At 40.1% G+C, this 288,358-nt stretch overlaps 1 protein-coding gene and 1 non-coding gene across 5 annotated transcripts; both read left to right on the top strand.

Annotated features, from left to right (window-relative positions):
* The first annotated feature begins 23,736 nt into the window (after nucleotides 1–23,736).
* Nucleotides 23,737–23,810, top strand: Trnas-cga. The gene has a single exon. It is a non-coding gene; the product is annotated as a tRNA-Ser (tRNA).
* Nucleotides 23,811–70,230: 46,420 nt separating this feature from the next.
* LOC124555677 (membrane-associated protein Hem-like) lies at nucleotides 70,231–251,124 on the top strand. Of its 4 annotated transcripts, none has more exons than XM_047129678.1 (23): nucleotides 70,231–70,479; nucleotides 75,326–75,430; nucleotides 90,403–90,546; nucleotides 90,625–90,767; nucleotides 92,756–92,917; nucleotides 103,317–103,432; nucleotides 118,749–118,959; nucleotides 126,314–126,410; nucleotides 142,060–142,222; nucleotides 145,840–146,013; nucleotides 152,637–152,841; nucleotides 171,120–171,252; nucleotides 186,159–186,278; nucleotides 195,477–195,613; nucleotides 200,109–200,356; nucleotides 205,344–205,446; nucleotides 211,455–211,683; nucleotides 220,599–220,692; nucleotides 228,970–229,130; nucleotides 237,733–237,817; nucleotides 246,474–246,697; nucleotides 248,486–248,575; nucleotides 250,876–251,124. In XM_047129678.1, the coding sequence occupies exons 1-23, from the start codon at nucleotides 70,375–70,377 to the stop codon at nucleotides 250,987–250,989; spliced, it is 3,363 nt and encodes a 1,120-aa protein (XP_046985634.1). In that variant the 5' UTR covers nucleotides 70,231–70,374; the 3' UTR covers nucleotides 250,990–251,124. The 4 variants fall into 4 exon arrangements, with proteins under 4 accessions (XP_046985634.1, XP_046985632.1, XP_046985633.1 ...); XM_047129676.1 differs by having other exon boundaries at nucleotides 228,970–229,151; XM_047129677.1 differs by having other exon boundaries at nucleotides 75,326–75,448.
* The last annotated feature ends 37,234 nt before the right edge of the window (nucleotides 251,125–288,358 follow it).

Genomic DNA, 288,358 nt, shown 5'->3' with positions numbered 1-288,358 from the left:
AATGTAAAGCCGTAATAAACAACACAACAGTCTAAAAAACAAACTTTACACTTTCGTTGAGTTGGCTCACTTGACGTAACGTAAGTAGTTCCATCTAAAACATGAATAAAACATTGCATTCACGATTCTGTCCAATTCTTGAGTTTTCACTCGTCCCGCGATCGAGTGACCGCTGGTGACACTGTCTCGAAGACGGGTCTTGCCGTTGTATCTTTATTCTCACCACAGCAATTACAATTAGTTTACCATGGTGAGCTACGCTTGTTAGGCATTTAATTCTTAATTAATTTTCTTCCTTGTTTCAAATGAATGTTCTCATCTTGTTTTCAAAATGATTAAATTCTGATAACGTTTTCATCTGTTGTTCACTCGTAGCTGAATGTTATAGTAGCACGGATAGACGTCCCTCATGTGGGTTAGTTGGTACATCACTTCACCGTTTCATTTGCTGTCGTCATTCACGCAACTGGAGGTCATTTGGTCACAAACTTGCCCACCTGGCAAGGACCTGAGAAACAGGCAAGACAGGGAAGAGAGCGATGTAAGTCTATGGTATTGTAGAAGAAGACATTTACATTTGAAAACAAATAATTTCTACTGCTTAAGAAATATTTCTTTTTTTGTTCTGGTCTTCTTATTTGCGTTATTTAAGGGAGGATGTAATGGATTTTGGTCCAAAAAACGATTTTTCAAAAATATTATTTTCTTGATCTACACAGTTTAATCTATATGGTCTGTGAATTTTATGGTGATAGGAGCTTTAGAGATGCCTTTAAATCGTTAAACAGATTAACTCTGCACTGGCAACCACTCCCATCTTTTCCGGCATTTGGGAAACTGCTTGCTTCAGCGGAATTTTTGTCAGTGTGAAGGCTATTTTCTTTCGATATCTTTGTCTGACTTCTATGTCTCTGGTTGACATCTATATCGTTGCCTGAAAACTTTCTTGCATGTCGTTTGTTTACGTTTTCACAATACTAACACATATTAGTAGGTGGAAGGTTGATTAGGAAACGGAGGTTTCATGGTAGGCTTTTCGCGGATGATGCTGTAGTATACAGAGAAGTTGCTGCATTAGAAAATTGTAGCGAAATACAGGAAGATCTGCAGCGGATAGGCACTTGGTGCAGGGAGTGGCAACTGACCCTTAACATAGACAAATGTAATGTATTGCGAATACATAGAAAGAAGGATCCTTTATTGTATGATTATATGATAGCGGAACAAACACTGGTAGCAGTTACTTCTGTAAAATATCTGGGAGTATGCGTACGGAACGATTTGAAGTGGAATGATCATATAAAACTAATTGTTGGTAAGGCGGGTACCAGGTTGAGATTCATTGGGAGAGTGCTTAGAAAATGCAGTCCATCAACAAAGGAGGTGGCTTACAAAACACTCGTTCGACCTATACTTGAGTATTGCTCATCAGTGTGGGATCCGTACCAGGTCGGGTTGACGGAGGAGATAGAGAAGATCCAAAGAAGAGCGGCGCGTTTCGTCACTGGGTTATTTGGTAACCGTGATAGCGTTACGGAGATGTTTAATAAACTCAAGTGGCAGACTCTGCAAGAGAGGCGCTCTGCATCGCGGTGTAGCTTGCTCGCCAGGTTTCGAGAGGGTGCGTTTCTGGATGAGGTATCGAATATATTGCTTCCCCCTACTTATACTTCCCGAGGAGATCACGAATGTAAAATTAGAGAGATTAGAGCGCGCACGGAGGCTTTCAGACAGTCGTTCTTCCCGCGAACCATACGCGACTGGAACAGGAAAGGGAGGTAATGACAGTGGCACGTAAAGTGCCCTCCGCCACACACCGTTGGGTGGCTTGCGGAGTATCAATGTAGATGTAGAATGTAGATGTAGATGAAGAACATAAGCTCTCAGAATTGTACAGGTGCGTGAATGATGTTGATATGGATTCCAATGGATTGAGACTTATTGATTTAGAGCTTCTCTGACAAGCTATACAGTTTTCATGTTCATGTGTTAGCTGTAAAAATACGGAATGCATGATTGTTGTTGAAAAAAGAAGAGTGGGAATAGCTGACACTGGTACCTATGGAAGCAATTTTAGGTTAACATATGCTCTGAGATGCCTTGGACAGTGCAGGGAAGGAGGTAATTTATTGTGTGGTTTTCTAGACATGCCTCCACCTTGTGCAAGGTCTGAAAAAATAAATAAAGAAATGTCTGATGCTGTATGCGATACTACCAAAGTTTCTATGAAGAAAGCAGTAGAGGAATTGGTGGAAATAAACCAAAAAGAAATAGATCCTGGGTTAGACATTCATGACAGTGAATCTCCTGCAAATGTTACTGACCTGTGTGTGTCTGTAGATGGGACCTGAATGAAAAGAGGTCACACATCTCAATATGGATTTCCATCTATTATTGGTATTGACTCAGGTAAAGTTTTAGATGTAGAAGTTATGTCTAAATACTGCCACCAGTGCGTAACAAGGAAAATGTCCAACAATGAAGACAGTGAGAAACTGTGGCAAGAAAAGCATGCAGTAGCATGTTCTAAAAATTACGGTGGTTCAAGTGGGGGCATGGAGGCTGCTGCAGTTGTGAGGATGTTCTCCAGATCTGAGGGCCAGTATGGCTTTAGATATACTAAATACCTTGGTGATGGGGACTTCTCCTCGTTCAAAGCTGGAACAGAGAAAAAGCCGTACAATACAACAATAGAAAAGATGGAATGTGTTGGCCACATCCAAAAGAGGCGTGGTGGTAGGCTTTGTCGCTTGCTAAAAGAGAATAAAGGTGAATTACTTGAGGATGGAAAACCACTAGGAGGAAAAGACAGACTTACTCTGAAAGAAATTGATTCTCTTCAGTTATCTAATGCGAGAACTGTCAAGGAAAACACACATAATTCAGAGGCAATGAGGCGTGCTGTATGGGCAATTTTTTTCCACAAACTATCCACTGACCAAACACCAATGCACACACTGTGTCCAAAAGACCATTGGTGTGAGTTCAACAACAGAAATGAGAAGTATTCACATAAACACTCGTTACCAGTACCTGTTATGAACGCAATTAAGCCCACATTCCAGTTTCTTGCAAACCCTGATTTATTGAGGAAGTGTCTTCACGGAAAGACACAAAATGCAAATGAAAGCCTCAATAATTTAATTTAGATTAGATGCTCAAAAAAGACATTCTGTGGACTATAAGTACTCTAAATAGGTGTCTATGATGCAGTTTTACGTTAAAATAACGGAAATAATGGCAGAATTAAAGTGCTGAAGAGAGTTGGTATAGATCCTGGTGTGTTTACAACAAAAGCATTTTACACCATCGACCAGAGCAGGGAAAGAAAGCTTACTTGCAAATACAGGCCAGGCAGATTAGAAGAGGAGAGAAGATAAATCTGGAGGATGAGGAATATCAGTATCGATGATTTTAAATTTGAGGTAAGCTTATTACATGTAGAAATACGAGAAGAAAATTTTTTAACCTCATTGTCCCTGTTTTACATTTTTTACATTATTAGAAGCCTTTTCCCGAAAAGTATATGCGCTAATGCTACGAAATTTTCAGTAACTGTTCGCAACGTGTTGCTGTCTCCCTGAAACTAGAAAAATACGAGATCCTGCAATTACATTCTGATTTTTAGATGATTGTGTGTAGAAAAAGAAGTTAATTTGGATGTGCAAAATTAAAAACTCTGTTAATGATACAATTTGTACCATAAATTAATACCTGTAGTTAAGTGGTCTTATAACCTTCTCAGGACATTACAATAAAATTCAGAATAATTGCATGATTAGAATTTGAGTTATGGCTTTTTATAAAAAAGAAAATAAAAATATTAAAAATTCAAATTTCTGCCAGAATATTAATCCTGCATATTTTATTATATTTTTCCGTTAAAACACAGCTCTTTTACTTCAGACATCCAAAATTTTATATTTGTACGTTAATAAATATGGCTGTAATGAAATTTTATATAAATCTTTACATTTTCCGTTACATCCCCATTAAAACATGCATTTTATTGATTCATCATGTATATAATACGCATTTGTCAGTAAAATTATCTGGTTAAAAATAGAAAAAAGTGTTCAGCATATCTGACTATCATGCGGAAGACTCGGATTCAGTTCCCAACACTGCCAGGAATTTTTCGTTTGTAGGAGGACGAGAACGGGGTGCATTCAGCCTCGTGATGCCAACTGAGCTACTTATATAATAAACAGCGGCTCAAAGGTCTGGAAAGTAACAGCGGGCGGGAGAGCGGTGTGCTGACCCCATGCTCTTTTATATCGCATCAGCATGACGACACATAGCATAGGATGACACACCGACTAGTGAATATCGTGTAGTCTTAAAGGCCTGATCGCTGAGTTCAGTTGGTTTAATTGTAACATGGGAACAGGGATTGAAATCCTCATTTGCAGCCCAGTTGGTAAATCATTGGCCGGCCTGTGTGGCCGAGCGGTTCAGGGCGCTTCAGTCTGGAACCGCGCGACCGCTACGGTTACAGGTTCGCATCGCGCCTCGGGCATGGATGTGTGTGATGTCCTTAGGTTAGTTAGGTTTAAGTAGTTCTAAGTTCTAGGGGACTGATGACCTCCGATGTTAAGTCCCATAGTGCTCAGAGCCATTTGAATCATTTGGTAAATTATTACAGTCTCTTGTAAAGAAATAAAAAGTTGTACTGAGTTTATTCAAGTAATATTTTTGGCGGACAATATTTTCGCCTTTACCTGTTACTTTTAGTTAAAACTCAGCATAAATCCTTATGGGTTCATACATACCCGATACTGTATGAGAACTGTTATTGCAAATTTGTTCAATGCAACAGGAGTTTTTTGCAGTGGTCAGACTCAGTGCTACTGCCTCCTGCATCTCACGAAATTGTTAAATTTTATGCTAGTTGCTAGCTTCTCGCGGATCCCTCGCACTCGCGCCGCGCGAGTCTATCACGTGACTGTTCGAGCTTGCTCGATACTGTATCGAGCACTGCGGCATATCGGAAAATTGCAAGCCCGTTCGAACGTATCGTCAGGGCAGCACTAGTTGACAGTATTTGATATCAGAAAATAACCCCACAGACCCAGATGAAACATTTTGTAATAATATCATGCATCAGTCATGGCTTCTCAGCACGGAAGTTTCAACAGAAGTTCAGAATTCCCTCCAGATTGAAGTTATTAGGGATGGGAGAGTAACTAATGTTTGAAATGGGAGAACATGGAAGCCGACTGTAGTCTTTTTCACGATAAGATCCCTACATTTACATCTAGTGAGGTACTGTTACTGAGACAACTTTTTATACGTTTACTGAGTCCATAACAGATTCTTTAAACGATAAAATTTCATCAGTTGGGATCTTTTGTGACTTATGGAAGGCATTTTATTGTGTCAGTCATAATATTCTGTTGTAGAAGTTAAGTTTTTATGGAAAATGTAGATCAGTATATGCCTGGTATAGTTCCTATTTAAGAAAGAGGATGCGGAAAGTTACTCTAGACTGTCTGAGTAATACAATGAACGACGTCACATAATCTGAATGTGGAAAATTGACAATAGGAGTCCCTTAGTGTTCGATCATTGGCCCACTACTGTTCTTGATTTGTGTTAATTGTATACCATATAGCTTAAATCAGCAGGGAAAAATAATTTTGTCTGCAGATAATACAAGCAATGTTGTGAAACTGAGCAAAGAACCATCAACAGAAAAAGTTGTAAATGAAGTTTTTGTGACAGTTACAGATTGCTTTTGCGCAAATGGGCTACCTTTATGATCTGAAAAAAAAACACAGCTCATCCAGTTTTGAATTATCAAAAATATCTCACCTTCTATTAACTAGTGTACCAACAAGGGATAATATACAGAGTAGAAAGTTCTAAGTTCTTAGATGAACATATCGATGAAAACTTAAACTGGAAAAGCTATAGTGTAGAGTTGCTAAAACGTTTAATTTGGCTATTATTGCCGTAAAAACAATTGCTAACTTTGGGGACGTAGAGGTCTCTAAAGTAACGGATTTTGCATGTTTTCAGTCACTGATGTCTTGTGGGATAATAGTCTGGTGTAACTCTTCACTCACGCAAAAAGTATTCATTCTACAAAAAAAGTAATTAGAACTATGTGTGAGGTTCACAGATCTATATCTTGCTTGCATGTCTTTAAGCAGCTGGGTATGTTAATCACAACAACACAGTAGATTTACTAACTTATGAAATTTCTTATCAACAATCCATTTGAGTCTGAGAATAACAAATATATTCTGAAGGACAACTATAGGAGGAAAAATGATCTGCATTACTTTTTAATGAATCTAACTTTGGCACAGAGAGCGTTGGAATATGCAACTTTATAACTCTTTTACAATCTTTGGGTTCAGACAATATACCCAAAGAAATAAAATGTCATACAGCCACAGAAATGTTTTTAAATTCAGGTTACACATTTTTCGACTCAACAACTTGTTGTATGCCATAGAGGAAGGCTTGAATAGTAATAATGAGTCACTTATAGAGAAAGACCTCTAAATTGCTAGCATGTAGTCATATGAATATTTTTTTATCTCCTTTTAAATATGTGTCCCATGTGTGTTCACTTGACTGTTCCATATGATAACGTTTATATCATGCATAAGACCTATAGAACACGCAACTAAGTAACCGTCAACGAACATCTAGGATGAGGTCCATCTGGGTGCTATTTTATTCATACCATTTTATTCTCAGTTGTTGCGTTAAAGTGATATTTTGTAGCGTTTCATGAATAGAATTAGTAAAATTATTTATATAATTTCTATTTGTTACTATTATTTAGTTGATCTGGATCATCATTGAGCAATGTGAATTTTAGCTCTTCATGTCTTTTCTTAATCCATAGCCTTGTACCTACTTCTGCTAGTTTGTACCTTATCCTTCTTTGTAAATGAAGGGAGAACATTGTGTGTGACGTGAGCAATGAGATATATTCAGTTGTTTGGTTGATTTGGCGGAGGGGACCCAACAGAAAGGCTACCGGTACCATCGGATTAGGGAAGGAAATCAGTCGTGCCATTTCAAAGAAACCATCCCGGCATTTGCCTGAAGCGATTTTGGGAAATAACAGAAAACCTAAATCAGGATAGCCAGACGCGGGTTTGAGTCATCGTCCTCCCGAATGTGAGTCCAGTGTGGTAACCACTGCGTCAAGTAGTAGATAAGGAGCAGTTATTTACCTTGATTGAGAAGCAGATGTTCTGACCATTAACTGACTCTGTAAAAATAGCTTCAAAAGTCGTTTTTTGACAGTTCGTTAACACGCAGCGTGGTTTTTGATGATGGTAGAAAATTTCAGAAGCGATGGAGAAGGGAAATTGTATGAACGTGAGTTAGATAATTCTGGTCTGAGAACGACTAGGCAAAAGTTGTAAGCAAAAATGATAACATCTGTAATTTACCATTACTTTGTTGATGAGATGGCAAGACCCTTTTTCCTAGTAATTTTATTTATCTGCAGTACTTGGGCTAACTGCTACTTTCGCCACTTGTTCAAAGTGAGATCAACTAGATTATTTGCAAGCAAGACACTCTCGCAAAATTTTCTCTTGTACCTGTCGAAACAACATAAGTTGGACAGTGTCATAGTCAACGAGAATTAATAACAGGAGTTTTTCTTGAGTTTTGATGGTTGTCTAATACAGCAACGTTTGAGAACCGAAGTCAATTGCAGTTGGGTTCACATAGTAACACTTATGTCTATTATTGACACTGTATCATCTGTATTCATTAACTTCCTTGACTTGAGATGCATTTAAATTTTTTATTCGCGATTTTAAAATTTATGTAATCAGAAGTAATTTTCTAAACGTCTTTTCTAAGGCTATGTTATGTATGTACTAAATTGCAACATACTCGTACGTAACTGATTCGTGTTTACAGACTGTAGAACTGTATGAAATAGAAAAACTGGAGGGAAGTTCGTCCACAACAGAAAAATTTAGGCGGGAATTTAAAAGGTGGGTAGGCGTGAAGTTACGTGAGAAGTCTTTGTGGCAGATATAGTCTGTCGCTAGCCTTCATGACACAACATCTCGAGGACTCTGTGATGTAAGAATTTCTGAGAAAGTGGAATAAATATGCTTAGGATGTGAATTGTTATTTGCTATCGCATCACGGAATTTATTGGATTACTCTGGAAATATCATTTCCGACACCAAGAAGAGATATACAGAGTAAATTACGTAAAAAACCATGACTGCGTCAGACGACATTATTCTATTACCACACAAGATCCTCATTGCATCCACCTTCAGGCAAAGTAAAGTTTAGTTATGTATATCTATGTATGGACCAGTGTTTACTGAAGTCTTCATCTTATAACTAACATTAATTTTGTGTCACAAACATTGATTTCACTTTGTGTCACATATCTTGATAGGTTCCCATTCGTGTTACAAAAATACTCCGAGTCTTTCTAAGTCAAACGTAAAGTGATGAAGTGAGTAAAAAATGGCTCTGAGCACTATGGGACTTAACATCTATGGTCATCAGTCCCCTAGAACTTAGAACTACTTAAACCTAACTAACCTAAGGACATCACACAACACCCAGCCATCACGAGGGAGAGAAAATCCCTAACCCCGCCGGGAATCGAACCCGGGAACCCGGGCGTGGGAAGCGAGAACGCTACCGCACGACCACGAGATGCGGGCGATGAACTGAGTAATTTCAATAATTGAAAGACGTGTTAATTTTCGCGGAGCAATAGTTTTTGATTTAGCAAGTATTCTTTTGTATGAACTGCTCCAAGTGGTAGTTAAATATCATAAGTTCAACGCGTAGTAAAAGAATATTTAAAACAGTTCTCATTTATTCAGTTGCACATTTTTGCTTCATTTTCCCTACCCCCCTACCCCCCTACCCCTATCCTTATCGTATACCTCCACCAGATACCCATTTAAACTAATTTGAAGCCATATTTACTGTTGACCGTGACTGTTTCAAAAATATGAAAAGGCTTTTAAATACCGCTACCAGTTACAAAATTTGCTCACAACTAGATTATTTTTTAGCGACATGTTTCGAGGTGATGCTTCTTCATCAGATTACATTGGCATTACAAGAACATTTAACACACGTTTATACAGATATTAAAGCAGTCATACAGGGTGAGTCACCTAACGTTACCGCTGGATATATTTCGTAAACCACATCAAATACTGACGAACCGATTCCACAGACCGAACGTGAGGAGAGGGGCTAGTGTAATTGTTTAATACAAACCATACAAAAATACACGGAAGTATGTTTTTAGCACAAACCTAGGTTTTTTTTAAATGGAACCACGTTAGTGTTGTTAGCACATCTGAACATACAAACAAATACGTAATCAGTGCCGTTTGTTGCATTGTAAAATGTTAATTACATCCGGAGATATTGTAACCTAAAGTTGACGCTTGAAACCTCCGACGTTCAGTTGCGTGTTGTAACAAACACGGACAACGGTCGGCGAGCAGCATCTGCAGGGACATGTTTACGATGACGACCGTGTTTACGAGTGTGGCTGTAGTGCACTGTTGTGGTTTGGTCTAGCTGTCGCAGTGTCCGCATATAGCGCTCGCTGCTATTGTTATTCTGCATTCGTCTCCGCACGCAGTCCAACTGTAGTACACCGTGTTACCAGACGTCTGCGATAGTGTAGTGTTGTAGGAGCTGTGACCGTGGTGTATTCGAACTCTGAAAAGGCGGAGATGATACTCATCTATGGCGAGTGTCGACGAAATGCAGCTGAAGCCTGAAGGGTGTATGCAGAACGGTACCCGGACAGAGAGCATCCAACGTGCCGCACATTGCAAAACATCTACCTCCAACTGTATGCAACAGGTATGGTCGTAGCACGCAAACGGGTCCGTAATAGGCCCGTCACAGGAGAAGCGGGTGCAGTTGGTGTGTTAGCTGCTGTTGCCATGAACCCACACATGAGTACACGGGACATCGCGAGAGCCGGTGGACTGAGTCAAAGTAGTGTAATGCGCATACTGCATCGTCACCGCTTTCACCCGTTTCATGTGTCGCTACATCAGCAATTACATGGTGATGACTTTAATCATCGAGTGCAATTCTGTCAATGGGCATTAACAGAGAATGCGTTGCAGTGCTACCTGTTTACCGATGAAGCGGGTTTCACAAACCACGGGGCAGTGAATCTACGGAACATGCATTACTGGTCCGAGGACAATCCTCGCTGGCTCAGACAGGTAGAGCGACAGCGACCGTGGACTGTAAATGTATGGTGCGGAATCATTGGCGACCACCTCATTGGTCCTCACTTCATTGCAGGGGCCCAAACAGCTGCAACATACATCGCGTTTCTACAGAATGATCTGCCAACGTTGCTCGAAAATGTCCCACTGGAAACGCGTCGACGTATGTGGTATCTGCATGATGGTGCACCTGCACATTCCGCAATTAACACTAGACTGACTCTTGACAGGATGTTCGACGGGCGTTTCATATGACGTGGAGGACGCATAAATTGGCCAGCCCGTTCTCCTGATCTTACACCTCTGGACTTCTTTCTGTGGGGTACGATAAAGGAGAATGTGTACCGTGATGTGCCTACAACCCCAGAGGATATGAAACAACGTATTGTGGCAGCCTTCGGCGACATTACACCAGATCTACTGCGGCGTGTACGACATTCATTACGCCAGAGATTGCAATTGTGTGCAGCAAATGATGGCCACCACATTGAACATCTATTGGCCTGACATGCCGGGACACACTCTATTCCACTCCGTAATTGAAAACGGAAACCACGTGTGTACGTGTACCTCATCCCTCATGGTAATGTACATGTGCCTCAGTGAAAAAGACCAATAGAAAGGTGTTAGCATGTGGACGTAATGTGCTGGTCCAGTCTCTTCTGTACCTAAGGTCCATCACCGTTCCCTTTGGATCCCTACGTAATTCGGCGCTCTCCGATACACACGATCGAACAGCGGCGGAGTGGTACTCAAGCGTCAACTTTAGGTTACATTATCTCCGGATGTAATTAACATTTTACAATGCAGCAAACGGCACTGATTACGTATTTGTTTATATGTTCAGATGTGCTAACAAAACTAACGGGATTCCATTTAAAAAAACGTAGGTTTGTGTTAAAAAACATACTTCCGTGCATTTTTTTATGGTTTGTATTAACCAATTACAATAGCCCCTCTCCTCACGTTCGGTCTGTGGAATCGATTCGTCAGTATTTGATGTGGTTTATGAAATATATCCAGCGGTAATGTTAGGTGACTCACCCTGTATAAAGAAGCTTTAATATCTGTATAAACACGTGTTAAATGTTTTTGTAATGCCAATACAGCGTGATAATGAGGTACCTACTTCGTTGTCAACAAATTTTGTGTCCGCTAGCGGTATCGAAAAATCTTTTTATACCTGTTTAAAACATCGACCGCAGTTGTAAAATGTAGTCTCCTCTGAGGATCTGAACAGACAAGACAGATTGCCGGCACAACTACGTAGGTAAATTGTAAATTTATGTACAATTCTTTTCTACTTACTGTAAAACGTTAGGTGATACATATTTTGTTTTACTTTGTTTCAGATCTCTAGATAGTCCAGAGTGACTGAAACATGTCATGTAATTAAAAATGTGCAAATGAGAATTTTTTTAGATATCAATAAAGTTGCTGATTCTCCCAGGACTAATATGTCAGCTATAGTGAAAAGAACATGTAATTAAACTTTCTATAAAAAAGAGTTAAATTTCAAGAACCATTAAAATCATTTATCAGAATATGAAATTTCCTTCAGAACAGTGATTATAAAATCAGTAACAGGCCATAACAGTTTAAAGGCCTACAACACTTCTACTTGGGTAACAGGTTTGTGTTATTAGTTCATGTATTTATACTTACATTATTTTTTAATGCTGCAGGTATTGTTCAAAAGTAAAGTTACGAAAGAGGATAGTATAGGGGCCCTCGATGCCTTAGGTAGTGTGTCAGTAAAATAACAGTGAACGTTTGTCTGAAGGTAATTAACAACTATTTAAATATTTGAGCACTTGAAATTATGAATTGTAATAACCTATCTAAGTTACAACAGATTCAGGGCCCGACATACAGTCATGATCTGTGCAATGTTAAGGCTTACAACCAGTCAATGACCATAAGTAGCGTTTGTGTTAGTTAAAATAATAGTTTGTTGACTATCTTAAAATTACTGTTTATCAGTAGCGAAGTTTCAAGACCACTCCACGTCAGACAGATTAGTACTTTTCTCCTGTTAAGTGACATACAGCAATCAGCATTGTTTTATATGCTAAAACAAACGGTGTAGGTTTGTGCGACACAGTTTATTGCACTAAGATATATAGAAGGCAAAATAGTTGCTGGCTGATTACTTTGCTAGTACATGCTAGTGAGTGCTGTTGTTGTCGTGGCCGTTTACTGAGCAGAATTCTGTCGACAGTAAAGTTTAACTCAGCAGTTACTTTACATTTTTAGCTTCATGTTCACTTTAAAATACTCTTGCCCAATTTAGGCTGACGGGCATAGTTATTCTCCATGACGACATGTTTTAATTTTTAGCATCATATCATTGTTCGATTCGCACTTGAATAACTTGGCGTCCTTTAAATCCTGAACTATTTAGGAGACGAATTACAAACCGAGTACTTTCCATAGGCATACATGATCATGATAAACATAAAATCCTGGCAAAATGGGTTGCATTGTAATGTGGATTTGCTGCTGCAGTAACCCTCTGGAGTTTTAGAACGTCAATTGAATGAGCTGATCATGAAATCAGACATCTTGTTATCCACTTTGCTGGAAATGTTTAATGCAGGTATTCACGAGACGATGTGAAAAGAGGGCTCCACTACGTAGGAACCACATGTGTGCATTACAATTAAGGTAAATATCTTCCATCATTGTGGGGTGATTGTCTCTTAAAAACTCAGTGTGCGCTGGTGTAGAATGTAGATAAATGGAGAGGACACCAATAGAGGACTGTTGACCAGTAATTACAAGTTCACTGCAGATCTGTGATGATGACCATTCACAGCTGTAGTGTGGAGGTCCTCAACGTCACAGTTGCGATTATTGAGCATTCCATTTGTGCAGTGACGTGTTTTGTGCAAGGAAAGTACGTAGGCCACAGGTGTGGATCCAAGGCGTGTAGGAGGGAGGTGTCTTGGTGGTCATGATCCTGACAAACAATTTAGTAATAGTTTATATTTTTTACATACATCAATTTCCGAATATCTCAGCAAATGTTCAAAGACTAAAGTAGCTTGAAAACTATACCGCCCGAAAAAAAATGAAGACATGGTTCGATGTTGATTAGATTAGATTTACTTTCATTCCAATTGATCCGTAGTGAGGAGGTTCTCCAGGATGTAGAACAAGTCAGAAAAACAATAATACACGACAAATATTTACAACTAAAACAAATGAGCTTATGCACCTTCCACAAAATCAGTTGGTTCTACTGAGAAATTCATCAGTGGAGTAGAAGGAATTGGCCACCAATAAATCCTTTGGGCTTCTCTTAAATTGAATTTCATTGGTTGTTAAGCTTTTATGGCTGCTGGCAAGTTACTGCAAATGTGTGTTCCTGAATAATGCGCACCCTTTTGTACAAGAGTAAGTGACTTTAAATCCTTGTGAAGATTATTCTTATTTCTAGTACTGATTAAATAAACTGAGCTGTTGATTTGAAAAAGTGATATATTTTTAATGACAAATTTCATTAAGGAATAAATATATTGTGAAGCTGTAGTTAGTATTCCTAATTCCCTAAACAGGCCTCTGCAGGATGTTCTTGAGTTCACACCACATATAACTCTTATTGCATGTCTTTGTGCCCAGAAAACGTTAGCTTGGCTTGATGAATTACACAAAAAAATAATCCCATATGACGTTACGGAATGAAAGTAAGCATAGTATGTCAGCTTTTTAATTTTTATATCCCCTATGTCTGACAGAATTCGCCTTGCAAATAGAGATTTGTTTAGATGCTTCAGCAGTTCTATGGTGTGCTCCTCCCAGTTGAATTTACTATAAACCTGTAATCCCAAGAATTTAACACTATCCATTTCTTCTATCTGCTTGTCATTGTATCTTAGGCATATACTCGTGGGACATCACTTACAAGCTCTGAACTGCATGTAGTGTATTTTTTCAAAGTTTAGAGACAAAGAATTGGCTAGAAACCAGTGATTAATGTCCACAAATATTTTATTAGCCGATCTCTCTAAGACTACACTTGATTTGCTATTTATTGCAATCATCAGCAAACAAAACAAACTTGGCATCTGGTAATGTTACTGATGAAAGGTCATTGATACAAACAAGGAAAAGTAAAGGCCCTAAAATGGAACCTTGTGGGACCCCACATGTAATTACTTCCCAGTTGGTTGATGCCTAATAGCTTAACACACGTCTATTTCCTAATAATACCCTTTGTTTCCTGCCAGAGAGATAATATTTGAACTATTTTGCAGCATTTCCTGTTACACCATAATACTCTACTTAAAAGGATATTGTGATTTACACAGTCAAATGCCTTTGACAGATCACAAAATATAGCTGTTGCCTGCAGGTTTTTGTGTAATGAATTAAGTACATTTTCACTGTAAGAGTAGATAGGCTTCTAAATTTCAGAGCACTTTAGAAATCCGAACTGTGACCCTTACAGTATGTTATTTGTGATAAGATAGTTATAAAGCCGATTGTAAATTACCTTTTCTAAAATTTTTGAGAATGCTGGCAAAAGTGAAACTGGATGGAAATTTGATGCTATTTCTTTATCTCCCTTCTTAAACAGTGGCTTAACTTCAGCATATTTCAACCATTCAGAAAATATTCCACTGATATATGACTGGTTATACAGAGAGATTAATATGTTATTTAACTTACATTCTTTAATTAAATTCGTTGATATTTCATCATACCCACTAGATGTTTCTGATTTCAGAGATTTTATGACGGACATTTGAGGTACCCCTTGGCAGCATCTACAGAACCTGACAAACCCACCTTTTCAGTAACAGTTATAAAATGTGTGTTAAAAAGTTCTGCAACACTGTACACATCTGTCACCAATGTATCATTTACTCTTAATGCTGTTTGCCCCTCTTCATATCTGGTTCTACCGGTCTCCTCCTTCATTATATCCTATATTGTCTTTGTTTGTTATCAGATAAGACTATCTTTTCCTTATTGCTTTGATGTCCATATTACAGTCTTTAATATTGTGCAGTATTTCTTGTAATGTGCTATAGCATCAACATCAGAACTGTTTCGGATTGAAAGTTACAGTTTTCTTTTTGTTTTACAAGATACCTCTATTCCTTGAGTAATCCACGGCTTCTTTGTGGACTTTGCTCTAACCTTGATTAGTTTTGGGGGAAAACAGTGTTCAAATAAGGTAAGCACTTTATTAGCAAAAGTGTTATATTTTTCATTCATGCCATCAGCACTGTAAACATCACTCCAGTGAATGTCTCTGAAGAGTGTCCTAAAATAATCAGTTTTTGGCTCATTGATTACCCTCTTGAGCTCAAATTTAACAGACTGTATATCCTGTTCAGTATCAACATTTAACAGAAGGAACTGCATGTCATGGTCTGAGAGGTCATTGACTATTGGTTTTGTAATATAATTTTTTTCATTGGACTTTTCTATAAAGATATTATCAAAGGCTGTTTGTGAGCCCTAGTTGGGAGCTGTAGTTGGGAACTTTATACAGTGGGAATTAAGTTGAATGAGTCAAATAAGTTGAATGACTCAAATAAGTTCTTATTGGGAGAGTCTTTAAGGAAATCTACGTTGAAGTCATCAGCAACCACTATTTCTTTGTTTTTTTGTTGTTGTTGTTGTTAAATGGGCCAGTACAGCTTCAAGGTGTTTTATGAACAGATTAAAGTTACCTGCAGGTGCTCGATATACACTTAATGTTATGAAGGATTTCTTATGAAATTCTACTTCTGTTGCACATGCTTCCATATGCTGTTCTATGCAAAATTTATCAACATCTATGTTTTTAAATTTATGACAGTTCCTGTTGAATTTGGCAACTCCTCCTTTCTCCATTTCTGCTCAACAAAAGTGAGATGTTAACCTAAATCCTGTAAAACTTAAAAGTTCTATACCAGTGTTCACATGATGTTCAGAGAGGCAGATTAGGTCAGCTGGGTTTGAGGACTCTAACTCACCTATGCAGATAGTTAATTCATTAATTTTATTTCTCAGTCCTCGAATATTTTGATGCATTAAAGATAACTGACATTTCACATTGACTGAGTTAAAATTGGGTAGAGTTGAAATTTCTGCTGATTGTTGAAAATTCTTAACCAGCAGCTGTTTATGTTGATGTAATAAGCTAGAATTATGTTTTTTGGTTTCTTTCACAAACTGAAGGTTTGTCTCAATCTTAACCTCTCTTAAAACTTGGTTTCTTTCTGTCCTCCCTATCCTATAAAAGGGTCTTTTCTGAACCCTATAACCACTAGTATTTTATCACTCATCACATTGCCTATCCCGTTAACTTTCCTGCTATTTTCCCAGCCTGTTTACTCTTCCCTTTCCTGTTGCGGTGAAGGCCACACCATGATGCAACCTGATACAAGTACACACCATCCACAGGTATGTAAATACAACACATAAAACGGCCACCGGAGTACATTGATGTTGTTCATGTTGATTGTCATTGGCGGGTGTGGCAGGTTATATAATCAGCGCAAACGGTGTCAGATGTTGAGTGATCACTGTAAAGAACACAGAGATGCCGTGTACTCATCTGAGACAGCGTTGTCAATACATTACAAAAGTCCAAAGGGGCTTCATTGAGATCTCCAATTGATCAGATAGTCCACTTGTCCAGTATCCAGATTTGTGGGACATTCAGATGTGATAGTGGTCTGATGTTAGACTGTAGGGGAACCTGAGGGTATTCGTACTCTCATTTAGGTTCTGGTTGACATGCCTACCCACCTCAATGGAAGTAGGTAATATTGAGAACCAAGCACATGGTAAGCCCTTCATACCTGTGCCTGCCATCTGAAAATAAATAACGGACTCCCTCCCACATTCTGTGTTATCCCACACCATTGGTTGGGGTTTAGCAGAAGCTGGACTAGGGAATTACCATCCCAGGCGTAGGCTGCCATTAACACCACAACACAAACAGTTGTATTTTGACTGGTGTTGTGACTGGCAAGCATGGACTGGTAATGAATGGCATCACATAGTGTTCAACGATGAATCGTGGTTCTGCACTACACAATCATCGGCAAGTATTGCGGCGACCTGGGCAGAGATGCCATTCTTTCAATGTTTTGGAGAGACACGCCAGGAGTAACCTGGCGTCACAGTATGTGAAGCCATTTGTCGTGATTGAGGGAACTGTGGTGGCACACCACAGACATCATGCATCCGCATGTGTTACCAAGCATGCAATAATATCATGCTGCCATTTTCCAATTGGGCAATGCCCGCCCACACATGGTACAAGTCTCTAAGAATCGTCTGCGAGATGTTGAGGTATTCGCATGACGATAAAGGTCCTCAGACCTGTCCCCAATGGATCACGTATGGATCCAGCTCAGTCAACAGCTCCGTCTCAGTGCTAGTATCCAGGATATAAAGGACAAGTTACACTTGTGGGCCAGCCTGCCTCAGAAGAAGATGCAACGGTTTTACGATACCCACTGCAACCGACGCAATGCATGCATCCAAGCCAAACAAGATGCGATGACATACTGATAAGTGGTCTTATACTGCCAAGTTCTTTGTAAATTTGACTCGATTTTGTAATCCCTGAAATAAAATCACATACTTCCTCAACCTGTGAAGTTTCATTTCGTTTCCTTTTCTCTTTCAAAGTGTTTTACTTTTTGTCAGGCAGTGTAGGTGCTGGGAATGACAAGGAATTCTAGAAAGTTATAAGCTTAATATTGGATGCTTCTCAGTTTCTTGCCCACAGGGATGGGCTAGAGGCCTGACAACCGTTGGAGAACATTATAGGCAGAAAAAGTGCACACCCACAGGCTCGCCATACCTACCATTGACAAAAAAATCCGACACGGTTCGAGAGATTACGGAACGAATTCGAATGTTGCGAACATGCATTGACGTCAGCTGTTTGCGACACATGAAAATTTGTGTCAGACCGGAACTCGAACCCGGATTTTCCACTAGTCACGAGTGGTCGCCATAACCACTTCGGCCACCTTAATACACTTGCATGGCCGATCCAGTCTTCCATACGTCGCGTAGTCACAACCCTTCTGGTCGCACAGTTCGTGCTTCCCGCACAGGGAGACAAATATCACATCGTCACTTTAGCCTGTCGAGGCATGGAGTCGTCACTGGTGGTTGCAATGTCTGTGTTTATACAGCGTTTGTATTTTCAGAATACAATGTCCCGGATGGGGCCTGCGGGCCAACGATGCTATACGCTTATTTCTATTTTTTTATCTAGTGCCATTCGAACCAGGCACTTACACTGTGAGCTGTGTGACACGTTGCATTGTCCTATTCGTAGGTGCCATTATGGCAAGAACAAACAAACTGCATGTAGCGATGTACATGATCCCCAAGGATAGATGCATACATATATTGATCCATTGTGCCTTCCAGAATGACGAAATCACCCAGAGAATGCAACGAAAACATTCCCCAGACAATAACGCTTCCAACAATTGTTACAGGATGCTTGCTTTCAGACGTTTCACGTCGTACACGGCAACCCCATGTGTCCACCGCAGCATATAAAGTGATTCATCTCAAAAGACCACCTATTGCCACTCAGTGGACGTGCAGTTGCGATACTGGCGTGCAAATTCCAGCCTTTGTCTCCGATGAACAACAGCCAGCATGAGTGCGTGAACGAGGCACCTCGTGCGGAAGCCCATGTGCTGCAACGTTCACTGAACGATCGTTGAGGAGAATTTGCTGGTAGCCCCTTGGTTCATCTGGGCGGTCAGTTGCTCAACAGTTGCACGTCTACTCGCCCGTACACATCTCTGAAACCATTGTTAACCCCTGTGATCTATGGCCTGTGGTGCACCACAGTTTCCTCTGCGACGGTTTTGGATAGCGCTACTTTGTCATGTATGTTATACTTTACACATAGCAGCACGCTAACAATTAACAAACTTAGACGTTCGGAAATGCTTCGACACTCGGCCTGAAAACCAATGATAGTGCCCTTTTTGGTATCAGATAAATCGCCCCATTTCCACAGTACGACAATGACTGCATTCACCCCAAAACGCTTTATGCAGCATGATCCGAAACTCTTGGTTCAATTGGAAACACGAGGTAGGGAACTTCAAAGGAAATATATTTCGATAAGCAACATATGGCGTGTCAAGTCATCTTGTAATGTTAGGGAACATTTTGTTTGTTGTGCCGACACGTGTTTTTATGTCGATGTGGCTGACTCCGAATGTGCAGTGACATTCAAAACGGCTGTGTATGGATGGTTGTCTCTGAGGTCTGCTTTGAAACAAAGGATGTACTTTCAGCACTGTGTGACACCAGCCCATTTCAGCCGTGCTGTTAGGAATCATCTAAGGGCCACCTTCTGGAATAGATACATCGGCCGAGGTGGTCCTGTGGGCTGGCCAGTCCGGTCACCTCACCTGGCCTTCTTGGATTTCTTCCACTGGAGGCATATGAAGCAGTTGGTGTATGAAACCGTAGGGGAAACAGAAGTAGACCTCTCCACTAGAATTGTTGTCACCACTTGTAAGTCGTGCGGTAGCGTTCTCGCTTCCCACGCCCGGGTTCCCGGGTTCGATTCCCGGCGGGGTCAGGGATTTTCTCTGCCTCGTGATGGCTGGGTGTTGTGTGCTGTCCTTAGGTTAGTTAGGTTTAAGTAGTTCTAAGTTCTAGGGGACTGATGACCATAGATGTTAAGTCCCATAGTGCTCAGAGCCATTTGAACCATTTTTGAACCACTTGTAACACTGCAGACATGCCAGGAATCTTCGAAAGGACACAACAGCCAATGGTCTGGCGGCGTACTGCATGCATACAGACCAATTTTCGAGCGTTCTAGCAGTTACTGTGAATGCCAGTGCTATAATTAGCATGCTAAACTAACTTCTGTGTAAATTGCCCTAGCATAAGAAATTGCCGTCAGGGACCAAATACACCATTACTGAATGTATTTGTAATACCTCCCCTATTAATTTGAGCGAATAGTTTTGGAACAGCCTGTATACCCTCCACTGCTGGTCTTGCCATCTGGCGTTGATGAGTGGTTATTGCACGTTGCCGTCGAACACAGGCGGCGGTGACACTAATGTGACTGGACAGTATATATTTTATTGTTATTGTTTGTATAATCATAGACGTCTGTGACACTTGACAAGGGGGTACACAATACGTTAGATTTGGGAATAGGGGGAGGCTGTAACAAACTGTGACCCTTCTCCACACCTCCAAAAAAGAGACCTGGATCTACGCCTGATATGGAGGAAAGTGGGTATCGGCCAAATAGTTCGGCAGCATTCATTGGCTCTACACGATGCAAGATCCGACGTCAACAAAGCTTACACTTTCTGTGAGGGGTTGGTTGTAGCTGCTGTTCAAATATTACTTTCCTCACAGTACTGGACACCGATTGCACATGCACTTGATCAAACACTGGTAAGAGATTCCTCATTCACCAGAGGAAGCATTGCTTCTTAAAAGTCGGGAATCCGAACTGCTTATTACTCCCCTCGATTGTTGCATTCGATGCAATTTATGCAGGATATTATTGCACTTTTCCTCACTTGGCCGTTCGGAAACACGGGGTGACGTTACAGTAAACAAGTGCAGTGGTGACTAAGGAAAACGCATCGAAATGTCAATACTTTCAGGTCAATCATGCGTATACACTGAGGAGAGAAAAGTCATGGGATAATATATACAGATGGCGGTAGTATCGCGTACACACGGTATAAAAGGGCGGTGCATTAGTGAAGGTGTCAATTGCATTCTAATGATTCGTGTGAAAAGGTTGCTGACATGATTATGGCGGTAACAGACTCTGAATGCGGAATGGTAGTTGGAGCTAGACGCATGGGATCTTTCATTCGGAAATCGTTAGGGATATCAATATTCCGAGTTCCACAGAGTCAAGAGTGTGGCGAGAATACCAACTTACAGGCATTACTTCTCATCACGGACAGCGCAGTGGCCGATGGCCTTCACTTGACGACCAAGAGCAGCAGCGTTTGCGTAGAGTTTTCAGTGCTAACAGACGATCAATCATTGCGTGAAATAAACACAGAAATCAATGTGGGACGTATGGCGAACGTATCCGTTAGGACAGTGCAGCGAAATCTGGCGTTTGTGGGCCATGGCAGCAGATGACCGACGCGAGTGGCTTTGCTAACAGCTCGACAGCACCTGCAACGCCTCTCCTGGGCTCGTAACCTTATCGGTTGGACCCTTGGTAAGGGCTGATGACATGGTTCGAATGTGACATCAACCCGAAGAAGACGTGGACCCAAGATGTCAACGAGGCACTCTGAAAGCTGGTGGTGGCTCCATTATCGTGTGGACTGTGTTTACATGGAATGGACTGGGTCCTCTGGTCCAACTGTACCGATCATTGACTGGAAGTGGCTATGTTCGGCTACTTGGAGACCACCTGCAGCCATTCATGGCCATTATGTTCCCAAACAACGATTTCATGTCACTGGGCCACAATTGTTTGCAAAACATTCTGGACAAATGGAGCGAATGATTTGGCCACCCAGGTCGTACGACATGAATCCTGCAGAACATTTATGGGAAATAATGGAGAGATCAGTTCGTGTACAACATCCAACACCCGCAATGCTTTCGCGGTTATGGTTGGCTATAGAAGCAGCATGGCTCAGTACTTCTGCAGGGGACTCCGAACGACTTGTCGAGTCAATGACGTCGAGTTGCTGTAAGTAGAAGGACAGAGCTGCCACGAGCGGAATTTGCATTGTTGCCAACTTTATCCCCCTACACCATCTGGTATAGGGTTGCAGTGGTAGATGCGGCAACATCGCAATGTAATATTGCAAATTAATTAATTTAATTACAAAAATTATCCCCTTCCCACACCCTCCTCCTCCTCCTCCTCCTCCTCCCCCTCTCTCACTCCACCAGTTGCTCTATTGGCGAAAATTACGAATTTTAATGGGAATTTTGGATTTTGGCGGGAAATTCGAAAAATGGAGGGATTTTAAAAAATGGCAAGAATGTTATTGTCCCAAGGCTGCGCTGACGTCACAACCCCACCCCCCCAGCCATGAATTGGTGGGAAATTTAAAATGGTGGGCGTCCTTTCCGTGACTTGAATCCTGATCCTTCTGGATGGAAAGCCCAAGTGCATTCCCTACGCAGTGAAACGTTCAGTCTCTATCCAGCTGCAGAAGAGGAAGGTTAGATAATGTACTTTTTTATTTTGGGTGGGAAACTGAAGCAAAGATCGGTCATAATTATGTAATTAATCATAAAGATCGGTCCTAATTATATAATTAATCATTAAGATCAGTCCTAATTAGACATCTTATCCATACACCTGCATAACAAGAGTCTAAAATAGCAATACAGCTCAAATAAATTGACATCATCATACAACTGGTTCTATTCAGCTGAAAAAAAAAAATGCACAACACCACTCGAAACTAGTAGCACATGTACTCAAAATAAATAGTAACTCTATGTAGGATGATCCTTTTACCTACAAGTCGGAATTAATCTCCCTGCTCCACTTGTGATTTGGCAGGAGAAGGGCTGGAGTGGAAGGTTCTGTCTTTATTATGTGTTCAACTGACGAGATGTTCCTGTTGGACAGAGGAGGTTAATAAGTGTATTACCTACAATCATACAGCTGACGACTATGTCTATAACCTCATACACGAGGGATCGACGGAGGCGACAATAGACGAGCTGAGGGGAATACTATTCAGCAAATACTCATACAGACTACTGCCTGTGCTGGAGCTGTTCGTGTTTCTGAAATGGCTGATCAGTCCACAGTGCAGGGGACGACTTAAGTGTGCCCACCACCATCCCTTTTCACAGACTGTGTGTGTGTCTCACTGTTTGACGTTGGAGTTCGCTACAGACGCCTCCCGCTGCATTGCTGTATACCCCACTCGACAAACACCCTGCAGCACTAGTGCCCGAAATTCAAACAAACAGTACTTTCTTTAGTTCTCGACAACTTTGTCTTATTCCTCTGCCTCCGAGAGGTCATCTTGGTATAGCTGCTGAGTGACTTGTACACTGATACATAGTAAGAAGCGATAGGGAAGCTAACCATCGCTGGAGTATAGGAAGGCCAATACATACTACCACTCCTTTCTTTCAGGACTGCTAGTTCTGCGAGGTTCGCAGGAGAGCTTCTATAAAGTTTGGAAGGTAGGAGACGCGGTACTGGCAGAAGTAAAGCTGTGAGGACGGGGCGTGTGTCGTGCTTGGGTAGCTCAGTTAGTAGAGCACTTGCCCGCGAAAGGCAAAGGTCCCAAGTTCGAGTCTAGGTCCAGCACACAGTTTTAATCTGCCAGGAGGTTTCATATCAGCGCACACTCCGCTGCAGAGTGAAAATCTCATCCTGGAAACATCCCCCAAGCTGTGGCTAAGCTATGTCTCCGCAGTACCCTTTCTTTCAGGAGTGCTAGTTCTGCAAGGTTCGCAGGAGAGCTTTTGTAAAGTTTGGAAGGTAGGAGGCGAGGTACTGGCAGAAGTAAAGCTGTGAGGACGGGGCGTGAGTCGTGCTTGGGTAGCTCAGTTGGTAGAGCACTTGCCCGCGAAAGGCAAAGGTCCCGAGTTCGAGTCTCGGTCCGGGAAACAGTTTTAATCTACCAGGAAGTTTCGTATCAGCGCACACTCCTCTGCAGAGTGAAAATCTCATTCTGGTAACATACTACCACAACTAATGGAAAATTCTTCACTGCTCTAATTACGCATCGAAATTGTCGGGGGAAAAAAACTGCAGTGGTAAACAACGAGGTCATAATGCAACATAAGTACTGGGAATTGAGAAAAATCATTGCAATAACACAATAACACAAAAACCGACCCCAAAACATCGCAGCAGGAGAGAGGTGCACCAGCTGCACATGTCTTCACCTCGATCTGCGGTCATGGACTGACCAGCTCTGAATCAGCCTTTCCTCGCCTCCTACCACCCTCCATCCCTCCCTCTCCTCACCTTAGGTAGGGATACAGGCCTATTCTATCCTGTTGCTCATAGTACACAAAGAGTCCCATCTCGCGGCAGTGATATACCGTTTCTGGTCTGTGGAAATCAGTCACAGATGCACAAAAGACTCAAGAACAGGACGCTTCCTGTAAGCCACTAAACGTATTTATTGGAAAGACTGACCTCCCTGGAACACCAAAAAATTTCTGAAAACTCTTCAGAACGCTTTTTCTAACGTCCACTGATTGGGAGACGGCCGCTACCGACAGCAGCCCACTGCTGTAGTTGTGAGCAGTCTTCGGTCAGCTGCGGTCGAGGCTGAGTCGCAGGCCGTGCACACGTCTCTGGAGGCCCGCACTACCGACGCAGTCAAATGCTACACACACACACAATAGGCCAGGACTCAAGTGGATCACAGAAGAAAGCGAGATGACTGACGGCCATCCCGAACAAAGACGACCGCTTGAAGTTTGTCTAAAAGTACAGCTGCGGCCGCATGTGAAGGACACCCTACGCCACCAGCAGTGGCGCCCACAAGTGCACATCATTCTGAAAGAGAAAATATCTCAGTGTAACAATTTTATTTAGCGTCAACAAACCTCGCATAAAAGAGCACTTATTAAAAAAACACAATTACAGAGATAATAAAACTGACATGTTTCCACAAAAATAAGCACAATCTATTATCTTTCAGTTTTATGAGTAAAATCTGCGTACTTTGAAAGCATTCATTGTGCACGAGGGCATGACAATCATCTCAGACAACTAAATTATCAATACAGAATGGCATCTGTCAAGTCATTTTTATGTCTGACTGCAGGATACAATAACATCTCTCTCTCTCTCTCTCTCTCTCTCTCTCTCTCTCTCTCTCTCTCCCTCTCTTCCTCTGTACCTCTCTCTCCCCACCTTCCATTATTTTGTTTTATCCAACGCTGTGGAAAAAAAAGAACAACAGCACTACTGCCTATTACAGATGAGCAAACTACAGAGGTCGGAGCTCCATACGGTACATCTGACAGATGTATTAACTTCTCTCACATCTCCCATACATGTACACTCTGTAAAATCGAAAAAACTTCCACTATTTTGTTGCTAAAACTACCGATCACTGCAGAATGTCGTTGTTATTTCGAAACTTTCACCAAGTAAAGAAAAAGGAGAATTTAAACTCCGAAAGAAAAAAAAAAAAACCAGACTCACGAAATATCTATGTCAACCAATTTCTTTCAGTTTGAAGGAGAAAATTACTTGATTTGATAAGGTTCCTGGCGCTCAAATCAGCGTCTGTAAATAAACTGTCATGCACGTGAGTATTACGAACATTTTAGGCATTTGAAATAACATTACAAAATACAGCCTACCACGCTGTCTGTTTACATGTCGGAACAAAAGTAATCCGCGTGACCGCTACGGTCACAGGTTCGAATCCTGCCTGGGGCATGGATGTGTGTGATGTCCTTAGGTTAGTTAGGTTTAAGTATTTCTAAGTTCTAAGGGACTGATGACCTCCAATGTTAAGTCCCATAGTGCTCAGAGCCATCTGAACCGTTTTTGCATCGCAGCATATGGAAAGAGGACGAGTCTGAAGCATTGAGTAATGTCTCCAAACAGCTGTGTGAATGTTATGACATATATATTTAAGTACCAGTGGATGGTTGGAATGGAAAAGTCACTGTTGATATGGGACGATGTACTGTAATAAGCACAGCACTTAATAGCACGATCAGTTCAGCAATTTTACCAGTTTTTCCATAATTTCAATGCCAGCTAATGACACAGCAGAATGCTTCCCAATTTCTGTATTGTCGCTAAACCACTACTTTGTGAGTACCATATACTAGACTGTAAATGTAGATAGATGATGGTGCAGTACGTCCATTCAAATATACCGATACAATTAAGTTATCTACATAATTCTAGCACATAGATCATCGTGCGAAATTTACGATTACGACTGGCCATCTTTCCTTATTTGGATGGGAGTCGCAGAGTATTCTCCCATTCACAGGATAAAGTGGGTGATCTCCGTACATTATCCTTGACCAACCCTTCCCACAACACTGTCGCCGACTTAATTTGACCAGAAGTAGGAGGGAGGGTATTATTCCTCACAGGAGGGTATTATTCCTCGTGAAGGACCAGAACGGGCTGAGTCTTTAACTGCACTGCAGCAACGACTGTTCCGCACCAATCTTACTCAGGGCAGCCATCCAAGTGCACAAGATCTCTAGAGATGTGTGCATGTAGGGGAGTTTAGCACTCCTAATCTGTGTATAGTAGACATGTGAGTGTTGTGGTGATATAACAGACGGCTAAGAATATATGTGTGGTTTATACATGATGGAGCTCCAGACGGATGGAGTTTGAAACATTTTACGTAAATCAAGTGTGCTATCAATTCTGGGATATTATTCCAGTGTCTGTTAAGATGATAAAACTACTTCCTTCTACGCTATTCAGATGTCCTAGGAAGTTATCAATCTGTACCTCACTACGAAGCTATCGTCAGTGTATATCTGCCGCTGAAACAGCTTATAAACCAACTAGAACGAAGCTTATGCGTCTTCTTTAAGTTGGTAACTATATACCCTCAATCACATTTCCCGTGTCAGTTGTGCTTATTTGTAGTAGCACACTTCTGGCCATTAAAATTGCTACACCACGAAGATCAAGTGCTACAGACGCGAAATTTAACCGACAGGAAGAAGATGCTGTGATATGCAAATGATTAGCTTTTCAGAGCACTCACACAAGGTTGGCGCCGGTGGCGACACCTACAACGTGCTGACATGACGAAAGTTTCCAACCGATTTCTCATACACAAAACAGCTGTTGACCGGCGTTGCCTGGTGAAACGTTGATGTGATGCCTCGTGGAAGGAGGAGAAATGCGTACCATCACGTTTCCGACTTTGATAAAGGTCGGATTGTAACCTGTCGCGATTGCGGTTTATCGTATCGCGACATTCCTGCTCGCTTTGGTCGAGATCCAATGACTGTTAGCAGAATATGGAATGGCTGCGGTTACCCTTGACGCTGTATCACAGACAGGAGCGCCTGCGATTGTGTACTCAACGACGAACCTGGGTGCACGAATGGCAAAACGATATTTTTTCGGAGGAATCCAGGTTCTGTTTACAGCATCATGATGGTCGCATCGGTGTTTGGCGACATCGCGGTGAACGCACATTGAAAGCGTGTATTCGTCATCGCCATACTGGCGTATCACCCGGCGTGATGGTATGGGGTGCCATTGGTTACACGTCTCGGTCACCTCTTGTTCTCATTGAAGGCACTTTGAACAGTGGACGTTACATTTCAGATGTGTTACGACCCGTGGCTCTACACTTCATTCGATCCCTGCAAAACCCTACATTTCAGCAGGATAATGCACGACCGCATGTTGCAGGTCCTGTACGGGCCTTTCTGGATACAGAAAATGTTCGACTGCTGCTCTGGCCAGCACATTCTCCAGATCTCTCACCAATTGAAAACGTCTGGTCAATGGTGGCCGAGCAACTGGCTCGTCACAATACGCCAGTCACTACTCTTGATGAACTGTGATATCTTGTGGAAGGTGCATGGGCAGCTGTACCTGTGCACCCACCCAAGCTCTGTTTGACTCAATGCCCAGGCGTATCAAGGCCGTTATTATGGCGAGAGGTGATTGTTCTGGGTACTGATTTCTCAGGATCTATGCACCCAGATTGCGTGAAAATGTAATGACATGTCAGTTCTAGTATAATATATTTGTCGAATGAATACCCGTTTATCATCTGCATTTCTTCTTGGTGCAGCAATTTTAATGGCCAGTATTGTAGCATTTCTGATGGATGCGGCCATAGCTCACTAGGAAATAGAGCCAAGAGAAACGACGTGAATATTTTCGTTAGTTAGTACTTTGTGTTACCACCCACGCTCTTCTGCATGCAAATGCACATGAAGAAATAGTGACTTCTTATGAAGGAGTAAACACCATTATCAATATCCAAAGGAGATGTAACAGTCTTATTGTAGCCATCCTCTTGCACACTGAAGTCATGGTCTGATGTTAGGCAGCTGTGCTCATGTGTACGCTAATATAGCAATTACGTCCTAACACCACTTCGCTTGAGTACTCCCTCCTCAAACTATTAAGACAGATATATGTGGCATCAATCCACCATCCTACAGAAATGGCTTAACTCTGTTAAACACATTGATTCTACTCCTTAGTACCTATCGAATAATATTGCTTATGAGAACCAGCCCTAATTTGGTAGTATCTATATTCGACTACATATGTGAAAACACTGTCCTGGATTGGGATACATATGTTTCGCCTGCTGTAATATATTCGTTCTGTGCAATACTTATTTCGCCTTTGTTGAAGTATGTGTTATGAACATCCACGTAGTTTACAGTTGGGGGATTTCAACTGAATGCAGACATAGCATAATTTTTAAGCTTTTCTCAGTCTTGAATATCAGGGTACTCCCAACCCACCTCAGATCCCCGCGTTTCCTGGTACTTTTCCTCTAATTTTATGTATTCTCACTGAGTTTACGTAACTTTGCTAGGTTTTCGCGATTTTACATATTTCGTCGTATTTCCCTCAATTTTACGTATTTCCCATCGATTTGTTGTAACTATACCTGGTTTTACTCGAATTTTATCGACTTTATGCGATTATCTTATTTTTCGATAATTTTCCCTAGGTATATGGTCATACTGCTGTCACTCATGCGTTGTTTGATTTTATATGAGGATATTGAGTGTCTTATACATCAAACCTACCAAAAAATCTTAAGAATTCCCCTTTTCCTGATGAGCTACATGCATGCATTTTTTGGATAGGACGAGCAAAACTCGCACATACCTAGGTGAGGCTCGACATGTGGAACAGATGATTTATGCTTTGGAAACTCGAAGTCTGGGAACAATCCCGTGTACTGCTACGACACACCAGAGAGCTTGTCTGCAGACCTATGTAGTGATGCACTTGATGGAAACTTAAAGTCTGGAAACAGTTCTACATGTTGATTTGACTTCCACTCCATCGTGTAGAGATCTGCAACAGGGAGTGGACATGTGTCCAAAGTCGATTTCTGTTGCGACTCAGATATGTTTCCCACAAATATATGCTCTTAATGCGTACCAGATGAGCTTCGCTACTTCTGTTTATGCCTTTCATCTCTGATACGTACCCACAAACGCGTCAGTATATCTAAAAATTGTATATTTTGGGCATTTTTGTACCCTAGTAATAAGTCATTCGTTAGTTGGCACTGTGTCAGCTGCACTTAGCATCCTGGAATGTGAGAGTTTCCCTTCTCCCTACCTACAGTGTGCATCTCCTTGGCAGTGTCATTTGTAGACGAATAGATAGCGACTTATACGTTTGACCCACAACCTTCCCCCTCTGACAGCTCTACATACATACATACAGAGACCACGCATGTATATTTCCAATTGCGTAGTCTCGATTTCAACCACTTGTACGTTATTTTCGACAATACCACAGTCCTACAAATAGTGAAAAACTCTTCGCAAAATAATTCTTTAGGGAATGCGAGCACATTTAAATTCGTCCTGCTAAAGAGCATAACATCTTCGATGCAAGGTATGTTACCTATATTTATAACATGATTGTCTAGATTCTCCACTAATAACAACAAACCAAGGCATCCCGTTGCGCCTATCACATCTCCTCTTATACTCTTAAAAATCTATGATGACGGCACTTGAACATCCCAGTTTGGCAATTTTCTGCGCTAGATGTCTGTTGGATGGAGGAGACATCCCTTAATGAGTATTATTTTTATGTACAAGACAGAACAACACTTTAGTTGGACAGTATTTCACTGTACTAGATGGATCCATACTGCCATATATTGTACAGATGCAGTGCATTTGCTCTATTTTCTATTTGTCTTTGTCTGTGCATGTGTCACGGATGGCTTCCGTCGTGTTCAGTATTCGAATGTAGCTCCACCCTGCACTAAATCCAAAATGATGCCTAGAGGTGGATCCGCAATGCGTTACATATGAGACAGAGTTCGGAGATGGATCCACCATGCATTTTATCTAGAACAGTGTCTAGAGGTGGATTGAGAATGCTTTACATCTGGGACAGGGTACAAAGGTAGACACACCACTCATTATACCTGGAACAGTGTCTATAAGAGGATCCACAATGCGCTACGCCTCGGATAGGCTCAAAATGGCTCTGAGCACTATGGGACTTAACTGCTGAGGTCATCAGTCCCCTAGAACTTATAACTACTTAAACCTAACTAACCTAAGGACATCACACACATCCATGCTCGAGGCAGGATACGAACCTGCAACCGTAGCGATCGCGCGGTTCCTGGCTGAAGTGCCTAGAACCGCGCGGCCACACCGGCCGGCCCTCGGACAAGGTTCGAAGGTGCATCCATCAGTGAGAGGACTGGGTCAGGTTTATGGGAGTCATCCATAACAAAAGCATAAATACAGACTTACAGAAAATGGAACAAATGCACTGCATCTGTAGAATATGTGGTTGTAAGTGACTGGATGAATCGAGTACAGTGAGTACAATGGTATAAAAGGAGGTGTGATGGGTGCAGGAGGACGTCTTGGTTTGTTGTTATTAGTGGAGAATCTAGACAATCATGTTAACAAATATTGGTAACATATCATGTATCGAAGATGTTATGCTCTTTAGCAGGACGAATTTAAATGTGCTCACATCCCCTAAAGAATCATTTTGCGAAGAGTTTTTCACTATTTGTAGGACTGTGGCACTGTCGAAAATAAGGTACAAGTGGCTGAAACCGAGACTTCGCAATTGGTAATATACATGCATGGTCTCTATATGTATGTGTGTAGAGCTGCCAGAGGGGGAAGGTTGTGGCTCAAACGCATAACTTGCTAACTGGTTGCCTATAAATGACACTGCCAAAGAGACACACTCACTGGGTAGGGAGAAGGGAAACGCTCACATTCCAGGATGCTAAGTGCAGCTGACACAGTGTCAACTAACGAATGACTTATTACTAGGGTACAAAAATACCCAAAATATACAATTTTTAGATATCCTGACATAGTTGTGGGCACGTATCTGAGATGGAAGGTATAAACAGAAGTAGCGAAGCTCATCTGGTAAGCAATAAGAGCATACACTTACGGGAAAAATATCTGAGAAGCAACAGGAATCAACTCTGGACAGATGTCTACTCCCTGTAGCAGATCTCTACACGATGGAGTGGAAGTCAAATCAACATGTAAAACTATTTCCAGACTTCAAGTTTCCATCAAATGCATCACTGCAGACAAGCTCTCTGATGTGTCGTAGTGTGTACATGGGATTGTTCCCAGACTTACAGTTTCCAAAACATAAATCATCTGTTCCACTTGTCGAGCCTCATCTAGGTATGAAGCGAGTGTTACTATATATTTCATGATAGTCCTATCCAAAAAATGTATGCATGTAGCTCATCAGGAAAAGTGGAATTCTTAAGAGGTTTTGCAGGCTGGTGTATGAGACACTCAAATATCCTCACAGAAAATCAAACAACGCATGAGTGTCAGCAGTATGACCATATACCTATGGAAAATGGTGTGACCATATACCTATGGAAAATGGTGTCTGCATTGAGTTTAAATCCCCCCAACTGCCCCAACTGTAAACTACGTGGGTGTACATAACACGCATATGTATCCCAATCCAGGACAGTGTTCTCACACATGCAGTCGAGTATATGTATTACCACATTATGGTTGGATCTCACAAATAAAGTTATTCGGTAAGTATTAAGGAGTAGAATCAATGTGTTTAACAGACTTAAGCCATTCTCTAGCGTGTTCTGTAGGATAGTGTTCAAATGTTCAAACGTGTGTGAACTCGTACGGGACCAAACTGCTGAGATCATAGGTCCCTAGACTTACACACTACTTAAACTAACTTAAACTACCTTATGCTAAGAACAACACACACACACACACACACACTCATGCCCGAGGGAGGACTTAAACCTCCGGCGGGAGCGACCTCGCAATCCGTGACATAGCGCCTCAAACCGCGTGGCATAGGATAGTGGACTGATGCCACATACATCTTTCTTAACAGTGTGAGGAGGGGGTACTCTAGAGAAGTGCTGTTAGGACGAAATTGCTATATTAGCCTACACATGAGAAAAACTACTTAAAATCAGAACATGACTTCTGTGTGCAAGAGGATACTACTGTAGAACAGCAATAAGACTGTTACACCTCCTTTGGCTATTGATCATGGTGTTTACTCCCTCATTCGTGTGCAATTTCATGCAGAAGGGCGTGGGTGGTAACTCAATGTACTAACTAACGAAAATATTCATGTCGTTTTTCTTCGCTCTATTTCCTAGGGAACTATGGCCGCATCCGTCAAAACTGCTACTACTACCAATAAGCACGACTGACACTTGAAATGTGATTGAGGGTATATAGTTACCGACTTAAAGAAGGCACATAAGATCTGTCAATTTCCTAAGAAGAGACTTCGTTCTAGTTGGTTATAAACTGTTTGAGCAGCAGATATACACTGACGATAGCTTTGTAATGAGGTACAGCTTGGTCACTTTGTAATATTTCTGGCTTATTGAGCCATCATATTAGGATCCACGAAGCTATTCCCAAGGCAGTGGAGATGCAAGAAGCATAGAGATGACGCAATGTGGGATGAGGTACCGGTGACAGATGTTAGATTCGGTAGCATTCCCGTGAGAAAGACCGCCTGCATGATGCTGCTGCTCTGTGATTGGCTGCTGTGTTCGGCGGTAGGCCGCCGAAACGTTAAACTTTAGTTGCTATTATTAATTAAACCTGTCATCCAAATTACTTCATTTTTTTAAAGAAACATCTCTCGACAGCCATCTATCAATCAGTCATTTCAAAATTATTAAAGTCAAAGTATTACTAAAACAAAAGACTGACGATATTACTGCCGATGCACTTCGGTGGCGTTCGGGTCACGCCTTGCTGGCTTGGCGCGCGAAGTGTCTCGGGCAGTCCGGCTCTCCAGTTCTGACCGTTCCAGTAGACAGACATGTTGTCTGTTATAGGAGTATTTGTTTCATGCAATTTTATTTACTACAGTTCCGACCGTCGCTAGGTACAGACATGTTGTCTGTAATAGTAGTATTTGGTTCATGTAATTTCATTCTCCAGTTCTGACCGTTCCAGTAGACAGACATGTTGTCTGTGGCAGGATGTATTTCATGTTATTTTAGCCAGATATAATGACTGTGGAAAGATATGTTCAATACGTTGTGATCAAGAATAGTTTCTCGTGTCTATATCAATAAAAACGCGAGCGGCATCCCAAATGAGTTATACACTCCTGGAAATTGAAATAAGAACACCGTGAATTCATTGTCCCAGGAAGGGGAAACTTTATTGACACATTCCTGGGGTCAGATACATCACATGATCACACTGACAGAACCACAGGCACATAGACACAGGCAACAGAGCATGCACAATGTCGGCACTAGTACAGTGTATATCCACCTTTCGCAGCAATGCAGGCTGCTATTCTCCCATGGAGACGATCGTAGAGATGCTGGATGGAGTCCTGTGGAACGGCTTGCCACGCCATTTCCACCTGGCGCCTCAGTTGGACCAGCGTTCGTGCTGGACGTGCAGACCGCGTGAGACGACGCTTCATCCAGTCCCAAACATGCTCAATGGGGGACAGATCCGGAGATCTTGCTGGCCAGGGTAGTTGACTTACACCTTCTAGAGCACGTTGGGTGGCACGGGATACATGCGGACGTGCATTGTCCTGTTGGAACAGCAAGTTCCCTTGCCGGTCTAAGAATGGTAGAACGATGGGTTAGATGACGGTTTGGATGTACCGTGCACTATTCAGTGTCCCCTCGACGATCACTAGTGGTGTACGGCCAGTGTAGGAGATCGCTCCCCACACCATGATGCTGGGTGTTGGCCCTGTGTGCCTCGGTCGTATGCAGTCCTGATTGTGGCGCTCACCTGCACGGCGCCAAACACGCATACGACCATCATTGGCACCAAGGCAGAAGCGACTCTCATCGCTGAAGACGACACGTCTCCATTCGTCCCTCCATTCACGCCTGTCGCGACACCACTGGAGGCGGGCTGCACGATGTTGGGGCGTGAGCGGAAGACGGCCTAACGGTGTGCGGGACCGTAGCCCAGCTTCATGGAGACGGTTGCGAATGGTCCTCGCCGATACCCCAGGAGCAACAGTGTCCCTAATTTGCTGGGAAGTGGCGGTGCGGTCCCCTACGGCACTGCGTAGGATCCTACGGTCTTGGCGTGCATCCGTGCGTCGCTGCGGTCCGGTCCCAGGTCGACGGGCACGTGCACCTTCCGCCGACCACTGGCGACAACATCGATGTACTGTGGAGACCTCACGCCCCACGTGTTGAGCAATTCGGCGGTACGTCCACCCGGCCTCCCGCATGCCCACTATACGCCCTCGCTCAAAGTCCGTCAACTGTACATACGGTTCACGTCCACGCTGTCGCAGCATTCTACCAGTGTTAAAGACTGCGATGGAGCTCCGTATGCCACGGCAAACTGGCAGACACTGACGGCGGCGGTGCACAAATGGTGCGCAGCTAGCGCCATTCGACGGCCAACACCGCGGTTCCTGGTGTGTCCGCTGTGCCGTGCGTGTGATCATTGCTTGTACAGCCCTCTCGCAGTGTCCGGAGCCAGTATGGTGGGTCTGACGCACCGGTGTCAATGTGTTCTTTTTTCCATTTCCTGGAGTGTAGTTTATTCGCAGCAGCAGTTCCTTGCGAAGTTAATTTCAGCCTCAAGAAAAAGGATCCACAACCTGCGTGCTGTTTTCTGCGCTGGGGACATCATCATCATGAAGACAGCGGGTTAGTGAAGTGTACAAGAACTTATGTATTCCACACAGGGCAGTGGAAGCAACTAGGCACCTCACGTGTACTGCATGCACAGTACTAATGTGCTCAGTGACACGCCATCTGCAGTAATGCAGAGGAGGTAAAGAAGGATGAAAGTATTAACACTATCTCACTTTTATTCCTTTTTTCTTGCCGTAACTTCCTAGGGCACTTGAATAGCGTAGAAGGAAGTAGTTTTATCATATTGATGTTTGTCACTGTACTGATTGGGATAGAGAACTTGCACGGAGGTTGTATGTCTGATGTTGCACATATATATATCCTGCATTAGAATATTACGAGCGTTGCATTCTGCATGAGTAATAATTCGGAAACCATGTGGCTTAACATTATAGTTTTTTTAAATGCAGATCCATGTAGCCTTAGGAGTGGATGTGTTATGTTCTACGATCATTTCTCTCTTGTCAGTACCTTCTTGGTACTGACTTTAGATACTGGAATAATACTCCAGAATTGACAGCACAGCTGCTTTACCTAAAATGTTTCAAGCTCCACCCGTCTGGAGCTCCATCATGCATAAACCATACAAATCATATTTTTCCTTGAGAGGTTTTCGGGTGTCCAGCCGGATATGATCGTCGAATACCCAAGATATTTCAGCGAATAACCGTTCCGCCATCATCAGCTGGTGATGATGCAATGGTCTTCGCACTCTCTACCGCTAGTATTTACCCTCGTGGGTCCAGGTTCGATTCCATGCGCCGACGGCGCGGCGTATCTGATAGTGGGAGAAGCGGAGGCTGTGGTAGGTGGTGAGTTGGGGGGGGGGGGGGGGAGGAGGGGGGGGCGCAGTTTCTCTTCGGTGGCCGTGGCAGAATGATCTCGTGTCCGCTTGCACCGTTTCTCCTTGATACAGCTTAGTATTTGCTTCTAAGCCTCACTGAGTTGGTAACCAATGTCCCTGTTGGTGAGGTTATCTGTTACGCGAATTTCTAAGGCCTCTTTGAAGATGCAGTCCCAGTAGTTGTTTATGGAGGCAAGTGCTTTTGTCTCATCATAATTCGCTGTGTGTCCAGTGTTTACGCAATATTCTGCTTGGGTAGATTGGTTTGGTTGCACTACGCGGGTTTAGCCTTAGTGTTCGTTGCATCGATCTTCCACCGTACGAACTGTTTTGGTCGGTATAAGGTTGTCACACCCGCACGGAATTTTGTACACGCTTGCTTTCTTGATGCCGACATCATCTTTCACCACTACTATACGGCACGCACCTTAGCTGATGGTCAGAAGACTGTGTTGATCTTGTGTTGCCTCGATAGTCTCCCTATTTTGGATGACACGTTGCCTGCAAAAGGTAGAAATGCCAGGCCTTTATTCTCTTCTTCCATTTGTTCATCTTGGCCCCTAACTGCGCTTCTGTTGTCGGAAGGCCCTTTGGATTTGGCGATTGCCGTATCAGTTCTTGCGGAACACAGTATGGTGGAAGATCGAAGCAAACAACACCGACGCTACACCCACCTAGGCCAGCAATGCCAATTTACAGACACTGATTTGAATGTCATTAACCGTTTCAAATCAAGTAATTTTGTCCATCAAACTGAAAGAAATCGGTTAAGATAGATATTTCGTGAGACCGTATTTGTTTCTTCAGAGATTAAATTCTCTTTTTTTCTTTACTCTGGTGAAAGTTTGGAAATAACGACGACATTCTGCAGTGATCGGTAGTTTTCGCAGCAAAATAGTCGAGGTTTCTTCGGTTTTACACATCGTGGACATGTATAGGAGATGGGAGATAAGTTAATACATCTGTCAGATGTATCGCTATGGAGTTTCTCGTCTGTAATCGGTGGCAGTGCTGTAGTTTTTTCTCCACATCGTTAGATGTCACGTAATAATGAGAGGTGGGAAGAGAGAGAGAGAGAGAGAGAGAGAGAGAGAGAGAGAGAGAGAGAGAAGAGATAGATAGACAGATAGATAGGTCGAGAGAGAGAGAGAGAGAGAGAGAGAGAGAGAGAGAGAGAGGAAGAGATAGATAGACAGATAATAGGTAGAGAGAGAGAGAGAGAGAAATAAGAATTGTATCCAACACTAGAACATAAAAATAACTAGGTAGATGCCGTTCTATACTGATAATTCAATTGTCTGAAGTGAGTGTAATGCCCTCCTGCACGATGAATGCTCTCAAACTATACGGATTTTACTCATAAAACCAAAAGAAAATGGATTGTGCATATTTTTGTGGAAACAGGTCAGTTTTATTATCTTTTCGATGGTTTTTTTTAATAGATGCTCGCTTATACGAGGTATGTTGACGTTAAATTCAACTGTTACACTGAAATATTTTCTCTTTCAGAAAGGTGTGCACTTCTGGGGACCACTGGTGGCAGCGTGGGGTGTGTCTCACAGGCAGCCGTAGCTGCACTTTTAGACAAACAACACGAGGTCGCCTTTGTTCAGGATAGCTGCCAATTATATCGCTTATTCTGTAGTCACGGCTTATTATGTATGTGTAGCTTTTGCTTGCATCGATAGCGCGGTCCTCGTGAGGCGAGTGAGTGCTCAGCCAGGGACTCAGCCTCCGACCGCGGCTGGCCAAAGACTGCTCGCAGTTACGGCAGTGCACGGCGGCGTGCTCATGGCGGCAGCGGCCATTTGTCACCCAGAGAACATTACAAAAAGCGTTCTGAAGAGTTCTCCAGAAATTCGTTGTTGTTGCAGGGGGGAGGCGGGCAGCCTTTCCAAGAAATACGTTTAATGGCTTGCAGGAATCGTCTTCTTCTTGAGTTTTCTGTCCATTAACTGATTTCCACTGACCAGAAATAGTATATCACTGCCGCCAGATGGGACTCTATCAGCAACAGGATAGAATAGACCTGTATCCCTGCCTACGTTGAGGAGAGGGGGGGGGATGAGGGGTGGTAGGAGGGGAGGAAAGGTTGGTTCTGAGCTGGTCAGTCCATGACCGCACATCGAGGTGAAGATATCTGCAACTGTTGCACCTCTCTCCTGCTGCGATGTTTTGGGGTCGGTTTTTGTGGTATTGTGTTATTACAATTATTTTTCTCAATTCCCAGTACTTGTGTTGCAATATGACCTCGTTGTTTACCATTGCAGTGTTCGCCAGGATAGAGGTCAGGAGCGGAGGGCGTTGTAAAATGAAAATTAATTGAAGTGGAATGGACCCAGTTTATTCTTGTAATGATGGTACAGTGGTGCCTACGTAGGGCCGAGCAGCCCCAAGAGGGGTTGCCGTCTGCTCATCAGAGAGGCAGAGGCTAGAGGAGCGACTACTCGGGGCCGAGGTCAGAAGCTAAGAGAGCGCGGAGCTGTTTCCAAGCCGCCCTCGCCGCTCCCGGCCGCGTCCCCACGTGATCACACGATTAGTCTCTGATTGGAGGATTGATTCCGCCAACGCGCCTTGCTAGTAGCGTACCCCCGTCAGCGCAACCAACCCGTGGGACTTGAGTCTGACCGAGGAGCACGTGGCAGGAATGTGCCGACCATGATCTTCCGGCCAGCACCCTCCGGCCAGCCCAAGCCGGCTACGGCCGAACATTATGCATGGAAAATTCTATTTAATAAAATTTTGTCGGCAATGATCCCTCTTGGGGGGGTCTCCTCCCTGCACAGCAGTTTTTTTTCCACGGCAATTCCGATGTGTAATTAGAACAGTAAGGCATTTTCCATTAGTTGAGGTAGTATGTATTGGCCTTCCTATACTTCAGCGATGGTTAGCTTCCCTATCCCTTCTTACTATGTATCAGTGTACAAGTCACTCAGAGCTTTACCAAGGTGACCTCTCGGGGGCAGTGGAATAAGACAAAGTTGTCGAGAAATAAAGAGAGCACTGTTTATTTGAATTTAGAGCATCAGAGCTGTAGCGTGTTTGTCGAGTAGGGCATACAGCAATGAACCGGGAGGCGTCTGTAGTGAACCGCCACGTCAAACAGTGAGACACACACACACAGTCGATAAAAAGGGATGGCGGTGGATGCACGAAGTCATCTCTTGCATTGCGGTTTGACTAGCCATTTCAGAAATACGAACAGCCACAATACAGGCAATAGTCTCTATGCCTTGTGAAATGCATCTTCAGTCCATCCCTCTGCATGACCATTATCTGCTGAAAAGTATTCCCTAAGCTCGTCCATTATCACCTCCTTCGATTCCCCATGTAAGAGGCTATAGACATAGTACTCAACTTTGTATGTACATGTAATAAACTTATTAAACTTCTCTCTGTCCAACACCAACATCTCGTCAGTTGAACACATTTCCTACAAAAAATAAAGACGGTACCTCCCACTCCAGCCTTTTTCCGCCAATTCACAAATGGATCAGAGAGATTAATTCCGACTTGTACGTAAAGGGGTCATCCTATGTAGAGTTACTATTTATTTTGAGTACACCTGCTACTAGTTTCGAGTGCTATTGTGATTTTTTTCCATCAGGATAACACCAGTTGTATGATATCGTCAATTTTTGAGCTGTATTGCGATTTTAGATGCTCTTTCTGTAGCGGTATGCATGTAAATGTGTGATTAGACTCGATCTTTATGATTAATTATATAATTAGGACCAATCCTTACATCAGTTTCCCACCAAAAATAAAAAGGTACTCTAAATTAACCTTTCTCTCTTGCAGCTGAATATAGACAGACCGTTTCCGTGTGTAAGGAGGGGGGTACACTTGGGCTTTCCACCTAGAAGGACCGGGGTCTGAGGCACGGAAAGGGCACCCACCAGTTTGAACCTCTCGCTAATTCCCGGGTGGTGGGTGGGGTTGTGACGTCAGCACAGCCTTGGGCTGCCAGCTTTGAAATTCACACAACATTTTGAATTTTCTGCCAAAATTCGAAATTTCTGTCAATAGGGCTGGTGGTGGAGGGGTGGGGAGGGGAGGGGGAAGGGGTGGGGAAGGGCTAATTTGAATAAAGTATTTAATTAATTTGCGTAATTAAATTGCAACATTGCCACATCTACTATACAACCCTGTACCAGGGTGGGGAAGGTAGAGGAAATTTGGCAGCAGTGCAAACTACACTCGTGGCGGTTCTCCCCTCTTACTGTTCCACTGCACCAGGCAAAAGGGGGTGCGACACAATATTAGGAAGTGTCCCATGAATTTTGTCATCTCAGTATAAAATCAAGTGGATCGGGATGTCCTTATAAAATACTATAAGTAGTGCAGTGTTATCCATAATTATGAGTACCCTTGAGAGTGGAAAACAGAGGAAGATGTCCTGAAAGTGGACATATTCAGGTGAGAAAGAGCTTATATTCTAAGTTAAACAATTTTGCATGAAGAAAAATGCAGATAAGGGTACTGATACCTCTACTAATTTTGGAAATTTGTGGTAAGTTCCTATGGGACCAAACTGCTGAGGTCATCGGTCCCTATGCTTACACACTACTTACGCTAACTTTAACTAACTTACGCTAAGGACAACACACACACCCATGCCCGAGGGCGAACCGGTGCAAGGCGCCTCAAACCGCGCGGCTACCCAGCACAGTGATATCTCTAAAGAAAGCTACCTTACGGGTGACAAAAATGGTAGGGAAGTCATTAAGAACAGTAAAATTCAGTTTGAAATATATAAAAATTGGAACAAACTGGAGAAAAAGTTAAACTACTAGAAAACAAAAGCATTCAAAAAAAATGGTTCAAATGGCTCTGAGCACTATGGGACTTAACTACTGAGGTCATCAGTCCCCTAGAACTTAGAACTACTTAAACCTAACTAATCTAAGGACATCACACATATCCATGCCCGAGGCAGGATTCGAACCTGCGACCGTAGCGGTCACGCGGTTCCAAACTGACGCGCTTAGAACCGCACGGCCACACCGGCCGGCCAAAAGCATTCTAGAGAATTATTTTTTCTAGGTGACTTCGATATAACACTTATGCGGAGAACATTTTTACAGTATAATTAGCCAAAGAGTTCGAGAAGCCAGAACCCAAACTCGATTCGATTCCAAACCACCAACACACGAGGGGATCATGAAGATAATAAAACCATCGAAAGATAACAGAGCACCTGAAGGAGACGGACTGATGGCGGAAATTAGACCACAAACATATCACACCCAATATACACAAAATCATCAACAACATCTGGGAAGCAGAAAAGGTATGAGAAGAATGGAATTTAACGCTAATCACCCCATCCACAAGAAAAGAGACAAAAGAGATCTTAATAACTACAAAGGAATTTCGCTGCTGCCTGTGCGATACAAAATTCTATCAAAAGCCCTGTCAAATCGGCTAGAACCTCAAATAGATCCCCAGACAGGAGAATACTGAAGAGGGTGCAGAAAGGGGAGATCATGCAGTGGGCAGGTTTGGTGCCTGAGAACAATATTAACAACAAGAAAGTCCCGGTAGATTACAATAACATTTGTCGACTTCTAACAGGCCTACGACTCCATAGATAGAGAAACAGTCTTCAACACACTGGACGAAATGAAGGTGGACAACAAGACCACAAAGCTCATCCAGGAAACATTAACAAATGCAGTATCCAAAGTGAAGTTAATGGGAGAGATCTCAGAATCATTCGAAAGAGCCATGCGAGAGGCGTTCAATGAATTCGAAAGTAAAGTTCTATGTACTGACTTAGCAGAAAATCCTAAGAAATTTTGGTCTTATGTCAAAGCGGTAGATGGATCAAAACAAAATGTCCAGACACTCTGTGACCAAAATGGTACTGAAACAGAGGATGACAGACTAAAGGCCGAAATACCAAATGTCTTTTTCCAGAGCTGTTTCACAGAGGAAGACTGCACTGTAGTTCCTTCTCTAGATTGTCGCACACATGACAAAATGGTAGATATGGAAATAGACGACAGAGGGATAGAGAAACAATTAAAATCGCTCAAAAGAGGAAAGGCCACTGGACCGGATGGGTTCAAATGGCTCTGAGAACTATGGGACTTAACTTCTGAGGTCATCAGTCCTCTAGAACTTAGAACTACTTAAACCTAACTAACCTAAGGACATCACAAACATCCATGCCCGAGGCACGATTCGAACCTGCGACGTAGCGGTCGCGCGGTTCCAGACTGTAGCGCCTAGAACCGCTCGGCCACTCCGGCCGGCGGACCTGATGGGATACCAGTTCGATTTTACATAGAGTACGGGAAGGAACTTGTCCCCCTTCTTGCAGCGGTGTACCGTAGGTCTCTAGAAGAGCGTAGCGTTCCAAACGATTGGAAAAGGGCACAGGTCATCCCCGTTTTCAAGAAGGGACGTCAAACAGATGTGCAGAACTATAGACCTATATCTCTAACGTCGATCAGTTGTAGAATTTTGGAACACGTATTATGTTCGATTATAATGACTTTTATGGAAACTAGAAATCTACTCTGTAGGAATCAGCATGTGTTTCGAAAAAGACGATCGTGTGAAACCCAGCTCGCGCTATTCGTCCACGAGACTCAGAGGGCCACAGACACGGGTTCCCAGGAAGATGCCGTGTTTCTTGACTTCCACAAGGCGTTCGATATAGTTCCCCACAGTCGTTTAATGAACAAAGTAAGAGCATATGGACTATCAGACCAATTGTGTGATTGGATTGAAGAGTTCCTAGATAACAGAACGCAGCATGTCATTCTCAATGGAGAGAAGTCTTCCGAAGTAAGAGCGATTTCAGGTGAGCCGCAGGGGAGTGTCGTAGGACCGTTGCTATTCACAACATACATAAATGGCTTTGTGGATGACATCGGAAGTTCACTGAGGCTTTTTGCGGATGATGCTGTGGTATATCGAGAGGTTGTAACAATGGAAAATTGTACTGAAATGCAGGAGGATCTGCAGCGAATTGACGCATGGTGCAGGGAATGGCAATTGAATCTCAATGTAGACACGTGCAATGTGCTGCGAATACATAGAAAGAAAGATCCCATATCATTTAGCTACAATATAGCAGGTCAGCAACTGGAAGCAGTTAATTCCATAAATTATCTGGGAGTAGTGGACTCTGACCACAATCTTGGTTATGAACTGTAGATTAAAACTGAAGAAACTGCAAAAAGGTGGGAATTTAAGGAGATGGGACCTGGATAAACTGAAAGAACCAGAGGTTGTACAGAGTTTCAGGGAGAGCATAAGGGAACAATTGACAGGAATGGGGGAAAGAAGTACAGTAGAAGAAGAATGGGTAGCTTTGAGGGATGAAGTAGTGAAGGCAGCTGAGGATCAAGTAGGTAAAAAGACGAGGGCTATTAGTAATCCTTGGGTAACAGAAGAAATATTGAATTTAATTGATGAAAGGAGAAAATATAAAAATGCAGTAAATGAAGCAGGCAAAAAGGAATACAAACGTCTCAAAAATGAGATCGACAGGAAGTGCAAAATGCCTAAGCAGGGATGGCTAGAGGACAAATGTAAGGATGTAGAGGCTTATCTCACTAGGGATCAGATAGATACTGCCTACAGGAAAATTAAAGAGACCTTTGGAGAAAAGAGAACCACTGGTATGAATATCAAGAGCTCAGATAGAAATCCAGTTTTAAGCAAAGAAGGGAAAGCAGAAAGGTGGAAGGAATATATAGAGGGTCTATACAAGGGCGATGTACTTGAGGACAATATTACGGAAATGGAAGAGGATGTAGATGAAGATGAAATGGGAGATACAATACTGCGTGAAGAGTTTGACAGAGCACTGAAAGACCTGAGTCGAAACAAGGCCCCGGGAGTAGACAACACTCCATTAGAACTACTGACGGCCTTGGGAGAGCCAGTCCTGCCAAAACTCTACCATCTGGTGAGCAAGATGTATGAGACAGGCGAAATACCCTCAGACTTCAAGAAGAATATAATAATCTCAATCCCAAAGAAAGCAGGTGTTGACAGATGTGAAAATTACCGAACTATCAGTTTAATAAGTCACAGCTGCAAAATACTAACACGAATTCTTTACAGACGAATGCGAAAACTGGTAGAGGCCGGCCTCAGGGAAGATCAGTTTGGATTCCGTAGAAATATTGAAACTCGAGAGGCAATACTGACCTTACGAATTATCTTAGAAGAAGGATTAAGAAAAGGTAAACCTACGTTTCTAGCATTTGTAGACTTAGAGAAAGCTTTTGACAATGTTGACTGGAACACTCTCTTTCAAATTCTAAAGGTAGCAGGGGTAAAATACAGCTAGCGAAAGGCTATTTACAATTTGTACAGAAACTAGATGGCAGTTATAAGAGTCGAGGGGCATGAAAGGGAAGCAGTGGTTGGGAAGGGAGTGAGACAGGGTTGTAGCCTCTCCCCGATGTTATTCGATCTGTATATTGAGCAAGCAGTAAAGAAAACAAAAGAAAAATTCGGAGAAGGTATTAAAATCCATGGAGAAGAAATAAAAACTTTGAGGTTCGCCGATGACATTGTAATTCTGTCAGAGACAGCAAAGGACTTGGAAGAGCAGTTGAACGGAATGGACAGTGTCTTGAAAGGAGGATACAAGATGAACATCAACAAAAGCAAAACGAGGGTAATGGAATGTAGTCGAATTAAGTCTGGTGATGCTGAGGGAATTAGATTAGGAAATGAGTCACTTAAAGTAGTAAAGGAGTTTTGCTATTTGGGGAGCAAAATAACTGATAATGGTCGAAGTAGAGAAGATATAAAATGTAGACTGGCAATGGCAAGGAAAGCGTTTCTGAAGAAGAGGAATTTGTTAACATCGAGTATAGATTTAAATGTCAGGAAACTGTTTCTGAAAGTATTTGTATGGAGTGAAGCAATGTATGGAAGTGAAACACGGACGATAAATAGTTTGGACAAGAAGAGAATAGAAGCTTTCGAAATGTGGTGCTACAGAAGAATGCTGAAGATTTGATGGGTAGATCATGAAGCATTGAATAAAATTGGGGAGAGGAGGAGTTTGTGGCACAACTTGGCAAAAAGAAGGGACCGGTTGGTAGGACATGTTCTGAGGCATCAAGGGATCACAAATTTAGCATTGGAGGGCAGCGTGGAGGGTAAAAATCGTAGAGGGAGCCCATTAGATGAATACACTAAGCAGATTCAGAAGGATGTAGGTTGCAGTAAGTACTGGGAGATGAAGAAGCTTGCACAGGATAGGGTAGCATGGAGAGCTGCATCAAACCAGTCTCAGGACTGAAGACCACAACAACAACCTCTGGGAGTACGCATTAGGAGTGATTTAAAATGGAATGATCATATAAAGTTGATCGTCGGTAAAGCAGATGCCAGACTCAGATTCATTGGAAGAATCCTAAGGAAATGCAATCCGAAAACAAAAGCTGCTGCTTGAATACTGCTCACCGGCGTGGGATCTGTCCCACAAAGGGTTGATAGAAGGGATACAGAAGATCCATCGGTGAGCAGCGCGCTTTATTACAGGATCATTTAGTACGGAGATGACAGATAAACTCCAGTGGAAGACTCTGCAGGAGAGACGCTCAGTTGCTCGGTACGGGCTTTTGTTGAAGTTTCGAGAACATACCTTAACTGAGGAGTCAAGCAGTATATTGCTCCCTCCTACGTATATCTCGCGAAGAGACCATGAGGATAAAATCAGAGAGATTGGAGCCCGCACAGAGGCATACCGACAATCCTTCTTTCCACGAACAATACGAGACTGGAATAGAAGGGAGAACCGATTGAGGTACTCAAGGTGCCCTCCGTCACACACCGTCAGGTGGCTTGCGGGGTATGGATGTAGATGTAGATGAAATCAAGATAGGGGTGAGGCAGGGAGATAGCCTGCATACAGTCTGTTTAACTCGGTTTTGGAGAAAATAATCAGGACAGGGTACAAAGGAGTCAATGGGGTAAAGGTGGGGAGAGACCATCAACATAAAATGTATGGTCTTTACTGATGATTAGTCATAGTAAAAAACAACAGAAAACAAGCCAAGGGGGCTCTAGAAATAACTGCACGAAATCTCAACCAAAACAGAACTACAGTTCTCACACGAAAAAAACACAGCACATGCGCACAAAATACACAGACAGACACCTGGTAACAAAGTACGGAAAGGTAACACAAGCAGAAAGTTGCACATACCTAAGAGATATTATGCAGAAAACAGGACTGAACTCGACATCCAGCGACGAAAGGACCACAAAATTGCAAGAAGCATACAAAACGTTATAACAAAAGAAGTGCACTGATCAACCAGAGCATTATGACCGCCTACCTCATTTCCAGTACGTCCACCTCTGGCATGGATAACAGCAGGGACGTGTAGGGGCATGGAAGCAACGAGGCCTTGGCAGGTCGCTGGAAGCAGATGGCACCACATCTGCACACATAGATCACCTAACTCCTGTAAATTCCGCGGAGGGGGGCAATGAGCTCTGACGCCATGTTCAATCACCTCCCAGATGTGTTCGATCAGCTTCAGATCTGGCTAGTAGAGGGGCCATTACATCAGTGGGAACTTGCCACTGTGTTCCTCGAACGAGCTTGTTTTAACCGCCATCTTATTATCTCCATAGCTGATTTGTTTTGTGTAAAAGCTTTAAAGATACCGTTGTGAAGACTGTGAACAATGGTGAAGAAGTCCAAAAGAATCATGGAAATAGCGATGCCTCAACACATCATGTATTCTGGTTCATTCATCAGTAAAATACCAAATTAAGCCAAATTTCAATAATTTCAACGAAGAATGCACATTTGAGAGTTGCTGCATAGAACTTAAGGACTATAACATGCTGATATTCAGCATATATCGTACCCCTGGTTACTCAATCTCCTGCAGTTTTCTGTTCAAACTTGAAAATTTACTCCAACAACTCAAAACTGAATAAGTTATGTGAAAAATTGTTGTTTGTGCTGATTGTAATATAGATGTGAGAAAAAAATTACAAATTTTCCTTCAAGACGAAGGAGCTGATGTCCACACATGGCTTTGTTCTAAATTTTCTAGAAATGATAAGGGTAACTGCTTTGTGGGCATCCTGCATAGATAACATTGCTAGTAGCTTAAACTACAGAGTATCAGAAAAATGTGGAGTAAGCTTCGGGTTCTCAGGCCACAGTGCTCTATTAGTGCCATTACCCTGTGTTAGCCCAAAGCACACAAATAAGAAAATCAGAAATTTTAGACAAGAAAATATAGAAATGTTCGTCAATAAAATCAGCCTCATCTCATGTCGATTTACTGCTAAGTCCTCAGTAAATGAAAATTTAAATAACTTTCTGGAGGCCTTCTTGATGGTGTTCAATGAATGCTTTCCTTTCATAACTATAAAAACTGTCACCTAAGAAGGGTTCATGGATAACAAGGGGTATTCAGATTTCAAGAATGAGGAAAAGAGAACTTCATATGAAGGCGAAAGTCAATCGAGACCCAGAATTCTTAAGTTATGTAAGGCAGTATAAGAAAATCTTTGATAAAGTTGTCAGACAAGCCAAAAAAAAAATTGGCGAATAATAATTACGTTTCAAACGCTCAAAATAAGTCTAAAGCAACAGGGACCATTGTAAAGAATGAAATAGGCATCAAAAAAGGCAGACAACAATAACTTGAACTGGTGGTTAAAGGTGAGACTGTTTAGGACCCTACACAAATCTGTGAAGCGTTTAACAGCCGCTTCATAAATCCATGTAAAACTGATGAACTTTCATCGCCAAACGTGTACCCTGATTCCAGTTTATGTAACCCCACTAAATTTAAATTCACCCATATATCCTATTCTGAAGCAGATGATACCATAAAGTCCTTGAAGAATTTAAATTCTGTAGGCTGGGATGAATTTCCTACAAAAATAATAAAGGTAGTCATTCATAGTATTGCACATCCTCTGTCCCTTACAATGAATCACTCTTTTGAAGAAGGATATTTTCCCGATAGACTGAAGTATGCTGAAATACGACCCTTTTACAAAATGGCAGACACGATGAAATGAGTAATTACATACCAATCTTATTGTTATCAATAGCCTCCAAAATATTTGAAAGAGCGGCATGTAAAGAGATAGATAACTATCGTAATCTGCATAATAGTATCCATAACATCAGCATTGTTTCCAAAGAGGACACTGCACTGTGCAAGCCATTAATGAACTTATTACAAAAATTAGTTGTAGTCTACATAAAAATATGAATGTATCGGGCATCTTTCGTCACCTAAGTAAAGCCTTTGACATATTAGATCACAAACTACTATTTCACAAGCTACAAGCATATGGTTTTAGTGAAAATTCACTGAGATGGGTGTCATCTTACGTATTAAGCAGGAAACAGAGAATAGTAATAGAAGAAACTGGTAAGAGATTCTTCTCAATTAGGAGAAAGACAGGACAAGGTATGCCACAAGGCTCTATCCTTAGGCCAATATTGTTCTTGTATTATATAAATGACCTGCCAACTAACATAAATTCAGATGCTATTCTTTATGTGGGTGACTCTACAGAAATAGTCTGTTGCAAAAAAAGTGAAAACTTAATTAGTCATCTTCAGCATTCTCTGGCTCAAATTGAGGCCTGGGTGAGAAATAATGGTCTGAAATTAAATCTAACAAAGACACAAATCATTAACTTTACCACAAAATAAGCTGTACAGGATATACTAGAAATAACATATGAGGACAATCACCTTGCCACCACAAATTGTACCAAATTTCTAGGTGTAATGCTCAACAAAATTTTATCATGAACGTACCATGTAGATGCCATATGTCACCGTCTAAATAGTCTAATATTGGCAATGAATGTTATAAGCAGCAAAATAGAAACACCAGTCAAAAAAGTTGTATATCATGCATGTTTTGTATCTGTGATTAGATACAGTATAATTTTTTGGGGATCAGAGAAAACAAACTTACCGATAATATTTCAGCTACAGAAAGAAATCATTAGAGCCATGGCAGGTGCAGAAAAATGACAATCGTGCAGACCTCCTTTCAAGGTCCCTGATCTTATGACTGCTCCTGGCCTCTATATCTACGAGATAATTAAGTGTTTTAAACAAAACCCACATCTTTTTGAAGATAAGCTGTTTAATCATGATTATAAAACAAGAAACAAATGCCAGTAAAAGTTACCAACTCATGGGTATAAAACTGCTGGAGAAGACAACTTACTGTATGGGTATGAGGTTGGGAAATAAAGTCTGTGAAAAATTTAAAAATTATGAACCAGAAGAATTTGGACATCATTTAAAAAACCTAGCAAGTAAATATTATTACAGTGTAGAAGAATTTATGACTGACTGTCACAAATAACTGTGCCTGATGTTACATTTTATTCTGTCATGCTAAAAAAGTACTTTAAGTAAATACTTATTCTTAATTTTGCTTTATTTTCAACATGATTATTTTAAATCATTTTGTAGTACTTATAATTACAAAATATCTGGAATTATTCTGTATACTTACAATTAGAGAACAGCTTTAAACTGACAAGTCACCTATGTGCCAATCATCTGATTGTATATGACATGTTATGTGACAATAAAGTTTCTATTCGACTCTATTCTATTCATCACAAGAAAACCACCACGACACAAGAACGAAGATGATCATAGTAATCATGTAAAGAATCTTTAATATCTGTATAACCATGTGTTAAATGTTTTTGTAATGCCAATACAGCCTCATGATAAGGTATTATCTCGAAACATGTCGCTAAATAAATAATTTAGTTGTCAACAAATTTTGTGACTGGTAGCGGTATTTGAAACCTTTACATACTATTGAAACAGTCACAGTCAATTAATAGCCAATATGGTTTCAAATTATATTAGTTCCTAACCACCCTGTACCAGGAAAAAGAGGCTGCATAACGAGTTCCTTTCGCAGACACTAAGTAATACACAATCTCTAATTAGTCGTTGAGCGTTAAGAAGTGTGAATATGTAGCCAATTTTCATTGATGTGGATACATGGCTACTTTTCATTGGTGTGGAAGTGTAGAAAGAATTTATAAAGAGCACAGAAAGAATTTATAAATTCTTACCTTTTCTTGAAGTAAGTGAAGATAAAATAAAGAGATACATGGGTGAGAAATGTAGATCCAGAAACACAGAAATGCATATATGTTTGTAAAATATTTAAAGTCTAAGTTTTGTAAATCAGCAGATAATCTGGTAGAAAACTGAATTTTACTTCACAGATCTGCGAGACAGAGGAAGGGTGGGATGTTATAAAAGAATCTATATAAAAGTTTTTGTGAATGAGTGAGTTAGCGAGTACCAAATTATGTAACATAAACAGTCGTATCTTTTGACTGATAGAAGCTTAAATTTTTTACACCGCCAACGATCGTAGCCGTTAGTGTTTGGTATAAATTTCAACTTGACAACTTCTGTTCTCGAAAAGAAAAGGGTCTTAACAGATAGTCGTATCTTTTGATTGCAGTGACTTAGAAGCTTAAATTTTTTACACCGCCAAGACTGTAGATCTTAGGATTTGATGTGAATTTCAACGGGCGAACAGATAGGCAGTGTATTCATTACCAGCGATGGCGAGGCATGACAGAATCTCTGACCAGAGAGTTATTTATCGTTGCTTGTCTGCGCTTGACCGCGCGAGACGTCTGTTGCGTGTAGCGAGTCGGCAGGAACAGCAGTTGTAGTGATGGGCTAAACTGCGATTTTCCGATATCAGTGATTTCTGTGAATGCTACTTTTCAGTATCTGTTATTCTTAACTGTGATTTGTCGCAGTTAAGAGTCGCAGTTAAGGAACATAGGTCGTGTATCCCTCCGCCACTGCTATTTCTGCTACTTCCGCGATTTCTGCTACTTCTGCGATTTCTGTGACTTCTGCGATTTCTGCTACTTCTGCGATTTCTGTGACTTCTGCTACTTCTGCGATTTCTGTGATTCCTGCGATTTCTGCGACTTACCACCGTATGAAAAAGTTACAACTGTCAACACAGAAAATTGCATCTCAACAAACCTGTCATTGGCAAGTATGTTTTACGTTTTTTCTTCCGTTGGCTTTAATTTTGTATTAAAGAAACAACTGCAAAATATTAATAGTGTAATTAATATGTAAGTAGCCGTACAGTACCGTAATAGTTCGTATTTAGAAAATGAATTCTAACATATTGTTATGTTCACAGGTACCTGAACTACATTTCAGTCACTCAGTAAAGTGATAACTCTAAATATCATTGTCAACAGATCTGAAGAAATTGCCACTGCGTCTTTAGACCGTTTTCGTCAGACGAGAGGTTAGTTTCTAAGCGTTTCGATGGACTTAATTACTTCAGTGAGATCGTTCTTGCAAATGTGATGTTCATTATAGCAAATATTAGCAATCTACTCTGTCAATTATATTGCTAGTAATTAATGACAGCAAAAATTGTTTAATAATCCTTGTGTTTTTGCAGACACAGTTCTGACCCTGATTACTGGTTGCTGTACGTATCTATCCACATCAAGGCTATTTTTGAGAGAGACTCGTGAAGATTCAAGACAGCTCTTAGAGGATTTGCAGTTTAAAAGTGAAATAATTGTGAAATAATTGTGTGAATGATTAAACTGTGTTTTATTGAAGTTGTTGTGCGATTTTAAAGGAATAATAAATGTCAAATACAGTGAGTGAATAATTAAAATCTCATTTTCCACATGTTTAAGCCGTCCTATACCCATAATTTTCCGCCACTTACTTATTGGTAAACACTTGTTGGAGAGTGACATGCCGCCCCTCCCCCCCCCCTTTCTCCACAATCTTGGTGTGACACTGACCTGTAACTTATCCCGAAGTCTACAATATGCATTTTGAGGCTGTTGATATGAAGGTGGGAAGTACAGATCTTCCAGTTAAATCAGGAATAGCTTAAGTGCATTACTTGAAAGTAACACAGGAAAAGCTTACTTATGTAGGTGGTAGTAGTGTCGGCAAAAAGTTATTGTGTGTGAAGTTGCCATGTAGAACACCAGGTGTAAAACTTTTCTCCCGAGTCTTGAACTGTGTCGAAACAAAAGTGAGGCATTCATATGACTTTTCGTTTCTCTACACTTATACAGACGTCTGAGTTCTGCTGTGTTAACATTGCAAAGTCCTGTAGGCATGTGGAGTATTAACCAAAACTGTCACATTGGAAGCAGAATCAAACACATTTGTTACGTTACTTAATATTTTCAGGAGAAAAAGGCAATGTTGTTTCTTATTAATATAATACATTCAGAGTCACAGCAGTATTTGGCCAACCATAACTGATGCTGAATGTGCATGTCGTCATATAATATGAAGGGCTTGTTTCAATAGTGGTACAAGTCCATTACCTCCACTTTTCTGTCTATACTGCTTCTGAAATTAGTGATCCAAACAAACATAAATAAAGGTTCATCTCTAGCAAGAAGCCATATGCTTGAATATTTCTGGTATCTCAAATGCAGATTTGTCAGCGCTCATTTAACTTTACGACTCTGTATCTCAAAATGAACAAAAATGGACTTGTACCACTATTGAAATAAGCCCTTCATATGCACACGCAGCACATAGATCTCGTGAGGCACAAGGCTCTCATAACGAAGTACGTACGTCGGTCAACAGATGACACTAGGAAAAGTATGTTAACTGCGCTTTTTAGTTGCTACTTGTGACTCTTAGTTGCGATTTGTCACAGAAATCGCAGTTTGACTCGGTAGCGAATAGCGTAGTATGAACTTTGCTCAACAGATGGCAGTGCTAACTGCGCTTTTTAGTTGCTACTTGCGACTCTTAGTTGCGACTTGTCACGGAAATCGCAGTTAGACTCGATAGCGTACCGCAGAGATGGGCGTAGTACGAACTTTGACCCACAGATGGCACTGTTAACCGCGCTTTCTAGTTGCTACTTGCGACTCTTAGTTGCGACTTGTCACGGAAATCGCAGTTAGACTCCATAGCGTACCGCAGAGATGGACGTAGTACGAACTTTGGCCAACAGATGCCACTGTTAACCGCGCTTTTTAGTTGCTACTTGCGACTCTTAGTTGCGACTTGTCACGGAAATCGCAGTTAGACTCCATAGCGTACCGCAGAGATGGACGTAGTACGAACTTCGGCCAACAGATGCCACTGTTAACCGCGCTTTTTAGTTGCTACTTGCGACTCTTAGTTGCGACTTGTCACTGAAATCGCAGAAAGCAGTGCTAAATTCGACCAATAGATGGCTCACGTCTTTGAATGTGAAATACTACTTGCGACTGCTAACTGTGACTGAAATCGCAGTTAGATTCTGTAAAGTTGCTACTGTGATATCTGTGACTTCTCAGTCACTGCGATTTCTAACAGATACGCGATTTCCTGCCCACCACTAAGCAGTTGCATGTAGCGAGTCGGCAGGAACAGTACCACGTAGCGAGTCGGCAGGAGCAGTTGTACTCTGTCTGTAGTAGTAGTTAGTCGACAGTAGTGGCGAGTGGACGGTTGTACTGAGCAGAAGTCGGCATGCGTCGGCGGCGTGCTCTTCTCGCGACTCTGGTCACGATTCTGGACGATGAGTATTGTTGTAGAAGGTAATGAAGCAGCATTGCGCACATCTAGTAATGTATGTTAATTGTAATTAACTTGTTCAAAAAATGCCCCAATAATAATTTTTTTTATAAAGTAACTCTTTTAAAGAAAAACATTCATTTCAATTTAAAGAATATTTCCTATGCATTTCCTCCAAGAATCAAAACTAAATATACGCCAGCATTGCACGAAGCTGTGTCGATAGATAAGAGCAGATATAGATGCAGTTTTTTTTGAGGTAAGAATTTTTGCTTTTGTTATTCAGAATACAGGGCCGAAGGTCAGCGCTGCTGTCCTTATAAAATTTATCAGGTTTAATTATTTCACAGGGCCGAAGGTCAGCACTGCTGTCCTTATAAAATTTATCAGGTTTAATTATTTCACAGGGCCGAAGGTCAGCGCTGCTGTCCTTATAAAATTTATCAGGTTTAATTATTTCTGTTCAGAGGTTCCATTTGGGTCATAGTTCACTATTTAACTAATATTATTGTGGGTTTGCGATCAATCTTCATTCCTTAATTTTGTGGGGAGTTTACATTTGGGCCATTATTATTCTTTAATTTTTCTGGGGAGTTTAAGCTTGGCTACATTTCGCATTTTTATTAAAATATTGCGGGGAGGTTACAATGGGACAAGACTAAGGGCACAGCTGCAGCAGTTGCTACTTTAATGTTACCTCTGTAATTGTACCAGCGCTGCTCCGCCGACAGCAAGAGTCACTGTACAAGCAGGAGTTCGATGCCTTACCAAGATACACTGAAGCACAACTGTAGTAAAATTTATTCGTGGTAACAAACTCGCACACATTCAAGCCAGCAAATACTCGTAACACTATTCCCGAGACCCACCGCCAAAACAAAGGTTTGTCTGAGTCAGCAGCTACCTTCCTGGCGCAATAAGGGTGGTAGGTCACTTTTTGTGCCAACCAGGGGCGGAAGCGCACCGCGTAACCTTCAAAGTACTGCTGCTCTGCAGTGAGTGCCCAGCACCGTGGTTCAGTCATGCCAATAACTATTTCGCCGTCCCTAGTATACTGAAGTGACAGAAGTAACGTGATAGCGAGATGAACATATGCAGTGCATTAGCGGCACTGTCATTTGTATTCAGATGATTCGTGTCAAAAGGTTTCCGACGTGATTATGGCCCGCACGACGGGAATTAACACACTTTGAGTGCGGAATGGTATGTGGTGCTAAACACTTGGGAAATTCCATTTCGGAAATCGTTAAGGAATTCGATATTATGAGGTCCACAGTGCCAAGAGTGTGCCGAGAACACCATATTTCAGGTATTACTTGTCACCTTGGTCAACACAATGGCCGACGGCCTTCACGAACCGACTGAGAGCAGCAGCGTTTGTGTAAAGTTGTCAGTGCTAACAGACGAGCAACACTGCTTGAAATAACTTTATAAATCAACGTGGGGCGTACGATAAACATGTCCATAAACACAGTGGGACGAAATCTAGCGTTAATGGGCTATGGCAGTAGATGATCAATGTGAGTGCCTTTGCTAACAGCATGACATCGCCCGCAACAGCTCTCCTGGGAGTGGACCATATTGATTGGATCCTAAACGACTGGAAACCCATGGCGTGGTCAGATGAGTACCGATTTCAGTTGTTAAGAGCTAATTGCTGGGTTTGAGTGCGATGCGGCCCCATGAAGCTATGGACCCAAGTTATCAACAAGGCACAGTGCAAGCTGATGGTGACTCCATAATCGTGTGGGCTGTGTTCACATGGAATGCCAACTGAACCTATTATTGACTGGAAATAGTTGTGTTTGGCTACTTTGAGACCATTTGCAGCCGTTCGTGTACTTAACGTTCCCAGACAACAATGTCGTGTCACCGGTCCACAACTGTTCGCAATTTGCTTGAAAAACACTTTGGACAATTCCAGCAAATGGTTTGGCCACTACGATCGCCCAGCACGAGTCCCAATGAAAATTTATGGGACATAATCGAGAGATCGGTTCGTGTATGAAATCCTGCACCAGCACCACTTTCGCAATTATGGACCACTCAGTATTTCTGCAGGGGACTTCCAACAATTTATTGGGTTCATGCCACGTGGAGCTGCAGCACTACGCTGGGCGAGAGGAGGTCCGACATTATATTAGGAGATATCCCATAACTTTTGGCATCTTCGTGTATAATGCTGAATGCAACGATATATAGTCACAATGTGGCAGTTTTAGACCATCTCACTGCTTCTGAAGTGAGCAACGTGGTCACGTATTCCCCAGTGACATGCTGATACCAGAGGCCGAAAGAAAACATGATTCATTGGTTTTTGTCCTCATTCACGTAACGACTACAGCCCCAATTTTGCAAGGGAGAACTGGAAGACAGGAAACCATTGCAGTTCCTGTGCAATCTCCGCCTTCTGGCAATTTCGTATGTACTTAGCGGATTTTTGCACTTCATATGGATGCCACAATTGCCAGATATGCATCTACCTTAGCGTCAGTTACCCACAAACTAGATTTGAACAAGCTTGTAGAAATGGTGGACAGAACCATATAGGTTAAAGCTATGCAGTTGTTCAGCGTACCACTTCAAATTTGGCTACTGAAGGTGACTTGGCGTTGTAGATCGAGAACCTTACGCGTTAGATCGCTGCTAATGGATAGAGAAGTTCATCTACAGCCCACATGGACTGTTTATAGTCACGAGCCCGGGAGAGGTGCTGCAGGCGATGTCCTGCTGTCAGCAAAGCCACTCGCGTTTGTCGTCTGCTGCCATAGCCCAGCCCACTCTGAGACACAATGTGTTGATGTAGACAGCAGTCCTCCTCTCGAGGAAACTCTGTTGGCAGCCTCTCGTGAATTAGGGGCAAGTCTGCCAGCAACAACTTGGTCAGGAACTGCGACGTCTAGCTGTAACAGATAAAGCTATCAAGCTGCGTTCTTAGTGCACTCCAGCTCCAGCTATATTTTTTTACATGGGCATGCTCCTGGCAGCGGAGGTCATGCAAAAACTTCTCTCTCACGGCAGCGAACGGCTTCTGCGTAGTAATCTTTGGAGCTACGCTTTCTGGCAGCTTTCGAGTAATGCTTTATCGTAGCTAATGCCACATACCCCTTTACAATGAGGTGACAAAAGTCGTGGGATACCTCCTAATATCGTGTTGGACCTCCTTTTGTCTAGTATTGTGCATCAACTTCACGTGGCATGGACTCAATAAGTCGTTGAAAGTTCCCTGTAGCAATATTGAACCATGCTGCCTCTACAGCCATTCATAATTGTGAAACTGTTACTAGTGCAGGATGTTGAGCATGAACTGACCTCTCGATTATATCCCATAAATGTTCGATAGGATTCATGTTGGGCGATCTGGGTGGCCAAATAATTTGCTCGACTTGTCCAGAATCTTCCTCAAACTAATTGCAAGCAATTGTGACCCAGTAACATGACATCATTTTTTGGGAACATTAAGTCCATGAACCGTTGCAAACGGCCTCCAAGTGGCCGAAAACAACCATTTCTTGTCAATGATCGGTTCAGTTCTATGTAAATACAGCCCACACTATTAAGGAGCCACCACCGCTTCTTGTTGTAAACTTTGGTCCATAGCTTCGTGGGGTCTGCGCCATACTCGAAACCTACCATCAGCTCTTACCAACTGAAACAGGGACTCATCTGACTAGTTCACGGGTTTCCGGTCGTCTAGGGTTCAACCGATATGGTCACGAGCCCAGGAGAGGCACTGCAGGCGATGTCCTGCTGTTAGCAAAGCCACCTGCGTTGGTCGTCTGTTGCCATAGCCCATTAGTGCCAGATTCCGTTGCACTGTCCTCATGGATATGTTTATCGTACGTCCCACATTAATTTCTGCGGTTATTTCAAGCACTGTTGCTCATCTGTTATCACTGACAACTTTATGCAGACGCTGCTGCTCTCGGTCGTTAAGTGAAGGCCGTCAGTCACTGTGTTGCCTGAGGTGAGAGGCAATGCCTGAATTCTGGTATTCTCAGCACACTCTTCGCACTGTGAGTCTCGGAATACTGAATTCTCTAACGATTACCGAAATTGATTGTCCCATGCATCCAACTCCAACTACCATTCTTTGTTCAAAGTCTGTTAATTCCCGTCGTGAGGCCATAATCACATCGGGAACCTTTTCAAATGGATCGCCTGAGTACAAATGACAACTTCCTCAATGTACAGCTCTTTTATACCTTGTGTACACGACACTACCGCCAATTGTGCATGTGCATATCGCTCTCGCATAACTTTTGACACCGCAGTATATAGATCCATACATTTTCACGTTCTATGCCTCAACACTTGAGGTACAAAGTAGATTTATTCTGAACCAAACAGCTTCAGTAGCCGGCCGAAGTGGCCGTGCGGTTAAAGGCGCTGCAGTCTGGAACCGCAAGACCGCAACGGTTGCAGGTTCGAATCCTGCCTCGGGCATGGATGTTTGTGATGTCCCTAGGTTAGCTAGGTTTAACTACACTCCTGGAAATTGAAATAAGAACACCGTGAATTCATTGTCCCAGGAAGGGGAAACTTTATTGACACATTCCTGGGGTCAGATACATCACATGATCACACTGACAGAACCACAGGCACATAGACACAGGCAACAGAGCATGCACAATGTCGGCACTAGTACAGTGTATATCCACCTTTCGCAGCAATGCAGGCTGCTATTCTCCCATGGAGACGATCGTAGAGATGCTGGATGTAGTCCTGTGGAACGGTTTGCCATGCCATTTCCACCTGGCGCCTCAGTTGGACCAGCGTTCGTGCTGGACGTGCAGACCGCGTGAGACGACGCTTCATCCAGTCCCAAACATGCTCAATGGGGGACAGATCCAGAGATCTTGCTGGCCAGGGTAGTTGACTTACACCTTCTAGAGCACGTTGGGTGGCACGGGATACATGCGGACGTGCATTGTCCTGTTGGAACAGCAAGTTCCCTTACCGGTCTAGGAATGGTAGAACGATGGGTTCGATGACGGTTTGGATGTACCGTGCACTATTCAGTGTCCTCTCGACGATCACCAGTGGTGTACGGCCAGTGTAGGAGATCGCTCCCCACACCATGATGCCGGGTGTTGGCCCTGTGTGCCTCGGTCGTATGCAGTCCTGATTGTGGCGCTCACCTGCACGGCGCCAAACACGCATACGACCATCATTGGGACCAAGGCAGAAGCGACTCTCATCGCTGAAGACGACACGTCTCCATTCGTCCCTCCATTCACGCCTGTCGCGACACCACTGGAGGCGGGCCGCACGATGTTGGGGCGTGAGCGGAAGACGGCCTAACGGTGTGCGGGACCGTAGCCCAGCTTCATGGAGACGGTTGCGAATGGTCCTCGCCGATACCCCAGGAGCAACAGTGTCCCTAATTTGCTGGGAAGTGGCGGTGTGGTCCCCTACGGCACTGCGTAGGATCCTACGGTCTTGGCGTGCAGCCGTGCGTCGCTGCGGTCCGGTCCCAGGTCGACGGGCATGTCCACCTTCCGCCGACCACTGGCGACAACATCGATGTACTGTGGAGACCTCACGCCCCACGTGTTGAGCAATTCGGCGGTACGTCCACCCGGCCTCCCGCATGCCCACTATACGCCCTCGCTCAAAGTCCGTCAACTGCACATACGGTTCACGTCCATGCTGTTGCGGCATGCTACCAGTGTTAAAGACTGCGATGGAGCTCCGTATGCCACGGCAAACTGGCTGACACTGACGGCGGCGGTGCACAAATGCTGCGCAGCTAGCGCCATTCGACGGCCAACACCGCGGTTCCTGGTGTGTCCGCTGTGCCGTGCGTGTGATCATTGCTTGTACAGCCCTCTCGCAGTGTCCGGAGCAAGTATGGTGGGTCTGACACACCGGTGTCAATGTGTTCTTTTTTCCATTTCCGGGAGTGTAGTTCTAAGTTCTAGGGGACTAATGACCTCAGCAGTTGAGTCCCATAGTGCTCAGAGCCATTTGAACCATTTTTAGCCAGCTTCAGTAAGAATAAGCAGCCAGCTGATTCAATGCAGTGAACCAACAATTCATTTCCTCACAGGATCGCCATATTCAAGGACCTGTTAACGGTATTCCATTTGATTATTTGATTACACATCTGCACACAACAGATCCCCCCCCTCCCCCACTCGCACCATACAACAATACAACAGTGCAACATATACCGACTGCAGAGGTCCTCCGAATTTCACTCGACAGCAGGCAGCATCTTGCCCTCGGCAGACTTCGAACAGCCACATTAGAATTCGACACAATGGTTCAAACAGACCTGGAGCAATTACAGGATCGCATATGAACAGTGCCGGTGTAGCTCGTGGCAAGGAAGTCAGATGGTTGACGGCCTTAAGACGATTATTGACCATCGAACACTCAGAAAATTCTGGCCATCCAGTAAAACACCTCTACATCAACATACAAATCCCTAAAGCCACCATATGGTGCATGGCGGATGGTACCTCGTTCCCCTACTAGTCGTTTACTTTCCTGTTCCACTCGGAGCGAGGGAAAAACGACTGCCTGTATGCCTCCATATGAGCTCCAATTTCTCTTGCCTTTTCTTCGATATCCTTAAGCGGAATGTACTTGACGGCAGTAGAACTGTTTTGCAATTAGTGGCAAATGCCAGTTCTCTAAAATTTTCTCAGCAGTTTTTCGTGAAGAGAACGTCATCTTCCCACCAGGGATTCTTATTTGAGTTCATGAAGCATCTCCATAATACGTATTGATCGAATCTACTAGTAACAAATCTAGTAGCAAGCCTCCAAATTGCTTCAGTATCTTGCCTTAACAGACACTCGAGCAGTACTCAAGACTGGGTCGCACTAGTGTCCTATATGCAGTTAAAAAAAAAAAAAAAGGTTCAAATGGCTCTGAGCACTACGGGACTTAACATCTGAGGTCATCAGTCCCCTTTCTATACGCAGTCTCCTCTATAGATGTAATACACTACTTAAAATTCTTCCAATAAATCAAAATCAACTATTCGCCTTCCTGATTTCCGTCCTTACGTACCTGATCCATTTCATATCGCTTTGCAATGTTACACCCAGATATTTAATCGATGTGACTGTGTCAAGCAGGACACCACTAATACTGTATTAGAATATTACATGATTGTTTTTCCTAATCGTCTGGATTAACTTACTTTTTACTACTTTTAGAGCAAGCTGCCATTCATCACACCAAACAGAAATCTGTCTAAGTCATCGTTCTAAACTCACTTGACAACAATACTATCCCGAATGCAGGTTGCTGATCATCCAGTCTGTCAGACAATTTATGTGTATTGAGAACAAGAGCGGTCCTATCACACTTCCCTGGGACAGTCCTGAGATACCCTTGTCTCTGATGAACACTCGCCATCCAGGACAACATACTGTGTTTTATTAGTTAAGAACTGTTCGAGGAACTTATATATCTGGGAACCTATTACGTATGCTCGGACCGTCGTAAACAATCTGCAGCTGGACATTGTGCCAAACACTTTCCGGAAATCTAGGAATACGGAATCTGCTTGTTGCCCTTCGTCCATTCCCATGAGCGATGCTTTATACATCATTGCTGATTAATGGACAAAATCTTTTCTGTCTCAAGGAAATTTATTATATTCGGACTTAAAATATGTTTAAGAAATTTGAAACAAATCGACATTAAGTGTATTGGTCTGTAATTTAACGAGTCCATTCTTTTACCCTTCTTATGTGAGCCGAGGGACATGAAAGGGAAGCAGCGGTTGGGAAGGGAGTGAGACAGGGTTGTAGCCGCTCCCCGATGTTATTCAATCTGTATATTTAGCAAGCAGTAAAGGAAACAAAAGAAAAATTCGGAGTGGGTATTAAAATCCATGGAGAAGGAATAAAAACTTTAAGGTTCGCCGATGACATTGTAATTCTGTCAGAGACAGCAAAGGACTTGGAAGAGCAGTTGAATGGAATGGACAGTGTCTTGAAAGGAGGATATAAGATGAACATCAACAAAAGCAAAACGAGGATAATGGAATGTAGTCGAATTAAGCCGGGTGATGCTGAGGGAATTAGATTAGGAAATGAGTCACTTAAAGCAGTAAAGGAGTTTTGCTATTTGGGGAGCAAAATAACTGATGATGGTCGAAGTAGAGAGGATATAAAATTTAGACTGGCAAAGGCAAGAAAAGCGTTTCTGAAGAAGATAAATTTGTTAACATCGAGTACAGATTTAAGTGTCAGGAAGTCGTTTCTGAAAGTATTTGTATGGAGTGTAGCCATGTATGGAAGTGAAACATGGACGATAAATAGTTTGGACAAGAAGAGAATAGAAGCTTTCGAAATGTGGTGCTACAGAAGAATACTGAAGATATACACTCCTGGAAATGGAAAAAAGAACACATTGACACCGGTGTGTCAGACCCACCATACTTGCTCCGGACACTGCGAGAGAGCTGTACAAGCAATGATCACACGCACGGCACAGCGGACACACCAGGAACCGCGGTGTTGGCCGTCGAATGGCGCTAGCTGCGCAGCATTTGTGCACCGCCGCCGTCAGTGTCAGCCAGTTTGCCGTGGCATACGGAGCTCCATCGCAGTCTTTAACACTGGTAGCATGCCGCGACAGCGTGGACGTGAACCGTATGTGCAGTTGACGGACTTTGAGCGAGGGCGTATAGTGGGCATGCGGGAGGCCGGGTGGACGTACCGCCGAATTGCTCAACACGTGGGGCGTGAGGTCTCCACAGTACATCGATGTTGTCGCCAGTGGTCGGCGGAAGGTGCACGTGCCCGTCGACCTGGGACCGGACCGCAGCGACGCACGGATGCACGCCAAGACCGTAGGATCCTACGCAGTGCCGTAGGGGACCGCACCGCCACTTCCCAGCAAATTAGGGACACTGTTGCTCCTGGGGTATCGGCGAGGACCATTCGCAACCGTCTCCATGAAGCTGGGCTACGGTCCCGCACACCGTTAGGCCGTCTTCCGCTCACGCCCCAACATCGTGCAGCCCGCCTCCAGTGGTGTCGCGACAGGCGTGAATGGAGGGACGAATGGAGACGTGTCGTCTTCAGCGATGAGAGTCGCTTCTGCCTTGGTGCCAATGATGGTCGTATGCGTGTTTGGCGCCGTGCAGGTGAGCGCCACAATCAGGACTGCATACGACCGAGGCACACAGGGCCAACACCCGGCATCATGGTGTGGGGAGCGATCTCCTACACTGGCCGTACACCACTGCTGATCGTCGAGGGGACACTGAATAGTGCACGGTACATCCAAACCGTCATCGAACCCATCGTTCTACCATTCCTAGACCGGCAAGGGAACTTGCTGTTCCAACAGGACAATGCACGTCCGCATGTATCCCGTGCCACCCAACGTGCTCTAGAAGGTGTAAGTCAACTACCCTGGCCAGCAAGATCTCCGGATCTGTCCCCCATTGAGCATATTTGGGACTGGATGAAGCGTCGTCTCACGCGGTCTGCACGTCCAGCACGAACGCTGGTCCAACTGAGGCGCCAGGTGGAAATGGCATGGCAAACCGTTCCACAGGACTACATCCAGCATCTCTACGATCGTCTCCATGGGAGAATAGCAGCCTGCATTGCTGCGAAAGGTGGATATACACTGTACTAGTGCCGACATTGTGCATGCTTTGTTGCCTGTGTCTATGTGCCTGTGGTTCTGTCAGTGTGATCATGTGATGTATCTGACCCCAGGAATGTGTCAATAAAGTTTCCCCTTCCTGGGACAATGAATTCACGGTGTTCTTATTTCAATTTCCAGGAGTGTAGATGGGTAGATCACGTAACTAATGAATAGGTATTGAACAGAATTGGGGAGAAGAGGAGTTTGTGGCACAACTTGACAAGAAGAAGGGACTGGTTAGTAGGACATGTTCTGAGGCATCAAGGGATCACAAATTTGGCATTGGAGGGCAGTGTGGAGGGTAAAAATCATGGAGGGAGACCAAGAGATGAATACACTGAGCAGATTCAGAAGGACGTAGGTTACAGTAAGAACTGGGAGATGAAGAAGCTTGCACAGGATAGAGTAGCATGGAGAGCTGCATCAAACCAGTCTCAAGACTGAAGACCACAACAACAACAAGTACAGGAGCCACTGGTTCCCGGGTGCAATTCCTGGCGGGGTCAGGGATTTTCTCTGCCTCGAGATGTCTGGGTGTTGTGTGCTGTCCTTAGGTTAGTTAGGTTTAAGTAGTTCTAAGTTCTAGGGGACTGATGACCATAGATGTTAAGTCCCATAGTGCTCAGAGCCATTTGAACCATTTGATTTTACAGGAGCCACTTAAGGTTTGTCCCAGTCACTTGGGACTTTGTCCTGGGCGATTCGCAACAAATGCGAACTAAGTAAGGGCCAAGTGGCAGAACTGGGATCCCATCAAGACATGGTAGCTTATTTGTTTTCAACCCTTTCAGTTGCTTCTCTACACAAGGGATGCCTATCACTATGTCCCCCATACAGGAGTCTGTGAGACGGTGTGTCTGTACGATCCTCCTGCGTGAATGATTTTTGAAACGCGAAATTTAAAACTTCAGCTTTCCTTTAAAGTCATCTACTGCTATAACAGACTGGTCGACGAACGACAGGATAGGAGCCTTCGATCCACTTAATGATTTTATGCAGGAAAAGAATTTTCTTGGTTTTGTCAGCATGATCTTGCGCCGTGGTGTGGCGGTGGAAGTTGTAAGTTTCGCGCGTCGATCTGTTTGTAAATGCTCGATTTTTTCGTAACTTTTGCATGTCGACATTTCCGTGATTTTTTTACGTGAGAGTGCAACAGTGACTGCTTCCTCAGCATTTTCTGAATTTCGTTATTAAACCACAGTGAGTCTTTTTCGTCCGTAAGTCACTTACTCGGCACATACTTCTCCAGAGCGCGAAATACAGTCGGTTCAATCTTTGCGCTTAATTCCTCCACTTCCATCATATTGAAACCGTGATACCCATGCATTGTCTGAGTAGGATGCTAACAACTGCTTATCTGCTCTTTCCAGCATAAACATTCTCCTACCCTTCTCGAGGAGTTTATTAACTTCAGTAACCATCGACGGTATAATGACATCGCGACCAGTAATTCCTTCTCTATTTTGATACTGCCACTAAGGTCATACATGTTTGTAGCTACAAGAGATACATGGAAGATTTCACATCTCATCTTGCGGGTTGTACAGTTTTTCTACTGCGGTCTCAATCAAGGTTTACAATCAGATTCCAGTGGTCCCTGAGGATATACATAAACAGCAGTTACAGCACCTTTTGGACTCTTTGAATTCCTTGTAAGTCATATGGGCCGGAAAACCTGTACTGGCAAATGCCTGAAGAGGGCCACCATATATCCTCAAAAGCCGACATACGAAGTTTCAAGAACCGATATTAAGTGAGGAATCTACTATTATACTACGGCTCCTTACATATAGCTCCCGTTAAGAGGGGGAAAAAAATTGGACAGCGCGCTTAGAGGCATTTAAGAAGTCACTCCTTGCATTCTCTATGAGCGAATGGGATTGGAAGTGGCACATTTGGATTTACCCTCTGCCATGCACTTCACTGTGGTTTGCAGTATGTGGATATAGATGTAGAAACCTGAGCGTCTTCGTCACTGTATCACATAGATTGATGTTAAGGGTAGAATAAATTATCTCGAGAGCATGTTTTTTGTTCACTGTTCAGAGAAGAACATAACATTACTGCTGGTACTCCAGAGCAGTATGGAGTATCCTGAATGCTGTTCCACTGTCACAATTTTTTTCTGTTAACTGCACATGAATAGACTGCTATACCTCGGACAACTACTATAACTCTAATTTCAAAATCTTCAGGAGACAGGTACTGCTAGTTGTAAACAAGGGCGCCCATGCGATAGTTTTAAGGCGGGAGGGGGCGGGGGGGAGTAGGGGGCTGGCTACACCTGGAGGTGTGGAGTATTTTTAATATTTTGCACGAAGAATGGCGACTTGTAAGTAGCCATAAAAAGTTCCAGTCACAACCCAGTTAAAAATCTACGTAATACCGACTTTTAAATCATTTCTTAAAAGAAAAAAAAAGCACGTGGCTACACTATATTTGTTCCTTCGCCTTTGAGCTCGGAACGGGGCCGAGGCGCCCTCGGTTGTAAACATAAATTGAATGATATTACATATATATATCCAAGATGGCGGCAAATAGTAATGGTAAAGTTATTAGCTTACGTAAAAACTCGTGTTTTGACGCGGAAAAGTGTAAAAAATGCGGAGAAGTACTGAAAACCGGATTCACGTGCAAGGAATGTAATAACTCGTATCATTTTCGGTGTGCAAAAGTGGACTCATCTGTGAAAGAAAATAATGAATTTATAACGCGCTGGAACTGTAGTCAGTGCTGCGTTCAGAACTCAGATAATTATCATAAAGCAAAAATTTGTGACTGTAGGTGTGAATTATCTGTTCTAGTCGGCGATATGGTAAGTGAAATCCAGAGCCTAAAGGCTGAAGTTACTCTCTTAAATAAGAAGGTGAGTGAATTTGAACAACAGCGCCTGATGAACGACTGCAGGCCTAAACTAAAAACCAAGGAAAGCTTTCCTGCCGTCAATACTCAAAACAGGTTTCAAATTCTCGAAGAAATAGTGGAACAAGAACAAGTTCAGTCCGTGCAAAGTAGAAGTAATCCTTCAAGCAAAAAAAAAAAAAAAAAAAAAAAAAAAAAAAAAAAAAAAACACTGTCAGTGTTAAGTTCAGAAAACACGAAGTCCCAAACTCGTGTGCAAAACGTGAAACTGAACGTAAACAAACCGTCCAAGGAAGTGGAATCTGTGAAATTACATGCAAGAAATCGTCCCTAGAGAAAAACAGAAGAAACGACGACAATCAGAAACACAAGCAGGGCCGGATTCTATTATATGGAGACAGCCATGGACGTGAAATAGCGCAAAACATCGCAAACATGCAAGACAACTTTGCAGCTGTAGGCCACATCCAGCCTGGAGCCCCTCTTTCTGCTGTGGTGAAGCCGTGCATGCAGGAGTGTGACTCCTTCTCATTCAATGACTGTGTCGTTATTATGGGAGGTTCATTTGATGTAGCAAGAAATCAAGCAAATGATGCAATTAGACATATGAAAATGGTACTGGGTAAGTTAAATGACACTAAAACAGTTGTTGGCAACATTCCACAGAGGAATGATCTTATGAAACAGTCTATTGTGAACCGGGAAGTTCATAAAACAAATGACAGGATTAAAGATCTATGTAGTAAATTTCAGAATGTGTCTCTTGTAGATGTCAGCTATCTAGAAAGGGAGCTGCACACATCTCATGGTCTGCACATGAACAAAAGAGGCAAAAAGATCATTAGTAGCAAAATTATTGAGGAAGTCAGGCGACATTGTTCACAAAGTGATGAAAAGAAGTCCATTGCCATGGGGTGGTACAACCCACCTCAACAAAATCTGCCACAACACCACCCACCGTTGGCAAGCCAGGGAAACTTGTGAAGCCTGCTGGCCTCATTGCTAGTCCAAAATTATCCTCTAAGGTCCAGCAGGTAAAACTCAGCCTTAAAATCATACACCAGAATCTTGGTAGTCTTAGAAATAAGCATAATGATCTAGATGTAATTTCACAGATTGACAAACCTGATATATTAGTTGTAACTGAACATTGGTACAATGAAGCTCTGATTAGTATTAGTCAACCACTGTGTATGAAATTCTGCACAGCCTTCAGTAGAAAAGACAAGACTGGGGGAGGTGTAGCAATTTTCACTGTAAATGAAAGTAATTTTAATGTTATTGATGTGAGTGCCTTCTGCTTGGAAGGAGTCTCAGAATTTGCTGCAATAAACCTGAAATGGGGTAGAGATAACATAACAGTTATCGATGTTTACAGGCCACTTGTAGCAAATACAGATACCTTTTTTGTAAATCTTTCTGACTTGCTTGTATACATAGACACAACATTTTCTGGGCCAAATGGTCATGTAAATATTATAGTTACAGGGGATATAAATATAGATTTATTAACAAATGATGTCAGCACCAAAAAGTTACATCGTCTGTGTGATGAATTTAACCTTACCCCACTCATTCGCGAACCCACTAGAGAAATTGGCAATAGTAAACCATGTCTTGACAACATAATAACAAACATTACCCACCTATCCCACAGTGCATCGGTTTTAAAACTAGCAATCTCAGATCACCATGCAGTACAGCTTAAATTGGAACGCCATGAGGCCCCCACTGTCACCACAAAGCAACAGTTTGTAACTAAAAGAATAATGTATAATGACAACATAAATAGGCTAAACTGGATGCTAGCACAAATAAAATGGTTTGAAAATAATAGCTTGTCATAAGATAACTTTGCTGCTGACTTCTATTACTGCTTTGATACCACATGCCCAGTTGTAATCACAAAAATGAAACAAACAAAAATTATAAACAAAGATATTTGGGTAAATAGTAATGTCACTGAAGCGAGGGAAAAATTAAAGCTACTTCACAGTGCAATGCTGAATAATAGAGAGATTCCTGAGCTAAAGGAAGCCTTCAAAATATATCAAGCACACTATAAGGACTTACTTACACAGACCAGGAGCAACTATATTGCAAATAAGCTTCAAAACTCACACAATGTAACTACTGGCGTCTGGGCAGTCATAAACAGTTTTAGAACCGGCAATGACAAATCCTGTATGGACTTCACTATTAACCACAATGGCATGCTCATAAAAGACCAACTGGAAATTGCAAATATTTTTAATGAATATTTTTCTTCCGTAGGGGAAGCCATAAATGACAAACATAAAAACATGCACTACAGTTTTAAAGGTAATACATGTGACCATAGTATATATCTAGCCCCCACAAACTGTGCAGAAATAATGGGCATCATTAGCTTTCTAAAACCCCCTAATTCATCTGGGCATGATGGCCTAAATACTAATGTTTTAAAAGCCTGTAGCCAAAATGTCTCTGTACCTCTGTCTGCAGCAGTCAACAATATAATATCAGGCACCTTTCCAGACAGACTAAAAATAGCACAGGTAACACCCATTTTTAAGAAAGGTGACAACAACAAAATAGAAAACTACAGACCAGTCTCAATCCTTCCTGTCTTTTCCAAAATAGTTGAGAAAGTTATATACAACAGGATTATAAACTTTCTTAACAAACACAACCTGATGTTCGAAAATCAAAATGGATTCGTAAAAGGTAAATCAACTAGCACTGCAGCTGCTCAACTAATTGAAGACGTGTTAGGGGGTATCGAAAGACCTGGAAAAAGGCTGTGATTGTGTGATCGTTGACATCCTATTAGACAAGCTATTGAACATGGGCATTAGAGGCGCTCCTTATGACCTAATAAAGTGTTATATGAGCAATAGAAAGCAGTTTGTTCTACTTAAAACGGAAAGTGGTGTCTAAAAATCAGAGATCACTTGCATAAAAATGGGGTGCCCCAGGGCTCGGTATTGGCCCCCCTTCTGTTCTTGATCTATGTAAATGATATTAAATACTGTATTATAAATTCCAAAATTGTTCTGTATGCCGATGACACGTCCATTGTATGTAAAAAGGAATCATGTAATGAACTAGAGGCCGAGTGTAATAATGTGACAAAAGAAATTGTTCAGTTTTTTAATGAAAGCCACTTAAATGTAAGCACCAGTGAAACATGTTTGATGGAGTTTAACAAAAGTAGTTTGAATAATGAAATTAAATTATACATGGGCAACGAATTGGTAAAGAAAGAGTCTAGTGTAAAATTCCTTGGCGTAACAATCCAAAGCAACCTGAAATAGGACACACATATTGACTCTCTAGCAACTAAGTTGTCAAAAAATATATTTGCAATCAGTACTATTAGCAAGTTCTGTAGAGACACCGTAGTCCTAAAGACTGCATACCATGCTCTTTTCTCCTCTCACTTGAACCACGGTATTGAAATTTGGGGGGCAACAACCAAAGCTAATCTAGATAAGCTACTCATTCTTCAAAAAAGGGATGTGAGAATAATCTGTGGAGCAAAATATAGGGAATCTTGTCGCAACTTGTTTCCAAAAATAGAGGTGTTAACTGTTATAAACACATACATTCTAAAAGCCATATTGCTTGTGAAAAGACTGCACCCAAACACTTATTCAGATTTCCACCAGTACAATACTAGAAATAAAGAAAGATTTTACATTGGCAGCCACAGAACAGCACTTTACGAAAAGGTGCCTCAGTATGCAGGTGTAAAATTAGCTAATGCACTGCCTAGAGCAGTCATGGCTCTTCCTAAAATTAAACTGAAACATCAGCTTAAGAAATTTTTAGTAAAACACCCTTTCTACACATTAGAAGAGTACCATACTTATATGAAGAACAACAAATGCTCTGTGAAATTATGTGAATAGAAATAAGTAAACACCTTATTGTAATTTTGTTGTAAATTAATGACGTATTCAGAAGAATGTGTCTTGTGTATTGTACAAATAACTTTAATCATTACTGTTTCTTTGCACATGTGCAGTGTACCATTCGATATTGACTAAAGCTATTATTATTATTAATAATATTATTATTATTATTACCTATAATATTAGTCTGGAAATTAATTACTGAGTTCGTTTGATATTTATGATAACTGACTTTATCAATACATTTATCTCTGCTCCAGAATACATGAAAATTTTCGCTAGAAACCAGGCAATACGTTCTGAAATGAACATAATATGACAAGTGGGATGCTGTAGTCGTGATACCTTCGCCGCGCTGTAGACTGTCAACTGATGTATATACTTTGCTTTCTTAGCTATGGCAATAAAAACATCTCTGGTGAGCTTGGGCGTGTGTTCGGTTGACAGTATGAGGGTAATGTTTTGGTTGTTGTGAAAGTGAGGGGGGCGTGTTTATTTTATCATAATGGTGTTGAGGAACGTTTGAAATCAAAGTAAACACGTAACACAAATAAACAAGAAGATGGCGAGGCCACCTGTCCCTAGTCAGCAAAAATTAGCTGAAAAATTGACAATATTATTGGATAGAGGAGTTGGTATGCTGACAAGGATTTACAACATAAAAAAGGTGAAAATATAATTTTAATAAGTGTCTTTAACCCAAGTGGGTAATGCGAATCTGTTGTTGCTAATAGTTCTCTACTTCGTGGTGTGCAAATCTTTTGACTGTGAAGTTTTGTGCGTAGACAGTATGGATTTATCTGTTTGTTTACACGCCTTAACGGTTGAACATCGTCAATAGTTTTTCAGTAGTAGCAACTGTGCATTTTGGAATTATTAGATTTCCATGGACATGTTCATCAAGGATAAGAATATGGAATGACTCATTGTCATGTCATAGATAGGCCTTGTGGAAATGGGGAAGAATGCTAAAGTAAACTAAAGCGAAATACTACCGCGAGCGGCCAAAGTGAAAGTCCCTTCTTTCGGAACTTATACACAACTATTCAAAAATTTCCATATATGTCAGTGCTCCCAAGTTCGGTGCAATACGAATATTTCCATTTAGGACTTGGTATTTCGTTTACATGAGGTTCACAGTCGAGCTTTATTTATATTTGAACAATTTTACGATTCTTTTCGATATATAACGAAACGTTAATGGTGAAAAAAAAAGAATTTTTGTTCCTTCTTGGTTTTAAATCAGTGATGTCACACAACAGTAACAGTAATGGCTCTGACCACTATGGGACTTAACATCTGAGGTCATCAGTCCCCTAGAACTTAGAACTACTTAAAGCTAACTAACCTAATGACGACACACACATCTATGTCAGAGGCAGGATTCGAACCTGCAACCGTAGCGGTCGTGTGGTTCCAGACTGAAGCGCCCAGAACCGCTCGGCCACTGCGGCCGGCATAACAGTAATCTCAACTGTGTTATTTGATGGCACTGGAATTAGTAAATTGCTATATTTTGTACTACTTCTTCTTTGAGTTTAATTTGTTTAATAGGTACTACAAAAGAAACACTTCCAAAATATACCACACTTTTCACTGCTGTTGGTAAAAGTGTGTCTTGTCTACAGTTCTTTGATCTTAGTGCTTTTCTGTGAATGCTTAGTCTTGTCAGCCTTTCAGTTCCAAACCCTGCTTAATTCTTTTTACAATTGTTTCTTCTTCTGGCTGTGTTGTGAGCATTTAGTAACACACCGTTCAGCGAGGAAGCATCACTTACGAATACACCTACATTATGTACCACCCGTAATGCAGTAATTGCTATGCACTCTGCATAGATAGGAAGTGTATTGTAAGTGTGCATGGGGACCACAGCACAGAACCTCCCTTTAAAGTCACTCCAGCCTGTGGATAGCCTTAGCGACCATTACAGCTTAAACTACTTCATTAGATGCAATAGCCATTTGGCTCATCACTGTGATTTAATTTATTTATTAATCTAAGAATCATCTCTCCATGATACAGGATTTGTCATCATAATAGAATGAAAATAAGTAGCTCAAAATGTAGGTCTACATAAACACAGAATATATCATTGTCTATACTTTGTCTTTCATAGTTGAAAGTTGCTAACCTAGCCCATGATCTTCTTAACAGTCTGTCTTCATCTTTCCCAGTCTTCTACACCTTGAAGTAGCTGGTCCCATGTTTGGTTTGCCTTTTCCTTTGTCTGGTCCACCCAGCATCTCGGTGGTCTTTCACAATGTATAAATATGCATTTATGAGGACAAGGCAGATGGTTAGTCGTAGGTTTGATGAAAGAACCATCCCAGCATTGGTCTGAAATGATTTAAGAAAACCTAGATCAGAATGATAGGACAGAGTGAACTCCATCCTCCCAAGTGTGAGTTCAGTGTCTTAATAACTACACTATGCTACTTCTGAATTGGTAGCTATGGGTAATTCTTCAGTACATGTGGTACTTGGCCCGAGTCTTTGCTTGTATATACACGTAAAAATTCTCTCACTCTCTTGGTTGACTTTCATTCTATGTTTGCTGTATCATTTTTACACAGCATAATTTGATTTATTGTTACCTATATTTTATACCTTCTTGTTTTACCATTTCATTACTACTGTTGTTCTTCATACTTACCAAATTGTATATGTTTTTATGTAGTATTTTATTTTAGCTCTCTGGCAACCTGTTACAAACCATATCTGTTCATGAGTTATCAACTCCAAAGCATTTCATTTCACACTTTCCCCTCCCTATTCACTCTTACATTGCCTTCACATTAAATCCAAATGGGTTTTGCAATATCCTCCTCCTCCTCCTCCTCCTCCTCCTCCTCCTCCTCCTCCTGATATTCCCATGTACTGTCTTTCTGTGTAGGGAACCACTGTGTGATACACTGCAACAACTGCTTCATATCCGAAGTTAATTGTTCACAAAAATAGATGCTTAGTTACTGAGAATAACAAATGAACTGGTTACTTTGGAACAGAAGTGTGTTTAGTATTTTTTAGTTTGTTTCTACAGTTGAGAAATTGTTTTCAAACTGAGTGATGGATACAAAAAATGCATGCTTTTCACAAAGCACTTAATTGGTTGAAACTGGAGGGTATGATGATTCTAAATGATTGCACCAAGTATGCTAATTATGGAGAGAGAGAGAGAGAGAGAGAGAGAGAGAAACATCAAGGATTCGAGTTGACTACGGTTCAGAGCCGTATTCAGCCATCCAGATTGAGGTTTTCCTAAATCAATTAAAACAAATGCTGTAATTGTTCCTCTGAAGAGGAGTGAGTGACAGATTTCCTTCATAATCCTCCTCCAATTCAAGCCTTGGTTCTTTCAACAATTACCATGGTGTCAATAGGGCATTAAGCCCTAATTTTCCTTTCCTTAGCACCAGGAGACCACTAAGCTCAGCACCGAGCGAGGTGGCGCAGTGGTTAGCACACTGGACTCGCATTCGGGAGGACGACGGTTCAATCCCGTCTCCGGCCATCCTGATTTAGGTTTTCCGTGATTTCCCTAAATCGTTTCAGGTGAATGCCGAGATGGTTCCTTTGAAAGGGCACGGCCGATTTCCTTCCCAATCCTTCCCTAACCCGAGCTTGCGCTCCGTCTCTAATGACCTCGTTGTCGACGGGACGTTAAACACTAACCACCACCACCACTAAGCTTAGCATCCACAAACTGACAAATAGATCACCATCACCTGTGTCACATATCCTCATTGTGTTATACCTCTGTGGTGACTGGATTTTAATCCTTGCAATATCAAGGGGAGGGGGGGGGGGGCGAGTATTTTAGGGCCTACCTTTTGAAAATATTGTACCCTAGTCAGTTGCTTTACATTTTAAAATTCTGAAGAAAAGAAAATTGTTGTTTTTAATGGTTTCTTCTACCAGATTCCATGTACATTTTGTAGCTTTTAGTTAAACTTAACACAAAAATATGTCTGAGTAGTAGGTGCTATTTCCCCAGTGAATGTCTAATTCAGCATCTCCAGGTTCATGACCTTGCTTACACACCAGTACTGCTTTAAAAAGTATGTTTTTAATATAATTCAACAACAATTAATGAATTTTGTTTTCTTTAGGGTGGGTAAAAGGAACCCCCCCCCCTCCCTTCAAACACACATTATGGAAAATGCCTTGGTATTGCTAGGGTTAACCTGGAGCACTGGCAAAAAAAAAAAAATTGATCGTGAATAATACACCACAACAGGAATCTGAACTGGACAGCACAAATACAGAAACCTTGCCTCTGGAAACCAATATTATGCCAAGCAAGAAAATTCAGTTCTGTAAATTGATCCCCTCCATCTATCTTCTACATTTACTGAGTCTGGTAGTTAGTTTTGTTCATTCACAAGGGAGAGAAAAAATACAGAATTGGCAGAACAAGAAAGAAATAGCTTCTTATCTCACATTCTGGTTTAAAAATGACTGTAACGACTGTAGTGTTGATAGTTGCAGCTCTTTAAATTTAATATGTGTACATTTGTGTCATTGCTCTTTGCTTATATGCATCACGACAGTTGTGGTTAAGTAAGGCTGTAGTGCATTGTCAACATCATCAACTGTTTTGGATTTACACACATTTCTGAGCAGATTTTTGTATATGCTAGTTTCCCATAATCTGATTTCTGTTTAAATTAGTCATAAATAATTTTTTTTTCATATACCCATTTGTGTAAAGTGATTTTTGGTACATGCTGTACTTGTATGGTTGGAATGGACTGTCATATTAGAAAACGATTTTCATGAACATATCCACCATCTTAGGCAATATTTCCTGCCTTGAGTAGTCATATTTTAGAACCTGACATCATGTAACAAATGTGCCAATGCTATTTTCCTTATGTATAGCTGAATATGAAGGTGAATTCTTACTTATGGTGATATAATTACCTGTAGTGTTGGCCCAAGGTCTGTGTTACACACAAATCTGAGAGTCTGCAAAATCAACAATTGTGATCTCTTGAAAACAACTATGCTTCTAGCTATGGCATGTATTTAACGCATATTGGATTTCAATAAGCATTTTATGTCTGTCAGTTTGACAACACCATCGCTCGAAGAAGACAGGTGGTAATAGCGGGTTCAATGTTTCCTTGAAATCTCTGTAGACGTCTTGGCATGCTTAGTGTGTGTTATCACCTTAACATGAATGCTGCTTGCTCTGGAGGGTAGAGATTTCAAATTTATGCAAAGTCTCTTCAAATGATGTCAAAACAAAACAAACTGCAAATCTCCATCAATTTGAATAAAGGTTTTTTTGTATTTGTGTTGTCAGATTATCCCCTACCTTTGCTGAGAAAACATAAGTAATAATCTTTATTAATGAGGACTGACTAAAAAAAAAGTAAAAATCCAAAACATAGTTTGACATCAATTTTGAAGTTGGTTTGCTGCATGTGACATAATATATAGGTAAAAGGAAATCACGGTATAAAAATATTCATAGTATTATTGATGAAAATGCTCTTCTCATTTTCCAGGCCTGTGGTGATGCTAAGTCAAAACCAGGATTTCTGTCAGATAAAACTTTAGAATCATCTATCAAATATATTGTTAGAAGATTCCCGAACATTGACATCAAAGGAGTAAGTTCAAGTCAATCTGTAAGTTTTTATTTTTGTTTTTATATTTCTTTTGGCACTAGTCCAGTTATGTATTATATAAATAAGTATAAAGTTTAACCATAAATATCCTTGGCCCACTCCGTGAAGTTTATGCATGCGGAAAACAATTTTGAGCGTTATAACCTAACCAAGAATACTAACTGCAAATTACTTGCTAGAAAGCAGAGCTAAAGAAAGAAGGCAAACATCAGCTTCGAAACTGAAAACTAATTTCATGTGTAGGGCCATCATTTTGGAATATGTGACATATCATTAAAAGACAGTGGGGTCATTCCATTGTTATGGTTGGTACAGATCAGAGACATGAAAGCCTTAATATCTCTATGTAATTATCAAGTTCATAAATATTAAATCACACGATTTTATAATATCGATCAGCTCTCCTCTCCCATATGGTTTTCAAAAAATTGCTATTAAAATTAAATAGTTAAAAAAATAATAAAGGAATGTCAAGGTCGGGACTCACAGAAAAACAAATCAAAGTTAAGTTAAATAAAAGGTGAGAACTCTGTGGATTGTTAATAGTTTATTGAAAATTAAATTTTTGAAATGGCTTATGTGTAAATAAAGATTACAACTCAGTAGTTGAAACATTTTTGCTCTCTTTATATGTAAAATATTTTGATATAATATTTGTTATGATTGGGACAGTACATCGTTACGGTTGGGACCACAGTGATATCTGTATATGTTAATACTGTTAGTTTTCTTTAGAACTGAAAACAATAATATATACAAAGATAATTAATACCATAAATGAAGTTGAACATTTTCTCTCAAATAAAACATTTTCAAATATTAAACACAAGATGATTAAACAAAACAAGTTATTTAAATTGAAACTGCCTTCTGTTGTTTGCGTAACCACTTTGCGAACCACAGACTCGGGCTCAAAAGATTCATCTATGGGATCTTGCCAATTCCACTTGTTCTCACTCCTATCCAGTTTTTCCTAGTACAAATGCATAATAATTTAATCCTTTTGAATGTTTTTAGTTGTATGGAGATGAACAAGCACTAAGTCTCCAGGTTTTATATTCTGTGGGATAATATTGACCTCTTTACATGTAATTTCATCATTGACTAGTGGTGATTTTCTGATCTTTTCAGTAAAATTTGAGTCACTGATCTGACTTACGCTTAAACAACCCTTCTCGCTATTGAATTTAATACAGTGTGCTCTCTGAAAATGTGGAATTGATAAAATCTTTTCTGTAGTTCTTCCTTACAATATCTCATAGCATCATTCCATACCATGATCACTTCTGTACTATCAAGCACTTCCTGAATACACTTGGAAAAACTTTGAAGGGAGTTAACAATAAATTTTCAACATCTTTCAGCGAACCAGACACTGCTTAACTTTTCCTCCCATACTATCAACAACCCCTTTCCCACGGCTGGAAGCAAAGAAGTTCCATTCTCCTGAGGTGCTAAAATCTTCTTCAAAAAGTAACAAATTGGATAGACTAAATGTGTTCTTATACTGAGCAGCTGCAACAGTGGAAAAAATTTTCGCTGTTTCAGGGCAAGGATACTTTTTTTTTCTTTAAGGAAGAAACAATTACACGTAGATATACCCAAGCTGCTACTTAACCATGTTCCAAATCATCAGATGTAAAAGCATAATTTCTTATGCTGTTATTTGAAAGCCAAGCAACTGCAGTGAAAACTGTAAGTTTGTTGTGGATCCAGTGAGCAGTCTGGATCTCATCTTGAGAACTCAATGAAAAATTTGGCCAGGTTTTCACTAAGAAAATTTAGACTTTGGAAACTTTGTGATTAATAATGGCTTTATAATAAAACTTTTAATTATATTGTGTTACAATCAGGACAAAACAAATTGTGCAGTAGGAAAACTGAGTAAGAAAACTGTTTTACCTTTAAAATTAATATCCAAACACTTTTTTCCCCTTCCTAATAATGCCAGCAATAGAATAGAAGGGAAAAAAAATCATCTGATCTCTAAACAGTTTAAGCTTAAAATAAAAGACATAAACTGTGCAAGTTTGCCATTTTTAGAGCAATAAAAAATATTTCTAGTTTCAAACTAAATTTCTCAAATTTTGTAAAATAAAAGAAAACAAACAAACTGATTACAGGCATAAATAATTCCATGCTTTAGCTTTAATTTGATGTATAACATGTATTGTTTCTGTAAAATTTATAAGGTGGTCTGTGAGGCTCACTTTTTTATGGAGTGGCTGTGTGCTTTCTTTCACATTTCCCCCCCAGATAGACATGTTTGCTTATTACTATAGAATAGTTTTCCTTTACTAGTGCATGAGAACTAAATTCTTATTCTGCTGTTACTGCATTGTGGTTGTCTTCTTTGTGCACTAGTTGTACCCCACTGCTTTAATTCTCTGCTTTATGTTGTATCATGCATTCACACCCAGTTGGCGTAAGACTACAAGGCATGAACGAAGCATCTAATTTAATTAATATATGTCTTTTTAATACGCCTTTTACAAGATTTTGTAAAGATACCTATCCATAAAATCATGGAGGTCAATAAGTGTTTTATGAAAATCAGCTCTGAATAGTTTTGTGGCCATGGTACTGTTCCTTAAAATGATAGCTAATGATCTGGTAGAGGGGAGAACAAAGTTTCAAGATTATTGACTGAAGTTACAGTTGGAAAATCATTGTTTATCAAAACAATCTTTTATAAAACAATAAAACTAAATGTAATGTGCATAATCTGACATTATTGTATGGATTATATTATATGAATTATCAAAACATTTTGATATTAAAGCAGGTGTGATATAGGAGGATGGACTGTATCCTTTATTATTCAGTTGTGTGTTGTAGAAAGTGGTATGAGGTTGGAGAAAAATAATGGAAGAAGAGGGAATGAATAAAGTCAAAAAGTAGGAGAAAAGAGATAGAATCTTGAAATTGACTGCTTAGCTTTAGCTGATGATTTCGCAGTCTTAGCAGAGGACCTACAGTATGCAAAGAAGCAGAAAAACTGAATTAAAAATTTTGTTTGAGAAACTGTGTACATGACCAATGCTAAAAGTGCACAAAATATACAAAGACAAATTATGGAAAAATGAAGGAAGTCTCATAATTGAAATACTTGGGAAAAGTAACTCAGCTAAATGCTATGGACAAAGAAGCCAGAAAAATAGTAATGGTCTTCAATTTTAAAATGAACAAATATAATAAAAAAATCCTTATAGATTAATACAAAATTAAAGCATTACAGTGTTATGGTTGAAATTGCATGTATTTGTGACTCAGAATACCTCACAATATACACAGTCAGACATTTAAATAATTTGAAGAAGAAATAAAGAAGAATAAATTGAAAAATTTTGGGTCCAAAGTATGAAAATGGGATGTGGAACTTGAGAAGCAACAGATTGGTGCATGAAAAAACTGAGGATATGGTAGATACAATGAGAAAGTGAAGGATACATATTATGGATACTTAAAAAGAATGGCTGACAAGAGGCTGACAAAAAAGTATTCAAATTTATTGGCAAAACTCAAATTTCATGGTTTATAGAAGTGAAGAAATATCTACAGAAGTTGGGAATAACAAACAAAGACATAGAGAACAGACATGAATTAAGGGAAGAGGTCCAAAAAATAAAGTGTGTCCCAAAGAAAATACAAAAGAGGAGGGACATTGACAGGAGCAAGAAGACAACAACAGAAAGTAATAGCAAAGTAATGTTGTGAAGCAGACAAAAGGAAATAAATCATCTGTTTTATGTGGTCCTGAGTTCCAAATTCAAATAATAATAGCAATAATAATAATAATAATAAAATTGCACCTAACTGTTTATGTGAAGACTAGAATTTCAGGAATAAGTGTTCCATTTTAGTGCCTGATTAAACGCTCCAGGTTATGTAGGCTTTACTAGGTGTAATTTAAATTGGAGGGCTTTTTCCCACCCAGCCTAATGAAAATACTTGACTTGTAAGTTTTTTTCCAGCTAATTAATGAACATTATCTGCCTATTTTTGGGACCAACAAGTTTGCTCTTTCCCACCTTCCAGATGTTGGCTAGTAACATAAGATATTTTTAGAATTGTGCACATTTCTTTAAATGTAAACCACTGTCCAGTGGTTTGTCTGATAAAAAAATAGAGGGGTGGAGGAATGGGAAGAATTGTTTCAGTATGGTGGGGTGGGGGAAAGATGTGTGGAAGAAGAGGGGGTAGGGAAGTGTTGAAAAATGGTAGAGGGGGGGGGGGGCAAGATTTGTGATAGGTGACAGGAAGAAAATAAGCATTTTCTATGAAGTATAGGAAACACAACAATATTGCTACTATTTTCCTTATCATTGTTCACTTTTGTGATCATGAGCACATGGCAGACGATTAATCACTTAACATGCTTATCTGCCTAGTCTACAATGTATGTGTATACCTTGCATAAAGCATGAACTTCAGAAGAGTAGTACATAAAACTAAATTATTTTTAAGTACTTTTTATAATGAAATAATTATACAGTCACATACTCTACACAGTAGATGCTTTTACTGAAATGTGTATGGCTCATTTCTGATAACCTGCCTGTGTTAATATATCTGTTATTTCATTAAATTTATTCTTTAACAACTTGTTATAAGAATATTAAATGCCAGACATATTATTTTATGTAAGATTTTTTGGGAGTGTACACCTAAATGGACAGTATAACTGCATTGTTGTCTCTAGGTGCAGAAACATTTGCTCATTTTTTGTCGTTGTATTAGAATTTCAGCAGTCTGTTTGACCATATGTGATATGCAATATTATTAATAGTTTTCATGTCATTATTCTTTCTGTTTAACTTTGTTGACTCAGTCCACTGCATCGCTAATGTAAACATTCCTTTCTCATATAATGTGAAAGCATTACAATGGCTGTTTTGTTAAAATGCTCTCAAATATGTATCCTCTAGATAGCTAAATAAAATCTTCATGGCTATAATCTGTATGGCGGGAGGAGACCCATGACACTTAAAAGTTCTGTTGCAAGCTTTCGTGTGTGACATGCAAACAACTGCTGCAACACTGACTGAAAACCATAGCTGCCTAACAATGCAGCAACACCAAGGCGTTGCCATAAAATTGTAAACAAAATTGTGTTATGTGATTGATCGTGGCAGACACGCAGCCTGCCAAACCCATTTTAACTGTCAGGGATCTTATCTTGTCATATGGACTGTAGGAACAGTTTACTATATTACCAGTGTTCAGTAGAACCATAGGTAACATTGGATGCACTATAAAGGGAAATTTCACGAGAGGTATTATGTCCTCAGGTTCCCAAACTGCTTTGAGTGGTGTTCTTATCTTTCAGCGAAAGACCTTAGGATTAGAACCTTTTTATACACACACACATAGTAGCTGATTTTTGTACCACATGTAATTCACAAAAGACATAGAAATGAGATAAATTATGTAGCTAATAAATGCCTTACACCCAACTTTGGACAAAGGGGTACAATTTATAGATATAGGCACTGTTTGCTTATAAGAAGAATATACACAACAGGAATTCTGCAGCCAGTCAGGTGTGTATTGTGATGTGGTCTAGAGCAGAATGGTATGTGCTGCTCAAAAAATGATTTCATGAATTGTACTCATATCAGTATTGGAAGTATGACTAAGGAGATGAGATTCAAGTGACATAAATATTTTAAATGTGTCATGCCTTTCAAGCACACTGATACTTTGTTAATAACATCAATGGAATTCTTAATTTGTGGGGCCATGGTAACATTAGCTGCTGCTGCATAAATTGTTTATTAACACAGGTACCATGTAAGCAAGCAAGAACTAGTATATCACATATGGGGAACTGGATCTGGTAAATGATGATGGCTATGCAAGGAACTACTGAAACACTTGTAATCTAAGAACAAACAGCAAGCAGTGAAAAACAACCCAGCAAGACAGACAATATAGTCTACTTGCAAGGAAATTTTTTTGAACGGCCAATAGAACCGAGCATAGGCTGCCACTGGCCAGAGGGAAGTAAGGGGAAGGACTGTTTCTCTACTCCCCACTTCACCCTTCAGAGAAATTCTTTTGATCTGGCAACTACAGTTTATCTTAATCTACATTAAAATGTAACCAGCCATCCTTAGAAGTATTGTAAAGGGTGCCTTGTACATTTGACAGCAAAAAATTTGTGGACCACTGTAGACAAAATGGCAGAAAATTTGGACCATTTGGTACCAGCAGCAGAAAAACTGGACCAAGGTATGACATCAGGCAGAGAAAGCATGTTGTTGATTCGGAAAATGAATGATAGCCAATATCCCCTCTATAATCACCTATGCCCTGTGTGCTAAAGATGGCTTATTTGACTGATTGACAGAGTGTAATTCATATCTTCTGATGGCTACGAGACAGATTATGTACAGTTTCTGACGTAAAACTTGGCTGCCACAGAAACTAAGTTCGAGTCACTCACTTATAGTGTCAATGAAATTACCTAACCCTCAAAGTAACTACCAAGTGCATGAACTGGCAACAATAGACGAAGTGTTTTTTCCCACTTGAGCTGTTATAATATGCTGGTCTTGTGGTAAATATTGTGCACTGAAGATGACAAGTCACAGGTTCCAGTTCACTCTTTCCATTATTTAGACTATGGAGTACCATACCGAAAGTAGTGAGGAAACTGATAGTGGAGAAGTTTTATTAAGAGTTCCATATTGATCTTCAATCTGGCTACACGTAGCTCTGTCACTGGAAAGGTAAAAAGCTGATCTCCACCAAGACTGGAACCAGAGGTAATGCAGGCTTCGCTTTAAAGAAAAACATCGTTACCACAGAGCTAGTGAACAACTGTGTTATTCATCTTTCCCTCATTGTCATAGTGGTGTCCAAGACGGACAATTCACATTATAAGAGACGAGATTAGAAGTATTGTCTTCGAGGCAAAAGCTTCCTGGACTCAGAATCATAATTTTGATAACTCGGTGTCACACCTTAAATGAGAATTGCTCAGAGTATTTAATGGAAATGACAATAAAATGTCAAGTGAATTTAGCATGATAATTCTGTGTCATCCAGGAAGTGTCATGACAATCACAGAGTTGCCAAACATATGCTGCAATGTTGCCAATGATAGTAGAGGCAGAGCTGGCCGCGGTGGATGAGCGGTTCTAGGTGCTTCAATCCGGAACTGCGCAACTGGTACGGTCGCAGGTTCCCATCCTGCCTCGGGCATGGATGTGTGTGATGTCCTTAGGTTAGTTAGGTTTAAGTAGTTCTAAGTTCTAGGGGACTGATGACCTCTGATGTTAAGTCCCGTAGTGCTGAGAGCCATTTGAACTAGAGGCAGGAAGGATGTTTCCACAACCAATTTGTTTCCTGAGCAGGCTTGGAACTGAAGAGCACTGCTTAAGTCCCTGAGACACATCTGCTGCGTTGACTGAAGGTCGAAATACCAAAAATATAAACAGTGACTCTTAATCCCATTTCTGTAACTAGGCATAGGCTAGAGCGTAGTTACCAACAGTACTCAGATGCACCAACTAAATGCTGAAAATCGTACACCAGTAGCTGCCACAATTATTTTTATTTTCATTTTTTACATGTTCTATAAAGGGGAAGGCTCATTCACCAGACACAATTCATTTTTGTGGAACATCTGCAGTAGTTATAGTGTAAACATTATGTGCTAGTAACATATCTTTTCATCATTATAGACCTAATACGGGTTTTACTTAAGAATGCTGTCATTAGTACCATACCCAAAATAGTGGAACACAACATCCACATGAAGTTCATTCATAAGATACAAATAACATAAAGCCTTTAACCAATAAAATGTGAACTGTGTAAACAAACAGTGAGCAAGATTGAAAAAGCCTACTGAAAAGGCATAAAGAAATGAAAGTAAGAAATGTAAACAGGAACACAATATGCTGAGAATAATGTTTTCAGTGTGTCATTTTTAACTAAAACTGTCATGCAGTTACAATAATCACAAGACACACATCAGTGGTTAGTGAACTTATCGCTAATGTGGCCCAAATCATCATCAAATAACTTTCAGAAGCAATTAATTTTGTTTCACTGCTGAAATATTTACTTTATTCTTGTCCAATATCATCGAAATCTGTTGCTCCACCATTATTTTGATTTATTAATGTGTTTTTCAAGTTTGTCCATGGTGATGTCAGCTGTGAAATCACTAGTTTCCATGTCTACTTGTCGGTCTGGTTTTGCTCTATTTGTATGACTCTAAATTTTTCAGTTAAATACGATTATGAGCAATAATATCTGAAGAAAACTAAATGTGCTCAAAAGCTATGTGCTGCCTTTTTGATTGGTTTGGGACATGTCAAACACCTCAAGGGTTGGAATTTAGCTACCAGTGGTAAGCAATATCTTTAATATGTCTACAGAAAGGTGAATAATTAGCACATGATTGGTCTGTGTTGTGTAAGAGGTACAAAAATGTAGATGCTCTTCACACACTGCTGGGCAATTCTTTCACTGACAGAAATTAAGTGTGGGTTATAATCTGGCTCACAGTGACTGAATGTACAGACTTTTTGCAGTTTGGCATAATGAGTTAATACCATCTGGATAGGGTCTACACATTCCAGCACCCAATGCCAATCTGTACAATTCCATTCATACTCCCTAATTTTGCTGCAAGGTGCTGGGCAGAAATACGACTCCAATGTTCAACTTTTTCATCATCGTTATTGTGAATCTATCAACCAGTGAATTAAGAACAAACTTTACCTGCTGCGAAGTTTTGCATTGAAGATGTTCCCCATGATCAATTAGTTGAACATCTTATTGCTGTTTTGGTTTCCCCCTGTCATAAGCATACTGCAAATTGAGTAGCTGTTTCATCACGCCCTACTTTTATGCATAAAGAATCTGGAGGGATCGTTTTTTAATTATTAGGGGTAGAGGTTACTTCCATTCTTTCAATTATTGTAGACTGAATGACAGTTCTAGTTTAGAAGGGCAGATTATTGACTCTACTGTCAGCACATTGTGTACCTTTTTAAATCCCCCCCTCCCCCCCCTCCCCTCCACCCTTCCCGTTATACCTTTGCAGTAGGCTTTCTCAGTCGTGCACATTGTTTCTTTTCACAGTTCACACTTTGTTGATTTAAGGCTTTATATTATTTGTAGCTAACGAATTTATCTGTGAATGTTTGTGTTTTGCAGTCAGTGCTGTGTTGTTGTTTTTCATTTGTGTTCCTCTGTTTTGGGTGCAGTGCTAATGACAGCATTCTTGAGAAAAACCTGTATTACGTCTATAATGGTCAAAAGATTGTTACCTAAACAAAATGTTTACCTTTAAACTACTGCAGATGCTTCAAAAAGTGAATCGTGTCCAGCACATAAGCTTTTATATTTACAGTCCACATAAAGAAGGAAAACAGAAATAATTCTGACAGGTATTGATGTATGATTTTCGGCTTGCAGTCTGTGTATTTGAATACTAACGGTAACTAGGCTCTAGTTGTTAAGCCTAGTTACAGAAATGGGAGTAAAAGTCATTGTCTTTTACGCTTCGTATTTTGGCCCTCAGTCAACTCAGTGGTTGTGTCTTAGACACACAAGCTGTGCTCCTCACTTCCGAGCCAGCTCAGGAAATGCATTGGCTGTGGAAATGTAGTCTTCTTGCCACTAGTACAATTAACAACATTATGGAATATGTCTGGCATTCTTCAGTCATCAAGTTACTTCCTGGAATAGCACAGAATTTTCTTCCTTCTCTGTAACCGAACTGCAAACAGCCAGTAGAAAATTTTCAAGGAAATCTTAAGAAAACCTCTACATTGGAGTTGTCTCATAACCCTTGTTCAGTACCCCATGGATCTAAAGTTTAAATACTTAAGAAATTGCTGCACTATGCCCAGGGGCGAGTAAGAAAAGCCTGTCTGTCCAACCTCCTGTTGCAGAAGGAGATGGAACTTATTTGTTTGAATTTGGTTCGCGGCATGGTTATTTTCTTAGAATATTTGTTTTGTCTCTTTGCATATTTAGTGAATGATAATAGTAATGATAAAACCCAGTGAATGAATGTTTGGTCTATTTGTCAAATACCCATATTGAGAATATGAACCATTGTCACACATGTGTTTCCGACATTGAATTCTTAAACAAAAGAAGAATGAATCCTGTGTACTGGAAATAGCCACAATAGACATATATGTAATGTGTGTGAGGATGTTGTTGGTTTGGCCTGAGTACCATGTGTTCATGGGGTCTGGAGATCAAATCTAGGAATACGCCCTGCGTATACTGAGATTCTTACTTTCATGTGGAGTTATATTTAATCCACAGTTCGTGATATGAAGGCAATTTCCATTTCCACCGTAACCCTTCAGGTGAATTTGTTTAGCCTTTGGCAGTAAACGTTATTGCTGCTTAATGACTGTTGTGTGAATCTAGAATACTTAAAAATGCATAAACTTGCAAGAAATGTGACAATGTATGTGGTAAATCACTTTGTCTGCCCACCACAGGTGTCGGCTTATGCTGATGTGACTGCAGATAGCCAAGCAATAGAGAACAGGCTGTGCGATCAAAGAAAATTGCTTTAAACATCTTCAATAAGTGATACAAACACAACCCGATGCCTGACAAAGTGATAATCCTCTTCGACAACATCTCATTTACGGCCATCCATCCACCATCACCACCACAAGCATATTACTCTTAACTGGAGGTCACCAGTTTGAGTTGAACGCAGAGCATGAGAGATGACATCCAGTGTTTTATTTGTGTGTCTGTGTGTATTTGTTACACTTGTTACGTGCAGTTAATATTCTTCTGCTGTTTAGAGGCCTCTCCGATTTACTGTGTCCGTGCGAATGTTGTTACAGTGGTCCACCATGTGATAGTAGCTCATCTCGCGATCTTCTTCCTCGTCTTCCCCTTTTTTATCCTTTGAGGTGCAGTTAGTCTGTTAATGTGTTTATAACTAATCCCAGGAACACCCACATGATATACCGTGCTCCAGAATTCAAGTCAAACGCTTAAACTGTGTATGATGAAAACTAGAGTAATAATATAAACTCCATGAAGAAATTGGGGACTTCATCATAGCAGTGGTAGAATTTCACAGCTTTGACATCATTCTAGATGGTACCCATGCATGTTAGTAATAGGCGTGGAAAGTGAAATAATAGTTTGGCACATGTGATGGATGAGATTTGCAGGTGTTAATAATAAATTTTGATACATTTTACTTAACTAGACCAGATTTTTACTGCTTTAATTATTTACCCTAATTTTTGGTTTGTATTTAGTGAAATATACTGAATATGAAAACACATTAATTGTAACCACGTCATAACTCGAGGTACAAACATTTAACTCTGCTACAAAGTCCTTCATTGTAGGCGTAATTTATTTCTAGAAGTCCATAAGAGACTTCATTTCTTACAGTTACTATTTTCTGGCAACTAAGTGATTCAGCAAGACAGTGTTACTAAATTGATAATATTGCCCGTTCATTATGCATTTAATAGCTGTTTGTAGGTCCAAAAGCACTCATTATACCTTTATGAGTTCACTGTTGGTTGGAGAAGGCCATTGTTAATTTATAGGAAAATTGTAATCACTGCTTCTAAACACTTACAGATAATAACTATTAGGTGTAGCTGTACAAATTTATAACGTTTCTTATGCTGAACTGGTAATGATTTTCATTTTTGATCCTTTGTTTTAAGAATCACTATCAAAAATTTCTTTTGTGGTTGAATCCTTACTCTGACATAAGACTCCATATCTATTGCTACTTTCTGAAGAAGAAACGTATTTGAATTACAGCACTGCTGATATTTACTAAGGTCAGGTATTTCGTTACTCTTATGTCTGATTGCATAATTGGGCTAAACAAACTCCACAATTTTGCCATCCTTTACTTTCTAGTGAATTCGTTCATGGAAACTATAAAATAAATGAGGACATCGAGATCTGAACACTGCATTTTGTATTTTCACCCCAAGAAATTGATGCAAGTCATTTCCTTGAACTTAAGATTCCGTAAATCTCATCAAAGGTGATTTTGTGGCTTTATTCCTCATTCCAAAATGTACAAAGTTAGAATATCAGCTTGCAAAAGGCTAGAATAGTTAGTTTTAGGGGGAAAAAGTGTAGGTGTAATGAGACTTTCATTCTTATTTATCTCCAATCACACTGTTAAGCTTGAATGGTAGACAGTGAGCCCTTATAAACACACTTGTAAAAGTTTTATAGCCTTTTTGGCTCATACATGTTTGTATCCAGTTGTTGTCGCAGTGATCCCGTCAGGTCCATAACTGTCTCGCAACCACTAGAAGTTCTGGAGCACCCTCTGACAGTTAGCTAAATCCATAGCACACAGTGCATAGGGGATTCCAAAGTGAGCATCAGATATCTCGCATTTCCCATATCAGTGACTTTCTTCCTCTGTCTGGTGACACACAGCAGACCAACCAGTTTTTCTGCTGCTATTGCCATATGGTCCAAATTTTCTGACATTTTGAGTACAGTGGTCCAATTATTTTGCTGTCAATTGTATACATGCTATTTATTGTCCTTACTGTTCCATTCATGTCTTTTGCATATGGTTGACAATTGTCTGTACTTCTGCATAAGCTGTAATGTTTCCTATTGTGAGATATTTGTGTAGAGAAAGGTATGAGAGGGAAACAAAACATTTTTATAATATCCAGCAAAGACAAGTTAGCAGAGATCCTTACATGTAACTTTGTAGTTAGTATTGGAAAAATTATTGCACTGTAATATTTCCCTTTTCAGCTAAACATTTCTAAGTTCTCCAGTCAAACTTTATTGAGGCTCTTATTGTTCTGATTAGCCACACCATGTGTCTTAGGGGTAACTCAGTGATACCATACTAAGAAAGTTCATGGTGTTATTATTTATTTGCTAACTTACATTTCACTGAATCTGTTGAGAGTCACATGTCAGTTGATTCACAAGGTATATATTTTCTGAAGATCTTCCTGATTTCACAGGGGAACAATACTATGAATGGTGGCATCATCTTTGAAAAATCTTAATTAGCTAATGACGTTGTCTAGCAATTTCTGTGCATACAGAGTGTATCATAAATACGTTTGCAAACTTTGCACACAAATTCTCCTTGCCAAAATACCAAGAAAAGTCTGAAAATCCTTCATTTTCATATTGTTAATGTAAGTATATGTTAAGTGCATTTCAAGGAAAAATCCAGCAGTCCTGTTCAATAATCAAGTGATAATATTGGTACAAGTAAGTCTGCTGATACACTCATTGTATCTTTGATGGCAATGTGTTGTTGCTGTGATATTTTGACGTTTGGTACATTCGTTGCTAATCTGGCTTGAATAGTTCACTTGCGTAGTTGTATTGAATTACTTAATAAGTTTTCATTCAAACTGTAGCAGGATATTTATTTTGTGAGATGAGATATGTGGTTATTATGTACAGCTATGCAAATGGTAATGAGTGTGAGGCTACACTGCTGCATCAAAATGGGTTTCCAGGCAGAAGGAACCCAAATTATCCAACTTTTACTAGTTTTTATTGTCTTATTACTGAAACAGTTTCTTTAATACCCCAAACTGTGGATCGAGATAAACCATGAATCAATCACATGACTGACCAAAAAGAACGTTTCTGTAGGCTGACACAGTAGATCCACGCATCAGTGCATAACACGTAGCTGCAGCATGTGATAAATATTATGTCACCATACAGGCAATTGATGTATCCATATTGTGGGGACTGGAATAATAGGCCCCTGTGTTCTCCAGGCATGTCTTTCAGGTGCTATCTACAAGGACTTTATTCATAACTGCCTTCCTTATTTTTGCCCCTGCTCACAAAAGCAAGTACTTTTTTTTTTGTCTGATGTAGCGCCACTACATTATAGTCATGTTGTTTGATATACAATGGATTATATGACAAATGGACACATTGTGGAGGTCCAGTTCCACTGACTGCATTTCTTTGGATTCTTGTTTCTGGCCCCCCTCTCCCCCTAAAACACTTGGTTTTTATAGCAGACATTTCGAATGCAGAAACGTTTTATCAGTGTGCCATGAGAGCTTGCAGAACCATTTGACACTTTCCGGGGGTATTTGAAGGGTGGGATAGTCAATGAATGAATGCACATGTGTATAGAAGAAAGTGGAGGAGATTTGTTGTGATTTGAGAACTTTGTAAATTATTATTTTGTTATTAACTAAAATAATTAGGCACTTTTAGATATATTTGTTTATGCGCATTTTTCCCATGTCTGGGTATGAGGGATACATCCCAAACGTTGTAAAAATATTTCTGATGCTCTGTAAATTACATCAGTTGCAAGGGTGCTTTGAAATTTCCCTTAGGCATGGCCATTATTCCATCACACTGATGATTATTCATCTAAAAGTGCGTACTGTGTTTTACCTGACAATAAATCTTTTGACTCAGTCACATGTCTAATAGCAGACCTATAAGTGTGTCTTATTAATTAATTGTTAGTGTCAAGAAACTTCCAAACGGCAAGAAACTTAGCATGTACTTGTCAGCCACTATCTGTAGTTTTTGGACTGCATAAATGAAGATGGAGTGTAACTTTCACACTATCTTCGGTGTAATAATCCAGTCCAATTTTGTTTGGTCACAGTTCTTGTACCATTATTTTTATCATTCGTCTGTATCTTAATTTCATTTCCATAATCTTATTACAGAATACTGCTACTCTATAATGCAAATATTTGTGTACTTACATTTTACCATTTTTAATATTGTGAGAACTGTATACATGTACATGTATCATCGTACTGTAGCATAACAAAGTTACATACACACTTTTTCAGCATTCATTACTGTTTTTGTAGTTCATCGTAATTTCACTGTGTAAATTCCACTTTGGATAGTAATTACTTTTCATCAATGTTATATTGTATAAATAATGTATGCTTTCCTTTTAAATGCAAAATTAAAATAATTTTCAGCTCCAAGCTATCAACCAGCTTCGAAATGATATAATAAAATCCCTTTCATTGTATTATTATACATTTGTGGATCTGCTGGACTTCAGAGATAATGTTTGTGATTTGTTGACAACGATGGATGCGTGCCAGGTGCACCTTGATATTGTAAGTATATGCTCATTAAAAATATTAAAGCTACTTATAAAAAGATATTTTATAACTGAAATTCGAATTATTTTACAGACTCTGAACTTTGAGCTGACACGTGCATACCTGGAACTAGTTGTTACGTACGTGACGTTAATGGTGCTCTTGTCAAGAGTGGAAGACAGAAGAGCTGTTCTTGGATTGTTTAATGCTGCCCATGAAATGCTTCACCAGCAAAGGTTGATTTATTGTTTTTACACTTCTCAAGTAATTTTCTGCATTACAAACAGACATTTTGATGACTTTCTCTGTGAAATGAAATTTCCTATTTGTTTTCCATACTACATTGATTAAAGTGCTACAAGAATCAGCCAGTGTACAATAACATCATTTTTTAGTATTTGAAATCCCAGGACATCTCGAAAGTCATTGAGAGATGTTGGTTGTAAGATACTGTACATGAAGATTCTGTTATGTTCGACTGCATTGTGGCAATGTTGGGTATTAAGACAGTGCTGAAAAGGTGAACACTTACCAAACCTTAACCACACAGCATGACTGAGCTCTGTGCTAATTGTGGTATTGTTTCTTAATTCAGAAAAATTCACATTCCAACAGAATTTTGATCAGAAGATGAAATCCTGGTACAAACAGAACAACGAGAATATACTAGCCAGAATAATCTCACTATGAATTAAGTGTAAAGCTACAGTTGATTGGACAGGCAGACAAAATTACTTAGGACATTCATGCTTTACAAATGCAAATAGTGACCTATACTGTGTTTGGAGCCACAAGTCTCTTCTCTGGGAGAAGAAGGTAGAAATATCTTATCCATATTTTTCTCCAGTTTTCCATTCTTCTAACACATTCTCCTTAGTATCCAAAGAAGGAACTCCCTACTATGTAAATTAGAGGTTCAGTGTTGTCATATGAGTGCTACTCTTGTAAGGGACAGAAGTTTTAAAAGATGGATGACTTCCGTCATTTTAAATGTTGACCATAATTTCTTGTTTTCATTTAGACTTTCATGCGAAACTTTCATGGTATAGTGATACCACTCACTGATTTTTGCAGTTTGAAAGTGTTTGCATATTATTTGTATATTGTCAAATGCATAAAGTGTTCAAAATATTTGAGAAGGCAAACCACCTTCAAAGTGAAATGAGGAGGGTAGGGAAGAAAGAGACATATGAAGAAGTGTTTACTGTCAGGTTACTTGTAGCATATGATGATGAGGTAAAAATCGCAAAAAATACATATTAATTTGCAGCCAGACACAATTAAAAGACACTAATGCAAAGCTTTTGGCCACAGCCTTCATCAGCAAATTTTTTTGTTTTGCTGGTGAAGGTCAAAGGCTTTGTGTAAGTGTCTTTTAATCGTGCCTGTCTGCAACTTAACATGTCTTTTTTATGATAAGTAGCAATTTATCTTTTCCTACATAGTTGATACCCTATTTGGAGTTTCTGCTATTTCAAAAAGTACATATTTCAGTTGAAATTAATCAACTATTAAAATATCACATACTTGCTAATACAAAGAGTTTTTGATATAATGATACTGGTAAAATTAAATAAGTGCAGTGTGTACTTACAGAAATGAAAGCTGAAATAGTGGTAACTGGTCTCTAATCTGTGAGTGACCTCTTAACCAGAAAGAAAAAGCTTCACATCTCATTGTGTATAGTGTTAGATTGTGCACAAGTGTATTTATTTTAAGTGTGTTTATTTTAAGAACTGAATAGTGTGTATGTTACTTAATGATGTTTGTGTTAATAGACTTTTTGCTTTACCAAGCAGCTCAGTCCAGTCATATAAGGTGCTCCAGATTAGTCAGTTATTAGGCTTCTGTTTGGTTGTAATTCATAAACATACCGATACATGGTAAATCAATAGTTTGTTCCCTGCAGCTCTTCCGAACTCAGTCAGTGCTAACCATTTTAGGATTATCCTGAGAAAGTGTGCTAAGAGATTTATCTTACATGTTGCATTGGAAATCGTGTTCACTCCATAATTGCGTTCACAGCTAAATAAAAAAGAGAATACCTGATGGTGAACCACGTGTAAGATCCACAATGGGAGGGGAAAGGCTAAGAGAGATGTAATTTTATTTTATGTTCTGTCAGCATTTGCATTTTGTCTTAAGTGTATGAATTTTATGGAGAGTGAAATGTTGTGTATTCGCTTAATATAATTTTTCTTAATATCTTTTATTTTATCAACAGTGATGCCAGTTTTCCTCGTCTAGGGCAAATGATAATGGACTACGATCCACCTATTAAGAAACTTTCTGAAGAATTTGTGCCTCATTCAAAACTGCTTTGCAGTGCTCTTATGTCGCTGTCGGCAGTTTATATGAATCGAAATGTGACTGCAGAGAAGTGGAGGTTAGTAACTTTGTATGAAAAGAGCTAACTCTTTTTCTAACACAACTTGCAATTTATTCAGTTTTACAGGAATTGGGTCTGGCACCACTTAAATTCCTTTGTTTCTTTGTGTTTCTTACTACTTCTCATTTTTTTTAACTTTAAAAGTCTGTGTAACAGTAATATCTATTTTCACTGCAAATGTACTGAACAGATGCACAAATTTTGATTACTTTTTGTTTAGCTGAAGCATTTTTTATGAGTTGTGGCTTCAGTTCTCTACGTGTGAGTGTGAATTGTGCATGCAGATTGGATAAAGATTACTCACAGTTTTCATTAATGGATGGTACATTAGTTTCGTTTCAACAGTAGAAAATTTTACGTTGTATTAATTTGTGTTATGCCTGTTGTGTTTCTGATTATTGCTGTCTTTGTATTGTCACATTAGAAAATAAGTATTTTCTTGCTCATTACAATTGATCAGTACCATCACTGTCACTGTTTCTTCATATTTTCATCTCCTCTAAATTTTTATTAGTTTTATTTTTGATTCTGATAAGCGAATATGTGAATATTCCTTGTTATTAACTATGTTGTGTGCATTACAGCTTAATTGGCTGAGTGGTAGATTAATATCCATTGCTTTAGGATTTGGCCCAAGACGTTTTGTGTTGTATGTCTTTCACATATGGCATTAGAATGTGTATGAGAGAGTTTGCTTTGACTAATGTTGCAGCGTTGTAGGTTGATCATCTCCCATTTGCAGTTGCGCTGTATTTGACTTAAAAAGTAACTGAGATACACATTAGATATAAAATGAGGCATCAGAAATGTAGCGTCTAGCTTGTGTGGTGTGCAGCACAATGAAAGTTTGAAAGAAAATGGTGATCAAACACGAGATCAAAGTTTCTCATGATGGCATCTTTTTATATAAAATTCTTGGATTTCCTGCTACCCAAACTTGTTGTTATTGCAGATCATTTTTAATACATTGAATCCGTTGTACAAAATGTCTCAAAATATTTTAGTTGTTTTGAGAAATGCTGCAACCAGCCAAATTTTTATGTATTTTTATTTATGCCAATATATGTATCGGGCTTTCACCCATCTTCAATTGGCGTGATACTTATTCAATTTTCAGATTAAATTGTTAAAACATTGACAGCTGCAGCATCCAAACTGCTCTCAATGTTTCACTGGCGTATAACTGAAGAGTGAATATAACTGGATAGATAAAAAAAAAAAAAAATCCTCACCAAGCAATGGCAAGAGAACACTCATATAAAAAAAAAGTTAAGAAATGTGCAAGGTTGCAGAGCTAGTGGCTTCTTCTTGTGGCAGAAGGGGTGAAGGGAAAGGAAGAGAGATGAGGAAGAGGACTGGTGAGGTTTAGGAAATAGGAAGAGTTACAAAAAGTCACCCAGAACCCCGGGTCAGGGGAGACTTATCGGATGCAATGACAAGGAAAGACTGATTGTTGGAGACTGCACTGGACAAGATTTGAAAACCTGAGAGCTTAAGGGTGGAAGATAGGGTGATACGCAAGACAGAGTTTACTGACAAAACAGTGTGTAGGAGTTAATAAGAGTGGAAAGCTAAGTGCAATATATGTGGTAGAGGTGGGGGTGGGGGGGGGGGGGGGGGGAGGGAGGGGAGAGGGGAGATTGACAGGTCAGAAAATAAAATATACATACAAAACTAAAAGGGAATGAAGTAAAGAGTAGTCACTGACAAGAAATGTTAAGACCAAAGAAATTAACGTAAATTAAGATCAGGTGTGTGGTGAGAACCAAGGACATGTTATAATGCCAGTTTTCACCTGTGGAGTTCTGAGAAACAGGTGTCAAGGGGAAGGATCCAGATGGCACATGTGGTCAAACACACACTGAGGTCACAACTGTCATGTTGTAGAGCATGCTGTGCTACAGGGTATTGTTTGCTGCCAGTATACACCCACTGCCTATGCCCAATCATTCTAAATGATAACTTGGTGGAGTTATACCAATGTAGAAGACTGAACAGTGTTTACATAACAGCTGATACACAATGTGTCATTTCACAGGTGGTTCCCCCTTTGACAGTATACGTTTTACCAAACACACAGCTGGTATGGGCTAGAGAAATGGTTGCAAAAGGAGCTTACGACCTGACCATGATATTGTGGAGATTGGTATTAAGTGACAGGAGATGTACTCCTAAGTTCTTTTTTGGAAGGATCAGCAGTACCAGGATTGGATGTGATGCCTGGGAAAAAGTAGTTTTGTACTAGGCTGGTGGGGTAGTTAAGTCCAATGAAGGCTGAGGTTAGAATGGTGGTGTATTGATGTAAAGAGTCTGCATCTGAACAAATATGCTTGCCTCAAGTGCCGAGGCTGCATGGGAGGAAACATTTGACACAGAAAGGATGACAACTGTCAAAATGTAAGTACTGTTTTTGTTAGTAGGTTTAATGTGAACAGAAGGTTTTAGCTGACGCTCGGTGAGCATGGGATTTGGATAGGACCGTGTGGAGTTTATTTCGGAGAAGGTATTTGGAGAGTTCAGAGATTTTAACAGGTCACCTCACCATGAGTCCATTTGGCAAAGATGTCATAAATGTATCTAAACCAAACCCAGATGCTATAGAAGCCCTCTCCAAGCAACCTATGAAAAGGCATAGGAAGGAGCCATCCTGTTTCCCATTGCTATGTCCCTGATCTGTTTGTATGCCTGGCCCTCAAAGGTAAAGTAGTTGTTTGTAACTGTAAAGTTGATTAAGGTGGTCAGGAAGGATGCCAGGTTTAGAATCGGGTGGGTGCTGGTTGAGGTAATGTTCAGCAGCAGACTGTTTGGCTTTCTACTTTGGTGTGACTACTACCAAGTTATCAGCTAAGATGGATGGACATAGACAGAGCATGTATACTGGCAACAAACAATATCCTTTTGCAGAACATACTCTACAACACGAGAGTTGTGACCTTGGTGCGTGTTTCACCACTCGTGCCATCTGGATTCTTCCCTCTGACATTGGCTTCTCAGAGCTCTGCAGGTGGGAACTAGTGTTATAACATGTCCTTGGTCCTTCACACACATCTGACCTTAATTTATGTTACTTTCTTTGGTCTCAGCATTTCCTCTCTGTGACTATTCGTTTCTTCATTCCTTTTTAATTTTCCATATATATCATTTCCTGACATGTCTACTTCTCCCTGCCCCCCCCCCCCCCCCCCCAAATCCCCCTCCCCCTCCACCACTACCTCATATAATGCATTTAGATTTCCACTCTTATTAACTCCCACATGTTGTTTTGTCAGTAATCTCTGTCTTGTTTATCACCCTATCTGTTGTAAACCCTTGTCGCCAGTTTTGTAAAGGCCTCGTTGATACTGCTGTGGACGCTGAGTTGCCACTGTTGTTATGGTAGGCTGAGTTTGTGAGTTCGTGATATGGCGTCTGGTGCAGTACACCGCTAAGATAATTTCTCTGTGCCACTCTCACACAGCTGTGCCCCATGTCAGGTAACAGGATAGGAGAATGAAGGTTTTACAACCCTCCAACAAATTTGTAACTAAGTCACGCAAATGAGTTAAAAAAGTTTACTTACCTTTGTGACTTGTTGAATAGTGAAGTCTTCAACACTGCATGTAATATAACACAAAAAAGGCCCTCAATGGCTAAGTACAAATATCATAGGTAAACTTCACAGTATATAGCAAATGCAATTTACAACAACTATCTGATCACTTCTAAGAACTCGCTAAATGACATTTCCTGTCTGTCAGCCCTGGGTGATGATCTGTAACCAAGTGGGCGAGAGCTGCTCTTCTACCTTCTGTTGTCACCCAATCATTGGCGGTTTGTACTCAGCCACAAATTGGCCAAGGTGAAGCCGATATCTTCATTGTCAGCGCTGCCCGTGGTGCCGGTGGAATTCACGCAAATGGCGAGTCTCTATGGCACTGGCACCAGCTCGCACCTTTGCACTAGTGGTGCTTTTTCCCTGGCTGTGTCTTGTTTGGATGACACAGCACAATGTTCCACCCTTAAGCTCTCAGGTTTTCAAATCTCGTGCAGGGCAGCCCCTAACAACCCGTCTTTCCTACTCATCCCATCCTACAACTCTCCCCTGACCTGTGGTTCTGGTTTACTTTTCCCATAATTCTGCCCATTTCCTAAACCTCGCCAGTCCTCTTCCTTCACCCTTCCTCCTTCCCCTTCAACCCTTCTGCCAGAAGAAAAGCCACTGGCTCCAAAAGCTTGCACATTTCGTAACATTTTTATAAGAGTTTTCTCTTGCTGTTGCTTCATGAGTAGATTTTTTATCTATCCAATTATATTCACTCTTTAGTTGTACATTGTTAAAACACTGAGAGCAATTTGGATGCTGCAGCTGTCAACGTTTTAACAGTTTACATCTGAAGACTGAATAAGTATTACGTCAACTGGAGATGGGTGAAAGACTGATACAAGTATTGGTATGAATAAGAATATGTAAAAATATGACTGGTTTCTGCACTTCTTAAAATAAAGTAATCCACAGCCATGGAGCTCAACAACCAATGAAATGGATAAGTTATAGCATATTTTTATTTTTTAGTAGACGAAGCACAGCAGTAATTATGTATGTTATAGCAGGTGTGGGATAGCTGTGGGAAAACTGGTGCAAAACACGAGCCATTCTTGCAGGACAGGGTAGGTTTGTGTCTGCCTGTGAGTGCAGTAGGATCCATAGATGGTTTGTGAGACAGGGGAGATATGTGGTAAAGTGTCAGTCAGACCAGCTGTGCACATACACACAGTCCTTTATTTGATCATTCAATTTGACTCCTCCATGAACATGAACAAGTGTTTAATTATTCCCTCTGGTTAATAAAGTCATTGCAGTACATTCCCTCCTTCACATACTGTTTCCCATAGCATGGCAGCTACATTAATGGCCAGTGTTGCAGAGATGTGAGCTGCTTACTCAGTGGAATGTTGAGCTGGTGTACCGACTCAGCAGTGGTGATACAGACGTGGTACAAAGCTTCATATCTCTGCAGTGTGGAACAATGCCAGCCAGGATCATCTCCTGTCTTTACGGCAGGCTGGGGCATCCCACTGGCACATTGATGGTGTTGACGAGGGTTGACCGTGAACCAGTGATGAGAGAGCAGGACCGGCACCTAGTGGAGTGCTGACCACCTGGGCTGGGCAGAAAAGTGACGGTCATTGATTTGCAACCCAGTGGCAGCAGAGCTACGGGGATGGGTACAATTGACACAGACTGTCACGTAGTGCCTAGTTGGCCAAACGAACTGGTTTGGCTGTGATTAAATACTACTTTTTCCTGCTGATTTCTGCTGTTTACATTGGTTAATGTTACATGCTGAATTGTCTGGAATGTGCCAGTTACCACCAGCTGTTGTAATTGGGCTGCAGTACTCCTGCAGCATGTGTCACACGTTGGTGGCAAGTGCGGTCTGTTGTCATAGAGGCATTGTGACGCTGCTGACACCATGTTACCCTCGCCAACTGCAACGGATTTGGCAGTGGCTTGGTTTTGTCACGGCATTCCTCTGCTGGTTCCAAGTCTCATTTATATCCTTTAAAGAGCCCAAGAATATTGTAAAATCGACTATATGAAGTTAGCTTGAGATACATCTCTGCTTCATTGACTGCTTGTATTAACCATTGTCGATACCTATTATGTACGTGTGTTTACTACATGACAGTTGTTATCTACTATTTTTAATGGTTCATACTCTTTTTGCATTAAAGCACTCACTACCAATCTGTACATCCATAACTGTGAAGATTTTGTATGTAATATGTGGTTTTCCATGACATAAATTATTATGACATGTGAGATAATATTGTCTTTCATAAATAATGAAATTTCGGGTGCACATGTGTCTAGGTAAATTGCCAGATCACAGGTCAATGAAAGTGCAAGATAAGCCATTGCAAATGTGAAGTGCTGGTACACTAAAAACTGTTGTAACTGCCAGAATGTTGAATGCAAGCATGCAAATGTGCATGCATTGTGTTGTACAGGTGCTGAATGTCAGTTTGTCAGATGGTGTTGTGCGCCTGTTGCACATGGCCAGTTAATACAGGAGTGGTTAATGCTATTTGTGGATGATGCTGGAGTTGTCAATCAATGGTGTTGCACATGTACTCGATTGGAGACAGATCTGGTGATCAAGCAGGCCAACGCAACATGTCAACAGTCTGTAGAGCATGTTGATTTCAGCAGCGATATGTGCGTGAGGTGTTATCCTGTTTTAAAACTACCCCTGGAGTGCTGTTCATGAAAGACAGTGCAACAGGTAGAACCACCAGATTGACATACAGTTTTGCAGTCAGGGTGCATGGGGTAATCATGAAAGTGCCCCTACTTTCATACAAAATTGTACCCCAGACCATAACCCCAGGTGTAGGTCAACTGTGTCTAGTGTGCAGACAGGTTGGTTGCAGGCCCTCAACTGGCCTTCCCCTAACCGACACAAGGCCATCACAACAGACCTCCACCCTGCCCTCCAATTAGGTTTCACTTGACACCACTGTAGTAGCAAAGGGTGGTGATTTGGGGTGAGTGGAATGCATGCTGCAGTGTGTTTTAGGTTAGATGGCTTTGGGCAAGTACAGAAAGGGCAACAGCCTCAACAGGTGCGGGGCAAAGTCAGGACATGCGGGGACCAAGCAGCAATCGGTATTGTAATTGTCAACTGTCGAAGCTGCGTTGGTAAAGTACCAGAACTTCAAGCGCTGATAGAAAGCACCGAAGCTGAAATCGTTATAGGTACAGAAAGCTGGCTTAAGCCAGAGATAAATTCTGCCGAAATTTTTACAAAGGTACAGACGGTGTTTAGAAAGGATAGATTGGATGCGACCGGTGGTGGAGTGCTCGTCGCTGTTAGTAGTAGTTTATCCTGTAGTGAAGTAGAAGTGGATAGTTCCTGTGAATTATTATGGGTGGAGGTTACACTCAACAACTGAGCTAGGTTAATAATTGGCTCCTTTTACCGACCTCCCGACTCAGCAGCATTAGTGGCAGAACAACTGAGAGAAAATTTGGAATACATTTCACATAAATTTTCTCAGCATGTTATAGTCATAGGTGGAGATTTCAATTTACCACATATAGACTGGGACACTCAGATGTTTAGGACGGGTGGTAGGGACAGAGCATCGAGTGACATTATACTGAGTGCACTATCCGAGAATTACCTCGAGCAATTAAACAGAGAACCGACTCGTGGAGATAACATCTTGGACCTACTGATAACAAACAGACCCGAACTTTTCGACTCTTTAAGTGCAGAACAGGGAATCAATGATCATAAGGCCGTTGCAGCATCCCTGAATATGGAAGTTAATAGGAGTATAAAAAAAGGGAGGAAGGTTTATCTGTTTAGCAAGAGTAATAGAAGGCAGATTTCAGACTACCTAACAGATCAAAACGAAAATTTCTGTTCCGACACTGACAATGTTGAGTGTTTATGGAAAAAGTTCAAGGCAATCGTAAAATGCGTTTTAGACAGGTACGTGCCGAGTAAAACTGTGAGGGACGGGAAAAACCCACTGTGGTACAACAACAAAGTTAGGAAACTACTGCGAAAGCAAAGAGAGCTTCACTCCAAGTTTAAATGCAGCCAAAACCTCTCAGACAAACAGAAGCTAAACGATGTCAAAGTTAGCGTAAGGAGGGCTATGCGTGAAGCGTTCAGTGAATTCGAAAGTAAAATTCTATGTACCGACTTGACAGAAAATCCTAGGAAGTTCTGGTCTTACGTTAAATCAGTAAGTGGCTCGAAACAGCATATGCAGACACTCCGGGATGATGATGGCATTGAAACAGAGGATGACACGCGTAAAGCTGAAATACTAAACACCTTTTTCCAAAGCTGTTTCACAGAGGAAGACCGCACTGCAGTTCCTTCTCTAAATCCTCGCACAAACGAAAAAATGGCTGACATCGAAATAAGTGTCCAAGGAATAGAAAAGCAACTGGAATCACTCAATAGAGGAAAGTCCACTGGACCTGACGGGATACCAATTCGATTCTACACAGAGTACGCGAAAGAACTTGCCCCCCTTCTAACAGCCCTGTACCGCAAGTCTCTAGAGGAACGGAGGGTTCCAAATGATTGGAAAAGAGCACATATAGTCCCAGTCTTCAAGAAGGGTCGTCGAGCAGATGCGCAAAACTATAGACCTATATCTCTGACGTCGATCTGTTGTAGAATTTTAGAACATGTTTTTTGCTCGAGTATCATGTTGTTTTTGGAAACCCAGAGTCTACTATGTAGGAATCAACATGGATTCCGGAAACAGTGATCGTGTGAGACCCAACTCGCTTTATTTGTTCATGAGACCCAGAAAATATTAGATACAGGCTCCCAGGTAGATGCTATTTTTCTTGACTTCCGGAAGGCGTTCGATACAGTTCCGCACCGTCGCCTGATAAACAAAGTAAGAGCCTATGGAATATCAGACCAGCTGTGTGGCTGGATTGAAGAGTTTTTAGCAAACAGAACACAGCATGTTGTTATCAATGGAGAGACGTCTACAGACGTTAAAGTAACCTCTGGCGTGCCACAGGGGAGTGTTATGGGACCATTGCTTTTCACAATATATATAAATGACCTAGTAGATAGTGTCGGAAGTTCCATGCGGCTTTTCGCGGATGAAGCTGTAGTATACAGAGAAGTTGCAGCATTAGAAAATTGTAGCGAAATGCAGGAAGATCTGCAGCGGATAGACACTTGGTGCAGGGAGTGGCAACTGTCCCTTAACATAGACAAATGTAATGTATTGCGAATACGTAGAAAGAAGGATCCTTTATTGTATGATTATATGATAGCGGAACAAACACTGGTAGCAGTTACTTCTGTAAAATATCTGGGAGTATGCGTGCGGAACGATTTGAAGTGGAATGATCATATAAAATTAATTGTTGGTAAGGCGGGTACCAGGTTGAGATTCATTGGGAGAGTGCTTAGAAAATGTAGTCCATCAACAAAGGAGGTGGCTTACAAAACACTCGTTCGACCTATACTTGAGTATTGCTCATCAGTGTGGGATCTGTACCAGATCGGTTTGACGGAGGAGATAGAGAAGATCCAAAGAAGAGTGGCGCGTTTCGTCACAGGGTTATTTGGTAACCGTGATAGCGTTACGGAGATGTTTAATAAACTCAAGTGGCAGACTCTGCAAGAGAGGCGCTCTGCATCGCGGTGTAGCTTGCTCGCCAGGTTTCGAGAGGGTGCATTTCTGGATGAGGTATCGAATATATTGCTTCCCCCTACTTATACCTCCCGAGGAGATCACGGATGTAAAATTAGAGAGATTAGAGCGCGCACGGAGGCTTTCAGACAGTCGTTCTTCCCGCGAACCATACGCGACTGGAACAGGAAAGGGAGGTAATGACAGTGGCACGTAAAGTGCCCTCCGCCACACACCGTTGGGTGGCTTGCGGAGTATAAATGTAGATGTAGATGTAAATGTGTCTGGCTCAGTGCTTCCCTTGAAGGTACTGATTTGTAACAGTTCATTCTGTCACTGTGGTGCCAACTGTTGCTCAAGTTGCTGCTGCAGATGCAGTATGATGCACTAGAGCCATAGGCCGAACACGATGCTCTTCCCTCTCGGTAGTGCCACATGGCTGTCTGGAGCCCGGTTGTCTTGTGACCGTACATTCTCACGGTCACCGCTGCCAGCAAATGTGTACAGTGGCTACATTGCTGTCAAGTCTTTCTGCAACATCACAGAAGGAACATCCAGTTTCTTGTAGCCCTATTACACAACATCGTTCAAACTCAGTGAGTTGTTGATAATGGCATCTTTGTCACCTCAAAGGTATTCTTGACTGACATGAACTCACCATGTCCAATGTTAAAGGTAACCAATGCTCACAACTGTTACAGCATGTATTTAAAGCAAACCTGATTTGCATCCCCATAGTGGTACTAGACAGCGCAACAGTGCCACTCGTGTGTGACTGGCACGGAATATGAATACACATCATCTTTCAGATGTAGACACACACCTACCAGTTTTTGTTTGTGTTGCACAACTCCTTGGCATTGAGATTTTTTTCCATCAGTGTGTATCCATATTTTTCTGTAGTTGGTTTCGCTCTGTTTTGGTTGATACAGATATGAGAAGATGGTACAATACTGAAACCAGTATTAATAAAGAAGTGTTAATACAGCTCTGTGTCATGCATTTCAAAGAAATATACATTTGTTTGTAGTGAATATGAAGCAAGTTTTCTGCTGTTTTATATTCACTTTATTGTTTTGCAAACCTGCTACTTCAAATGCTCTCTTTACATTTTACTCACACTTATCATATTTTGTATTTTATTTTATTCCTAAGTGGCTGTTTGTAGTAGTCAAATGATCTGGAGAGATTGCTTTGTCATTATTGTGCATACATTACTGTGGTGTTTCAGGGCTGATCAAAAACTGAGCCTTGTAGCAAATCCTGGACAACTTTTAAAACCTGCACAAACTGAGTCAATGTCCTGTGAATATCTGTCTCTCGACGCAATGGAAAGATGGATAATATGTAAGTAATATTTAGGAGCAATATTTGAATAAAAGTAAACCATTTGTGTGTGTGATAGAGGAGGAGGAGAAGAAGAAGAAGAAGAAGAAGACAAAAAGGAACAAAAGGAACACCTCTCTGCATTCCTTGTTCTTTCTGATGTGGCTTCTATATGAGTTTGAAACTGAAAATCATTACATACTGCAGTTCCAATGTAATCTGTGCTCTAACATTGTATGTAGTGTCCTTATTTTCAGAGTCTATTTAATTTTATTGTTAGCAGTGATAAAGAGAAATTAGTTTCATTACTTTCCTGATCATGGAAAATACAGAGGAAGGAAACAATATGAAAATCATTCAGGAGTCGGAGTAAGTTCAAATCCTCATCGTATGATTTGCCTTGCACAGGCAATGATTTTACACTTCGTTGGTTGTTTGTAATATTCAACTGTGATGCAGAAATTTAGATTTCATCATTCACATCTCATCTGGAAAGGCAACTGTGGAAGATAAATGAGAATTTGGGCATGTGAGCTAACTATGTGTCTGCTGCGTAAAAATCGTTCTGTATGTGCTGCCATGTCACATTGTTGAATGACATGCTTTGGTATTCTGGGCAATAATGTAGGGCAATATTTCCAGAATTCTTTTAATCCATATGTTGTAGTAGCCTGTTATCTTAGAACTGTCTGCTATGTATAGTGTGAGACCGACAACATGAGTTTTTGACATCAAACATGTTAATGTGTATTTGTGGTGGTCTATGGCTGTCATGTTGACAGTGAAATTGGTCTCATGATCATACTGCACTTAATAGCCGGTGGCTGCTTTTCTGAAAACTTATTATAATATGGACTGTGTTGTAATTATTCTAATGCTGTGGGGGACCTGATACATTGTGGGAAGATTGGTATATCTGATTGATTCATATATGGTAAATTCATTTTCTCCCCAAAGGCTGTTGTACCTGTATTTAAGTGCATTCGCCTTGCTTATAGTGTCCTTATGAAATGAAGAATGTATGACATCTATATACTTAAACAAAATACCATTTCTTATTGGTGTAGCCTGAAAATAAGTAACATTGACTTTGGACAGAGATTATGTTGAAATCGAGTTTAATATCATGAGTATTTGATTTTGTGTACTGAACAAGAAACTTTGTGATAAATAGTAATACTTTCCTTTCCCCAAAACATCAATTTATGATACTACTTTTTGAGTTCTACTAATGTGGAGACTTGCCTTTGTCTGCCACGTAATGAACAGAATTGAGCCCACTACCATCAACTCCGATGTTGTCCAGTGGACATTATACCAAGTCACTTCTTGCAAGAGATGCTGTAAGACCATGCAGAAAAGGAATTATCAGGAAGTGTTGATTGAGATGATGATGGATGAAATGATTTGATTATGATACTGCATAAGTTTTGTCTCCATGGATTGCTGTTGGAAACATTCGTGACGTGTTGCAGCTTTAGCAGCCAACGCACGGGTGGCTGCATCAAATATAAGTTAGCACACTGGTACATTTCCAGTGTCATTTATTCTGATTTATAACCCATGTAGACTATTTCTTGGAGGTGGGTTTGATTGGAATTAGTATTTAGTTCAGTTTGAATTGCAGAAGACATTCAAAAAATAGTACACCCTTTAAAAATTCAGCCTTTATTTCAGTTTCTCAATTGCACTTTTATTTTTACGATGACTAGTTTTGATCAATATTTGACCATCTTCAGATCTATGTATATACTTAAGCAAACTGTCCTATCCATACAGAAGTACACATCACAATATCACACGTAAAATCTCCCAACAATGCTGAATGGTGATAGTTCGTTGCTTGTGGAACTACATAGATCTGAAGATGATCAAATATTGATCAAAATTAGATACTAAAATAAAGGGTAAATTTTAAATTTCAACACAGTTGCGAAATCTCCTGTGATGAATTTTTCAACAACAATGAAAATAATAGGCCCTCTTTAAAGATGTCTTAATTTGCAATGTAACTATACAGGTGTGTGTGTGTGTGTGTGTGTGTGTGTGTGTGTGTGTGTGTGTGTGTGTGTGTGTGTAGTTCTCTGTCTCATTTATGTGCTTTTTGATGATGCAACATGCCTACTATTTGGTGAGTTGTTACCTCTGCTCGTATTGTTTACATTCCATCAGGACTTTCCATTTCTGTAGTGATGTCTTAATTCTGCTAGTCTTAAAAGCTTCCTTAAAACATTTGTAAAATGCTAATTTTGTGTTTTTGACACCAGCTCCTCTGCCGTTTGTGCCCAGTTCTAAAAGAAAATACCATTTTTTGTGTATGTGTTTGTTTTATTTTTATTTTTTTTCTATGGTGGCGTAATAGCTGTAATGAAGTGCCATGATATGATATTGTGGTTATGTTAGGTATTTGTAATTGTTGAGCTGCTTGTGTCTTTATAGATTTTGCAGCAATTATTCCCTCACAATTGGTGTTTACCCTGAGATAATAGTCACTGTCTTCACTTAAGTCATTGAAGCAGCTGAATGGGTTGAAAATAAATAAGTCGCCAGGTCCTGATGGGATTCCAATTCGGTTTTACAGAGAGTGCTGTATTGCATTGGCTCCTTACTTAGCTTGTATTTATCGCGAATCTCTTGCCCAACGTAAACTCCCGAGTGACTGGAAAAAAGTGCAGGTGACACCTGTATATAAGAAGGGTAGAAGGACAGATCCTCAAAATTACAGACCAATATCCTTAACATCGGTTTGTTGCAGGATTCTCGAACATATTCTCAGTTAGAATATAATGAATTTCCTTGAGACAGAAAGTTGCTGTCTATGCATCAGCACGGCTTTAGAAAGCATCACTCCTGCAAAATGCAACTCACCCTTTTTTCACATGATATCTTGCGAACCATGGATGAAGGGTATCAGACGGATGCCATATTCCTTGACTTCCGGAAAGTGTTTGACTCGGTGCCCCACTGCAGACTCCTAACTAAGGTACGAGCATATGGGATTGAATCTTCTGGTAAACCTTCCGGGATGTAAGGTCGTGGTCCATGAAACTCTTCAGCTCCTAACGTTTCGTCCAGAGCTGCGCTGGACATCTTCAGAGGGGTGTTTCTCCTCCGGTGAGTCTTGCCAACTGACGGGTCGGACGTCTGAGAGCGACTTATATATCGTAGAAAGTGGGCGTGACCAGAGTTGCACGTGATATGCAGAGATAATCTTTGTCAGAGATGAAACTTAACTATTGATCGTAATCTCGTCACGGATAAAACTGTCTAGCAATTCTGTAGTGCTACTGTCCAAATATCACTAAGTTTGATGGTCTCTTCTTTTCGATTAAAATTATCCCTATGTTTATATATTTCAATTGCTTCTCTACAAAGCCGTGGGTAATAGTTCGTCGTCGTAGATAAAATTTTTGTTTCGGAAAACTTCACTTGATGATTTTCTGACTGAAAAGCGTGTTCTGCTACAGCCCATTTATCTGTTTTTCCTAAGCGGCAAAGACTTCTGTGTTTTTTTAACCGTGTATTTATGCTTCTTTTTGTTGTTCCTATATAAACTTTACCACATGTACACGGAATTTTATATACGCCACTGGCTGATAGAGGAGCAAGTTTATCTTTTACAGACCGGAGAACATGACAAATTTTCTTCGTTGGTCTAAAAACAGGTCTAATATCATGTTTACTTAAAATCTTTCCAATCTGATCCGTTACTTTCTTTATAAAAGGGAGAGAGACTGTATTCTTCCATCATTTTTCGGGCTTGTCCTTAGGCTTTTTGTTGCTTGGGTGCAGAATTCTGCTTACTTCTTTCTTTGAGTAGCCATTTTTCTCAAAAGTGTGCTTCAGATGTTTTAATTCGACATCTAGATACTCTGGCGTGCAAATCCGTCTGGCTCTGTCAATGAGACTTTTAATCACACCTCTCTTTTGTTCTGGATGGTGGTTAGAGTTTTTATGTAAGTATCTGTCTGTGTGCGTTATTTTTCTAAAAATCTGTTGTTTCAATCTTCCATCTGTCTGTCTCATAACTAAAACATCCAAAAATGGTATTTTGTTATCATTTTCTCTCTCCATAGTAAACTGGATTCTTGGATTTATATTATTAAGGTAATCAAAAAATTCATCTAAGGCTTCTCTACCATGTGGCCAGACCACAAATGTATCGTCTACATACCGATACCAGCGAGATGGTTTCTTATCTGCTTTTTCCAAGGCTGACTGTTCGAATTTCTCCATGTAGAAATTAGCTACTGCAGGACCCAATGGGTTACCCATTGCTACGCCATTAAGTTGCTCATGGACCACGACCTTACATCCCGGAAGGTTTACCAGAAGATATGTCATCCGGTCGTGAAAGCCTTCATACTGTGATCATATGGGATTGGTTCCCAAATATGTGAGTGGTTCAAAGACTTCTTAAGTAATAGAACCCAGTATGTTGTCCTTGATGGTGAGTGTTCATCGGAGGTGAGGGTATCGTCTGGAGTGCCCCAGGGAAGTGTGGTAGGTCCGCTGTTGTTTTATATCTACATAAATGATCTTTTGGATAGGGTGGATAGCAATGTGTGGCTGTTTGCTGATGATGCTGTGGTGTACGGGAAGGTGTCGTCGTTGAGTGACTGTAGGCGGATACAAGATGACTTGGACAGGATTTGTGATTGGTGTAAAGAATGGCAGCTAACTCTAAATATAGATAAATGTAAATTAATGCAGATGAATAGGAAAAGGAATCTCGTAATGTTTGAATACTCCATTAGTAGTGTAGCGCTTGACACAGTCACGTCAATTAAATATTTGGGCATAACGTTGCAGAGCGATATGAAGTGGGACAAGCATGAAATGGCAGTTGTGGGGAAGGCGGATAGTCCTCTTCGGTTCATTGGTAGAATTTTGGGAAGATGTGGTTCATCTGTAAAGGAGACCGCTTATAAAACACTAATAAGACGTATTCTTGAGTACTGCTCGAGCGTTTGGTATCCCTATCAGGTCGGATTGAGGGAGAACATAAAAGCAATTCAGAGGCAGGCTGCTAGATTTGTTACTGGTAGGTTCGATCATCATGCGAGTGTTACGGAAAGGCTTCAGGAACTCGGATGGAAGTCTCTGGAGGAAAGGAGGCATCCTTTTCGTGAATTGCTTCTGAGGAAATTTAGAGAACCAGTATTTGAGGCTGACTGCAGTACAATTGTACTGCTGCCAACTTATATTTCGCAGAAAGACCACAAAGATAAGATAAGAGAGATTAGGGCTCGTACAGAGGCATATAGGCAGTCATTTTTCCCTTGTTCTGTGTGGGAGTAGAACAGGGAGAGACGATACTAGTTGTGGTACGAGGTACCCTCTGCCACGCACCGTATGGTGGATTGCGGAGTATGTATGTAGATGTAGATGTACCATGTGCTTGTCCCTCCTCCTTTTGCTTACTCATTATCCATTTTGTGTTTCAATTCTGGAAGGTTCTAAGTTATTGTCTTAATCAATTTTATACATAAATATGCTTATAACTTACAGTATGCCATGTCCAATGTGATAAAAACTTAGAAACAGCTCTCAAGTGCAGCATTATGCTATTAATAACCAGAAAAGTATTTGTTATCATTACAGAGTTCAAACAGAATTTTAAAGTCGAAACAGAATTTGAGAATGTCAGTCCACCTCTCAACAGTGTAAAACTGTCAGTTGGAGGGGTAAGAATTAACATAATTGCATTGCCTAATTCTTATGCATCTGAAGCAATTATTGTTTTTAAGGCAAGAATCAGATATTGAATTCCTGTGCCTGATTCTTGTTTTACAGTAACTATTTGGTATTACTGAGTCTTTATTTTATACATTTCGTGGTCAGTGCCTATTATTTACTGACTGAAATGAAATTTTGAGCTATTTTATAAATAAATTGCTTTACTTTGTGACTTCAACAGACTGACAGCATTAAAATAGGAAATAAGAGAAATGCTGTCATCTGTTATACAAACATCTATGTTGGCTTCTTGTGTAACCATTACAGCTGATTTAATAACAGATGGATGTAGTGAAGAAACGTGCATATTAGTGTGTGGCTGTTGACATATATACCTGTCTTGGTTCTTATTTTGTTGCTGGCAATAATTGTCAGTTTTTGTAGCTGGTGACTTCATAATGTGAAGTTTCTAAAAAGTGACTGCTGCTCAAACTGTAGGTTGCATACAGGTAGTCAAACATAAAGTAAACTGAAATTCCATGTGATTTTGATATTGCAGTCATAGAGTCAGTTGTTTCAGTTAGCAGTGTAACTCATGCTAATTTTCTTCACTAGGATATGTCAGTATTTGTAAAAAGTAATAATTATAGACTCGAAGAGTTTACTTAAAGTTGAAATCTACAGCCAAGTTCAGGCTCTTGATATGTGCCAAGCTACATGTATTTCTATACTACAGAGTTACAATGTCAAGTTTTGTGTTCTATGATGCGGAGTAATGGAATAGATAATAAACACACTTCTTCAGTAAAATGTTGTATAAAACATGTGTCACTGAGCCAGTGAATTTGTAACATCATAACGTGTGTAAATTGCTTCCTATTATTTAGAAGTGGATTTATAGATGTTAAATTGGCACATAATGTGTAAGTGATTCAAGCCAAGTGTTGTAGTGGCATGCTAATTTATATCGTACAATTCTATATCAATTTGTCATTTACTAAAGTTGTGTTACCATTGCTTTTATTTGTTGTGAGTCTGCTATGGTCAGTAGCATTACCAGCCTACGGGGGATTCCACCAAGAGGTTTTATGTTACCTCTAGGATAGTAATGCTAAGTGAAATGGCCTACCGAGTGAGGGGGAGCAGTGGTTAGCGCACAGGACTGACATTCTGGAGGACCCACATCCTGCCATCCTGATTTAGATTTTCCATGATTTCCCTAAATCGAATCAGGCAAATGCCGGGACGGTTCCTTTGAAAGGACATGGGCAATTTCCTTCCTCATCCTTTCCTAATCTGAGCGTGTGCTTTGTCTCTAATGACCTCATTCGTTATTGACGGGACGTTAAACACTAATTTCCTCCTCCTCCTGAACTTGCCTGGACTCTCATGGGAATCCTGTATTGGGGGCAAATACATCCACAAGAACTGTGGCTGAGACTTGCTCAGGGATGGCTCAGGAAGATTTGCTAAATGTTGAATTCTTTTACGGCTGTTGATGGTTACAAGAACATTGTACATGCACAGCGCCCTCTCCCTGGGGTACTTCTGTGTACTTGGTGAACACTGTTCTCAAGACAGATTATGCAGCAAGATATCCTAATGGAGAACAGTGCCCCTAAAATTACTGTAGAGAAAGTGTAACATATGTTACCACCATGGTGCACTTGTTGCACAATGGGTTGTGCAGAAAACATGGTGTTGGAGTACAAACCACCGCGTAGCAGGTGCACTACCTCAGCATGCCCTATGTTCTTTTGCTACTGAAGTTGCTACGCTGTGCTGTGGTATCAAATTCTGTGGCACACATACAGTTAGACATGTCTATACTTCTGTAGCTGTAGTGAACATTAACTTCAGATTTAGTTCTTAGTTCTATATTAGTAGCTGTACGATACGAGTAGTGCTGTGGTGTCAGTCTTAATGCGTATTTTACATTGTTAGTTCCGTAGTTTGCTGTACACTGAATCATTTCATTTTATAGCACTGTTTCATATTATGAGGATGAAAATATTTGGTTTTAGTGTTCTTTTCACCTCTGAAACTTCAAATAAGTGGCAGAGATTGCTACATACCAAATATGTATTGGGAGTAGTAGTTTGTTGTGACAGAGATTAAAACTTTGTTTTTTATTCTTCAAAATATGTAATGTAAGGATAAAGTGAAGTAAATATGTTTATGTTAGTGAATTCAAACAAATGTAGGTTAATAATAATTAATATTCATTTGAGTTACATTAAGCAAGAAATGCAAAATCAAAAGGTTGGAAAAGTATAAAAAACAAACTCCAGTGTTGATTGTTTGTGTATAACTGAATGGCCATCATGAATACATTTCTGTTAACAAAAACAGCAAATTCAAATAACATTGTTTCAGAGGAAACAATAGTTTACAAAATTTACGAACTGGAATGAGCAGGTTTAATGATGCTTTCCAAAGGTACAAAGGCCGGAAGAAGATTTCACATTTTGTTGCAGAGATGACACTGATATCAATGATTTGTGTGGGTGTTTCAGGGTGGGTGTAGGAGGGAGGAGAAGACACATGTTGTGCAGTAACATGACTCATGTGAACTTGATCTGGGAAATACACTGTTGTCCAAAATTAAAGCAACAAACCACTATTTCCCTACCTTGTGTCTAATTCACGATATAATTATAGAAACTGTCAACAGATATTCGTACCTAATCTGCATAGAAGATGGCATTTCAGTCTGTGGAAACCGCACAAACAATGACGTCAGGCGTCTATCAAAAGGAGTAGTGTTTGCTGCATAGTCCCACATCCACATTCACTGTGTGCACAGTCACAGTTGGTGCAGTATGGCACAGAGAAGATGCCTACCAGAGTCTCTGCAATGGAGGGTCATGAGAAGAATGGAAGCAGGACAATCGCAGACTCATGTGGCCTGATGGCTTAACGTGAATTGTTCAGTCATTTCTCGGATGTGGTGGCAGTTTATAGAGACCAAAACTGTATCCCAAAGACCAGAGTACATGGGACATCAGGAAGAGAGGACTGTTATCTGGCTGTAAGTGCACGATAGTACCGTCTTAAGGTACTGCGCAGCATCTGGCATCTGACCTCACAGCATCCACTGTATGTGTTGCATTGAGGCAAACAGTGTAGTGAAGGCCCTGCTCTGTGTGTGCCTCTGATGCGTCTTCACAGAGGAGAATGTCTGGAGTGGAGTTGCCAACATGCCACCTGGACTGTCGAACAGTGGGCTGATGTTCTTTTCACACGTGAGTCCTGATTTGGTCTGGAGAGTGATTCTCGACAGATTTACATCTGAACATGATTTCGAGACCCGAACATTGTGGAAAGAGACTGATATTGAGGAGGATCGCTAATGGTGTGAGCAGGCATTGTGTTGACCACTCAAACACCTCTTCATCAAATTATACGGGTGAATTGGAAAGGTTTAACTGCTGTCAGACATCATGACGAGGTCTTGGGACCTCATGTACGGGTGTTGCAAGGTGCTGTGGGCCCAGACTTTGTATTGATGGACGATAGTGCTCGACCTTGTAGAGAATAATTGGTTGATGTTTTCTTGGAAACAGAATATACTGCATGCATTTTACGGTCTGCTGACTCTCACTATCTGAATCCCATAGGGAACGTCTGGGATGCACTAGAGAGACAGGTTGTATCATGTCAACATCCACCAACCACTCTCCAAAACTGGCGAGCAACTGTGCAGGAAGACTGGGCATTATTACCTCAACATGGCACTGATGTCATTATCCACAGCATGCCCCATCAATGTCAGGCCTATATTGGTGCCACAGGTGGTCACACACCATAGTGAGCACATTAACCAGTTGTCAAAATGTGTGTGCAAATCTGTTAAATTGGGAAAAAAACGAACAACATTTTCGTCTGCTAGTATGTATGTTGCACTTGTTTATGTTTCGTATTCTTTATGTTGTTTCTACTTTGCTATCATCTGTTTATACTGTTTTGTGGCAAAATAAATGCTATCTTGCAAAATTTCCATTTGTTGCTTTTATTTTGGACACCAGTGTAGTTTTGTTTATATGACTTTTTGAAGTAATCATGATATCTGAGCTATATTCAGTATGACAGAGTGGAATATACTGTGATCATAAAATTCTTTGTTTTTAATTGTTTCTCATAAACAGAAATTTACACAAAGCTAGTGATTATCAGAAGTCTGCTGATTTGTCTTGAACAGTTAAGAAGTAAGTGACAAGTTTAAATGTGGCCTTCAAGACAGTCAACATGTAGGATCTCCCAACACTGCTATCTCTGATGAACACATCAAAAAGTTGTAGAGCATAATTAGTGATTAAAAGTGCTTGAAATAATAGGTGCTCATTAATATGAGAAGAGACAGTACAGTTCATTTTACACAAAGAGTTAAGAGAAAGCTTTGTGCAAGACTGGTGTTGCAGTCATTGAATACTGACCAATATCAAATGCGAAAATGACATCCTCTGTAATGGTCGGACCATTTAAACAGGATCCAACAGGTTTTGTGTTCCAGTTAGTTGCTATGAACTATATGTAGGTCACAACAGAAAAGTAGCAGCAGTCAAACTAGTTGACAAAGCAAGTGAGCCTGTAAAAGAAAAGGTAAAGGGTAAGTCATCTGATGGAAAGGATGGTCATTGTTTTCTGTGATGTGAAAGGATTTCTTCCTAATGATTACCTAGCAGAGGTTAAAGTGACAACTGGTGAGTGCTATGCAAATCTATTGGGCTAGCTAAAGTAGAGTCACATGGTATTGTTGGCTGAGAGCCACAGCTGCGCAGTTAGAAAGGGTTTCCTTCATCTGCACACAATGGCCTTTTTCCTTGTGGATATGTGAGTATTGCATCATATTTGTGTATATTGAATGCAGGTGAGTGTAATGGATGTGTGTATAGTGTGGTGTTGTGTTTGTGTCATGTGATGATGATGATGATGATGATGATGATGATATGATGATAAGAGGATGAAGAGGGTAAAACACAGGGCTGGTATGTAGCCTATTCCTCTCGAATAGCATCAGGGGGACCACTGGGCTTAACATCCTCATCCAATGGACAGATCACAATCAACAGAATTAAGATTCTCTGTGAATATAAGAGAACAGAGGGAGAGGTATCTGTATCTACCTCTCTGAATCTCTGTGAATATAAGAGAACAGAGGGAGAGATATCTGTATCTATTGTAATATGTACTACAATAGTGTGAAAAGGATAGATTGATACTCAACATATAGAAGAGATGGGCACAACAAAAATACTTCTATACGTTATAGCGTTCGGCCAAGTCTCTGGTTGCTGTGGCCACAGTGGCCAGTAGAGACAGTGGGGCTGAAAGCTAAAATATATAGTAGTCTTTTTGGCTGAAAGCTAAAATATATAGTAGTCTTTTTGGCTGAAAGCTAAAATACATAGTAGTCTTTTTGTTGTATGTGTCTATGACTCAACATGTCCTCTACATGGTGAATAGCAGTCTTATCCTTTTCATAATATTGTTATTATTCCATATTGGACTTTCCATTTTTTAATAATACTATATATACTACAAAATATATTATCAATTAAGTGAAAAATTTGCTACACTGAATAGTTTACAAAGAAGGACTTACTTAATTGTGAATAGTAGGCCAGGGGGAAAGCAATAAGCAAAATTGAATGTTTAAAATTTCTGGGTATGTGTATTATCATGAATTTTAGAACTGTTATCATCATCTTATAGACTTAGGTTCACCAACTATTGTTGCATTTGCTGATTTTTGTCAAGCAAAATATTAGATAGTTATATTAATGTGTATACTGTCGCCCTTAAATGTTATAAAGAATGCTGCTCTGGGACAGTTCTTTATAAAAGACAAAGCTTTTCCCTCATAAAAACATATAGTGAGTCTAAAATGCGATGTACACCCTTCCATTCATAGATAACAACTTGGAAAACTGAAAACATCATCACAAGGGATTTCTTATTTTTAAAACTTGTCATCAACAACCATTTAAAATTATTAAACAACAGTATCAATTATAAATATAACACTCCAAATGAAAGTAAGTGCCAGTAACCATGGCTGGCTCAGAAATGAGTAATATAATAAAATCCTAGGTGAAACATAAACAGTGAAAGGAGTAGAGAAACCACTCACTGTATTATGGAGGTGTTGAGCAGTAGATAGACACACAAATAAGAAATCGGACTTCATATTACAGCCAAAAAAGGTAGAAATCATCCCCAGAGCATAGAGATAGCACGTGTATGCAAGGCTACATAGTCCTGCTGTAGTGGTCCTTCAGAAGGGAAGGGTTGTGTTATTTGGTGCAGATGATGTGAACAAGGAAGAGGCAAGGGGAAAGAGAGAGAGAGAGAGAGAGAGAGAGAGAGAGAGAGAGAGAGAGAGAGAGAGAGAGATTGGGGCAGGGGGGGGGGGGGGGGCACCGAGGAGAGGTGATAGGAGTGTGACACCAGAGAAAGCCTGCCCTGGTGCAGGCATATGTTTTATTTTGTATTATATGGTGGTGTTGTAAGAGATGGAAATTCAGAGGAGGAGGGGGGGGGGGGGGGAGGAGGGATGGAGCAGGCTGGAATAGAGGGAGACTTGATGAGAGAGTTCTATGTGGGAGGATAGACGTACAGAATTATAAAGCACACTAAAATTATAAAGAAAAATTGAAGTTAGGATGAGTAAGGTGCAGATATGAACTGTGAAACAGGGTTTGTAGCCGACCATTTGTGATCAGCAATATATTTTCCAATTAGGTGTTCAACCTTAATCTTGGCCCTTAGGTATTGCCTGCCTTGTACATTCATTCAGCAGGAAGGAGTAAATTAGACTGCTGTGATGATGTTTGACCACTTCCAATGTGAATTAAATGTACTGAAAGATACTGAAAATAATTGTAAAAACCAACTGAAACTATTTTTGTGTGATAGATGCTGCCGATATAAGGAGAAATGTTTGAAAGTGAATTTCTGTGTATTATCAGTAACTTTAAAATTTTGTTTGAGTTTATTTACAAGATAAAAAAAAAATATACACACTTTTAAGACTGGCTATTCGAACCATATGCTTTGAAATCACAATGGACATGGGTTGAACAGGTAGTAAAGTGGTTGAGCAACAGATGGCTGTAGTGTTGTGATGCGTCAGTGTCAGTGTACACAGTGAGGCCACAGTACAAACACAACTGATATTCAAGCAGCGAAATAGCATTCTCAAATGGTATCAGAAGTTCGAGAGCATCTATGAAGCACGATGACATTGGAGGCAAGAATATGGAACTGAACTACCAACACACATAAGTATTGCTCACTTCATGATAAATCTGAAACTGCTGGAACAATTATAGATATGCATAAGGGAAGATCAGGCCAGCCACGCACAGCAGCAGGTGAAGGACAATCACACACTTTCCACAAAAATCGGCACCACAAAGTGCACATGAAGCAGGCATGAGTAGGGCAAGCGTAAGTCATATTAAGCACAGATTAAAATTTAGGGTTTACATCCTGCAGTTGTTACATGCATTGACTGAGGATGAACAAGATAGAAGTAATTAGTTTTTTAAATGGTTCCTTGTGTAGGTTGAACGTGACGTTAATTTTGTTTCCAAAGTGGTGTGGTCTGATGAGGCACAGTTTAAATTAAACAGCACGCAAACGGGAATAACTTTGAGTACTGGGGCCCGCGAAATCCACATGTTTATGTCAAGCGAGCGGCCAGTGTTCCAGGACTTATCCTTAAGGGGACTGATTGAACCTTTCTTTTTTGTAGGTATGGTACTGGTAGAAGTTACCTGGAGATGCTGGACTCACTAATTTTACAATCCATTCGTGCTTTGTTTGCTGATAAACGTTTTGTCTTACAACAGGATGACGATCCAGCCCACTTTCAAAGGGACGTGCATGCTTAGCTGAATAACAATGCACTGCGTCATTGTGTTAGATGAAGGGTTCTCATTGAGTTCCCCGCGTATTCTCCTGGTTTGACACCATTAGACTTTTGCTTGTGGAGTACCCTCAAGAATGTAGTGTACATCAGGAAGCCACACACTCTAGTAGAATTGCGCCATGAAATTGAAACAGCTTGTCAGGCAATTCCTGTAGCTACTACAGATGTGTCCTTGAATGTACGGCATCATGCTCAGAAGTGTTTGGGGGCGGGTGCTTTGCAATTTCAACACTTATTGTAATTATTTAACTTTGAGCCATTGTAATACTGATGATAATATGTAAGCTTATCTTTATCAAAGTATTTATGCATCTTTTGATCTACCCTGTGTGTGTATAAACAATACATATAAAAATAATCACTTATGTCGAGTTTACCTACTTTACTAATTTCTATAATGGAATTGAGCGGGTGGGTTAATGAAATGCTTGTAGAGGTAAAAACAATCAGAATTGCTGTATACTGCTACAAGCGGGATCCAACTAGGTTGAGAGCTACAAGATAAAATTCATCTGGATCTGTCACTTGAAATGGATGGAGGTTCATTTTCTACATATAATTAAATACAGCTACATCTACATGGCTACTCTGCAAAATGAGCTGTCGTCCTCTGAATTTTTTTGATGTCTGTTACAATCCTGTCTGGTAAGGACCACATACCATGCAGCAGTACTCCAGAAGATGACAGACAAACATAGTGCAGGCAGTCTTGTTAATAGAGCTGTTCTATCATCCATATGTTCTGCCAATAAAACACCTTCTTTGGTTCACCTTCCCCACTCCATTTTCTGCGTGATCGCTCCAATTTAAGTTGTTTGTGATTATAAAGCCTAAGTATTTAGTTAATTGACAGCCTTTAGATTTGTGTGATTTATCATGCACTCAGAATTTAACAAATTCTTTTCAGTAATCATATGGGTGACTTCACACTTCTTATTTTTTAGATTCAATTTCCACTTTTTGCATGATGCAGATATCTTATCTAAATCATTTTGCAATTGGTTTTGATATTCTGGTGACTACTAGATGGTAGATAACAGCATCATCTGTAAACAATATAAGAGGGCTGCTCAGATTGTCTCCTAAATCATTTATATGGATTAGGAACAGCAGGGAGCCTGTAACACTTCCTTGGGGAACACCAGGTATCACATCTGTTTTACTCTGCAACTTTCCGTCAGTTACTGCAAACTGTGACCTTTCTGACAGGAAATCATGAATCCACTTGCACAACTGAAATGATGTTCCAGAGACATGCAGTTTGATTAGAAGCTGCTTGTGAGGAACAGTGTCAAGAGCCATCTATAAATCTCATGATTATGTATTGCTAAGGGGTCAAGTATGTTTTCACAACCATTTACACTTGAGTTTGCACCTGAACTAATTATTCAAAATAATTTTTGAGAAGACATTTAGTACAATTTTGGGTGATATTTGATGCCTACCACTGACTTTTAGCATGTATTTTTGCCAATATCTCGAGCATAGATTGAAGTTGCCGCCAACTGTAAATATAAATATAGTTCTTATGATGGCAGTGTGGTTCAAAACTTTTGTTTTCTATGTAAAGTACTGGGAAGTATACCTTTAAATTTCTGTAGAAAAAGAATATAATGTGTATCATGAAACAGAAATCTGCTGTATATTATCAGGTTAAAGTTATTAGTTTATAATACACACTTGAAAGTTATATTTTTCAGTAATGTACTGCTTTTTTTTCAGTTGGCTTCATGTTATGCCATTCAGCCCTCAACCAAGAAAAGGCAAATAAGCTATGGCTGAGTGCTCTGGAGTCAAGCTGGGTAATAGCTTTATTCCGAGATGAAGTTTTGTACATTCATTCCTACATTCAGAGCTATTTTGACACTCTTAAAGGATATGGGAAGAAAATATCAGAAGTAAAAGAGTGCTATAATCAAGCTGTCCAGAAAGCGTGAGTTTCATAAGTCACTTAAATGTGTTTTGATGGCACTTATTAAACAATTGTTGTTTTTCATATCATTGAAGTTATGAGTTGGTAACAGTATTACATAGCTGTTGGTAACTTTGCTACTGTAATTTCTTATTTTAGTACTCAAATTTGGGGTTTACTCACTTTCCATTCTTTACTGCTATTAAACATTTCCTGTCAGATAAATTTCAAGACAGTCTTATTCATATGTGAATGCATACAGCATGTTTAAAGGTATGTGGGGGTCTAGGCCACTGACATATTCTCAAGGCAGGATCAAATAAGGATTTTGTAATTCATCTCCTTCGTGAGTAAATTACACTTCCTTAATATTCTTCCCATAAATTTGATTGACTGTAACCTGCTGAATTAGTGTGAAGTATTCTACTGGCAGAAATCGTGAAATTGTTGAACATTACGTGGACTATCAGTGGTGAGACTGAATCTCTTGTTGTTGACCATTTTTGTTTGAGTGATGTAATAATGTTTTTCTTGTGTGAGTAATTGATATTTTAAAGAATTTTCATTTATAACTGCTGGTAGCAAACTGGGGTGTTGTCTATGACAAGTGGTTATTTGCAGTTTCACAGAAGCTGTTGGAGAGCTGTCCTACTCAGTTTTTGATGTAAGGATGGTTCCTTTAGAAAGGTCACAGCTGATTTCCTCATCTGTACTGTATGGTGTGTGGCGGACATTAAATAGTGCACCAAAACCATTTTACTCCATTTCTGTTCAATTGCAAATGATGTGCAGGAAGAATAATCGTCAGTACAATGAAAAACCAGCCAAAGTTGCAAATTTCACTTTTTTTTATTCACTAAATTACTAGTTTTGGACTGGAACCCATTTTCAAATCACTATAATATATAGTCAAATTGGTATGTCCAAAAATGCAAAAAACGTGTCAAAATTGTGCAAATGAACAGTTGCAGCACATATAGATAACTATGCACTGTAACTGTTCGTATTCACATTTTTGACATGGTTTTTGCATTTTCAGAAATAAAAATTTGACTATCTGTTATGATGATCTAAAAATGGGTCCCAACCCAAAAGTAGTCATCAAGTGAATAAAAAAAGTGAAATTTGCAACTCTGGCTGGTTTTTCGTTGTACTGATTAACAGAAGTTTCTGATCTACAATTATTCCAGCATGATGGAAGTTCATAGACTAATTGTCAGCACTTCTTATGTAAACCTCAATTTCTCTAAGTTTACCATCATGATCATTATGCCAGATATGTGTTGGAGATAATAGTATACTTCTTGACTCATATTGGAACAAGAACTGTTGGAATTCTGAGAATAAGGTTCTCCATGATGCACAGTGGCTTCTTTACACTGTCTCCCATTACAGTTTGTTGAGCACTTCTGTGACTTTTTTATGCAGGTTCCACAAATCCGTGAAGAACTGTGCACCTCTCTCTCTTACTTTCTTTTTCTTTCTTTCTTTGGGTCCCAGGATAATGAGCAATACTTGAGAATTGTTCAAACAAGGGTTTTCAATCAAACTCTGTCAGGAGTAAATTACATTTCCTTAAAATTTTCCCACATTATATTACATTTGTTTAATGTTGAAAGTCAGGTGTCAAATTTCATATCAGCACTGATTATTTATAAACATTCACACATTTTACAACAAATTTCAAATGACTTGACCTTACTGTATACAACTGCATTATTTCCAACAGCCTCAGAGAACTGCTAACATTGTCTGCTGGGTGATATATATCATGTACTGAACAGTAATAGGCCAGTCACACTTCTTATAATGTCTTCCCATTAAGAAAGATACATTTGTTTCAATTCAATCGCAACCTGTTCTGATATTCCATTAGTGGATGTTTTATCTAATGAAGTGGAACTAAATAGGACACTTTCTGTGAGTCAATAAATATTGCTTCGCAGTGATGAATATTTCTGTATCTCTCTATGTGGTACACATTTCTTTGTCTGTATAACTTTCCTCATACAAATTATTGTTTTAACATGCATTAGTTTTGGTAATCAGAGAAGGCGTTGGAGGGTGTGCTAGTTTATTTGGCAAACCAGGCAAACATTTACCTATATTGGTGTGATGAACCACCTAAAACTATATGTGGATTTGAGAGTGAGCCAACCTGTCGTTGTTAATGCAGTGAACAGTTTCATTCTGGGCATTAAAAGTGTGAGCTGGTTTAGTCTTGCCTTTTGGGTACATTGTAACAAAATCTTTTATGCACCTTAGACCACTGTAAAATCTTCATTTATGTTTATTTAAGTGGGGTAATGTTAATTACATGTAGTCTTAGATGAAGTTGCATCATATACACAACTTATTACAGTCATAACTTGAATGTTGAATTATTTAAATACCAAGTGAAAATAACAATGAAAAGAATGCTAGTAATCTTATAATGACACAGAATTTAAGAATTTATCCAATTTTGCTTTTAATAATAATAATAATGGACAAGGAATGGGAAAGACTTTACCAAAGCCTGTTAAGAGGAACCACCTCAGCATTTGGCCTGAATGATTCTGGAAAATCTTGAAAATTGAATCAAGATGGCAGGATCAGGTACATGAGTTTGAATTATACTTAAAAGTGTCATTTTTGTATACTTCTGAATTTTAGGGACTTACAATTAGCAAATTGTAATTGGGTGTACTTAAAGATGGTGTATATCGACAGCATTCAGTTCCCTCACTATTTTGCTTTTTTTGTCTTAATTTTTACTGTAAATATTTTTTTCTCAGTTTGCATTACACACAAAGGAGCAAAATAATATTGCTATAACTATTGCAGTATAAGATACCCATATAAAATATGTTCAAAGAAATTTTGGGCTTGAAGCCAGTTGTCATGAAATACATTCCATGATATTTCGGTTGGGCATCTGCCACTCATCCTAAGGCTAGTCACTGAAGACACATAAAGATGTACACCCCCCCCCCCCCCCTAACACAATTTATTAGTGTGCTTGTGAGTATTCTGCACATGCATTAAGATCGTGGTGGCAGACTGACCAAACTACTTGGGAGGCAGCATCCTTACTGGCAGGATTGTGGAACTCAACTGACTCAGGGTTGCCACTCACTGTGGTCATCTGTGCTCTCTGTTGTCTTTGATTAGAGCAGATCGTGGATATAATAGTCTTCTCTGTACTATCCAACTTGTAGCTGCTGTCACGCTTCATCAGATTTTCTTTCAGGCATATTTCCATGCATTTCTGAATAATGGAATCCAAAAAAGATGTTACTGTGGCCAGAATTATTGTTTTATCATATTCCATTGAATGCTTGACTGCAAAAGGTGAGTGCGGTGCTGATGTTTAGTACAATGTCTCTTCACAGTACGCTTGGTCTGGCTTACATAAACCATGCCACATTGGCAAGATATTTTGTAAATTCCACCTGTCTGCACTGACAAGTTGTCCATCTCTGATCCCAGAAGGTCTGCAGTCTTAGATGGTGGGCAGAAAACCACTTTCACCTGAAATTTAGAGAGAATTCTAAAAAAGAAATGGCCCGCATGAAATTGGGAAGTGGGTGAAAAAAATGTTCAGTGTCAAAATCGGGTAGCTCATGAAGCTATTGTTCTTCCACCTCTTCACATTAAAATCAGATTAATTAAACGATTTTTTAAAGGTGAGGGATTAAACTGGCAGTGGGTTTGCATACTTTGCTGAAAAATTTCCTCATCTGGCCTCAGCAATAATAAAAACTGTATTTGTGGGCTCTCAGATCAGGGAGCTTCAGCTAGATCAAAATTTTGAGACATGCCCGACTGACGAAGAATTGCAAGCATAGCACTGTTTCAATGAAGAATCCGCATTTGGGAGGATGATGGTTCAATCCCATGTCCGGCCATCCTGATTTAGGTTTTCTGTGATTTCCCTAAATCGCTCCAGGCAAATGCTGGGATGGTTCCTTTGAAAGGGCACCGCTGACTTCCTTCCGTATCCTTCCCTAATCTGATGAGACCGATGACGTCACTGTCTGGTCTCCTCCCCAAAATAACCCAGCCCAATCCTCGGGATAAGTTCAAGTTCAATGAAGTATCAGAAAACTTCCTTAGAAGAAGATGAGCTGCAAATAACAAGGAAGTGAATCAAGTGACCAACACTTGTCAGGATCTTGGTTGCAACATGTCTTTGAAAGTGCATTTCCTGTACTCTCACATTGACTTCTTCTTAGAGAGTTGCAGTGATGTATCAAATAAACACTGAGAAAGGTTCCACAAAGACATACCTACCATGGGAAAATACTATAAGACTCACAGCATTTCTCTCCAAAAATATAAAAAAAAAGTTCTTTTTGTATGTAGAACAGTGTAATCAATCACCTTAAGAAAAGACAGTTTCCAACTGACTTTCAGAATTTTGTTGTGGCCTTGCTTCCATCAATAATGAATTGTGTGAAGGCCAACAAAAATTGGTTGCTGTTCCAGAAGACATTGAAGCTGAATGCAGCATAATTGATGCGAAAAAGGTATCCTTAGACATACTGAAGACTGCAATACATTTGCATGAACATTTAGCTGTGAAAAAGAGCTGTCCCTGATGAATTCCACACAGTTTAAGTGAAATTGAATTCCATACAATCTAAATGAAGCTAGAAATATGCTCATGTCAATTAGTGTTAGGAAATATTCAAAAAAATCCTCTTAGGAAATGCAAAATATGTAAACAATATAGCAATGGGAGATGAAACCTTGCTCTATTAATAAGAATTGGAGAACAAGCAGTAATCAGCAGTTTGGGGGTTTCAAGATAAACTGAAACCAATAAAAGTGATTTGTTCGTGAAGCAGTTCCAAGAAAATTATAACTTGTTTCTTTGGTTACAAAGGCACATGTCATGACCATAGCTTTAGGGAATTGAAGAATAGTTAATGCTGAATGGTATAAAATTTGTTTGGCAAAAGTCATCATTGAAATCGGAAAAAACTATGGCATGTCAAACAATTTATTGTTTGATGGGGAAAAGTTGCCATTATGTGTTACTGAATCATTGCTCATATTCACCTGATGTGTCACTTAACTCATTCTTTTCATTCTCTTATGTCAAACAAAAAATGCACCTCAAGAAGTCATTGTATCCTTTGATAACCATGTTTTTGGGTACCAACATCGGAGTGAAAAAATGTTTCAAAAATTGATTTGAATGCTTGCAAAAGTGTGTAAATTTTGAAAGGGAATGTTTAGAGAAAACATAAAATGATTAGTACTGAAAAAATGCTTTTCTTTAATTATATGTGTTCCCTGGGTCATGCCAAATGGTGATCATTGCAGGGAACTCAACAAGTTTTGGATGGGTATGGATTTTGTGAACATGGGGTTCCTGGGCTATAGAACTGATCAGCTCCAACATTTCTTGTAACTGTAGGATCTGGAAATGTTTTAGGAACCACCATACATTGTGGCATGGCAGTGTATTGTTATGTCACAGAGAACAGTGATCTTTGTGTAACCGTTTGGATTAAGATGTTGGTAAAAGCTCCTCTTTATTAAGTGTAATCGGGGAGGGGGGGGGGGGGATGAGTCAGTTTCAAGGTGTACCAGTGGGGTATGACTGTTTGGGCAAAAAGTGCGTTCTAGCTAGGGCTAGTCTTTGTTTGAATTGATATTCATTTCCCTAGCCACTTGTGAGAATGTGGAATCTTAAGTTTTCGGAAAAAGCCTTCGTCAGAAAAGAAAGAAAAACACACACAGATGAACACAAGCATGCACACCTTAATTGCACATGAGTGCTGTCTCCAATCACCATGACCAGACTGCAAGTGTTGCGTTGAGCAAAAGCAGCTATCTGTAATGGGGCAGGGAAGGGGGAGGGATAGCAAGGCGCAGTTGGGGTAGAGAAGAGATATCTCTGGTGGAGTGTGCTGTGACTAGAATACGGCAGAATAAGGCTGCCAGGGGCAAAGACTGGTGGGTTCGCTGGCAGAGAGTAGTGCATAATGAGGGTGAGGAAATTTGAATTGGGAGAAGGTGATAGGACAGAGCGGGCAGAGACTGTTCGGTGGTGGGTGTGGGGACAGTAGGTCATCGTAGGTTGTGCCTGTCTTCAACTCCATGTGTTGTCTTTATGGTGAATAGCAATCTTATCTTTTTCATAATTGTTGATATTCCAATCTGGACTTACCATTGTTTCAATTTTCGGTTTTTAACAAAAATTCTCCCAGTGGCTCATTTGATCCATTAGAGATTATTCACGCCATGCCAAATAAACAAGTCCATGTGCTTTAGCCTACCTGTAAAGATATGGCCATACTTGCTGTGCTACTTAGTAATAACAAATCATTTTATGCATGACATACAGTGTACTTATTGATATTAAAATAAATGATGGAACCTTTGACACACTGTCATCATTTTAAATACACTTAACATTGGAGAGGCTTGCAAGTTCTTATAAATCAGACAGTTGCTCAAAAAATTGCTTAATACAGACAATAAGAGCTGTACTAGTAAACAAGCTGTTAAATGCATAGAGATCATAAATTTTAAAATACATATTACACATGTCTTATCATCAGCTAAAATAGAAGGCACATACCCAAATAAGATTGGTTCTGCCTTCTCATCAGAATCTAAAATGTGTTCTGTTAAGATGTGGTATGCTGAAGTGCATATTCCACATTCACAAAAAGCAAGTGGGTGCTCTGGCCTGTGTAAAAAGCTGTGTTTCAGAGGTCAGTGCCTTGTATGGAAACAGGCCGCATATGTATCTGTGACTGGAAGACAGGAGCAAGGACATGACTTATTTCCTTCCCCAAAAGTCTCAAATCTGAGCTTATGGTCTGTCTCTATAGATGTTGTCATCAATGGGACATTAAACCTGATTCTTCCTTCCTTCCAGCCACAGATTTGGGATGCAGTGGCACTGACTTGTATCAGTATAAGGAAATGCTCTCTGAAGCATAGCTTTCTACACCGGCAAAAGTAGCCATTTGCTGGTCATGTATGTAGAATATACATTTCCGTATGCTCCATTTTAATGAAATAGATTTTATGGAGGACAGAACCAAACTTATTTGGGTACATGCCCTCTATTTTAATTGATAATGGGATTTGCAGGGCAAGCATTTTAAAATTTGTGAATTGTCTAGACTGAAATCTAAACTTATTGTATGGTTATGTAATTTATATTGTATAGTAGTGCATTAAAATAGCCTTTACCCATTATCATTGTACTTTAGTATTGTTTCATATATGTACTTTAATTTCACTATAGGCTTTGTTAAATGGGTTATCCATCTGTTGTTTTAATCTGCTGTCGTTCTGATATGTAAGTTTACATTTTATAGGAATAAATTATTACTTTATTTCCTCACATAAAAATGTTGTGATGCAGGGCACACCGACACCAAGAAAGAAGGAAGTTTCTGCGTACAACTTTAAAGGAACTCGGCTTGATACTTACAGACCAGCCAGGATTACTTGGTCCTAAGGTAAATTTATTTAACTGCATAACTATCACAGATAAATTATGAGCCAGATGTGCTAACCAATTCTTACCTTTAGGAGACAGAGTTTTAAATACTGACTGTAGGCAGAAATAAAAATCAAAGTGACAACACTATCCCAGTTTTCGGAACTGTTAATTCCTTCCTCGGGTAAGAGGGAGGGAGAGGTTAGGGAAGTTTAAAAAGGAAGGGCAGGTCACTTAGACCCCAGGATGAGAGTGACCACCTTTAGTGAAGATAGGGCTAGACAAAAGATGAAGGGGGAAGCGTTAAAGAGAGTAGGAGGTTAGAGGCTGTAAGCATTGTGCCAACTTCACTCCAAAGATAGCAAGAACTGAGTGAGAACCTTTGGCATTGCTCCCAAAGACCTTGCATTAAAAGTCCCCATCTGTGGCTGCAACCCATCCTTCTACCAAACCTCTTTAAATTCCAGATTGATCAATCCTTATTCCTTATGCACCTTATCCCTGATCAAGATATTGCCTCTGCCAACCACTATTCCCAACAACTGCTGCCTCTCTTTCAAATCCTCCACCTGGTTGTGCTAACATACTCAGTGCAGATCTTCTTGAAGCCAGCAATAAAGATGAGCAAAATGCCTCATGCTACTTAAAGAAGCTATCCAGTCAGTTGATCAAATATTTCAACAAAGGTTTCTCTTTCCCCTGCTTCCACAACTACCATCCACAACACTGCCACCAACATCCCCCGTCCTAGCCAACAAGCCCACATCCCAGTCCCAACACATCTCCCACAACCCCCAACCGTAACTGTTATCAATCATCAACACCTCATAACCCTGATGTCCATTCAGTCCTTTATCTCTTATCCTGATCACTCCCTGATCTTGAAACATCCATTCTTTTCAGAGCCCTAACTTTCAGTCCCACAACAAAATTCAAACACACTGCCCTAGTTGAAGAACCCCTAACCTTACCTGGCAATACCACTTCACCACCCACTCCAAACTAACAATGAACAGAGTGAGCATTGAATTCTGGCTAGACAGGCCCTGTCTCACATCCAAGAGTGATCCTTCTCCTCTTGCCCAAAACCATAATTTCTCACTTCCAGCACTGCCTCTTAATCCTTCCTGAAAAATACCACCAAAATCTCAAACCTCACTCAAGCTGACTCCTGAACTATCCATGTCCTGAAGGCATGCTGCTCCATCAACTTTTCCCTCTGGACAAAGCCTCCATTGCTGTAGTACGTGAGTGTGAGGACTATGTGGCAGAGGGACATTATCAGCTCTTGGACACCTCATCATACAAAACTGTTAATGATAGTCCCATTCCCCTTCCATCCAGACTAGGATAGAGAAAATACTGAAACCTTAGCCCCCACACAATGACTTAAACTACTTCCATAGAACTCCTTACCTTTCCTGATCCATGAACCCTCACTTTCTACCTACTTCCCAAAATACATGAAAACAACCATCCTGGCTGTCCCAAAGTAGCTGGCCTCAAAACCTCCCACCAAACTCATCTCAGCCCTGGGTTGACCAGCACCCCTAACTCATCACACAGAGCCTCCTGTCCTACATAAAGACAACAGTCACTTCGTGGAATGTCTCAAATCCATTCCCATTCATCTGGCACCTGGTACCTCATTGTCACCATCGATGTGACCTCACTTTCCACAAACCTCCAACATGCACAGCCCTAGAACACTACTTTTCCCAATAACCACCTGAAAATCATCTTATTGTCACCCAAGCCAATTTTGTCATTATCCATAGCTATTTCACTTTTGAGTGGCAAATGTACAAACAAGTCAGGGACTGCTGTGGGAAGCAGGATTGCCCTTCCTAAGCCAATCTTTTCTTGAGCCATTCCCCAACACCCAGAAACTTGGCTCCTTAACTTGGTTCAGAGTTATTGATGACAGCTTTGTGGTCTGTATGTAGTGAGGAAGAACTCCTCTGCATCCTGCAAAAACTTAATTATTTCTACAGCTTGAATTCACCTAATGCTTTTCCAAAGCCACCTTCCTTAACTTTGACCTCCACCATTTCAAACTTCAGTCGCTCCGCCTTCCACAGCCAATGGTCATTTCCCTACAGCCTAGACATTTGCAGCAAATGTGTCTGCCCCACCAATAAATCCATCTACACCAACAGCAATTACTTCTCAGGCTTTCCTTCACTACAGTTATGCCTCAGATACCATTCACAAACAAATTCCCTCTGCAACATCCTCCTCTCTCCCTCCGACTAATACAATTACCTACAACCAAAAAACTTGGACGCATCTTGTTTGTCACTTAGTACCTTCCAGGCCTTGAATGACTTAATACTTTACTCTGTCAATCCTATAACTTTGTCAAGTTAAATTCTGAAATGAGATCTTCTCTCTTTCATATTCTCCCCAAACCATCCACTGCCCTCCTAAACTCTGTAACAGCTTAGTCAAACCATATGATATTCCCAAAACATTATACATACCCAAAGATACCTACCCTTGCAATTGTCTCCTCTGTAAAATCTGCCCCATGCACTCACCCACTACCACCTTCTCTTGCCCCACAAATGATAAATCCTACAATATCAAAGGCAGAGTAACTTGTGAAACTACATATGTTGTCTATCAGCTAACTTGTGTCAACTGTGCAGTGCTATGTATAGGCATGACCACTACTAAACTCACTGAGCACATGAATGGCCATACAAGAACTGTCCGATTGGGTACCAAGGTGCTGAGCATGCTCTGCAGCATGACTCGAGGGATCTCAGTGCTTCCTATACTACATGGGTATTTGAATCCTCCCACCCTATACTTGTTTCACTGAACTCTGGAGATGGGAACTTGTTCTCCAACATATCCTTGCATCTCAACGCCCTCCTGGACTTTATCTGCAATATATGACGGTAATATCTCTTCCCGAAAGAACAGTTACTGTTGATGACCATGCAGCTTTTGCTAGAATGAAATGGTAATTAAATGGACACCCTCGCTGCAAACAGGCATTTATATACAGAGTGTATACGACCCGGGAGATCCGGGAAAAACCCGGGAATTTTTCCATCCGGGAGAAAACCGGGAAAAACTCGGGAATTGTTTAGAAGTCAGGGAATTTTTCTTTGTTTTAGTTTTCAGTTAAATTTTTGTGATTTTGACTGGTAAGAACCAATACTCTAACAAAGGATATTATTGTATCCCACAACTGCAGAATGATACTGCAGCAACAAAACATGAATGGGAAAAAAAAAAAAAAAAACTTAAGTTGCAAAGGAAATGTGTCGAATACAACAACAAAACAGTGCTCATACAAGTGTCTGCCAACAGTAAAGTGTGTCCAAGGCTTTAGGAACACTATGCAATGCTTTATAACAAATTGCCTCCGATGAGCGTGACGTGACAACTGTTAGATTCATTTGAGCAGTTGCAGGCGGGCTCTTGCGCATGCGCAGTTGAGTCGCGTATGAGTAGTACCTTCTCCCACTTCCGGTTACGCAAGTGTGACTGGGCACTACTACTTAATATTGCCCTGGTTCGGAAATATCGTAGACCCGGGGCTGATGCACAGAGCAGTCCGAGTTGTGGTGGGGAGGTGGGTCCCCTCCACGTGACCTGTGTTTACGTTCAGTGATTTTGTTGTTCCTCTTCATTTATTGCTCTCACGTTAAATGATAACAAAAGGGATTTTTGTGGCGGGGGGGCCTATCAAATGAATTAAAATATGTTCGTATAATTACGGCAGGCTAAAATATGTTAATAGTTTCAGATTTTGTTTCCACAATCAAGCAGTAATCGCCTTACAGAACAATGAAGTTATTTTTGCGGTTTGCTAAAGAGATTTAGCTTTTATTAATCCTTTCTACTGAGGCAGTCAATTTATTTGAAACAAGTGTTTAATTTCACACTATTGGCTAGTTTCATCTGTTCGCTGCATTTGAAGTGCACGTATGGAATTATGCTATAATAAAGAACCAAACATGAGTACTGGTACTCCAAGAAAATTTACATGCGGATGTGTATTTTAAGCTGAATTATGCACTTTAGTATGGTTCACGAAATCCCGACACTCTTGAAGTATCCTTTGATGTCTTGTTTCTTTTATGACATAATGTAAGATCTTTTAATGTTTTACACGTACGAACATATGGGCTTATTGCGTCATCCTAGCTGCACAAGCGCGGTGACGCATTATCTGGCACTTTCTTGCAACTGCTGAAACAAACCTATTTCTAACAGGTCGTGGGAAAATATTGCTAATGGTAGTTTGAAAAGCGTTACATTCAAAGCAGGTTTCCTTTTACGCAAGATGAATTATGTGCGAGAATGTACAATGAATTTCTTAAATCACAAAGCGTTTGACTCTCATTTAAAAATCAACTCTTTGAGGACGACCATTTAGAAGTATTTCGAGCCCAGAAGATGAAACATTTGCGTCGTTATTAAAAATTTTACTGGCACATTTGTGTGTGTATCTTAAAGTACAACACGTGCAAAAAAGATCAAGAGTAGCTTCTCTTCCGACTTATTAATCTTCGAGACCAATATTATATGTGAATGCTGTGTATATTAATTTAAGCCATTAACTTTTCTTATTTGTGTATTCGCACTACTTAAGAGTGATCTTGCTATTGGTTGACTACATCACATGTCCTATTGCTGTCATCAGCTGGCGAGATAACGTGAATGAGCTATGATGCTTACAAAAGCGCATCGCAATCTCAGTTGCAGTGCTTCAGAAAGTGACATGCGTTATTTGGTGGAATTCAAATTTATACCTTCGTAATACGAAAATATGCAGCGTACATGTTGCTGCACATCAAAGGTCTTTCAAAACGTGTTTTTCCCCCTGAGTTTCGTTTTCTGAAGTGCCTGGAAATTCTACGTTGGTATATAAAACCATAAACATTCAAAGGATTGATGACTTTTACAGTACCGAGGAAGAGTATACTGTCACTTAACACGGAAAAAGTGTATTTTGATCCGGGAGAAAATGTATTTTTAACCGGGAAATCCGGGAATTTTTTTTCCTTGTCCATGTATACACCCTGATATACCACTTGTAGTGGTGTGGACATGTTGGGAATGTGGGTCTCACGGGGAGTGTGCAAGGGATAAGTCCCTGCAGGCACACTATCCTCTGTGCCCTCGGTGGCTCAGATGGATAGAGCATCTGCCATGTAAGCAGGAGATCCCAGGTTCGAGTCCCGGTCGGGGCACACATTTTCAACATGTCCCCAATGAAGTATATAAACGCCTGTTTGCAGCGGGGGTGTCCATTTAATTATCGTTTTATCTGCAATAACACATCCATCTGCCCCCCCCCCCCCCCCCCAATAAAAAATCTTTTTTCATTTTACTTTTTATTCTTTCATTTTTGTTTTCTTATATATTATGTCTTATTTGTTTTCTTTATTACTTTTATTTTTTTCAGCTTTGTTCTCCTTCCTCAACTCTTTCTCTTTTTTCCTAATATCCTAGGTCCTAATTGCACTATTCATTTCTCTTCTTCCTAATCTATTATTACTTCTCACTCTGTCCTTATCATCTCTGGAGTGAAGCTCACAGTTCTTATCAGTATACCATTTTTGACCTCTTTGGCCTCCTACTCTCCCACTTCATCTTTGTCTACCCTCATCCTTGCTATAGGTGGACCCCTCTCATACTGAGGCCTGAGTGACCTACCTTGTTAAACTTCCCAATCTATCCCTCTCTCCTACCAGAGGAAAGAACTAATAGTTCAAAAAGCTTGGATAGTGTCATCTTGTTTGCTTTAATATGTATTGACTGGCAGTACTAAACATTTAGCTTCCTGAAAGTAAGTACAGGCCAGCAATTCTGTCTCATAATTTATTAAGTATCACAAATGTATGTGGAGCTGCATGTACATAAACATATGCATTTTTGCTTATGTGAAACTCTCTCATCCCCTCTCTCTTTATCCTCTCCATCCTCCTCACCACTCTCTTTTTCCCTCCTCCCTCTCCTCCCCCCCTCTCTCTCTCTCTCTCTCTCTCTCTCTCTCTCTCTCTCTCTCTCTCTCACACACACACACACACACACACACACACACACAAACAAACAAACAAACAAACAAACAAACAAACACTGGCACAACAACAAAAAAATTACTATCATTTTGTAGAAGAAAATGTGTAGATCTTTGTATTAAAATTTAAATACAGTGTTTTGTGTGTGAGTAATTTTATGTCTTTTTTAAGAAACAGCTATGAGATTTTGTAGCAGTGCAATGTCTTAGAAGGATTTTATCATGAGTTGATACAAGATTGAGTTGCACATAACGCAAAATATCATGCGTTTTAGGTTATTACAGTGTGACTGAAAGAAAGGGCATCAAGCACATCAGTCTTCACTGATTCAAATCCTTTTACCTATTGTATTGGCTTAGAGATGAAGCCTATGAAGAAAAAGTGAGCAGTCAGGTGTCAAAGGTTAAGTAGTTCAAACACCTACTTGTCTCACATTCTTGTTGTCTTACCTGTGGTGGCAATAACACACTAAGAAATATTGCATCTTGCATTTTCTAATGTTATTTGCTGATGTGTGCTTTATATTTGTGCTCCCCACACCCTTTCCCACTCCTTTATAGTTTGTACAAACGCCTTAACCTGTTGTTCTGTATATTTGAGAAGAGGAGAGTAAGACAAGTCATTCATGGTTTAGTTAGACTGTTTGAAATATTGCCTGAAAATTTTCACTCAGTATTGTTAAAGCACAAGATTGTATTTAAGTCTATAATTTGATGTGTATTATATTATGGAAGTAACTCAGCAGGCTGTTTCAGCTTTAGTGTATTTCATAAAGGTCAAATAGTTCTTAATTGCTTTGTGGGTGTTATGTATCTGTCCTAAAGAATAGCATGGTTTTATGCTTCAAATGTGAAAGAAGGAACAGATATCAGAGTAAATATATGGTTTATAACCAGGAAATAAGCTCTTACACACCAACCATTGTTGTTGTAAATGGATGTTAGAACCAATGTGTCAGAAACTGTGCATATAATGACATTTGTTGTTGACTTTTTGATGTAGGGGAATAGAGAAATTGAAGTGCTGTGACAAGGTACAGACATCAAAAGTAGTTATCTAAGAATTCAGAATGGAGTTTGATGAAAGGAAAGGAATTTTTTTTGCTGCAGCTGTCAGGAAACCGTGACCATCAGGAAATTAATTCCTGGGTGTGAGCAGATGTGAATATTGTAAAAAAAGTAGTGAGGAAGTGGAAGGAATAAAAGTCACATAGAAATAAAAAGAAAATATTACTTCTAAATGTCATGTGCATAACTGAAAACAGAGGTGTTCGACTGGAAAACAGTGATGTAATCTGTTGGGCCTACTATATGTCTGTTCCAGTTTATGCTTCAGGAATCCAGACAATGTTAAAATGAGAGCATGTAACAGGAACATGAAGTGAAATTTGTAATAATCAGACTAGGGTACATGATCATCAGTAAGATAAGAAATGGAGACAGTTTACGGAACAAAAGAGCTGTTATATGAAGGATATTCAGTAAGATTAAAATAAAAGAATATAAGGCAATAGTGATTTTCATTGGCTAATGGTTAGCATTGATTGCTACTAATATAGATCGGTGATAACCACAGATTTACAGACACACTGTGATCCAAAGTGGGATTAATATGTCTTATTAAGACCATATTGATAGTTTTCTGGACAAAGAAGTAGGAGAATTTACAGACATTTCTCCAGAATGATGTTAAATTGTAAAGAATTGCAGCAGGATGTGGGACTTGTGCTTTCTCCTTCTCTTCCTCCTCACTCGTCTGTGGCTGATACACATGGGCTGGTCATGTCACATGCATACCAGCTTAATGGTACCTTGTGTGCCTACTGCTTGATAATACCAAGCTACCAATTGACAGCTTGTAATTTACAAGTGTATAGCAACCAGTGGGTGTCATAGCTCTTAGGCATCTTTGGATGAATCTATTGTATCCCAAACCTAAGATTAGAAGTTCTTAGCATAGGATGAACGTCTAACCATCTGACTAAATCTGTCTTAATTAATATAGCCTTTGGTTGCCAGTTGCCATTCATTCAGTAAAAGATACCTCAATGTCACGTGACTAAGTTCACTACACCAGCAGCTATATCTCTCTCACTGCACTAACTATTGTCCTATTAACACAGGTTTTCACTGCCCATGTTGCTCATGTTAAAACTGCCAAGCTGTGTGGCCATGGACAATATATAGAACTGTGTAATAGCATTTCACTCCCATCTGCAGGAGGCATCTTTAGAGATAAAAACTGGCAACTACATATGTAATTCAAGGGGCCCTGATTTTATAGGCACATTATAAGCTTTATATCAAGGGTGGACAAACGCGATGTTGCGGGTGTGGGCGCTCGTTAGTTCCCACACTGCTTGCTCATGGGCACTATCAGCCAGCACTTCCCCCTCCACCTCTCTGCTAACACCACTCATTTGTGGCCGGTGTGTGTGTGTGTGTGTGTGTGTGTGTGTGTGTGTGTGTGTGTGTGTCAAGATGGCTTGACCACTTCATGTCTTTAGTCTTGTCGGTATCGAAGTCTCTTTTGTATTCGCTGTAGGACAAAGTTAGTGAGAGGCTAAGGAGTTAAGATCCTCAAAACAAAAGTCAATCAAATCCATTCGCTTCAACCCACAGTGAGAAGAATATTAAGTTCTTTTTTTAACACAAACCAGCCTTCAGTGGCTCTTTTTTAATGTTATTTTACTGGTATGGAAGGTGTACCACCTGAAGCAACATTTTCAACTCATTCATGAGAAACTCATGATCACTTTGGAGGAAGGCCAAACTTCTCCTACTAAAACAGAAGAGAGAGGAAGGTGTAAGTTCATACAGGTGTACTGTATAAGGTAATTGGATTGATAAAAAAAATAAATAAATAAATAAAATGTATTAGACAAGCTTTTGGAGACAATGGCTTCTTCTTCAGGCAGAAGGGTTGAACGGGAAAGAAGAAGGGTGAAGGAAAATGACTGGAGATGTCTACTAAGAGGTAGATTTCAGGAAAGTCTCCAAGTTCTGCAGGTCAGGGGAGACTTACCAGACAAGATGAAAAGGAAAGACTGGTTGTTGGGGACTGCACTGGATGATATTTGAAAACTCTCAGGTTTTCAAATCTCATACAGTGAATTCATGTTTGAAGCATTTTCCGTTATTATGGCAGTGATTTTAAACTTGATGTTACATTTGGGGATAACATTTCAAATTTGATAAGGGTTGTGTTTCCTTCTTCATATTGGGAGCACTCTAGAAAATAAAACTTCAATTGAGCCTTGTGATTGATAAAATGCGCCATGAATGTATAGAAACTATTATTTATAGTTGCCCATCCACTGTTGCCTGCGGTGGTCAAGTCGTTTTTAATTTTGTTGGGTAACTGGGCATTAGAGAGAGAGAGGGCAAAACACATTTATGAATTTTTGAAAATTGTATGTATATAATATCATAATTTTATTTAATGTAATAAACTTGACAGGTTTACTGATGGGTTGTTGCAAATGAAAATAAGTTTAGGATGAGGGTGTCACAAAAGAAAATAAATGATAATCTGATAGGGAACCAAATGAAAATGGCAGACTGAATACAGATTGAGAGTCACTTCAGTTTTCTGTAAGGGAAAGTTCATCTGAAGTGGAAGCAGACCTCAGTGAGGACAATTCACTAGAACAATTTCTCAGATTTCTGCAGAAAAATCATTTGCGTTGGCTTCATAACCCACATTGTTCCAAAGTTACTGTTGACTGCTTGGACTTTGGACATATCTTCAGGTCTGATGAGAAGACAGGAAAACAGGAAGTTGTCTATTGGCAGTAATGACATATTCCTCTTTTTACTCAGTTTGGTAAAATGATACATATACAGCTTGAATCTCTTTTAGTCGAAGGAGTTGTGGTTGACTTATTTCCTGAAACATTAAAATATGTTGGATGGAAAAATTAAAATGCTTACTATTAAAAAGCACTTTTTCAGTAACAAAAACTTGAAATGAGAACAAATGTACATTAAGTGTATTCTGTAATCTCTAAATGCACTAATATATGTGTAAAATTTAATGATGTAATGTACATAACATTATTATTTAATGAACATATATGGAGGACCAATATTGAATGGAGAGCACATGCTGTGATGTGAATCAGTGAGTCAGCCAAGAGTACAAAGAGTGGTGGGGTGGCTTCAGAGTTGCCTTGTGACCTGCTCTTTGTGATGTCAGGAATGGTATGGGAGCAGTGAGCCACTGCTGGGAACTAAATCAGTGAGTGAGTCAATATCACAAAGAACAGAGTGACTCCTAAGTCAGGAGTGAGGAGTCAGTTCCTCGCAGCTTGCTAGCTCCTAAGTAAGCTGCCAACTACTTCCTCTCTGCAGAGTATTGTATCTCACCATGAAGCATCAAATGGGCTGCCATGGCAGCTCTGTGCAAGCTGTATCTTCAAACCAATAGCAGAAAAAAGGAAAGAAAATGTTTTCTGCATTAATGCAGTGTTCTAAAGAACTTTGTTATTTTCATGGCTGGCAAAACCTACTCACAACAGTTAGGTATATAAATAAAGACATACACATCATCTGTAGCATATTTTTCTGCGGCTAAGTCTGGGCCCACTGATGCAGCAGCCTGCCCTAGAATTTTCATTCACTGGCTACATAGGAGTGGTATTTTAGACATGAAGGGCAACAGCTCATTGTTTTTTGAGTCCTTGATCATTCACTCTGTAGAAGGCTCAAGCTCTTTTAGTCAATTTAGGAGTGGATCACCCACCTCTAGTCCAAACAGAGCTACTAAATTCACTGGAAAGAAGTATTTTATATATTGAAAATAGCTGCATTCAGAGGAATAATTGTAAACGAGAAGTCGATGCTGAAGTTGCCAACAACTCTGGTCCATGTGAATGTCATTCAGTCAGTTCTATTTTCATAAGGTTGCACTGATGAGGCTACATATCTGGCCACTTGATGAGCCAGTTCACTTACAAGAACAACTCATTTACTTACATTTAGCATTTAAAAAATTGGTTACTCCAGTGAGGAGGTGGAATGAGCACTGTGACTACAAAAAGACAATTACAGGACTAACGAGGAATAATAACTTCAAAGTTTTTTTTTCTCTTGCACTGTCAGGATTACTGATGGAATTGGGTAAAATGGGGTTTAAATGATTTTGAAACCTATTAGGAAACTAAAGTGATCCTTCAGAACTGCAAAAGATGTGCTTTGCTATGTAGAGACAACAAAATAAAATTTTATAAGTCAAGCATCATAGCCAAGAGAACACATTATCACGTGCACCTGTTCAGAGGCAATAGAAATTTATGAACAACATGATAATTTTAACAGAAAGGAATAAATAGTTAAATAAAATGAAATATTGGCACCAACTTCACACCAAGAAATCAGCTTAAATGATTGATCACTATTAATTGAGAATGGTGTCATTGGAGATAATCACAGGCTCAGCATCACTCGACAAATGGTAGTGCAATGTGATTTATAATGCACGTATAAATTCAGGGCTTTCTTAAGCTATCAATGCAATTGCCAGTTCTGTCTCTGAAGGTATCTGCTACAGATGGGGATGAAATCTTAGTAAATTGTTTTATACATTGACCATGGCCTCTGAGCCTGGAACTTTCCACAGAAATGCTGTCTTACTACTGCAGATGGAAGTTTTTTACTATAAGTAGATGACCCAAGCGAATTGCAGGACCTCCGGTTTCCATGTGATTATTTTATGTGCCACTACCAACAAAATGATCAACTTTTGTGTCAATTGGAGTTCTCACTACTGCTGTGAATTTTTCCCAAGTGCAATTGGAATGCAATTCTGTGGTGTTCCTCTTCTTCTTCTTCTTCTTCTTCTTCATCATCATCATCAGTCACTGTGTTTTTTGCCTAGCAGATCTCCTTCATTGGGAGGTAACAAATGACTATGTCCCAGTCACCACATTCAATTTGTCAATCATTTTTCTTCCAAGAGAAAGCTACAAAAGTGTATGATCGTCAAGTTGAATTGGTTGCTATATTATTAGCTATGTAACATTAGAATGCTTTTAATATAGGTGGTAGGACTGGGTTCATGGTAGACCACATCACTGTAGCATTCCTATGAGACAATGAAATTTCTATGGTGACAGTGTAATTGATTTATGAGTGGTGTTCTGCTGTGATGGACTTGCAGTAACTAATGTGAAGGTTTAAAAGTAGTTCTGAACTTGGAGGCTTTTTGGAGTGTGCAGTAGAATATCTTGGCTTGAGTTCTTTACTGCTGAAAGTAGTATACAAGTGTGTAAGAGAGATTCCTGGAGAAGGGGGGGGGGGGGGGGGGAGGAGAGCTGTAATTCCTGTTTCCAAGGATATAGTACAGATCATTGCAGAAGACATTCTTGGTGTCAACATCTTAAGCCCAGGTTCACATTTGCTCCCCAGACTAACAAGAAACACACCACTGACCCATGTCTCTGTGGCATCTGAAATTCAAACAAGATTCAGCTTAGTGTCCAAAATAACTTAATTCTAAACTTTTGTGTAATGGTTTATGTTGTTTGCAATTTCAACTTTTTGAGATGCAATCTTAATCCTGCTTCCAAAACAGTAAAAAATTAGTACTTTTCTAAGTATCTTTGTAATGTAACTCAAATTTCGTGAATGGAAAACTGTCGACTAGATTACTGTGCTGAAAAGACTAGCTTCTTATTTGATATGAACTATGTATGCCTTCCTGAAGTACATGTGTTGTGATTTTCATAATCATTGATGCCAGGATGATTCCGCTGGGAAAGCCACAAAGGAGTGTCCAGTCTCACTGCCTGCAGGATGTCAAAGAAAAGACTCCTAAAAAAAAATGATTAACTGCTCATTCATCTAAAGTGTATTATCCAAAATGCTCCATGCTCTCTTCTAGTGCTGCTTCATTTAATACCATTGTCCACTTTTTTATAGTGGTAGTAACACTTTAAAGCTTAACGTTTACATACATAAGGGCTGCATTGCATCTTTTATGCATGTTACGTGAGGCTTAAATCATGGCTTGAAATCGGGTGGACATGTGGAGCAAAAGCAGATTGTTAATGAAGAGAAAAATGACGTTGATGGTTACACACTATTTTCTGGGAGGAGGGGGGGGGGGGGGGGGGGGGGGGGAGGGGGGGCAGGGGGGGGGGGATGGAAAAGGATAGAAACAAATGTTTCATCTCCCAGGAAGTCCTTAATGTATTAAGAATACTATTAGCTTTTGTGCATAGTATGTTGCATTTTTTAATCTGAAAGGATTAAGGTATATTCAGTGGAGGATTTAGAATTGCCCACAATAGCATTACACAGAACAACATAAGAAGTAGTGAACTTGCTAATAATGAATTAAATGTCTGTGCACTTGGATGTTGCTTGTTACAATGGCTCCAATATCCCAGAAACAGAACTGATTTTTAGAAGGTGCTAATGCCTGAAATTTGCACTTGCTCTAGAATTGAGTTACACATTGCATGTGACTGTTGATATGAGCACCCTACACACCAGTAGACTGCTTGATTTTCCAGATAATTTCAGGCAGTTGATGGACATATCCAGTTTTTCCCTTTTGATATACTCTGAGTTACTGCTTCATGTAAACCCATTTTTCATATGCAACTTTCTTGTTTGAACCATTTTGAACTACTCATGATAAGAGGACATGGGCTGGCAACTTATAAATCAGTTGCCAGCCGTGTTACAAATGAGTTGCTGACCTCAGTGGTCAATTGAGTGTAGTATCTGATGGGTTCCAAAATCCTGAGTATGCAGAAAACTGTGCATGGAGAGAGATGGGAAAGTGGATCTGCACTTTGTAATATTCTTGTTCAGTGGTGCACATCCAATGACTTTTCCTCATACCAGATGTTAGTTATTATTTTGAAGTAAGTTGCATCAAAAGGCATGTCCACATATGAAACTATGTAGTTTTATGTATTTGATTATCTTGATTTTGCCATTGTTGTCTTCTTTGGAGGCATGATAATGTCCACAAGTTTTCTTCTAGTACAGAGAAAATTAACTGATGAAATGGTTGTGAAAGTCTGATAATTTTTGAAATGCTAAATGAAGTAAAGTGTCTGAGCTTTTAAACATTTGTATTCTATGACATTATACGTATTATGACAGCACTGTTTGAACAAACCAAAGAAATAATAAATCTGCCTTCTGCAGCCTCACAAAATGGCTCAACTTTCATTTATGCCCACTTCCTGCCAAGTCTCTACACAATGAAGAAGCTAAAGCGTACATCTTTATCAGAGACAATTGCTGGCATATGATTCGTAGAATTAATACAACTGAATTTACAAAATTTTCTGTTAAAACTTCAACATCATTGTAAATGCATGAAATATGAATATGTAGGTGTAAAATAATTTATTTTTATGGATGAAGTTTCTAATATGAAGTTTTCTTTATGCAGATGAAGATATCGATACCTGCTGGTATCTTAACATTCCTAATATACCACTGGCTTGATTACATTACAACATGTACCAACTTTGTTTTCATTCAGCTGTTGGTTCTCTGGCAGAAAATACATGGTTGTTGCTGTTGTTTGTATTAAGCAACTCATCCCAGATGATTTTCATCAGCATTTGTTGATAAAATAGCTTCAGTTATTGTTATAATTGCAATAGATTTGTAATTATTTGTATTTTATAATTTTGTGGTAATTTGTAGAAATGGATAAAAACGAATATTGTAGTAGTGGTGAAATGTGCTTATTGGAAAGAAAATGTTAGTTGATACAGAAAATCCAGTATATAAAGATAATTTTGCAACATTTTAATGTTCTCTATGGTCTTTACCTTTTGGATGGATATGAACTAATAAGCAAACATATAGATAAGTGTTATAAAGACATCTACACTTTCTAGCAGACCAGAAAAGAGAGGTTGGAGGTGGTGTGGTATCTGAGGCCTTTCTTTTCCTGCAATACGGCGTTGGCTAGTGTTGCTGCCGCTAGTTTGATGATTTTGTACCCACTGTATTTGTTTACAGAATAATGAAATAACTGCACATTGGTAGACTCAAAAGTAGATAGAGTATACAGTTTATGACAAAAAACAAACACACAAAGCATTAAAGAGTCCATCAACAAGTGAGGTATGTCTGCAAGATGTGGGCAACAAACACTCGCCCACGCACAGTTTTTTCGCTGACATGTAAACATAATCCATCAGTCATACTGAGTAAGTCTTAGTGCAGATTAATGTGCCAGAAGCACTGCTGTAGACTCGCCTATCATGCATAAGAACTGAAACAAGAAAGTTGTTTTAGTAAAATGGGCTTCATAGCAGTGTTTTGTCAATTTGTGTTAGACACTTATAATTCTTAACCTTATAACTTATATCTTGTTACCCATACTAATATTAATTTTAGATCTGACAATACAGAGTGGACACGTGAAAAGAACATTTTTATAAACCACACATTTGTTGTACTTCTTGTTGTAAATTTCTCGTGACTGGTTTAGTGATAGTCTTAAAAATGTGCTCATACTTCATTACTGTTGTCAGCTGTATACAGACATGAATTATTTAGTTTCAGAAGCTGACAGTGTATTTAATTTTAATGTTTAAGTAATGAAACTTTTTTCCTTGTTAATACTTCTGTGAATTCTTGCTTCTAGGCACTGTTAATCTTCATTGGCCTCTGCCTAGCAAGGGATGAAGTATACTGGCTTTTGCGCCATAATGACAACCCACCTCAGCAAAAGAGTAAAGGAAAAACTGCAGAAGACCTGGTGGATAGGCAGTTACCAGAGCTGCTTTTTCACATGGAAGAACTGAGAGGTTACCTTTTGACCTATATATTATGTAACATAAAAAAATGTTAACAGTGCCTTCTGTCTCTGATTTGTGATTTCTAGATATGTGTGTGAATGGCTTTAAATTTCTGTTTTGCTTGCATCTAAGTGCAGTGTACTTTCGAATCATTTTACTAGGATAAGGTCAAGAGCATGTCTTTTATCTCGCTTATGGGAATTATACGAACTGAATAACAGGACCCAGTTGAAAACCAACTGTAATTGCTCATTAGAGGAAAGGTCACTAGAACCAGTGGGATACCTATTACAGTATATATAGAATAAGAGGTTTGATAAAAAAATAATGGGAATTATTGTTGTTCTTAAAGAATCTTCATTTATCCATCATCATCATCATCATCATCATCATCAACAACAACTACTACTTTGTCCCTTTCGAACTGATCCTCCTCAGATATAATACACTTGTACCAGTCCTTTTTCCAATCTTGGAAGCACTTCTGGAACTCACTTTTCATTATGATGTTCAGTTCCTTCAGCGATTCTGTTTTTATCTCATCAGTGGTGGTAAAACGACATCCTTTCATGGTTCTCTTCAACCTCAGAAATAGGAAGTAGTCACAGGGGGCCATGTCCAATGAATATGGTGACTGAAGCAAAATAATGGTTTTGTTTTTTGCCAAAAAATCATGAACAAGCATTGAGGTGTGAGTGGGAGCATTATTGTGATGCAGCTTCCACGAGTGGTTTTGCCACAGTTCTGATTATCGTTTTCTTTGGATTGCTTCATGCAAACATCACGTAACTTCCAAGTAGTATTCCTTATTGATCATATGACTATAACTCAGGAAATCATGATCCACTATCCCACTGTAATCGAAGAAAACAGTGAGAAGAATCTTCACATGTGATTGAACTTGTCAAATTTGCTGTCACACGTTTCATGTCAAAAACATCCAAAACAATTGCTTGGCATGAACTAAAGGATATATGGGCATCATCAGCATCCTCCCTGATAATGATTCAGTGATTTTCCAGAACCATTTTCTTTACTGCTTCCACATTGTCATCAGTAATTGATGTGCTAAAGTGTCGAGGGCAGTCGTCATCTTCATTTTCTCGATCCTCTTTGAAACATTTGTACCACTTGTAAACTCTTATCTTACTCACAGTAAATTTGTGAAAAAGCCACAGTCAATATGTTGAGTGCTGTGCTGCACTTTATTTCATTTTTCAAGCAAAATTTAATGCAATAAAAATTCGCCTAGCGTTCGAAAACACACACAACCTTTTCAAATGTCAACAATAAACTAAATATTCAAAACAGCTGAAAATGCAAACATACATCAGGAACATGTGTACCAACAAGAGATTTTTTTTTAATCTGATGTATAAAGTTGTGAAATTAAAAAATTTCCGTTACTTTTTAAACATGCCTCGTATGTTGTAGAACTGATCCCTCTTGTAGGAACTGTCTGTTATAGGTTGCTAGACCAGTAAAACACCCCACATGATTGTAGGTTGTCCCAGTCTTTAAGAAGGTCACATGGCAGATGCAGAAAGTTGCATACCTATATCACTGACATAAGTTTGCTGGGAAGTGTAGAATCTTTTTGGGCTTTTGTATGATGAATTTTTGGAGACTGGAAAACTCTGGAGGCTGTCAATATGGGCTCCACAAGTTCTAATCATGTGAAAATACGTGAATCTTGGCTTGCTGTACTCATTCACAAGATCCAGAAGACTGTGAATTCTGGAGACCAGGTTGGTGTTATGTTTCTTGATTTCTGGAAAGACTTGTAATCAGGCACAATTGTCAGGTACGGGGAGCATCTATGTGAAGTTGTTTATGGTGGCAGAGTCACACAAATACAGCCATAAGGAAGGCAGATGACAGAGAGAGATGTATTTGCAGAATCCTTAGGAACTGTATTCGCCTGTAAAACAGGTACCATACAAAAAGAGATTATTTGAAGAATCATAAGGAACTGTATTCACCTGTAAAGCAGGTAGCATACAAAATTTTCACTCAACCATTTATGGAATAATTTTGGTAATGTAGTACCCCTGTCAAGTTGGATTGATGGAAGTGATAAAGAAGGTTCCAAGAAGAGTTGCACATTTCGTTACATTTTTGTTTAAGTTGCGTGATAGCATCACCAGACTTCTCAGTGAATTCAACTGAAAGGCAGCACAAGAATGTACTGGAATCCCTCTTACATGATGACTCTTTTGCCTTTGATGTAACCAGTGTTCTTCTCCTCTTCTTCATTTGCTGCTGGTTGTTCATTTTGACTTCCTGTTATCTCTCTTGGCACCTAATTTTATCATATATACTTCACCCCCCTCCCACTTGTTTTCTTCTCCACACTGTATCTTTTTGTGCTAGGTTCTCTGACAAGTTGATTACTTTTTCTGCTGTATATGGGTACTTTACAGAACTTTCTTCACGTTCTGCAGGCTCCATTTGCTGCACAGATGATGTCTTCCCTCTGTCACCCATGTCTTGGAAAATCTTGATCTTAGCTGTAACACTATTTAACGCTGACAATTCTGTAAATCTGTTAGATTAATGCAGACTTCACCAAACATCATTGGGTTCTGTGGACAGCCGGAATCTTGGTTTCATTGCATTTCTTGTCAGAAAGATTTTGAGCTATACTCCCCCCCCCCCCCTTCCATCCTTTGCTTTTCCCAAAAGGCGAGTTAACGTAGTGATCAATTCACAGGAGTCACATTTATGAGCAATTAAATTCACAAGTTCAAGTGGACAGGGAAACCAAAGTCCATGGAACATGAGTTGCAGGGAACCCAGTTCACCACTATAGATATGCTGTGTATGTTTTTCATTAAAAAAGGTTCTGCAGTATTTACTCTTATCAATTTTCAAATTCATTACGCCATTTCCTTTTCTTCATTTTCTCTCTGTATGTATTGTTGTTAAGTATACAGAATGGTCAGAAACAGTCTGAAAAACTAGGGAGTGTCTTTCAGGATAAGTTTTACTGAGAAATAATTGTTAAGAAAAAATTTGATACATTGTGCCATTTAGGAGATAATTAGCATGGAAGTTGGCCAATCAGTCCATTGTATGCACAAATTCTACTGGCCAGCCAGATCCAGGTAGTGTCAGTTGTAGTGTAATGTAGTGTAGTGCAGTGTACTGTAGATGATGGTGCATTCTGGTCCAAGCTGCTGGAGATGGCTATCATGTGTGTGGGAGGTGTTCTTGCTTGTGTGAATGAATATGTGTGTGTTTCCTGATCTCCAAAAGCTAATGTGTAACTATCTTCTCATTGTGCCTGTCTGCAACTCAAAGTGTCATCTTTACTGTGAGTGCCAATCTATCTTTTCCTTATATTGTTGATATTCCAACTTGGAATTTCCGTTGGTCGATTCTGATATCAGCTGTGTTACACTGATTTTGCCCATTCAAATAGTGTTATAAGTCTGTGCTGTGAGATGTATTTTTCCATTGAAATTTCATTTCTGTTCATATCTTAAGGTATATTTTTACTGAGGTTTTATCCTCCTGATAATAGTTGAAAGCTTTAATTTAATTTCCTAAAGTACAGTCTTTCTTATTTCACAGTTTCTGTAGTACATACTATGTCAGCTCACTATGTTTTATTTTCATTGCAGTTCTTGTTCGAAAATACAGCCAAGTAATGCAGAGGTACTATGTGCAGTACCTATCAGGGTTTGATGCTATTGCTTTAAATCAAATGGTACAGAATTTGCAAGTTTGTCCAGAGGATGAAAGCATTATTTTGTCTTCAATGTGCAGCACAATTGCTAACTTATCCGTAAAACAAGGTGAGTTTGGTGTGAAGTACTAAATTGTGGTACTATGACATGTACCTTTTATGTCGTGCAATGCTACGTGCTTAGAATCAAATATTTTGTGTAATTCTTGGAACTACCCCCCCCCCCCCCCCCCCCTGCCCGCCCACACACACACACACACACACACACACACACACACACACACAGCCAGCCAGCAAGCACGCTACCACAGAGCCACATTGCTCGTCAAAAATTATCTACCTCATTTCAGCATACTACTCATAGCCGAACAATTTAGAAGTCTATTTTCTGAAAAATTTTTGAGGTTTGGATTGAATTGCTTTTGAACTTCACGTACCATAAAAATAAAAAATTAAAAAAGTCTGACTGTCATGTGGTCCTCTTGTTAGAGAAAAACAGGCAATGTGATCACATGTGAAAGCACAATTTAATTCTACTCCTGTTAAGTTTTAGTCATAAATTAATAAACTTTCTGGGTTCATCCCAAGTATTGGGTATGGTAAGTGATGCCTTAAGTCTCTCTCTCTCTCTCTCTCTCTCTCTCTCAGTACATTGAAACACACTACTGTCTGAATACCTTATACTTCTGAAACCCTGGTCATCTTGAGAAAACTGTGCATGAACCACAATCAAATTTAACCACAGCTGTCTCCCTGTTTAACTTTGATCAAGATTGCTGCATCAGAATTTTGTGTAGAACAAGGTTAAATGCTTACTTTACCATGGTTAACTTTTCATCAAGGTTGGGATACTTGCCTGTGAGGTGGAATTTGGGTGGAATTGTTGGTACTATTCAAACAAACCAAACTGATTATTTACTTTTCAGATTATCCAAGTGTGCAACTTCTTCTGTTGACACATGTGATTCTTGATAATGCCATTTATTCAGAATATTTTAGAAAGTAGGAAGAAGAAGGGGGAGGCAGAGAGGGGGGGGGGGGAGAGAGAGAGAGAGAGAGAGAGAGAGAGAGAGAGAGAGAGAGATATTATATATGTTTGGCTGCCAGCTATTATGGATTGTCCATAATTGTTACAGATTTATTACCTTAATTATGGATTTACAGGAAATTACTTAAAAATATGGAAATAGACATTTTACAATTTGATGTTTTTAAAAAGTTGAGAAAGGTATTGTTTGCATTTGGCTAATCATATGCTACTAAAATATTTTATAGACTGTAATGATTGTCTTCCTGAGTATGCAATAAGCCTGTCTACGAATGAATTTGTCACCACTTCGTACTAAAGATGCGTTTACAGAGAGTTCGAAGCATGTTCTGCAACATTGTTCACAGGTAGCACTGGACTACTGATGTTCGCAAAATGTTAACATCTTGGCAACACGAAACCAGTGTTGCACAATTGTTTTGGCACAGATCGAAGGAACATTGTTCCTGGTCGGCTACCACTAAATGCCACTAAACAGTGCTAGTGTTTGCTTTTACTCCATCTGTAGTGTTGCATGTTGTTTTTACACATGTTCCATAATGAAATGGAATAGGCAAGAAGCAAAATTTACAAATTTGTCACACACTATGAGGCAGAGGAATGTCTCTGAAATATTTGGAGTCATAGTTATAAAAATATTAAACAGAAGAATGACTCCCTGCAAAAAAAAAAAATGCTATGTTCCTTTGTACCAGCAGCAGTGATGTACATAAAAAATACAAATAGTGTTGAATTTCTAGTGATGAGCATACCATTTGACTGTTTTACTAAATTAATGTTTAGGTCTTTCGGGAACCTTGAATGCTATTGTATACTTCTAAAAAACTTATCAATATTCTTTCTGTAACTGAATAGTAGCTATAGAGCTAAACTTGCAACAATGAGTTGCTCAATATATACTTTCAGATTATCATCACCTTCATCCAAAGAAAGGAGCATTTTGATTTAATAGCCAATCAATGACAGTGTCATTAGATGTAGAACAAATGCTTGGTTTGGTGAAGAATGTTGAAGGAAATTGGCCATTTACATTAAAAAGGGAATCATCCCCACATTTACCATAAGTGCTTTAGGGAAACCATGCAAATGCAAAACTGCATAATGGGCAGGGATTGGAACCAGTGTCATCTCAAATAACTGCTTTTCCATTTCATTTGATGTCATCATCTGAGTTGGTTGAATGTCCTATATGTACGTTGTTAATGATATCGATCAGCTGAGAATATTATAAAAAAGAAGAATGTGAATGTTCCTGCAGAGTAGTATTGTGAACAACCAAATATAGAGAAGCATAAACATAACCTATCTGTTTTAATATGCAATGGCTATTTTGAACTTCTTGACAGTATGTGGATATAGTATAAGTTAGATGACTTTTAACAAAGGAACAAAATTGAAGGCCGTGCCTACTAGCCTGCAATAGAATTTTGTGAGGCTTCATGTGTTGTTATTTCTCAAACCATCAGTTCTCTTCAAAATACATGCCTGACAAAAAGAAGTGCAGCACCCAGAATGGATGCCAACATAACGTTGTACAAGAATACACCGTTGGCAGGTATGTAAATGATTTAGAGTTGCAGTTCTCTGTGGCAGGTAAAATGACCACGAGAGTGAATTAATGTTGTGAAACGTGAGACTCTTCTGGAGTTAAAATGCTCAAATAACAGTTGGCTGATGCCTTTGACAGCTGTCGATATTTCGACAGTTGCACACACTGACATTTTCAAGACACAAATGCAATGATAATGTGCTGCACAAGAAAATTTAAAATCTTTGTATGCAGAGCATAGTACTGCATGTGCGTGCCACCCCCCCCCCCCCTTCTTTCCCTCCTCCCCAATCAGTGAGGCAAGCATTAACTATATCCCTCTGTTGTGTGACCAGGGAGAGAGCATGATTCCATGCAGATTTTCAGCAAAAACCTCCATCTCTATTTATATGATCACTTGTTAGTTTAATTTCAACTGCTTTCTTAATAGCAGTAACCCAATAGCTACCAGTGCATCCCAGACTCTCCATGTTCTTATATTACACATTATTACTGGTGCCAAGGCAATGTTCTGCAGTAGCAGATTTGCTTGGCTGTTGTAAGCATGTGTGACACTTATGCTCAGTACACAGGTTCTCTGCGGTCCTGATGGTCTGACTAATATACAACATGCCACAACTGCAACAAACATGGCATACACCTGCCTTTACGGATCTTAAGAGACCCCTTATGTGGTTGAAAAACACATTTCACATCATATTTCATCAGAATATGACAATCCTGTTGGAAATGCTTCCTGTGTAAGCAAACAGACTTTCGACTTGGATGCTGTCTCATTACCATCATCACACACCTATTTCACAGTAGGTCGATACTGCAACATGCGTCAGATCTGTCTTTCACTTTAAACAATTTGATGAAAGGTAACTTCAAGATTGGCTTAATCAACTGAAGAACTTTCAGGATCTGAGATGACATGGATTTGTGAACCAAGCTATGAAGTACCCCTTCATGCCGTATACGAGGACAGTTTGAAAAGTTCTCAGAATGGAATAGAAGAAAAGTACTTATATCACTTAATTTTTTTTCAATGTAGTCTCCTTGTAGATTAATGCATTTGGTCCAATAGTGTTCCAATGCCTTGATCCCATCTCGAAAATGAATTTCCTCCATTCCTGCAAAATAGTTGTCAATTCCGGTTATCAATTCATTTGAAGTGAATCTTCATCCACCAAGAAAAATTTTCAGTTTTAGCAAGAGCTGGAAGTCTGAAGGAGCCGCTGGCCGCTGTGGCCGAGTGGTTCTAGGTGTTTCTGTCTGGGACCACGCGACTGCTATGGTCGCAGGTTCGAATCCTGCCTCAGGCAGTTAGGTTAATTATGTTTAAGTAGTTCTAAGTTGTAGGGGACTGATGACCTCAGATGTTAAGTCCAATAGTGCTCAGAGCCATTTGAACCATTTGAATCTGATGGAGCCATATCAGGTGACTAAGGCAGGTGTGACACCAATTCATACCTAGGTTCGTGAAATTTTGTCATGGCAGTGGCATGTGTGTGTGGGCGCACATTGTCTTGATGGAAGATGACATTCTTCCTAGGTAAACCCGGCCTTTTTTCGTGTATCTTTTGTTACAATTTGTCCGGGAGGTTAGCATAATATTCTCCAGTAATTGTTTGCCCAGTGGGGAGATAGTCTACAAACAAAATCCCCTTTGCATCCCAGAACATTGATGCCATGACCTTTCCCGTCGAAGGAATTCTCTTTGCTTTCTTTGGTGGTGGAGAGTCAGCACGTTTCCACTGATTTGGCTGTTGTTTTGTCTTTGGGATATAGTAGTGCACCCAAGTTTGATCTGTGGTCACAAACCACCGCAAAAAATCTTGTTCGTTTCTCCTAAAGCAGGCCAAACATTGTTCAGAAATGTCCATTATCATGAGTTTTTGATCCAGCGTCAAGAGTTGTAGCACCCATCATGTAGATAATTTTTTCATTGAAACTTCCTGGCAGATTAAAACTGTGTGCCGGACCGAGACTCGAACTCTGGACCTTTGCCTTTCATGGGCAAGTGTTCTACCATCTGAGCTACCCAAGCATGACTCACGACCCATCCTCACAGCTCCAATTCTGCCCGTACCTCGTCTCCTACCTTCCAAACCTCACAGAAGCTCTTCTGCAAACCTTGCAGAACTGGCACTCCTGGTAGAAAGGATATTGCGGAGACATGGCTTAGCCACAGCCTAGGGGATGTTTCCAGATTGAGATTTTCACTCTGCAGTGGAGTGTGCGCTGATATGAAACTTCCTGGTAGAGGACTTGCCCACGAAAGGCAAAGGTCCTGAGTTCGAGTCTCAGTCCGGCACACAGTTTTAATCTGCCAGGAAGTACGTGAGCAATTTCACGCACTTTCAATCAGCGATCCTCCATAAACATTTTGTGCACTTTTGCAATGATTTCTGCGGTAGTGACACATCTTGGGTGACCGCTACATGGATTATCATCTAAGCTCTCCTGACCAAATTTAAATTCATTTGTCCACTTGGCAGCAGTTGAGTATGAAGGAGCAGAGTCGCCAGTGTATTCTGGAAATTGGCAAGAATGTGCTTTGCTCTCATGCCTTTCTTTACGAAGTACTTAATCACTGCTCAAATCTAGATTTTCTCCATCTTTAAATATCACTATGTGGGAACAACAGCAGAGCCACGTCACCACCAGAGCTCTCTGTCGAGAGCACTGACGTGGCACATGTTTACAGGCAACACCTCTCGTGGTGATTCCGAGAACTTTTCAAACCACCCTCATAGATGGAACGTCCCAGCATACGATCAGCTTTCCTCCTAACCGACACATCAAAGAAGGGAAGGCAGCCATTCTTTTCCACCTCCATTCTGAAGCTAATATTTGGATGGATTGGATTCTATGTTCTAAAAAGCCATTTAAATTCTCACTTTAAAGAGGCCAAACAACAAAAGTCCAGCTACATATCAGAAAAAACACACAGGTATCAATGCCACCATCTCGAAGGTGAATTCCTTGAACTCTACTATAAACAAATTGTCAGTAATTAGTGACAATAGGCTCCACGTAACAGCTCCACCTGTCTGTTGATAGGGTCCTTGAATAAAAAGCAAGAGGAAATCAACACCTGTGGAAATAGATTCAGTAATTCAATGCCAAACCTAAGTGCAATTAACCATAATGAACTGGGCAGAGGAATGTGAGTTAAGAGAGAGACCACATCAAAACTTATTAAAAATTGGTGTCATTCATGGGCTTGTTGTGAGTAACATTGGTGCCCCAACACACCATGTTGCATAACTCCTTGATACTCTGTTGAGCCCACTAGTAGGTCTGTGGGTGCATCACATTAAGAACTCAGCAGATTTTGTACGTTGATTAGAGGGATTTCGTTTGAATGATTCTGACATCATGATGTAGAGAGCCATCAGGTATGACTTAAGGTCATGGCTGGTTGTGGTTGAGGGAACTTTGATGGCACAGTGGTATGTTATGGACATCTTGTGTCCTCACATATTATTTCCCATGTTACTGTATCATGATGCAATTTTTCAAGAGGACAATGACCATCCACACATGGCGTGTGTGTATGAACGGTCTGTGTGATGCTGAAGTACAAACGTAACAGGCAAGCTTCCCAGATCTGTCAGTGATAGAACATTTGTGGGACCAGCTCAGCTGTCATCTATGTCCTAGTACCAGTGTCAACAATATCGAGGACCAGTCACAGAAGTTGTGGGCCAGTTTGCCTTATCATACCCTTCCCAACCAAATTAGTGCATGCATCCGGGCCAGAGGTGGTGCAACTTCATACTGATAAATGGGCTTATACTGCCAAGTTCTTTGTAAAATTGACCCAAGTTTGTAATCAAATAACATAAAATATTGTCTCAATCTGTGAAGTTTCATTTTGTTTTCTCCTCTGCTTCTGAATGCTTCACCTTTTTTGGCAGGCAGTGTATTTAAATCATTCATCCTTCTCTCTTTATGGATAGAGTAAAATTTTTAAAATAGCTCACATTGATAATTAATAATCCATTGGATCACTTTTACTGTTGTATGAAAATATTCATGTTGAAAATCAATTTTATGAAATAAATTTGTTTTTGCAAATGTATTTGATTTCACACAGTATTTTTAACATCACTAATATATCTTTTTTTTTTTAATTCTATTCCAGTTGAGGAAAATGAATTGTTTGATTTCCGTTCAATTCGGCTTGATTGGTTTAGATTACAAGCTTATACATCAGTCAGTAAATCACCAATAGTGCTTGAAGAAAATAAAGACTTAGCTTCCTTGATTGACATTATTGTCTTCCACACAAAAATGGTTGATTTTCTTGATGAAATGTTGGTTGAAACATCTGATTTATCAATTTTCTGGTAAGACTAATATTACAGACATTTTAATTAGATTACGTTGTGTGAAAATTGAGTATCTTCTCAAAACTAAAATAACAGACTGCAAAGTAAAATATGCAGTGACATTATTTATTATTTAAATGGTGTTATTTGGCACATTGTATGTACACTAAAGATGCATTTCAATTCATAATATCCCATAATGATTTAGATTTTTCATTTATTCTACAAATTCACTGAGGAAAACTGTGGTATTAAATATTAAATAGGAATAGTGGAAGTGGCTTTCTAGAGTGTTCAGTAACAAACAAGAGTGTTAGAACTTCAAGTTTAACACATATATTTCGGAACGACACAACAACACACATAAGTCACAGAGTAAGTTGACAAGTAAGACATGTGTACACGTTAGCATTCGAATGAGCACTGAGTCCCAGTCTAGCGGCCGCTGCTCAGCTGGCCGCTTAGGTGGCGCAGCTGCTGCATGGCTGGCAGACAGCGCCGCACGTAGAGGAGGCACGTAATTGCGCGGCAGCGCTTTGAATGATCGGCGAGTCACATCACTTTTCCCCCCTTTGAAATTGTTGCACTGGTCTTGATGGAGGTGTCCTGAAGATGGCTAACATCCATAGGCGTTGTTTGACTCTCTGTAAAGTCTTGAGGAGGAGGCTTCTCGTACGGACGGAAGTGTCCCCGATGATAACGGGTCGAGATGACAGGAGACGTAGGGGTCGAATCTGCTGGGGCCCCATGCACCAATCTGCCCATTGCAGCAAGTCCAGTTGATATGACAGGAGACATGGGCGATGTGTCGGCGTCCGTTGGAGGAGGAGGCGAGTAGATTTGCTCTGACAGAGGATGGTCCTCCGGTTCCGGCATGGGCACGTCTCCGGGTTGCGTCCGTTCTGGTGCTGGCATCGCGATGACGGTGAGAGGGCTGCGTTGTGCGTATTGAGAGATGCCAAGATCCCGAGCGTCAGGTAGAGCCAAAGGTGGCGTGGCGGCATACGGAACAGGCGTTGCTGGCACCCGAGACGAAGCTGGTCCGAATGACGCACTGCAACACCCGTGTCCATCTGGATTTCATACAGGCGTCTGCCACGGTATCTTAAGATGCGGCCCGGGCTCCGTTTTGGCCACCTGCCATATCCCCATACCCAGACGAGGTCGTCGGTGGTGAACCGGCCAAGTGAAGGCACCCGCGGCTGTGAGGTGGGAGGCCGCAGAAGATGAAGTAGCGTGCGGGGCTGTCGGCCATGTAAGAGCTCAGCTGGGCTGTGGTCGCCCATGGGGGTGAAACGGTAAGACGCCAGAAACTGGAGAAGCGCATCATCAGCAGCAGAAGAAGTCAGAAGTTTCCACATCTGAGCCTTAAATGTGCGGACCAGTCGTTCAGCCTCACCGTTGGATTGTGGATGGAACGGCAGGCCCGTGACATGCGTAACGCCGTGACGAGCACAAAAATCCGCAAATTCGGAAGACGCAAATTGCGGACTATTATCAGTAACAAGAGTAGAGGGGAGATCTTCCAAAGAAAAAATGCGGGCGAGAGAGCACTGGTAGTTGCCGCGGTGGTAGGCGACGTGCAACGGACAATGAAAGGAAAGTTAGAGTAGGCGTCAATTATGAGGAGCCAACAAGTACCTAAAAAGGGTCCCGCAAAGTCAGCATGAATGCGCTCCCAGGGCTTCTCAGGCGAGGGCCATGGTGACAAAGATGACTTCGGGGCAGCGGCCTGTGATGCACAAGGGCCGCAGGCAGCGACCATGTGTGCTATTTCAGGGTTGATGCCAGGCCAGTACACATGACGGCGCGCCAGAGATTTTGTGCGAGACACACCCCAGTGCCCTTGGTGAAGGAGGCGCAATACCAAAGCACGCAAAGACGCAGGTACCACAACACGCGGCGAAGCATTGTCAGTGGAGAGGAGGATAACACCATCCCTAGTCGTGAGGCGGTAGCGCAAAGTGTAGTAGTTCCGCAATGGATCAGAAGTCTTAGCGGACGGGCGATCTGGCCAACCCTTCTGAATACAGCGTAAAACCCGGGAGAGGGTAGGGTCAGAACCTGTAGCAGCCGCCAGCCTGTCCCCAGTGATGGGGAACCCTTCCACAACCCGCTGCTCAGCAACATCCAGATGGAAACACAAAAGTTCGTCCCTATCGAATGCCTGATCAGGACCCATGGGAAGGCGAGACAGAGCATCAACATTCGCATGTTGAGCCGTTGGCCGGAAATGAATCTCATAATTGAAACGGGACAAGTAAAGAGCCCAACGCTGGAGGCGGTGTGCAGCCTTGTCGGGAAGTGACGTTGATGGATGAAACAAGGAAACAAGTGGTTTGTGATCCGTAAGAAGATGAAATTTTGAGCCATAGGGAAAAACACCGAACTTATGAAGAGCATAAATGATGGCCAAAGCTTCTTTCTCAATTTGAGAATACTTTTGTAGGGCATCCGTGAGCGTTTTGGAGGCATAAGCAACGGGTTGTTCCGAACCGTCAGAAAAACGGTGCGCAAGGACTGCACCGACCCCGCATTGAGAGGCGTCTGTGGCAAGAACAAGGTGTTGGCCAAGTCGATAAGTAGCCAGGCACAGGGCCTGTTTCAGCATAGTCTTCAACTTCTGGAAAGCCGCTTCACATGACGCGGACCAGTGAGAAGGCACGTTTTTATGCAACAGGCAATGCAATGGCTGAGCCACCGAAGCCGCAGATGGTAAAAACTTGTGATAGTATGCTATTTTCCCCAAGAAGGCCTGCAGTTCCTTAACAGATGTAAGGCGAGGAAGGGCATCAATCGCAGCAACAGTTTGTTGAAGCGGACGAATACCATCCCGAGAGAGTTGAAACCCCAAGTACGTGATAGATGCCTGAAAAAATTGTGATTTCTGAAGATTACACTTAAGACCGGCAGTCTGTAAGACATGAAAAAGTGTGCGGAGATTTTGAAGATGTTCTTCAGTGGTGGAGCCAGTGACAACAATGTCGTCCATGTAATTGATACACCCAGGGACAGGGAGCAATAATTGTTCCAAGAATCGCTGAAAGAGAGCAGGGGCGCTAGCAACCCCGAATGGCAAGCGTTGGAATTGATAGAGGCCGAAAGGCGTGTTAAGGACGAGAAACTGCCGGGAAGCAGCGTCGAGAGGAAATTGATGATAAGCTTCTGACAGGTCAATTTTAGAAAAATACTGGCCTCCAGCAAGTTTAGTGAACAGTTCTTCAGGATGGGACATAGGGTAAGTGTCGATGGGGCATTGAGCATTTACAGTGGCTTTGAAATCGCCACAGAGACGAATATCACCATTTGGCTTAGCAACTACAACGACAGGAGAGGACCACTCACTGGAAGTGACAGCAAGCAAGACCCCTGAAGCAGTGAGATGATCCAACTCCCGTTTTACCAGATCACGAAGGGCCACAGGAATGAGCCGAGCCCGAAAAAACTTAGGCCGAGCAGTGGGTTTGAGCGTGATATGAGCTTCAAAGTCGTTTGCACGGCCTAATCCAGGAGAAAAAAGGGATGAAAATGTCGTCGACAAGGAATCCAGTTGAGCATAAGGAATAGCGTCAGAGACAATATTGACAGAGTCATCTATGGAGAACCCAAAAACGCGAAAGGCATCGAAACCAAAAAGATTTTCTGCGTTGCTCTGGTCGACCACAAATATGGGAACAGTGCGAACGACGGATTTGTAAGATACCTCAGCATTAAATTGTCCCAAGAGAGAAATCTTCTGTTTATTGTACGTCCGTAATTGCCGAGTGACAGGGGACAGGAGTGGAGAACCCAGCTGAAGATACGTCTGAGAATTAAAGATACGTCTGAGAATTAATTATAGTGGCAGCAGAACTGGTATCCACTTGCATGCGAACATCTCGACCAAGGATTTGGACAGTGAGGAATAACTTCCCTGAAAGGGAAGAAGTGCAATTGACAGACAACACAGAATCAGAATCAGCGTCATGTTCATGAACATCATGTATGCGGTCGGATTTGCAAACGGAAGACACATGACCTTTCTTTTTGCAATTGTGACACACAGCCCAATGTTGGGGACAATCCTCGCGTGAATGTTTCGTAAAACACCGCGGACATGAAGGAAGTTGCCAGGGGTTTTGCTGCAGTTTCTTAGCGGGTTGTTTACGGCTAGCCCGAGGCTGCGCGTGGGAGCGCACTGCAGCCACGTCGGCCGGCGGGGATGCGCCACACTCGTCGTCAACAGCGCACAGAGGTTGTATTTCCCCGACATCACCCCACGCCTCTATTTGCGCCCCAGCGGCGCGAGAAATTTCAAAAGACTGCGCAATGGAGAGAACTTCTTCTAGAGTCAGATTCGCCAACTGAGGGGCACGTTGCCGAACTTCTTTGTCGGGCGCCGACCGGATAATAGCATCCCGTACCATGGAATCGGCATAGGATTCATTGTGAACGTCAGTAACAAATTGACACTTCCGACTGAGGCCATGAAGTTCAGCAGCCCAAGCGCGATAGGATTGATTTGGTTGTTTTTTGACAACGATAAAAGGCAACACGAGAGGCTACCACAGGCGTTTGCTTTTGAAAATAGACAGACAGAAGTGAGCACATTTCAGCAAAGGACAAAGACGCAGGATCCTTCAAAGGAGCCAATTGCGACAACAACCAATACATTTGAGGTGAAATCCAGGAAAGGAACAGAGACTTACATGGTTGTTCGTCCATGACATGAAATGCCAAGAAGTGCTGTCGAAGACATTTTTCATAATCAGACCAGTCTTCCGCCATCTCATCGTAAGGAGGAAAAGGAGGTATAGCCAACGACGAGAAACGCCCCGCATTTGACGCCGCGACGAAATCGCGAATCGCCGCTGTTAGAAGCGTTTGCTGTTCAAGGAGATTTTGCAATAGTTGCTCGACAGTAGCCATGGAGCCCTGTGAGTCAACGGTGAAAAGGAAAAATCCAGTACCTCGTCGCCAATTGTTAGAACTTCAAGTTTAACACATATATTTCGGAACGACACAACAACACATATAAGTCACAGAGTAAGTCGACAAGTAAGACATGTGTACACGTCAGCATTCGAATGAGCACTGAGTCCTAGTCTAGCGGCCGCTGCTCGGCTGGCTGCTTAGGTGGCGCAGCTGCTGCATGGCTGGCAGACAGCGCCGCACGTAGAGGAGGCGCGTAATTGCACAGCGGCACTTTGAATGATCGGCGAGTCACAACGAAGAGTAATTTATGTGAACTAACACTGTAGACAGGACTCCATTTAATTAGTGAGAAGAAGAACATTTAATACCAGTTAGAAACAGTGAAATATTCGGGGTGGAATAATGAAATATTCAAAGGATAATTGTTACTCACCATATAGAGGGGCTGTTGAATGGCAGAAAGGCACACTGGAAAAGACTGCTAGATGTTATTAGCTATCAGACTGACCTTCTATCCTGCCAGCTGCCCCCCCCCCCCCCCCCCCAAATTCTTTACTTCCCTCATCTCCCCTTTAACGCGCCCCTTCCTGCGCAGCCTTCTGATGCTGCACCTAGAAGCCTGCTATCCTATCTTGTCCTGTCCATGTCCCTGCGCACTCCCACAGGCAGCACTAGCATCTTCCCCTACCCCTACTCTGCTGTTTCTCCCCGTCCCTGCTTCATGCTTCTTCTGTACCACCACTACCAGCCCCAGCAAAGATCATTGCATACCTGATACAGAATCGCAGTCAGGCCATAGCAGCCAGAGATGACAGTGAATATATATGTGTGAAGGGTTGAAGGGGGAAGAAGAAGGGTGAAGGAAAAGGACTGCTGAGGTTTAGAAAAAGGTTTAGGGTTCAGAAAGGTCACCCAGAAACTGTAGGTTAAAGGAGACTTAACGGACAGGATGAGAATGAAAGATTGATTGTTGGGGACTGCACTGGGCAAGATTTGAGAGAGTACTGCTAAAACATTGTGCATGAGTTAATAAGATCGAAAAGCAATGTATGTGACAGCGGTGGAAAGGGGATGGCAAAAAACGGACATGTGAGAAAAATGAAGACATAGAAAAATAAAATGGAGTGAAGAAGGGAATAGTTACTGTGAAGAAATGTTGAGACCAAAGAAATTAACATAAATTAAGGCCAGGTGGGTGGCAAGAACCAACATGTTGTTGTGCCAGTTCCCACTTGCGAAGTTCTAAGAAATTGGTGCCTGGGGGAAGAACACAGATTTCACATGCGGTGAAACAGGCACGGATCATGACTGTCATGTTGTAGTGCATGCTCTGCAACAGTATATTGTGTGTTGCTAGTATATAATTTCATGTACTGACACGTTCCATGACCTTGGAGATTTGCTCTTCAATTTGATCTTACTGAACTTGACGTGTAAATAAAAAAAAATAAAACCAGGATATTGTGGAGATTAGTACTGAATGACAAGAGGTGTATTCCTAAGTTGGATTTTGGAGGGATCAGCAGTACCAGGATTGGATGTGATGGCCCTTGAAATCTACTTTTAATCTAGCTGGTGGGTAATTACAGCAAGTGAAGGCTGAAGTGAGAATGGTGGTATATTGCTCTAAAGATTCTGCATCTGAACAAATACATGTTGCTCAAATGCCAAGGCTGTATGGGAGGGTACATTTGACATGGAAAGGATGGCAACTGTCAAAATGTAAGTACTCTTGTTTGTTTGTAGATTTAATGTGAACGGAAACGTGTAGCTGGCTTTTGGTGAGAATCTACTTTCCTTCACACATATTGTCAGCTGGAAGTATCATTTTGCAACCTAATTCCAAAACCTTTCCGGCAATAAACCTGACATTGAACCCTGTCTTGAACACTTCTGACCACGATCCCATCTTGATCCATCACCACTACCTCAAAATCATCCCTTACAAAACTTCCAAGAATCCTCACATCCAGCACTGCTTCATGGCCCTTCCTCAGGTCCCTACAACATGTCCCTAATCTGTCCTCTGCAGAACTCCATGATCTGTGTGTGCTAAAAGCTGATGGATCCATCATTATCCTCCCAGCAGACAAAGGATCTACCTCTGTGGTACTTAACTGACAAGAGTATGTTTGTGAAGGTCTGCGCCAGCTGTCTGACACATCGACCTACAGCATCTGCCATCAAGAACACATCCCTGTGATACAAACTGACCTGCAGTCCCTCCTTGAAACCTCAGGCTCATCGCCGTTGCTAACATCTCAATCCATAGAACTCCTTACCCCCATCCAAACCATGTACCTTCACCTTTTACCTTCTTCCTAAGATCCGCAAACCTAATCATACTGGCCATCCTATAGTGGCTGGCTTCAAAGCACTCACCAAATGTTTATCTGTCTTTGTTGATCAACACTTGCAACCCATAGTACAGAGATTTCCCTTCTATATTAAAGATACGAATCATTTCGTGTTGCCTGGTTACCAAGAGCTGTTATAGAACGATTGATTCACGGATCCAGTTATATGGCTCTTTCTGTGTATAGCGATTTTACGACTATGACGAGTGAGGCCTGAAGATGGCATCAATCTAATGCCGAAACTGGTAGCACATAGAAGTTTATAAAATAAAATAAATTTCTACAATACATACGGCTGTTGGTAAATTATTGCATCAAGAATTTCGTAGATTGTCTGAAATCTGTGCCCGTCCCACTCCTACCACACACCTTGATTGTCACCATTGATGCCACCTCCCTGTATACCAACATACCCCATGTACATGATCTATTTACTGCTGAACGTTTCCTCTGTCAGTGCCCACTTCATTCCAGACCTATGACATCCTTCCTGCTAACCATAATCAACTTTATGCAAGCCAACTACTACTTCACCTTTGAGGGGCAGCATACAAGCAGATCAGGGGTATGGCCATAGAACCATGGTGGCTCCTTCCTATGCCAACCTTTTCATAGGTTGCTTGGAGGGGGCTTTCCTGGGATCCATAAGCTTTCAACTTCTGGTTTGGTTTAGATACATTGTGACATCTTTGCCATATGGACTCATGGTGAGGCTGACCCGTTAAAATTCCTGGAATCTCTCGATACGTTCTCCCAATTAAATTTCACATGGTCCTATTCTGAATCCTATGCTGCTTTCCCTGATGCCAAACTTATCCTCACTCAATGCCAGCTACGCACTTCTGTTCACATTAAACCTACCAACAAACCACAGTATCATTGAACCTACTAACAAACAACAGTACTTACATTTTGACAGTTGCCATCCTTTCCATGTCAAACATTCCCTTCCATACAGCCTTGTCATTCAAGGCAAATGTATTTGTTCAGATCCTGACTCCATACAGCAATTCACCACCATTCTCACCTCAGCCTTCACTGGATGTAGTCACCCCACCAGCCTAGTTCAAAAGCAGATTTCCTGGGCCATCACATCCAATCTTGGTACTGATGATCCCTCCAAAAAAATGGCTTAGGAGTACACCACTTGTCACTCGGTATTCTCCTGGTCTTGAATGTTTTAATCTGCTACTTTGACAAGGCCATGACTTTCTAAAATCATGCCCTGAAATGAGATCCATGTAGTCAGAGATTTTGCCCACCACATGTAGAATAGCTTTTTGTCACCCTCCTGATCTCCACAGTAGCCTTGTCAGACCCTGTGCTCCTTCTGCACCCTTCTCTGTACCCAATGACTCCTACCACTGTGACCATCACTGCTGCAAGACTTGCCCTATGCACACTCCTACCACCACATATACCAGCCCTCTAACTGGCAAAACATATACTATCAAAGGGAGAGCCACCTGTTAAATGACACGTCATAATATACCAGCTGCTATGTAAACACTGTTTGGCATTTTGCATCGACATGACTACCACAAAGTTATCAGCTATGATGAATGGGCATAGGCAGAGGGTGTATACCGGTAACACACAATATCCTGTTGCAGAACATGCTCTACAACATGACAGTCATGACCATGGTGCCCGTTTCACCACATGTGCCATCTGGATTCCTCTGCCAGACACCAGTTTCTCAGAACTCCATAGTTTGGAACTGACACTACAACATGCCCTTGGTTCTTGCCACCCACGTGGCCTTAGTTTAAATTAATTTCTTTGGTCTCAGTATTTTTTCACAGTAACTATTCCTCTATCATTCTGCTTTAGTTTTCTACATCTTTCATTTTCTGACCTGTCTGTTTTTCACCGTTCTCCTCTCCCCTCTGTCACATAAAATGCAAGTAGCTTTTTGCTCTTATTAACTCATGCACAATGTTTTAGCAGTAATATCTGTCTAGCATATTAGTCTATCTTCCATCTTTAAGTTCTCAAATATTCAAATCTTGCCCATTCAGTCCCCAACAATTTATCTTTCCTTTTCATCCCATCCAGTAAGTCTCCCCTGACCCAGTGTTCTCCTAAATCTCACCAGTCTTTTTCGTTCACCCCTCTCCCTTCCCCTTCAACCCTTCCACCAGAAAAAGGAGCAAGCTTGCATATGTAATACCTTTTATACATTTGTTCTCCTGCCGCTCCTTGGTGAGTAGATTTTTTTATCTTCTGTCTATTTCTGATGGAGAACTTCTTCCAGTAGCTAATTAATATCTAGCAGTCTTTTTTCGATGTGTGTGTCACCCTTCAGCACCTTCTGTATATAGTGAGTAGCAATCTGTCCTCTTTGTTGTTATTTAACTCCAGTTCTCAAAAAAATATTGGGTTGACTAATTTTAGCTTATAGGTTCAAATTCTGGCAGATAGTGGAATTTGAAAATGTCATGTACACTTGTAAAAATGAATTTGCTTTGTGTGTCGCAGGGAATGAATCTGTGTTGTGTGAATTAACTGTAAATGACTGAAAGTGTTACAGATACCGAAAAAATGCTGAATGGGGCAAAAAAAAAAAAAAAAAAAAAAAGAAAGGTAAACCTGTTCCATGAGCCCACCAGACAGTAGCACAACACTATATGCTTTCTAATGGAGCACTGGCCCAGACAGTGTTCCTTTTCCCTCTAATGATGGGCTTACCACAGTATATGTATAAATATATTTAGGAACTTGGTACGCTGTTAGTGCAATTGCTGCCGGACAAGATGGCAGTTAGTAAATGTTGGTTGGTGAACTTTTCTGGATTTTTTGTGAATATTCTGATCTCGTTCATTACTATAAATTGTATGAGCTGTGTGCTGTTTCTCACCAGTTTGTTACATTGACCAATCTGTATATAAAGCTCATCCTCTGCCGGGAATGTGTTCTTAGGTTGTTCTGTATCACTGACGTAGACCAGTGTATAGTCACATATTCATAAACTTATTTTCAACTGTTATCAACTGCTGTAGTGGCTCCACCATATCTCAAATTTTGTCGCTTCTGTGGAAGACTAACATGTTGCCACTTGGCAGAGAATCCCACCTACAGCTTATATGGCTTGGAATGATGACAATTGAGGGATTTGTGATTCTTCTTCTTCTTCTTCTTCTTCTTCTTCTTCTTCTTCTTCATTGTCTCATTCGATTTTATACCACGTTTTATGATTTTCTGAATGATTGTTTTATTGTATACATTCTGCTTCAAGGTGTAGTGTAGCTTTTGTAGCTCACCAAAGTGTCATAATCCATAATCTGGTGCATGGTGCTCTCTTTTAGCTAGCTTGTGTGCCATGTCACAAATTGTTCTGGCTCAAATGCTGGTAGGACATGGCTGCGTGCTACTGGGTTACCTGATAACCTCCTCATCCAGGGAACATACTACTCTTCTTTTTTTTTCAATTTTTGCTGTAAAAAATAAATTAGGCTGGCAGTAGTTAGATGCTGCTCAAAAATATATATTACTTCTGTGTGTGGTGAAATGGAAAATATATCAATTCCATAATAGAACTAGTTTTTGCAAGAGTGATAAGCCATACTGTTCATAAAAATTTACCTTTCCGCTTGAAGTAAGTTAGCATCTGCCAGTTTTGCATGAGATATTAGCAGTCTCTTGCCAAATGTTTACTGTTGTTTCCTGGTACATTGGCTTATGCGTATTTCATATTGGAACCTACTGTTAGTCTGAGAACACAGAGGAAGCTGCTGGTCTTTGTGCCGACTCCATGTATGACCAAATGCAGTTATGTGTGCTCGAAGGTGAACACAGTAAACAATGGTTTGCCCACTAGTCAGGATGCAGAAGTGCTAGTGTCAGTAGAACATCATGTGCACTCTGGCTGCCCTGCAAGCTTTCTCACATGACATTGAAGAAACTGTTCTTAAAAAATAGATATATTCTTTCCCATGCGGTAGTCTCATTTGTCATATTCACAGTGAACAGCATTTAGTTTATGGACATAGCTATTGTGATATTTCGAAATTAAATGTCACACTACATGAAATTCAGATAGATTGCAGTGAAAAATAGGAGTCATTATGACTTAACTTTCAGTACATGTTAAGTCATACGTTGCTGCGTATGAAATGTAATTAAGATATTGAATTTTTCTTTAAACATGAGTGGAGATCTATATATACTTCCAGTCTCGAGAAAGCGGATTGTATGTGGTGCACTAACTCCTGTTCTTCCATGCAAATGATGCAGCCAGAGTGAAATTGTCATAACATCACTTGTACCTTAAACGGTTTGAGATGTTGAAACACAGCAGAGTTTACACAGCTTCACCTCACTAACAGATACATTCATGAAAAAATCTTGAAATAGTGTATTATTAAATAAGGAAATGAGGACTGATCAGCTCAATAGCTTATGAAAAAGCTTATTCTAGATATGAAAATAAAGATGTAATTTCTTCGCTTATGCTGTTTCAAACCCACACTAATTCTCATTTCATTAGCTATCAATGACCCTCAAAAAAATTATGTTATTTAATTGAAAAAAATCTATAGTTACTCGTATATCACAGTAGACAAGAAATTTCTAGCTATGCATGTTAACCAAATGGCAAAATAGTCCCCTCTTTGCATACTATAATTTACCGAAAACTCATTTTGATATCTCGAAACATTTATGGGACATAATGGATGTTATGAATATTTCACTCTGGCTGTATTATTTGTGTACAAGAAAAGAAGTGAGTGTGCTACATACAATCTATACTGGTGGCCAAAATTGAAGCAACAAACCACTATTTCCCTGTCCTGTGTCTAATTCATGATCTAATCATACAAATTGTCAACAGTTGTTCATATGATTATGTTCTGCATGGAAGATGGCATTCCAGTCAATGGACAACCGTGCCAACGATGACGTCAGGGCACCTATCAAACGGGATAGTGTTTGCCAGGTAGTCTCACATCCACAATCACTGTTCAGACAGTTGCAGGCAGTACGATATGAGACAGAGAAGATGCCTACCAGACTCTCTGCTGCGAAGGGCCAGAGATAGAAAGGAAGCCGGACAGTCGCAAAATGATGTGGTCCAATGGCTTAGTGTGAATCATTCTGTTGTTTCTTGGATGTGACTACAGTGTGTGGAGACCAAAACTGTATACTGAAGACCAGGGCAGGGCCAACCACATGTGACTTCAAAAGAGAGGACCATTATTTGGCTGCGAGAGCATGACAGTACCACCTTAGTTCTGCATGACAACTGGCATGTGAGCTCGCCAGCATCCACTGGACGTGTTATATCAGGGCAAATGGTGTGCAGAAGGCTTCAGCAGAGTGGCCTTTATTGTTGGACACCTGCTGTGTGTCTACCTCTGATGCGTCTTCACAGAAGGGAACTTGTAGAGTGGAGTTTTCAACAAGCTACCTGGGCGATTGAACAGTGGGCCAATGTTGTTTTCACAGATGAGTCCCAATTTAGTCTGGAGAGTGATTCTCAATGGATTCGCATATGGAGGGAACATGGAACATGATTTTGGGACCCAAATATTGTGGAAAGAGACTGATATTTAGGAGGATCCTTGTTGTGTGGGCAGGGATTATGTTGACCACTTGATGAACACCTCTTCATGAAATTGTACGGGTAAATCAGCAAAGTCTAACTGCTACCAGGTATCGTGATGAGATCTTGGGACCTCATTTGCAGTTGTTGAGAGGTGCTGTTGGCCCAGACTTTGTATTGATGTCATAGAGCATGGATTGTTGATGTTTTCTTGGAAACGGAAGATATTGCACAGGTGATGTGGCCTGCTCGCTCCCTCATGCAGTGTAGCGCGTCAACCACCTGCTGTGCCGAAGTGAGCAAAGAATGTTTCATTCATACAAGTTAGGCAGGCATTATCTGTCTGCTGTGGTCAATGCTGCCTCCTGGCTGGGACTGTGTGCTGTCCCATGAAGTAACACAAGGATATTCTTTGCATTGCTTAAAGCCCCCACATGCTGACCTGGACTATGCGAGTAACATGCTTTCCTTATTTGCACAGTCTTGAATTTGTGAATGAAATGGGTTGGTCCTTTATAAATGTGGTGAACAAGCATATCAGTCTGAATGAGGAATTACCTAAATTCATACTAGTTGCTGTGTAATATTTTTGTTGAATCCCGTTTGTCACATTTAATTTGTGTGAAAAATGAAAACTCTGTATAAAACTTCAAATTGAACCCAGATATTTACCATTCATGCATGATCCATCTACATGCCTCATAATTCAGTGTAGAGTTTCAGCCTGCCTTTTTACAGAGGGTCTATGTGCACGTCTTTCAGAAGTAGGATCCATGGGGAAAGGGAATAGCAAGGAATGAGATAGCAATGGCCTGGACTTCACTCAGGGATATCTTTTCCTGGGGAAAAGAGGGGGGGGGGGGGGAATGTGTTCATTGGTGAAGTACCAGAGTATTGCAGGAGGGAGTCTTGGTGATATTTGTATAAGTAGGAGAAGGATACTAGTAGTTTGAATCTGCAAGTCATTTTGTAAGACATGGTTGGCTGTCAAAGGGAAAGTTATGGTTCCAAATATCATTCCTGCACCCAGTTTTTATCCTTCACAGAGGATGACTTCATGCATACTCTATCACAGAGAAAGTTTCATTTGGAAAGCTAGTCATATTTTGGTTATATTGTAACTATGGGTATTGATAACTAATGAAAATTCTGAAAAGCAGCCAACGAACTATACTGGCTATCACTTCAGGATTTAATCCAGAAGATTTGCCCTTCTGAAATTGCTTGTTGGACCATAAGAAATTTCATTTTCTGTTTGTGCATTGCTATTTTTATCTGTTTTCTATTTTTCTTCTTATCTTTGACCTATCAGATCACCAGAAGTTCTGTCATATGCCAATGGTATGGGTTTGTGGGAACTGTGTCAGTGTACACTGCAGAGTGCAAGAGCCCATGGAATTAGTGTTATTGGTCTTTTACTGAAGTTAACATTAGCAGTTTGTTCTACCATATATTTACATGTTTATATTTTTCAAGTTACCCCATGTGTAAAGTAATGCTAACATTTTATAGGCATTGTACATGATACCCATGTTGGGCATGATATTCTTCTATCATTTCTGCCAGCAGTGGATGACATTGTTTCACCTATGTCTTTCCTTGAGTCTTAACTCACACCTAGTATTTTTGTGTTCATTTTCTGTGTGTCTCCTCCCTTTCTTCAGTCCAGTTCTTGCTAACTTTCAACTGACTTTTCTTGAAAACACTGGTGTATTCCCAGCTGCTTCATGGAAAGGTCACATTCCTTGATGTTTTAGTTTGCTTTTAACACACACATCAAAAAAGTTTTGCATCATCCCTGTTCCCAGAACTCCTGACGATAGATGTTGACTGTGGATATTGTATCACAGACACAGTCCCTTCGACTGTTCATAGATGTCACTGAACCCACTCAAAGATGTAAACAATCATGTATGATCAACGCCTATTAGACAGAGGGGGTCCAACAGCTGATCAGTTAGAGTCATTCCATCAGGAAGGAGGTACATGGCCCGTGTTGTCTGTAGTTCAGCCATGCCTAGACAGTCAATACCGCGGTTTGGTCATGTCTGCATTGTTACTTTGTGCCAGGAAGGGCTTTCAACAAGGGAAGTGCCCAGGCGTCTCGAAGTCAACCAAGGCGATGTTGTTTGGACATGGAGGAAATACGGAGAAACAGGAACTGTCGATGATGTGCCTTGCTCAGGCCGCACAAGGGCTGCTACTGCAGTGGATGACCACTACCTATGGATTATGATTCAGAGGAACCCTGACAGCAACATAAAAATGTTGAATAATGCTTTTCGTGCAGCCACAGGATGTCGTGTTATGACTCAAACTGTGCGTAATAGGCTCCATGATGCACAACTTCACTCCCGATGTCCATGGTGAGGTTCATCGGTGCAACCACAACATCATGCAGCATGGTACAGATGGGCCCAACAACATGCCGAATGCACCGCTCAGGATTGGCATCACGTTCTCTTCACCGATGAGTGTCGCATATGCCTTCAACCAGACAATTGTCAGAGACGTGTTTGGAGGCAACCCGGTCAGGTTGAACGCCTTAGACACACTGTCCAGCGAATGCGGCAAGATGGAGGTTCCCTGCTGTTTTGGGGTGGCATTATGTGGGGCCGACATACGCAGCTGGTGGTCATGGAAGGCGCCGTAATGGCTGTACAATATGTGAATGCCATCCTCCGACTGATAGTGCAACCATGTTGGTAGCATATTGGTAAGGCATTCATCTCCATGGATGACAGTTCGTGCCCCCATCATGCACATCTTGCGAATGACTTGCTTCAGGATAACGACATCGCTTGACTAGAGTGGCCAGCATGTTCTCCAGACATGGACCCTATCGTACGATAGATCCAGAATGAGATTTTCACTCTGCAGCGGAGTGTGCGCTGATATGAAACTTCCTGGCAGATTAAAACTGTGTGCCGGACCAGGACTCGAACTCGGGACCTTTGCCTTTCGCGGGTAAGTGGTCTACCATCTGAGCTACCCAAGCACAAGTCACGTCCCGTCCTCACAGCTTTACTTTTGCCAGTACCTCATCTCCTTCCTTCCAAACTTTACAGATGAAGAGGATATTAAAGGAAACAGGCTTCTCTTGCAGATTTCAGACCAGAGCTATCCTAAAAAGAGGGTAATAAACAAGCGGACTTCACTTACAGATTGCAGGCCAGAGATACCCTAAACAGTGAATCCTTCTTCTTCATTTTCAATAGGGTTTGTCCCACCTGGTGGCAGGCTCCACTGAGTGGATTCGCTGTCTCCATTTTGCTAGGTCATGGATCATGTCTCTATGAAGATTTACAGCCTTCAGGTTATTTTACAGTGTGTCAGCCCATTGTTGTCTAGGCTGACCCTTGGGTCTCTTCCCTGCGACTTCCACTGTGTATGCAGTCTTTCCAATGGTATCATCTTTTGCAAGCAGCAAAATATAACAGCTTACTCACATTTTCTTCTGGATTGGTGTGACCCTGAAATGTTCACTAATAGTGTCATTTGAGATATGATCCAGTCCAGTGATGCTACCTGGTCATCTTGGCATCTTAGTCTCCATGACCCCCAATCGTTGTTCATCCCATTTTATAGCTGGCCTACGCTTGGTGCTGTAGAGAGCAACAGGATGGATGACAGTCCAGTAATAAACAGTGAAGTCTGGCACAATAAAACCATCACCGTTACAAAATTGGGTGAGCATTGGGAACCTAATATGTAATGTTACTCTCATAACCCATTAAATCATTTAAAGTACAGTATGTGTAAGATTGAAGCTGTCCATAGAAGCATTTCATAAAAGAAATTACTAGCTTTAGCAATTAATTGTGTGGAAATTAAAGTGGAAAAATTGATTTGTTTCCAAATCCAGTCCAAGAATTTTTCAGACTAACATTTGAGAATTCTTCGAAGAATAAGTTTCATTGAAATTTTGTGTAGTTTAATGGTTTGCGACTGTGGCACATATATTTAACACTCTTAGTACAGTGGGCTACCACAGCAGTTGTTGAAACATATTTTATTTATCATTTAGCTGTGGTGGGATATGATGCCTGTCTAATTGGAGCATCACTAGTGGTATCTCGCCACACAGTGTCATTTTCTATAATAAAAAAAAAGGCATTTCAATGTATAGTATGCAACTTTGTAGATAGTTTTGTGTTAGTGCTTTTGGGGTACTCACACCAAGCTTTGTGATTTGCTACAAATTCAACAGATGACATTGCACTGTACATCCTGCGATTTCTGTCGATTCTGTTTTTATGCTTTGCGATTTGTTCTAGACTGCAGTAAATATTGCAAATAAATACTCTTTAACTCTCCCACTGCCAGTCTGAAGCCTGGAATGATTAAAAAAATGAGAAATGATTAATACATCAGAAGTATTTAGCAGCCAGTGCATGGCAAGAGACATGGCAAAGCAGTGCACAAAGTACAGATGCCAAGTCTTGCAAATGGCATTAAAAGGCTCAACAAATTGTGGTAGAGAGAATAACCAGTTTATTTCATTTATTGCCATCGCTGTGAGATCATGTTTGGTTCACTTTATGTAAGCATACACTTCTGTGATTTGTTTCTTCAGCTGTAAGATTTCTCAAGTCAAGGCCATGATTATGACATATGTTCATTTTTCTGTCTTAGTATTTACTTTTTTTCTTCCTTTGTGCCTCAGTTTTGCAATTAGATCTGGGTGAATGACAACCAACCATATGTGGTTTTCTCATTTGCTCCAATTTTGAGTGGTTTTTTTTTTTTTTTTTTTTTTTTTTTTTTTTTTTTTTTTTTTTTTTTTTTTTTTTTCCATTGCTTAAAATCCACACTGCTCAAAAATAATTAAAAGTTCTGACTCATACAGAACACAGCTAATAAAATTTCTCATACATGTGATATATGTTGTTATTTAGCATCACTGTATGGTACCAAAAGTGTTGAGAATATGGGGACAGGTCATAGTGTGAGCTCCAGTTAGAGTGGTAAACTATAAATAAGTATGAAATCAGAGCAAGTTGTCCTAAAACTTCCATACTTCCATAGTAGGCACAAATAAACCATGAGGCAAATGGAACTAAAAAGAGTGGATACAGATTGCATGTGATGTCAACATATTTTCAGACCCAAAATTTTGATGAGAACTTGGTCCACAGCCCTTATGTAATTATTACTTATTCTACTTATGGCTGTTGAAAACATTCCAGTTCCAATTTCAACATTTTGTCTTTTTCAAGCATAATGAAAGTAAACATTGACACCTTATAAAATATGATGGCATTAAAATAAATAATGTTAAAACTGAGAGTGTAAGTAATACCTACATGAAATGTTAAAGCCCTTTCAACAGGGCAAGTCTCAGATCTCTGCTATTGTGCCAGCTTAATATGCAGTGGTGATATTAATAAATAGTCCCATAAATAGTCATAGTAAGTTGTATTGTTCTTTATGTTTCATGTGTGTGCTTTAAAGTTACTAAATATTTTTTTTTGTTTCAGTTTCTACAGCAAAATCTTTGAAGATCAATTTCATATGTGTTTGGAGTTCCCCGCACAAAATCGATACATTGTGGCCTTTCCTCTTATTTGTGGACACTTCCAAAGCTGCACACATGAACTATGCCCAGAGGAGGTTAGAGAACTTATCACAATATTTTCACTGTTAGTAGAATTTTTTGTTTGTGGGGCATGAGGCTACAGTTTTGATACCAGCACATCTGCATTATATTTTTAGAGGTAGTGTTGTTTTAATTGGAACTCTTGTCTGCCTAATTTTGTACAGTCTTTTAGTGTGATATCAACCCATTGCAGAAAAAGATCAGTGAATTCATGGAGGATTGATTGTGAACATGACAGTCCAGGGGAAGATAAGGAGGGATTTACACACAATAACAGCAAAAATGATCTATAGAATGATGGTTTGGGCAGATAAATGGAACTTTTCAAATGAAATACAGAACAGTTTCTAATATTGCTGGGAATTTTGGAGAAAAGAAGAGAAAAATAAGAAATGCAGTGGCCACCCACACAACAACAAGATTTAGAAGAAAACAGCAATAGAAGACGTTATAATGAGTGGAAAAAATTTCTTGCATGCACATCACATGTTGCCCGTGTGTTTGTTGTAGCAGCTACTGCTGCTGAGGCAGTTGTGATCTTAACCAGTATGTGATAATTTTATCACAAAATATACACCATCCATCCAAAAAGTGCTGAGACTTATTTTATTCCTGGCATATAAGCTACGTCAGCTTAAACTAATATCTGAACTAACAAATGTGTTTTTGACCAGTCAGTTGTGAGGAAGCAGTATTAAGTAGCGGACATGTGGCTGTAGTGTGTCAACATGTCACAAATAGCTGTCTAATAGCATCTCTAAATCAAGTGTTCAATACATTCTCCAGAATTTCTTAAGAAGAGAAAATTGTGTGCAAAGTTGGTTCTGCACATCTTGACTCTCAAACAAAAGCAACACATGAATGCCTGCCATGACGTGATTGAAATTCAAACTACAGACAATTCTTTTCTGGAAAAAATCATTATCATTATCATTATCATCAACACTCTGATGACATAACTGACATTCCTGCCAATGTGCTGCACAGGTTGAACAGCACCCCAGAGAAGGACTTCTCTAACAGTTTCACATGGTTATAGGAACATTCTGTACACTGTACTCAAGTGGGAGGAGAGTATGTAGAATACCTAAAGCAGCTCTTGCCCCCAGTTATCAGAGTAGGCTACGGCTGGAGTGTGTGGCACGGTACAGAGACAGAGAGCACACAGGCACTGTCACAGAGTATTCTCAGTCTGTCTGCACAGAATGTATCATACTTAACAGGTACCTGAAATTTAGATATGGTACTATTTACATTCAGAATTGCAATTATGACAAGATGGTTACAGGTTTTGATTTTTTCACACTGTCGTAAAATATTCCTGAGTGTGATATATTTCAGTGTAATGCAGGAAACAATATGACTGAAGGATTAAAAAGATGCAGTAGACATATTTTAGTGATCTGAAAATGATAATGTGCAGCATATATTGTAAATTAGATGAGAGGATAGACCAACTGGGGAAGTGTTCATCATTACGTCTTTATATGTGACAAACAGTTTAGATGGGTAATTGATGACTTAACCCATTGTGTATGTGCAAAGCAGGAAAACACAAAATTTTACAAAAACACATTGTAGTATATGTAAAAATACTAGTGTAAAATGTAAATGTGTCAGCAGTTAACATAACAGTCATTACATAATAGGAAACAAAATATCAAATAGCTTAACAAGAAATATCTCCTATGGCTCCAGGTATTACATCATAATAGAATATTCAAGCTTTTGGGCTCAGTGACGTGTGAGTGGAAAAATAAACAATTTTCATTTTTGTAGTTGTGAAGTACTGACAGAAACTATTACCATATACAACCAAGTCGCAAGACAAATAATAATATCAGTTCTGCTTAAAATAGGAAATGATCTTGATAATCCAGAGGCCATTCTTATTATTATTTCTTTCATTGATGCAAATTTACTGATTGACTCATGAAGCTTGATAATTATATTGATGTAACCATCAAAGCCAAATGCCACTGAGAGCCTTTTTGGGAGAGTGACATCATTGCACATTTGAATTGGTTAACTATGTACTTGGCAATAGTGATAATCCCATGATAGCACCATAACTGTGAGGTAGTCAGATAGCACAAGCAGCTAGTATCTTAGGATTAAAAAAAAAAAAAAGCTGTGTAGAAAATGTACAAGATTGGTGAGACAAGCAAATGACAAATATTGTGAAGAGAGTCTAGCACTGTATTCAGTAAAGTCAAGTCAAGTGTTTTGACTAAGGTTGTAAAACAGAGTATAACTGATGAGCAGGTTACAAACTGAGCAGAGTAAGCAGGTGCAGTGAGTTGTGAAGAACACTGTTAGCGGTGGCAAGGTTGCTGGTCGCATTGCCATCTGGTGATGCCCTACCATCACAGATGTGATGGTGCAAAGAGGTCATCTGAGATCCGTAGTTAACTTGCTAAACCATTCAATGAGTTTTGTTCAAGCAAAAGATCTCTTGTAAAAGAGTTGTCAGCAGTGACTGTTCATACTTGTGTACTGTTAAGTGGCCCTGTCTGCTTGGGCACTAAGCTTCTTGCACCAATGAATGGAATGGCAGCCTTCATATTAGTGAACTCATGAAATGCATGGTTGACTACTTGCCTTCCCAACAATCCTTAAGGGGTATGAGTTTATCTACCTTTATACATTATCAAGCATTCCCTCATATGTGCTTTGGGAGTATTTTCCTATTCAAACCAGTGCCATCTATTAATTTTTATTCTGGAAATTATGATTTTTCTGGAAAGGATAAACAGATTTAAAATTAATTCACTGACTGTGAATTGCTTGACATCAGCTGTGTTAGGTATACATCTACTACCCAATAGTGACCTATGAAAATTTCTTCCAGTCTGGGACTGGAACCCAGGTTTCCCACTTATTGCGAGCGATTGCCTTAACCACTTCAGTCATCCATGAATGCTCCCCGAACCAACCCAAACTTTCATATGTCACCCTGTTTAAATTCTTATCGTAGTCCACTAAATTCGTCACTTACTGCTCATAACATTACTTGGATTCCTGCAACATGGGGGATGAGACAACAAGGAATTGAGACCAATGTTGTTACTATCATATGCCCACTTAGGCATGTAATACCTGAATGCACATTTCAAAGAACAAAAAATATTGTTGATCCATGGCTGTAAGAAATATTTGTAAAATTAAATTTGCTGACTTTTAATTCCTTGACATCAGCTGTATTAGGTATAGATCTACTATGCGGTAGTGACATATGAAAATTTGTGACATAAGAATGTAGATATTGTGACATGTGGAAGTTCGGATTGGTCCAGGGAGCATGCACGGATCTCAAAGTGGTTAAGGCGACTGCTCGTGATAACCAGGAAATCTGGGTTTGAATCCCAGCCAGGCACATAATTTCATATGATACTATTGGGTAGTAGATCTGTATCTAATACAGCTGATGTCAAATAATTCAGAGTCAGCTATTTAATTTTGAAAATATTTCATAAGCTGTAGATTGTTTTAGACATGCATGTTAGTGTGACATGCATATTGTTAATGAAAATGATGTAATGATCTATTTCACTAATGAAAAAGCCACAACTGAAAAAGTGATTATTTTGAATATCCTTTGCTAATTTCAAAAGAAGGAGAAATTGTAGTTAAGCTCCAGAGGACTATCAGTAATGAATGGGGAAGAGTACGATGAATCTGGGATTAGCATTTATAATGGGCTACTTCTGTGATCCGTTGTTGAGAGATGAGGTAGCATTGCTTAGGTCGTTCAGGATGATGTAACCACTATCCTGCCCAGGAATTATGGGTTCGGTTAGCAGGATAGGTAGTGTGGAATCCATTGAAGATGAGGGTTGTTATAACAAGGAGATGAATTACAGTAAAACTTAACTGATACATTTGGTATGTGCTCCCTCGTCTCCAGTTGGCACAACCTCATGTCAACTCACAGAGTCTTCGTACCTGGTTCTGTTGAGGTGGCCATGCCCGAAGCCATTGTACACTGTGAAGTGCCCTGTAGTAGCAACCAGCTATTTCAATCACAACATTCTTACAGGCAGACAAGTCTGCAGTTATGCCAAGTAATGGTGACGTAGTGGAGGTCCGCCACATTCATGAGTTTCCACGGATGGGCTGGTGGCATCAAACCTGGCACATTAAAGAGCCTCTGATGGAGGCTATCTGACCTTTGAGCTCTGTTACTTAACTCCATCTGTCAGACAGAACAGACAAAACTCAGTTACATTAATATAGTAATCAAGTGAATCAGCTCTATGACATATGTTTCGGTGAATGTGCACAAATGTCATTTGAATCCCTATGGGGATCATGTATTTGTGTATAGGAGATGTAATGGATGAGGGATGCTACAATGCAGTGTGTGATAAGTTGAGAATTTGGGTCGGATAGAAAATGTCTCCAGGTGGCCGAAATGATTGAGACAACCATTCTGGAGTAACGGAGCATCTGGTTTTGAGTCCCTGTCCAGCCCAAATTTTCAGCTTTAATCATTGCAGTGTCCTGTGCAGCATGGAGCAGTGATTTCATACCTACCTCGTTTCCCTTTCTTCCCCCTTCCTCTATTTTAGAAAATGAACCACAGGCTGCATCATCACAGATGTTGTCAGCTCTGTCGGACAACACTTGGTTATATTAATAATCAATTACATTTAGTATTTCATGATCACTATAATGTTAGTTATACATAATCACACTCAGTCATTGCTGTAATACTTGCTACATCTCAGTTTTACAGCATACATTTTCTCTGTAGAAAACATGGAAAATCAACAGCTAAAAAGAAATTCCACTTCCAACTGCACTCCAGTGCTTGGTGAGTTTATTAGTGCCACAACATTGTGATGAAGCTGTATAGAGTTTGCGTTTACTTAGCCATGAGCTATTGTCAGTCAGTGAGTGCTTGTCACTCAGTGAGTGTGTGACATGTGCTACTGTGTGTCGAAACTGCCAGGTGCATGTATGCAAAGTGAATGATAGGTAGCAAGTGCTGCACGTGCACTTCTGCCATGCAGTCGCAGTGCTTTAGTAAGGATCCCATACCACACAGCAATACTCTTATCAGAGGATGGACAGGTGTAGTGTAGGCAGTCTGTTTAGTGGACTTGTTGCATCTTCTAAGTATTCTGCCAATAAAACTCTGACTACTTGTCACGACTAATATGTAGCCACTTAATGGAACCACAGAAAACTTTATTAATACATTTGGTGCAGGTGGTGCTTCATAGCTCATAAACATTTGAAGAAAACAATTTTTTGTGTAACACTGCTGCTGATAAAACATTGCTGCTGGTTTTTATTGAAATAATCATCAGGCAACCTGTGCAATAATAAACAGAATACACAAGATAAATTTGCTGATATGACTATTGATGCAATGAATTGTGATGAACATGCTCACAAAAATGTGTTAACATAAATCTAACACTTTCACATACAACTGTTATACAACAACGTATATGACGCCACTCTTACTTTGGTGGCAAAGACAAAAATGAAATCATAAAAATAATTTTGTCCTACTAAAAATAAAATGTACAGCATGTCTCAAACCTTTTGTGCCAGATTGAAACAGGTGATAGTGAGTCCACACCCGATTATTTTGAGGTAGGGAACTAATGGTCAGAAATGCACATTTATTGTGTTATGGACATACACAGCATACTCAGCATAACAACAACATAATTCATCAAAGCGAAGACCGCTAGTCGCAATGCATGTAGTTTAGTGGTGCGTGATGCAGTTATGCCACACTCTCGCAAGGATCCAGAGTGTTTTATTGTACACTGGAACAGGTTGTGGGTGATAAACAGCGTATGCTCCTGACCACCAAACAGATGTACTGTACTCAACTTAGCTCATAACATGTGTGTCATGTGATGACTGCATGTGCTGCACCGGTGCATTAACCTGTGCCTCATGCACACCACTATCCCTGGTGTCAGTTGTGCATTGCGTCAGACAGCTTGTGATGTGCCCGTGGTGAGGTGTGTTACTGTGTGCAGTGCATAATCTGTGGAACACTACTCATCACGAGAGGTGGCAGGCATGCATTTACTTTATGGTACAGCAGGAGGTAGTGCCCATAAAACAGCATGAATGTACTGAGAACGCTTTTCTGTTAGGCATTATTTGTATTGGAAGAAGTTTATCTCTATGGGTACCCATTTACAAGAGATGCAGTCATTCACACTACAGAGAGCTGGCCAAAGTTCCCACAAAAGACAAGTCCAAACACCAGACTTTGAGGAGATGATGTTGGATTGTGTGTCCAATGGCCCAGCAATAAGCACCCTTCAACTTGCACATAAAACACACAGTTCAATGGATACAGTGTGGAGCATACAGGTGGAACAGGTATTACACACCTATCATAAAGAACATGTACAGGCATTGGGACCAAGAGATTTTGAACCCCTCATTCACTTCTGTCAATGGATTAACCACCACAGTACTGTAGTTCCAAACTTTGTACAGTTTGTATTATGAGGCCTCATTCACCTATGATGGTGTTTTTAATAGCCTTGTCTGTAGTGAATAATGGAACTGACAGTTTACATACATATATACAAAATAGTCAAATACAACACATTTGCACAGTGTTAACTGTTACCTGGTGATAGGACATGTGTTAACACATCCGAAAATAACTTCCATGTATTAGAGGAAGCTGTAGAAGGTAATAACAGTAGAAGAAGACAGAGGGTGGAATAGATACAAAAACTAATTGAAGACATTGGGTGCAAGAAGTACTGTGAAATGTCAGTGTTGTCACAGGAGAGGAATTCGTGGTGGGCTGCATCAAACCAGTCAGAAGACTGATGACTCAAAAAAACCTTTTATGAAAGATGAAATGGATGTATACAGCTGAGTAATCTTAGTACTCTGTCTGTTTCTATGTTACCTGCATTTATGTGATGTGCATTCTGCATACTGATGAACTAGACATTTAATTTCTGTTTACTGCTCGTAGATTTATGCAATGATGATTTGGTATAATATGCAGACAACATGTAGCTGTCAATAATTAAGCAGAGAATCCAGTAGATGTTTACAGTTGTCTTCACAGATACGTGCTGCTTAACCGTAAGTGATCTATGAACTCTTACTGATAGTTATATATATAAAAAACTATGGCTTGTATTTCATATGTAGTACCATATTAAGAGTATTGTGACATTACAAGAATAAATAAACATCGACATTAACCTTAGTGAACTGCAACGACCTATACTTTTGTTCTTCATATGCAGAATTTGAGATGCACTATAACATTAAAGGACTACAGTGAACTTATGTATTAACATTAATGAAGTGTAAGTAAGCACATTTTTATCAGCATGGTGTTAATGGCCTAGTAACCCTTGAATTACAATTAACATTGTAGAAATGTGCTGATGAACCATTGTACTTTTTATATGATCAGAAACCCTCACTTAACCCTTTCACTGCTGTGTGCATGCACACATGAACTGCTATGCTGTTCCCCAGGTGTTGTGGAAATGTCTACATGCGCTGCTTGGGTTTTCCTACAGTGATATGGAAGTCTGAATGTGTCCCGAGCTGTCGAACTCTCACTGCTGCGGATGAGTTACCTCCACATCTCAGTGAATAAATCGCATTCGGGAGGACGACGGTTCAATCCCGTCTCCGGCCATCCTGATTTAGGTTTTCCATGATTTCCCTAAATCGTTTCAGGCAAATGTCGGGATGGTTCCTTTGAAAGGGCATGGCCGATTTCCTTCCCAATCCTTCCCTAAACCGAGCTTGCGCTCCGTCTCTAATGACCTCGTTGTCGACGGGACGTTAAACACTACCCACCACCACCATCAGTGAATAAACACGTTTTGAGTATTTATCATACAATTTATGTGCCTCATTGTGTGAAAAAATTTCATTTTGATATATTGAATCATTTATGAGATATGATGATTATATGACCATGATTTGCGATGCGCCAGGATGTGAATGGGTGCATTGTACATGACCCTCCTCCAGGTGTAAAATCTAATAACTATACAATGAAATGAGATATCCTTCTGCTCTCAGTTTTAATAAAATTTTGATATCTTATTTACATTTCATTCACTGCACTGTATGAACTAAAACCACCCATACACAAGGTTTACACAGTATGTTTTTACCTCTGCAAAATGTTTAAAATATCGTGCAATGTTATACTTAATTTGATGCAGCTCTGTAAGTATGATGGATAATGAAAAGAAATTCAGTTCTTTATCAATTGAATATATCAGACTGCAGGTTGTCCATAAATCAAATTTTTTCACCTGATAATTTTTGAAAAATTATTGGCCAGAATGCCTTTTGGGAGGACAGGCACTGGCATGAAGCGAGCAGTATAACTATAACAATAGCTGACTCAGCACAGAATGCAAAGAGCACAAATGTAACAGCACAAAGATTAATAGCGATTATAGATTCAGCTACAGGTAATTTGATCTATTAGTCAATAATTACATGAGAGGAAAGGCATATATTAGGTGCAAACAAAGTTATTAGAATATAAATAGTAACTTCTTTTATTTGTATAATACTTCAAAAGAAAATCTGCAGAGCTATTGAAGCTGCAGTATATGTCTGCCTAAACTGCTCTGTTCTGCATTTCTTTAGGGAATCTCTTGGTCTCTATCATCCTATTATATTTTGGTTGACAATTTATTCATAAGAAAATGGTTATGTTCACAGTTTACTTTTACATGGACATAGAGACACAAAAATGGAATGTATCACATCACCCACCTGCTTAATTTTAAACATCTAGCTGCACACAGTGCAGGACTAACACAAACTGACTGCCATTTTACAAAATAATGTCTACAATTTGTGAACTTTTGTAAGAGACTGAGAACTTAAAATGAGAGAGCTTCTTCAGCTACACTGTACGTTGTTGCAGGGAGAGCGTAATGAGCAACTGAAGGACTTCACATACAGTGTGTGATGGCATGAAACTGTCTGGTTTTTACTGCCTCCAAGTAGTCATCCATACTGGGGAATCTACCTACAGTCATGGAGTCAGTGGTTAGGGCCATGTGCATTGACTGTACGCTACAACATTTTGCAGTCACGTGACTGAAACAGAATGGAGTTAGTTATACATTGGAGTCATCATGGATTACTCAGTGACTGTCACTGAGTTCACACAATAATTGCATACTGTTATTTAACACAAGCTGCCCATCAGCACTTTTACGGAATTGTACAAAATTTAGGAAAGTTTTAGCAGACTATAACTATTTTGCCCCTAAAGGAGACCGCTCACCAAAAAGCAGAAGCATTGAGTCATTGACAGATATGCACAAAAAACAAAGAAATCTTGCTAACTTTCAGAATAAATCCTTTTCTCTAGCTACAGGACACACACACACGCGCACACACACGTGCCTGTGCACCTACACAGTCCATGCTGCCCACATTGCAGTTTGGCAGATGGTGTATGGTGGGTGGTGGTTATATCAGATAGGGTGGCTGGAGGCGGAGAGATGCAGGAGGCAGAAAGAGCAGTTGCAGGTGGGCAGCTAGTGGGGTTGAGGGAGACAGCAAATTTTCTGGCTAGGAATGCAGGAGGGAGGGATGATGGTGCATGTACTATGCATGTGATGCACGAGTTTCAGAGCCAGTGGGGAGTGGAACATGATGAAGGTGACATGGAGACGTGAATTGGGAGGGGCTGATAGAACAGAGGAAGGGAAAACTGTTGAGTGGAGGGTGTGGGAATAGTGGGTTAATAGAGATTGAGACCAGGAGGGATACACGTGCAAAAGATGGGTTGCAAGGATGACTCGGATCTGCATAGTTCAGAAAAGATGGTAGTGGGGGGAAAGATACACATGGCCCAGGCTGTGAAGCAGCCCTTGAAATCTAGCATATTGTGCTCAACTGCATGTTGTGACACCAGGAGTTCAACTTTGTTTTCAGCCACAATTTGTCAGTGGCCATTCAGTCTGGTGGACAACTGGTTTGTTGTCATACTAACCTAAAAAGCTGTGCAGTGATTGCAGCATAGTTGATGTACGACATGGTGGTTTTCCCAGGTGGCCCTGCCTCTGATGGGATAGAATAAGCCTGTGACAGTACTGGTGTAGGAGGAGGTGCTAGGCTAGTGGATTGTTCAGGTTTTGCACCTGGGTCTTCCATAGGGACGTGATCCCTATGGTAAGGGATTGGGATTGGGAGTGGGAGTGGCATAAGGATGGACTAGGATGTTGTGTAGGTTGGGTGAATGACAAAACGCCACTTTAGGAGGGGTGGAAAGGGTCTTGTGCAGTGTGTCCCTCATTTCAGGCTATGATGATAGATAATCAAAGCCCTGGCGATGGAAATGGTTTAGTTGTTCCAGTCCAGGGAGTTCTCGTCACTGTACTGTACTGTGTGTGGGTGGCCAGACTTTTTTCAAAGTGTTTTTTGGTGTGGAAGAAATGACAGGTGTCGAAATGCAGGTTTTATTGGTGGTTAGTGGGTTAAATTTGGACAGACGTGAATAGAGCCATCAGAGAGATGGATTTCAGCATCAAGGAAGATGGCATATTGGGCTTAAAAGTACCAGGTGAATCAGATGGGAGAGATGGTGTTGAGATTATAAAACAATGAGGACAGTGTGTGTTGGCCCTGAATCCAGATCATGAAGATGTCATCAATGAATCTGAACGATATAAGGGGTTTGGGGTTTTGGAAGGACAGGAATGTTTCCTCTAAATGGCCCATAAAAAATTGGCATTGGAGAGTGCCATGTGTGTGTCCATGGCTGTGCCACGAATTTGTTTATGTACCATTCTCTCAAAGGAGAGGTAGTTGTGTGTCAAGATATAATTGGTAACATGTATGTGGAATAACTTAGTGGGTTTTGGATTTGGAGTATGCTGGGAGAGGTAGCATTCGATAATGGCAAGGCCATGGGCATGATGGATGTTAGTGTATAGGAAGGTGGGGTCAGCAGTGACGAGCAGGTATCCAGCAGGTAAAGGGTTGGGAATGGTGGAGAGTAGGTGAGGGAAGTGGTTAGTATCTTTGTTGTGAGAGCCTAGGATACAGGCGTTCCATGAGTGGTGTTGCTCAACCAGAGTGAAAATTCTTTCAGTAGGAGTGCAATAACCCTCTACAATGTTGCATCCAGGATTTTTGGGTTCTTGGATTTTGGGAAGTGTGTAAAGGGTGAGTTTTGGGAGGTGGCATTGGGGTGAAGAGGGAGGTGGACTTGGGGAGAGGTACTGGGCTGGGCCTAAGGATTTCAGTAGGGATTGGGGGCTATATTGGACTTCTGGGGTGGGATCACTCACCAACTCTCCACATTCCCACCTCTTTTCCTCCTGGATCCCTACTCCTCACTGTTGATGCCACCTCCCTATGCACCAACATCCATCATGCCCATGACCTTGCTGCCATAAGACACTGTTTCTCCCATCGTCCTTCAGATTCTAAGCTCACTACCTCATTCCACATACACCTTACCAGCTATATCCCAACACATAACTACTTCTCCTTCCAGAGGAAGGTATACAAACAAATCTGTGGCAAGGCAATGGGCATCTTCCTACACCAAATTTTTTATGAGCCATCTAGAGGAAACGTTTGTCTCCTCCCAAAATACCAAACCCATTGTCTGGTTTAAGTTCATTGATGATATCTTCATGATATGGATTCTGGGTCAATTGCTTTACAATCTCAGCACTTTCTCTCCCATCCACTTCACCTGCCGTGTGCCTGGGTGGTGACCACCACCACTCTGATGGCTCCACCATTACTTCTGTCCATATTAAACCCACTAACCACCAGCAGTACCTGCGTTTCGACAGCTTTCATCCCTTCCACACCAAAAAATCCCTCTCATAGAGCTGGGAAGGGAAGGGAAGGGAAGGGAAGGGAAGGGAAGGGAAGGGAAGGGAGAAAGATTGATTGGATTTAACTTCTTGTTGTCATCGAGGTCATTAGAGACGGAGTGCAGGCTAGGACTGTGGAAAGGACTTGGGAGGGAAATCAGCCATACCTTTTCAAAGGAACCATCCCAGCATTTGAGTGGAGCAATTTGGTGAAATTATGGAAAACCTAAATCTGGATGGCCAGGCGTGGTTTCCCATACATCCTCGTCACCCATGGTTGGTGTATCTGCAGTGATAAGAACTCCCTTGCCCAATATGAGTATGGTGAAGGTCTCATAAGAGCCTTCACAAGTAGGCACTACCCCCAACCCTAGTCTGGAAACAGATTTCCTGTGCCATACCCCATAGCCTCACAAACCCCTAACCCTGTCACCACCAACAAGAATCAGTTACAAGTGCTCACCTTGTCACCCAGAATCATCCTAAACTGGAACAACTGAATAATATCCTTTGTCAGGGCACTGATTACCTATCATCATGTACTGAAATGAGGGACGTCTTACCCAAGATCCTTCCCACCTCTTCTGAAGCAGTGTTCTGTTGCTCGCCTAACCTGCACATCATCCTAGTCCATCCCTATGCCACTCCCTCTCCCCACCTCTTGCCACAGGACTGTGGAAGACACAGGTGCAAGACCAACCTGGCACTTCCTGCTCCAGTCCGGTCACAGGCTTACCCTATCCCATCAGAGGCAGGGCCACCAGTGAAAGCAGCCATGTCAAATATCAAATGTGTTGCAATCACTTCACAGCTCTTTATGTCAGGATCACAACGAACCAGTTGTGCACCAGAATGAATGGCCACCATGGAACTGTGGCCGAGAATAAAGCTGACCACCCTGCGGCACACGTGCAACTGAATGCCATATGCTCCATTTCAGTGGCTGCTTCACAACCCAGGCCATCAGTATCCTTCAATACACCGCTAGCTTTTCTGAACTATGCAGATAGGAGTTATCCTTGCAACACATCCAGACCTTCCACCTAACACTTCCCCTACTTCTGTCCTACCACCCTTTCCCAATTCACATGTCCACTCCCCACTTACTCCAATACCTGTGCATCAAATCCCTGGCCTGTTCACCTGCCATCCCTCCTTCATGCATTTATAGGCAGCAAATTGGCTGCCTTCCACAAAGCCACTAGATAAGATGATAAGAAATCCATCAGTGAAATAAAAAGAGTTCGCTGTAGTGTACCTCTTCGTACCTCCCACCTCTGTGTCCCTCTACGCATCCCATCTGACGTAACACAGCCATCCATCTGCTGAACTGCAATCTGGGCACTGTGTGCCCAGCTGGCACTATGTAGGGGGCCAGGCATGTGTGCGTGCATTTGTGGGTTGGCAGGTGGGTGGGTGCACGCGCACATTAGCAGTTTGGTTACTGTTCAGCGATACATTAAATACATTGTGCCAATGAAACAGACTCTTACACTGCAACAGTATCCTGTGATGTATTTTAACCAGACAATTTCCAACCCACCTTCCATCCCTCCTCTCTCTCTCTCTCTCTCTCTCTCTCTCTCTCTCTCTCTCTCTCTCTCTCTCTCTCGTTCTCTCTCATGCTCCTTTTCTCTTCCTCCCCCTCTCTCTTTTCTCCTTAAGAGTTGTCTTATAAAGAAAATATACTGCTCCTTCTGTGGATCTATGTTCACCCTGTATGTCACAGATTGACTATGTGTGAAACATGCTTTTCTGAGAGTGATTTACCATGTACCACAACCAGTTTCCACCCTAAAATTTGTGTAGCATTTGATACAAATGACTATGAAGTTCCTGTCCTAAGAGAAGGCAAACAATTGCTCCCAAGCAAAATCTTACTTCTGTTTTTGTATGTGGACGTTTCATTCGCTACCAATATTCTCAGAGTACTACGTAATATTCATGTCTGTTGCTGGAAATAAAAGTTCATTTGCGTCGTGACTAATTTGAATAATTAGTTGTATTCTCATGACTGGCATTTCTGGGTGTTACTGTTTTTATAAGCAGCAATTTACTTTAGGTAGTATACCATATTGAGCAATTTTTCAAGTAATACCAATGCTGATTTACTTATTGATTCCAATTTCTTTTGTCCTCACCAAGCACTTCATCAATCTTCTTGTCAGTACATATTGGTATCTTTGTTTTTGGTGGCGACAAATAGAACTAGTGGTTGTGATATTGACAGGTTGTCCATCAAAAGCAGTTTGAAAACTGATTGTTATGACATTTAAGAAAGTGGATAAAACATTGCTCTGTAAATTAACTGATAAGACCAATTTCTTCATGTGGGGCACCTCAGCCGTATGTTTGTTAAAAGACATTTTGAAGTTTCCCACCTCAGCTATTTTTTGACAAGTATTCACTTTATTACATCTTGCAAGATCTGCAAATTTTGACCTTACAGGCCATTTCCAAACTTCGTAGGTTTCAATGTATTGTACAATTATGCGATTATAAAATGGAGGATACAGCCAGTCAGAAAGTGAGCACATAACATGCAAGTATCAGAATTAACAGTTGATGTTCAACAATGAAAGTGAGCACATATAGTAACATGACATTAGTCATGAAGATGACTATTACTGCATGCAATAAGCTTAATGGTTTTTACTCTAATACTTGCAGGTTATGTACTCACTCACTGGTCAGCTATATCCACCATTTTATAATCGGATAATTGTAGAATATGTTGACATTTTCTGTGCTTAAAAATGAACTGTAAAGCCAATATTGGCCAGTTATGCAAGATGAAATAATGTGAATGCTTGTCAGAAACCCTTGAGGTGGGAAACTTCAAAAGTCTTTAAAAATGATAAGAAATCCATCAGTGAAATAAAAAGAGTTCGCTGTAGTGTTTGTCTCCAAGTGATAACTAACTGAGTTTTACTTTGTTCAGTTTTGTTAAATTTGTTCTTGTTTGGCAGTTAATAGATATGGGAGTTAAAATATTGAGTTACTCAGAAATAATTGTTAGCATCATTTTTCACTTTGAACTGTCTTGATAAGAAGGAGTGATATTTTAAATTTTTCTTTTGTTTCAGCGTCATCACATCAGAGAGAGAAGTTTGTCAGTTGTAAATTTATTCTTGGAAGAAATGGCAAAAGAAGCAAAGAATATAATAACAACAATATGTGATGAACAGTGTATAATGAGTGATAAGGTAAATTTTGAGATATTTTCTTCTTGAAACTTGTAGTTTAGTACTTTTCATTAGAGGTAGCATTATGAAATATCTGTATATTACATAACAAAAACTTAATACATTTTCTTTGCTAGCTTCATATATCACACACTCTTTTGGTGTTAGGAATTTTCATCAGAAAAAAGTTACTTGTTTTGGAAATTTATTTTGGCTATTATAGTGTCTTAGCTCATGTCCTGTTCATTATTCAGCATTGTATATGTGCAATTAGTCTGGTGTACTGGATACTGTGTACAGATTGGGTCCCATGGGTTTATTAACAAATTTATTTAGGTGAGATTGTAACTGCAGAAATAAAAATTTATCAAAAGGTTTCTGTTTCTGTTATTACTTTATGTAGCAACGTAGTTAAAAACAATTTCTGTGTTTGATACAACTGCCATTTGTAAGAGTGTGTAGATGGATCATGATGCAACAAAGCTGCCACCACTGCAGTGAATAGCAGTCAGTGAGCATCCATGCCATCTAGAATATCCTCTTTGCTTTGCTGTTCAGAAACTATCTCTCCATCGTGTCTGTACCACTACTCATTACAGTTCACAGAGATAAATATGGGCACAGCCAAGCCATTGGATCCCTGAAATGTGGAAAACAGTCATCTAGAGTGGTGAATCGTTATATAAATTTATACACGCCAATGACAGTGTGACTATGAGGAGAACGACATGCATTCTGCTTGCAAGCAAGGCACCATTGAGGCAGATCATTAATGTATTTACATAGTGTAAAATAGGAGGCCCGATACGACTGTCAATCATGTGCATCTTTGTTATCGTGTACAACACCCTGTAAGTGACCTGAACCTTCAGTGAGGTAGCACATACTCTGATCACTACCCAGTTGCGTCAGAATCCTATTGGTTGGCGTAAACTGAGATGTGCGTGTGCTGGACCCAGCTTTGACCAATCTTTTTGGTTGAGTGGTCATGGATCAAGATAGCTCCCTAACTCATCAGGTGTCTTGTGGAATTCATATTGCAACATCTTTCCACCATGATCTGTGCGAGAGTGAGTATGACACACTGTTAGGTGTCTGTAATATCTCACTGATGAAACTAGCGAGTAATATATGGTGAGAAACGTAGTGTGGTGCTGCAGTGCTAAGACACTGGACTTACATCCACGAGGACTGTGATTCAAATTGCTGTCAGCCCATCCTGATGCAAGTCTTCTGTAATTTCCCTAAATCACATCAGGAGAATGCCATGACTTTGTTTTGAAATGGTGTAGGCTAGCTGATTTTCTTTACATCTGTCCTGAATCTGAACTTGTGCTCCATCTCAAATGACTTTGTCTTGAATCTCCCTTTATATAGGAAGAAATGTCATTTGCCTACAGAGTAAGAGTACTGAATTTCTCTCTCTCTCTCTCTCTACCGTGCATGTGCACCCCCCCCCCCCCCCCCCCCCACACACACACACACACACACTTGCTACAATGTAATCCAGCTGGTTAGAAATTGCTCATTGGATCCATATTACAAGAACTTAAAGGACAAAGTGTAGTAACCACAACCAAAAGCGGGAACGCCTTGGGGAAGCCGCCGGCGGTGGAGCACGCACCACCGGGTAAACACAGGACGAGTCGGATGACAGACCAACAACAACTGACAACAACCGACCACGACCGACTATGAGCGACACAACGAGGAAGAGATAAACAACGGAGGCTTGTGGAAACCACAACACCAAACGTAAATCCACTCGGAACCAGAGCCAGGCAAATGTCAACAACGAGCAATGACCAGAACGCAGTACCACCGAGATAGAAACAAAATCCAGAGCGAGTACCAGACTGGCTGGACTAGGGCAAAGCGGGTCCCTATATACGAAACCGGAGGGAACGGCTATTGGCCGCTGTTTGCACGTGGCTTAGCGGTGGCGCCCTCGCTGCGCGGAATAGCTGCCGCAGAGGCGGAGCCCTCTATGGGCTGACCACATCCATTTGTTGTGCCGCGTGTTTGACATCCGTGGCGGAAGGTACTAGACAAAGGGTATACTTTAACATAATCTCTTGAAAATTGCTTATATCAGGCATTTTTATCTGCACCTATAATGCAAACAGAAAACATTGTATTATACTATTACTATAGGAGCTCTCTAGATTGTAATACATCTACATTTACATTTATATTCAACTAGCCACCAAGAAAAATATTACTTGTTGTAGACCATTTAATATGGTGTGTAGCTACATGAGAAAAATTATCGCATTTTTGTAATACTGTTTCGGTCAGACTGAAACATTGTGAATCCTGGCATTCTTTTTCTCAACTTCTTCAAACTCTTTATCTATTCCAATATCATAATGATGCGAACTGTGGTTGAGTAGTATTGTGAAATGAATAACTGTATCACAGTTAAAAGTGATTTGTTGTTGACACTGCACCCAGATAGTTTGAAAGGACATCTTTTCCTGCATTTTATACTCTTCTGAAATTCATGTATAAGGATGGTAATTAATTATACTTGGAAGATTATTGTAAAATCTTTGGAGACATCCTATACAGTTGAGGACATTGATCAAGGTACCAAAATGAGAACCCAAATGTTGTCTACACTCTCGATGTATGGCAGTAATGGGACCCAGTTCTATAGCACTGCAGAAAGCAACAAAGATCCAACTTCCGCCGGCATTATTAGTAAATGTTACAGTTCCATACCTCAACAGGTAAAACTGTAACCCCTAAAGGATCACATAGTTGTCTGTTTGTCTATCTGTCTGACTGGTAAGATATTTGTTTCTCAGGAATGGCAAGTGGTATCAGGTTGACATTTATGTCACATATAGTCTCTTGTCCCTTGGTGGTGCAAAAACTGTAAGGTTCTAAGTCAATGCAATCAAAATATACAGGCACATAAGTCACTCATTACGATACATATACACTCCTGGAAATGGAAAAAAGAACACATTGACACCGGTGTGCCAGACCCACCATACTTGCTCCGGACACTGCGAGAGGGCTGTACAAGCAATGATCACACGCACGGCACAGCGGACACACCAGGAACCGCGGTGTTGGCCGTCGAATGGCGCTAGCTGCGCAGCATTTGTGCACCGCCGCCGTCAGTGTCAGCCAGTTTGCCGTGGCATACGGAGTTCCATCGCAGTCTTTAACACTGGTAGCATGCCGCGACAGCGTGGACGTGAACCGTATGTGTAGTTGACGGATTTTGAGCGAGGGCGTATAGTGGGCATGCGGGAGGCCGGGTGGACGTACCGCCGAATTGCTGAACACGTGGGGCGTGAGGTCTCCACAGTACATCGATATTGTCGCCAGTGGTCGGCGGAAGGTGCACGTGCCCGTCGACCTGGGACCGGACCGCAGCGACGCACGGATGCACGCCAAGACCGTAGGATCCTACGCAGTGCCGTAGGGGACCGCACCGCCACTTCCCAGCAAATTAGGGACACTGTTGCTCCTGGGATATCGGCGAGGACCATTCGCAACCGTCTCCATGAAGCTGGGCTACGGTCCCGCACACCGTTAGGCCGTCTTCCGCTCACGCCCCAACATCGTGCAGCCCGCCTCCAGTGGTGTCGCGACAGGCGTGAATGGAGGGACGAATGGAGACGTGTCGTCTTCAGCGATGAGAGTCGCTTCTGCCTTGGTGCCAATGATGGTCGTATGCGTGTTTGGCGCCGTGCAGGTGAGCGCCACAATCAGGACTGCATACGACCGAGGCACACAGGGCCAACACCCGGCATCATGGTGTGGGGAGCGATCTCCTACACTGGCCGTACACCACTGGTGATCGTCGAGGGGACACTGAATAGTGCACGGTACATCCAAACCGTCATCGAACCCATCGTTCTACCATTCCTAGACCGGCAAGGGAACTTGCTGTTCCAACAGGACAATGCACGTCCGCATGTATCCCGTGCCACCCAACGTGCTCTAGAAGGTGTAAGTCAGCTACCCTGGTCAGCAAGATCTCCGGATCTGTCCCCCATTGAGCATGTTTGGGACTGGATGAAGCGTCGTCTCACGCGGTCTGCACGTCCAGCACGAACGCTGGTCCAACTGAGGCGCCAGGTGGAAATGGCATGGCAAGCCGTTCCACAGGACTACATCCAGCATCCCTACGATCGTCTCCATGGGAAAATAGCAGCCTGCATTGCTGTGAAAGGTGGATATACACTGTACTAGTGCCGACATTGTGCATGCTCTGTTGCCAGTGTCTATGTGCCTGTGGTTCTGTCGGTGTGATCATGTGATGTATCTGACCCCAGGAATGTGTCAATAAAGTTTCCCATTCCTGGGACAATGAATTCACGGTGTTCTTATTTTAATTTCCAGGAGTGTAGAATCACTATCAAAACCTATAGATAGGGATAGGAAAAGAATTGTTTTATTTTAAGGCTAAATTCAGTGTTTGTTTATTTTTTGCAGATTCGGTTTTCCCCCCACATTTGCTGATATTTTTTCTTGCCAGGTTCGGTGTTACTTTTTTTAAAATGTTGTTTTACCAAATTTGGTGTTCCTTTTTTACGAAATTTGGCACTTATTTACCATATGTGGTGGTGTCTTTTTTTATCAAATTTGGTGCTTTTTACCAAATTCAGTATTTGTTATTTCTAAATTAGATATTGTTTTTTCACCATAATTAGTGTTGTTTGTTGCCAGATTCTGTGGTTTTTTGCCAAAGTCAGTGTTTTTTTTTCCAACGTCAGTGTTTTTTTCCAACGTCAGTGTTTTTTCCAACTTAAGTGTTATTTATTGCCAAATTCGGTGGCTTTTTTTCCCTAAATTTTATCTTGTTTGTTTTTGCCCAATTCTGTGTTTTTTGCCAAATTCCATGTTTTTTTCAAAACCATTGTTATTAGCCAGTTTATTTTTTATTTTATTTATTTATTTTTTTTCCAGCAAATTCAGGGCTACTTTCATCATGACATCAAAGCTTGTTCTACATATTGCAGAAATGAAGTGTTGTTCTAAGATAATACATAAACCTCAGACTTGATTAGAAGTTAAACCGTGATTTTAACATTCAGTAACTGCCAGTTATGGGTATTAGTAAACGACTGCCTGCAGATCTATAACATTTTTATACAGTAAAATGTCAAATTTTGCAATATATCATAAAAATCATTGATTTTGTGTTATTTCACTGAAAACTGCTAATTTTGTATTATTTTTTGCATTATTGTTTTTGTGAAATTTTCCTGTCCCTACCTAAAGATCAACTACGTATATAAATATCTGGCCTGGTGGTCGAGTGGTAAAGGGCATGCCTGGAAACTGAGTGGTTGCTGGTTTGAATCAGGTTCAGATTCCATGTTAAACTGTAGATCCACTTTCCCCGGTTGAATAATTAGGGTATGTTAGGGACTCACAAGTTGCCAAAGTGGTATTTGATAGAAAGACTTGGACCAGGCCCCTGAGCTACACACAATTATTATTATTATTATTATTATTATTATTATTATTAATTATTACTGTTATTACTATTGTCATTACTATCATCTATATACATAATTAAGTTTGTACAATACCCTCAGAGTGCAAGTTCCACTTTTACTTTTTAATATGTCTTCAACACTGGGCCTTTAAATATTAACAGATAATGTTGTTAGTTATAAGCATTTTGTGTTCAGAGCAAGACAAGTTGAAGTTACAATCTTTCTTTTAAGATTATAAATCTACATCTACATCTATACTCCGCAAGTGGCGGAGGGTACCTTGAGTACCTATATCGGTTCTCCCTTCTATTCCAGTCTTGTATTGGTTGTGGAAAGAAAGATTGTCGGTATGCCTCTGTGTGGGCTCTAATCTCTCTTATTTTATCCTCATGGTCTCTGCATGAGATATACGTAGGAGGGAGCAATATACTGCTTCACTCCTCGGTGAAGGTATGTTCTCGAAACTTCAACAAAAGCCTGTACCGAGTTACTGAGCGTCTCTCTTGCAGAGACTTCCACTGGAGTTTATCTATCATCTCCGTAATGCTTTTGCGATTACTAAGTGATCCTGTAACGAAGTGCGCTGCTCTCCGTTGGATCTTCTCTATCTTTTCTATCAACCCTATCTGCTACGGATCCCACACCGATGAGCAGTATTGAAGCAGTGGGCGAACAAGTCTACTGTAACCTACTTCCTTTGTTTTTGGACTGCATTTCCTTAGGATTCTTCCAGTGAATCTCAGTCTGGCATCTGCTTTACAGACGATTAATTTTATATGGTCATTCCATTTTAAATCACTCCTAATGCCTACTCCCAGATAATTTATGGAATTAACTGCTTCCAGTTGCTGACCTGCTATATTCTAGCTAAATGATAAAGGATCTTTCTTTCTATGTATTCGCAGCACATTTCACTTATCTACATTGAGATTCAATTGCCATTCCCTGCACCATGCGTCAATTCATTGCAGATCCTCCTGCATTTCAGCACAATTTTCCATTGTTACAACCTCTCGATATACTACAGTATCATCCACAAATAGCCTCAGTGAACATCCGATGTTATCCACAAGGTCATTTATATATATTGTGATAGCAACGGTCCTATGACACTCCCCTGCGGCACACCTGAAATCACTCTTACTTCGGGAGACTTCTCTCCATAGTGCGTTCTGTTATCTAGGAACTCTTCAATCCAATCACACAATTGGTCTGATAGTCCATATACTCTTACTTTGTTCATTAAACAACTGTGGGGAACTGTATCGAACGCCTTGCGGAAGTCAAGAAACATGGCATCTACTTGGGAACCCGTGTCTATGGCCCTCTAGTCTCCAGAAAAGTCGTTATACTCGAACATAATACGTGTTCCAAAATTCTACGACTGATCGATGTTAGAGATATAGGTCTATAGTTCTACACATCTGTTCAACATCCCTTCTTGAAAATGGGGATGACTTGTGCCCTTTTCCAATCCTTTGGAATGCTACACTCTTCTAGAGACCTACAGTACACCGCTGCAAGAAGGGGGGCAAGTTCCTTTCTGTACTCTGTGTAAAATTGAACTGGTATCCCATCAGGTCCAGCGGCCTTTCCTCTTTTGAGCGATTTTAATTGTTTTTCTATCCCTCTGTCATCTATTTCGATATCTACCATTTTGTCATCTGTGCAACAATCTAGAGAAGGAACTACAGTGCAGTCTTCCTCTGTGAAACAGCTTTGGAAAAAGACATTTAGTATTTTGGCCTTTAATCTATCATCCTCTGTGCCCCTGGTATTTTGTCAAATGTCATGTCTGCAACTTTCTCCTTTCATTTTTAATGAAATTTGTCTTCATTTGTGTGTAACAGTACTTGATCAAATTCTGTCAACACTATCCTGTTCATTCAGTTAACAGTTCAGTTGTTTTGTATTTTTCAGCTGTAATGAACCATTGTTTTGACTATAATTAATGTGTGGAAATTATTTACTGTGTATCTGATTTTCGTTACTGTAGGTTTGTTAATTGAGAGCAACATTAAAGAAAGAAAATATTGAGATTTCTGGCAGAATGTAAATAATTTAGCAGTAAAGGCAACAGTGAACAGTGGATCAGATATATATACTTGGTCCATTCACATTAATGTGACCACCACGTTTGTTTGATGCTTGTGTGCAGTAGCCACTCACAAATGGCAGATGACAGCACTAGCACTGGAGGGTGTATAAAGCACGTTGTGGAAAAACAGTACAGTCAGTACCATAATGCAGGAACAGAGCCTTTTATCTGACATCCAAAAGGGGACGATCATTGGCTTTTGGTCCAAATGTGGAAGTATTTCTGAAACACCTAAATTTGTAAACTGTTTGTGTACCACTGTGGTTAAAGTATACCATGCATGGCAAAAAGGTACTATCCAAAACCGGCACTGAGGCAACTGTGGTGCCCCATGGGCCATAGATGATAGGAGTGAACGACGGCTGTGGTGATGTTTACTGGCAAGTAGACATGTAGCTGTTGAGAAACTCACCACAGATGAACCAGGAAGCTACCAAAAATGTCTTTTCAATGACTGTTCAGTTGTTGCTATGTATGGGCCTCTGCAGCAGGTGTCTGTTTCATATGCCTATGCAGACTGCTGTTCATCAGCAATTAAGTGTGGAATTTGCACACTGATACTGCAACTAGGCATTCACTGAGTGCCGACATGTGTCCTTTTCAGATGAATCACATTTTATGCTCCATTGGAGAGATGGCCTTTGGTGTGTGCAATGTGAAACACCTGAAAGCAAAGACCCTGATTGTGTTATGGTCTGGGGAATGTTTTTGTGGCCTTCCATGGGTGATGTCATCATTCTGGAAAGCACAGTGGTTCAATATAAGTAAGCATCTATCATTGGGGCCTATGTTTACCCCTGCATGCACTTTGTTTTTTCCCTGGCACAATGGCATCTACCAGCAGGACAATGCAATGTGTCACACAGCTCGCAGTGTACATGCCTGGTTCAAAGAGCACCAGGATGAGTTTACTGTACTCCTTTGGACACCGAACTCCCTGGATTTAAACACAATAGAGAATCTGTGGGACCACATCAATCAGGCTGTTCGTGCCATGGAAACTTAGGGCAGATGGCCACAGTGTTTCTGTTGGTATCTTCCAGAACCTCGTTGACTCTCTTTCTGCATGTCTCGCAGGAGTCCGCACTGTGAAAGGTGGTTATTCAGGCTTCTGACAGGTAGTCTCACTAATGTGATTGGACAGTGTAGAAAACAATTAAAATTTCTTCATCATGCTCTTGTGTGCACAAATTCTTAAAATGATTTGAGTTTGGAGTCCAGTTTGACTTTGTTTGAAGATGTGGGGACTAACCAAGAAAGAAGCAAAAAAATATGTTTATATATGTTGTGAATGTGATAAAAAAGGTCTAGGAATAAAGTATTAGTAACCAAAGCATTCACTAGTAAAAAGGAGGTTCTGTGAGCTCAAGAATAGTACAGTTAATTAAACTGGAACAAGACACAGATACATTGATTACAACAGCTGATTCACTAACAGTCCATGATGAACTTGAAGAAATGAAATGATGCAACTTCTCTCAACAATACTAGATTTAATCTAAAGCTATATCAAATTCCAGCTTTGTCTTGTAGGAAGTGTGGAAGACTGTTGATAATTGATCTCCCAAGACTTTTGCTTAGAAATTTGCTTCTTAGTGTATTTAAAACAACCTATTAACTTTTTAAAATTCTCAAAGTTTACGTTTTATTTTTCAGCTACTTCCAAAACACTGTGCAATTTTAATATCACAGGTTGTAAACAGAAAAAAGAAAGACAAGAATAAGAAGAGTTCTCCAGAAATAGCCAAACCTGGAGTTGAAAGCTATCGAAAAACCAGAGAAGAACTCACCACGTAAGGTTTTTTTTCCCACATTTATATGATGGAAGTATTTTTTTCTGGCAGTTAGTAACGTGCTGGTAGTTTCATTTTCCTATATAATTTTAAGAATATGGGTCACTCCTAGTCAATTAAATCAGTGAAAAATGTCTTTAATGTGAATAGTCTTTCTCAGTATTTTTGTGCTGTTTATGTTTTATGACATACAAAATTCAGAACTCGATAGTCTTGAATGTCACACATTTCTAGTACTTAAAAAGTACCTATTTGGAAAGGACAACTGCTTGTGTTTCGACTGGAAACATGATCCAATTCAGTTGAACACAGTAAAGTGATATTACATTATTTACTCCATTATTACTAATATCCCAGTTTTTGGAACATTAATTGAAATACTTAATAAACCTGAAATATTAACCATCGCTACCTCATATGTATTATTGAAAATTGTAATTTTTTTTTATTACATGAGACTTGTAACTTGTTAAAGTTTCTCAAACATAGTATATGAAGAAATGCGTCCTGTAATTTCTTGGAATTCTGTTGACAGACAGTCTAGTATATTGACTTGAAAATATGTTTAAACTAAAAGAGATTTACTGGAGAACTGAGATTGGCTCACTAAGGACAGTTGCATATTCTCAGTAGAGTAATTTATTCATGATGTTTTGACAGTTTGAACAAGATATAATTTTCCATTAAACTTCATCAGCTATAAAAATATTGTATTGGTGATTGTAATATATTGCAACAAAATTTAATAAATGAGATCTTAATGTCTTCTGTAAACTAGATTGGATGAAATGAAAATTGAGTGCTAAAAGAAACGGAAACCACATTTATGTCCAACTAATGTAAGCAGTAGAAAGTTTTCTCTAGACAAGAATGGACCAAACTCAGTCTAATGACAAATGGTCTCGCAAACTAAATGTAAATGTTTAAAAATGACAACAGAAAAATATTTGTTTCATACTCAGTGCTCCTGGCATCTTGCAAAGCTAATATGCAGACAGGTTAGTGTTTACAACCCTAAAATGATACATACACAGGTCAGTCATCAGTGAGCTTGGGGTATTTACACTGAGGTGACAAAAGTCATGTGATAGTGATACGCACATATAAAGATGGCAGTAGTATAGTGTACACTAGGTATAAAAGGGCTATGCATTGGTGGAGCTGTCATTTGTACTCAGGTGATTCAAGTGAAAAATTTTCCAACATGATTATGGTCGCGTGACTCGAATTGACAGTCTTTGAAAGCGGTATGGTAGTCGGAGCTAGATGCATGGGACATTCCATTTCGCAATTTTTAGGTAATTCAATATTGCAAGATCTGGCATGTCAAGAATGTGCTGAGAATACAACATTTCAAGCATTACCTCACCACAGACAATGCAGTGGCTGACCGCCTTCGCGTAACGATGGAGAGTAGCAGCATTTGCGTAGAGTTGTCGGTGCTAACAGACAAGCAGTATTGTGTGAAATAACCTCAGAGATCAATGTGTGATGTATGATGAATGTATCCTTTAGGACAGTCCAGCAAAATTTGTTGTTAATGGACTGTTGCAGCAGACAACTGATGAGTGTGCCTTTGCTAACAGCATGATATCGCCTGCATCACCTCTCCTGGGCTTGTGAACCCTAGAGTACTGGAAAATTATGGCCTGGCCAGATGAGTCCCGATTTCAGTTGGTAAGAGCTGATGGCAGGATGCAGTTGTGGTGCAGACCCCACAAAGCTATTGACTCAGGTTGTCAACAAGGCACTGTGCAAGCTGGTGGTGGCTCCATAATGATGTGAGCTATGTTTACACGGAATAGAGTGGGTCCTCCGGTCCAACTGAACTGATCATTGACTGGAAATGGTTGTATTTGACTACTTGGAGACCATCTGCAGTCATTTAATCATAGGATTTTTGTGGATGACAATGTGTCATGTCACTGGGCCACAGTTCTTTGTGATTAGTTTGAAGAACATTCTAGACAGTTTGAGTGAATGATTTGGCCACTCAGATCACCTAACATCAATCCCATCTAACATTTACCGGACATAATTGAGAGGTCAGTTCATGTGCAAAGTCCTGTACCAGCAATACTTTTGCAACTATGAACAGCTATAGGCAACATGACTCAGTGTTTTTGCAGGGGACTTCCAACAACTTGTGTTGAGTCCATGCCACATAAAGCTGTTGCATTATGCCGGGCAAAAGGAGATTGGACATGATATTGGGAGGTATCTCATGAGTTTTATTGCCTTGGTGTATTTATAATATGCTTTCTTAATAGTCCCTGACAGTTTCAGATTTATAAAGACATCTTGGTTTCTTCCAAAAGTGTTTTCATAGTTTTGAGGTCCTAATGTTTTTTATTACAGTTTGAATTGTAGGAGACTGAAAATTTGAACCCAACTCAGACAGTGAAAAAAAGAAAAAAAGGGCTAGTTATAAGTTGTAGATAATAATTTTTTCATTACTAAACTGAAGCTATTTAATGAGAAGGAATCTGTCAAGTTTTTAATAATCCAGATTTCTGGGTTTAGCTATGCCACGCCAGGGGATAGGTTGTCTGTGTCTGTATCAAAGCAATCAGCATGTGTGACAACCATGCAGAGGAGCTAGGTTCAATTTCTAGTACTGCCAGGAATTTCTCCTTGGTGAGGGAACTAGGTAGGGCTGGAAAGGACAATTGAGGAACTGTTTGAATGAAAAGTTGTGGTTCCGGTTCTCAGGAAGATGTCAACAGCTGAGATAATGTGACCATGTGCTTCTCAATATCAATGACACCATTTGCAGAAAATGATGTGGCAGCCAGTTGGCATTATGTGGTCCATTGGGCTTGATCACAGAGTTTGAAATTCAGACTCTTAATTAAGCTGTGGTCAGTGACAGTCAAAGGTCACTATATAGTTAAAGAGAGCACAGATTTAATTTAGCCCACCAGGATAACAAAATAAAAAAATAAATAAAAAGAATTACTTAGGAATAAAGGAGATGACTTACTGAAAGGCAGAAGTGCTGCATTGTCAATAGCTTTCGAAATGGACTTCCTTTTTCAAGCTTATAGGAAAACACGCACATGCCTGTCTCCCTACATTGTGCTCAGTCGATTGCCAGCTCTTTCCTGGCCAACGGTGAGTGTACAGGGGTGCCCACCTCACCCCAGTACACTCACCCTGGCACAGGAAAGAGCTGGCAGTTGACTGAGCACGATATATGGAGACAGACATGTGCATGTGTGTGTGTGTGTGTGTGTGTGTGTGTGTGTGTGTGTGTGTGTGTGTGTGTTTTTCTCCTACAAGGTTGGAAAAGGAAGTTCATTCCAAAAGCTGGCAAAGCTCTGTACCTTGTGTCTGTGTACCTGTCGATGACGCAGAACTTCTGCCTTTCGGTTAGTTGTCTCCTTTATTCCTAAATAATTTGTAATTCTCAATCAGAACTTTCCATACAAAATTTAAAGAAAACTTTCTATAGAATGTGTGGAGATAATCACACAATGTATACAGGTACTGAGCGGTTTATATAACCATGAAAAACTAGAACATGTTTATTTGCCAGTTTGCAACTCAATGCTTGCACTATACAGTTTGTGTGCTTGCACTAACCAGTTAATGGTTATCTTCACGTTTATGAAGCAAAGTCATTTAATGGTTAGCACACAGGACCTGTGTGCAAGGACAGCCAGCTTTCCCTAAATATGTCAGCACTACAGCTGGGATAATTCTTTTCTAAAGTTAATGACCTTGTTTTCAACAGGACATTAAACACTGATGTGCCTTCCTTTCTTTTGTAAAGGACATCACCAATTTCCCTGCCCTTCCATTCTCCAATCAGATTCTGTGCTCCTTTTCTAATGATCTTATTAATGGGATGTTGAACTCTAATGTTCCTCTCTTCCTTGAGCTATCTTTTCACATTCTTTTGCTTGTACTTCACTCAAGATTTTTCAGTACCATATAGAAGAATCTAAAAGTGTTTGATTCAATTGTAAGGCAGAAGTTGGTAGCTGTGTGGAATGTCAGCATTTTGCTTGTCATTTTCCTTACTCGCTAAGGCATAATATGAGTTTTCTTATGGTTGGATGTCAATAACAAGATTTACAAACACAACAATTTTGTTAACAGTGTCATGAGCTTATATGGTTAATGGATCAATAGGATCAGGTTGTTTCCCATACACAAGAGATGTGTTTATAAAGTACATTATATCTTTCTTTCTCATTAAAAATTATTTGGTTTAGGGCATAACATGCATGTAGTTGTTGAGTAAATTCAATTTCAGGATCTTTAATAACATATATTGTGTATGATGTAGTCTCTGGTACAAGTTGTTGTGATAAAGTAATTTGTAATAGTACGCTATACTACAACAGACTTAAGTCCAAAAATTATTATAAATTAATACATTTTATTTAAACGTATTTTCCAATTTGTATGGCCTATTCTTTTTGTGCCACTGACTAAATTTTTCTATTATTAGCTAGAAAGTAAGAGTTACTGTAATTTTTATTTTTAGCATGGATAAACTTCACATGGCATTGACTGAACTATGTTTTGCCATTAACTATTGCTCAACCATCAATGTGTGGGATTACACTTTTGCACCCCGTGAATATCTGACACAGCATTTGGAAACAAGGTTTGCACGGGCACTTGTAGGAATGGTGATGTACAATCCAGATACTAGTGAAATCGCTAAACCTTCAGAACTTCTGATAAGTGTTAGAGCTTATATGAATGTACTACAGACAGTAGAGAATTATGGTGAGTAATGGTTTTTAACAATATTGTAATATTAATTTTGTTCTTCGATCACTCTTGTCATCATGTACAAAACACTATAATCTATCCCACTTAGTATCGTATATGTTTACCTTGAAGTAGATGAAGAACAGACCTTTATGAGAGCTCTACTTTTTCTTTTTCTTTTTTTGTAATTTTTGCATTAGGAATAGTTGTTTCTCTTTCAAACTTGGGTGGTAAACATATGAGTGTTGCTTGAAGTTTCAAAATTCAGTTGGGAATTTGTGTTTTGTTCGATTTCCCCAGTGTTGAGTTTAACTCATTTTCCATCCACTAATCTCTTTAAAATGTTTTTCATTTTATTAATTGTTATAATAAATCATTCACGTGAGTGTTCATTATTACCTTCTTGTATATTTTTCCCTTGTGTATGTTGTTTTTTCTTACTGTATGAGCTAGTCTTTGACTGGTTTCCTTCTTACTTCAGCTTCACATTGCAAATCTTTGGCATTGCAATGTGATTACATTGTTCCCTACATGCTCATTTTGCTCAACATTTGTAGGTCAGATATTCTCCCCCCCCTTCCCCCCCCTTTTTTTTGTATCTGTACAGACATGATGACAGTGATGTGGAACCATCACTGTCAGCACAATATTTCACTATACTAGCTTATGATAACTTGACTACAAGCCTGGGAAGCTGAACCTAGGAAGAGGGGAGGAAACTCAATGTACGAGTCGGTGCATAGCGAAGTAGTGTGTCCGAACACTGCATAGAGATGAGCACAGAGTAAATATATTGCTTTCAAATTGAGCTACTGTATAAACTAAGCACAGAGTGAAAAGTATAGTGTTAGACATAGAGCAGGTCCGAGGTAGTTGATGTCTGCGTAGGAACTGCCACACCAGGCCTACTGCTGCCAGCAAGTAAACACCTGTGTCTGCAGCTCTTCCCGTACTATGTTCACACACACCCTCTGTCATAGCATTCTGCACTATTTTGCTGCAATAACTGAGACAGCTCATCTGCATCCATCTTGATGTCCGCTGGCGGAGAGTCTAAATCCCTCCCTCCTGAAGAGGTCACTGAAAATGGTGTGGCTTTGCTGCAGCCTCTTTCACAAAACCAGCAATGACATAGGATTCTCCACCAATGGCTCAACTACTGAAGAAGACAATGCTGACACGGCTGGCTCCGTTGGAGGGGAGAAACGAGTAGTTACAGTTCACTCCATAAAGTGTCTTCAGTACTTAAGCAATTGGCTGCTCGGTGCCATCTGGGTTCCTGTGCGACAGAACCATACCAACACCGTACTATGACAAAGATTAATGGTTTACACAGCACAGAGGAATTCAAATAGGGAGCAGTGCACACACAATCTGAAAATTCTGTTAACAGTCCACAGACCGCATGAATTTGACACCCGTTTGGTGAAGCCAATCAGTAGGATGGCAGATGTGCACAGCCTGGGAAATGAACTTAGTGTAATAAGAAATCTTGCCCAAGGACTAGAGCTCCCACAATTCTTGGGTACCAGCAGTTTGACAGTGGCTTCAATGTGCTTGTCCATAGGGACTAAGCTGTCTTTGTTAAGCATGTCCCAAAGGATACACTTTTGGGGGAAGACGTCTACATTTTTCTAGTTTTCAATGAAGGCTGTTCTCTACAAGGTGTTGGAAAACTGTCTGCAGATTTTGTTAATGCTCCTCTCACATGGAACTCATGACGCAGAGGTCATCAAGGTAGTTGATGCAACAGGGAATGTCCTGACCCACTTGCACAAAATATCCGTGATGAATTCCTGGTGCAGTTGAAATTCCAAAGGGCAAACAATTAAACTGGTAAAGCCCCAAGGGGATATTGAACAGTAAAAAGTTCTGAGAAGTGGCATCCAATGGCAATTGCAGGTATTAATCGCACTGTTCGATAAATGTAAAAAACTGTCCTCCTGACAACTTTCCCAACTACTTCTCCAGCTGTGCACCGAGCGAGGTGGCACAGTGGTTAGCACACTGGACTCGCATTCGGAAGGACGACGGTTCAATCCCGCGTCCGGCCATCCTGATTTAGGTTTTCCGTGATTTTCCAATATCACTTCAGGCAAATGCCGGGATGGTTCCTTTGAAAGGGCACGGCCGATTTCCTTCTCCGTCCTTCCCTACCCCGAGCTTGTGCTCCGTCTCTAATGACCTCGTTGTCGACCGGACGTTAAACACTAATCTCCTCCTCTCCTCCTCCAGCTGTGCAATTCGAAACATGTTTGCAACACATTGTGCATTGACCTCATATTTAAAACAGGTATACAGTGCTGTCTGACCTCTGAATCACCCTCAGAGGGGCAGCCCACTAACTAGATGAAATAGGAGAAACAATGCTGAGATCCTGCTAACACTGCAACTCGGCATTGACCTTGCTGTGCATTGTGAAAGGAATGGGGCGGGGACAACAAAATTTAGGTATTGCTGATGCCTTGTGGCTTGAATATTTTGCCCGATCCAAGGTTTTCTCAAACAATTTGTTGTACAACTACAGAAAAGAGTCCAAATCTTGAATGGGGACCACTTAAGATACTAAATGCACTTTGTCGATTATCTGGAAGCCAAAAATAGATAAGATGACTAATCCAAAAAATATTTTGTACCAAGGATGTAGTAACTACTTACAAAGTTAGTTGCTGATCCACGTTCTTATAATGTGCAGAGATGGAGAATCGCTGCACTGAAAGGAATACATTGTGTACTATAAGGCACAACTTGACATAGTGGCTGTTGCAATGCAGGCAACCCAAGAGCCTTTATGTACCTAATTTAATTAGACTGACAGTTACTCCGGTCTACCTGAAACTCAATCAATTGTCTATCCACTACCAACATTAGCAAAATATGCTTGCATGATGCTTGTGGGATGTTGGAGACAGGGAGTAAACTAGAGCCTCCAACAACTGTCCCACAGCTCACCGGCATTCACAAACTTTTGCCAAATGGCCTATTTTGTGTCATTTCCCATGCAAGTCATCTACATGGAGGCAGTTGTATCGCATGTGCACCAAATGACAATCGGGGCAGGACCGTCAGTGTGCTCATAATGGTGTTTTGTGACTTACTGGTTTTATGATGTCCTCTATACCAATATGCCAGCAGCAGTGATCAGTAATTTATTTACTTATTTTTTTTAAAATTCCTTTATTGATGCTACTAACTCACAAAGTCATATGCTGAACAGAAATGCAGTTGCTACAGCATTTCTCTTGTGTGCTTCCTTTGTTTGCAATTTGTTATAGCTCTCTTCAAAATAGTTATCCAGTTAAGTGATTTTTTTCTGCTTTTAACAGCAGAAAAAATATACCATCTTTTCTTTGTCTTATAAAACTTTCGTGTAGTGGAGATAACTCTCACTTCCCAATAGATGGACAGAATGAGTTCCCCAAAACTGAACAGGTAATAATCAGGGAAAAATATTTAATTGTTAATAGTATGTCAGGCTTGTTGCTGTGGTTCTCTTTGTAAGATTGTTATTGCTAAGTTGGGACAGGTGTTCTACAATGCCCTATAAGTGTCCACATGTCTACCCTTTTCTTTTCAGTTGATTTCAATTTCTTCCATACAGTAAAAATGAGTAGGAATGTTCATTATGTATCCATGAAGCTCCTGAAAAATGTACAATGGATATAATTATTTTTCATCTTCAGTTGTGACTGAGCATGTTACTTATGTCAGTTTGATCCTTGAAGGTTTTTTTAAAATTTTTCAGTTCATGAATTCCTTTTCTGGAGGGATTCTTTAATTTTTTATTATTTATTCTGTCCTCTACTTTAAGTATTAGGTTAAAATGTTTATTCATTAGAATAAACACATGGCACACCTTTTATGTAACTTATTTTTAAAAATGTCTTAAGAAACAGACATTGGTGATGAGCTTTCAGCTGTACTAAATGTATGAAATTTGTGTGCAGTTGCAGAGCCTTTCTGACATTAGCTGCATTAGGTATGATTGATGACACATGAAAATTTGTCTCGAACTGGGACCCTAACCAGGATTTCTAGCCTGTTGTGAGTGGTTGCTGTAACCACTTCTGCTATCCGAGCTTGCTTTTAGGACTGACCTAAACTTCCAAATGTCATACTGTCTAGGACACCATTGCTTACAACTTTACTTGGACTTCTGCCACAGGATTTCAAGGAGACTATTATGATTGTCCTTTTGCCCATCGTTGCTTTTAATATGTATTTTTAACAATGTCTGAAGAAATAGACATTGGTGATGGTCTTGCAGCTGTACTAAATTTATTAGGTTATCCCTATACCAATGCAGCTAATGTCAGAAAGATTCTGCAGTTGTGAATATATTTCATAAATTTAGCACAGTTGCAAGATTGTTGCCAATGTCTTTTTCTTCACACACTGTTAAAAATAAGTATTACAAGCCCGGACAGGCAAAATGATGATCGTCATACTAACATTGAATACGTTTGCCTCCTTGAAACCCTGTCGCGGAAATCCATGTAAAGTTGTGAGCGATAGGATTGTAGACCGTATGACATGTGGAAGTTTGGGTTGGTCATGGAAGCATGCTCAGATAGCAGAGGTGGTTAATGCAACCACTCTCGACAAGCAGGAAATCCATGTTCAAGTCCTGTGTCACCAATAGGTAATATCTTCACACCTAATACAGCTAATGTCAGAAAGATGCTGCAGTCGTGAAAAAATTTCATACATTTTGTGTAACTAATATACATTGTTTGTGTTACTTATTTAGACACTTTAGCACTTTGCTAAACTGTCTTCATTTTCCAGCTTAACTATGATAATTTTCTCCTTCATTTGATCATATGTTTTCACTTTTATGTAGCTTACATCTTCTACCCATTTATTTGACTTATTTTGTTTTTTCATTGACGTATATTTATGGATTTTACTTGTTGTAATGCTTAATATTACAACTTTATTGATTGAGACATTTAATGTATTTTCCACATGTATTAATTATGATCATTATTATTTTCTGCAGTGCACATTGACATTACTCGAGTCTTCAACAATGCGTTGCTGCAGCAAACACAAAATATGGATAGTCATGGTGAAAAAACAGTGGCTTCACTATACACTCAATGGTATGTATAGTTTGATATGAGCCTTGTCAGCTTTTTTTAAACAGAAGCATTTGTCAATGAAGTACATATAACATTTCTGCATAAAATCTATGCAGAATGTTCAATCCTTAATGAGCTATCTCTATTTTTTAATCACCAAATTTTATTCGCTGTTGCATAGTGACATAAAACATATTAATGACAGATGGCTAAAATTTGTGTCCTGCAATAAAAACACAAAACTTGCACAATAGTAATATAGTATTATTGCATATTCAGTCATGGCTATCTTTTGTGACTCTAAAGCAGGTCGTATGTTTAAAAGTTGTTAAAACTTAAGCAGAAACAATAAGGCATGTGTCCTCGGAGTCCTTCACAGTGGCATGCTTCAATAAAATCTTCTTGGTTTACAAGCTACATCATTTCGAATCAAAAACTCAAACTTTCAATAGCTATCTCCACTATCATCATTGGGAGTTGAAATCACTGTCTGCTGGGGCTGGCATGGTGTTCTGCTTCTATAGATGTGTAGGCATAATTGTTTTATATGTAGTATGATCTTCCTCTGACCTTTGAACTGACTTACTCAGCCAGTTTTAGGGGGTCTATAGATTTATGTGAACTTCAAACCACAGTGTAGCTTGTTGTTTTTCACATTGGTGAATCATTGCCCTAGGTGAAAGAAATGATAAGTGACACAAAGAAATCCTAGGACTTTGGGATAATAGTCTCATAGTTAACCACTAATTCACTAACCCACACCTACTAGTATTGAAAGTGAAGTGTACCAGATCAGGAATTAATTGTTTTTAATATTAATGCTGTTCCATGTTGAGTCTCACAATACTTACGAAGTGACTCTCGATAACTTACATTATTTCCTTCTGGACACTGTATCGCACAAGTACACTTATGTTCTAAAATGTATACATTAAAACTAGACAGTGTGCTGGAAAAATTTTTCTATCTTGTGAACTTAATGTAGCTGTTTTTTCATTGGTAAAATGTACAATATAAAATATAGCATCAGTTATCCAAGTTACTGAAGTAGCCATTTGAATCACGGCTGTGACCAGTGCAGTACATTTTGGCCAACCGAGATTTTAGAAGTCTTAAGTAGGACTTCAGTTATAAATGAGCTGGCTGGAAGTCTGTCTCTAGATGATCAGATTGCTTGCCACGACCTATAGAAACCTCCTGACTGCATGTGCACTCCTGGAAATGGAAAAAAGAACACATTGACACCGGTGTGTCAGACCCACCATACTTGCTCCGGACACTGCGAGAGGGCTGTACAAGCAATGATCACACGCACGGCACAGCGGTCACACCAGGAACCGCGGTGTTGGCCGTCGAATGGCGCTAGCTGCGCAGCATTTGTGCACCGCCGCCGTCAGTGTCAGCCAGTTTGCCGTGACATACGGAGCTCCATCGCAGTCTTTAACACTGGTAGCATGCCGCGACAGCGTGGATGTGAACCGTATGTGCAGTTGACGGACTTTGAGCGAGGGCGTATAGTGGGCATGCGGGAGGCCGGGTGGACGTACCGCCGAATTGCTCAACACGTGGGGCGTGAGGTCTCCACAGTACATCGATGTTGTCGCCAGTGGTCGGCGGAAGGTGCACGTGCCCGTCGACCTGGGACCGGACCGCAGCGACGCACGGATGCACGCCAAGACCGTAGGATCCTACGCAGTGCCGTAGGGGACCGCACCGCCACTTCCCAGCAAATTAGGGACACTGTTGCTCCTGGGGTATCGGCGAGGACCATTCGCAACCGTCTCCATGAAGCTGGGCTACGGTCCCGCACACCGTTAGGCCGTCTTCCGCTCACGCCCCAACATCGTGCAGCCCGCCTCCAGTGGTGTCGCGACAGGCGTGAATGGAGGGACGAATGGAGACGTGTCGTCTTCAGCGATGAGAGTCGCTTCTGCCTTGGTGCCAATGATGGTCGTATGCGTGTTTGGCGCCGTGCAGGTGAGCGCCACAATCAGGACTGCATACGACCGAGGCACACAGGGCCAACACCCGGCATCATGGTGTGGGGAGCGATCTCCTACACTGATCGTCGAGGGGACACTGAATAGTGCACGGTACATCCAAACCGTCATCGAACCCATCGTTCTACCATTCCTAGACTGGCAAGGGAACTTGCTGTTCCAACAGGACAATGCACGTCCGCATGTATCCCGTGCCACCCCACATGCTCTAGAAGGTGTAAGTCAACTACCCTGGCCAGCAAGATCTCCGGATCTGTCCCCCATTGAGCATGTTTGGGACTGGATGAAGCGTCGTCTCACGCGGTCTGCACGTCCAGCACGAATGCTGGTCCAACTGAGGCGCCAGGTGGAAATGGCATGGCAAGCCGTTCCACAGAACTACTTCCAGCATCTCTACGATCGTCTCCATGGGAGAATAGCAGCCTGGATTGCTGCGAAAGGTGGATATACACTGTACTAGTGCCAACATTGTGCATGCTCTGTTGCCTGTGTCTATGTGCCTGTGGTTCTGTCAGTGTGATCATGTGATGTATCTGACCCCAGGAATGTGTCAATAAAGTTTCCCCTTCCTGGGACAATGAATTCATGGTGTTCTTATTTCAATTTCCAGGAGTGTACTTCAAAAAATTAGCAGGAGCTCAACTTTATGGTTAAACAGTTTTGAAGCCAATGTGAGACATTTTGTATAGTTTAAGATCAAATTAATTACAATATAAAACCACTTTTACATTCATGGAATTAATGCTTTCCTACTATTTACATCTCCTCCCTCCCCGACCACTTCAGATTTTCTATGTGTCCAATGTTAGTTCGGCACCCACTTTTACAGTTCAATAATTGTAAATTTCACTTAATGAAAATGTTGCAGGGTGTGAAGATACCATTTTAACACTGCTTGATTTTAGCAAGGCTTTCATTATGGTTGATTTCAGTGTATTACGTGCCAAAATGAAACAACTAAATTTCTCAAACAGTGCAATACTGTGATTCGACAGCTACTTAAAAAACAAATGTTAACGAATCAGCTGTGCTTCGGAGAAGTCATTGGGGAAAAATTGTTCTTTGTTGGAGGCACTTGGGGTTCTGTTCCTGGTCCAGTGCCTTTTTCATTGTATATCAATCTCTCCGATACTTGTCAGTGGTACCGAATTAGCATTTCAAAAAACAGTAAAAGATCTTGGCGTAATTTTGGATGAGCATCTAAATTGGGAAGAACAAAATTTTGCAGCTTGCAGGAAACCTTTCTCCTGCCTACATGCAATCAAGAAATTTAGAAAAATATTTCCACCTCAGATTAAAAAAAAAGTAGTCTAGTCTTCAATCCTACAAATTTTTACTAATGTGACATTGTTCAACGCGGCACAAATAGTGAAAACTCCAGGTTACTCTAACTAGCGAGAACACTTGTGTAAGATATGTGTGTGACATTCAGATGCTTGATCGTATCAGTCCATTCTGGATGTTACCAGATAGGCAACATGATTGACAGCTGTGGCACTCATGCCAGTGCACAGTTTGCATGCTGAAATCTTGGCTGTCCCTATTTTAAGCCAAACTTCAGTATAGTCCCAACAGAAGAAAAGTTGGAAACTATAACCTAGAGCAGTAGTATGAAAATGTATGAACTATGTGGGAATTGTTGGGATATTATTTTATGGATTTCCAGTGAGACGTTAACAGACAGTGCATAGAGTACAGGTTTTTTTTGGAATATGCAGTGATTTCTGAGGTTAATTGGGGCCTAATAGCGCAACTTAAATAACTGTGATTGAAATGAGCACCAATAATACTTACAAAAATAATTGTCACATTGTTGGCCTTTCTAATGAAATGTGTCCTGGTTTATGATGTGTCAGTTAGGTTGGGACCTGTCAGCACAACTAAATTTAGCTGCACATTCTGCTGAATATCATGTCTTACAAATTATATTTCATTATGTCACCACATATCTGCATACAGGTAAAGTCGTGAATAACATTTACAGAACCTTGGGACGTGTCAGTGCAGCTAAAATTTAACTGCTATCTGCATACAGGTAAAGTCGTGATAACATTTACAGAACCTTGGGACCTGTCAGTGCAGCTAAAATTTAACTGCATATTCTGCTGAATATCACATTCTACAAAATTATATTTCATTGTGCCACTGCTTATCTTCATACAGGTAATGCCATGCCAACATTTATAGAATGCATTGGTTCCACTGTCATACGTAATGTGCCAACAATTCCCATCTATTATTTTACATTTTGCATATTTTTCCTTAAAAATAATTTTTTTACTGTACAACATAACATGTTTTATGATACGTTGTTAGATATAATTCTTACCTACTGTTTGGTGTCATATATATGTACGTAACATATGTTCAGGCCTTGTAATCACTTTTGGACTTCGGCTAAAATTTTAATTTAGACCTCAGAACTTTTGGATGTGTTTGTGAACTAGAAAACAAGACAGAAAAAAATCACCAGAAACAACTGATAAATCAATAATTATGATTTTCTTAAAACTCCCAGTGTGTTCATGCAATGTTAGACTTGTGTAAGGCCAATGATATCAAATTAAAGGTCAGTACAAATAACAGAATTGCTTATTGATGTTTTATAATGTTTATGCTTAGCAAGTAATTTCCCGTCATCTACATTTTCCCCACATTTTACACCAGTTTTTTTTTTTTTTTTTAGAGTCTTGATAAGTTTAAAAGAATGGTTTCTTGGTATAAACTCTCCTCCTCTGTCACTGCTGATTTTTTTTTTCCTTTACTGGAGAGGAATGTTGTTACATTATGTAAACTTTATTGGTATGGTTTTGACTGGCTCATGAATTATGTAAATTGCATTGCCATGGGGGTATTTCTTATGATCCATGATACAACTCCAGGTCCAGATCTACAGATCTCATGCAAGCAAGAATCATGACAATTCAGGTTACAAGTGAAGCAGTACATGCTGAATCTTAAGGCTGTTAAACTTGATTGAATATTACAGATTCTATGTGCTAAATAAAAGTTTTGATCTTATGTTTTATAATATTTTAAATTAGTATTGGGATTGTGAAATAGTGTACAATGATAGCCCAAATGTCTTAAGTATGGAAACACCACATACTTTATCATTTTCCAGGACATTTGTCAGAGTCTGTCTTCCCACTGAATTTTATTAATGTATCTCTTTGTTAATTCTTAATTGTTAGCATAACCACAGTCAGTGAAGACAGAGTTCACTCTTGTACAAAAGTGTTTACTAGTTTACATTCAGTGACAACCTGTAAGCGTACAGTTTTTAACCCCTTTTTTGCAAATTATATTCCAAAGAATGATATTTTCTTATTAATGAAAAAAAAAATCCATAACGAAACAGTAGATAGAGGCGTATAAAGACAGCTGTTGAAGCTTAACATAGTATGTTATAAAATTTGAAAATCGCCAATAATAAAATCCTGAGTATACCATGCACTGAATTTTGACTAAAATATCCTGAAACTTGAAGTCATTTTTTAGTTTCTGTGTAGCTATGAAGCCTAACCATGTATCTCGCAACAATTTCCTGTGAACATAAATCTTGGAGGAGCTGGCTGTGGATGCATGCATCTCATACCACTGGTGAGCACTTGCCACTTTCTGAGCTGCTAAATTCAATGTCAGACTCAGGATCACTACAGTGATTCTTTTTCGAAAGCATTACTTAAGTGTAATGTAGGAGACAGTCTGAAAGCTGGTGTTTTGTTGTCAAGTATACACAGCTGTACACAGTAAAGACAATATCTAGCGGCAACCATCTCAACCAAAACATGACAGTTAGGCTATATATGGAGCACCAGATGCTCTCTAGTGGCCAAACACGCAACTATCAGTGCTGAAACGGATATAAGCAGGATTTTATTTTTTTGAAGGTCGCTTCTTAATCTACCCGAATATACTCTGGGTTTTATAAAAACGAGATACCTCAGTATTTGATGTTAAGCAGTTAGACAGATTTTTAGCATTTTTGTTTGTTTTTAAAAATAGTCCTGTTGTTACATTTTACAGGTATTCTGAGGTTTTATTGAGAAGAGTGAGTGCAGGCAATATTTGCTTCTCCAATATTCAGCGTGCTTTTGTTAGCCTGACAGCAGAAGGTGCAATTCCATTTAATGCTGAAGAGTTTTCAGACATCAATGAGCTACGAGCATTGGCTGAATTAATAGGCCCTTACGGTATGAAACTACTGAATGAGACTCTTATGTGGCATATTGCCAGTCAGGTACAAGAGCTGAAGGTAACTATCTGCATTTGTTCTCTCTTAATCATAATTATTCAATATATAATTTATTGAAATCAGATTTAAGAAGTGTGTGCATTGTAGTGTCATCAGCAGCTATTACATTCAAAAATCGTAGAAGTTTCTGGCTGTGAAAGGTATCTGTATTCCAATTATGGATGTTTGGATTCATTACTGTAAAACTTTATTTCACTGATGATATGAGAATTTGTTTCATCCTGTGTAGGAAGTTCATTCCCCTAATATCATATAACTTGAGACCATGTTGGCAGCACAACGAGTTTTCTGTTAATCAGGAGCTTCCTTCCTTCCTTCTTGAGAGTGGAAGTAGTTTTCCAGAGCAGAATATTACTATTTTCTTGTTGATGGATACAAAGAAGGTCAAGCACTAGTTTGACATCTTCCAATTTTCCATAGGGTGAAGGTGGTACAAGAAGTGGATCTCACTGTTAGACTGACAATACTTATTCATGTGGTCCTATTTTTGATACTCACAGATGGTTTTTAACAATTTATTTCTACATGTTAAAGCATCTTTTGTTGTTTATGTTTCTCATTTGTGGTATTTCTGAGTATATGCTCTCAGTTGAAAAAATATTCGTGGATTTCTTACCACATCCAGTGAGTTTACATCCATGAACGTTTGGCCAAGTGCTCCTCAGTCTTTGTCAAGTGGTAACTGACTGCCTCATCCTTCTATAGCCATGTTACCATCTGCAACGTCACTGGTTCTCAGTCCATCACAATATAAGACAGTGTTTTTGTCCCATGTCAGGTGTGTTATCTTTAACATTGTGATGGCCATGTTCTACACTGTACTTACATCCAATCCACCTTCTTTATTGAGAGTGTTATTAGATATTTATATCTCTCTTAACTTTTTTTACTGTGCTATCCCAGAGTCTGTTATCCCTTGTAATAATAGAGGTATTACTGAACACAGCATTATGTTTGTTTTCAAAGCATTTTGAGCTACAACTAATTTCTCTGTGTAGAGTAGTTGCAGACACCTCTCATGATTAATCCAGCATTGCTGTATGATATGCATGGCTTGCTTGACAAAATACTGTCTGCACTTTGGAAATGGTGAGCATTCTGAGATCTACATTATCTTTCACAGGCCTCATGAGTTGGTGTGTCTTAACTGGAGGTCGGAAGATTGATTTGATGTTATTTCTCTTCAGCAGCTGGCCAATCTCCCCATTCCTAAACCACATAATGACAAAAAAATCTTTTTTATTTTTCCTCTCAGGGGCATTTTACTTGCAGACACCTCCTGAAATTAAAATTTCTTGCTTTTTTTTTGTTTGCCTACCACTTCGAATTTTTCATAATTTTTGTGACTGTCATTAGTTCTGTAAATCTTCCCTTCTTTCATGTTTGTAAGTTGAAATACCTTTCTCAGGCATTTGAATTTACAGAATCAAGTGCTTATATACTTGCAGAAGAAAATGTCCACACCAACAATCTTCTCCTCGTGTAGCTTTATATCTTCTGTTTATATACTTGCAGAAGAAAATGTCCACACCAACAATCTTCTCCTCGTGTAGCTTTATATCTTCTGTTAATCCAGTCTGAAATGAACTCCCACAATCAAGTCATAATTGAGTGTCATTGGTGGAGTATAATATGAACAATCCCTTTTATAGAAAATCATACTATAAATGAAACAAGTCTGCCATTTACTTTAACCAAAACTAAACATACATGGTGATTCGATTTCATATCTCTCAGTTATCTTTCTTACATGGTTGGTTATAGTTGGGCCTTGTTAATGCTATAGTGAAGTGCTACACTTTCCTATGCAACATTTTCTGTATTGCTCTTCTTTATATTTTTAACTGTTTGTCAACCTTTGTACAAGGTTAAAATATCATCGAGATTTGACTACATGTCAATCGTCAAGTTTTCCTGGCACTAATTGCTCAGTAAGGTTTCAAGAATGAAGATGAAACAGATTAATTTTTTATCAACATAACTCAGCTATGGAATGTCTAACCATCTTCTGAGTTGAAAGTTAAAGTATGATCACCCCATGCGGTTTATAAACCTGCAGACTGTGCCAACGAACATGCAGCCACCGACTTTTAACAGATGAAGAAAAGTAACTCAGGAGTGTCAATGGGGGCAGGAGGATGCTATTGCCTTTAAGAGCAGACAACTGAAAGTAGCAGATCCCACCCATTATCCAAATCAAAACCATCTGTGCAGCTAAGTAAATTCTTCATACAATGATATTATAAATCCTCTTTGATGTCAGAATTGCAGTAAAAGAATTTAGATACCAAAAATTGTGTATTGTCATCATCCACATAGCAGGCTATCTCAGTTAAGTGTTTGGTCATTACTGATTTATCTGAAGCTTCACAAAACTGCACTGTCAATATGCCGCACACTTCTTGAACAATATGTGTTGTTTGCTTTACATGTTATAGACCATACTTAGGTGAGATATTGTATACACCTGTCTTTTTAAGCATCAGATCATCCTTCAAGCAATCAAAAATAGTAGTGTTCATTGGTGCTGATCAAAATGTTACTTTATTGTTATGTTTGGTGAAGATCTGAACTATTTTGGCAGAAATACTCCTTACATCTGTTAGGATTTTTTTTCACATATAGTAGGAAATCCATCATTTTAAACCTGTCCTCTTCTGCTTATTGGTCTGTGTTCTGTTTGAACAGGAAAACCTTACACATTTTGTATGACATGTATCAATTATACTATCATTAAATACTCTCTTAAAATGTGCAAGTTCCTCATATAGGTGGCCCTTAACAGCAGTAATGTATGTCTTCTGTACAGGTATCTTGAAGGGGTGATAAATGTCTTGTTTCAGATACAGTTTGACTAGGCTTGCAGTAGACTTCATGTTGTGGGGTGCTTTCATTTTTGCAGCAAACTAAGGCAAACAAGTTAAGAAGCATCCATCCTTTTTTATCTCCACAGTAAATCGTATATTTACATCAATTGAACTGAAATGGTTCAAGAACTGATATATTTTTTCATTGCCATGGGGTCCACTGCTAAACTATCATCCACATACTCCTGAATACACTCATGAACAATCAAATTAGACACAGCAATTTACTTGCATGTTGTAACCCCTTTCACCTTTATAATGGTTCTGGGAAGCTATTCAAATCTATAATCTCTCAACTGCCAACCACATTTCACAGAGAATGGTAGAAGCTTAAGCTAAGGCAGGCACATCTCCCTCCGTGGTATACCTGGTGTACTTTATAAGACTGAAATCATGTTAGCTGGAAGGCCACACAAACACCCTCATGCCCTTGAAGTGTTCCTCAGATTATTCTGACACAATTCAGGAGTGCTGGCATGAAACATTGCCTTTCTGTAAGCTGAAGGTCCCATTATCAATGGGCTGAATACTGAAAGTTTAGTTATGTGATCCTCATATCATACATGAGTTTTTCTATCAAAATAGGTAAAATATTCACAAAAATAAAGAGAAAGTCTTTTATGAAAATGGTTACTGGTGTTGGTTACATGAAGGATGACATGATACTTTGCAGGGAAAGAGTATACAAGAGAGTGGAGTGAGAGTGGACTATTGTGTGTCAGACAAATAACATAAATTGTTCCTGAATGGAACATGAGTGATACACACTGCTGCTGGAGACCAGTAGATCAATGATGGCTGAATATTGCAATGAGATGGGCCACTCATTGGATTATTGCAGTATCTAAAATTTTTCAGCCACATCATCATGTTGGGATTGTGACAATAAGAATGTTATTAAACTCCACCTGTCAAAGGATTTACTTAACTGTGGTAGCAGCTTCAATTTATATTGTGCATTGTATCCAACAGTTTCAAGTAGACTGTTGTCAATAGATATTGCACAGGACTCTCGTCAGTGCTGCTTAAACTTGTGGGCCCAGATGGTGATCGTAAGTTCTGTTATAAGAGGATATACAGGGACGACATGTCTCTGATGCCTGAGTGACTTCTCTTTAGCTGTTAATCTGTTGCTGTATGTACATTGGTATTGTCAGCGTGTTTATAAAGTGGATATGAGGACTGCATTGTCAGTTTTTCAACTCAGAAGAGAACCAGATATTTAACAGTTTAAATATTGAGATAAAATTGATTTCGCCTATGTCATTTGACTGGGTGATTATGTAGAGCATTCTCTTCCTTACCTCATTTGAAGCTTTCCCACAGGTCACATAATCACGTGTAGAAATCGAAGGTGGTAACTCATTAATATATGAGATGAAGGTAGTCACCCTGCCACATTTCCCCGAGCAACACTAAAATTTAGTGTTGTATCTGTTCATGACATGCAATCTCACATAACATGCTTTGTTGGGCCCATTAGTTATGAGTCAGTCCAGTGTCATATTACCTAAATATTCCATATGAACTTGTTTTCAGTTGTATATGTCACTGCTGTACTGATTGAAAAGCATTTTAAAAGCCAAGTAACTTCCAATCCACCTATTTCCCTTACCTGTAGGATTATTGGAATAGTGCTAGAAAGGTGGATTGCATGAAATTTTGTAACCTCGATGACTGCCATGCAGAGTACCATTTTATTAGAGGTTGTTCATCAGTACTAAACTCAATGATGGTCTAGAATTTTCAGATAGATATAAGTGAGCTGAATAATGCAAATGTTACTGAATCTACTGGGTCTTTTCGCAATGCTTCTTATACTGTGAACTTGATATAGAATTAATAGAATATTTTCATGTAAAGATATTTCCATTTTGTAACAGATATAAATGGAATATTATGAAAACACTAGCTTTTGCACCTGATGTTTCTTCTGCTAGCAAATTTGGGGGGGGGGGGGGGGGGGGGGGGAATAAATTCCTTGTCATATTAATCTGCTGTGTCTCCCTGGAGATGGAATTTTGGGTGATTGTATTTTTCAGTCCTTATGTAATTGTGCATCTCTCTGTCCTTCTCTGTCTTATATCCAGCAAAGAGAGAAGAGTTGAGTTTCCTCTCACCTTTGCCTAGTATTTATCCCTTGACCTTGTGCTCTGGTTCGGTTTACTACTTAATCCTCTACCACTGCTCACAGTTGAGAAAGAATGTGACTCAGTCTCGTCCACTATGCAGATTTAGGTCTTCTGTGCTTTCTGTAAATTGTTTAAGGTGGATGCTGAGATGGTTCCTTTCAAATGGACGTGACTGATTCGCTTCCCTGTGCTTGCCCAATCCGAGCTTCACTTTCTAATCATGTGACCATCAGTGGGTTGATGACCAATAATCTTTCTCCCATACTTTGTCATTGAGCAGTCTTGTATATTCCGTCCCCTTTGCCTCTTTAATCAAATGAAGGATTTTCAGGTCCTTATAGATGCCACTCTTGCCTTCTGTTTCATCTGCATCTTTGTGAAAGAATTTTTTTTCTATGCAGTATGAAACTGGAAGAATGTACAAAAACATGTGCTATAGAGATAATGCTAAATATGCACTGCCCAATGGGATGCATAATGTATCGATGTCCTGCAGTTTTGCAGCTTTTATGTAAATAATGATATGTGGTGCTATTCTCCCCAGAAGCATCTGAAAGTACGAGGGCTATCCACAAAGTACATTATGTTTTGGAATTAAAAATAAATAAAGTATTGGAAATTTTTTTAATTATATACAGATGAAAGCCACACTTAAATACTACTTTTCTACATAGTTGCCATTTAAATTAAGGCACTTATTGTAGCAATGGACAAGCTTGGAAATTCATTCGTCGTAAAATTCGGCCGCCTGCGCCTTCAACCACGTGGTTAATCAGTAACCCGGTAGAAATACGATTTTTGTGGATTTCCTGGAAAGAGGCACTACAATAAACTCTCAAAGGTATTGCCAAACTCTGCACAACCTCAGAAGAGCAATACAAAACAAGCGCAGGGGAAAGTTGGGCTCAAAGATCTTGCTGATTCACGACAACACCCGGGCCCACACGGCAAATGCCACTCGTGAAGTTCTCGAATCTTTTAAGTGGGAGTTGTTTCCTCATCCGCCGTACAGTCCCGACCTGGCACCGAGCGACTTCCACTTATTCCCAGCAATGAAGAAGTGGTTGGCTATGCAGGGTTTTGATGACGATGCACAGCTTCAAGAAGAGGTAACCATGTGGTTGAAGGCGCAGGCGGCTGAATTTTACGACGAAGGAATTTCCAAGCTCGTCCGTCGCTATGATAAATGCCTTAATTTAAATGGCAACTATGTAGAAAAGTAGTATTGAAGTGTGGCTTTCATCTGTATATAATAAAAAAAATTCCAATACTTTATTTATTTTTAATTCCAAAACGTAATGTATTTTGTGGAAAGCCCTTGTACATGATACATCAGTTCATCTTAAAATAAGTATTGAATAGTAAATTATGTCTCAGATTGATGTGTTTTTCCTTTGTTCGGTTGTTGATGGTGTACAGAACTTTAGCAAGGAAGTAAAATAGCTTGTTAGTTCTGTTTCATAGTTGCCTTATTTGTACCTTGATTGGATAAAAGTATCAGTGAGTTGAGTAGTCGGGGTCAGGTGTCACTCAACAACTGTTATTTTTTGATCTCCGTGCAATTACTGCATTTTATATTTTGTAAGTGCTTGCCCAACCTTATCAGCTGTGATTGGTTGCATGGGAAGGCAAATATGTTTAACTTATATAAGGTTAGGATCACAAAAAGATAAATCTTTTGTTTGCATATACTGGTACTATCTTGGTACTGAGAGGCAGTTATAAGTATCCAAGCGACAGTCACATGAGAAAGAAGTGGAGAACTAAATATTGGGGGATTTTGTGTAATATAATATGCCTACAAAGGGGGTGGGATTGCAAGTGAAACCAAGCAACATTTGTTTATGAAGTTAGACTTTTCAAAATTTTTTAAATGCATGTTCTGTCTTTCCCACACAATTTTTGTAAAGTGTTTTTAAGTAACTTATTCACTCAGTTGTTTTTAAACCTAAGAAGAGAGAGTATTTGCACTAAGTGGATATTATATTGTAGGTGCTTTCAAAGCTGCCCTAGCATGCCATGCAGAATTTATTATTGTGTTTCAGGTTTCTTTTTCACATTTGGTCAAAATTACAGTTTTTATCAGATTTACAGTTTATTTTTGTTTATGAATTAATTGGTTACAGGTTACTACACATCCTCTTTCCATAATGTTTTCTGCAGTGGGTCAGGTTTCTTTATGAAGCAAGAACCAGTAATTTCTGGTGTTAGTAGTTATTTGTTAACACCTTGCATAGATATTCTGTTGGTATAACCTGTTAACATCTTATAAAACAAGAAATGTTTATAGAAGGTCCTGGGTGGAATTCACATAATAGATTTCCTGTATAGTTGAGATGCTTTCCTTAACTTTTGGATTATGTCTTCCTTCAAAGCTAACTATTTCAGAAAACGCACTGCATACCTCAACTCTAAGGTATATCATTACCTTTTCTCTTTTCTTTATTTGTAAAAAAACAAATTAAATGGTTATGCACGTATTGGCCATCTCCAGTATGTTTTGCCTCTGAATGCTGCTCTCCTTACATTTTGCATTTCATCCCTTTTTGTGAAGGGCACACAATTTTTCAGAAAGAGAAAAGACTATGTATAATATGCTCGCCCGGTTAGTCGTGCGGTCTAATACATTGCTTTCTGGGCGGGAAGGTGTGCCAATCTCCAGCATGAATCTGCCTGGCAGATTAGTGTTGGGGTAGGGTATGGCGGCCAGTCTGTGGGTGGTTTTGAAGGCGGTTTTCCATCTGCCTCAGCAAATGTGGGCTGGTTTCCCTTATTTCGTCTCAGTTACACTATGTCGGCGATTGCTGGGCAAACACTTTCTCCATGTACGTGTACACCATAATTACTCTACCATGCAAACATTGGGGTTACACTCGTCTGGTGTGAGACGTTCCCGGGTGGGTCCACTGGGGGCCGAACTGCACAATAACCCTGGCTTCAGTGTGAGGCGGCGTTGGGGTGAGCGGAATGCTGTAGCATGTTGTAGGGTTGTGAACCACTGAGGGCTATGGTGGGGATGAAGCCTCTCCATCGTTTCTAGGTCCCCAATTCCATACAGTACAATGTATAATAATCTGAGACCTTACAAAACTGACTCAATATTAGTCACCTACATCTGGAATCTGAATATTGGATATCATAGTCCAGTGAATACATAATTCTTTAATGCTTCACATCAAGTGCCTCCAACTTCATAGCATGTGGTTTAATTTGAAATGCACAGTGAACATACAGGCAATCGATGTATTTCAGGTTGTCTTTCCATATATATGGTTACTAGTGTGTCAGTCCTACATGGAAGTACAGTGTGTTTTGAGATTCTTTTTTCAGAACATATAAAAATTATGTGCTGCATTCCATATGGAAGATAGCTGTACTTGATACACTTATGACTTCTGAATTTATATCAGACATAGGTCACAGCAGGACACATAGCAAGAATTCTTGGCAATTTTTACCCTGGCATAGTTTTTATCTCTTCTACATTAGGACATGGAATGAATGTTTGGGCAAGCTTGGGCATAACTTGTAGTGTCTTGGTTGTGCCACCATTGCCTCAGTTGCCTGGTCTCATTATTTCTCATAATTTTTGTGAAATGTGTCTCTCATAATTCCCATTGTATATTCTCCAACTGATGTTATACATTTGAAAATGATGTTGTAGTTCGTTGAAACCGGAAATGTAACCACATTTTTTGAAGAAAATATTTTATGTACTGTGACAACGGCTTCACTGTTGTAGTGTCAAATAAACATGTAAGTTATATTTTGGTCACACTCCTTACAACAATTATGTCAGAATATAGATATACGATTACTTACTTCAGCATGATAATGTGTGAATGATACTTATTTGTTGTTTATAATTTTACTTTGTTGTTTGCCTCATTAAATCAGACTTTTTTTTCCATTTCAGAAATTGGTAACTGGTAATAAGGATGTTTTAGTATCTCTGCGAACTAATTTTGACAAGCCAGACATAATGAAAGAGCAGTTCAAGAAATTGCAGCGTAAGTTGTTGTCCTTGATATTATCTCGAAAAAGACCCATTGTTGCATTTATGTTTGACATGTTTCTTCCAATGAAAGCTTTGCCTGTAACTGTGTCAAAAGAAACTTGCTTACACCTTCTCATATTTCAGAAGTTTTACTAACAATTCAAAAATGTTTACTGTCAAATTTCAGCGTATAATTCTTGCACTCGTTAGCACTAACATAGTGTGAGTACTAAAAAAAAATACATTGATACTCATCATTCTTTTTTTCTGTATGTGTATTGAAGTAAAATAAACTGTGGATCCTTAGCTAATTTTTCTGCAAATATATCTGACAATTTTCAAGTAAATGAGCATTTGATTGAATGATAGTATTCTGCCACAATGCCACTGGATGGATTGAAATATACCACACATATTTCTATTTATTATTCTTAACAACCACAGAAAAAAAAAATGTAATGATAAAGTTTTGGGAGTATTGCCTCACTTGGCTTTTGGTAAGGTTGCTAAGTATCAGAGGAACAAAGTCAAGTTGGTGAATCTAATTCAAAGCATTTGTCTCAAAAGTATGTAACCTTCAATTAAATCAATTTCATGATAAGGTGAAGTAGTCATGCATAGGCTTAAAAAGGAATCGACACATCAGTGAGAGGCAAGACAGCACAGTCATGATACTACCACAGAACATCATCAAATGAAATGTGCTTTTGAATTTTATCACAGAGTAGTTAACATGAAAGGCATAAAATTTGCAGCAGCTGAAATAAAAATGCTTGATAGGGGGTTTGAAATTTAATGTGGATTCTGTGTTGGCATGTAGTACAATTAATAACTTGATAGCCAAAAGTAAAGAAGCTTTGGATCAGGGACCACCTCCAGTATTCATTTCAAACAAAATCATAAGTAAAATAGCTAGCATAATCTAAAAACAAATGAAATGGGAAAAGGAGCCATGGAATGTCAGATCTGAATTACATATAACATGAAATTAATAAGAAATTGGAAACATGGATTTCCATAGCAGTTAGAATGAATCATAAGTGTTTGTAGGATCAGCTATGGAATGTGAGAGAAGTGCTATGTAAGCCATACAGGCCCAATCATTAATGACATGTTTAAGCAACACATGCGTTTACAAGTAGTAGTAATGTTTTGTCTTTTGGCATACAGATATGGTAAGTAGGGCATGAGGCCCCAAACATCGACAGTAGAATTCAGATCCTTCATAAACTGAATAAGGGAATGTTCAGACACTCTCTAGGAGATTAAAATGTGCAATATTTTTTACAGACTACTGGTATCCTAAACAAACTGAATTCCAAAACTGAAAATTCCTCTAGAATGTTGATGGAATACTACATGCCATGTTGCATTTCTTGTGTTTCGTTTGTTAATATCAGAGAGTGCAGTAAATGTTTCTGCTCCTTCACATTGATGTTGTATTCTCATAGTTTGCTTCTATGTGTCGTACCATATAGTTCTGCTTCTACATATCATACCATATACTTTGGACCTGTGCTCTCTGTTTGATTCCATGTTACCCTTTGCCATGCCTTGCCTAATTTCAATATTACTAGGTTTATATTTATTTTTTGCTTGTTGGCTTTTGCTTTACATTTTGAGATAATTTTTAAGGATGTATCAACATCATGTTGCATGTTGTGAGACTGTCTGTCTTTGTATGCGCTTTCCCAGCTTTCTGATTTGGGGCACCATGTAATCTGGTTTTGGGATTTTGTGCATACACCTAATAGTGGCCAACTCAGTTTAGTACATAATCCCATCTTTTACCTTTTTATTGTTTTATTTTTTACTGTTTTATATTAATATTTTCTCTTTGTTCGGATGTTGTCATTGCTGCATTTGCTAAGAAGAATAATGAGAAATGTGTGTGGACACTAGTGTGTATGTTGTTGTTGTATACTGGTTTTACTGTAACTTTTATCCCATTTTAAGTATTACATTTATGATTATGTACAAATGAAAGGTACTCGATTTTTGTAAGGCCGCATGTTCCTATCTTTTTATCCAGTATATTGAGAAGCTGATATACTGTATAAATAAAATTGCTACAAAAATTTTACAGCATGTAATTATTACTGTTACAGTTCATAATTATTATACTGTTGGTTGTTTCCCTGTTAAGTGAACTCCGTATGAACCATCCACAAAGTAAAAAGGTACACAGAACTTTGTTTCTCTTCCTGTTATTCATATACTGCTATTTGTTGTTTGCATAGATTAATGAAGATTACTGCAACGTTATTTGAACTACACATAAAGTGTATCTCATTATTGAAGCTTATCATGAGCAATTGGCCACAAGCCGGCCGAAGTGGCCGTGCGGTTAAAGGCGCTGCAGTCTGGAACCGCAAGACCGCTACGGTCGCAGGTTCGAATCCTGCCTCGGGCATGGATGTTTGTGATGTCCTTAGGTTAGTTAGGTTTAACTAGTTCTAAGTTCTAGGGGACTAATGACCTCAGCATTTGAGTCCCATAGTGCTCAGAGCCATTTGAACCATTTTGAACCAATTGGCCACAAGGTGTCAGTGTACATAGTCCAGAATACTCATACACTCCTGTGTTGTATGTTACATCAACGTTGTTTGAGGGAAGCTTGGTGTCACGTCTTTAATTGTGAAATCCAGTAATGTGATAAATTGTTTTATTACATGATTTCTCCTTTAATGTATGCTGACAACTTTGACTTGTGTTTAACCCTCGCAATACCAAGAAGGGAGTACTTTATGCCCGCCTTTTGAAAATATTATAATTTAGTCAGTTATTTTATATTTCAAAATTTTTTATTTAAAAAATTATTGTATTTAATGAATGCTTCTATCAGATTCCATAAATGTTTTAAATGTTTCAGTTAAACTTAAACCAAAAATGTAAATCGTAGCTGTGAAGTCACTTTCCACAGTGAATGCTGTATCCAATATTTGCAGTTTCAGGACCTTCCTTACATATCAGTGTCTCTTTAAAAAGTAAGTTGTAAGTAAAAGTCAACAAAAGATAATGTAATTTGCAGTTTTTAAATTGTTTTCTAGTGAACATAAAGCACTCCCAGCTTGGTAGTACAGATGTAGATGTTGATAAGAGTGATCTAAAAGATATTTTTAGGTTCTGGATCCTCCTTACATATAAGTACCTCCTTGCACAGTGCGCACATGGTATGCAGTTCCTTACATACTGTTCAATATCCTGTCTCCTTGTTCTCCACCAGTATTGTTCAGTGATTCTGTGGTCAGTTATTCTTCATCCCCCATGACTTGCAAACACATGATGGCGCATTTCCTTAAACACTTCGTTCCTCAGAGCTGCGAGTACCACAGTGCGTGACCTGAACTTCGTCATCCTTTACAATAGTGCGTGGTGCATAGCGAACTGTGACTACATCCTAAATAATTGGCAGTCTTCATCAGTGGTCTGCACTATTTGCTTCTCTGAAAGACTTCTACCAACCACTGCCACTTAATGCATCGATGTTGCTGTGTTTGCCACTGTGATTGTGTACTACCTCCTAATTGCGTTTGCTTAATTTTAGTGCCCAATAATTTAATCTGCTCAAAGGATCTTTCAGTCTAATAACAACTTTAATGCCATATGGTCTGTTATATTTTTAATTTACTAATGGACAAGTGACAATGAAAATGGGTATATGACACTCAACATTTCCTTCTCTGTGGTTGAGTAATTCCTCTTGTCTTTGTTTAACTGCCTCAGTTTGTATGCCATTTGTGTTCCTTGTCATTCACATCCTGACTTGGAATGCATCCTATCACTAGGTTGCTTGCATTACAGGACAGGATAAACCATTTCTCGTAATTTGGAAATATTTACACCGGACTGGTTGTTAGTGCCTCTTTCAGTTTCTCAATTGTGTTATGGCAGTCGGTTGTCCGCCGTATTTTACGCCCTTTTTTTAACAAATGCATTAACAGCCTAGCAGTTTCAGCAAATCATTCGACAGATTTTCTGTAATAAATACTTTGGTCTAAAAATGAATGGAGTTGTTTCACAGTTTGCAGTGGTAATAAGTCATTGACAGCATGTATCAATCTTTGGTAGGTTTTCATACCATCTTGGCTAATCACATGGCCATTCATTTTTGTTGATGCAGAGTGACATTTTTCAGTATTTCATGTTACGTGAGCCACACACAACCTCTTAAATATCTCCTCCAGCTCTTGTGGGTGTACCTCCAAATCCCTAGAAAATAATGTAATGTTGTATAAATAGACCATACACTGATATGGTTTTAACTCTCTTAGTACTGAATCTAATAACCCCTGAAACATGGATGATGCATTCTTCAGCCCAGATGGCATCCCTTGATACGTGTAGTGTCTCCAAGGAACAGTAAATGTTGGCTTTGGCTAATCTTTGGAGATATTTGTAGTGTCATCAAGGAACAGTAAATGTGGGCTTTGACTGGTCTTCGAAAATTAATTCCAACTGATGATACCCACTCTTTAAACCCATCATGGAGAAATAATTACGTTGACCCAGGTTGTCCATTGTTTCCATTATATTTGGTATAGAATATGTGATGAATTCCTCCATTAACGGATGTAAGTGCCAAGGTATTCTGTACGCTTTTTAATAGAAAGGAGGCTTATTCCCCACTGTGTCATGGGTGTCGCTGGTACTGGTCCACTAGGATTGAACAAATCTGCAAATCTCTTTTCCTTTTCAATGCTGTACTTTTTTGCGTAATGCAGATGCTTCGATGGTTTGCTTGTGGCAAAGGTCTCCACTCACCCTATCTAAATTGTCGTCATCATTTAGAATGTCCGAATCAGAAATCGTTAACCCTTTTGACAGATCCACTTCGTCAGACCCAAACTGGAACCACCTATTCTCCATTTACTTCCTGCATGCATGCATGCATGCATGCCATGCTCTTGCATATAAAATGTTGTGACGTATCCAGTTGTGTTCCAACAACTCAGTAATACATAAAACGTCATCAGTAGGTCAACACCCACACTTTCCCATACCTTCTACTACTCTGGTAATGTGAACTGAACTTTAATGATGGTGCATTCAGTTTACTTGGCTCCACCATCATGATTGGCGAACCTTCTGACAGTGCATCATTTGCAGCAGTCATTTGAAGCTGGAATAATGTCCCACTGGGTTCGATAGCGTGCTGCGATAGATCAGTCTTTGCGTGATGCTTACTCGGGAAATCCAGCCCACAATTGCACAGTACCCCTCACCAATAAGGGGCAATACTTTTGTATATTCCTTAAAATTCTTTGTTACAATACAGAAACTTAACAGTGCTGACCCCAATGATGCCACATTGTTCCACATAAATCTATATTGCAGAGAATAAATCTGTTCCCACCTAAGAGGTGTAGACTACTTACCAACACATGAGCCTCTGTGTCCAGTAAAAGCTTATATTCTGTTCTGTTTACCATGCCAACCACATAACACTCTGCCTCTGCATACACCTTAGTTGCATTGCGCTCTATTGGGAGTACCATCTTTCTGTGAGGAATTCCCATTGTCATTTAATGGACTCCTACTATGATGTCACTCTCTTTGCTTTTTATTCTGACAATCCTGCACGCAGTGTCCTACCACCCCACACTCATGGCATTGCGCTACAATCCTGCTCTGCAGTCAGTGGCGTTGTTTCTGAATGTAGTCTACACATCCACACCTGTAACACTTCTGACAGAAAAACACTCTGGTTATCACGTACCTGTGTTGCTATGTCTATTTCCTCTAGTTGTGTAGCACTCTTAGTGACAGCAGCTGAATCCTTTGGATTCTTCATCCATACTGTTCTTGGCAAATTGGGTGGGAGCTCCCCCAAAAACATGTGCTTTGCTTCTTGTTGGATAATTTTATCCATCTCCTCATCTCGTATTAATTTATACATTTGCACATAGTTTCTGAGAATGTTTTCATTGAATCATTTCGTTTCTGAGACATACCATTGAGCTGCTGCCTAAAGAACCTGGAATGGTTCTTCTTGAGGTAGTGCTGAAAGAATCTACTCTTGCGTTGTTCAAATATATGTGCCCTGTTCAAATCCTCATGATACAATGCATATGTTTTTGTTTCACCCAAAAATCATTACTGGGCCATGTGCAAACATATTTTGTTTGACCGGCCAACCACCCAGACTCCAGCAACTCCCAAATTGTCAATAAATTCTGACTCATTCTGTTGTTTTATCCAAAGACGGGGTCGCTAGATTAGCTGCAGTTGAATCCACAGAAAGACAAGTACACAGAATGGAGCTTTTGCCTCCACTGTCCAAGCTAGTTCACCCTCTTTATGCACATCATCAGCTGTTAAAGTATTGACTGACTTTGGTAAAGCAGCATTAATTTCCTTCAGCCTTCTACCTCTACCACCAAGTAGTCAATCGCTTCCTGCACCATCACTCTTGTTTGAAACCCTGGCATTTGTGCAAATTCTATCTGCCAAAACCACAACACACTTAAAGTGTACCACAAATTGACCAAATGAGGACAGCTACTACTAACACCCAGGCATAAGAACAAAATAGATATTAATTCTTATGACAGATCATTGCCCATTTGGATTCTGAACATATTTGCCTCATCTCCATAATGTCGGCAAATTCTACATGTAGCTGCTCCAGACTGCATATAAAATAGTTCGTTTCTCGCTAGATTACAGTGTTGGCATCTCACTGGCTGTAAATAGTATTCTCTGTAGTTTCCCTTAACTGCGACAAATTCACAGGTCCCTCAGGTTTCACAAACTGTACTTTCATGTTTCTATGCACATCAATTCTATCCAACATGACCATATGCAAAACAAAATAAAAAGACCACAGAAATAAAAACCTCACTCAAAAAACTCATACCATCGAAAATACATGTTGAGGTTGGAGATGTGGTCCTGGATCAAGCTACAGATGTCAATACTAGTGTCTGACACCAAACGTAAAGGCCGAGGTTGGTTGGCCACTACAGTGAATGGTGGAACTGGGGTGGCAGAGTTCAGGAAGCCATTAGTTCACTACCGTCGGTGGGGTAGCGGAGGGGCAGCAAGTGCATGTCTTGTTGTCACCTGACATTTTGTCATGAAAACAGGATTCTTAAAACATTCGTTTATTGCTCATCAAACAACAACAGTTGTGATGATTCTCGGAGAAGCCAATGCCTCCAGACCATAAGCTGTATACAGTTGGTGAGAAGGTGCTGTGGTCAGTGAGCAGCTTGTTGTTGGTGACTGCCCACAGCATCCTTCGGCCAGTGAAGTGATGGTGGCGCAACTTGGCCAGGATGGTGATTCCACCAGCAGATGGCAGCCACAGTGATGGCCACACAGACTAGAGGCAGCTTGTGGCTCATAGCAGATCAGCAGCATCGGGATGAGCACAAACAGCAGGAACGGAGGTAGCAGCCACAGAGTTTAGCGGTGGTGCCTAGTTGATCCGTGGAGACTCGTAAACCAGCGTAGGTTCCAACTTGGAGCTGGTGACTGACAGACTGCATACTTCTGTCTAGAAATGAGTAGCATTTATACGGGCTTGGCCCATCCTTGTTTTGCCAAGGCATCAGTTCCAATCACGTAAGCAACAACAGAAGTGTGGCTTGAATGTGAAGCCATCAGATCACCCATGCCCCAGAGACTCTTCCTTTTTGCTACGTCAATGATATTACAACTCTGGTCCATCTGCTGGCTATGTTGTGACTACTTGATGCTGTGGTGGCAGTACTTGTATCATAACTTCAGGCCTGGTGTAAGTGTCTGGGAAATATTCAAAACGTATTGATAATCCAGGAAAACAAACTAGGTACTACTCAGAATAAAAAGCATAGAAAAGACTGTTAAATTTGAGGAAGAGTTAAAAGGTAACTTAGTCTCTCCCTTCTTTAAAATGCAAAAGAAAATTTACAAGCTAGTTATTTTAGGAGACTTCTTTTCCAGACTATAATATCCAGTGTGCTAACCACTGTGCCACCTTGCTCAGTGTTACTTTTCAAATCTGAGGCCAAAAACCTGTAAAATAGAAGTTCTGCTATTGATTTAATAGATTCATTGTCATTCAAAATGTAAAAACTCTTTGCTATCCTGTTACATACTGTAAATTTAAATAACTTCTCTTAAATTTTGGTACCAATAAACATAAAATCTGTGTGGCAGTAAATCTCATCTTTGGTTTCTTGTATTGTAATATTGTGAAAAAAATCTCTAATAACTAATAATTAAAACTAATTAGTACAGTTACTTTCAATGTAAGCTGCTTATGTAAAAAAACTAAAAAAAAGTATTACTTCTTTTTTTCTAGATGTTGACAATGTGTTGCAAAGGATGACAATTGTGGGGGTGATTTTGAGTTTTCGGCAGTTAGCACAATCAGCCTTAGTAGATGTTCTAGAAGAAAGAATACCATTTCTTTTGAGCTCCATACTTGATTTTTATAACCATCTTCCTAGTGGAGACTCAATGGTTAGTGTTGCTGTTGTTCAGGTAATGTCAAGTGTTTTGGGTAAAACAGATCTGTTAGTAGTTTTTCTTCTATTTACGTAGTAACAAGTAAGTGCTTAAACTGAAATATTCTTTTTTAAAAAGAAAATAGTATTATTTTTATAATGGATTGAGATTCTCACAATTGTGTAGAAATATAAAAACAAGAAAAAATTATAGTGGCACAAAGTGAAAGTTGCTCTGTGCACCCTGTTAGACTGTCTCATGATCCAGCATATGTCACAGAAAGCAATTTGTACTTTGTATATTTTAGATGAACACTTTCCTTCAAGAGAAATGTGTAAATTACCTTAAAACTGACTGCCAGCATGGAGACGGACTTAGATCTGGAACTAATTAAAGAAAAATAAATTGCTCATTTGGCAAAATTATCCTGGATTTCAGCATATTTTCACATTGTTATCTAAAATTAATAAATCTGTAGTAATGCCCAAGCAAATTGTTCCCAAAATAATTTTACTCAAGGAAACCTTTTTTCTTCCTCATCTCTGATAAAACTGTGATCAACAAATAAATTGTATTGTGTAGAAAGTTCAGGATTTTAAGTTGTTTGAATAATGTTAAATATTAAGTACAGACAGAGAGATGAGACAGACAAATTGTGTGTGACCACTCTATTTACTGGCTGATGAGGTGGCACACTAGTCAGGCTAGCTATGCATTTAAAAGGTCTTGCACTTCATCATCGTCATCATTATCATTGTGGTATCGATAGCTACGGTGCCACAGCGTAGGTGCAAGTTCTTAAGTTGGCACTATGAGAGACACCGACGACAGCGCCCTCTAGCCGGCCTTGTTGAGCTCTACGAGTGCCACTGCAGATTCTACCCATTTGATTCCAAGAAGACGATCTAGCAACATTGTTTCTATTTCACAGTCGGCAAACCACTACTTGTACGCAAAGTTAAGTAAAGGTGATTTTAGTTTCACACTGCAGTGCCAATAGTTCTACCTCACCTGCTCCTCCTTGCTTCCTAGCTTTGGCCTACCTTTGTTTTCAGAAGCAGACCCACGTGCCGCCTTCCAAGCGGTATACAAAAATAATCAACATCATCATCATCTTCTTCTTCTTCTTCTTCTTCTTCTTCTTCTTCTTCTTCATCATATTGCACATAAGGCATTTTCCTGTCCGGACTACTCACTGTTTCCCATCACCTTTTCTCTTATCTTTGTAAATATCTTTTTTCAGCTGGTTGGCAGCAGCAGGAAGTTTTTGGAAGACTAACATCTTCCATTCCTATCAAATGTTGAAAACGTGCAGAGTTGTTTATTTTATTTGCTTGTGAGAAAAACTACTCATGATGTGGAATGCATTGAAATATACAGAACACAGCATCTGCATTTACACTCTACAAGCCATTATTAAGTGTACAGCTGTGGATATTTGGAACCAATATGTTTTTGAACCCCTTCCTATTCTGCTTGTAAATGTTGTGTATGAAAAAGATAGCTTATACACGCATGAGCCCTGTTCTATTACTGAGGTCCTTCTCCAGCATTTTCAGTGTGTACTGTCAGTAAAGATAAAGATCAACTTTTTCAGCCAGGCACCTGTGTTGTATGGATGTAAACGAAATTATATTTCTTTGCTGGTACATGTGTCATAATATTGTCAGTCCAGTCCCCACTTGACCTTCAGAATAGTTGTATGTGTATGATCTTTAAAACTAAATGGGTGTTTTGTTCATACGGATAAACTGAAATACTGTGCTATGGTTTATCACTAATAAAGATTGATTAAAAGCTGGTGATGGTTTACATGTAGGCTGCTTCTTAATTTTTAACATGTAAGCAGTTGACAACTCAGTTTTAAAGTAGCTCGACTTCTCTTTGAAGATGATCCACACCAAGGAAATCACAAGACTACAACAAAAGATGAAAATATTAAGAAAATGCACCATATTGTATTACATTCCTAAGTGCAAAAAATTTTGTACCTTAGAAGTGTTTAATCGCTACACAGATTGTTTTTACAGCCATAAATAGGTATTCTGCAGACCTGAAATCACAATCCAGAGATGAAATCTATTCACTTTGGCAAAGTGCATTGATGTAAAATAAGCCACTTTGGAAACTAAGAAAATTTTAAGAATAATCATTACCAGGTTGAGAAATTTTCTCCTTGTTTGTGTAGGTTATATTTTTAGTCATGCACTCCTTGACCTTCAGTTGCAGAGCAACATCTCCATAAGATACATCATTTCTCTAAGGTAGTTACACTATTGTGTGTCATTAGTTTGAGATTCCCAGATACTGAGCTCAAGTTTTATCTCATATAAGTGTAACTCAGTTTATAGTTATGTTGTTAGCACTTCCTGCAAATGATTTCGAGATGTTTGAGTACTTTTAATTCATAAGCAACTGTACAAAATCTTACCATTCACATCCAAAACAAAAATCCAGATACAAAGTGGGGCATCCATGACTTTCTTGAAATTATGAGATTTAAATTTGTGGTAGAATAAACTGAATGAAGTACTCAAAAAGATACAGTGATTAAAAGCAAATAATTTTCACCTTACGTGGTCACATTTTTGCAATTATTCAGTGTGGAAATGCTTGACACATCTTCTGTTTTAGTTCTTATTTGGTCATTGACAGTTTCGTGAAATGGTTCATTCTGATTATGCATGGTTCTTTATGCAAGTGTTATTAAAAAAAATTTTTGTCCTGTTTCCTACCTTGTTACTTGTCAAATGTATATTGTTTAGTGACACTGTTGTGAAACCTGCAACAAGCAGCTCATGACATATGTCACATGATATCTACTGTATCTCACATGATATCTAGTGACAAAGCAGGTGTATAGAGGGACTTACTAGCAGTTTCTCTGCATATCACTCACTGCTGTCTTTGATAATGGAGGCATTTTGTCTGGGTTACGAAACGGATAACACCTGGGCCGTGGACCTAAGGGTGCAGTATTTCTTAAACATCAAATTTGTTTGCATGAGTCTGTTGCAAAAGTGTGTCATAAGTAGATTAGTGTCATTAAAGTCAACAACCATTTAGAACAGTGGAGAGCTCCACTTACCATTGATGCCTGTTGTTAACAGTATTATTTATGGTGGGGTTTGAGAGCTCACCGATATTCTACAGTGTATGAGCGAAATATCGTAATGGAGCAGGACAAAGTCATGCCTACGACACTATTTCAGCAAATAGTGCTGCATACTTTGTTCTGAAAACTTGGTATAAAGACACAAATGTATTTGCACTACTGAAACTGAACCGCTGGTTGTTAACAACTGGTAGCATTTTCTGATGAGTTTTGTTTTCTACTTCATAGGACAGATGGGCTTTGATCACATCCAGGGAGAAAGATTGGACAATAATCACTCTGTGACCATGGTGGAAAAACATAATTATGAGGATGCGGTATTATAGTCTAAAGAAAATTTCCGTACCATTCATCTACAAAGAAGGCATGCTTGCTCGATTTGGGTACAAATTTGTCCTCAGATTTTATGTTCACCCATAGTTTATATGTTACTTGGGAAGAGTACTGTCTTTCAGTTAAATTAATTTTTCTCTCTCTTATTCTAGGTACTTCATTTGTCCTAGACACAATCACAAGCCCTTTGATATTCACCCGTAGTTAACATCCCTTGGTTGGGTAATATCTTTCAGTTAGATAATCTTTTCTATCTCTTATTCTTGATACTTTATTTGCCCTAAATGCAGTCACAAGGGTATATGACATTACAAATAACTAGACAATAAAGAGTAATAAACAAGTATTCAACCCTGAGAGAGAGAGAGAGAGAGAGAGAGAGAGAGAGAGAGAGAGAGTATTCTGCTTACCATCAAAAATAATAGCCAGTGAAGTGTAATAAAGTCCCAGTCACAGTTCCAAATTTGGATTTCAACTACAGTAGCCATTCCAGGATTTGTGGATCACTGTTGAGGGCAAATACCACAACTTTGAGAGTAACTGACAGGTTAATCATTTATTAAAAAATTGATCAGCTCTGTGCTGGGTGCTAGTTCCTGGGGGTATCGCTGCTTGGTGACTCTGTAGTTGAGTAGAAGCCCACACTGGAAGGAGCAGATATCCATAGTCCCTAGTGACCCATCAGAATTGCTGTCAAGCCACAACACTAGATAATCTGCCATACTACAGGGTTAAAAGTTTCTGCAAATGGCTGGAAGAACATGTTCAAAACTAAAGAGTGCTCCCATGGTGGCCAAATTCTAAAGATCTTAATCCAATTGAACATCTTTGAAATGAACTTGATCATTGCATTCACTGTGTGTATCCTCCCTTCAGTATCTGTGGCAACAAGTGTAGACAACATGGCTTCAAATGTCTGTGGATACTCTTCAGTACCTGAATGTCATTTCCAGTAAATCTTGCTCTTGTTTATACTGATGATGGTAGTTACTGCTGAAACTAGCAGATTATGGCAATGGTGGTGATGAAGATTATGATTATGATGATGGTGATTGTGATGTGACTTGATGCTGTGTGTGGAACACACTTTAACACCATACAGCACTTGTTCCATGTTCACAAACAGCTTGTGATATTACTTTTCCATGCACAAGGAATCATGTTGTAGCTTTTGCATGTCACCATTCATCCTTTTAGTACAAATATCAAGTGAATAAATGAAAATTGTGGACATTAATATTATGATGTGCCAGCTTTTTACAAGAGGTTTTGATGATCTCACATGTTTAATATTGGTTATTTCTTCTACAGTATTTTAACGACTGAGAACTGTACTGCTCACATTACAAAGAGTGAAAGGAGTCGTTCAGGATGAAGACCTTAAGTGGTCACTTAAAACATTAAAGTTGTCTCTCAAACATTTAATTTTTATTGATATATTATTAATTAGTTTTATGGCTGTGTATTTCACGCATCTTTAGGCCTAAGCTAGGTTCAGTACAAGCTAGTGCAGATCTTTTTTTATGTTTTAGTGTTGTGTCTGTGGATATCACAATTATTGCATTGCATTACATTACATTAGATGATCATATTCTTTAGACCTCCCTGGGATGTGAAAAGAAGTTTAAGACTTACATTTTATGTAAACAGAATACAATAGAATCACTTAAAGTTGTGAAACATTGTAATATGAAAGTGATAATGAGAATTATTGAACTGGAAAGGTTATGTGCATTTATGTCCAAAGGTAGTACAGGATGTTTCAAAAAGATTCGTCCAATTTCAGAAGTCTGTATCTTCCACATTAATGAAAATAAGGTCTTGCTTATGAATACAATATTCTTATGTTCAATCAAACCATATGGTTGTGCAAGGATGTGTCTTCTATATGCATGCGCATACAACCTTCAGATACTTTTTACAATAATGTGTGTTTTGGATCAAAGTTTTCATTTGTCTTTTACAAATGTTCAATGTGCACTACACCAGATGCGTGATAAACATCTAGACAACAGTCAAATTCCTCTCATAATTTTACAAGCACAGCTGGAGTTAATGCATTCACTGCTGTTGCATTGTGGTTGACCAAAAGTTGTTGGAAGGGTAGGCACATAGACAGTCTTTCACAAACCGCCACAAAAAGAATCACATACAATAAAATCAGGTGACGTTGCAGACCAGTGGTACACTGCACATGCCATGTGCTCCTTATGGCCGATCCATTGCTGAGGGGGCTTGTATCTAAGAAATGCTCTTACATGCAGGGGCCAATGCAGTGGTGCTCCATCCCATTGACTAACACTTTTTTTCAGTTGTGAAAAATGCCAACTCTCCAACATATCCAGGTATGTGATTCTAGTAAGCGAGCGAGTGAGTGAGTCATCTACAGGGGTTGGACAAAAATATGGAAACACTGTGAGAAAAGCATACTTGAACATAAATGCAAATGCTAGCCAAGCCTGCAGGCTGCACTGTTGTATTTGACTAGAAATGGCAATAATGCAGTGTCCTCAATACATTGCAAGTGTCAGTTGCATTCATAACAGCTGTATGGAGCTAAGGACTTAAAAAATGGGCAGATTATTGGTGTTTGTATGCTAGGTGCTTCCGTAACAGAGGTAGTTGAAGTGTTTGGTGGTTTAAGAGTCACCATATTGAAGGTTAATAACACACAAAGGGAAAATGGAAAAACCTCATCTGCTAAGTCACTATGCGGCTTAAAATGTGTGTTGAGAGATCGTGATGGACGGGCATTGAAGAAGAGTGTGATGAAAAATAAAAGGATGATAGCTGCAAAAGTCACCGCAGAACTGAATTTTGCCCTTGCAAACCATATCGGCACTATAACAACACAAAGAGAGCTCCTTAAGGTGGGAACTGGAGGGCTAGCTGGAATTCCAAAACCACAAGTCAGTGATGCAACTGCCCATAACAGGAAATTGGCGCTGAAGCCATAGCGTATGGACTGTGGACTAATGGAAGAAAGTCATTTGTTCGGATTAGTCTTGTTTCACATTGTTTCCAACTTCTGGTCAAGTTTACGAAGGTGAGACATGGCAGGGGTTTACTCTGCAAGGTCACATTACTGCCAAGGCTTATGTGAGCATTTCAGTTGATTGGGTCCATCCCATAGTACAGTGTTTGTTCCCCAATGCTGATGGAGTGTTTCAATACAACAGGGCCTCTGTTCAAACACCTCACATCATCCAGGAATGGTTTTCTGAGCACAAGTATGAATTGTCATGTCTCCCCTGGTTACCACAGTAACCAGATCTCAATATTATTGAACCTTTGTAGTCTGCTTTGGAGAGAAGGGTGCAGGATTGCTATTCACCTCCATCATTGTCACCTGAACTTGCCACTGTTTCACAGGAAGAATGGTGTAAGATGCCTTTGAAACCCATTCAGGACCTGTATTTATCCTTTTATAGATGACTGACAGCTGTTCTCAATGCGTACAGTTTTCCTACACTGTTTTAGGCATAGTAATGTGTTGTGTTTGTGGTGTTTCCATATTTTTTGTAGCTGCATCTGGGAGACCCCTACCTGCAATCATATAAACTGGCTACTTATGGATGGTACCAAGATAAACTTCTGGTTTTGATGTTGAACTTAAAATCCGCCCCAAGTTTCTATCTTTATTCGCATAGTAGATATAGTCTTGTGAAATTGGACAAATCTTTTTGAAACACCCTGTAGCATATTATTATGTATAATCAATGACAGAAACACCCTGTATTATGTTGTTATCATTGAATTTTATTGGTACTTAATTTTTCTGTGTTAGTCATGGAAGAACACTTTTTTGTCTATAAGTTTTTGTTTTTAAGTTATTAAAGTGACAGGGAGCATGTGATCACTGATTTACGAGCCACACTGCATGCATTGTAGTCCTGAATGGTGATGTGGAGGTGAAAGAGTATCAAGTGACTGGTAGTGTATTCCCAAGGATTCTCACAAATGCATGAAATGCCTCAGATTTGAAATTTTCAGTAGCATTCAACATGGTTAAAGTTCATACCATGTGTCGCTATTGCAAAGAATAAAGGCAGTACCATGTTGAAGAATTACACTGGCACGAAGCAAAATGTGCAGGCATGACAAATGTGCCCAGGCCCCAAGCAGATTACCATCTCAAGAAACCAGCAGTATATTCCTCTCTGGGTGTGACAAGAGGACGTAGTTCTTGCTATGTAGAAATTGCTCACACCAGTAACCTCCGTCACTGGCCTTCTCTGTACTTACTCCCCTTGTGGCTCAAAACCTCATGCCAGTCTTCTTACTAGACACCTCTTTGGTAGCTTCTGTATCTGACATGTCAGACGTGTAACTCTGTTGTCTAAGAAGACTGTGATGGCACATTGTGGTGTTATGTTTGTGTGGTTATGGATGTGTTTGGAGTGAAAGGAAGAGAGATGAACAACATATGGCCCTGCAGAATGTGAAGTGAGAAAAAGTGAAGGAAAAAATGACATTATCACATAAAAAACATTACTGTAATTATAATCACCTAATTAACATGCTTTTGTTGCACTTTGTGTGTAACTTTCATTGGCAGGCATATGTTAGGTGTGGATGACACAGTGGCTGTCTGCTGATATAAGCTTCTAAATGTTAACATGTTTCAGTACTGTTGTATTTGCTGGTTAACTGCTTCTCTGTTAGCTACATACTCAATTTGATTCCATTGTTGTGCTATATTTGAGTGTTTTGTGAACACATAATCATTTCCCCATTATAACACCCATCTTTATCATTTCCCCACGATATGATCTATCCTGTATTAGATACTGATATATCATTCTTTTGAATAGTGAGTCAGCTTGATGATTTATTGTGAAAGCTAAGGAACCATATGTATGATTCTACAGCTTGACAAGGCAGTCCACAATTCTGTAGTCACTCACTGTGTTCTTACTCAAATTGGGCCCTAAGAATTAGATATGGATATTTCTCATGTCTAGAAATGAAACCTTTTTTATTTAATAAACACCCCAAATTACTACAGAGCATTTCAGAGGTTAATGGATCACACCCCCTGTTAAAGGGTAATCTAATGCAGCTGTTTCTAATATACATCAGTGATTAAGATTGTATGAATTTTCTTGTTATTAGATTGGAGACATTCATTGCTCATCACTAATAAAGATATGGAATTTGTGTTTTCAGGCTGTTAGTGAAATGGCATCTGCAGCAGGATTGAGTTGCAAGGTTGATCCCACTCTTGTAGCTGCCCTTCGAAATCAAAAGAATGGTTTGTGTTTACATTTAAATAAGTTTAATAACCTTTATTTGTAAAAATGATGTTTATGCCAGGATGTGTCCATAGAAGTTCAATTTAAGGTTTTATTACATAGCTGAAACTGTTGAAAGATTGTTTACTTATGATTTGCAGCAGCACACTTTTTGACAGCATTCATCTAACATATATATTACATACCTCCAAACTTTTTTCCTCATTGTTGATTAAACTGTAAAATAGCATAATTGATTTTTGACAGATCAGGATGTGCTATAGCATTACCACTATAGCAGCTGGGGGCTGGAAGTAATGCTTCCCATGGCCATGTAATTCAATAAGGTACAGATGCCCCCTGGACAGGTCAGATGTCAAGTATCTTAGAGAGGGGTGTACGAAGTGGGGGGGGGGGGGGGGGGGGGACATTACTGGGTTGAGTTTGGTGAATCTAGGTTTCACAATGTGGGTCAGAGCCACCAATTCTCTGTTACCGTGAGCTCTGTACAGGCTACAAGAACCATCATGCAGACAGTGAAACAGTGTATGTAACAGGAATCAGGGATCTTGGTTTACCTGTGTAGATAATGAGAATAGTAGAAATCTCCATACTAAAGCCTCAGACTGAATGAGGTAGATGGCTGTTGAGGCAAAATGAATATTTGTGACCATCCCTTGTGACCCTTGCCACACTCACATGTCATAATATATTCAGTCGTAATTGGCTTGGCCAGATAATATAGGTGTCTCTGGATTGGCCTTTATTTCCCTACTTGCTAATAGGGACAAAATCGTTCTCGCTTCACAAATCCTTATTCCTCTCAGCAACAGGGGCACCTTTCTTGGAAACAATAACACTCACTCAGCAAAGAGAGCATCAGCTCAAAAGAAACAGCTTAATGTTGACAGGACCATTGAATATTTTTCCGAATATATTTTTCATGATCAAAAGAGAGGAAGGATCATTTGAAAAGGTGTTACCATTGTATTTAAATAAAGACCTGAAGTGTATTATCAGAAATCTGAAATCTATGTAATATTTTAACTGTGGAACACTTTCAATGGAAACTCTTAGTGTAGTGTATCCACATCATGTGGAGAATTCCATGTCTTAAATAAGTTGCACTCTTTCAGAAATATAATAAAGTGTTACCTCTTGAAGGAATTTTATTTCTATAGATACAAAATAAATAAAAATGTTGAAAAATAAGGAAGAGAAAGGTATCAAGAACATAATAAAGAGAATGAATAATGAACTGGAGAAGACAGCAGTATTCCTATTGACTATTAATGCTCCATCATTACATGAACACATAACAGCTAGGGCTCTTCTTTAAGATACATCACCAACCCGATATGCCATTTCAAGTAGTTTTTAGTAAATTTAGGTTAGGCAAAGAAGCTATATATGCCTCAAATTTCCCTCAGTGACATCATTGTTTGCATTTGTGGCCAGATAAGCATTTTAAAAAATTGAATGCCATTACCAAGACCTTAGCAGTTGAAACCAGCACAAATATTTGTAATTACCAGGTTTACACACATTGGTGGTCTTTCTGCTAAGTCATTTTTTTACTCATGCAACTAACACAAAGATTGCTGGAAAATTTATGCTAAGGGCCACAAATTCAGCTCTTCAGGCAGATTGAGAACTATCCAACAATTTGTTCCCATAAATGAAATCACTACTGCCTCCTTTGAAGAAAAAATATGCAAAAGAAAACAGAACTGCTGGAAGGAAGATTTCAAAACCCTCATTCCACATTTCAGTCTTTGTGAGTGACAGATTAGAGGATGGTGCATAAAATGTGACATGTAAATTGTATTCATGCAAAGAAGGAAAGAGAAACTAGGGACTTTTAATAATGCAGTTTATTGACACACATAGCACCATTACTGTTTTCATACTGACAGATTCACCTACAATGGTTGTTGACATTTAGATTACATTTGTTGTTTACATTTGTTGTCAGTTGTCCCCCCCCCCCCCCCCCCCCCCAATATGGTGAATCCCAATCTGGATATAAGTATCAGAAAGACAGAGTAGTGCCTTAAAAAAGTGTGTGTGTGTGTGTGTGTGTGTGTGTGTGTGTGTGTGTGTGTGTGTGTGTGGGTGTGGGCGCGCACGCGTGGGGGGAGGGGGGGGGGGAGAGAGAGAGAGAGAGAGAGAGATATCCACAGGCTGGAGCCCAACAATGTGATCCACCATAATAATAATGTTACATTGCCAAAGTTTTTAGAATAGCTAAGAAGGCAGCATATTACCTCGTAGAGTGAGGAATCTTTCTCTGCAATCAGGGTCAGATGTACAGCACTGCAAACAAATATTAAGTTGACACTGTCTGAGAATCACACACAACTTTGGTGCATGATATATTGTCCTACTATCAAGAACAGCAAGAAATGATTGTGGCAACAGTTTCTGAACTTAGTCAAGCATTCCAAACAATCAGCACAGGTATGCAAGACGATCAGGTAGATTTCATAGGTGGGTGTGAGGGTCCTACTAGTGCTGTGAGGAGGAATGGAATGTTCCATATGAACAAAGGAGACATCTATCACACAGACCATTGAAATAACTTTGTTCAAATAACTGCTACTGTCAGACAGGATCTACCCTTCCATTACCTACAAGGGCTTGCAGAGAGGAGCAGTTGGAACATTAGTTCTACAAATGATGAAGTTAACAGCTGCCCATTCTTATTCAGGGAGCTTTATGTGACTTTATCTGTAGCCTGTGACGTAATAGCAGATCATGATAAAATCCACTAGGCAGTGTTGTGGCATCTCAGTAAAAGTGCTAAAAATCATCCTCAATCTTTCTAACTTCATACGCAATGTAGGACAATTTCCCAGTTTGTAAAAAGAAGCCATTTTAATTTTCATCCTCAATTGTGGGAGAGATTTTTGTGTGTGTGTGTGTGTGTGTGTGTGTGTGTGTGTGTGTGTGTGTGTGTTGCTCTTATTAGCTATATGGGAAAAGACCTTAGAGCAGGTGATCAGCTGCCACTTTGTCTGGATATTAGAATTTAGTCAGCTTTGTAGTAAGTTTCAGTGTGGGACCAGAAGATGATTTTCCATAACTTATATCATAACCCTTCTGTAGGTGGCTCTACACAGGCTTGTGCATGAAGAAATCATCTAATTGATGATAGAACTATTAGGCGTGTCATTCCTGGCAGCTTAACCCACAGGGCTTCTGGGGATGCCTTCCTGTTTTTTCTATGGTCCTTCCTTTCCCCTTGTTACTTTATATCTAAAATTACTGACAGTAAATCACATTTTTTTAACAATATAATGGTGTCCTCCAAGGTACTGTTTTTATTAAATGCGTGGTGTTTGTGGTAGAGAAAGAAAGAAAAATCTGATAATGCAAAGCTTACTCAGTTTCTCCAAAATCACTTTATTAATTTCAGATGTCATCCAGCAGCATTCCAAAAAGCATTAAATTTTAGTTTAGTTTAGTTTTGTGATGCACTTCAGTTAATGCTGCTTTAGTAGACTTCAGATTTGAAGGCAGTTGATGTCAGCCACAAGCAACATCTGAGTCATTACTTGGGTCACTCATTTTGTAGCTCTACAAGTATGAGAGAATTCCATAATTGTATCCATGAGACACACAGATTTCATAGTGTTAGCAATTTTGGTAAAGTGAGGAAAGTATTGCAGATTAGAGTCTCTGTTGGCTGTGTTCTCATCTTTGTCTTGTTAGCACAGGGAGGGAGTGGAAGAAGTACTGACAAGTACAGAGGTAGTTGAATTGGCTGCACCAGTAATGTGGACTTCTAAGGCCATTTGCTTACTAGGCATACTTATGTTCGATTTATTATGCTTCAAAGCAACAAAAGCTGTGCTTGACTCAGACATGGATTGAACAATGCGTTGCTTTACTAGGCATTGTTATATTCAAAATTGTTAGAGGGGAAAGAAGTGATAGGTGACAGATTAAGTGCTAGGAGCAACAAGGAATTGAACCCCAGACCTTTAAGAGTCCTAATCTGCAACTTAACTCACTGAACCGTGCCCCCCTCCCCCACTCTCCTCTCCCCCCCCCCCCCCCCTAACCTTTCCCCCTCCACTTTTTTGTGTTTTGGACCACTGAGAGATACTCCTGTACCACCTATTAATAAATGTTTAGCAAACATTCAAACAGAAACCAGAAACTATGCTGAGCCACACGAATGAGCACTGGTTACAGATGACAGAGCTCTGTTCAACAAGTAAACAAGGAAAATTTGATGGTTTTCTACATTATTCATTATTTAAGTTATGAATAATAAATAACAAATAATTATTTTTGTTCAGAGAGGAATAATCTCTTTAAAATTTTTTGAGTTATGTATTTATTTGAATAATTATGTAGGTAGAAATTTATTCGAATAATGCCAATCTCGGTTCAGCTGGTATCCCCAGCAGAGAAAATACAGTAGACAGTTCTCAACGTTTTTTCATAGCTGTATGAAGCAGGGGAAGAACATAGTGTTCTGCTGGGTACTAGAACAACAAGCAAGTTGACACTTTAGTCAAGAAAGCTTGTCAGTGACACACTGTACACAACTGTGCTGTCCACAAGAAAGATGTTGTTGCAGCCTGATGGGAAGATGAGTATTTTAGCTGTGGTTGCATAAACCAACTGTCCAGTTATGGCTTTTACCCTTCCAGACTCAGAGACCGGTACTGAAATGCAGTGGCATCCCAGTGACTATTTTAATTATGAATTATACAACTATCAAGTCCTGCAAGATAGCCACAGTAATAATTTAAGGATCAGTTCCTGTGATTACTACTCTATAACAAGAGTGTGCAATGTTGGGTATCAATATTAAGTTTAGTGGTTGCACACTGAATTGTCCAATTCAGCATAGCAGTCTCTCCCCTCTCCTCCTGTGAACCATGACATAAGAAACAGTTGCCAAATAGATGGTGTCCTTATTACATGTGTTATGATTGATGCAAGGATGCCACTTCATATCTGCACAACAGGGTCTTACACAGAGAAATGGCCATTTTCCAAAATAATAGACCGGTGCACTCAGTTCGTTTCTTGTGCATTGAAACCAGACAGTATTTATGGACTGTAAAAATGTTTCTTGGGCAACATGCCAGATCTCATTGTGAATTTCTCGCAGTATTTCATGGGTGCAACTGACCAACATCTTCAGGTACAGTGAACACAGTGCTGAGTTGTGACCAAGCCTCCTATTCACGCCAGTCTAAGAAGAAAACACTCTGGTGTGAAGTATGCGAAATTTTGAGACTAATAGCAAAGATTTCCTGATCAGCAGTGGTGAAGGCAGCTATGCCACCAGTCAAATGATGAACTAAGAGCTTTGATGTTGTCGTTACTTTTCACCATATATATAAGTGACCTAGTGGATGACGTTTTGTTCCTCAAGGCGTTTCACAAGTGGTGATATTATATACAGAGATGACACAATGCTATAAAATTGTAGCAAAATACAAGAACACCTGCAGACAATCAAAACATGGTGCAGGGCTTGGTAATAGATCCTCATCATAAACAACTGTGGGATATTGTGCGTAAGTGGCAGAAAGACCCATTATTGTGTGATTACACAATTGCAGAAAATTCTCTGGAAGCAGTCACATCCATAAAATAAGTAGGAGTAAGCATATGGAGTGATTTAAAGTGGAATGACCACATAAAACTAATTGCAAGTAAGGCAGGTGCCAGACTGAGATTCATTGGAAGAATCTTCAAGAAGTATAGTCCACCCACAGAGGAAGTACCTCTTTCAAGCAGCACCTGAATATTGCTCTTCTATATGGTATCTGTACCAGGTAGGATTGATAGTGGAAATGGAGACGATCCAAAGAAGAATGATTTGTTTCACTACAGTTTCATTTAGTAAGTTTGAAAGCATCACGGGGCCACTCAGTCAACTCCAGTGGCAGATGTTGCAAGAGAGCTGTTCTACATCACATTGTGGTGTACTGTAGAAGTTCCGAGTGCCTATCTTCCTAAAAGAATCATCCTATATATTGCCCCATCCTGTATATTTTGTGAGAAAAGACTGTGAAGGTAAAACTGGAGAGATTTCAGCTTATACTGAGGCTTACCAACAATTATTCTTTCCACAAATCATTCATGACAGTGGTGCACAAAGTACCCTCCACCACATACTGTAAGGTTACTTGTGGAGTATAGATGTAGATGTAGAAAATGCTGCTGTCCACAGATGGCATCAACCTTGCTAATCTTGTAACGTGTTGTGGAGTAATGACAGTTTTTTACCTCGCAGAATACTGCTTAGGGGTTGGTTTTCCTGTGTATGTTTATGATAGGGAATTCTTGCTGTGTTGTGCAAAACAAGTTCACATATTCTTCACATGTTTGTATGATCTTTTGATATTGCAGCACTGAAGTTAGCAGATACTATAACAAAATATATGATCATTTCAAAGCAGTTGTAAAGCACTGTGTCATTGCTTAACTATAAGTGTCTGTTATCTACTGTTAACTACGTCTTATGACTGACATAGGCTTAAAATCTAGGAATAGCATTGGTTGCCTTACTAATACCAGAATCTGGAGTAAAGCCAGATCAGTGTAGAAAGTTCATAATAGTGATATTGTGGTTGTTGACTTACATGAAATCACAGCTGTAGCAGTTTTTATTCAATTTTGTTTTGTTTTTATAATTCCATCTGACTTTACTGCTGCTAGAGAAAAATCATCTTGGACCTCGACTTTGATGGCTTTTCACATGTTGTCTCCTCCTGTATGATGATTTTTGCCAGGCTAAAAAAATTCATAAACAAAAATATTGAAAATTTAGGATGGTTAAGGAGACATACTGATCAGCCAGAACATTATGACCACCTACCAGTAGCTGGTATGTCCACCTTTGTCATGAATGACAGCAGTGACGTGTCATGGCATGGAAGCACTGAGGCCTTGGTAGGTTGCTGGAGAGAGTTGGCACCACATCTGCAAAACAAGTTGACTCATTCCCGTAAATTCCGGGGAGGAGGCAATGAGCTCTGATGCCTTGTTCAGTCGCATCCCAGATGGGTTCAGATCTGGTGAGTTGGGAGGTCAGCACATCAGTTGGAACTCACCACTGTGTTCCTCGAACCACTCCATCATACTCCTGGCCTTGTGACATGGCACATTATCTTGTTGAAAAATGCCATTGCATTCAGGAAACATGGTTGTCATGGAGGAGTGTACGTGGTCTCCAACCAGTGTATGGTACTCATTGGTCATCACAGTGTCTTGCACAAGCTCCACAGGACCCACAGGTGCTCACATGAATGTTCGTCAGAGCATAATGGAGCCACTGCCAACTTGTCTCCTTCCCACATCATAGGTTTCAAGGAGCTGTTCCCCTGGAAGATGACGGATTCATGCCCTGCCATTGGCATGATGATGTAGGAATCAGGATTCATCAGACAAATCACTTATTCAAATTGAAGCAAGGCCACATGTTGGCATGATGATGTAGGAATCAGGAGTCATCAGACCATGTTACACTCTGCCACTGCCCCAACATCCAGTGCCAATGGTCATGTGTCCATTTCAGTTGTAGCTGTTGATGTCATAGTGATAACATTGGTACATGCATGGGTCATTGGCTGCGGTGGCCCATCATTAGGAGTGTTCAGTGCACTGTGTGTTCAGTTAGATTTGTATTGTGCTCAGCATTAAAGTCTGATGTAGTTCCACCAGAGTTTGCTGCCTGTCCTGTTTCACCAGCCTGGTCAGCCTACAATGTTCGACACCCATAATGAGGGGTGGCCACCCAAGCCCACGACACCTGGACGTGGTTTCACCTTGATTCCGCCACGTGTTGAAGACATTAACCACAGCATTCCTTGAACACCTGATAAGTCATGCAGTTTCTGAAATGCTCATGCCGAGTCTATTGGCCATCACAATTTGCCCTCAGTCAAACTCAGAGAGATCACACACCTTCCCCGTTCTACACACGGACAGCCCATTCACAGATACTACATGCATTGTGCATTTATCTGACTAGCAGTCATTCCTCGCCAGATGATGCAGCTATCACCTGGATGAGTTTCTCTTAGCATTAAAGCTGTATACAAGTTATTTATACTTACAATTACAGGAAAAGAAAGTTACCAGTATGAAAGAAAGAAATAATTCACCTACAGAACCTAAATTCAATAAACCCAAGAAAGAAGTGCAAACACAGCATAGTTTAAGTATAAAAACTTCATCTTCTGCTCTGTCTTTAAAGTATAATTAGATCAATTTTTAGATGCTCCTCTTACTTCTTGTGATTCTGTTTTATTAAATACAAATTTATAGCCAACAGTGTTTACAACACTGATTGAAATAGTGTTCTTAAATTCTTTGACTTGCACCGTTACAACAGACCTAGTGCTTTAACGATTCCTGAAAGCAGATTATGCTTCACCAAAAGGGTTTTATTTATGTATGTATTTAATTTGTCTTTCATAAGTGTTTTTAATCCGCTTCAATACCTTGGAAAGGTAACAGTTCATACTTTTATTTTTATTAAGTAACGCGAGTAGTGTTCATTGATAAAAGATTTAAATATTATTTTAAACCAGCCTGTTGTTTTTAAAAATAATTTGAATGACCAAAATTTTTGAATATTTTTGTATTAAATGGGCAAATTACTTTGAAATATTAACATGGCTATTTCTTTTTGTTTCAAAGATTCAGAAGAAGATGACCACCTAGTGGCATGTTTGCTGATGGTTTTTGTGGCTGTGTCAATCCCAAAATTAGCTCGCAATGAAAATTCATTTTATCGAGCATCACTGGAAGGACATGCCAATAATATACATTGTATGGCAGCTGCTGTAAACAACATTTTTGGTGCACTTTTCACAATATGTGGACAAGGAGATATGGAAGACCGAATGAAAGAATTCCTCGCTGTAAGACCAGATGCATTATTTATTTATATTAGAAATTTTCACCATTTTAATAAGTTAGTTTTGAAAATTAAGTAAAATACTTTACTTATTTTGGGACATTTATTGCTTTGACAAAACAATTTAGAAAAATGTGTTCTTGATGTTACTGAAATGATGTCATCCCAAAAACATGTTGCATCCTCAGTTGGAAACATGAATTAGATTACAGTAGTTAAGAAAGCTCTATTAAAGAATGGACTGTGAGTTTCAGTTTTCACTCATAAAGCAAGGAATACCAACTAACTTGATGTAGCTCTCACAGTCTGTGAGTGCACAGAAAGAAATTTATTTTTAATTTGAGCATGAAAATAATGACAGATTACCACTCACCAAAAAGAAGAGGCATTTAAGGCATGGAACCTGGAGGGGGATGAATAGGAGGGGAGTATGCTCAGAAAGATCATATTGGTGCAGAAATGTATGTGTGTACAGGGGTAAAGCCTGCGCCTATATGAGGACACAATGTACATGGTAAAGAGCTGCTAGGAAAGACTCTTAAGAAAATATTGCATGTATAAGGTGGAGATTCCAGAGTAACAGAAAGAGATAAGGAAAGGGAGTTAAGGGTGAATTCTTCACAGCTCATGTCTACCCTTCCCATCTTCTCAAGAAACAGAGGACCTGTGCCACATACAACCAGCACTTCTCGTATATCTATGGAGCTAAGTAGCACTGTGGTTAAAACACCAGACTCTCACTCAGGAAGGCTGAAGTCCAATTCCTTCTTCAGTCATCTAGATTTAGGTTTCCTGTGATTTCTCTAAATAGCTTAAGGCAAATACTGGCATGGTTTCTTGGAAATAGACATGGCTGATTTCCTTCCTCAATCTAAGCTTGTACTCCATTTCTTGTGACCCCATCATTGACAAAACACTGAACTCGAATTTTCATTCCTCACACACCTGCTGATTTGCCAGAAAAGAACACCCTTTCTTTGCACAATACTGTGCAGGGTAGGAACAATGAATCATAATCTCCGCAAATTCTTAAATTACCACTCATGAGTTCTTGAAATGAAGTGTATCCTTGCTTCCCATGCATGCTACACAGTATCCTTGTTTATCCCTCTCTCACTCTTCCTCTTATGGGTTGTATCCTTGCAGAAGATCTGGTTGTAAGAGCTGTCTTATACATGTTCCCTGCCACCTCCTCTGGCAGCACTAACATGCACAGTTCCTGTCCTGTCATTGGCACATCACTTGTGCAAGTAACATCATCACTGCAACTATTTCACAGCTTTCTCTGTAAGTATAACTATGAAACATCAGCAGCCACCCCCCCCCCCCCCCCCCCCCCATGTCAGCAAAGATTTTCTAAATTCTGAAAGTCCGTGGTTTCAATGCCCTCTGCCCGCCCCTGCTTACCCCTGCCACCTCTCATACCTAATCCCATTTCATTTCACTGTCCTCATGCTAGCCTCACACTACTACTACTACTACTACTACTACGCTTCACACTATCCATCCACGTCTTCCTTCCTATGCCACTCTATTACTCTGGATCTTCCTGCTTTCTCAACATAGACACACAAACACGTAGCAGTCCCTTTCCCTTTCCCTTTCCCTGACCATGGCCTCCCTTAGTAAACAGCACCATGCTCAACACCATTGCAATCTTTCCTAATCCTCCATCTTGCTATTCTCTTCCTCCCCACCCCATATCTCTACCACTCAAGATGATAATGTTTCATGATTTACAATTTTCATTAATGTTTTACTTTTTTTATGCTAAAAGGAATTTATATTTCAGCTTGCTTCTTCAAGCTTGTTACGCCTTGGACAAGAAGCAGATAAGGAGGCCATTCGAAACAGGGAGTCAGTATACCTACTTCTTGACCAGGTAGGTAACTTGCACAGCTGTGTTAACGAACAACATGAATCAGAAATAAATGGCACAGCACACAAAAACAAGCTTGAAAATGGTAACCATTACCCAAAATGTGTCATGCAAAATGCAGATAAAAAGATAATCATGACTGGTAACAGAGAAAGATATTTTATAACCAACCCCACTGTTTTTAAAGTCACAAGCTTTCACCAACTATTTCTAATGGATAAAATCAGAGAAAATATGGGTTTATGTAATATTGCTTCAACTATAAACATGACTGTATAATGCAATAATAATAAGAATAAGGAAAGAACTCTTGGGAGAATGTGTTAAAAAATACTTTCATCTTGCAACCATAATAATTAGAGTTGTAATTTTTTGTTTAATGAAAAATGGAAAGTGCTCTGAAAGCACTAGTATTAGTATTTCAAAAAATAATACAGAACGTCTCAGACTGAACAGAAACTTTAGAAATGGAAACAATTTTCTGCACTGAAGACTAAATTATTAACGGCACTCAAAGGCAGAAATGTGGCAATTAAAGCTAAATCTTGTCAGAGGGAGAAAGCATAGTGGTAATAGAAAACTTAGTTTACGGAACATAATGAGTTGAAATAGTTGAAAACAATTCAATTGAAAATGTTAGCAGAAGACACAGTATAGGCAGAAGATGCTTAAAAAATAAATATTGAAGTCTGATTGTTTCCTACTACTTCAAAACACCATTATTTAGATATAGGTTAAAACCAATGTAGTTTATCATGATGGGGATCACCTAACTGTTGTTTCTAGTCATACACAGCTACGAGCTGTCCCCTTAATTTACATTCAGATTCCCAAATTTTACTATTCATGTCTTCTTACCATCATGTCCATATGTAAAAACTGCTGTCACATGTTGCCCAATGGGGATTAATGGTTCATCTAATTCTACCTTCAAGCATGTGCCAGGGGAACACTTTCATCTAGAAAAGACCTGCAAACTCCTGATTCATTAAAGCATCTCACTGTCATGTATAAAACAGCTTCAAATGTCTGCTTACTTTACAAATGAGTTAATGTGTTAAGTATTTGACGTTACGCGTGTAAGGAAGAAAATGTTTGGGCAGGTTTGAGATTCTGCTTATAGTATGTTGGAAGTCCCTAAGTGTTCTCATCATGAATCACTGGATGAATATTGTGTGAGTATTTTGCACTTCAGTTTAAGGAAAAGCTAGTTTTTCATGCATGTCACTGTTTATGACATCATATCTCCTGAACTATGTGTTGTGCAATGTGGTGTGTATGGATACGGACTTCAAATTGTGTTGCAAAAAGTTGATAGTAAATAAGTAATAAATTAAAACATCATATCTGATGCAGGAGTTTTACTGCATGAACAGAGAAAAGGTACTAAGAAATAAACTTCTTTTTCCATTCATCATTTTGTGGCAGGTGTCAGTGAGCAAAAGTTTTGTAAAGATTTGAAATTAAGGTTAAAGTTTGTGGGAAGAGTTAAGTGTTCTCATTCTTAAATATTGGATGAGTAAAGTCCGAGTGTTTGTGTGCCATCTGTTACATTGCCTCAAGACAAATACACAGTTTGTAAGTGTAATAGTTATCTTAGTGTGATAAGCTTTTAACATATGAGTATACCTCTTAATGAGTAGATTATGATAGTAAGTTAATTTTTTAAATTCAGTCAATAATTATGCAAAATACTAAAAATCACATTTTGGTTGCCTCTGGAAGCCATTAGATAGGCAGCCTGCAACTGATTCTGGGGTAGTCATTTAGTAACATAGATACATGGTGTCCTTTTAATGGTCAGAAGGAACTGGCTATTCTGGTTAGCCATGACGAAACTGGCAGTTTATCATGAAGCGACTCACCATTATGCAATACCATAATGTGAAGCAGCAATCACTGTGTGTAGAGAAATTTGCATATTGGAATTAAAATGAACTGTACAAAATAATGTCACATGTAACTCGCTTTATTTTTTTTTTTTTTTTAGCATTCACATGTTTATTCTTTGTCAGCGTGTCATTCTTCCAAATCCAGTTTTCTGTGCTCCCTTGATGCTTTTCCTTTGCGATTTTCAAAATGTTGCCGACTGCAAGTGTTTTAAGCATCTATGTTCTTTGAAAGGAAGTATCTATTCTATTGCACTGTAATAATCTCTGCTTTAGTACATAACCATGCACTAGTTCAGTAGCTATTTCTTCATTACTAAGTAAGAACTTTTGTGTATACAGATGAAAGCTATGCGTAGCACCAAAAGATATATTTGGAAAATCCAATTGGTCATTATTTTAATACTGTTGCAGATAGTGCAAGAGTCACCTTTTCTTACGATGGATCTGTTGGAGTCGTGTTTTCCTTATGCTCTCATCAGGAATGCTTACCATGCTGTTTACAAACAGGAGCACATGCAAGTGTAAAGCACAATGGACATCATTTTTTTAAATAACGAGTGATATGCTAAATGCCAAACTATTCTGCTGTTCATCAGATATGTGTAGATTTTGTATGCAACAACACTGCCTTTAACCAAAATAAAATGTAAATTTTGTGTAGCTGGGTCTCTTATTTAATTTCCTCTGTTACTGTTGAATTATTTTTTTATCTCAACAATGTTCAGGTGTCCCATATTTATGGTGTATCTTGCTTATTTTTAACTGCTACCACATGCAGAAGTATATTTTAGATGTGTATTGATAATTAAGGTAGTCACAAACGAATAATTTCTGCCATTGATATTGAGAAATTTGGCTGTTTATTTTAAAAGATGCTTTTTAGAAACTTTCTGACAACCAGTGTTAAAGAACATAAGTAGTGGGAAGATATTTACTGTTTTGTTATAGACACATATACACAGTTTTCACCCTATGTTACACTGAAATATTCTATAATGTAATCACACATCTCAAGAACAAGCAAAATAAAATTTTTAAATTTATATTGGATAGTGAGAGGAAGTCTATATCATTATGGTGACAGCTGTTTTTGTTTATAAATAAGTAAGGGATGTGACTATCAAATTAAGGGATGCTCTAGAAGTGAGAAGAAATTCAATCTAGTCATCAGCGCAAATGCCACAATTGAGATGAATCCAGATGAAGCTGAGGAATGTAATTCACAGTCCAGATGGTTGATAATGTTGTGAAATTTTTAATGGGTGATTTTAAAGTTCATATGGGAAAGCAAATGAAAGATGTAAATAAGGTTGGGAGGTACTTGGTACACAAAATATTGTAACCCTGTAATTACAAAGTTTTCAAAATGAGCTACAATTTATTTCAGTTTCCACCAGAAATTCAAAGCAAACTAGCTGTTGCCATTTATTACAAGTTGAATGAAGATTATGACAGAGATAGCATCTAAAACAGGTTTGATTTTAAAAGTAGGATAAAATTGACAGTGTTGAAAGAGGATTGGTGATGGGCTTAGTGTAACTAAAATATGAGACATAATAATGTAAAACGGTTACTGTGCTCAAGTCTCAAGATGGCCATTGGCAATTGAGTACCACTTCATGTTAGCATTCAAGAGGAAGTAGATGCTGGAAATTTGGAGCATGTGACATTATGTCATTGATAGAAATGCTTGGAACAGATGTAGCACTGTTGAGATTGCCTGGGATTTGCTGCTGATGCCTGATATCATGACTAGGGACTGGAAAATATAACACCTATTTTTGGCAAAATTTGCATCTATTTTTGGAGAAATTCACATCCACTTTTGGCAAAATTTGCATTTTTTGTTTGTTTGTAAATAGTGAGACACACAAATATAAAAGGTTGTTACACTACATGATTGAAGACAAGGCCATAGTGCTTTCAAATTGACTATTAAAATAAAGCACAGGTTTCTGAAAGTTTTGTTTGGAATGTTTGCTTTTGCTAAAACTTCAACGGTTTCTACTTGAAATTGCCTCTGTGGCCATATTTTGGCGTATTTAAGATTTAACAAGTGATTGTTCTATCGATAAGCATCTGCACATGCCACCAGTGAACTGAATGTGTGTCTCATTTAAGGTGTTTCTCAGTATTATTTTTCTTTTCCCACTCAATTCAGTGATTACAAAATCTACAGAATATTAATTATGCCCTTTCGTGGGGATTCGTAGCTGTGCGGCCCATACTTGACGACGCTAGAGATAAAACTGACAGGGAACTAAGTGTAGAATTGGAAGTGAAATTAACTCTATTCGAATGTTAGTGGAAGAGTTTCTGTGCTGTTGAAACAGGAGATAGGTTTTGTTTTCCAACCAGTATAGTGCAGCATGCGGGCACTATATATTTGCAGATGGCCACAAATGTAAACAAACTGGAATTTTGACCTCCAGAGGGGAGAGGAGTGATGCAGGGAAACAATCCCAGTGTCCCTTTCGCAGTGCAGCAGCCTGCACCTGAGTTCGTGAAAGCAGAATGTACACATTGACACAGTGATTGCTGATTTGTTCTAGTGTTGTGAGGGCCATAATCAAACTCCATCAATGGACCAGAATGAGTCTCTTCACTCATTTCAAAATAAGAAAACAAAACAAGAAGCAACACACGGAACAAAACATTCGCGGATGGCAATTGCGCAATTGCTTGTTGAGATTGACAGACTACTGTTAATGAGGTGGCTCAGGGCCTGACCCATAGTGGTATTTGACACAACCACAGTTCAAAATACCTAACACCTAGAACTGCCACATCATTTGTGTCTGCATTACATCAAGTTTTGAATGTTAGTTCTAAGATGCTATTTCCCATGGCTGAGTACAATGTTGCATTATGCAGTGTATATACCATACAGACCATTCAACCACCCACAACTGGCATGGCACCTGAGCATCGAACACACCAATATGTGGCTGCAGTCATGCATTTTTTATTGTGCAAAAACATTCTTGCACACATTATCTTCACAAATTGAGTTTTGCCACATGATGTGCAATACCAATGACCAAATATTGGTTACATTTTTGGTATTTATATACAGAAAATAAAGCTATTTCAAACTGCCTCTAATAAAACAGTTCACCTGGATACAATTTGCTATGAAATAGCATCTCTTAGGTAATTTCGCATTTTGAGGCAGAATTCGAACCTGTATTTGCATTTATTGCAAAATGAAAATTTTTCTGGTCCCTAGCAATTAATTGTGTGCATAGGGTAAAAGTTATGTGGTGCCTGTGGCAAATGACTATGATGAAGCCTGTCTGATGGTTGTGACTTCTTCCACCTCTGCCTCCAATAATGAGCTGAAGGTACAGAAAAAATGTGGTGGTGGTGGTGGTGGTGGTGGTGGTGGTGGTGGTGGTGGGAAACCTGGAACAACATTACATTTTTGCCTTGATGATCATTTATCTCATAGTCTTGCTCTGACAATGTGGATGGCACACAGTGAGGGCAAGACAATGGGGGCTGAATGTGGTTGACGTAGCAGTGTTTGACAGTAGTGACAGAGATACACCTGGACTGCCATCTATACACATGAGCAAGCACTGTGTCATGTGACAATGCATCTGCAATGTAGAAGGCTGCTGCTAGTCCTCCAGACAGAGGAAAAAATTCCATCCTTGTTTGGTGTGCATGTAGGTGTGCATTCAGGTTCTGTCCTTTGGTACGTGTCTTCAGAATGAAGTTGTCAGTAGTGAAGCTGTAACAGCAGACTGGATTGGTCAAGAGAGCTCTATGACTTTGCGTGTGGATTAGTCATTGGATGTCACGTGAATAACAAATCCACCAGGAGCATTTCAATCCTTCTAAAGCTGCCCAGGTCAACTGCTGGTGATGTAATTGTGAAGTGGAAACACTAAGGAACAAACGCAGCTTAACCAAGACCAGGTAGACTTCATGTAATGACAGATAGTGACCATCGAGCGTTGCAGAGGGTGGTTGTAAAAAAAAAAAAAAAAAAATGTGAAATAAGTAGGAGGAGTAACTTGTGAGTTCCAAATTGGTACCAGCAGTCCATCTAGCACAATGATTGTGTATAAGGCATTAAAAATAATGGGGTACAATGGTCGAGCAGCTCTTCATAGGCCACACATTTCAGTACTCAATGCTAAACAATACTTGAGTTGGTGTAGAGAATGATGTCACCGGATGGTGGATGACTGAAAATGAGTGATCTGGAGTGATGAATCATGCTATGCCCAATGGCAGTCCATTGGAAGGATTTGGGTTTGGCAAAAACATGGAGAACATTACCTCCAATCATGTGTAGTGCCAGCAGTGAAGTACAGAGGAGGTGGTGTTACAGCAAGGAATGTTTTTTGTTGTTAGGATGTGGTCCTTTTATTGCACATCTGAAAATGCTAAATGTGGAAGCGTATAACACATTTTACGCCATTGTGTATCGTGTACGATAGAGGAACAGTTTGAAGCTGATGATTGATGCTCCTAGCATAACAGTGCACCCTCTCATAAAGCAGCATCTGTGAGACAATGGTTTGAGGATAATATCATTCTTGAAATGGACTGGCCTGATCAGAGTCCCAACCTGAACACAGTGGAATGTCTTTGTGATGCCAGAATGAGATTTTCACTCTGCAGCAGTGTGTGTACTGATATGAAACTTTCTGGCAGATTAAAACTGTGTGCCAGACCGAGACTAGAACTCAGGACCTTTGCCTTTCTGCAGAATTGAAGGTGTGAGGACGGGTCATGAGTCGTGCTTGGGTAACTCAGTTGGTAGAGCACTTGGCGCGAAAGTCAAAGGTCCCGAGTTCGAGTCTCAGTCTGGCACACAGCTTTAATCTGCCAGGAAATTTTGCCTTTGGGATGATTTAAAATTTGGTGTTGATCCAAACCCTAGTGTCCAACATCACTGCCTTCTCTGGTTTCAGTTCTTTAGGAAGAAAGAGCTACCATCCCCCCACAGACATTCAGACACCTCATTGAAAGTGCCCCAGCAGAGTTCAAACCATTATAAAAATGAAGGCCTTACACATCCCACCTTAATGTCCACTAACAGCTGTCTGGATACTTTTGATCAGACAGTGTATCTTTTTGCAGATTGTTTGGTCCAGAACATATGCCATATTATCCTGTTGTGGATGAGGGCTAAAGTGTTGTATTGAATTATTGCGAGCGACTACTTAGTCTCATTTGTGGACATGATAATATAGAATTGCAATCACTGCTATACCCATGTGAGCTGGTAGAGAGACAGGTTACCCACTTTACAAATGACACATCTTCACCCACTACAGTGTGTGGGAAACCTCAGAGAGTGGTATAATTTGTCCTTGAGTGACCCCCACATCAGAATTGGTGCCAAAAGTCACTTATTAAAAATTGACTTGCAGACAATAACAAATGAATTATATCACTATTGAATATCGACTATCATGGAAGTGCATCCTGTGAGGTCAGGTAGGAAACAGTCACAGCCTGATACTAGTCTTGCACCAGTCATTGTGATGTGAACATGTATCAGATAGTCTAGCTGTTTTCATGTTAGTGAAAGTGATGCAAATGCGAACCCAGCTTGCCCTTTTGTCACATGATATCTTATGAACCATGGATGAAGGGCAACAGGCAGCTTCCACATTCCCAGATTTCTGGAAAGTATTTGATGTGGTGTTTCACTGCCGACTGTTAATGAAGTTCTGAGTGTACAGAATAGGTTCTCAGGCATGTGAGTGGCTCAAAGACTTATTATGTAATCGTGCGGTAGCGTTCTCGCTTCCCACGCCCGGGTTCCCGGGTTCGATTCCCGGCGGGGTCAGGGATTTTCTCTGCCTCGTGATGGCTGGGTGTTGTGTGCTGTCCTTAGGTTAGTTAGGTTTAAGTAGTTCTAAGTTCTAGGCGACTGATGACCATAGATGTTAAGTCCCATAGTGCTCAGAGCCATTTGAACCTATTATGTAATAGAGCCCAGTACATTGTCCTTAATTGTGAGTGTTCATCATAGACAGTGGTATCATCAGGAGTGCCCTAGTGAAATGTGATAGGACCACTCTTGTTCCCTACGTACATAAATGATATGACAGACAGGGTGAGCAGCAGTCTGTGACTGTTTGCTGATGATGCTATAGTATACAGGAAACTATTGTCTTTGGGTTACTTTGACTTTGACAGAATTTCTGGTTGGGAGAATTTTAGGAAAGTGTAGCTCAACCACTAAGGAGACTGCATACAGGACACTGGTGTGATTCATTCTTGAGTACTGCTCAAGTGTTTTTGCCAGATTGACTTAAAGGAACGCACTGAAGCAATGCAGAGGTGTGCTGCTAGATGTGTTACTAGCAGGTTTCATGCCTCATGAACTCAAATGGGAATCCCTGGAAAGAAGAAGACATTCTTTTAGCAAAATGCTATTGAGAAAATTTAGAGAACTGACCTTTCTGGCTGACTACAGAATGATTCTACTGTCACCAATACACATTTCATGTTGGAACTACAAAGACAAGATAAGAGAATTTAAGCTCATTTGGAGGCATATAGATTGTCATTTTTTCCCTCGCTCTATTTGTAAGTGGAAAAGCAGAGAAAATGACTAACAGTGGTAGTAGGTACCATCTGCCATGCACTGTACACTAGCTCGTTGGTATGCATATAGGTGCAGGTAATCTGGATCTGCAAAATGTTAATTTAATTTTAAAAGATTCATAAGTGAATACAATAAAATTTTGTGTAATATTTTTGGTGTTTGAGATAGTATTATCAGACCTCGTGATCATTATATTCATTTAAGAATTCTGATGGGCTGCCCCATACAATTGTGTTATATTGATGGATATAATTGTTTTCTTATTTTACTTGGGCCCCTAAATAAGTTAGCATCCTTTTCCTTGAAGACTTGGAACATTATTGTAGTGACTGTAATAGCGATCAAAAAAGCCCCACTGAATTTTCCTGTTAAAAATAGAAATGTTTGAAGCCAGTGAGGACAATGAGACAGCTTTGGAAGATGCAAGGTAAGCAGGCCTATTCTCAAACAATGAGTGAGACACCATGTGCAAACTGATAGAATTACTGTTGTAAGATGTTAGCATATTCAGATGCCACAATGTAATGCAGTAGAAAGTTTCCTAACGTTGATCTTTCTCCATAGAAGAGACTGGGACAGGGAATTGCCACAAAGAACGAAATAAAAGAAATTTCTTATTAGTGGGTGCTGTGTGTGGATACTGTGTATTTACAAAATTGTAAATGTGCCATTGAATGAAGTCCTCATGCTGTTGCATATGTGATGCATTGAGCCTTTAAGAGTAGATCCACGAGGGTTGTGAGTGACTAACCTTCTATCTGGCAATAGGCTTCTAATGAGATTTCCAAACTGTTTCAATGAAATGTATCTTTCTATCTTTGCTAATAGATAATTTGAGCCAAATGTACAGATGTTCTAATCCCTACAGTGTGCTGTGTAACTTTGCTGTGTAAAAGCCATATGCTGATGTGATGTGCATGTGTTGCAAGGTTGAGTGAGTGAGCTAAGCTGAAGTGTGCAAGACATGGGGCTTACAAGTCCTTTTGCATTGTGAAATCGAGAGAAATGGAATGTTGGGTGTACAGAGCTCATTCAGCAGTGCTGCAATTTTAGATAATATTTGATCTTGCAAAGTGCACATTGTTATTGAGGGATTTTGCTGGGTGCCAGTTGTTAAATGGCTTCCGAATTACAACGTGCTCCAAGTAATCGACATTTGGAAGAACAAAAAGAAGATTAGGAATTAATGTCCTGTCAATGATGAGGTCATTAGAGATGGAGAACAAGCTCAGATTGAGGAAGGAAATTGGCTGTGTCCTAATAAAGGGATCAAATGAGCTCTCCTAGCATTTATGTTAAACAATTTAGGGACAAAAAAATAAATAAAACTGGATGGCAGGATGGGGACTCGAACCGCCTTGCTCCCGAATGTGAGCCCACTGTGGCACCTTGCTCAGTTTTAGGAAGAACTGGCACTTCTGGAGGCTACAACACAGAGTTTGTACCAAGTGAGTTGACACAGTAGGTAAGGATGCTCTGGACTTCCTTCGAGCCATCCAGATTTAAGTAGTCTTTGGTTTCCCTTAATTGATTTAGACAGATGCAAGAAAGACGTTGCCTAAGATGAGAAGGAACACACAACCATTCTAATCCACATAGCTACCAATAAATCCATACCAAAATCTCCAGCACAGCACAGAAGAAAGCCTGCCTCTCAGTGGAATTAGCACTGTCATGCTGCAATAGGATAGAGGCAGCTGACACTAATAAGGTTCAAGAACGGTCAATCTACAGAGAACCTATTGGTCTTTCAAATACTGACAGTAGAGCCAGAAGGATAAACAGACATAAAAAAGGATTTGTGGCAAGAGTATCTGAAAACCATTATCCACACTGTTTCATACATGAGAGTGTGGGAAATAGTAATGCACGAAACTTCCTGGCAGATTAAAACTGTGTGCCAGACCGAGACTCAAACTCGGGACCTTTGCCTTTCGCAGGCAAGTGCTCTACCAACTGAGCTATCCAAGCATGACTCACGTCCCATCCTCACAGCTTTACTTCTGCCAGTACCTCGCCTCCTACCTTCCAAACTTTACAGAAGTTCTCCTGCAGTTTTAATCTGCCAGGAAGTTTCATATCAGCGCACACACTGCTGTAGAGTGAAAATCTCATTCTGGAAACATCCCCCAGGCTGTGGCTAAGCCATGTCTCCGCAATATCCTTTCTTTCAGAGTGATAGTTCTGTAAGGTTCGCAGTAGATCTTCTGTAGGGTTTGGAAGGTAGGAGGCGAGGTACTGGCAAAAGTAAAACTGTGAGGATGGGGTATGAGTCGTGCTTGGGTAGCTCAGTTGGTAGAGCACTTGCCCGCGAAAGGAAAAGGTCCCGAGTTCGAGTCTCGATCCGGCACACAGTTTTAATCTGCCAGGAAGTTTCATATCAGCGCACACTCCACTGCTGAGTGAAAATCTCATTCTCAATAGTAATGCACATTTAAAACAAAAATTAGGGCATTTCAACTGACAGTCACATTGAGAAACAAGGCATTCACAATGTAACCGCAAGAGACTTCCCAGATGATGGCATAGTATTTCTATGACACAACATCCTTTGAGAGGCAAAATTTGAATTTTTGTACCTACCACCAAACCACGGAGACGAATAAACCAAATTTAAACTCAAGAAACGATGAGGTCTACCACCAAACATGCGGGAACTTAATACTCCATTGGCCGCCTCTCATAATTGCACCTCAAGACCAGGCAGGATTCAGTGTGGAAAAGAACATACAAGTAGTGCTCCTCAGGTTTTATAACAGAATTTAGTCTGAGAGGAAACAACCAACCTTGTGTAGAGAAGCTATCATGGCCCCTCTTTTAAAACCACACTGGACTTCCATTTGGGAGGAAAGTCATTCAAATTCCCCTTTAGCCATTCAGATGTAGGTTTTCCATGGTTTCCTGATTTTCTTTGCCATCTTTCCACTGCCTGAGTTTGTACTCTGTTTCTAATAACCTTGTCATCAACAGTATGTTAAGTTTTAACATCTCGTCTTCCCATTTAAAATCTGGCAAGGATCGTCTTCAACCTAGCAGTAAATCATAATATATCTCTTGTAATGTACTTTGTAAATAATTTTGACCACATGGTTACCAATCGTTTTATTGGGGTTTTGAAAGCAAGAAACTTTATCAATCAGTTTGAGTGTCAATACAAAAAACGCCTGTTCACTGTAGACAGTTTGGTACAACTACATGCATCTGTATCTTCATGAGTCACCTACCAAATTAGTGACTCTGTATTGTACTGAACTTAACGTAGTCCTCCGTGTGCAAGAGTCGATTAGGCAATCAGGTGTGAAAATTCCTTATCTCCTCTGAGTCCCTCCTTGCTGTATAGACAATACAGTATTGTCCCCAGCAGATAAATTTCTCCATAACATCCAGGATGCCCTTCTTCTTTGCAGAGGTCACAAAATATTTTCTGTTTGTGCTGTGTACTAAACCACATGAGAATTGATGGCAGATGAAATGGGGGACACTGCACCCAAGAGGGGATGTGGCTTAAATAATATAACTTCCTGTGCCAACCTCTTATATACTGAATACTGCTGTTGAGGATGTGTGTGATGTGCCAATGGGGGCTTGAGGAGGTGGAAGTGACTGGTAACGTCTATGAAGTCAACAGCCTGGCCACAGCATTCTTTCCTGATGCCAAAGAGATGTGAGAAAAAGGTCTTGCCAGACTCCATGTGAGGTGCTTCTTGTGGTTGCTTAGATTCCTGGGAAGAGATCCCACCAGTATATGGTTCTTTTTGCTTATGAATGTTTGTATCCCATATTTCCGTTAATTGTATTCTATTTGCAGCTAAGGGGAATCCCTGTAATTAGCTGTGAGCTTGCCTTCTGTTCTATCTAAGTTGGTATACATAAATTTTAATGTGTATGAGTGGCCAGTTTTTTCGTCAGTGCCACAGCCTTAATTAAGTTTTAAATTTTTTGCTTGAGTGGCATGAGATATCTATGTTTCTTTCTAATTCCATAATGTGTAGTAGTCTGTGGAGCAACTAAATTAGATATATCGACCGTGTAACACTTAGCAGCCTCTTTATGGTGGTAACATATTCTAGTGTAGATTGCATAAGATGCTGAAAGAATTGTGGATCCATGTTTGTGAAAACTACAAGATGAAAGAGGGTATGTGTGACCGAAATGGACCTTGTATCACATATTAGGTACATGAAAATACAGAAATGGGTAAGTTCCTGCAACTGTACACAATATCTGACTTTGAGACACCTCTAGGCTGTTTGTGTACCGATCTAACATGGTGTCAACAGTGGTTGCTGGAGGTTCATGAGAAACAAGTTACTGACTAACCATATCCCAGTCATGTCCAGTTAGTAACATGTGAGTTAAACGTGTAGACAAGGGAAGCAGATATACCCAGTATTCTACTTAGACAATGAATAGACATCATTTAGTTCTGATATTACAGATGTGGAGGTATTATGAGCAAACTGTAAATGGATTGAAAATGACACTATGCCTAGTAAGTTGATTAAGGATGGAAAAGACCCACCATAGTTTAATAACAAAATCTATAAAAATGTGGAGGAAGGAGAGATTTTTGCATTCTTGGGTCAAAAAAGAATGTGGAAATGTTGACAGGCAAAAGTTAGGAGAGATTCGTGTAGCCATAAAAAGACTGATGTGCAAACCATACCACAACTTTCATCCTTATACCTTAGTAAAAGATGTTGCTGAGAACCTAAGAAATCAGTAAGTGGCTCAAAGGTTTCTATCCTGTGACTTGTTGACCACTCTGGTGTGGCAATAGAAGACAATGAAAGGAAAGCTGATGTTTTAAATTTCACATTAAAAAAATCATTAATGAAGGAGGATTGTGCAGACATTCCGTCATTTGACTGTTGCACAGATTCCCATATGGAGCACACAGACATGGGCATCCCTGGCACTGAGACGCAACTGAAAGTGTTGACAACAGGTGAGTCACAAGGTCAGGTTGGAATCCTAGTTCAGATTTACAGAGAATACCTTCAGTATTTGGCCCAGTGCAAATTCACAAATGACTCACAAAAGTGCAGGAGACTGCTGTATATTAGAAGGGTAAAAGAACAGACCTGCAAAATTACAGACCAACATCTTTAACATCGGTTTGCTGCAGGATTCTTGAGCATATTGTAAATTCAAATATAATACATTTCCTCAAGACAGAAAAGATTCTGTCCACATATCAGCATGGATTTAGAAAACATTGCTCATGCAAAACTGCTTGCTCTTTTCTCACACAGTATCCTGGGAAACATGTATGCACAACAACAACAGGCAGATTCCATATTCCTAGATTTCTGGGAAGTGTTTAATGCAGTGCCCCACTGCAGACTGTTAATGAAGGTCCAAGCGAATGGAATAGATTCCCAAATATGTGGGTGCATCTTAAGTAATAAAACACAGCACATTGTCTTGGATGGTGAGTGTTCATCACAGGCAGAGTTATCTTCAGCAGTGCTCTTGTTCTGTATATCCATAACCAATATGAGAAAGTGAGCAGCAGTCTGCGACTGTTTGCTGATGACACTGTAGTGTACGGGAAAGTATTGTTGTTGAGTAATTGTTGGAGGATGCAAGTGGTGTGCTGTTTGACAGTCACATAGATTAGATATCTAGTTGTAACATTGCAAAGTGATATGAAGAGGAACAAGCACATAAGGTTGCTAGTGGGAAGGCAAACTTCAGTTTACTGGGAGAATTCTCAGAAAATGTAGCTCATCTATAAAGGAGACCATGCATAAAACACTGGTAACAACTGAGTCTTGAGTGCTGCTCAAGGTGTTTGGGATCCCCTCTAGGTCACATTAAATGAAGCTATCAAAGCAATTCAGAGGCACACTGCTAAATTTGTTTCCAGTAGTTTCAATTAACACTTGATTATTATTGAGATAGCACTTGATTATTATTGAGATGCTTCCTGAACTCAAAAGCGAACCCCGGGAGTTTCTTCAAAACTCTATTCAGAAAATTTAGAGAACTGACATTTGTGGCTAACTGCAGAATTATTCTGCTGCTGCCAGTACACATTTTACGTAAGGACCACAAAGACCAGATAAAAGAAATTAGGTTTTCTAAGGAGATGTATGAACTTTTTTTTTTTGTTCATTCCATTTGAGAGTGGAACAGAAAAGAGAATGACTAGTAGCAGTACAAAGTGCCCTCCACCATGTACCTTATGGTGGTTTGTGAGTATACATGTAGATGTAGAAAATAGCTTTCAGATTCCTCATCATAAATGTTAAACTGGGGACACAGAGTTATCCACCCACATTTTTGGCTCAAGCTGTGTGGTGGTTACGAAAAGGAGACAAGATGGTGGTCATGCTGTGATTAGACTGAATGGTGCAATATCTACCTTCCTCCATCCACTGCTTCCACAGAAAAGTCACTTTTATAGCAGCATGCTCTATACCAGCCATTATAATACTGTTGTACCCTTGACATCACTGAGGAATACTGGCAATGTATTCACATTTCCATTTCATTTGACTGGTCTTCATTGATTTAGCTTTGCACAGTACTGATCTTTCCAGTTACAAAAGAGAGTGCACTGTTGGACTGGTGTGCTCCCCATTTCTATGCAATTTCAAACTCTTATTACTCATATTCTTTTCCAAATCCTTATTTTGACTGCTATTTCTAGGTGTTACAGTTTTCATGATTTGAGCTGACACTGAGCCAGAAAGTTTTAAATTATTTAACCTTAAAAATAATAAATTAAAGATGCTAATGGAGAAAAATATCCAGTTTTAAAGCAAACTGAAAGTATTTTTGCTTAAGAACATCTCATGAATATAATTTTTGAGAGAGATGAGTTAACACCATTATAGTAATTGTTCAGATATTATGTATCCTTTCGCTGAGAATTGTATCATTTGTGCTAACCAATGGGCCTGTTCCATATCATATCAAGATATCACAGACATCAATTAACAAAATGCTTAAAAATCATTGAGAGTTTTGAAGTGCCTTGGCAGGCAAACATGGAGCATTGACAATGTAGTGGTGCTGCTGGATGTCACTAAGAAAACCGAATAACTGGTGCAACATTGTTGTCAGCCACTCTGGTGCCACTATCCAGAGAGTGGTTGTCATCAGGACTGGCCTCTAAAGAGACAATGCCAGAATGTGGCACATGAGCCAGCTCAGTACCAGTCTGAGTCAGCTGTGATGTGATCTGTAGAGGGTGCAATGAGTGCACCGTTGGTTTCGCTAAAATGTTTATATTGTGGACTCTACTTGTCATAGATGGAACTTTGATACAGTGTGGACTAGACTTTGCGTTGTGATACAGACTTAAGATAGGTTGTACCATTACCAAGGAACGTCTTGTATGTATCTCTCGTGAATAAATTGGGCTGAACACTCACCGATAATGAGTGTAGACCACTTTTAACGAAAGTATTGACAGCTTGGGACCCATTGCCAACAAATGTTCATCAGGCTGTGAACATTTTTGTAATTAGGTGAGAGTACAGGTTTTCAATCGGCTAATGACAGCTCTATTACAGTCCGTGAAAACATCAGTGAATTTAGCAGGAATGTCTCCCAAACCATCTGTTTTTACTTCTTTTCCACCATTTAATGGACAATGCGGAGAATAGTAAGCTTACCTCCAATTACTGCAGTTATTCTTTTGGCTTGTCAAATTTCTGACTCGGGAAGACAAAAGGTGATGTTGTTGTCAGGCAGCCCTGCACTGTATCACTTCATACAAAAATTGGAGCCATTAATGAATCTGGTGGAACTAGAGTTGTCCAAACTATTTTCTTTACTGCAAGAACATTTTTAATAAAAAACTGTTACTGGAGCAAGATTAGAATTTTGGCAGCAAAAAAAGAGCCCCAATCAATCTTATGTATACTGGGCCACTGACATACATGAATTGAGAATTGCAACTTTAAATGTTTGTGTGGGCAGAACTATGTGGACTCTTTAGTCCTGGAAGTTAAAGTTCGTCTTATGCTAAACTCAGTGAGAAACCATATACTGAAGAAATGAAACCCTTCTCTGATACAAGTAATGCGAACCCACAAAACTACACGTGCAGCCCAAAATTTGTTTATGACAGAAGAAGATGTCATGGCAGTCAGCTCTCTGCTCTGCTTGTACTAGATGTTATGCTTCCTTCAGCAGGGGCCTTAGCTGCTCTGGATCAGGACAACTCTGTAAACAACTATACCGTCTGTTATGGGCCATGCCAGCAGCAGCACCATTGCCTGGCTGCAAACATTTTTTCCTTTGTCACATGCCCACTGTGTGCCCCCAGTGGTGGACTTCTCAGAAATCTCAGAAAATGTGTATTTGAAACCACAAAAATTGGCCAATAGAAATCTCAGCTAGACTTAAAATACAGCACAGCACTGACGTGAATGAAATGCAGTGTTGCATATATTTATGTTTACCATGCGCATAAGGAAACATTACTTCAAAAACTGCATTAAACTGATCTTGTTAGTATTCCAGATCTGTTCCAAGAAGGCACAAAATCTTTTCTGCAAATGGAATATGCTGGTTTTATCTATATATACAGTGCGTGTTAACTGATCAGATGTAAGTTCATAAATGGTCACTGTAACTGAATAAACTACATATAGAGCTTATACGTAGAGTGTCTTATGTCTGAATCCATGTGATTTTTTTTTTTTGCCATGAGAGAGACATTGTTCTGGTTCAACAACTTGTTGTTTATGGAGCCTCCTTTGTATTACACGAAACACATTTCGATGATGTGCAGCTAATTTCCTACAGAAGATGCAATGGAATTTTGGCTATAAATGATTGAGAATCACTTGAAACTTAAATTTATTATGTCTGCTTGATATAATACGTGAGAATTATTCACACACATTCATTGATATCACACAGTAATTGACTGATGGTCTGTCATGATAACTTAGGTCAACAGGCACGCCATTCCTTCTATAATAGCCAGATCAGTGGATATGGTATGGTACTGGCTTTGGGAGACTAGACTACTTAGAATCATCATCATCATCATCATCAAGGAATGGCTCCATGAAGATCATCAACTCTACCGGTTAGCTATTGCTGGGGACAGTGTGAATAATGACTGTTGAAACATGATATCTTCCAATGGGTCAGTATTGTCCTCACTGAATTATGGTCCAGTACGAGTATACAGGCTGCAAAGTGCCTATTTCAACCCTAAATACATCTATGAGTTATCTCACAGTGGCCATGTATCTATGGCAGTTTTTGGGGCTGGCTGTGTTCCTTCAGACTTGGAATACTTCACAGGATCGATGGCTGACTCAATGATGCCCAGTATAATTATATTGTAAGTAATATTTTGGTATTATCAGTGTGACACAAATATCCTAATGGAGTAATCTGTTTCAGATACACATGTCGGTGATTGTGCAGGAGTGGTTTGTAGAACAGCATGAGATTTATCTTCTGGATTAGTCTCCTCCAGCACAGACCTAAACTGTATTTAAAAAATGGGAAGAGGCAAAACTGGACCATGCAAAAAAACTGGCCTGACCCCATGCCATGAAACCATGATGATCTTTGCTATGTCACCCTAGCTGCCTGGGAGGATGTGGCAGAAAATGAAAGATTTATTACCCACCCCACAGACTCGCTTCCTTGCAGTGTGAGGACAATCATTGAAGTTGAAAGCTTCTGGATGGGCTATTAAGTGGTAAAGAAGCAACATGCTGTGCCCTTTTGAGAGCCTAAAATATCTTAATGAGAACTGTGATCTCTTTGTTCTGTTAATTTTGTGATTTCTACAGATTAAACAAAGTAATGGAGTAACACCAAAAAATTGCACTAACCCAGATCCAAAGCAAACCTTGTTGCCAGGCAGTTGCCCACTAGATTGCCGATATGCCACTGATCTACAAATGCATTATTCTAAAGCTGCCAACGTGTAGGTAATTCTTACCACTTGTTACTCCACATTACAAAATGAAGTGCCTTCACTAGGTCTGCAATGCCACAAATGACACGAGAGACGACACAGTTTTCTTGTGTGTTTTTGTGGGATGTGTTCTTATGCTAAGTGTCAAAAAGTTGTTGACTGTTCTACTGCGCTCACAATTACAAGCATTCTTTGGTTGTATGAGCAGATCTGTACATCCTGTAATGTGACTGGCTCCTGCCTAACATGATGTGTAATTCAAATTTCAACCACGGCCTTTTTCTGCTGTCAAGTGTACTTTGATGCATCCTTGACAAATACTCTCTTGGGCACCAGTGTTTCTGTGTCCTTATTAAACAAACCCAGTTACTTAAATTTAGGGTAGTCACCTTTGCAGGCAGCCAAGACAAGTCTTCGAACCTTTGGATGCCACCATGTGCCTTTGCCAGAAAGTTTCCGGTTTACTTACAACCAAGACACTCATCTAGTAAATTTTTTGGTGGTAGGTGACCCCAAAATGAACAATTTTTTGGGATAGACTCTTTTGATGCTTTAGGATTTATGGTTCATGAAACAGTGTATGCCATGCAATCTGAAGGGCCTTGCACTACTTTGAAGACTCTTTGTGATAGATACGCTCAAATCTTCTCACCTGGATTATGGGAGAAGCTGCATTTTTCAAAGCTCATGTGGTAACCTTTTCTCTAAAGTATGCCCTCAGAACAGAGCTGGACAGTCTCATTCATCAAGGCATGTTAACACCTATTCCCTATTGTCATAGGCGACTCCACTGGTAACAATATGCAAACCCAACACCACCTTGAGACTTTGTGGTGATTTTAAAGTAATGATACATGCACAAGTTGAAACTTATCCTACCAACCCCAATTGAATGCTTTGCAAAATTAGGCCACAGCACTTTATTCAATAAATTTTATCTCACAGATGCATATTTTCAAATCCCCTTGGATGTAAAATCACGAGCTTGCTTAGTGCTAAATATGCTGTAGAGGCTTTAACATTATAATTGGTTACCTTTCAAGGTCTCTTCAGCCAATGCCATATTTCAGCATTTTACAGTTCAAATACTACAAAGTATCCTCAAATCTGACGGCCCAATAAATACCCTGCTGGTATTGAGCACTGTATTGCATATGCCTCTAAAGCCTTATCTATTTCTCAGCAGTGCTATTCTCAAATAGAATAGGAGGCCCTTGCCATCATTTATGCAGTTCAAACATTTGAATTATTTCTTTAAGGACTGAAATTTCAGCTTGTAAACAAATCATCTCACATTCTTCAGTTAAAACTTCTGGGCTGAGAGGCCATGGTTGATGTATAAAATTTCCACCTAACGTTTCGTCTCCATCTGCGGGAGCCATCTTCTGCTACTGCAGTAGCTAGACGACCTCAGAAGATGTCTCCCTCAGATGGAGACGAAACATTAGGTGGAAATTTTATACATCGACCACAGCCTCTCAACCCCCAAATTTTAACCGAAGACAACACCAGCCGTGAAAGCCTACATTGTATGATCATCACACATTGCTCTCCATATTTAGCCCTAACCATCACTTACCAGACTGGACTGTCCATTGCCTCCAGCACTGGGCACTGTACTTGTCTAATTTTCATTATTCCATCCACTGTCGGGCAATGACATTACTCACAAATGTGGATGCACTATCCTGATTCCTCAAGGAACCCAATCCAGCCTTTGACCAACATGAATTTGGGTGTTTATAATGTCATTCTAATCTGTATTCAGTCATTTCAACCTTTCAATTAACATTGCTAGACATTGCAGTTGCCACCTGAACACATTCGATGTTATGCTTCCTTGCTTACTTTGTAAAATGTTGGTGTCCAAAAACACTTCCCAGGCCTGAGAACTTCATTACTACAGACCATGGTGGCATCACCAATGCCTAAACCAAGGGGTTCTATTGTGGGTCCTGTTTGAGGACCACTGTCACATCCTGATTCCTCTCTTTCTTCATCTGAAAGTGCTGCACCTCCTGCACACCACCCACTGGGGCATGTTGTGTATGAAACGTTTGGTGTGACAACATGTATTCTGGCAACATATTGACTCTGACATAATGGATTTGGCCTGCTAATGTTCCATCTGTCAAACTCGTCAAGTTGCACCTCCCAAGCAGATCTCTCCCTGCAACAACACTGTGGTGCTGTGATGAGAGCATATCTTCTTAGATTTTGCTGGCCTATTTTTGGGCTCCATGTGGTTGTTCATGATTGATCCTCAATTCCCTTTTGTGTTTAACATGTCTTAGGTCACTACTACCACCACCTTGGAAAAAGGCATCCCACACACCTTGTTTTCTGATAATGGGATGACATTTTCCTCCTATGATTTCAAACAGTTTTACACTCCCAATGAGGTACAACACTTCAAACTGTGCCTTTCCACCCAGCTTCCAAGAGTCATATGAAGCTCTTTATCTTTCATAAGGAAATTAGATCCCACATCACACCTAATGCAACTTAAAGAGCCACCCCAATCAAGGACCACAGCCTAATGGAGCAGCTGCGTGGCTGTCCTCACCACACTCTCTTAGATATGCTGTGCCCACCACTAGCACGCACTTTCACTGAGGCATCGGCTTCGGGGTGGGCACCCTGGTGAGGGCCTGTCAGTTCAAGTGCCACACAACCTGGATCCACAGGATGGTGTCCGTTCGCCATGGGCCCATGGACTTCTATGGGACTATCAAAATCAATTTTGTCTCCGCCATCCTGGTCAGCACCCAACTGCTTTACTCATGTATCTTCCATTGGGCCTCATCCTACATCCTACCTCAGTCTTCCACATTAACATCTGTGGACATTGACCTGTCACTTTTCCTTGTGGTTGACACTCCACACTAGGCTCTTGTGCTTCCTCCACCAGTGGTTGCTGTTTGTCAGGCGGGGTTGAGGATGTAGTAGCAACTGCCCCCCCCCCCCCTCTGATTCTCTATAGAAACTGAATAGCTAGTGCAACATTATTCAACAGCTGTGGTATCACTATCCAGAGGGCTCTTGTCATCACGAGCGCCTGCTAACAAGACCACCCCAGAATCCAGCATATAAGCCATCCCAAGGCTGGTCTGAGTCAGTTGGGATGTGTGGAGTGCTCTGTGAATGTGCCATTTGTTTGGCTAATGTGGTGTCAATACTGTGGACTCTGTTTGTCATAAGCGGAACTTTGATATGACATGGAATATAGTTTGCTTTGGAATATGGACTTAAGATAGCTTGTACTGTTTCCGAGGAGCTTCCTGTGTATACAGGGTGAATCATGAGGTTTTCCCCTGGGTTCTGGAGGGTATTCCTTAGATTATTTGGTACAAAACATGTAAATACAGTAATGTATCATATCCATAATTAAGGAGCTACAGCAATTGAAAAACTCAGGAAAATGGCAGAAAAAAATTTTTATTGTAGGATTTCACTAACAAAAATGCACATAATAATTAATTTAAACAATTTTATAGCAGTCCTTTGCATTCAGAGTGGATTAAAGCAAGTGTTCAAAATTTCCTCCCTGCATTTGAAGGCAAATATTCGCACGGGAGTGAACCGCATGAGTAGCATTTCGTAATTTCACATGCTTGTTCCTTATTGATGTTGCGGCATCGAAAATGCATTGTATCAATTCTTCTCATGTTTCCACCTTAAATTCGTACATGATGTGACCACACTTCATGCCAGTGAGTCAGTTACTGTAATAATGCCAGCACTTTTAAGTTTGTTTCACTATGAGAAAGGAAAATAGTGTTCATCCAGCCCCAGATGCAGTAATCTAAGGATCTTAAATCTGGGGATCTGGCAGGCCAGTTGATAGGGCCCCCGCGACCTATCCATCAATGTGGGAATTGTTGATTAAGATTAAGATTAAGCTGTTACCATGTGGTGGAAGTGTGCAGGTGCCCCATCATGTTGGATGTACATGTGGCATTTTGTTTCCAGAGGAACATCTTCAAGAGGCTGCGGTAAGTCTTCTCATAAAAAGTTACCATACATCTGACCATTTAAATTTCCCAGGAGAATAAATGACCCCAGTAACTGGTCACACAGAACACCACACCAGACACTGACACTGAATCTGTGTTGCAATTGAGATACTACCATGACATGGTGATTTTTGTCTGCTCAGACATGCAGGTTATTCATGTTGTTGATACCATCTCTTGTAAAGGATGCCTCATCACTGAATATTATGAAGCGATAGAGCTGCCAATCTCCCCAGTTATAAAAGTGCAAATGCTTGGCACAATAATGTGGCTATAAATGGTGAACTTTCTGCACATGAAAAGGATACAGTCCATATGAAAAGGATACAGTCCATTCTCATGAAGAATCCTACTTACCTTAGATTGTGAAACATTCAATCGGGTAGCTAGGTGTCTCGCACTTGAATAAGGACAGCACTCTACTGAATTAAGAATGTTTTCCTCTTCTTGAATGTCATGATGTCTTTCAGAGTGGATACGAATACTGGGAAGGGTACCGGTTTCTAGTAATGTTCAATATGTTCCACTAAATGTTTTGGCACTCGGAATCCTACAATTAGGATACTGATGGTGATATTTGGCAACAGCAGCTTTTGCATGACCATCACAGAAGCCCAAAATGTACACCATCTCTCCACACTCCTGCAATGAAAACTTGTATGGCATCGCAAAGTGTACTATACACAGGAAATAACAACAGTAAACAGTGACTGCAGTATCGGTAATGTGGTTGTTATGCAAATGAACCACTTGCTGCACTTGCCTATCTAAGACTAATCGTGTGTCCTGTGAACGCAAGTGTAGTGCTCCATACGCCGTGCCATGTTTCAGAACTCTGTTGTAGCTCCTTAACTGTGGATCTGATCACATTACTGTATTTACATTTTTTGTTCCAAATAACCTATCGAATATCTCCAGCAACTAGTGAAAAACTCATGACTCACCCTGTGTATCTCTTGTTGTGAATAAACTGGACAAGCCCCCATCAGTAGTGTGTGGAGACTGTCTATTACAAAAGACAGGTCCTGTCTCCTGTAGATACAAGAAGAATTAAAAAAGGCTCCAAACAGAATACCACGTTGTTATTTGTGGATTATAAAGGACATCATACATCAGCATTCTAAATGCTGCCAGTCATGAGGGCATTAGGCTGGTTACAGACACCTAACAGGATAGTCCAATTATGCATCTGTCTACAGTGGCTGATAAACTATTCTTTTGAACACTATTTTCCTTTCTCATAGTGAAACAAACTTAAAAGTGCTGGCATTATTACAGTAACTGACTCACTGGCATGAAGTGTGGTCACTGTGCAGACTACAAGTAGAAGTTCCAAAATAGGTCACTTGTGACAAGCTTTTTAGATGATGATGATGATGATGATGATGATGATGAAAGGATACTCGACATCGGTGTCTTCAGAACCCAATACTAAATAATGAGATGTATGAGTGGTTAAAATGTCAAAACTATAGTGGTAGAAAGTTATATGTTGCTCTTAGATTGGCTTTCGGAATAATGTAATGTATATTGAACAGTGTCAAATACACATTGATGGGAAGCATAGACATTCCAAACTTGCTGTATTTCGTCAGAGCAGACTAAAAAAGAATTATGGGATTTGCTTCTAATGCATTTGGACATTGAGTTATAAGATTCCCAGAATAACTTAGCATAATAACTCTCATTTTGGTATGAAAATATGGAGGAGTGGGGGACTCTTCTTGATCCCATAAGGAGAAGGTAGAGTGCCAATAAGTTTGAGCACAGTTGACTTTGAAAGTAATCTTAGCACGCTTTGCATTTTGGTGAAAGCTGTCAGATGCTCATACGAGGTGAGGTGGCTCATACTATCATTCTAAATGACAGAGGCTCACGTATTGTCAGATCTAAATTATCTGTAAGTAACATATAATTAAATGCTTCCTATGTCATCTACAAAAGGATGTTAAAAAATATTGTATATGCTGCTGATGTGTGAAAAAAGCGTTCTGGATCATAAATAATACTGTCACACGGAAGCTAATTACTTTATGATCATCTTGAACTACCGCATATTCAGAAATTTTTACTCCTTAAGTTATGTATTGTAACTCCTACTGCACTGTGGTTTTTACTCTGATTTCTAAACAATTGTACAACCATTCTTCTTTCATACACTTCCCAAGCAGATGAGCAGGTTTCTTTATCAGAATCAGTGGAGATCTTCAACTTTAATGATAGCTGTTCCAAGAAGATCCATTCTTGTACTGTTTTCAAAATCCTAATTCATGATGACATTTTGCTATACTTTCCATGCTTCATCTGATAACCTATTTTCTGGGGTACTCTTGAGTTCATTTTCTATAGTATATCTCTCTTGTTGAAATTAACTTGTTCAGCTCCCATATGAGTTACAATTAGTCTCACATCAAGAAAGTTCTCATATTGGTATTGGAAAGAAGAAAATCATCCTGGCACAGTAATGACTGTCATATCAAAGACATTTTATTGTCATAGTGATGGTACATGTTTGGAAATATAAATCAAATGTCAAGTTCATCTGCAGAAGATTCTTTTTTTTTGGCTTTTTAAAGTCTTACGTTTTTCTTATTTTGTTCAAACAAAGAAACTGCAGTATCATGTCATCATTAAATTCTTTGTTTTGTTTGGGCTGTTCACAGCACTTATCCATCCAAAGTTAATGAAAGTTTGTGTGTCTACGCCTTCATTTCTACCAATTAAAAGAAAGTGCTGCTGAATTCAAATGTGATCATATTTCTCTTGAGAATGAAACATGAAGGATACACAAGACTGCAATTATGAAAACATCAAGGAAGTGCTCATAATAGTATTGGAAATTAGCAGTTAGAGATAAATGAAATAGATGAAACCATGAGCATAACAGAAGACAGAGTATAGTACATTTTACATGAAGAATTTACTATGCAAAAGCTTTGTGCAAGATGGATGCCCTCTTTTTATTATGAGTCAGGAAAAAATTATAAAATGAATTTTACAGCAATTTTTGGACCATATTTCCACCTGAACTGGTAACTGACACCCTTACAAATGTGGTGGAAAAACAATGCATACACTTTGACTCTGACTATAAAACTTTATGCTAAAGAACTTAAAACTCAATGCATGAAAATTAATGGTGATATAACATTTGAAAAACAAACAAGGGGAACTAAATTACAATACACTATTCTGTTTTACTTTTATTATTTATCTAATGAAATCACAAACATATGATGCACAATCAAATTACAAATATGTTTTTACACAGGTGGGAATGAATAATCATCATAAAACACAGGAACTTTAAACTTTGACCAATCCAGTACATATAAAATAAAGTGTGAAGGATACAATAAATATTACAGTGGTCAGACCAAATGAAACTTTCATGCAAGGTTCAAAAAAGACACTAATATGACTGACAATGAGTCCTCATACATATCAGAGCCAATGTGCACACAACTACTGGCATAAAAAAGAAACAATCTGCAAATCTGATAGAGGCTAATTAGTTAATATATTGAAATCTGCACTTACCTGAATGATATTTTAGATGAAGTAACTGAACTGCAAAATGGAAGTTTATTAACATTTTAACATCATATTATGTGCATAACAAGGAAACAATCAATTTTTGACAATGCAACTGGATAGATAAAAAATCTACTGAACAAATGGCGGCTGAACATGCACATAAAAAAAGGTTATAATTAGGTATGCTTTTGGAGCCAGTGGCTCCTTCTTCTGGTGGAAGGGTTGAAGGGGAAGGAAGAGGGGCAAAGGAAAAGGACTGGAGAGGTCTAGGAAAAGGGGTAGAGTTTGGAAAAGTCACCCAGAACCGCTGGTCAGGGGAGAATTACCAGATGGGATGAGAAGGAAAGAAGCAGTCTACTGTTAACTCCTCTCTGGTTCACATGCATATTATGGGACAGAGGGCCCGGTCAGTGGCAGCACTAAAACTAGTAAATGCTGGTAAGAGAATACCCAGGCAACGGGTGGACGAAACAGTGGACAATTTCCTACAAAATAAAACTTAAAAATCTTGCAAAACTAGACCTGTGATGCTAACACTTTGCAATAGGTACCAGTTACTTACTATGTTCATAACTGAATGTGTGTAGTTTGTATGAGATTCATCTTGTTATGTTTCTGTAAGGAATGGAGCATTCAGCTACATGCAAATACTTTCTATATTGACATTTTCGTGACTTTTTACATTGGCTGGTAACATGAGAAGAAACATCATAATTGAAGGTACAAAGCTACTACCACCATTTTTGTTGCAAGGAGAATAGCAGCAAAATAGTTTTCAGATTTCATGACAACAGCAAAATAGTTTTCAGATTTCATGACAAATGGCTGTGGGTGCACTTGCTACTGTTCAGTATCTATTATATCTCCTGACTTTCTCCAAGCCGATGGTTAACTGACGTGTTTGTTTGTACGGTGAGGCAGGATACAAGTTTGATTTGTGAAGATCATAATTTACCCCTCACTGTGTATATCTTTGGGTGCCAGAAACATGAACCGCAGATATGGAATTACCAATCCTTATCTTTTTACATGCAATATAGCTTACAATCCATTCTGTATTTAGCTGTTATATCAACTGACCCAGAAAAATATTTGTACGTACTAGTCATATCAAGATCAGTCATATATTCAGAGAATTAATATATACCTTGCTTAGTTAGTGCAGCCAAGGTGGAAATACAGGATTTTTATCATATGTACTGGCTACAGAACCTGAAATGCACAAGCTATTTGAATGTCCAGACCACCTTCAAAAGAATTCAGATGATTTTGTGCACGAGTTTGTTACTGTGGAAGAGTGGACCCACAAGTTCACACTAGATATGACACAGAAATAACAATAAATAAAGAAGAAATATATAGTTTAACATCTAATCAGCAATGAGGCCATTAGAGATAGGATTGTTGAGGAAAACTGGCCATGCCCTAAAAAAGGAAACTTCCTAGCCTTTGACTTAAATGATTTAGGAAATTCAAAGAAAAAACAAATTTGGGTAGCCAAATGGGGATTTGAACTGCCACCATCTTGAATACAAATCCAGTGTTTTAGCACTGCACCATCTCATTCAATATGGCAGTAATAGCAGTTGATGGAAGACACTAGGATGAATATCAAAGGAGGGGAAGTAGATTTTATCTGCTGGAAAGGTTATAACCAGTGTTTTTTGGGGTGTAAATGGGATTTTTACAATCAGTGACTGTGAGTAGGGTAAAATGATAACTGATTGACACAAGTCTTATATGGTTACTGGATGAAGAAAAGAGGGAAAAACATGAGAAAACAACAAAAATCATCTTTCATTTTTAATGACTTTGATGTCAGTTAGGCATTAAATGCTGACATCTTTTCTCTCTTCCATGTGCCATGTGACAAAGCTTCAGTTTCAGAATGGACTATAATCACAATGTATCAGATGTGTATTGTGTTAGAAGAGGAGTACCAATATCTATTGAAGAAACTGATGACACCATTTTCAACCTGAGCATAAAGTGAACTAGTTGAGATGACACAATGAGCCTCACTTCAGCATCCAACACTGGTGAAGACTTCTGAATTTTGGGAACATGATGACTTTGAATGGCAATAATTTTGCTTTTAAATAATTGACAGTTTTTCAGTATTCCATTATTCAGGTCATTGTATTACTCATTTCTGTCTATGTCACTCCAGTATACTAACTAGTTTCCACAATGTTCAGACCTGCAGTGTTACATGGGACCTGAATAACTGACTGCCATATGAAATGCTTTAGTAACAATCACAATTGGCATTAGATGATACCTATAAATCACATCTGAAATGCAGCATATCTGATATTGTGTGTAACTCTTCCCAGAGAAGTCAGCTCACTCTCAGCATGCTTACATATTCACTGTTGTCATAACACAACAATTTTTTATGAGATATGTGATTCAAAACGGGTTGAAAATGACCAAGTAAAATAAAGCCTATGATTTAAATTTGAATCAGTATGAAACACTTAATTAACAAAAAGTCAAAGTCAAAGCTTGAGGATTCAATTGTGGAAGTACCTTGTGCTCCATATGGAAAGCACTCTGTCAACATATGACAAGAAAAGCAGGTTTCTAATGATCATTAAACTCAAACCATTAATGTCACCATGTACAAAGCCACAGACATAGGTACCAAACTCAGCATCAATAACAAAAGCACAGATTATTTAGGATTATCATATGAGAGCTTTCTGAAGCTGGAATGTGAATCTTGGGCAGTGATACTGTACTGTTACTTATTTCCATGTTCCATATATGAATCATGTGATATTTCAGGATAATATTGAAGTATCAGTCTCTCCTGGATAGCCAAAAATGTCAGCAAGTCACTTACAGAATTTGGGGAGGTGCAACGGCCCTAGATCAGATTCACTCAGTGGATCAACAGTGAGGGCTGGTCAGCCTGGATTTGGTTTTTAGGTGGTTTCCCACATCCAGCTAAGTAAATACTGGGCTGATACCAATGACCCATCTCAGTTACACGACTCAGAAACCATTTCAAAAACGTTCTCACACTTTCACATGAGATAATACTAGCTGCAACTAACATTACCACTAACATAGCCAAATCCATGTCAATGTGCTGACCCTGTAAAGATGTGAGCTAAGACCAAGAACAAGAAGAAGATGTGTGATGTGTCAACTGCTTTGCCTAGATAATACACGTTCTTCATGAGTATATGATTATGGGATGACCATTTTCTTGGATTTGTGTTATTTGCATTTCCAATAAACTTAATCTATTAGAAAGAATTTCATTCTGGAAACATCCCCCATGCTGTGGCAAAGCCATGTCTCCACAATATCCATTCTTCCAGGAGTGCTAGTTCTGCCAGTTTTGCTGGAGAGCTTCTGTGAAGTTTGTAAGGTAGGAGACAAGCTACTGGCAGAAGTAAAGCTGTGAGGATGGGTTGTGAGTCATGCTTGGGTAGCTCAGTTGGTAGAGCACTTGCCCATGATAGGCAAAGGTCCTGAGTTCATGTCTTCAACACCACCACACAGAGTAGGTAGCGGTAGTATTTTTACATCCTGTGTATAAGGAAAGATTATACAGTGAGGTTTTCATGCAGAAACTGCATTTGAATGTTGTTGTTTGTGAGAAGATTGCCTTATGTCCTGTGTAAGAAGGAAAAGTGTCTACCAGCATGCGTCAGAACTTGATGGTGGCCAGATGGTGGCCAGATGGTGTCCTATTAAGACTGTGGTTTACGGTATTCTGATATTGCTGCTCACATTGGTCAGAATACCACAACTGTTGTGTGAATATGAAATCAATGGGTTCGGAAAGGCCACATCCAATGCTGTTCAGGAAGGGAAGGAAGGAAGATTGGGTTTGACATCCTACTGATCATTAGAGACAGACCACAAGCTCAGGCTGTGTCAAGAGTGGGGAGGAAAATTTACCATGCCTTTTCAAAGAAACTATCTTGGCATTTGCCTGGAGTGATGTAGGGAAATAATGGAAAACCTAAATATGGATGGCTGCACACCATGCAGGACATTGAAAGCCCCACACAAATAGCACACAAGAAGACAGACATATTGTTCACTCAGCTGTTCTGGATCATACAGACACTTCAGGTACCTTGAGTGTGGAAAAGGGATCATTTTCAGCAAGAGAAATAATCACGCCAATAGCGTGATGAAAACTGGGGCACCATGGACTGTCAACATGGTCACCATCTGTTTTTAATCTTCCCCTGATGTGGCAACACAGACGTTCTGACAGTGGTGCACTCAGTGACACGCATGACACCACACAGTCTTTTCAAATGATGCCTGGTTCTGCGTACAGCTTTATGATGGGTGTGTGATTCCGAGGGAATGACTGCATTTATCATCGTTTTACAGTTCCAGCATCTGACGTGATGGTATGAAGCCGCATTGGCTACACAACACAACCACCTCTGGTTCACATAGCCTTCAATTTTGACAGCAGCAGGTACATTTCTGACATGTTAAGGCTATTGGGTGAACCCTGTCTTCAAGCTCTCTGTGATCTTTCAACAATTTTTAAATTTGAGTGTTGTCCATGCTATCCTGACCTACCTCGATACGAAAGGTGTTTGACTGTTGCTTTGACCAACACGTTCTCTATATTCTCACCCATTGATCACGGATTGTCGAGAGAGTAGAACGCCATCACTCGCCAGCAACTATGACTGGCGGACTCTGGCACAGAGTTGAAACAACATGTTGTGACATACCCTTATCTCACAATTAACAAAATGTTCCGGGCTGCTATGCCGTGGTCAAATGGATTTCACCTTAAAACCCGACGTTTCGGCCCCATCCGTGGAGGACATTTTCAAGGAGGATAATACAGCTTTTTTGAGTGTCCACTACTGACTACAGCAAAATTCCGCTTCCTGGAGCGCATTTGGCTGTTGTCGACTGCCGTCGTCCGCTGTTGCTATCATCCCATAGTGGAAGACTGGTTCACATATTCTTCAGCACTAGAATCCAGATGTCATTTCATTTCGCGCCTTCCTCCTTCCTGTTGAAATTCCTGGGGTGTTTTACGATCTATATAGCCTCTCTGTAAAGCCTTTCATGGTATCCGCTTGTGGCTGCCAGTACTTGAGTCCTATCAAAATGAATGTGGTGGCTTCCTGTCTGCGAAGCATGTTCCACAACAACTGATCTGTCAATCTGCCCTTTCTGCAATTGCCCTTGTGCTCTTCCAGTTGTTTTTTTGACAGTTCTTTTTGTAGTAGCGTACCTACGTACACCTCCCCACAAGTACACGAAATCCTATAAATTCCAGCCTTTTCCAGCAGTCGGCGAGCATCATTGGCCGATTTTACGTGATCTTGTATTTTCCGCATGGTTATGTAGATTGATGCGATATTCTGCTTTTTCAAGATTTTTCCTACGTGGTCAGTCACGTCCTTAATGAATGACAGGAAAACTTGTGATTTCACCGGCGCTTCAGCATCGCTATGATTTCTACGCGGTGGTCTTAACGCTCTTTTCACCTCAGCGAGCGAGTAGACATTTTTGAGCAATGGATTGGAGAGATGTTTTAATTCTGTGTCAAGCAGCTCTGGTTCGCAGGTTTTCCTTGCTCTATACGCCAACATTTTTATGATGCCTCGCTTTTGTTGTGGGTGGTGGTTCGAATCCAGGTGTAGGTAACGGTCTGTGTGCGTGGGTTTTCGGTAAACTGTGTGGTCCAAGCTACTGACTTGAAAACTAGCACATCAAGAAAACTTAATCTTCCGCATGCGTCCTCCCCATAAACTGAATCTTCGGATTGATCCCGTTCAGATGTTTGTGAAAACGATTCAGTTCCTACCTGCAATGCCACCACAAAATAAACGTATCATCCACGTAACGGAACCAGATATTCGGTTTCTTGTTCGCAGATTCCAGTGCCTGCTCCTCGAATTTTTCCATAAAGAAGTTCATAATAACAGGGCTTAAGGGGCTCCCCATAGCGACACCATCCGTCTGTTCATAGAACTCTTCGTTCCATTTGAAATACGTTGTTTTTGGGCAATATTTAAACAGTTCTGCACCATCGGGAGGAGAAATACGATTCAGCTGTTGCAACACTTCATTGAGTGGAACCATAGTAAATAGGAACTCCACATCAAAACTAACTAATACGTCATCCGGTTGTATTACTATGCCGTTTAATTTACAGTTAAAATGTCCCGAATTCTTGATATACGAATCCGATCGGCCCACATACGGTCATAATAATGTTGTGAAGAACTTGGCAATCGAATAGGTGGGCTAACCAATAACACTCACTACCCCCCTTAGAGGGACATGTTCTTTGTGCACCTTCGGCAATCCATAAAGTCTTGGTGCTGGCGCAACTGAATTGAACAGACTGTTCTGAGCTCTCTGTTCGATAGAGGACTTCTGTATCAACCGTGTAACAGTTCTAATAACTTTGCCACTGGGGCCTTTACTTAGTTTCCTATATGTTTGCGGATCTAATAAGTCGCGAATCTTATTATAATAGTTGGTCACATTCAAAACAACCGTTGCATTTCCCTTGTCAGCGGGGAGGGTGATAACACTAGCGTCCTCATTCATGCGTTTTATGGCATTCCTCTCACCCATAGTTAAATTACTATTTGGAGGCTTTGTACGAGACAGTACTCTTACAGCTTCTATAAGGATTTCTTCAGCCGTAACCTTGTCCATACTGCGAATGCCTCCTTCTACACTTGATATTAGAAACCACAGCGATACTCAAGCGCCGGTGTAATCGAAAGTTTTCCTGCCATTCATTAAGGACGTGACTGACCGGCTAACGATGCTCGCCAATCGCTGGGAAAGGCTGGAATTTAGAGGATTCCGTGTAGTTGGTAGCTGTGGGGCGGTGTACGTGGTTACTTCAAAAGAAACTGTCAAAAAACGACTAGAAGAGCACAAGGGCAATTGCAGAAGGGGCTGATTGACAGGTCAGCTGTGCGGAACATGCTTTGCAGCCAGGAGACAACCACATTCATTTTGATAGGACTCAAGTACTGGCAGCCTCAAGCGGTTACTATGAAAGGCTATTCAGAGAGGCTATATAGATTCTAAAACACCCCAGGAATTTCAGTAGGAAGAAGCAGGGCGTGAAACTGAATGACTTTTGGATTCCGATGTTGAGGAAGATGTGTATCAGTCTTGCACCATGGGATGATAGCAACAGCGAACGACGGGAGTCGACAAGACCAATAGCGCTCGCCAAAACATGTGACGTCACGCCACTGTGTGGAAGCGGAGTTTTGCTGTAGCCAGTAGCGAGCCAGGGTGTAAATCGGACCTTCAGAAAAGCTACGATCCCCTTGAGAATGTCCTCCTCGGATAGGGACGAAACGTCAGGTTTTGAGGTGAAATCCATTCGACTAATTGTCTCATTTCCGACCGAGAAAGTTTACATTTTACAACCATAACTTATTTTCTATCCGAGCTGAGTTCAACTTGATACCCAACCGGGTATTGTTCGTATCGGAGGTGACAGTTTTGTGTACTAAATTTCACACCTACTGTATATCCTAAAATCACCTACATATTTAGACATGTAGTCTTCCTGCTATATGCACCATAAGTAAAGTTTCGTTACATGCCAGGGGTTTTCAGACATTGTGTCATGGTTCCTAGAGGTGTTGTGTCCTTACAGTAGGAGTTTCTCAGTGATTTCATAAAACTAATGTTTTGGTTTATTTGATTTCGAAATAAAGGAACAACGTGTGAGCTATGAGTGATATCTGTTGGATTAGCAAGTGTTGTTAGTATTGGGATAAAGCCCTTCAGGCTCACTCTGCATAGTTACCAGATGTATCCAAGACGGTGTCGATGACGTCATCCAAGATAGCGTTGTCTAGACTTGGCAACAGTGCGTGATGTCATCCAATATGGTGGCCATGACGTCAGCTGATGACGCAGGAACCGTTATCCCAGATGGCGGCTTTTGGCGGGAAAGTACCACGCCCCCCCGCTCTCCCAGAAAAATGGCGCCAAGTTCAAATTCGAACAGGATAATGCACCACACCACATTTCTCTCTACTAAGCAAATAAAATCGCTGGAAGATAGCTCACTTGGCCTACCTCCACTAACCTAGGTCACCCGACCGCCAGTTCCTCCTATGAACTGGCGCCAAGTTTGAATTTTGGCAGTAAACAAAGGTCACTTGGTGTTTTGCTACCAACCTAAGGAAACTGTGGGAAAGAGAGTACACTTGTACTAACCTCAGTCACCCGACCGTGACCTCCACCAGAAAAATGATGGGAAGTTCAAATTCCAACAGGATAATGCATCACACCGCCATTATCTCTACTAAGCTTAGAAAATCGCGGGAAGATACCTCACTTGGCCTACCTCCACTAACCTTAGTCACCCAACCGCCACTTCTTTCTAGGAACTGGCACCAAGTTTCAATTTTGGCAGTAAAGAAAGGTCACTTGGCCTTTCGCTACCAACCTAAGAAAATTGTGGGAAACAAAGCTCACATCCACTAACCTAAGTCACACAGCTGCCGCCTCCTCCTAGGGGTTGGTGGGAAAAGGACTCAGCCTGCACTAGGCTGATGGAGAGAGGAAGGAGTGTACTTTATTTATTTTGGAGAAATTTATTTAGGGATGGGGTATATTTATCACACTGATACAGAACATACGCTCTGACATGCCCCACAGCATACAGACCTGCAAACTACTCCACATAACTCATACAACCGCGTGACTGCTACGGTCGCAGGTTCGAATCCTGCCTCGGGCATGGATGTGTGTGATGTCCTTAGGTTAGTTAGGTTTAAGTAGTTCTAAGTTCTAGGGGACTGATGACCACAGATGTTAAGTCCCATAGTGCTCAGAGCCCATAACTCATACATAATGGTCTGCACACACGCTTGCTAATTGTAAACCATAAAAAATAACGCACTGTACAGCCTACAGACTTGCAAACCACTCGCAAATAATGCAATACATTTACGCCCAGAGAGCCAAACAACTCGTAAATTGTAAAAATAATAATCCATTTAAATGACTCTGCAAACATGCTTGCTAATCGTCAACTGTCCAAATCATGCACCAGTCTTTATTTAAACAATTAGAGGCAGCACCACCATCCAGTGTGTTCGCCAGGAGGTCTGCACTCCAACTGACCTAGTACACAGTGCGACCACCAGAGGGCACTGTCGTCCAAGACGGCGGCCATGATGTCAGGTGCTGACGCAAGTACCATTATCCAAGATGGCGTCAAACAGTGTGTTCACCACGAGGCTTAGAACACATTGGCAGCACCAGAGGGCGCTATCGTCCGTTTCATGACGTAACCCTATATGGTGGGTCTAAATGGCGGGAAAACGACTCTGCCTGTGCTGAACATGAGTTTTTATTTTGCAGGCAGTGTCTCAACCACGAGATCTAGAGTCTAACTGACCTAGCACACAGTAATGCCACCAGATGGTGCTGTCATCCCTCCAGTGATGTAATCCAAGAGGGTGGTCTGTAGGGGGAAAATGGCGCGAAGATGACTCAGCCTGCTCTGTGCTGCTGGGGGGAGTAAGGAAGAAGTGCACTCTATTTATTTTGCAACATTTTATTTATGGATGGAGTACATTTATCACACTGATACAAAACACTCTGACATGCTTGTGGCCATCTCACACAGCTTACAGACCTGAAAACTACTTCTAAATAACGCTCTCTAGACACGCAAACAACTCTTAAATTAACGAAATAATTTCAGTACACACTTGCAGACTCACCCTAAATAATGCAGCACAGTGATGTGTAGACACACTCAGTACTCATAAACTGTCGAAATAATGCATAGCACAGTCTCCAGACTTGGAGCAGACACGCGAAAGCACCCTCTGTCACGCCCGGTTCCCCCGCGAAGTGATGCAGCCGTCAGCTGTCAAACCACACACAGACGCCCGTTTAGGACCACACGCACTGTCACACCCATGAGCTGCTGCCGCCGGACGCAGGTGAAAGCTGCTTCTATTTTCGAGTATACATTTACTATTATATACTGACATCACAGAACTCTAAAGCGCACTCACACGAGACGCTTCTGGGCAACATGTGTCTTTACCGTTGATGACAGAGTACCACAGGCCACATTGCTCCTAGCGCCGCATGGCTGAGATAATTTCACTAATTTATTACAGTAACTCTCATTGGTTTTCACTTGGAATGTCTCGAAAAGGGTGTATGAACTTAGGGATGAACGTTATATTTATGTTACTCAAGAGAAACATTTGAGTTCCAAGAAGTTCGTTGACAGTACTAATGTATCTTTGTGATATATTTGAAAAGCTCAGTTCATGCATCCTTCCAGGGTAAGCAGTCCAACATTTTGCAACTGGAAAACAAAATTCCAGGCTTTTGAAAGAAACTAGCATTGTGGAAGAAAATGTTGGATGATAAAGATTTAAATTACATTTTCCCTGTTCCTCACATGATTTTAAAAGATGATGACTTTCAGTTGAATGAAGAATTGACGTCTGTGCTTGTGGAGCATTTAACTGATCTTAATGTTTACTTTCTGAAATGTTCTGCAGAGCAAGTTGATCAACACAATCTTTCAGAACAGAACTTCCACTAACATTTATCACTGAAGAACAACAACAATATATTTCTTCAGATTCCACATTGAAATCTAAGTTCATTTCATCGTCATTACTTGAGTTTTGTAGCCTGGTGAAGCAGGAGTAGTTGCAAATATTATGAAATGGATTCATGTTTTGTGAATCTGGAATGATGTCAACTGTTTCTGACATACGAAAATTAGTGCCGGGCGAGGACGGGAACATGGATTTCCAACTTGCTGTGAGCAATTGCCTTAACCATTTCATCCATCTTATTTTTCAGTATCACTTTATGCGTTTGGTCGTTTACTAGTCGATAGTTATGAATATTATATTATTTGTGATGATAAAAATTTGTAGACTGCCAAACAACATTGTAAATTTAATAAAAGTTCATCCGATTACACGTATTATACGAGGGCTATCCACAAAGTACGTTACGTTTTGGAATTAAAAATAAATAAACTATTGAAATTTTTTATATACAGGTGAAAGCCACGCTTAAATACTACTTTTGTACATAGTTGCCATTTAAATTAAGGCACTTATCGTAGCGATGGACGAGCTTGGAAATTCCTTCGTCGTAAAATTCGGCCGCCTGCGCCTTTAACCACGTGGTTACCTCTTCTTGAAGCTGTACGTCGTCATCAAAACGCTGCATAGCCAACCACTTCTTCATTGCTGGGAATAAGTGGAAGTCGCTCGGTGCCACGTCGGGACTGTACGGCGGATGAGGAAACAACTCCTACTTAAAAGATTCGAGAACTTCACGAGTGGCATTTGCCGTGTGGGCCCGGGCGTTGTCGTGAATCAACAAGATCTTTGAGCCCAACTTTCCCCTGCGCTTGTTTCGTATTGCTCTTCTGAGGTTGTGCAGAGTTTGGCAACACCTTTGAGAGTTTACTGTAGTGCCTCTTTCCAGGAAATCCACAAAAATCACACCTTTTCTGTCCCAAAAGAGGTAACCACGTGGTTGAAGGCGCAGGCGGCCGAATTTTACGACGAAGGAGTTTCCAAGCTTTTTTAAATATCGGAATGAAATTACCAAATTAAAAAAATGCAACACAACCCAGGATCGAACCCTCGACCTCCCGCATGCCAACCCAAAACCCTGTCCACTGCATTTTTTTTCCCTCCAAAGCACTTATTTAAGGCGATCAATTAAAATAAAACAAAGGAAGTCATTTCGACAAAAAACAAAAGGGTTAAATCAGAAAAACGTATGTGAAGGAATATGGCGTTAATTTTAACGTGCCCACATCTTCTTTCCTCCGTCACTTCTACATCGTGGAACATTTAAATCCAAACATGAGTGTCCATAAAGAAGAGGGGAATTTCAACTCATCCAACTCATTGTCGATGAAAAACAAGATACAGCATATTAGAAAAAAAGCTCAATATAACGTGGCATCCTGAGCCACGTCCAATGGCTATGGCCAATTATTGGGAAAAGACACACGGATCTACGTCATATCCACTCACCATCACGTAGTGGACATAATGACCAACAAGCCACACTATGGCATTGCTCTTCGATCGGGGAAAGAAGGTTGAATCGGGACGCACGAGAATCTCCCCCGAGATAGCCGCCTCCGACGACCTGAGGAGAAAAGCCAGTTGTCGGCGAAGCCATTTCCAATGGCCATGACCGCAGGAGATCAACCAATGATAAAATGTATCAGTTTCATGGCAACGATCGCAACGACCCGTCACATTGAGACTAATACGAAAAAGTCGCACGTTGGTAGGTGCAATATCATGAACAACTTGGTACCACGAGGACGTCACTTCCATCGGGAAAATCGGGAGACTAAAGTTAGACCAAACAATCTTCCAATTCGTTTCTGGCGACAGGGCTTCCACAGAGGGAATACTATGAGGATTTGGCCAGCGGCTTAACAGCATTTTGAGGGAGAGATTCGCTTGGGAAAGAATATTTACTCCTAAATAACTGACTTTAAGAAAAAAATTCCTTAACAGGCCATAGTTTATAACTAATCCTACCAATACCTACTGGAGGTGTAAAACTCGCCGGTCGGATACAGTCATGAAGGCGAGCTGTAAGTGACAGGGGGCGCGTAGACATGTTAAAACGGTGCGACGGATGAATAAGGCAGAAGCCTTAACCCGAATGTCAGGGAGGCCCAAACCTCCCAGCAGACAGGGGCGCGCCATGACCCCACAACGCACGCGAAATATAGAGTTGCGCCAGATAAACCTGACAGTTAAACTTTGCAACTTGCCGTACATCATCGCGGGAAGCGGAAAGATTTGTGCAATAAAATAGCCTTACTTAACACATACGTTTCCATGGCCCGGACCTTACGAAGAAGTGAGAGGGTGCGATGCTCGTGTTCAATGATTGCTCCCTGAATCTTATCCGTGACAGACTTCTAGTTTATCATAGCCATATTTAGCGAACAACTGTCAATTATAACATCTAACGATCGATATCGGGTGACCTTCAAAGCCCATGGAATTTCAACAGCGTCAGATCCTCGCAAACTGAGTAAACGACATTTCTGGTCATTAACCCACGCTCCCGTAAGACGACAAAAGGCATCCAAAACTTCCTTCAGCATTAGTATATCATCATGGGTACGGAGAAGAACCACAACGTCGTCAGCATATGCACGAACGATAAACCTTTCTCCCAACAGCGACCAGCCACCCAAACGAGCAACTATAGACCGAAATATGGGTTCCAGAAACAGCACGTAGAGCGACATAGATAATGGATTCCCTTGAAGGACTCCCTGACACACCGCGATGGGGGAAGTAAGACGGCCATTTACGTCAATGGACGCCCGAATACCAGTAATTAGAGAGCTAAACAGCCGTCGTGCAGCATCGTTAAAACCAACAGTCGTCAATACTCGCGTAAGGAATCCGGATTAACGCGGTAGAACGCTTGGTGAAAATCTATGAAAAGCAAGCGCTTGGCACGGGAATGGTGGAAGCAATCTAAATTAAATCACGACATTCAGCAACGGGAGTCAGGAGAGTACGGCCCGGAAGGCAACTTTGATGGCTCGCGATGATGGTAGCCAACAATACCAATAGTCGGCCATTTACCGCTCGCGCCACTATTTTATAATCATAGTTGAAGAGAGTTATCGGGCGGACCTGATCCACACGCAAACGTCCCGGCTATTTGGGGATCAGGACAATTTTAGCAACGTTAAAGCTGGGCGGGAGAAGGCCTCCGTGGAATACTTCATTCACCATAGAAGTTACCATATATCCTATCAGGGGCCAAAATCGAATATAAAATTCTTTGGGAAGGCCATCGAAGCCAGGCGAT

The sequence above is a fragment of the Schistocerca americana genome, chromosome X (genome assembly GCF_021461395.2).
Source record: "Schistocerca americana isolate TAMUIC-IGC-003095 chromosome X, iqSchAmer2.1, whole genome shotgun sequence".
NCBI classification, from domain to species: domain Eukaryota; kingdom Metazoa; phylum Arthropoda; class Insecta; order Orthoptera; family Acrididae; genus Schistocerca; species Schistocerca americana.
Note: the sequence above shows the minus strand (reverse complement) of the source record. Positions and strands in the feature narration are given on the sequence as shown.

Excerpts from the sequence above, each read along its gene's own strand:
- LOC124555677 (XM_047129675.1), top strand. The coding sequence starts at position 70,375 with ATGGCGAGGCCACCTGTCCCTAGTCAGCAAAAATTAGCTGAAAAATTG. Across the intron at positions 205,447-211,454 it reads GCTTCACTATACACTCAATG|GTATTCTGAGGTTTTATTGA; the intron begins GTATGTATAGTT and ends TACATTTTACAG. Across the intron at positions 229,152-237,732 it reads TTAGTGTTGCTGTTGTTCAG|GCTGTTAGTGAAATGGCATC; the intron begins GTAATGTCAAGT and ends TTGTGTTTTCAG.